Below are 288358 nucleotides of genomic sequence, written 5' to 3' on the forward strand. Positions count from 1 at the left end.
TGAGCAGAAGCAACACAACTTCCTTATTTTCTTTTGTTTTTTTATAAATATTTCCCATAATTCATGTCTAAGCAAATTTTGCTATTAAATATCCTTCCACTTGACAAGGCCCAGGTCCCAGAAAACAGTCACGCTTGACTCTGAGGTAGAAGACACATTACTGGTAAAAAAGGACAGTTCAGCAGAAATTGAATTGGGACATGCCCAAGAATCCTGAGAACCCCTCACCAATCAAAGCCTCTGGCATCCTTAATAGCAAGTATTATTCAAATAATTTCAAAGAGAAATCAGTTCAGTGGTAGACCACTTGCTTAATATATGCCATGCTCTGGGTTCTTTTCCCATTGCTGGGGGCAGTGGGGGGCAGCGGGGGGGGGGGGGTGAGAAAGAGAAATTGTACACGATTTGTTCACTACTATAATTTGAAGGGTGTTCATGTTTTCTGGTTTCAACTTTCATTTTTTACTGAATTAGCTTCAGTCTTTTATAAAGTAAAGAACTAGGAATAATACTATATAATGAAATATTAGAAGGCATTATAAAGAAAGCGAACACCAAGATTATGATGTTAAGAAGTTAATCAAAGGGCTAGGGTTGTGGCTCAGTGGCAGAGCCTAGCATGTATGAGACACTGGGTTCAATCCTCAGCACCACAAATAAATAAATAAATAAATAAAGGTACATCAACAACCAAAAAATATTTTTTAAAAGAAGTTAATCAGAGTAATAAAGAATATTCCTTTTTGGGCTGGGGATGTGGCTCAAGCGGTAGCGCGCTCGCCTGGCATGTGTGCAGCCCAGGTTCGATACTCAGCACCACATACAAACAAAGATGTTGTGTCCGCCAAAAACTAAAAAAATAAATATTAAAAAAAAATTCTAAAAAAAAAAAAAAAGAATATTCCTTTTGTTGTTGTTGTTATCAGAAATTGAACCCAGAGGTGCTTAACCACTGAGCCACATCCCCAGCCCTTTTTAATATTTTATTTAGAGACAGGTCTCACTAAGTTACTGAAGCTGACCTTTTATTTAGAGACAAGTCTCAGCTAAGTTACTGAAGCTGACCTCAAACATGCAATCCTCCTACCTCAGCCTCCCAGATTGCTGGGATTACAGACATGTGCCACAGTGCCCAGCTGAGATTGGTCAAATGGAGGAAAGACCTTGAACCCTGGTTTTCAATGGATAGGGAACATAAAAAGAGGTGGAGAGTGACAATAGTTGGGTAAAAAGTTGGAGATATTTTTGGTCTCCATATGTCTGATGCCTTAGACATTCAGAAGGATGTCTCATTAGAATAATAATGCAACACAACATAGAGGTTAAGAGCAGGCTCTACAACTAGGCTGCCGAAGGAAGAATCCTGTTTTCTTTACTAGCTTTGTGAACTCAGGCAGGTTTCCTAACCTCTCTATGTCTCAGTTTCCTTGCCTATAAAAATAAGACATGTTGAGTTTTTGTGAGTATTAAATAAATTAATACTTGCAAAGCTAATATTGCAATACTTGCAAAACAATGCCAAGCTCCTATTAAGTATTGTATCAGTGTTTGGCAAACAAATAAACCTGCAAATGTAGTTAGCTCATATCTTAGCACCCTATAGTTTACAAATCAACTTTGGTGTACATTACCTCAAAAAATTCTCACAATTCTCAGGTAGGAATCAGTACCTCCATTTTACATTTCATGAAATAAAATTTACTGGTGCCAGGGATGTAGCTCAATCCCCAGGACCAAAAAGGAAAGGAAGGAAAAGAGGGAGGAAAAAGCGAGAAAGAGAGAAGTGGGGGAGGAGAGAGGGGAAAAGACAGGAAGAAAAGGAAGGAGGGAGGGACGGAGGAAGGGACAGAAGGAGGGAGGGAAAAGAAAATTTCCTAACTTTGTTAAGTTTATGACTTTGGGACAAAGTGGATCATAAAGAAAAATGAATATTTCATCTTTTATTTCTATACCTTCTTCAAGGGAAAGAGGTTAACACTTTTTTTTTTCCTGTTTCCATGGTAAAAAGCAAAGTGGTTAATCTGTAATTGTTATTTGATCACTGATAGTAAGTAGAACATCTTCACTGAAGTACAATATAGTTTGTACATGTGTTTTTATTATATGTGGCATATTGCATGTCTTTCTCTTAAGAATGTTTATGTATTGGTAAATCCTTTATTGCTAAAGACATTTAGGGAACAATATTATGTTCATACAGATCAGTTTTAATGGTGGCTGTTACACATACACTCCAGTTTCTTAGACAAAGTTCAGATGGAAGCTCACTGTAGATTCTGGATTGAGTCTTCTCCATCTTTCCAGAACATACCTGCATCTGGAATTATATAAGAAGTTTGTTTTCTGCTTTGCAGTTATTGGTATTTCCTATTTTAAATAGGATAGTATGCATAAGCAATAATTTTCAGGATAGCTGGATGAACCAGAGAGGCAGACTTAACTTCCTCCTTGGGTCCTGGGGTTCTAGAAACTGCAGAAGTGTCTATATAGACTTAAGAGCTAGGAGCTGGACTGTCTGGAATGAATCCCAGCTGTTCAATTTTCTAGATGTACGATGTTATTCAAGACGATCAGTCTGTCTCTGTGCCCTTGTTTACAACATGGAAATGATGACTTTGTTGGGTTGGTGGGAGGATTACATGAGTTAATGCATGGGAAGCACCTAGAACAGGCATGGCTCATGGCAAGCATTCAGTAAATGTTAGTTAATAGCATCATGTTCTATTTGTGTAACTCTCATCATTCTCTTCTCAAGTCAATAGCTTTCAAATATTTTTTCCCGGTGACCTTCAGTACAAAATACTTCCTATATCACAGTCCAGTACATATACGCATAAAACTAAACTGAGGTTTCACAAAACATTCATACTCTTACTACGTGCATTGTACCCTCTTAATTTCTATGTCCCTTTTTTAAAAAAATGGTGGGGTGCCCTATTGAATTGATTTCACAACCCACTAAATGGACCAGTTTGAAAAACTCTGCTCTATGATACCCATGAGAAACAGAATAATGTACCCTAAGATATTTATACTCTAATTTCATAGAACCTATGAATATGCTACCTTACATGGCAAAAGGGGCTTTGCAGATGTGATTCCTCATTCATTACTGACTATGAGATGTAAAGATTCTCCTAGACTATCCAGGTGGGTCTAGTCTAATCACATAAATCCTTAAAGTTGTTTTGTTGTTGTAGCTTTGTTTTGTTTTTGCAGTGCTAGGACCCACACATGCCAGGGTATCACACACGCTAGCCAAGCACTCGACTACTGAGCCACATCCTCAGTCCAAATGAATCCTTAAAAATGGAGAACCAGCCAGGTGCAGTGCACACAAGTAATCTCAGTGGCTTGGAGGCTGAGGTAGGAGGATCCCAAGTTCAAAGCCAGACTCAGCAACTTAGCGAGGCACTCAGCAACTCAGTGAGACCCTGTCTGTATATAAAATATATTTTTAAAAAGGGCTTAGGATGTTGCTCAGTGGTTATGCACCCCTGGATTCAATTCTCAGTGCCAAAAAAAAAAAAGTGGAGAACCATAAAGATGTATAATCCCTGCCCACTCCCCACCCCCTGCCCAAAAAAGGTTGAGGAATAAAAATAAGAAAAATTCCATATGCCGTTACTGGCTTTGAACATGGAGGAAGAAAGCCAGGGGCCCAGGATATGCTCATCCTTTAAAAACTGGAAATCTAAGAAAACAGATTCTTCATTTGAGCCTTCAGAGAAAAAACATAGCCCTGCAGCAGTCTGATTTTAGCCCAGTCAGACACATATCAGATTTCTGACCCCCAGAACTGTAAGAGAACAAATTGTGTTATTTAAGGCTCTAGATTTATGGTAATTCATTATAGCAGCAATAGAAAGCTAACACATTACCTGAGCCAGGAACCTGGACTTTATCATTGCTGTTCCCTACCCCACACATTCAATAAGTTATCTAGTCCTTTTACCTTTGCATATCTCAGGAAAAATCCATGTTTTCCCAATTTTCATGGTGCTTGCCCTCATTCAGGTCCTATTTATCTGTCTTGAATTGCAAAAGTTTCCAACTACTTCTAACTTCTGGACTTCCTTCTGTCCCACCTCTTCTTCCCTGTGATTTTCAGTTTACTTTCTAAACTACCAATATCATTACCTCTTGTGCTTTTGATGCTTCATCATACTTACGGAATAAACTCAAAGTTTTTAGAGTGACAGTCAAACTCTTCCAATGAGATGTAAAGATTCTCCTAGAATCTTTATGAGTACACATTTCCTTGCTGCCATTTTCCCTATTCTGGCCCCTGTGGTTTGGTCCACAAAGTCAGATCAGGCACACAATTAAATTTCACTGTAGCCAGAGGAAATTTCAGATTACAAACTAGGAAATGCTGTAAAACAGTGTGTTATTAGTCTGCTAGGAGCACAGTAACACAACACCACATATGGGGCCGCTTACACAACAGAATTTTATTTCTTCATTGTTCTAGAGTCTGAAAGTCTAAGAGCAATATGGTGGCAGAGTTAGGTTTTCCCAGAGTCTTTCTCCTTGGCTTGTAGATGGCTGTCATCTCACTGCATCCTTAGATGGTCTTCTTCCCTGTGCCTTCATGTCTCTCTTTGTGTGTCCAAATCTCCTCTTCCTAGGAGAATGCCAATCAGATTGGATTAGGTCCCATCCATATGACTGCATTTGACCTTAATTACCTCTTATTTATTTATTTGATACTGGGGATTGAACCAAGAAGCGCTTTACCACTAAGCCACATTTCCAGCTCTTTTTTATTCTGAGACAAGTTCTTACTCAGTGGCTTAGGACCTCATTAAATTGCTGAGGTTGGCCTGGCATTTGCTAATCTGCGTCAGCCTCCCAATTCACAGGGATTATAGATGTATACCACCATGCCTGGCCTTAATCTTTAAAGGTCCTATCTCCAAATAATGTTTCCATGTTAGTAAGATTTTGTTACTATAACAAATACCTGAGATAATCAACTTATAAATAGAAAAGGTTTATTTTGACTCATAGTTTTAGAGGGTTCAAGTCATGATTGGTTGACCTGTTGTTCTGGGGCTTTGGTACCACATCATGGTGGAAGCATATGGCAGAAGTGCATGGCAGAGCAGAACTGCTCACCTCACGGCTGGAAAATGAAAAAGAGAAAGAGGAATTGGCTGGGGTCCCACTATTCCTGTCAAAGGCATGCCCACAGTGACCTGAAGAACCCCCATTAGGCCCCATCTCTTAAAGGTTCCACCACCTCCCAAGAGTACCAAGCTGGAAAACAAGTCTTTAATACATAGGTTGGGGGGACAATATTTAATACATGGAGGAACACAAACTATAGCAGTCACATTCTTTGAACCTTGATATTAGGATGTCAACATGAATTTTAGAGGAATATAATACCCCCCTAACAAAGTTATATTACTTTCAATATTCATCTTTGCAGAGATTCTGAGTTCCAACAAATTCCTCCTAGAAACACCTCAAAGCCCCTGTTATCCTTCTCTCTGGGTACTATATGCCCACTTTCTCATCTCAAGGCTGGGCTCTATATTGCAGCCCTAATTCAGTGGCTAGAGGAATCACATCTTTTCAGCCACGAATGGAAACATTCAGCCTTTGTTCTGAGGTTAGAACTGCTCCACCTGTTGCAGCTATCCTAAACCAACTCAGCTTCCCTAGCACTGCCTAAGGAGCTCTCTTTCCTTTCCCTTCTTTGTGATATTTCTGACTTGGACTCTTTTGAAGATTATTCTGAGCCATTATATTTACAACAGAACTTCTGAGTTATTAGATTCCACTCTTGCTTGCCTCTCTGCTCCCCACCTCACAAACCTTATTTCATTTTGTTTCTTTCCTTCCTTTCTCTTTCTTTTAATAGGGCCTCACTATGTCACTAGGCTGGCATGTAACCTGAGGTTACAGGCACATGCCTTTTTGCCTGACTTATGCCCTTGTTTTCTTTAAAAGCAGCTTTTAGCCAGGTGCACACTGGGAGCAACTCCCAGCAACTCAGGAGGCTGAGGCAGAAGGACCACAAGTTCAAGGCCAGCCTGCACAACTTAGTGAGACTCCGTCTCACAATAAAATAAAAAGGATTTGGATCCGTGGTAGAACACCTGGGATTCAATTCCCAGAGCAGCAAAAATAAATGAATAAATTAAAAGCAGATTATTGAAATAACTGACTTTTTGCTATATGGCACTAAAATCTCACTTACCTCAGAGCTTCAATCCAGGTTTCCAGATACCTTTTCTTTTTTTCTTATTTATTTATTTTTATTAATATATAACAGCAGAATGCATTAAAACTCTTATTACATATAGAGAGCTCAATTTTTCATATCTCTGGTTGTCTACATAGTATACTCACACCAATTCGTGTCTTCATACATGTACTTTGGATAATAATGATCATCACATTCAACTATCATTAATTACCCCAAATTCCCTCCCTTCTCCAACCCCTCTGCCCTATCTAGAGTTCGTCTATTCCTCCCATACTCCCTCTCCCTATCCCACTATGGGGCTGTAGCTCAGTTGGTAGAGCGCTTGTCTTGTGTGCATAAGGCCCTGGGTTCAATCCCCAGAATCACATATACACAAAAAGGAGGGAAACTGCCTCTGAAGAACATAAAATTGCCAGATAAATACCTTATCTTTCTAATCAGAAAGTCATAAAGATCATCTTTTCTTTTCTCTTTTTTTTGGGGGGGTAGAGAGGGGTAGGGTGGAGGGTTGCTGGGGATTATATCCAGGGCTTTGCACTTGCTAGGCATAGAGCTACTTCTCCAGCCCCTTAAAGATCATTTTCAATGAAATAAGCAGGATCAACTTCTGTTCAACATTTTAACTATGCAGTTTGGGGACTCTTTTTCTTCTTCCCCTTGCTTCAATTTACATCTCATGTTTTTTTTTGCCTGGTGCATTCTATGCTCCATTGACCATGTACAAATTTGAACAATATACTTGGCCCACCCAGGAGCTATGCCCTGGTCCTTGGCTGTGGTCTGGGAGTAGTGGTAGCTGCTCCATAGGTGTGAGTGGCAGAGTGATGCAACTTGCAGGCAATGGCAACAGACTAGAGGAAAAGATTTAGAGACTAGTGGTTCATGTCTTGGGCTATCACAGGTGTAAGTTCAATGTCCTCTCCTGGTGGTTTGTGCAGGTGGATGTGTAAAGAATGGGCAAAGGGAGCATTCCTGATCTTGGCTATTATCTTGTTCGAAAGAGTTTGGTTTTTGCTTTGTGTTTTAATTTGGCTATTGTGTATATATTTCAAGTGGTTATTTAAAAGTCCCATCCTAAGACTGAATGCTCCTAAGCTCAAGTCTAGTTCCAGTCTATCACAGGAAAAGCCAAATTCACTTCTCAGGTACCCTGAGCCCCACATTAGACAGCAACAGCATCTTTGCTTGATCTTTGCTTAGTTGAGATTTGATGATTTACAAAGTTAATACTAATATTCAAGCTAGCAGGTAAAGCTAAAAATGCTGAAGTTGGGGAGCCAGCCCATTTAACTACCATAATTGAGATAGGCTGTCATATACATGACAGTGACTCCCTTAGTTATCAGATTAGCAGTAAAGAAAAGGAGTTCTGAGTTAAGGTAAATGGATCTGGTTTAATCCTAAACCCTACCTCAAGTATTCTCTTGACATATCTGCCAGCATTTTTCTCATTTGCCAAAAGGTAGTAAGATTCTCTATACCCACTTCATTTCTATTTTCATAAGAAGAGTACACACACATTGTTAAAATAGTCAAATAGTACTATAAGGCTTATTGCAAAAAAAAAAAAAAAAAAAGCAATTCCCTGCCTGTGATGGATTGTTGCACTTTCTATAGGTGGCCGCAGTGATAGCTCCTATCTCAAAGCTCTTCTTTGAGTGAGATCGTGACACTTCATAGAATTGGTGGTGTCTATATTTCCTCTTCTTCAACCTGGATGTATTTTTGTAAATGCTTAGGTTATTTAAAGTATAGCACACGTGATGCTGTGCTATTCAAGAGTTCTTCAGAGAAACAGAATCAATAAAAGTTTATCTATCTATGTATCTAAAGAGATGCATTTTAAGTATTAGCTCACATGATCATGGGAGCTGAGAAGTCCCACAATCTGCCATCTGCAAGCTAGAGACCCAGGAAGGCAGCTGGTATAGATTAAAGGCCTGAGGGCAAAGAGCTAGTTACTGGTGTAGATTCCAGTCTGAGTCAGAAGGCCTAAGAATCAGGTGCACTGAGGGCAAGAGAAGATCCCACTTCAAGCAGACAGGCAGAGAGAGTAAATCCTCCCTTCTTCCTCTACCTTTTTGGAAGGCAGCTATGCTCAATGCCTCCCCTTCCTCCACCTTTTGAATTGGGGTCCTAAGTGGACTGGACAAGTACTACTACCACCACCAACACATTGAGGAGGGCAGTCTGCTTTACTCCATGTGCTGATTCCAATGCTAATCTCTTCCAGAAACACCCAGAAATAACGTGAAACAAATATCTAGGCATACTGTGCTCCAGTCCTGTTGATACATAAAATTAACCCTCAGAGACGCCATATGTCTTGTTCCCGGGACCTCAGCTGCCATGCTAACAGTCCAACTGCCTTGAGGTCGCTAAGCTATGTAAAAGCACCAATTAGCCTACCAGGGGGGACCACATAAAGAAACCCTGAGACTACACAAAGAAGAAAAGGTGACTGGCCAGGACCCAGTTGCTCCAGCCCCTCTTGCTGTCTAAGCTCCAGATCCATTTCCTGAAACCAAAAGCAACGACCTGAGAGACCTCCGTCCAGAACTGCCCAGCAGAACCCTTCCTGAAATCCTGACCCACTGAAATTGAGAGGTTATAAATCAAATGATTGTTCTTGTTTAAAGCCACCAAGTTTGGGAGTGAGTGGTCCCACAACAATAGTAACCACAATACTCCTTCACCATTAAGTAATACATTCCCATTACATTCACCTTATTATACTGTTTTTCATTTGTTCAATTTCCCGTGTCATTGTTACTGTGTCTTTCTACATTCTACAAATGAATTGCAAAATCCCTTGCATAAGATTTAAAAAAAAATACTTATTATTTTTTTTTTTTAGTTATAGGTGGACCCAATATCTTTATTTTACATTTATGTGGTGCTGAGGATCGAACCCAGTGCCTCATGCATGCTAGGTGAGCACTCTACCACTGAGCCACAATCCTAGCCCTTGCATAAGATTTTCTACATGGTCAAACACAACAAGAAGCCTACCTTCCTTTTTTTTTCTCAGACCTCCTACTGGAGCTGTCTGGTCTGGTTTCTTTTTGGGACTGGTTGCTCTCTAGGTGCAGCTGCTGTCCTGAGACTCCTTTCCCCTCCCTCCTATGTTCCATCTCCTTTTTCCTCACTCTGCAATCATCTTACTATTCCTTAGGTTACTCCTTCATTTTGAGAAACATTGTCTCAGTGGCTCCAGAGCAAGCATAGCCTGGAAATGAAAATGTCCATACTCTATTCTTTCATTTGGTTACTAGTTTGATGAGGACTGGGGTTGTGGTGCAGTGGTAGAGCACTTGCCTAGCACATGTGAGACACTGGGTTCGATCTTCAGCACCACATTAAAAAAATAAACAAACAAAATAAAGTCATTTTTTTAAAAAAAATAATTCTAGGTTGAAAAGTTATTTTTTCCCTCCAATATTGAGTACCTTGTTTCATTATCTGATAGTTTCTAATGCTGTCCTTGAGAATTCCATTGCCATTCTGATTCCAGAACCTGCACAGTTGGCCCTCCATATCCATAAGTTCTGCATGTACAGATTCAACCAACCACAGATTGAAAACATTTTTAAAAAATTGTACAGAATGCATGCTGATTTTTTTCTTGTAATTAATCCCTAACTACAGTATAATAACTTTGTTTGCATGTACATTATATTAGGTATTGTAAGTAATCTAGAGATGATTCAAAATATACAGAAGCACATTGGAATATTACTCAGCCATAAAGAAGAATGAAATTACAGCATTTGCCAGTAAATGGATAGAACTGGAGACTTTTATGCTAAGTGAAATAAGCCAATCCTCAAAATCCAAATGCTGAATGTTGTCTCTGATATGGGGATGCACATAATAAGGGGTGGGAGAAGAATATAATTTCACTGGATTAGACAAAAGGAAGTGAAAGTGGAGATGGGAATAGAAAAGACAGTAGAATGAATCAGATATAACTTTCCTATGTCATATATGAATACATGACCAGTGTAACTCCACATCATGTACAACCACAAGAATGAGAAGTTATACTCCATGTATATATAATATGCAAAAATACACTCTGTTGTCATGTATATCTAAAAAGAACAAATTTTAAAAAATAAAGTATACAGAAGGTTGCTTGTAGGTTCTATGCAAATACCATACCATTTTATATAAGAGATTTGAGTCTGTAAATTTTAGCACCCTCGGTGATCCTGTAATCAATCCTCCACAGATACCAAGGGATAACGGTACATATGAGATTTTTCCCACTTCTATCCAGACCTTTAGTATTGTTCTTCTTTGTCTCTGGTGTCCTGAAATATTATGTGGATATGACTTAGCTAGATCTTCTTTTTATTCATTTATCTGGGCAGGCCCTTTGAACCTAGAGGCCTGGTCACTGGGAAATTTATATTTCTTTGGTAATTTTCTCCTCCCCATTCTATTTCTAAAATTCCTACTTAGCATTGACTATAGACTACCTGGATTAATCCTTTAGTTTTTAAATTCTTTTCTCTCTTACTTCCCATTTTCTATGTTATATATTTACTTATTTAAAAATGTCTGTCATTTTATTTCCTCTCTGAAGATACCAATTTCACTTATTTCTGCTAATTTTTTTTGTCCATTTTCTGCATTGTCTTTCTTTTCTTCACTCTTTCCCCCTGCTTGCTTACTCTAATTTCTATCTTTCATATGGGAGGCCTCACTCAAATGTCCAGCAATCTCTGCAGGATTGTTCACAGTAAACAGTAACTCATTACAAAGCTGGAAGGAAACACAAGTGAGATGTAGCCATGTTGAGCTTCACTCCAGAGTGACAAGGAGACCCCTCCTTAGGCAACCAGTCAGTATTTTAGCAGAACGATTTCTCCAAGAAAGACTCATTCTTCTCCCTGAAGGCAGGATGGGGTTATTGCACACCTGGATGGTGGCCCCCTGGGAGCAGGTGGGGATGGATCCACATGCACTTTCACATAACTCGCTTTCAGTCTCCCAGAATGCCAGCCCTCCCTGAGTCTGCTCTGCTACAGTTAATTGCTCCAGAATCAACTTGTGGACCTCGTGACCAAGCAAGGGCTGGGGTAGTGTAGAGAGTAGTTTTCACCTGGCTTTGTGGAGACAAGAGGAGGGGGAACTTACACCCTTCAAACCAGTTTCGGTTTCCATCCCCACTCAGCAGAACCTGGTCACTCCTAGCTCTAAGCCTTTCCAGGATTCTGAAAATACATCTGTACCCTCCTCTGATCTGGTGCAGCTAATCCCCTCTCTGTATGAGTCACATGCTTCATCTGATTTTCATAGTCACAAAGTGTATGACTTACCTCTCATCTATTATTATATCCTTTTCTGTTCTCTTTGACCAATTTCTCTTTTCTTTCCTGTCATTTTAGTAGAGCTTCAAGAGGCCATCCACAGGCCTGAGTGTAAAAATAAACATGTGTGTTGACCGTGCCTATTTATTTATTTATTTTTTGTGAGGTGCTGGAACCCCTGTAAAATGTAAATTTTAAAGTCGTATAAATGTGGTTTGTTCTCTTTGATCCCTAAGATATTTGTTTAGATTTTTCAATTGTGATTTTCCTCTTGCTACTTTTTTTTGGGGGGTGGGGGGGCTAGTGAGGCTGTAAACAACCTAGTGAGATCCTGTCTCAAAATAAAAAATAAGAAATGGCTGGGGATGTGGCTTGGTGGTTAAGTGCCCTTGCGCTTAACCTTGGGTTCAATCCCTGATACCAAAAAAAAAAAAAAAAAAAAAAAAGAAAGAAAGAAAAAAGAGAGAAAGAAGAAAGTAAGTTCAAGGCCAATCTGGGCAACTCAGTGAGACTCTGTCTAAAAATAAAAAGGGCTGGGGATATAGTTCCATGGGTAAAACACACCTAGGTTCAATCCCCACTAGTGCAAAAAAAGAAAAATAAATGAAAATAAATAAAATGTTCCCAATTATATGTGTTATACAAAATAAGTTGAAAATAGGATATTAGTTAAAAAGCTAAATGAACTATGTCTCAATAGGAGTTCTGGCCACAGTCTCTTAGATTTGACTCAGGGCATCTTCTTCCTGGGAGGGACCTACCCAAAACCCCCAGGTGGGTAGGTTGGGATCCTGGGGCCCCTGTGTGCACAGAGCACTCACACAGTATTGCCCACTCCATGGAAACTGCTTGTTTCTTGCTCCTCTGAGCATAGACTGTCTTATCTATCTTTCTATTGCCAGAACCAGCAGGGTGCCGGGTATTCAGTAGTTCCTAAATGTTTGATAAAGTGCAAAGCTGCAGACAACCACACTCACATTTTAGTCTTCTGGGAGAAATAGTTCTAAAGGGTTTGGCCAGATATTCCATTTATTTATTTGTTTGTTTGTTTATTTTTTTATTTATTAATAGGGTCTCACTAGTTGCCCAGGCTGGCCTCTAACTTGCGATCCTCCTGCCTTAGCCTCCCAAGAAGCAGGGACAATAAGCATGCACCACTAAGTCCGGCTCTCCACTTTAAATATTAAGAAAATAAAAATTAGGATTTTTTTCCCTCCCCTTTAAAGACAAAGGAGAAAACTGAGGATCTGTCTGACAGATTGCTTCATCTTTTCATGCAATGGGAGACGAAAGATAGAGAAATAAAGCTACAGTCCTGGCAGCACCAGGCAGCCCAGACACAAGTGTTAAGCACAAAGGGGGAGGCAGCAGCGTGGATCCTGGCAGCTCTAGTGTTCCATGAAAAACACCTGCTCTGTTGGCAGCCAGGAAGGAGAAACCCAGAATAGCACAGGCTCACCCACTCACAAAAACACAGGAGCTCCCCTGTACTGTAGGCAAAGGAGGGAATGTCAGGAGACAGGCCTGGAGAAGCTCACTTGGAAAATTTACCCAAGCCCATCAAAAAGGACTTGAATTTCCTCTGTAATGGGAAGAGAATGAAATTCAACACCTTGTCTCAGAGGCCAGCACTGGGCTCAGGAGGTAAGAATGCAAACTCACAGGAAGCATATACGCATGCAAAAGACTCGGGACTAGCCACCCATGAGCACCGAGGAAGGTTCCCTCGGCCACACTGTGATGGAACTGTTGAGGAATAGGCCATCACCTGGGCTTGGGAGGCTCCACAGCAAGCATGGCACTCAGCTCCAGGTGAATGGGGCAAGCTTTGGAGGTGATAGTATTGAGACCAAAGATAGCAGCAACCAAAGCAATCAAGCAAGATGCCTATAAATAAGAAAATAAGGGGACAGAGGTGAGACCTGAGCCATGAAGACAACTTTATTAACCAACATGAATGATTCTCCTGTGTCTTCAACATTAGTGTCTAAAAAAAATTGTCTCTTGAGAAGTTCCTTAAGGAAAATGACCTATGGTCACAGAAGTCTGGGAAAGGCTGCCTATTATAAACCTCCTTAGGGATTCAAATGAACACTGGCCTCTGAGAGACCCTGAGGAGCTCTTCATGGAAGGAGAAAACAAAAACAAAAACAGTCTCAAGGTTTCCCAAACACTTTCCTTCAAGTCAGGCCTATTAACATCTGCTGAGCTAGTGTTTCCTGGACCATAAAATGGTGACCCCTGTTCTACCCCAGGCATTGACACTTGACCTTTGCCTTTAGTAATGACATGGCTTTCAGAATTTTATAGTGAGAGATTTAGTTATAATTACACATGTTCGGTGATAAATGTTAGTTGTGAATTTTTAAATCTCCTTTTCTTAAATAACACACCAGTGGAAAACCCATCACGTTTCTTGAATCCTAATTTGTTTTTCCAATTAGCCTTATTTTTAAAAACAGCTTTGTTTTTATGGGTAGTTTGAACAGGATTAAGGAGAAAATATTAGAAAGTTCCCATGACCCTTCACCAGCATCCCCCAACCACAATGTTACAAGTGTTGTAGTGGATGAACCTGCAGCAGCATGTCATTATGACCCAAGTTCATAGTTGCATTAGGACTCACACTTGATGTTTACATTCTATGGCTTTGAACCAGTGGATAGCAGCATATATCCACCATTATGATATCATAGAGAATAATTTCGCTGCCGTAAAAATTCTTTGTGCTTCACCTATTCATCCCTCCCTCCCCCCAAGTCCTTGTTGTTGTTCTTATTGTTAAATTTTACTGTATTTATGAGTAAAAGGGAGAGAGATACACACACAGAGAGAGGAGAGAGGGAGTTTCACTCTTCCACTCCCATGGCTGTTAAATTACTGGCTCAGGGCCTGGGGTTGTGGCTCAGCGGTAGAGCGCTTGCCTCGCACCTGTGAGACCCTGGGTTTGATCCTCAGCACCACATAAAAATAAATAAGTGAAATAAAGGTGTTGTGTCCAACTACAACTCAAAAATTTAAAAAAAAATTATTAAAAAAAATTACTGGCTCATTCTTTACAACGATTTCTCAGCCTCAGCACTGTTGACCTTTTAGATCAAATATTTTTTTTTTTTGCTGTGAGGGGGCTGTCCTGTGTCTCATAAGATGTTTTAGTACCATCCTTGGCCTCCACCTGGGGGAGACTATCCTCCCCAAGTTGTGAAAATCGAAAAATGCCTCAGACATTACCAAATGTCCCCTAGTGCAAATCATTCTCATTGAGAACTCCTGGTCCACACGGGACACCCAAACTTTGTCAGAAAATCTCAAAAATGTTTGTATGTCATCATTTATTTCTGAAACATTTGATCATCTAAAATGTGTGGTAAGGAGAAACAAAACTAAATACTGAAGGCTGAGGAGTTACTGCAAAGACCCTAGAGGATGACCAAGAACATAGACTTTTCTTTCTTTCTTTTTTTTTTTTTTTTTTTTGTAGTACTGGGGATTGAACCTAGGGGAGCTCCATCACTAAGTCACATTCCAGCCCTTTTTTATTTTTTGTTTCGGAGACAAGGTCTTGCTAAGTTGCTGAGGCTGGCCTCAAACTTCCAATCTTCCTGCTTTAACCTGCTGAGGCACTGGGATTACAGGTATGTGCCACTGTACCTGGCAATAATGTGGATTTTTAATCTCGCACAACAACTTGCTCACCCTTTGGCTGGACACTACATTAGTAAGTCAGATTATAAAGCTGAAGAAAAAGGAAGAGGTTGTTTTCCCTCAATGCCTGAAAGGAGAGTTCCGGGACCCATGTTCTGAGGTTTCTTTACAGGTCCTCTCTAGAGCTGAAAACAGATTGGTTCTATTTAGATGTTCTATAAATGTTCATCAAGGGGGAAATGTTTGCTCTCTTTAAGAATTAAAAGCTACTACTTATAGCCAGATAGGAGAAATAAGTTCTGATATTTTATCATACATAGGGTGATTATTAGGGGCTGTGTGTAGCTCAGTGGTAGAGTGCTCGCCTAGCAAGCTGGAGCCCTGGGTTTGATTCCCATAGCCACAGAAAAGAAAAAAAAGAGAGAGGGGGATTATTGTGATAATTGTCAACAAAATTATATTATATAACTTAAATTAGCTAAAAGAGGATTTTGAATGTTCTCATCACAAGAAATGATAGATGTTTGAGATGATCAATACACAGTGTACAAATGTATCAAAACATCACACCGTACCCCACTGTTAGTTAGCTTTTTGTGCTGTGACCAAAATACCTGACAAGAACAACTTAGAGGAGGAAAAGTTTATTTTGGATCACTGTTTTGGAGGTTTGGTCCATAGCAGGCCAATTCCATTGTTCTGGGCCCAAGATAAGCCAGAACATCATGATGGAAGAACATGATGGAACACTGCTCTGTTGTTCATGGCCAGAAAGCGGGGAGAAAAGGGGAGGGGCCACAGGCAAGATGAACCCTTCCAGGGCATGTCCCCAGTGACCCACATCCTCCAGCTACTCCCCACCTACTACAGTTACGATCCAGTCAGTCCATTCAAACTAGAATGTATTGTACAGGTTAGAGTACTCACAATCCAGTCATTTCACTTCCAAACATTTCTGCATTAACACAGGACCTTTGGGGGGACACCTCATATCCAAACTATGACATTCACAAATTTGTATAATTATCATCTATCAACTTAAAAAAGTTAACATTTGACATAACCATCTTAAACTCTAAAATCATTCCAATAAAAGTCTACTTTTATTTTTTTATTTATTTAAAGTCTACTTTTAAAAAAAGATCCTATTAGAAATTTAGAATCCGATACTTCTGGTCCCATAAACTGTGGTCAACCTTGAAAGCAAATATTAAAAGCTAGATGAACACCCTAAAAGGTTCTCTGGGAAAAAGGGGACGCTTGCCATGTCATTCATCAATAAGAGAAAAACAGATGTTTTTCTTAAGGTGCTGGTGATAGAACGAACTCATGGCCTTGAGTAAGTGGAGCATGCTCTCTACCATGAGCCAGGCACCAGCCCTCAAAAATTGTTTTTCAGTGATATCCTCTTTCTCTTAAGATAAAGTCCCAAATCCTCAGTCCTTATCATGGCCTCCCAAAACCCTGCATGATCTGATTTTGCCCATCTTGCCAGTCTCTTTGCATAATACTCTCCCCCAACTCCACCACATTTCTCAGTCAGATTGGCCTTCTGCCTCCTTGGGGCTTTTGCAAACATAATTCCCACCACCTATAACACTTCCTGGCATAATTATCCCTTTTAGCTTAGTCTCTTCAGACAGCTATAATAAAATGCCATTGACTAGGTAACTTACAAGCAACAAAAACTTCTTTTCTCACAGTACTGAATGAAGGCTGGGAATCCAATGAAGGCCCTGGCAGATTCCATGTCAATGAGGGTCCAATTCCTCTTTCACAGAGGTACTTTCTCACTGTGTCCTCACGTGGAGGAAGAGACTTGGGGAACTCAGGAATCTCTTTTATAAGGGCACTAATCTTATTCATGAGGGCTCCACCCTCTTAGTTTAGTCACCTCCTCAATGACCACTTCCTAAAACTATCACCTTTCTGGGTTAGAATTTCAACATATGAATTTGGGCATGGGATACAAACATTCAGAACATAGCATCCTGTGGCCACTTTAGGTCTCAGCTTCAGTGTTGCCTCCTTACCCCCAGTGTTTAGGTATATCTGTTATATTCCCGTTACACTATAGTTCCTCATTCCTATACTTAATTACAAGTCCTCAACACTCTGTAGACTTGTAACCAACTAATCATTAGTGACAACCTAATTTTTGTCTCCTTCACCTCCATGTACTTGTTATAGAATGTTTCCAGCACCCAAGAGTACCTGGCACAGACTAGGTGCTCATAAATTATCTGGCTGTCTGGATGAGGTAGGGCATTCTTATTTGGGTTTCTGGTTTTGATTTTGGCTAAACATGGGGCAAAAGTAGATACTTTCTTCATTAACTCAGCTTGCATCTATCTAGTTTCTGAGTCCAGATTCCTAATTTTTCTCTTTGTTCTCATTTTCAACTTTTCCCAAGGATCTTCCTTCAGATCAAGGACTCTGTCTCTGAACACCCACCCTTTAAAATTTTTTTTCAATCATACTTCTATTTCCCATCCCGATTTCTGTTTTCTTTCTTCCCAAGGCTATTTGAGCTAAATCCGATTCATTTTACTCAATATTCTCGTTGACAGTGGCAGCACAGTATTTCACCACATGGAGGTACCATGGTGGATTATGTAAGCATTCTGTATTGAGGGCATTTATGTTGTTTCCAACTTTCCGAGGGGGGAATACCACAATAAGGATCTTCATGACATACATTTTTCCACATCTCATTCTTCTCTCAGGATACATTCCAAGGAATAGAACTGCTAAGTGAAAAGGTATGCACATGTTTTAAGACTAAGAGCATATTTCATCCAGATTTGTCCCATTTTATTTCAGCTTGCTTCCCACACTCAACTCCGTGTTCATGAAAATTATCCTACCCGACTCTAGACCCACCCTTTACTTTTTCTGTGTCTGCTCCTTTTCTGGCTTCATCTATTGACTTCCTGTGTTTCTTACTGCTTGCCATTTGGCAACCACATTGCTTGATTTCCATGTCTCTGTTCTCACTGATGGATTTGTACATTGAATAAATATTTATTGAGCCCCCACTATGTGCCAGAAACTGTGCTTGGCAAAGTGAAGTACACAAACAACCAAATCATAGCAAAATGTGGTCAGTGTTCTGAAAGATACAAAGAAAATGCAAAACATAAGAAATGGGGGTATTGTTGATAATTTTGATAATTATTAGGAAAGTTCTTTCTGAAAAGGTGAAACCTGAAGAATAAGAAGAACCAACTGTGGACAGTGATGTTGCTTAGTGAGCACTTGCATAGCATGCATGAGGCCCTGGGTTCCATCACCAGCACTGCAAAAAAAAAAAAAAAAAGAAAAAAAAAAGAAAAGAAAGAAAGAAACTGACCAGCCAATAAGTACATGAAAAAATTTCAACATTATTAGTCATTAGGGAAACATAAATCAGAAGCTCAATGAGATACCACTTCACACTTACCAGGATGACTATAATTAAATAAAAGGGGGTGGGGAAGAAAATAAGTGTTGGCAAAGATGTGAAATGCTTATGGGAATGCAAAATGGTGCAGCTGCTATGGGGACATGTAGGCAGAGCCTCAAAAAGTTGAGTCTCAGGGCCGGGGATGTGGCTCAAGTGGTAGCGCGCTCACCTAGCACCTAGCATGCGTGAGGCACTGGGTGCGATCCTCAGCACCACATAAAAATAAGATAAAGATATTGTGTCCACCTATAACTAAAAATAAAAATATTGTGTCTATCTAAAACTAAAATAAAATAAAAAAGTTGAGTCTAGGTTTACCATACAATGCAGCACTTCGTTTTTAAGTGTCTATTGAAGAGAATTGAAAACATACACAAAAATTTGTACACAAATATTTATACCAGCATTATACATAAAAGTCAAAAAGCAGAAACAACTCTAATGTTCACTGACTAATGGACAGATAAAAAGGGTGGTATTTCTAAAAATGAAATATTATTCAACCATAAATAGGAATAAGGGATTGGTATATGCTATAACAGGAGTAGACCCTGGAATCATTGTGCTCAGTGAAAGAAGCCAGATATAAAAGTCCACATATTGTGATTTCCTTTATATGAAATATCCAAAAGACGCAAATCTGCAAAGACAGAAATGAATTAGTAGTTGACACAGAGTAGGAGAAGGGGAGAAAGAGAAGTGGCTGCTTTTAATAGATATGGAGTTTAGAGATGGGTGATGAGAATGTTCTGGAATTAGTAATGATGCTTGCCCAACATTGTGAATATGCATTTTAAAAACACTTAACATTGTGAATTTTGTTATGTGAATATCTTTGGGGGGAATACTGAAGATTGAGCCCAGTGGCACTCTACTTGTAAGCTACAATCATAACCCTTTGTATTTTTAATCTTGAGACAGGGTCTCAGTGAGTTGCCAAAGCTGGCCTCAAACTTGCAATCCTCCTGCCTCAGCCTCTTGAGTCACTGGGATTACAGGCATGTACTATCATGCCTAATTATGTGAATTATTTTTTATTGAGGTGAAATTCACTTGATGTAAGGGGCTGGAATTGTAGCTCAGTGGCAGAGTGCTTGCCTCACACATGTGAGGCCCTGGGTTAGATCCTCAGCATCATATAAAAAAATAAACAAATAAAAATAATGTACTGATATATTAAAAAATTCATTTGATGTAAAATTAACCAGTTTTAAGGGTACAGTTCAGTGGCATTCAGTGGCATTTAGTACATTCACAAGAAATATTAAGGAAGACTACATTCATATATAATGTGTGGGAAGGAGGTCAGCCTTCCAGTTGCCATTTTTCTCATTTACTCAAAGAACCTTTCCAGGAAGTGTATTAAGAAAAATTACTGCCAGGATCTTCATTTTGTTCAGATGGGCAAAAACTGTGATTATCCATTTGGAATGATTTTATGCTGTTATGAACTAAATGATCTTCTGGATATCTAAAGTAGGGGGAGGTGGTTGTATTAGTCAGCTTCCATCACTGTAATGAAATATCTGAGGTAAGGAATTTATAAAAAGGAAATTTGTATTTCAGCTCACAGTTTTGGAGTTCCAGTCCATGACTGATTGGCTCTGTAGTTTTTGGCCTATGGCAGCACATCATGGTGAGAACCGGTGGAAGAACAAAATCATTCACAATACGCACTGGAGAGCAAAAAGAGAAAGAGGAAGGGGCCAGGGTTTCACAGTTCACTTTGAGGCCATGTGTCCAATGCCCTAAAGACCTCCCGCCAGGCTCCACCTCTTAAAGATTCCACCACTTTCCAATTCACATGAGGACATATGGATCTTTGAAGTAAATTCACCACCCAAACTATAGCAGTCACCACCAATCAGAATCAGCATAATAAGTCTAGAGGGACAAGATTCTTATAACCAAGCTGAGGTGAGAGTGGGTGAAGAGCAAGACCAATGCAAGGAACAAGTGTTATCAAATACCAGAATTCACAGGTGCACATACATTGATATTGATACTACTTTATGCTTTCTCTTTTCTTAATATGCTCACACTTCCAACACTACCTATTACTACATTTTCTATTATGGTCTCCTAATTAAGACAGTCTCTTTGTAATCAGAGACCATTTTTGTTGTGCATTCTAATAATTCACCCTCTGCTTGAAATAAGATGATAAATAACATGTACACAATGAAAAATGAGGTTGTTTATTCATCCTTTCATTCCTTTAGCCAACCCTCCATGCAGGAAAGTAATACTGAGCTGCAACTATATAGGAGACACATTTTAATAAATAGAAAAATGCTGCCAGGCTTGGTAGTAAATGCCTGTAATCCCAGCGACTCAGGAGGCTAAGGCAGGAGGATCACAAGTTTGAGGCCAGCCTCAGCAATTTAGAGAAGTTCTAGGTAACTAATAAAACTCTCAAAATAAAAAATAAAAAGGGACTAGGGATGTGGCTCAGTGGTTAAACACCCTGGATTCAATCCTGGGAAAAATAAATAAATAAATACATACATACATACATACCTTGTTTGAATGCTTGGTTGAAGAATCACAACAGCAGCATCTGCACAGAAATCCAATATGACCGCCAGGCAGGAAGACTAAAAAGCAATCTCTTGCATGAGATGGGAACAGAGGCATCCACTGTGAATTATTTGGAAAAATAGAAAAGATAGGTCATTCTCTAGGAGAGAAAATGAGTCTGACAAGCTTCCCCCCACCACACCTCCAGTATTGAGAATTGAACCTAGGGGTGCTCTACCAGAGCAACATCCCCACCCCTTTTAAATTAATTTTTTTAAATTTTTTTCATTTTGAGAAAGGGTCTCACTAAGTTGTCTAGGCTGGCCTTGAACTTGAGATCCTTCTGTCTCAGGCTCTTGAACTCAGGGACACTCAACCACTGAGCCACACCCTCAGCTTTATTTTGTATTTTATTTGGAGACAGGGTCTCACCGAGTTACTTAGCACCTTGCTTTTGCTGAGGATGACTTTGAATTCTCAATCCTCCTGTCTTAGCCTCCCGAGCCACTGGGATTACAGGTGTGCTTCACTGCACCTGGCTCTGACAAACTTTTATATTCATGTCAAGCTTTTCTAATTCTTGAAAGGTAATTTGGGGAAATTTGCATACTTCTGGGTGGTGACCTCTGTGTCACATAATCCGTAAATATATTTTTCAGATTGAATAGGATCTTAATTTTCAATAACAGGTTTTTAAACTGCAAGGTTAGTAAGTACTTTGGGTGAATAACAGGTCTGAAGAAACTATGCAATCTGTAATTTGCTGCCTCAAATGTGCACTATAGTTGCTATCAACTATTCCAGTTATAATCTGCATAGGAGAAAAGTGTATGCCAGCCCAGTCATTTAACATTTATTTTTGCTATGGTTGTTCTTGTTTATTTGTCGGCTTTTTATTGTAGGCAAGTTATTTTTGCTTCTCTGTCCCTCAATTTCTGGATCTGTAATATGAGGGTGACAAATGTAAGTGAGGAATGGAATTGTTGAGATTATCTGAGTAAATGCATATACAGTGCCTGAAGAACACTGGCTGGTGTACAGTGAACACTTAACAAACGTTACCTTTTATTATCATTATTAAAATTCATACAGACTGACACTTAATTCAAGTTTGCCATGACTATTTAGTGCTTTTAGTAATACCGTGCTATTTTCAAAATTATCATAGGATGATATATCGTTTTTTGGATGAATACCAAATTCTTCAAAGAAAGATAAATTTGGATTTTTCAATGAGTTTGATTTCATGATAAACATTGAAACCAGTAAAAGGTTTGAAGTGACAAAATTTAATTCTTACAAGAATAACTTCTGATGGGGAAAGCTATGTTATTCTGGATCATGGAGAATGTAAGGAGGTGTGGTGAATCTTCAGAGATCCAGAAAAATACCTTGCAATTAGAGCCATGTAGAAATCACAGCGAGTAGGATATATGCAACTACTGTAACAGGGCTTTGCTTGATGATTTGACTATATCCCTTGTGGCTTTGAACCTTACATGTTTCTTTCTGTCTTTTTCCCAATCTTCTTTTCCCTAAACTTCTACCTGATCTTTTCCCTGATCTTCTCCTTCATGATCTCTCCTCTTCTAATCTCATTTTCTCAGAATCACCTCTATAAAAGCCCCACCTGTTCCTGCAGATCGGCAGAATCACAGCCTTTGGAACAGGAATCCCCTGTGTTTCTCCTTTGCTAGCAAAGCAATACACCTTCTTTCCCCTTTTACTCAATACTGAGTTCTCATTATTGGATTGGCACTGAGGAGAAGGACCGAGCTTTTGGCAACACTACCATGAAAGAAATAGAGATGAGGCATGGTGTAGGGGCACATACCTGTAATCCTAACAGCTTGAGAGGCTGACACAGGAGGATCTAGAATTCAAAGCCAACCTCAGCAATTTAGTGAGGCCCTAAGCAATTTAGTGAGACCTTGACTCAAAAGTTAACCACTGAGCCACATCCCCAGCCCTTTTGCTTACATTTATTTTTTTTACACCTCTGGGTATTCCATCTGGATATTGTCATGTATTTACTCTCCCAGAATAATTCGGGAGTTGCTTTGCTAATTTCTAACGAGATATTTTTGGAGCTTGGTGTGGTGGTGTATGCCTGTAATCCCAGCGGCTCGGGAGTCTGAGATAGGAGGATCAGGAGTTCAAAGCCATCCTTGGCAATGGTGAGGAACTTAGCAACTCAGTCAGACCCTGTCTCTAAATAAAATATAAAATAGTGCTGGGGGTGTGGCTCAGTGGTTGAGTGCCCCTGAGTTCAATCCCTGATAACAAAACAAAAAAAAAAAAAAAAAAAAAAGAAAGAAAAAGAAAAACTTTTGGATTTCTTGTTGAAATTGACTTAAGTGAGTTAATTAATTTGGAGAGAGATTGACAGTGTTTTAGTATTAAATCTTTCTTCCTGGGAACAGGGCATGCCTCTCCATTTATTCAAATCTTTAGTGTACTTTGAGAGAAATTTTTACTTTTCTTCCTAAAATTTCTTTACATTTCTCACTTTTAACTGTTTGAACATTTTTTTAATCACAGTTTGGAACTGGTTCATAGGAAATCTATTATTTATTTATTTATTTATTTTTTTTGAGAGAGAGAGAGAACCCAGGCTGCACACATGCCAGGCGAGTGCACTACCGCTTGAGCCACATCCCCAGCCCCTATTATTTATTTTTAAAAATTTTTAAATTTTATTTATTCTAATTTGTTATCTATGACAGCAGAATGAAATTCAATCCATATTACATAAATAGAACACAAGTTTTCATGTCTCTGGATGTACACAAAGTACAGTCACACCATTCGTGGTTTTATACATTCACTTAGGGTAATGATATCCGTCTCATTCCACCATATTTCCTTCCCCCATGCTTCCTACCTTCCCCTCCCTCCCCTTTGCCCTATCTAAAGTTCCTCCATTCCTCCCATGCTGCCCTCCCATCCCCATTATGAATCAACATCCTTATATCAGAGAAAACATTTGGCATTTGGTTTTTGGGGATTGGCTTACTTCACTTAGCATATATTCTCCAACTCCATCTATTTACCTGCAAATGCCATGATTTTATTCTCTTTTAATGCTGAGTAATATTCCATTGTGTATATACTACACTTTCTTTACCCATTCATCTACTGAAAGTTATCTAGGTTGGTTCCAAATTTAGCTAATGTGATTGTGCTGCAATAAACATTGATGTGGTTGCATCACTGTAGTAGGCTGTTTTTAAGTCCTTTGGGTATAAACCAAGGCGATTCCATTCCCAGTTTTCCAAGGAATCTCTACACTGCTTTCCACATTGGCTGTACCAATTTGCAGTCCCACCAGCAATGTATGAGTATTCCTTTTCCCCCACATCCCCATATTAGTTATTTATTTTAAATATATTTATTTGTTTTGCCATGCTAGTGATTGAACGCAGGGTGTTGCACATGCTCTGCAAGTGCTCTACCACTGAGCTACATCTCCAACCCTATGTTTTAATATTGATTTTATAACCAGGTGCTTTATGGAGTATCTTAATCTTTTTTTTTTTTTCTGCAGGAGGGGGATAACCTGGATTGAACTCAGGGGCACTCGACCACTGAACCACATCCTCAGCCCTATTTTGTATTTTATTTAGAGACAGGATCTCCCTGAGTTGCTTAGCACCTCACTTTTGCTGAGGCTGACTTTGAACTCTCCATCCTCCTGCTTCAGCCTTACCTGAACCTCTGGAATTATAGATGTGCACCAATTTTTTCTTGGGCTATGTTTTGTTGGGTTTTGTTTGTTTGTTTGTTTGTTTGTTGTGGTGCTGGGGATTGAACCCAGTGTCTCATGCTTGCCTAGCAAGTGTTCCACCACTGAGTCACAACCCTAGCCCTATCATCCTCTTTTTACATTGACTAAAACTATCAGAATGACACTGAATAATGGTAGTGATTGGGGAACACTAGTCATTTCTGTTTCAGATTTTCAAATGAAGGTCTACAGGGTTTACCACAAAGTGCCATATTAGTTGCTGATTTCAAGTAGAAAAATCTATGACAAGAAATGTTTGTTCTATTTTTCTTCTAATGGTTTTCCAATTTATTACTTGTTAGAATTCCTGTTTAAATCAAGGTGTTTTCATAAGATCCCACATATCTCATTTTAGTCAAAAGCCTATAGACCCAAATCAATTTAGTATATATTAATTGGATTGTCAATTAGTACTGTCATAATTTGCACAATCATTAGGATCTGAAAATGTGAAGTCCTTTTTTTAATAATATGGTAAGGATTAAAACCAAAAAATAATTTTTATCCACAAGTAACACATGTAAGGCATTTTGTGAGATGCTCTAGAGTAGTGTTTCTTAAAGAAAGGTCCACAATTCATTCAAGGCACTCGTTAGAAGTACAGATGGATTGGCTTCTGAAAAAGAAGCAACAGAATAGAGACTGGGAAGCTGTACTTTCACTGAATTCCCTAGGTGATTCTTAAGCACCTTTCAGTTGCAGTTTAAAACTTTTCCACGTTGGGTTTGGGGTGTAGTTCAGCAGGAGAGTATGTGTTTAGGATGCACAAGGCCCTGAGTTCAATAACCATCACCAAAAAAAAAAAAAAAAAAAAAAATTCAATAGAGTAGTTCTTACTCTGGGATACATGTTTTGCTGGTGTTGTGCACCTGTGGATCCCAGCAAGTCTGGAGGTTGAGGCTAAGGCAGGAGGATCGCTTGAGTCCAAAAGTTTGAGGCCAGCCTGAACAACATGGAAAGACTCTGTCTCAAAAAAAAAAAAAAAAAAAAGAAAAAAGAAAAAAATGAAAAACAAATTTAGCAAAATTAAAGTAAAACTCTGGCACAGAGAATAAAGAACAAGTAAGATATACGGAGCTTTCAAAAAAAAAAAAAAAGAGAGATGAGTGTATTTGAACTTATCATCACAGAGTGACAGCTAAATTCATCATGCTATAGTGATTAAATTGGTTGATGCAATAGATCAGCCACAACTCACTCTCTATCTTCATCTAGATGTGGTTCTGGCCATTTCTAGGAATCCCTTTAAGTCATTGGTTTTTCTCAACTTTGCCATCCAGCCTCCTGGAAAAAGAAAAGAGGCTGAGCTTCCTGGACTTTCTTCAGCTTCAAGGAGATAGTAGCTCCACATTTATCTGTTATATATTTGAAGGGCTCAAGAATATATATATATATATATTTTTTTTTTTTTTTAATATTTTTTTTCAGTTTTTCGGCAGACACAACATCTTTGTTTGTATGTGGTGTGAGGATCGAACCCAGGCCGCAAGCATGCCAGGCGAGCGCGCCACCGCTACCGCTTGAGCCACATCCCCAGCCCTCAAGAATATTTTTAAGGAGAAATGTTTGAAGTTTTCTTTTTTTTCTATTTGGGGGATGGGACTCTGGGTCTTGCATATGTTAGGCAAGCACTTTACCACTGAGCTATACCCTGAAGCCAAGTTTGAAATTATTTATTTACAACCTTTAGGAATATCCTAATCTTACCTTAGAGTTTGATCATTTATGTTGGTGCATGTGACTCAAACTCAAAAATAATTGATTTGAAATTTTTTGACAAAACCCCTTTTACATTTTGCCTAATATATATGCCTCAAAATATGAAATTTCTGGTAGCTTCTTCCGGGTGGCCCAGGAGGTAGCTGTGTATACTGAAGGATATCAACTGTCAAATTGTGGCTTTGGCAACACTGAAATCATGGCAGATCCAGAAACTGATGCCCAATTCTAGTTCACTGGTATTTTTTTTTTTTTTTCAGCTGGGGCTGGGATTGTGGCTCAGCAGCAAAGTGCTTGCCTCACACGTATGGGGCACTGGGTTTGATCTTCAGCACCACATAAAAATAAATAAATGAAATAAAGGTTTGTGTCCACTTATAACTACAAAAAATATTTAAATTTTTTAAAATTAATTTTTTAAAATAAATAAATGACAGCGGAATGAATCAAAATTCTCAACTCATACATGCTCACTGGTAGAATGAATTATATACTGGCTACATATGGAGGCATTGCTTTGGCTGTCTTGTGCTTAATACTTGTGTATTAAGTATGTAAGCACTTACATACTTAAGTGCTTAGCATGCATAAGGCCCTAATTTGATCCCTAGGACAGAAAAGAAAAATAAAAGAAAATATTTACTTTGGACAAGGATGACACATTAAATCATTAAGCTAAGGTCTAAAAATCTCCAGCTGTGAAAGCAACATAAATGGATTCTAATCTGTGTGACCTCATCTGTTAAGTTCCCATCCCTGGAGAAGCAAATGTCAACTGATCATGTAATAGTCAACTTGTACAATAAATTATGAACCTGGAAAAAAAATGAAATTTCTTTTACAGTAAAGATCATCATTTTGCTTATAATATGTAACTATTTTACAAACTGAATGGCATTCTATAGTTCTTTACTGTCATTATTATTAATTAGAAATTCTCTAAAGTGTGCTGGGGATGGAATCCAAGGTCTTGGGCATGCTAGATAAGCATTCTACCACTGAGCTACATTCCCAGTCATAAAACTTGTGTTTATTTAGTTTAATTTTTTTATGTGGTGCTGGGGATCAAACCCAGTGCCTCACGCATTCTAGGCAAGCGCTCTACCACTGAGTCCCAGCCGCAGCCCCTAAAACTTGTATTTAAAAAGCTTTGGAAGAGAAAGAAACCCAAATGAGATAATGAAGGGGTGGTTAATGTAGTCTCTGCCCCACTGAAGGGAGTCCTAAGACACTGGGGCCAGAACACTGGCAAAAGCTAGAGTTTTGGGCAGAACTCTCTAATCATCTGTTCATTTTAGTACATTACCTCTCAGCACTCTGTCTCGGTTCCTTCTTTGATGAATTAAAGGTGTTGTAGCATAATTTCCAAGATTCCTTCTAGCTCTAAAAGTTGATAACTTCTTTGTTTGTCAAAGACTCCAAAAGATTTACATTAGTACTCAATGTGGTACCTCAGGCTATCTGTCATAACCAAGGAAAAAATTTGGCTAATTATCATACATAGAATAATGCCCTGAATTAATTTATTATAAAATTAATTCAACATAAAATTATCTACTTATGTATAATTAATAGCAAATTATTTTAAGGTAACCTAAACAAACAATTATATTTGCTTGTTTTTTGAACATCAGTATGATAAATTAACTTCCTGGGTTGGAAGTGTAGCTCAGTGGTAAAGCAAGTGCTTAGCATGCGTAAGGCCCTAATTTGATCCCTAGGACAGAAAAGAAAATATTTACTGTGGACAAGGATGACACATTAAATCAAACCCAGTATCTCATTTTTTCACTGTAGGCTTTAGTTCTCTTATATATGTTTTTTTTTCAAGACAAGTTTTCTTTTTCCAGATAGGACTTTCCTTTCCTCCCACAATCTCTATAGTAGAGCTGAAATTTTAAATGCTTTCTTTTTAGTTGTGCTCCACGATTTATCACCAGTGCCCACTGCTTATAACAAAAATGAATTAAGCTGAATCAGAAGCCTTTCATCTATTTAGCAAACAACCTCAGAGCACATCCTGTAGGCCTAGCAGTGTACTAGGACATGGGAAACAAAAAAGGAGAGGGGGTGGCTGTGACCTTCTCAGTGTACTGGAGAAAGTGGAAACCATATCCAGCATATTGATGTCATGATAAGAATGCTCTTTAATGAATGATAATTTAGAATTTTTAAATGAAAATTCCCTAGTTGTTTGTGGAAATATGTATTTGAAACTTTAACAATTGTGTTGATTTGAAACAGAGCCCTAGCAACATCCCTTTGTGGTTGTCAAAACAAATTCAAAAACAAGATAATGAGTTCACTGAAGTAATTAATAATATTTTTGTATAAGCATCACTAATAAAAGCAGTAAAGACAAGTGTATGGAAATGACAACTGCTATACATGATAAATCATATCCCCCAATTCTATTAGAGTATATTATAAAAAAATCTGTTGGGGTAAGGCAACTGAGAGGGAGAACCAAATGCACAGGTAATATACAAAAGGAATTTTGTCTTACCTTTCCTTTCATCCCAGTCTATTCCTTGCTCAGAGATTTCAGCACAGACTTTATTCCCATGAGATGAGGTCCCACAGGGTTGGGTAAAATAACATATCTAATTCTTCACAGCCAGACTCTTCCATTGCATTTGGACACTCCATGTGCCCTGTAAGCTCATTCTTACTACATATGGATGGTTCTCTTTGCTCTACTGTTCTTTCCCTTGTGTTGAAGAAACACTTGATAGTTTACCCTCATCTCCCAGCTCTGTCCCTCACTTTTGTGAATTAAAGTTAGAAACTGGTGTAAGGTTCTTTGGTTCCTGCTTTGTCGGTAAAGCTTTCAGTGGCAATATCTGTGATCACTGTTGTATTAAATGTCAGGCCTCAAATAATTATTCTGCCCAGAGCTGATGGTAAACTAGGAGAGTAATCTTTTACCTTTCATCCAACACAAGAAAGCATCCTTTCAAATTTAACACACAAGTCAAAGAGGCTCAGACTCAGTTCCCATGTGTATCCCACTCTATCAAAGATCCCAAACACCCCCCCCAAAAAAGAAAAAAAAATTGAATTCACAGAACCCAGGTTAAACACCACTATTAAGAAGAAATTGTATTCACCTCATTTCCATGAAAATAGCACAGAGAACCAAGAATAAAGGCCAGAAATATGTTTTGGATCTTTTCTTACCAATTTGTCAGGTTATGGAAGAACTTAAAAGAGCAGAAAGCAAAAGGTGTGAATTCTATTCTTTGGGATCAAATAATAATTTTTCAAAATTACTTAAAAAGAACTATTTGGTTATTCTTTTTTTTTGTATTGAAAAATGAAAAGGAAATGAAAGAATCCAGTGGACCTTGAAATCTTCCTATATGTTCACAGTTATTATAGTCACTATAAAGTAAGAATCTAGGTCTCATTTATGTATTGTAATTTCATTCCGTGTAATTCATGGTTCTTTTCATATGATCTCTGAAATGAAGAGAGAGAGAGAGAGAGAGAGAGAGAGAGAGAGAAAGACAGAGAGAGAGAGAAAGTATTCGTGTTCTTAAGTAGAAAGTGCAATAAATGACTCCAAAATGTATAATCTGTCAGGCAATCTTTGAGTTGTGGTTTCTGAAATATATGTAGTTATTTGTCAGAATGATATTCGAATCTGTGTGGCCTTATTCAGGAATGCAGAATTGGACGCTGGTGGAGAGGAGGAAGCCTATGGGCTTGGATTTTGAGAGGTACGATTAAAAATATGCAAGCTTAAGGAAATAATGAGGAAAACAGCGCGTTGGACTCGCCCTGCGAGTCGCGGGGACCGCTGGGCAGGTCCCAGGGAGGCAGTCAAGGACAGGCACCGCCCCACCCGACAACTGCGCAGACGCCCCGCCTGCAGCTGGGGCGGGCGCGCGCCCACCGCCGGGTCACGTGTGCGTGGGGGCTGTAGAGCCGCGCCAGCAGCGTGGGCTCGGGAGAGCCACCTCCGCTCTCTTTTCCCACCAAAAGGGGCTCTTGGCTGATGATTCTGGTGTCAGACGCCCGTTTGCCTCTGAAACATCATTTTGTTTTCCCTTTCTTTCTTTTTGACATTTTAATTTAATTTTTAAATATCTTTTACGTTCAGCTTTTTTTTTATTGGTGCATTATGACTGTACATAATAGTGGGATTCATTATGCCATATTCATATATACACATAACACTTGCTAAGTCTCCTTCCCTTTTCCTTCCCTCCTCCTTTCCCCTCATTTACTTGCTCTGCTCTACTGATCTCCCTTCTGTTATTATTTTTATTGTTATTTTAATTAAGTAATGCATTTTCTTTATACACGTAAGCAGGACTCACTGTGGTGCATTCATACCTAGACATATAATTTGGTAGATTTTGGTCCTCAATACTTCCCCATGTCCTCTCCATCTCCCTCTCTCTCCATCTCCCTTTCCTGTACCCTATTGGTCTTTCTTCTATTTTTGTGAGATTTCCCTCCCTTTTTAATTTATCTATTTATCTATCTTCTGCATATGACAGAGAACATTTAATCTTTTTATTTATTTACTTACTTACTTATTTACTTATTTTGTACTGGGCATTGAACCCATGGGCCCTTAAACACTGAGCCACATCCGTGGCCCTTTTTTATTTTATTTTTAATCTTGAGATGGGGTTTCACCAAGTTGCTTAGGGCTTCCCTAAAATTCTGAGGCTGGTTTTTGAATTTGCAATCCTAATCTGCTGGGATTACAAGCGTGGGCCACTGTACCTGGCCACAGTATCATTCTTGATTGCTGAGTGAAATTTTATTTTGTATATAAACCACATTTGTGTGTTTGGGACGGAGATAGGGATTACTAGAGATTTAACCTCTGCTTATATGTGTAAGGAAAATGCATTACTTAATTAAAATAACAATAAAAATAATAATGCATGTTTTACCAGTCCTTTTTTTAATTTTTATTTTGAGACAGGATCCTAAGTTTTTGAGGCTCACCTTGAACTTGCAATTCTGCCTCAGCCTCTCAAGTCATTGAGATTGCAGGTATGTGTCACCATGCCAGGCGATATATCACATTTTCTTTATCTGTTTGTCTGTTGATGGACACCTAGGCTGATTCCATTACTTAGCTGTTGTGAATTACACTGCTATAACAAACATGGGTATGTATGTATCACTATAGTGTGCTGATTTTAGTTCTTTTGGATGAATACCAAGGAATGGTATAGTGGTATAGGGGATCATACGGTGTTTCCATTCCTAGTCTTTTGAGGAATCTTCATACCACTTTCCAAAGTAGTTGTACTACTTTGCATTCATTTATTGTTATGTGTATTCTTTTTCTGTGGAGGTGGGAACTGGGTATTGAACTCAGGGGCACTTGATCACTGAACCACATCCCCAGCCTTATTTAGTATTGTATTTAGAGACAGGGTCTCACTGAGTTGCTTAGTGCTTTGCTTTTACTGAGGCTGGCTTTGAATTCACAATCCTCCTGCCTCAGCCTCCTGAGCTACTGGGAGTACAGGTGTGTACCACCAAACCAGGCATATGTGTGTTCTTAATGATTGCATTCTAACTGCAGTGAAAGTTTGGTTTTAAATTGCATTTCCCTGATTGCTAAGGATGTTGAATTTTTTCGTATATTTGTTGGTCATTCATGTTTTTTCTTTATGAGAAATGTCTGCTTAGTTTATTTGTCCATTTATTGATTGGGTTTTTTGGGGGGATGTTAAGTTTTTTGAGTTTGTATATTCCTGATATTAATCCTTTAATCCCCTATTAGAAGAGTAGCTGGCAAAGATTTTCTCCCATTCTGTGGACTCTCTCTTCAACGTCTTAATTGTTTCCTTTGCTGTGCAGAAGCTTTTTAATTTGATGCCATCTCATTTATTGATTCTTGGCTTTATTTCTTGATCTTTAAGAGTCTTTTTAGTGAAGTTGGTACCTGGGCCAACACAGTGGAGTGTTGACTCAGTTTTCTTCTAGCAGTTGTAGTGTTTCTGGTCTAATTTCTGGGTATTTAATCCACTTTGAGTTGATTTTTGTGCAGGGTGGGAGACAGGGTCTAGTTTGATTCTTCTACATATAGATATCCAGTTTTCCCAGCACCATTTGATATCTTTTTTACTGTCTTTTTTTCCAACACGTTTTTGGCAACTTTGTTAAGGATCGGATGGATGTCTGTATCTGTATTTGTCTTCTATTCATTGGTCTTTATGCCATTTCCATGCTATGAATCATCATTTTCTTGAACACATGGACCTCATATTTGAAAGCCAGTTCATGTGTGAAAACAGGTTCACCTTATAGATGAGGATTAAACAGATAGCCTCTTGGGCTGGAGGAGTAGCTCAGTGGTAGAGTGCTTGCCTAGTCCTCTGGAAGCTCTGGGTTCCATACCTGGTGGGGGGGATGCCTAAAGCGACATCATGATCAAATAAACAAACAAATAAACCATGCTATCCCAAAGTCCAAAGCCCCATCTGTTCTGCAATTTTGACTTGTACTCAGAGCTATTCCTACCTCAGACTGTGATGGTTTATAACTGGGAGGCAGGGGGAGCATTTACTTACTGGGACTGTTTTGCCACACCCACCATTAAGAGATACCTAGAAATGTAAAGATTTCTGATGGCCTTTTTATTTAGCATTTGCTCATTGTGGGGGGAAAAATAGTGCAAAATATCTTTAAGCTGGTAGTTACAAGTAGAGGCTTGGTCAGGTTCAGAATTGATTTTTGGCCTGACGGCTTCATGGGCTGCAGACTTCCTAGTGTCACACCAACTGCACATAATAACTGGTGGCCTCTTTTTCAGTGAAGTTGAGATGGATTAGCAGGTTCAGATACTGTCAACTTGGTATGTCCATTATAAACTTCCTCATCAGTTTTTCAGCTGTGGTTTTTGGCAATCATTGATAATCATGGTTTATATACTGATTTCATTACAGGTTGCAAAGTGGCAATTTTTTTTTTAATATGTTTTAGTTGTCAATGGACCTTTATTTTATTTATGTATATGCAGTGCTGAGAATCAAACCCAGTGCCTCACACATGCTAGGTAAGTGCTCTACCACTGAGCCACAGCCCCAGACCAGTGACAATGTTTTAATCTTTCCATTTCTTCTTCATTTATGAGCAGGATTTTTTTCTCATCAATCTTTTGGTTACCTCAAGATAGAGTACATACAGGAATAGATGTAACACAGAATAGATGCTCGATTCTTTATTTTTGAAATAAAAAGTTGTTTCTCTAGTATCCTCCAGAGGTGATCAATGAATCTATTTTTGGAGCTTTACTATGAACCATGAACATTATGCTGCAGTTATTTATATACTTATTTTATTTGATGCTCAAAATATTACATACACCCTCAGCCACTGTTCCTGTCTTCTGACATACCCCCCGCCCCCAAATCATTGACCACCTCCTTGTTCGTGATACAAAATCCAGGGCTCAGAGGAACATAATTAGTGGTGTCATGGGGAAGCAATCAGCAAAATAAAGAAGGTGAGAAACTCTACAGTACAAATCATTCACTTTCTTCAGTGATGATTTACAAGGTGGGGGGGTGGTAAATGGAGTGTGAAACTTACATCAAGAAAGACAGAAAATTGCATTGTCCGGTCTTTGTTTGGATCCTGATTTTTTAAAATTGTTTTTTAGACACAGTCTCTACTTTGCCTAGGCTGATCTCAAATTCATAAACTCAAGTAATCCTTACCCCTCAGCCTCTCAGGTAGCTGGGAGTATAGGCATGTGCCACTGTGCCTACCTTTGATCCTGATACTTAAAAAAAAAATGGAGAAGGATGATGGTGATGGTTTCACAACTTAAAAACATATTTAATACTAGTGAGCTGTACTTAAAAATGCTTATGATGGGATAAATTTTATGTTATGTATATTTTACTACAACAAAACCCAATTTATTTAAAAATAATTAGAAAAATCAAGGAAATTTGAACATTGATGATATAAGGCTTTTTAATGATATAAAGAATCACCATAAGTTCTTTTTAGATGTGGTGGTATGATTGTGGCTATGTTAATAAAAAAGATTATTAATGATCAGGACACTGTGACACATACCTGTAATCCTAGTGGCTTGGGAGGCTGAGGCAAAAGGATTGCGAGTTCAAAGCCAGTCTCAGAAGCTTAGTGAAGCCCTAAGCAACTCAGCAAGACCCTGTCTCTAAATAAAATATAAAAAATGGCTGGGGATGTGGCTTAGTTGTTGGATGCCCCTAGGTTCAATCCCTGGTATTTAAAAAAAAAAAAAAGATTATCAATGAGGTTGAGTTGTAGCTCAATGGTAGAGCACTTGCTTAGCGTTTGTGAGGCCCTGGGTTTAATAACCAGCACTACAATATATTTTATAACATATTTTACATAACTATACCAAAATGTTAATTTTTTTAAAATATTTTTTTAGTTGTAGATGGACACAATATCTTTATTTATTTTTTTATGTGGTGCTGAGGATTGAACCCAGGGCCTCACACGTGCTAGACAAGCGCTCTACCACTGAGCTATGGTCCCAGCCCCCCAAAATGTTATTTACAGATCAAATTATATCTGAAATTTATTTCAAAATAATCTAGTTAGGGTGGGAAGAGAAAGTAGGTGCGGCATGATGAGATAAAATAGTTGTAATAATTGAAGTTGAGTGATCTTATCTGCCCATGGGGGTTCTCTAGGTTTCTCTCTCTGACTTGTTTGAAAATTGCAAAAGAAGCTATTTAAAATTTATTTCAAAATACAGATTGCCCTAGAAGGAAGCTGAAGAGGAACTGATTGTGGCAGAACTACACTGAGTCCATAAATAAAGTCTTGCCTAATTCAGAAGTGTGCTAGCCACCTGCCAGCTGCAGAGGAGAGTTAAAGGAAAGGCCCTGTGACCAAGAAAGAAGGAAAATACTACTGTATATGCAGGCATGTGCTGTGTGCTTTGCACACTGTTAACTCACTTAATTTACAATAACTTTGGGAGATTGGTGCTCTTATTATAGTACCCATTTAACAAATGGAAGAACTGAGATTCAGAGAGACTACTCAATGATAAGTGGTAGAACTAGGCTCTAAACCATGTGGTCTGGCTTTGGAGACCCGGTGTGTGTATATAGGGCTGGGGATTGAACCCAGAATCTTGCACATAATAGGCAAGTGCTCAAAAGCCAGCCTCAAAAGCCCTTATATCCCTGGGGATATAACCATTCAGTTATATCCCCAGCTAAAGTCTCTACTATTAGTAAGAGCCATATAAATATCTTTTAATAGATGCCAACCCTGTTCTGAATACTGTAAGTCTATTCATTCATTTAATGCAAGGAACAATAACCTCACATAAAAGATACTCTTGTGAGATCCATTTTACAGATTTGTGATATCAATATGAAGAGCCTTGTACAATCTAGGCAAGTACTCTACCACTGAACTACACTCCCAACCCTAACAAAAACTAATCGGGCATCTATAAAAGACAGTCTCTGTAGAGATGTTGGAATATAGTGGTAAACAAGACTTTCTTTTTCTTTGCCCTTTCTGTAACTTATGATCTTCTAGCCTGAAAATCTAAGAAACTGAATAAGAGATGAAGGGTTTAAACTCAGAAGTTCCTGCCACCTCATGGGAATGTGCTTGTTGAACTGGAAAGAACCCTGGATCAGCAGCCCAAGAAGGGCTCTTTGGACCTAAAATTTTCAGAGGAAAAGCTCTGAAGGAAGTTGCCCATGGATCCTACTGCTTCACAGCACAGACTTCCACCACCGGGGCCAGTGGTCCATCTCCCAAGACACCGTGCTTGCTCCTGCCCTAGAATTTTCTTTCTCTTCTACTGGATTCTGTTGAACACTTACCTCACCTCTGCTTCAACTCTCAGTAAGCTCCTCTTCTCTGAAATCTCAGGGCCTTTATTAGTCACATGAATCAATTTAACACTTAATTATATATACAGCTCAATTATGATCTAAAATTTTATTGTATATATCTTGCTTCTTCATTTAAACTGTCAATATTTGCAAGACAGAGACTCGGTTTTCTACTTTACTGATAATCTCCCAGTAACCCCAAACTATGGTGTGGGTGCTCACTAAATATTTATTAAATGAATAAATTATATTTCCAATATACATTATGTTTATGTGGTAGTACATAGAACAATTAAGGGCTCACCAAAGGCAGATTATTTATAATCTTTATACCTTAGTTTTCTTATCTGAAAAATGGGGTTAATAGTTTCTAATTTAGGTAGTGAAGAGTCGTTAGCAGGAGCCTGGCACACAGCAAATATTATTGTATGTTAGCAGCTAATATTTTTATTACTACTAATAACTGCCTAGTAAAGTAAGGTTATATCGAGTAAGCAGGGCATTTTTCCAATCTATGAAGTCAAATTAAGTCACAATCCATTCTCTTCAAGCACTAAGACTGAATGTCCCTCTCTACAGAGACCATATCTGCTTAGTAAATGTGACATTTATAGGTGCTCAAGGACCCCTGTTTTCTAGAAAGCTATATTCCTCTAGACTCATTGTAATATCTTCATCCCTCTGGATTCTATATCACTTTTTGTTATATGCTCCCAAAGTAATATACCCCTGGCACATGGTAGGCACTTAATAAATTTATGTTCAATAATTTAGTAACTTACTTTTCATAGAAGCATATAGACCATCCACCTTCTATTAACTTTTAAAAATTTTTTATTTGTTCTAATTAATTATACATGATAGCAGAATGCATTTTGATTCATTGTACACAAATGGAGCACAACTTTTCATTTCTCTGGTCGTACACAATGTAGAGTTGCACCATATGTGCAGTCATACATGTACCTTGGGTAATGATGTCCATCTCATTCTACCATCTTTCCTACCCCCATGCCCTCTCCTTTCCCTCTTCCCCGCAACTTTGCCCAATCAATGTTCTTCCTTCCCCTCCTCCCCATCATTATGGGTCAGCATCCACTTATCAGAGAGAACATTCGGCCTTTGGTTTTGGGGATTGACTTACTTTGCTTAGCATGATATTCTCCAACTCAATCCATTTACCTGCAAATGCCATACAGTTTATCAAACCCTCAATCTGCTGACGACTGATCTCATCCATTACACTATGGTGCTTTCTCCTAGCCCCCCACTTTGGTGCTTTTTAATATTGTTCTCAGAGGATAACTTTCACTTCAGTGCCTTTTGTTCCATCCACTAATAGGCTTTGGGATCACATAGAAGAAAGAGCATCCCAGATCAGGTGAATGATATTTTTTTAGAAGTTGAGGAAGACCAAGTAAATTGTTAACTGGAACAAGAGTATAAGAAGATTTGGGGAGCTAGGATTGTGGCTCAGCGGTAGAGCGCTCACCTAGCACAGGTGGGACCCGGGTTCGATTCTCAGCACCACATTAAAAAAATAAAAATAAAGGCATTATGTTGTGTCCATTTACAAAAAAGATTCATATTCTCTCTCTCTCTCCCCCCCCCTTTAAAAAAAAGAGGGGGGGGGAATGTAGATAAGATTATAGAGGAAGAGTGAAAATGGATTGTGGAGAAACTGTATAGGTAAGTAAGAATTTGACTTGACACGTTGGGCAATTGGAAAAGTCAGGGGATTGTTTACATATGTTATAAAAGTTTTTAAATTTAATTCTTGCACATTAAAGAGTTAAGGTTTGTATATTAGTTTAGAGTCATTTGAGAAATAATTAAAAATAGCAATCTCCTGCCCTACCCCCATTATTACTGCCCAAAGGAAATAGTGATCAACTTAAATAACCTCTTGGTTATTTGAAACTAACATTTTTACTTTCAAGAGGGTGATTCCCAACACCTTTCCCTCATCTTCCCAAAGTAGTCATAACATAATTTTTGTTGAATTGATATTCAGCATTTATGTCATTATGAAAATATAAATAAAGTTCATAGCTAATTAAATTTTCTTTCCTGTGTAGGTTTTGGTTTTACTAATTTTCTTTAGCTCTTGATATTTAATGTTTTAAGTTTATGTATTTTAATGCTTTTTTTCCTGGTTAATAGTGGTCTCACTTTTTTACATCATTTGTTGTAAAATGATGTACTTAATCAACCAAAGGACTCCAATAAATGTATAAACCAGTTGAAGACATTAAATATCCTATTGATTTTTTTCTTGGACTGTGCTATAGTTTGGACCTTGAAGAGACTTGTGGGACACCAGTCTCTTCTCCCTCTCTCACTCTTTCTCTCTGTCTCTGGTAGCTGGTCATAAGATGAGCACTTTTGCTCTGCTACACGCTCTCCACCCTTATTATCCTGCACACCCAGCAGAGGCCAAAAAAACATGGTGCTGCCCAATCATGGACTGGAACCTCTAAAACTATGAGCCAAAATAACCTTTTTCTCATTATAAGTTGATTATCTCAGGTATTTATTTTAGTGATGGAAAACTGACTAACATAGCCATTCCTACTAGAGTCCTCATCCTCCAATTCTATCCAGGACTAATTGTTTTCTGAGGTGACTACACACATGTATCTTGAAGTTTCATATCACCAGCAACTTGGAAATTTTCTTGACCTCTCTCTGTGAGAGCTTTCCTGTTTCCTGGATGTCAGGTTTTCCTCTGTCTTAGAATACTCCATCTTTTTGGTGGCATATGTCTTCTAGGAACTTGCTGAAAAAAGGGGAAAAATTAAGTTTTTGCTGTGCAAGAGCAAAAATGGTTTTTTATTTTTCTTCTTTTTATAGGCTTGAGATGTGATTTTAGTTTGAAAATCCCATTTCCTCTGAATATTAAAGGCATCTCTCCATTTCCTCTGTTGAAAAAAAACTAATGCTGGTTTTATGTTGTTGTAGAGCAATAGTATGTCATTCCAATTCTTGATCCTTTTTGTGTGACCTGTTTTATCTCTGGAAAGTTTTAGAGTCATCTCTAAAAATGGGGACAATTGGGACCAGGGGTAGAGCTCAGGGGTAGAGTGTGTGCTTAGCATTCACAAGGCCCTGGGTTCAATCCCCAGCATCTCCCCCCAAAATGGGGGGGAATAATTTAAAAATAAATGATAAATGAAGTACTAATAATTGGATTAGTACTTTAACTGTAAAGATTAACTCAATTAACATATCAAAAGTCTTAAGAATAGCTTCTGATACATATGAAATTTATATGTGTTTGCTGTTAGTTTTTCTCATTTCGGTAGGATTTGGGGAGAGATGGGATAAACCTATATCCAAACTGCCATATAAAACAAGGATCACAGAGTTAATATATTGTAATTTTTCTCATAGTATTTTTGTGGAAGCTATCTTCTTCCAAGACTGAAAAAAATAACCTAAAGGTGAAATGATTTAGTGAATCATCACTAAGGGATATTGATTAGGGCACTGTGCCAGCTAATTAAGTTGGTAAACAAGAATGAGGAAAGCAAGATGTTTGCTGCTGAGGCTTAACACTAACATTAAATTGTGTTCCCCAAAGACACTGGGCTCATTTCTACAGTATACCTGTTCTTATTTATCTCTGTGTCTCTGGCATATGGGCCATTATTTGATTCCTCATGGTAAAGGACACAAAGCCTCTGGCAATGTCCCTGACATGAAGTAACTAATGAATATTAGCTTTGCCTATGTATAATATACATCATCTACTTGGAAGCTTTGGTTTCATTCTAGCTGTCCAATGACCTTTGTTATGGAAAGAATTGTATGCAATTGCTAATTTCCCCAAGTATTATCACATTCATTATTATCATTTGATTCTTAAGGTACCCAAAATATCGAGTTCATTTTGAAGTCTACCTTTTAGTGGCTTACTTGTCCATGTTATCTAATTTCTTTTGTCATGCTTCTCAAAGAAATTGAGGATCACTTCAGGGGATAGTTGTAAGGATTAGATATAACAATCTAAGACCAGCACTCAATGTATATGTTAGCTGTTGTTACCAATCTGCAGCATTATGAACCCAGGATGATGATTAGACTAAACAGACTTAGAAGTCAAGTGAATTGCCTCATGAGTACAGTGTGTGGGTGGCATACTGTGGCACAAAAATTTGTACTAACTATTCACGTTGCAGTTCATCAGAAATGATCTATACCTTGTTTACTGCTGCATCCTACTACCTGAATCAGTGACTGGCGAATGATAGATATTCACATACGTGATGAATAAATGCAGGTATACACAAAGTTTTAATCCTGGAAATGGCCCCAGAGATCACTTAGTAAAACAAATGGGGAAACTGAGACCCAGATACTTTTAGGTAAGCAGTGGCATGTTTTCTATTTGTTTTGTTTTGTTCCTTTGTGTCTATACAGTGCTTTTGAAATAGCAGCCAAATTAAGTTTATCCAAATATGAATAGAAAACCCAACTTAGTGGCTTAAATAAGATAGAGGTTTCTTTCGTTCTTATATAAAAGAAAAAAACAAAGATAGGCAATTTAAGGTGATGGATCCAGAGTCATTAGAAACATAGGCACCTATCTTTCTGCTCTACCACTGTTAACATATGGCTTCCAACTTCAATACTATGTTATTGTATAAAGTGGCTGCTAGGACTCACCATCTGCAGTCTCTCAAGAAGAACAAAGACGGAGAGAGCAAAGGGGGAAATTTTTCCAGATGAGTTAGCCCGCTGAAGATTACCTGGACATCCAGTACAATTTCCCTTTATATCTAATTTTCATTCAAGGTGCAAGTATGACTTGAAAAGATGTTCTTTTATCTGGGATCCTTGCTGCGCAGATTAAAAACAGAGGTATAAGGGGAAAAGTGGGGAATTAGTATTGGGTAGGCAGTCTCTGTAGGAATTTCCTACATTTTGTGAATTCAAAAATTTCAGTTAGAAATCTGATTTTTTTGGCTTTTCAGGTAAAACCCAGAAGATGGAGTTGCAGTTTGGGACTGGGAGAAGGGAAGATTCAACTAGATTGGAAGGGAGAGTAGATTGAAATGGAGGAGCCCCATGAAAGTAGGGCTCAGGAGGGAACAGAGACTTCCTGGGATTTGAGGAATAACTTGAAAGTTTGCATTTTAGTTTGATAAAATCAGTGCTTTGAGAGGAGGACAGATTAAATAAGGGAAGGCAAAAAGAACAAGTAAAGAGCTATTTCAGAGATTCAGGCATACAATGATGAGGTCCAGACTACTATATCAGTAGAAATATAATATGAGCCACATATCACATATGTTCTTTCAAATTTTCCAGGAATCACATTTAAAAAAGGAAAAATGAGCTGGGGGTGTAGCTCAGTGGTAGAGCCCTTGCCTAGCATGCTTGAGGTCCTGGGTTCCATCCTCAGCATCAAATAAGAAAAGAAACAAAACAGGAGAAACAAATTTTATTTTATTTTTGCCATGCTAGGGGTTGAACCCAGGGTTTTGTGCATTCTAAGGAAGCGCTCTACCACTGAGCTATGTTCCCAGCCCTTGAATTTTAATAATAGATTTTATTTACCCAGTCTATCTAAAATATCATTGTTTCATTATGTAATCAATATAAAAAGTGATCAATGAGATATTTTGCATTCTTGTTTTTGTACTGTCTTTGAAATCTAGTGCATATTTTACACTTATAGCACATTTCGATTCAGATGTTAAATTTTCATCAGAAATACGGGAGCTGCATTTAGCTTGCATAAAATTTATAATCAAGAAAGTAGATTCATGGGGCTGCAGTGTGGCTCAGTGGAAGAGCACTCGCCTAGCACATGCGAGGCCTTGGGTTTGATCCTCAGCACCACATAAAAATAAATAAATAAAGGTATTGTGTCCATCTACAACTAAAAAATAAATATTTTAAAAAAAAGTAGATTCACACAACAAGTTATTCTACACATACTAAAAATTTTCTCAAAAACTGAATAGAAGTATCTGTTTTTAAATTTAAGTTAAAAATTAAATTAAACATGCAGTTCCTCAGTCATACTCACCACATTTCGAGTGCACAATAGTCACATGTGGCCAATGGTTTCCATATTAGACAACACATTCCAGATAGGGAACGAAGACAGAAAGAAAGGTTCTAGTTTGAGACATATGGCTCATAAAAGGTGATCCTCTGATGGAACATTTTGGACAAAACTGATATTATCACAGTCTTACAAAAACGTGGAATTATCTCATTTCTCACATTCCCTAGATTTGCCAGATCCTTTTGCATCTCCAGCCCCTTTGCCTGGATTGCACTCTTACTTCTTTTTGCACCTGGAAAATATCAGCCTACTTTTTGAGCGCCCATTCAAGATAAATCTGCCCAGGTCCCTCAACTCTTCAGGCCTGGTTAATTGTCCCCAACTCTTCTCTCTTCTTTCATGTTTTTGTTTTTATTTGGTGCTGGGGATTGAGCCCCCTGGTGCTTTACCATTGATACACATCCCCAGATCCATTTATTTTATTCAGACAGGTTCTCTCTAAGTTGCTGAGGGTCCCTCTAAGTTGCTGAGGCTGGTCTCTAACATATGATTCTTCTACCCCAGCCTCCAGAGTCACTGGATCACATGCGTGCATAACAGTATCCAGTTATTTCACATTTTCATAGATCTATAATTTCCTTGAGGTTGAGGACTATGTCTTAATTGTCTCTGGATCCCCACATGGCATGCTACCTTATAGGTTCTCAGTGAAAGGTACTGAATGAAGAAGACCTTCAGTTTAGCTTGGACCTTGCTTCTCTGTTGACATTTTATCAGCTACATTTAAAAAGTACCTGCTCAGCCTTCTTAAATTTATATATATATATATATATATATATATATATATATATATATATATATATATATATATTAGACCTTTATTTTATTTAATTATATGCAGTGCTGAGAATCAAACCCAGTGCCTCACCACATGCCAGGCAAGTGTGCTACAGCCCCTTAAATTAATTTTTGCTTTGTTTACTTAAATAGACAAATTCCATCAGATAAGACCTTCTCAACTGCAGTGTTCTAATTCTAAGCCTCCATACATAAAATCTGCCTGGTACAGGTTTGTGTAAAATATTCATCTTCTTTAGGCTCAATATCAGAGCATACTGCTGCTCTAGATTAAACATTTGAAATTGTGTGTGGGTCTTCTTGACTGTTACCATTTATGAGGACTGACACCATCATATAGCAGTTCTTGAATGACAATCACAGAGACTTCTCAAAATACATGGGTTATCTATATCTGTTGAACAAGGTGCTATAAAACAGAATGTCAGTGTCACAAGCACCTTCACTCTCCAGGTGATGTGGAATAGATCCCATTAGGTATGATTTACTTGGGCACAATCATGTTCATGGCGATGGACTAACTGGTCTTCAGTGCAACCAAATCCACACTGGTTACATGCTGTAGATGGCAGGAAACAAAATGAGGCTTAGGTTTTCTCAAGAAGTAGGGAGGCAATTTGACAACATCTATGAAAATTTTAAGTATGAATTCCCTTTGATCTTAAAATTCCACTTTTAGGAATTTATTGCATAAGTACATAAATGTGTGGAAAAGGGTGGCCTCTGTATTTTTGATTGTTGTTGTTTTGAAAACTTGAAATAGTTCCTACATTCATCTGTATCAGATTGGTTAAGTAAAATGTGGTGTATCTGTACAATGTAATACTATACAGATACTGCAAAGAATTATCCACATATATTATCTATCTTTCTAACTATTTATGTCTCCATTATTTATTGCTAAATGAATAAAACAAGTTAGAGAGCATACTATATGTTTTGATGTGTATATGAGGTATTCCCCAAAAGCTCCTTGTTAATACTGGAATGTGCAAGTGTGATATGATTAAACTATGAGAGCTATAATCTAATCAGTAGATTGATCTATTAGATGGATTAATAATTTGAATGGTTTACTGGGTGGTAACTGTTGGCAGGTGGGGGGCATGGCTAGAGAAAGTGGGTCACTGTGGGCATATCTTGGGATTATATATTTTGTCCTTGGTTCCTCGAGCTTTTTTGTGCTTCCTGGCTTCCAACTTCTCTTCTCCACACCCTTCTGCCATGATGTTCTGCCTTATCTCAGGTCCAGAGCAGTGGATTTGGCTGACCATGGCTGAAACTCTGAAAGCATGAGCAAAAATAAACTTTTTCTCCTCTAATTTTGTTCTTCTTGGGTATTTTGGTCATAGCAACACAAAGCTGACTAACATTATATTAAAATAAATATGAAAGAACATTATATCAAAGCATAATCATGATTATCATTGAAATATTTAAAGAAAGAATGGACTTTCACTTACATTAACCTAAATTTCTTCATTGTTTGTGGTTGGTTGGTTCAACATTCATGTATCATATCTACAAATTTATTTATTTATTTTGTTACTGGGGATTGAACCAAGGGAGACTCTACTACTTAGCTACATCCTCAACTCTTTTTACTTTTTGTTTTGAGACAAGGTCTCATTAAGTTGTCAAGGCTGACCTCAAACTTGCAATCCTTCTTCAGTCTCAGAGTAGCTGGGATTAAAGGCATGGGCCACCAGCATGGCTTGCACCTATTATTTTGAAAGTTATTTTTAAATATATAAGAATATCAAAAAAGTTTTTTAAAAAAGGAAAATATCTTAGCAAAAATCCAGGTTTCTTTCTTTCTTTCTTTTTTAAGATGGGCACAATACCTTTATTATATTTATTTATTAATTATTTATTTAATGTGGTGCTGAGGATTGAACCCAGTGCCTCACACATTCGAGGCAAGTGCTCTACCACTGAGCTACAACCCTAGCCTCCAGGTTTCTTATAAAATACTAATTGGAAGCAGTGGCAACTCAATGGCCTGGTCATCTTATTCTCTCCTCTGAAGCAGGAGTCTTTTGTACCCTATTTTAGTGTTGTGCCCACTACTAGCTCTCAGGTTCAATTTCTAATGTCTTCTCTCTGATTCACATTCAAAATTTCCCAAGATCAAGATTGAGGTTAGGTTGGTTCATGCTATAGTTTGGATCTTCAATGGGCCCCAAAGCCCATGTTTTAGAGGCTTAGTCCCCAGTATGACATTATTGGGAGGTAGTGGAACCTTTAAGAGTGAGGCCTAGTGAGAGGTCGTGAGGTCACTGGGTAGTATGTTCCTATTTATAATATGTGATCTCACTGTGGTTCCCAGACTGGTCGCTAACTCCTGGGCTTCAGCAATGCTCCTGCATCAGCCTCCTGAGTTTCTAAGACTACAGGCACACATACAGCATGGGGACCCCAGTTCCCTTCTGACTCTGTTTTGCTCCCTGGCTATAAAGTAAGCAATTTTGCTCTACCAACCACTTCTGCTATAATATGAGGCATTGCCACAGGCAATGGGGCCCACTGGTCATGAACTGAAGCTTCCAACTGTGAGCCAAAATTAAACTTTTCTCTTTGTAAGTTGATTATCTCCATTAAAAAAAAATAATAGCTAGAAGCTGACTAACACAGTTCATCATCAATCACTCAGGATTTCTCCTGCTGGGTAGGGTTATTATCCTAGGCCACCTTATGAGCCAACATCTTCCTTTGTAGCTCACTTTGGTAGAGTTGTTTCACAGGTGTGGCCAAGGTTACTGAGTAACATGATACAAATCAAGGTGACACACACAAAGAGTACCTGCATCTTAGAAGGAGAACATGGGAAAGACACACATGTAGCATTAGCTGGACCACTTGCTATTCTGTCTTTGGTTTTATACATCTAAAGAGAAAGAGGGGAAGCAGAACTAAAATTCACCTAACAGTTGTTGCTATGCCATTAAAAAATGCAGCCAAGAACCTCTTTTAAAGTTATCCTGGACAGTGGAGAGGAGACTCCATCATTTATGTTTTCCAAGTGAGTTGGTTTGTCTTTCCCAGACCCAAGTTTGCACTATGAATGCTCAAGATCAACAAAGTGAATTCTAGAAGCAATTTTTCTGCAATATGTTAAGTTTTCTTTTCACTGAAAGATTGGTGAAAAAAACAAAACATAGCTTAAAAGAACAGTGTGATTGCTTTCTAAACGATGACAAAAGTCACAGCATTTGTAGGGATAAAAATGCAGCTGAAATTTTTATGGAATCTGAGATTCCTGTGATGCTGTCTTCTTGAACTGTTTCAAAGTCTTGTCTGAGACTATTTTTAAGCCTTAAAAGACAGGTCATTCAAGCCTTTTGGAATGGAGGAAAGAAAGCAAAGAATAGGTGAATGAAAAGTACTGTAGGAATGAGTACATTCTTCATTATATTGAGTTTAAAAGCAGACATCTTCAGGTCACTAGGAATATTGTTAGTTTATTCTTGTTGGCAAAAAGTTCACCTACCTTTGAAATCTTATATAAGAAGTATGTTTATTTGCAACCTTTCCTCTGGAAAAGTAGTACCAAGATGGACAGCAACCTATGACATAATTCATTTCTCTTTGCCTTAAAGTAGGAAGACCAATTTGCCAAGTATGTCTGATTGAGCTGTTGGATCACTGAAATATTATTATTGTGCAAAGCCTATCATATTCTCAGTGTACCCCTCTAAGTGTCTGATACTAAGTATTAGGATTTCACTTTACATTAAGCAAATAGATATTGAATATGTGTCTTATGCCCAGGGTGTCAGGTACCAGAATACTGAAGTAAGATATATTCCCTACCCTAAAGTTACTCATATTTAGTAGGGAAAGCAAGCTTGGTAATGACCAATTACAATAGAGTCAATGTGTGCTTTTTAGAAATAGATGTTGTCTGCCACATTAACCCTGCTAAGGGAAGGATTACCTTATTTTATCTATTCTAAAATGCAGATTAATGTATCTGAAATCAGAACACGTCTTACAATAGGTGTTGTCTCACAATTATTATTGACAGCTCTCTCCCCTCCTCCTTTTTATAAAAATGGAGTACTGGGTTCTGGTAGGAGCCCTTTATCACTGAACTATATTTGCAGTCCTTTTTATTTTTATTTTAAAATTTGAGGAAGTTACTCTCTAAATTGCCCAGGCTAGTCTTGAACTTGCCATCTTCCTGCCTCAGCCTCCATACTAGCTGGGATTACAGGGGTACACCACTGTGCTTGGCTAAGAATGAGTAGGATTTTTTCCAGGTGGAAAAACAATGTGTTTTGGTAGAATCCGTTACTTATAAGCTTATAGTCAGAAGACTGAAATCCTACTTTAGAAATTCTGGTTTGTTTGTTGCTTAAGAGTGGAAGTGTCATGGGGACAAATAATAGCTGACACAAATAAGTGTCACATGAAATAACATGTGAATTGTGTGTCTGGCAATGATCTAAAAGCTTTAAACCTCAAAACAACCCTGGGAGATAAGATACTATTATTATCCCCATTTTAAAGATAAGGAACCTGTTGAGGTTGAATTAATTGCCCCTGGTTACACAGCAAATAAGTGGTGAATTAAAATTCAGGAGTCTGGCTACAATTTTTAAACACTGACATAAATATCTCCAATGAGCATTCACCAGAAAACCTCTCTTTGTGAATTGCAATGCCTTGCACAAATCTTAATTATTATTTTAGGCAAGGAAGAGGGCTTCTCATGTTAAGGGGTCAGTTATGAGAAAAGTCACATAATTTCAAACTATTCAGAAATTCCTTTATACTAAAGATTTTTAGGGGAAGAAAGGTTGTGACAGGGCAAGAGTATCACTCTATGGAAGCTAGGAAGTTTTATTGATATCAGATTATGAAATGTAATATAGAGCATTTGGGATTTTGGACTTCATCTACAGCTTATGGAGAATGTTAAATATTTTTGAGCTGAGGAATGACTCAGCCACATCTGTGATTTAGAAAAGATAGCAGCAGTAGAGAAGGTGGATTCAAGAGGAGCAAGACTAAAAGCAGAGAGGCCAGTTGGGAGGCTGACTCTTCTTTTACTTTCTCCTCCTCCTCTTCCTCTTCCTTCTTCTTTTTTATGATACTGAGGATCAAACCAGGGCCTCATGCATGCCAAGCAGGGTCTGTATTATTGATCTATGCCTCTAGCCCTCAGGAGACTGGAATTTGTGCAGGCCAGACAATAGAGGCCTGGAACTGGGCTATAGTAATGGGGATGAAGAGTAGGGGGTTCCTATCTAAAAGACATTGTAAATGAAGATCCAAGTCATGGAGACAAATGTACCTCTCAAATAGCTCATGTGAGGGATGGAGGACATCATCAGAGGACCAGTCAACCAACTGACACAGGAATACAGGGCAGGGATTTAGAATCTGTAGACAGCCAGGTAAACCCACCTCGCTCACTATGCATTCTATGGAGATTGTTGTGGTTGTTTTCATCAGCTATGCAGAGCCATGCTCTAATCATGACCATGTTGTCTTGTGCCTTTGGCAACTAGCTGGAGTGGTCATAGGGATCTTGTGGATATTAGATGACCTGGAAGTTATGGAATGGGATAGCTAAGGATGGTGGAAAAGATCTTAATTTCCAGAAGTCTGATAAGAATAGCTTCCACTGATAGGCAACAGCAATTTAGTGTCCACTGTGCTCAGAAGAATGGGAAGAGCTAGAATGGCATTTCTTTCCTCAGATGGGAGGTCAGAATGTGAGCACTTAGAAAAGTACTCTAATAGAGTAACAATTAAATAAAAAGTGAACAGAGCAGTGCAAAGCAAGAGTGGGAGCATTAGTGTGTATTTTAGTTGGTGTAAGTTGGGTGGAAGCTGAGCAGCCTTGGTGGATGCCCAGGTGGGTTGGCACAGGAGTAGGTTGGGGAAATGCAGATTCTTGATAGCTGCCTTAAGATCTGGTTCAATCCCCATATCCAAAAGCCCTGTGGCCAAAAAGAAGCAAACAAAAAGAGTATATGAAGTTGGGAGTGTAGTGTTTACAGCCCTATGACACTATTACTTACATTCCATTCCAGCATCCCAGAGAAATAGCTGATCCCCCATGAACACCAAAGAGCCCCTCCTCCATCATCTGATCCCAGAGGGCAGTGAGATGGTGCCATTCTGTATCACTCTGAACCTGTTCATGTCCTGGGATTGCCCCATAGATCGTGAGGGAGTTTCTAGGGATGACTCCTTCCATAATGTGCCATGCAGCATCAGCTCGAATGTACCAGTTGGGCAGGTAGGAGCTGGGGAGGACAAGGATTCCAAGGGGAGTCAGCTTGGCATTACAGGTGCAATATCTAAGGCAGCTAACTTATAAAAAAAAAGAAACAGTTTGTTTAGCTCCTAGTTTTGGAAGTTCGAAGTCCATGATCAGGATGGGTGAGGAGGATTGGTTTGGCCTCTAGTGAGGATGGCAGGTGATGGAACATCATAGCAGAAGCATGAGTAGAAGCATAATAGTCACATCTTGAACTGGAGCAGAGAGAGAAAATCTGGGGTCCCATAAACCTCCTCAAGGATGCCCCCCAGTGACCCAAAGCCCCACTTCCTAAAGGTTTCACCACCTCCCAATTGCGCCATGTTGGATGCCAAACTGCTCACTTGATGGTCAGGAAAGAAAAAGAGGAAGAGGAAAGGGATGGGGTCCCAAAATGCCCTTTGAGGGCACAACCCCAAAGGCCTCACAAGGCCCCACCTCTCAAAGATTCAACCACCTCCCAATAGTGCTATTTTAATTCTCAAAAATAGCTATCACACACCCCAAAATTAGTTGTCTAGACACTGGGGAGCTTAACATATGGGCCTTTACAGAACATTCAACATCCAAACATGTCCATACCCTGCTGGACATTCTAACCACGTGGGTTAGAAGAGGGAGTATTTTTATGACATCCATAGTGGGACACTGGCTTCCCCTTACGATTAAAAGATAGGTGGTCAATTCTAATAGAAACAATATTTAAATGTTGTGTAGCTAAACAAAAACCTGGACATATATTCACTGGGCAGGTTGAATTGGGCTATTGGTTGCACAAGGTCCAAAGATAAGTGAATAAAAATTAAGGAGGAAAAGGTAATTTTTAAATATTACTGCAATCAAGATTTTAGTCTAGGGCTTGGGAGATAGCTGAGTTGGTAGAGGGCTTGCCTCACAGGTACAAGGCCCTGGGTTCAATCCCCAGCAACTATTATAGTTTAAACATTTATACCTGATGGCCAAAATGATTTTCAAATTTTAACATGTTAGAATCACCTGAAGGGTCGATTATATTATATTATATTGTTATAATATAAAATGCTGGGCTCCATCTTCAGAATACACTGGAGTAGAGTCTAAGAGTTGTGTATTTCTAACAAGTCCCAGATAATGCTGATACATCTTAGGTCCACACCCTGAGAATCACTAATCTAGTTTTCAGACCAGCTCTTTTTTTTTTTGGTAACGGGGATTGAATTTCGGGGCACTTAACCACTGAACCACACAGCCCTATTTTAGAGACAAGGTCTCACTGAGTTGCTTAGGGCCTCACTAATTTGCTGAGGCTGGCTTTGAACCCACAATCCTCCTGTCTCAGCCTCCTGAGCTGCTGGGATTACAGGTGTGTGCCACTGCACCTGGCTTTGACCAACTCTTCTGTGAAAGTTCAAGAGCAAGATAACCTCTGAGGAGTCTCCAAAGGCTATGAATCCAGTACTATTCTGTAAACAAAATTTCTTTTCCATATGTCATCTTAGTTCCCCAAAATAGCTATCACACATCCCCAGATTAGTTTTCTGGATTAAAATTACATATTTAATCTCACTCATCACTCTAGTCACTTTCCTATGGATTCTCTACAGATTGTTACTGTTCCTGTTAATACATGGAATCCAGAATTTGAAACATATTGCAGATGGAATCTGACTAGTGGAGAGCAAATACAAAGAATACCTTCCCTTTTTATTTTTCCCTAATTGTCTATTAATTTTATTCAGTAATTTAGTAACTATACTATTAGCCTCATTTTGAAGTGCTTATGTGATTAAGTACAAAGATGGCTTATTTTCTCCTCTCCCCCTTCTTCCTTCTTACCTCCCTTCTTTCCTCCTTCCACACTTGAAGCCTTAATGTTCACTGTACAGTGTGTCATTGTACAATTGTTTGATTTAACATTTATCCTTGTTTTAGCCTTGACATTTGTATGTTGTTGTGATTTTTGTTGTTTTGTTTTGGTGTTGTGCCGCAGTCTGGCTGGGCCCCAAATCACGAGCCACTCACAGCCTTGTAGATTCAAACAGCAAGTCTTTATTCCCAACCTCTCACTGGCACTCTACACGCACGTTCTGGGCAAAATCCACACTCTCCACTGGGCTCTGAATTCCAAATACTCTCTGAATCCCGCGAGAACTCAACGGGAACTCAAGGCGCCTGAGGCAGCAGGATATGCCCTATTCCCAGCAGGAATCACCTTAAACCTGGAACCACCCTAAACCCTGATCCACCCTAAACCCGGATCCGCCCTGGTCCTTGAGCAAGGTCACCTTTCATGCAAAGTCACTGCAAATGACCTGGGTCCACAATGGAGAGTCCTTCCTCTAAGCAACATGGGGTAGGCTGACAAGGAAATTGCCATGTGTCGTACCTACTTAGCTATGGCTCTCAGCAGTGTTGGGAATTGAACCCAGGGCCTTACCCCTGAGCTACACCCCTAGTTCATGTTATATTTTGGTTTTTCATTTTTTTTTAGTTGTCAGTGGATCTTTATTTTTTATTTACTTACATGCGGTGCTGAATATTAAACCCAGTGTTTCGGGCTGGGGATGTGGCTCAAGCCGTAGCGCGCTCGCCTGGCATGCGTGCGGCCCGGGTTTGATCCTCAGCACCACATACAAACAAAGATGTTGTGTCCGCTGAAAACTAAAAATAAATAAATAAATATTTAAAAATTCTCTCTCTCTCAAAACAAACAAACAAACAAAAAAAACCAAAACCAGTGCCTCACATATGCTAAGCAAATGCTCTACCACTGAGCCACAACCCCAGCCCCTCATGTTATGATTTTTTAATTTCAAATTTGTTGTTTGGTGTAATTATTGTGACTTCAAACTTTGTGACAGCTAAAATATATGATCATCAAATTACAGTGTCTTCTTTCATTCATTTATTTATTTAATAGTTATTTACAGGTATATAGTATTATAGTCACGCTCTGATACCAAACATTAATAAAATGTTGATTAGAACATGACCATAAATACATTGGCAGCTAATCAACACTTTTGAGAATATGGTTATTTTATCCATTATCACTTCACCATCTATTTTCACCTAGTTTTCCTAACTCTTTTTTGTTGACAAATGTCTTCGGGCTTCTGGCATGTGCCTTGATGAAATGAGATGTCAAGCATCCTACCTTTTTCCAGACTAGAATATTCTGTGTTTCAGACAACATTGTTGGCCATGATGTGGGCCATTTGAGTTGGGTGTGCGTTTCAGCTTTGCATTTACTGCTATGAACCTGCAGCAAGTCACTTTGATTCTCTTTTTTAAGATAGGTCTTGCTATGCTTGTTGTCCAGGCTGGCCTCAAATTTATAATCCTCCAGCCTTAGCCTCCCAAATAGCTGGGAGTCATTTCAATTCTTAGGATATTAGTTTCCTGATCTCCAATGAGGACAATAAACTCAATCTTGTAATGTAGTTATGAGGATTAGACACAATACATTTATTTAGCACATACTACATTTTTTTAAAGTGGTACTGGGGATGAACCCATGGCCTTGTACACAGCAAGCTACACCCTTATAGTAATATAAGGTGTTCCCCAAAAGCTTCTGTTAATGCAGAAACATCCAGAGGTGAAATGATTAGATATGAGATATGTAACTTAGAGTGTCCATCTTAGTTTGAATGGACTGATTAGGTGTAACTGTAGGCAAGTGGGATGTGGCTGGAGGAGCAAGGTTACTGAGAGTGTGTCCTGGAAGGGTCCATTTTTCCTCCTTCCTTCTCTCTCTCTTGTTTCCTGGCCTTGCGATGAGCTGAGCAGCTTTCCTCCACTGGATCCTTCTCCTAGGATATACTGCCTCACCTTGGGCCCTGAGTGATGGAGTCAGCCATCTAGGGACTGAGACTTCTGAATCTGTGAGCCCCAAAATAAACTTCCTCCTCTAAGCTGTTCTTGTTGGGTATTTTGGTCACAGTAATGCAAAGCCTCACTAAACAGTCCCCAGCCCCCAATACTACTTTTTAAACTTGCATACGAAAAAACATTAGGAGCTGGTGTGGTGGTGCACGACTATAATCTCAGTGGCTCTGGAGGCCGAGACAAGAGGATCATAAGTTCAAAGCCAGCCTGGCAACGGTGAGTTGCTAAGCAACTCAGTGAGACCTTGTCTCTAAATAAAATACAAAAAATAGGGCTGGGGATGTGGCTCAGTTGTCAAGTGCCCCTTAGTTCAATGTCCAGTACAAAAAACAAACAAACAAAAAAACAACCAAACAAACAAAAAACATTAGGGAGAAAGATTTCCAATTGGAGGAAATTAGATCCCCCTCCCCAAATCCTACATAAATTCATGAAAACTTTAATTCAGGTATTTGAAATTCAGAGAAACACTATGCACAAAAATAATTATCAAATAATTAAAATATTTTATTATATTCTTTAACTTTAATGAAACTAGCTTTTACTTAGTTAAAATATATTATATGGTCATTGTAAAGTTATTTCCCACATAATCTGTAGCAGAATTTACAATTATCACTGTATTGCTCTGCAGTAGAAGACTTTCCCAAGGCTTAAAGAAAATATGCAAATTTTATTTTCTCTGTGCTTCTTATGTAAAATAAGGACTTTGTATCAGGTTCTGGAAGAATTATACGTTATGTCATTTTTCTGGTTATTCTAAAAGGAAGGTAATAAGACACTAACCAAAGAATTAAATATTTGCATTTGGTTCTTAAAACATAGGGAGAGTCAAAAAACTGACAAATGTATCTGAGAGTGACATTAAATGGTTGGGGGTCAAGGAAGGGAGGGAGAGGACATTTTCCTTAGTGTAGCCTTTGTAACTTTTGAATTTTGCACCGCTTGCATATATTACTGATTCAAACAACAGTTAATCCTTTTTAAGTTGTAGAAAAAGAACTTTAAATAGCACTATCCTTTTCACTGAAAGCTTCTTTTTTATGAAATCTCAAAGCCTGAATACATAGAAACCAAACTAAATTCCCCAAAAAGTTCCATTCAAGTCTGATAATATATACGAGTTAAACCAGTTAAATGAACCACATTAAAATAGATCTGCTTCATAACAACCCCTAAACTCTGCCTGCTGGGCATTCAAATGAAAAACTAAATCGTTTCTACAAAGATACCTAATCCTTTGTAAAAACTTCACTGAGAACACAGTTTTAAACACAGAAACTTTTAAAATACAATGAACAGGATGGTAAGCTTGATTTAGATATTAAAATATCACAATCTATTTTTCAAAATATTCTGGGCAACTTATAACTTTTGTGATGGTATATTTGAGTTTTGCTGACAAAATTGTATCATATGAACAATAGACAATTTACATAAACCTGGACTGCCTATTTAAGGCAAATAAAACATGAATTTTCTAAACAGGATTATGCAGGGGAGAGAGATTAAAAATATCAACCATCCTGAAGATTTCTTAGGTCACTTAATTTATGATACAAAATGAGAGTCCTCCAGTTGGTAAAATTTTATGAAAATATTTATTAGGAAAGTGTTTTAAGTCTTGATGTATTAGAAAACATCATTGCAATTTTCAATGCTCCAGCAACTGCTATGAAATAAACACTATGACAGAAATTGTATAAGGTGATTTGGAAAATGACATAAAAATAAAAGCTGAAAGTAGGGGTGTAGCTCAGTGGTAGAACACTTATCTACCATGTGTGAGTTCCTGGGTTCTATGTCTAGCACCACATGAAAGAAGAAAGGAAAGAAAGAAGGAGAGGAGGGACGGAGAAGGGAGGAAGGAAAAGAAAAAAATGAAAGCCCAAATTATCTCCCTTGTGAAATTCCTGACACAAGAATAGAAGCTCAGTAAATGTGAGACCTCTTGCCTTCTTCCACACCAACCTCAGTAACCAAGATCTCTTAACTCCTGGCCCCAAACGGAAGAAACTATATCAATATCTCCTATAGCAGACAGCAGAGAAGACCATACTGAAAGTCACCACTTGAGCAGGAGTAGGTGTACTCAATCTGTTATCTCTGTTGGCATTGAGGGAAAACTCAAGTCACAAGGCATAACCCTCAGACTACCCAAAAAAGGTCCTTGAGTTGTTTGGTCCAGAAAGCATCCAGTTGGTCTCCCAGAGAACATTGCAAAGACTGAAATCATTGCATGTAGTTCTTTCTTTTCTTAATATATTTTTTTTAGTTGTCAATGGACTTTATTTATTTATATGTGCTGCTGAACCAGTGCCTCACATATGCTAGGCAAGTGCTCTACCACTGAGCCACAACCCAAGCCCTAGTTTTTTCTTTTTTCTCAAATTTTTTTAGTTGCCAATGGACCTTTATTTTATTTATTTATGTGTGGTGTTGAGGATCAAACCCAGTGCTCACACATGCTAGGCAAGTGCTGTAACTACTGAGCCACAACCCCAGCCCCAGTGCATATAGTTTTAACTCAGACCCAGTTGGATGTAGGTGTGAGAATTCCCCCTGTAGATGCAGGCAGAACAGCTTCTTTATAAGACGTTTCCAGACCAAACAGGCAAAGACACACCTGTTTAAAGCTAATATTCTGTTAAACAATCACCAGGAACAATCACTTGGAGTTTCCAGCAGATGTTTGAAGACTCTTGGTGGCAAATGGCTCCAACTGAAAGACTTGGCAGTTGTTCAAATGCCACATTGGGTTATTGCATCAATTTCTAGCTGCTCAAATTGAAAGTGTTCAGGTCAGAGTTCTAGGAGCTGTATAGTAAGTGATGCTTTAACTAACATATGTCTTTCAAACTCTGAATTTCTTCTTCCTGAGGACATTAAAAATAATCTGAGAATAATAACAAATAACTAACTACATTTTACTGTGCTGCTCTTGCACTAGACACTGTAGAAGCACCTAATATGCTACCTCAACTTAATATTTCTTCAGATTTTGCAAGGAAGTATTATCCTCATGTTATAAACAAAAAAGCTGAGACTCAGAGAAAGAAGTAATTTGCCAAAAAGTGGCAAAGTAATAGCCAAAAAGTGGCAAAGATGGAATTTGAACTCAGAATTGATGTAAATATCCATGATCTCTGCACTCAGCACACGGCTTTCTAATTTTTACATAAAGTTTCCGTGTGCTTGGCAAAGCAAGAAGTTCCTACTAACACAAGATTATTTTTGAGGATTAACTGAGAAAGTTATGTAAGCACACAGCCTATTGCCTGACTTACAGCAGAAGTTCAATAAATATTTATTTTAAAAAAATCATTATCTTACATCCTGAAATGTGATGTGGAGTGGGATAGGCACACAGTGATTTTCTGGAGGGTTTTTACTGGGAGCTAGGGACAACTATTATTTATTTAAAAATAGCAACACTCACATGGTTTCATAGTAAGTCAGTTGGCCAAATTAAAAATAGATTCTAAACATAGCAAGAGCAGAAATTCAATCTAAGATATCAAGTCATGGAAAGCAATGACAGTGGTTGCAACAGAAAAAGAAGAACATGCATAAACTGATTATGCATTTGGATAAAATTATCCATGTCCATTTCTGTCTCACTTCCCTTCTCTACAGCAGAGAGCACATTCATACATGCATATATATGTATATATATATATACACATATATATATGCAAATAAATAAAACTAAGATAATATATTCCTATGTATCTTCAATAATATCATTTACAAATCAATTAATTTTGAGGCTTTGATACTAACACATACAAAACATACTATAATAGTATGCAGTTCTTTAAAATCTTTAGGGGGAGGAGAGAGGATTTTTAATGTTTCAAATATTTGGAGTGCAGATAAACAGATGGCTAGATTGGTAGATAACTAGAAATGGGGTGGGGGGCAGACACTACATTTATAACTATTACCTCTGTGTTCAGTAAATTTACAGTGGCAGACATAGAAAGTTGGGCTAACACTGTCATTTTGTCATTTGAAACCCTGAGAGCTGATATGCCAGATAAGAACTCTGATCACTGTACCAAGGACTCATTCCCCAGGACCTCAACTGGCTTTCAAGAAAGGGATGAAGCTCAGGTTTTCCTTCAGATTCCTCCTTCTAAAATGTTGTTTGGAGCATACAATTATTTTTCTCTCAGTTGCTAGGGTGCTTCAGCTCTGGGCATGATTATTTAGGGAGAAAGCCATGAAAATGCTCATCTGGGGCTGGGGATGTGGCTCAAGTGGTAGCGCGCTCGCCTGGCATGCGTGCGGCCCGGGTTCGATCCTCAGCACCACGTACAAAGAAAGGTGTTGTGTCTGCTGATAATTAAAAAATAAACATTAAAATTCTCTCTCTTAAAAAAAAAAAAAAAAGAAAATGCTCATCTGTAAATCATTTAATCTTATTCCATGAACATCAAGATGATAATGACAGCTAGGCTATAGATTGTAACCCAAAGTAGTGGCACATTACTTCAAACAAAGCTTTCCATAAAAATACAAATATAAAAACATATATTTGAGGAATTAATTTTTTTAGGTACCATATAAAGGATTAAAAAAAACCAATGTTCTCTTAGGCAACACATATACTAAAATTAGAACACTACAGAGAAGATTAGCATGGCAATACAGAAGATTAGATGGCACACAAATTGATGAAGTGTCCCATGTTAAAAAAAAAAAAAAAGAAAATTATAGAAGGACTTGCCATAAAATTCATTCATAAGTTTAGGAGCAATACTTTTCTCCTTAAAAAAGAATTTGAAAGAGTTTTATACTTGCAAAACACCATAAAGAGAAAAATGAAGATGAGAACACAAGAGAGAAATTAATAGTGTAGATTTTGGAGTCAAGCGATTTGCATTTGGTCAATACATACCGTGGGTCTTTGGCCAAGAAATATCACCTGTGTTGGCCATGATTTCCTAAAATAATGAGGGTATAACCGTAGTACATATTCTATACAGTGGTTGTGTGTTAAGGTCCTGTATATTAGTTATGGACTTTGTACATAGGATTCTAATTATTAACTATTATCACTTCTAAAACTAACAGAGGTAATAGATATTACTGAATACTTGAGATAAGTGGATTAATGTTAATTGAAGACTCAGTTTCCCAAGAGCTAAGAAAAAAACTTAAAAAAAAAAAAACTTTGTGGCAATGAAACAATAAACATTCATCAATGAAGACTATCTAAACTTAAATAGGAGGTTAGAAAATGAATCTTTGAATACAGGACACTACCCAGAATAGCAGGTATCTTCAAGGGCAAGTTTGCACAACACAGAAACTATTAAGTGAGATGCCTTTGTTCCACTCTCTAGAAGAGCAATATTTTTCTACTTAAAAGGACTGAAGATGTAATGCATGTCAAAAACTGAGACATAGGCTCCAAATTCTTTGCTTTCTTAGATATATGGGTAGGGCATGGAAAAATCCAGAAAAAAAAATGGACTGATAAAAAACTTATAAATGATAGATATCTTAAGAATGTCTATAGCAAAATGGCTCATTGGCTTGGTCATTATTAAATGATTTAAAATTTTGGTTCAGTGTTTGTTTTAGGCTTTGGACAAAGACGTAAGGGTTATTAAGATGAATAAGACATTGCTCCTTTTGTCCTTATACATTCCAAGTATGGATTAAAGAAAGAGCCACATGCCTTAGATACTTGAGGTGAAGGAAAGAAACTTCCTATAAAAATAGAAGCAATTTTTTACTGTCCTCACAGATGGATGGTTGACTGGGGTTGTGGAGAATGGAGTTGCCTGCAGGTAGAATCATGCAGCATTTTATTTAAGAATGAGCCACAAATGAACCCAAACATTAGGGTAAGTTCATGGTTAATATCTCGAGTTAATATACCATATAATATGAGAAAATTATTACAACCTAAGAAATGTTAAGGCAGGTTTAATCAATCCCTCTCTCAATTCACTAATTGGCCTTGTAGTCTTTGACAAATATATGGAAATGTTGAAGGTGTTTAGAATCAGATTTAATTGCTCTTATTCTGTATTCCCTAACTTCTGGGCATTTCTCTGATAAAATACTTTGTAAATTCTAATGTACTTGTTCATTATTTGAATCAAATTATGTGTAGAATATAGGTTAAAAATAAGTCTGGGGCACAGCCCTATTTGACACAATCTTTCCCCTAGTGCTGGGGATCAAGTCCAGGGCCTCTCACATTCTAGACAAGCACTCTGTTACTGAACCACATCTCTTGTTCTAACATTATTTCTTGAATAGATTAATACATTAATCAATCCATACCAGCCATGTGGCACATGCCTATAATTCCAGCAGTTCAGGAGACTAAAGCAGGAGTATTGTGAGTTCAAAGTCAGCCTCAGTTATTTGGTGAGGCCCTAAACAACTCAGTGAGACCCTGTTTCTAAATATAATACAAAAAAGGGCTGGAGATGTGGCTCAGTGATTAAGTGTTGCTGGGTTTAATTCCCATTACCAAAATAAAATTTTTAAAAAATTTTTAAATTAATCTAGTATTTCCTGAACTTTTTTTGGTTGCCTTTATCCATTTATATCTAGGTAACTGGTACTATTAGATACTTAACATTTCCTTTAATTTGTCGTCAGTTATCCAATTTTTAAAATTTAGCCTCATTTTCAGCAATAACATTTGTGCAATCAATATAAGGTATAAGATTTTAAATACACTTTAAAATGTACTTCAAAATAAACACAGAACTGTGTAAATAAGTAAAAGGTACAAACCATCTAAAATAGTCTTGCACCCAGTTTGGGAAACAATAGGTTGGTCAGTTAATAAAATCTTAAACTGAAAAGCCCTTTTTTATATTTTCTAATCAACCCAGACTTTCAGAGTTTCAGCAAGTCACCAACCCAGACGACAACTGGGAGTAGAACATTAATCTATAGTTTAGTGTTACAATTTTAGTGCTTTCTTTACCGTATTTGGTTGCATATTATGCCCCAACTAGCTAAACTGCTATTTAAATAGAGGAATTTCTTCCAAATAAAATAATTTTAGTCTGGATATAAAAATGATGCCAAAGTAATTCTGTCAGTAACTAATAGGTCCAACTGCTTAAGATCACTAGAATATTTATTTACTTACTTGCCAAAACAATGGCAGTCTCCAATTATTTAAATATTATTTTTTAAAAAAATGGGATTACCCTAATGCAAGATGTTGATGATAGGGGAGATTATAAGAAGGCTAAAAGAGTATATGGGAACTTTACTTTAGCTAATTTTTCTTTTCCTTTTTGTTTTGGTACTGGAGATTTAACCCAGAGGTGCTTTATCACTGAGTTTTTAAATTTTTTTTTTATTTTGAGACAGAGTCTCAAAAAAAAAAACACTTCCAGTTTTTTAAATTATTTTTTATTTTGAGACAGGGTCTCAAAAAAAAAACACCTCCACTTTTTTTATTAATTTATTTTGAGACAGGGTCTCATAAAATTACCTAGGACCTCACTAATTTGCTGAGGCTGGCTTTGAACTTGCCATCCTCCTGCCTCAGCCTCCAGAGTAGCTGGGATTATAGGCATGCACCACCATGCCTGGCTAACTTTTGCTTATTTTTTTCTATGAAGCTAAAATGACTCTAAATAAGGTTTTATAATAAAACAAAGAATGATATTAAAGCATAATCCTATTTAAAATGGGATTATATCTAGTTGATGTAATCAACTTGATTTTCCATCCACGTTATTTTAGCAGTAGTGTTTTGTAATGGACCATTAAGCATTAAGTCCTAGGAAAGCTCAAGGTTGGACAGTTTGGCCATTTATGGTTTTCTACAGAGACACATGTACTAGAAACTTAGATGGCATATAGGCATCTGGCCCTGGATAGGAAATAAAATTTGACTTTAACATTATGAAAATAGTGATTGTTATGGTCTGAATATCCCTCCAAAACTCGTGTTGAAATTTAATTGCCATCATTATAGTGTTAAGGGGTAGGGCTTGGGCTGGGCATTGAGCTCAGTGGTAGAGTTTGCCTAGAATGCAAAAAGCCCTGGATTGATTCCTCAGCACCTTAAAAAATAAAAACAAACAAATAAATAAAAAAGATGGGATCTTTAAGAAGTGATAAAGTAGTGGGGATTCTCTCCTTGGGAATGGATTAAGCTGTTATGGGATGAGTGGGTTTATTATCTCAGGAGTAAATTTCTGTTAAAAGCATGATGTTTGGCCCAGTTTTCTCTCCTTCGCCTTGCATATATTTGATTTCCCTTCTGCCATGTTGTGATGAAGCATAGAGGCCCTTACAAGATACCAGTTCTGGACTTCTCAATTTCCAGAACAATGAGCTGAATATATCTCAATAAATATTTTTTGGGGAAGGGGGGTAATGGGGATTGTACCCAGGGGTACTTAATCACAGAGCCACATCCTTACCCCTTTTTTGTGTTTTTATTTAGGGCCTTGCTAAATTGCTGAGGCTGGCTTTCTTTCTTTTTTTAATTGATTTTTTTTTCAAATAAATGACAGCAGAATGCATTACAATTCTTATTACATGTATACAGCACAATTTTTCATATCTCTGGTTGTATATAAAGTATGTTGACACCAATTCGTGTCTTCATACATGTACTTTGGATGATGATGTCTATCACATTCCACCATCCTTGCTAATCTTCTGTCTCCTCACTTTCCCTCCCACCCCTCTGCCCTATCTAGAATTCATCTATTCCTCCCATGCTCCCCCTCCCTACCTCTCTATGAGTCAGCCTCCTCATATCAGAGAAAACATTTGGCATTTTTTGGGGGGGGATTGGCTAACTTCACTTAGCATTATCTTCTCCAATGGCTGAGGGTGGCTTTCAACTTGAGATCCTCTTGCCTCATCCTCCTGAGCCACTGGGATTACAGGCATGTGCCACTGTGCCCAGCTATCTCTGTTCTTTAGTGAGTATCCAGTCTCAGGCATTCCGTTTTAGCAATACAAAGTGAATTAAGACAGTGATCCCGTTTAACCTGTTTGATTCTCAAGATACTCAAAGATCATAATTATCATCCTAAGATTTCAAAGCTTAAATATTATCAAGTAGTAAAAATATACCCAGTTTTTGGTGAGGTTGATAATCTTTAATTATATATTTCAAAATAGCCAGTAGAGAGAATTTTGAATACTGCCAGCCCAAAGAACTGTTAAATATTTGAGGTTATGGATATATCCATTACTCTGATTTTATCATTACACATTGTATACATATACTGAAACATCACATACTTAAAATTATAATATGTGGATTAAAATTTTTTAAAATATAAAAAAGAAGAAATAGTAAAGTTTTTTTTATATTAAAAAAAAGCCTGATTAAACTGTATAGTTTAAAATGCTACTGTTAGGGGCTGGGATTGTGGCTCAGTGGTGGAGCGCTCGCCTAGCATGGGTGGGACCCAGGTTCGATCCTCAGCACCACATAAAAATAAAGGCATTGTGTTGTGTCCATATACACACACACAAAAAAAAATTAAATTAAATAAAATGCTACTATTAGGCCTGGGAATGTAGCTCAGTAGTAGATTGCTTGCCTACATACCAGAACCCCAGAACCATAAAATAAATGAATAAATAAATAAATAAAAATTTAAAAGATACAAGTAACCGTATGTCAATTATATCTTTGCTTTTTAAAGAAGCAAAAATTATTAAATGTGATTTTAAAAAATCCACCTAGCTAAGCTTCCTCTCCCATGGCTGACTCTCCCCTAAGGTCATACCCCTTTATCCTCTTCCTGGAAATGGCCCCAGCTGCCCTGATCTCTCCACCAACCCCACCTCCCACCTCCATTGCTTGCACTGGGATTTTTCTATGCTTCCTCCTGTCCCTGGTGCCCAAGGTTGACTCAGTTGCATTCCTGCTGTACTAATGCTGACCCAACACCTTCATATCACCTTCTGACTCACCATCCCTGAGAATGGTCTAGAAGTTTGTTTTTGTTTTTAAAGGAAGAATGATTTATTTTGGCTCCTGGTTTCAGAGTTTTCAATCCATTGTCATCTGACTCTATTGTTGTGGATCTGTGGTGAGATAGAGCATCAAAGTAAAAAGATATGGTAGGACAGAGTTGTTAACCTCACAGCAGCCAGGAAGCAAAGAGACATGGAGGAAAAGTGACAGAGAGAATAAACTGTAACCTCCCGGGCATGCCCTCAATGACCTACTTCCTCCAACTAGGTTCTACCTCCTAAAATTTCCAACACCTCCCAATTACTTTATTAACTATGAACTCATCAATGGACTAATCCACTAATGAGGTCAGAGTCCTCATGATCCAATCACTTTCGAAGAATGGAACCACCTCTGGACACTGCTGCACTGGGGCCAAAGCCAGTATGAGCTTTTAGAGGACATTGGTCTGGCAGTTCTCTAAACAGGGATTCAAGTGATTCAACTAGGGGAGCCCAGCAGAGAATATGGAGGGACTCCTATTTGTTTGCCAGATTGTGAATTTGTGGAATGGAGTTTCTGAAAGAAGCCTAAAAACGTATTTCTACTATTTCTGTTTTCTTTAATATATCTTCTCTACCGTTGAGTTTTGAACTTTCATGATGGAAGTTGATTTTTAGATAGTAGGACTCTCTTAAGCATTTCTTGTAGGGCCATTTTGGGGGTGATAAATTCCCTCAGTTGTTGCTTATCTTGGAACATCTTTTTATTTCTCTTTCATTTCTGAAGAATAGCTTTGCTAGATATAGTATTCTCATTTGGCTGTGTGTGTGTGTGGGTGTGTGTGTGTGTGTGAGATCTTTCAGGACTTTGACTATATCACCTCATTCTCTCCTGACCTGTAAGGTTTCAAGAAGTCTGCTATTAGTCTAATATAAATTTCCTTGTAAGTGAAGATCCAGGCATGGTGGCACATGATTACAACTGTAATCCAAGTTACTTGAGAGGCCAAAGCAGGAGGATTAAAAGTTTGAGCAGCCTGGGCAATTTAGCAAGATCCTGTTTCAAGATAAAATAAAAAGGGCTGGTGATGCAGCTCCATGGTGGAATGCTTGCCTAGCATGTGTGAGACCCTGGGTTTAATCCCCAGTATTGGGGGCGGGGGAAGTGACTTGATATTTTTCTTTTGCTGTTTCTAGAATTCTGTCCTAGCTTTGTGTTTTTGACTGTTTGACTGTAATATGGCGTGGAGAGGATATTTTTGATCAATTCTATTCAGTATCCTTTGAGCTTCCTAGACTGGGATGTCTATATCTCTCCCAAGATTGAGAAAGTTTTCAGCAAGTATTTTGTTGAATAAATTTTATATGTCTTTTTCCCTTCTCTTCTCCTTCTGGAATACCCATAATGCAATTGTTTGCTTACTTAAAGTCTCAAAGGCTTTCTTTATTCCTTTTCTGTTTTTTTTTTTTTTTCTAAGTAGGTTATTTCAAAACAACTGTCTTCAAGCTTAGGAATTTTCTTCTCACTAAATAATTCTACCGTTAAGTTTCTCAACATATATATATTTGTTGACAATAGACCTTTATTTTATTTATTTATATATGGTGCTGAGAATCAAACCCAGGGGCCTCACACATGCTAGGCAAGTGCTCTACCACTGAGCTACAACCCCAGCCCTCAATTTCATTTTTTGAGTTCTTTAACTACAAGATTTATCCATGTGTTATTGTTTTTGTTGTTTTGTTTGTTAAGAACCCAGGTGTGCTTAACCACGGAGCCATATCCACACCTCTTTTTATTTTGGGAAAGGGTCTCGCAAAGTTGTTTAGGATCTCGCTAAATTTCTGAGGCTGGCTTTGAATTTACAATCCTCCTGCTTCAGCCTACTGAGCTGCTGAGATTATAGGTATGTATCACCATGCTATATGTGATTCTTCTCAAATGATCTCTTGTTGCTAAATTTTTCATTCTATCATGAATTGTCTTCTTCATTTTGTTACATGGAATTCTTTCTTGTATCTCAATGAGTTTCCTTAAAATTATTCTTTTGAATTATTTGTCAGACAATTGGATGATTTCATTTTCTTTGGGGGTCTGTGCTACAGGTAATGCATTATGTACCTTTTTTTTTTTTTCATGTTTCTTGCATCTCCACCTTGGTATTTGTGCATCTGGTGGATCAATTGCCTCTTCTAATTTTATAGGGTGCCCTTCATTGTAAAAGTCTTCTTCCAGTGACGTGTCCTAGCGTATTTGCTAGGTATGCTGCATTGGCTTTGGTTCTAGGCAAGCACTTTAATGTCATGTCTGTATAGCTTCTTCAGCTGTCATCAATGTTGGTGATATCTGTGCATGTCTCAGTGGCCTAGGTTGGGGGTTGGGAGTCAGGCAGGATTGTACCATCAGCTGGGATACAGAGATCTTCTGTGGAGTGGGTTCACTGGTAGTTCTGAGCAGGTCATGTGAGGGTAGAGCCACCCCAATATGCCCGAGGGGGTATAGTGAGTATGCCTGGTGGCAGGATGGGATACCTTACATTTTCTGAGGGCCAAGTAGGGGGCCAGGCTATACCAAGTGGGGGCAGACAAAGCACCTGTCCGTGTTCAAGGGCTGAATGGGTGACTTCATGGAGACTCCAGGGATGGACCTGCATAGGGATCTTTGCAACAGATGTTCGCCAGGCCAATAATGGGTGGGTGAAGCCAAGCATATGCTTCTAGAGGCCAAAGTGAGCCAAGCTTCTGAGAATGGCTGCTCAACTGCTTCTTGGGGCTACAGGAGGATGGGCAAGGCCATCCAGTTGCTTTCCAAGGGACCATGTAGACCAAGTCACTCAGGAAAGGCTGCTGGGCTGCTTTGGGGGCTCACAGTGAGTGAGTGGGCTGTCTGACTACTTCCTGAGGCATCAGGAGAGTGGGAGGGGCCACCTGGCTGCTTCCTGGGGCTAAGGATGCAACTGCAGGGGGCAACTGCGCCAAGCTTCACAAGACCTTCATTGAGTGGGTCTCAAGGTGTCATTGTGCAGCAGGAGGCTGGGTGTGGGAGGCCACAATGCGACATGGGCTTTTGTCTCCTGAGCATTGTAACCTGCCATTTCTCCAAACTGGGTTCAGTGCCTATAAGGGCTGCAGGCTTCTTCAGCAGCAAATGCTTCAGGTATCTGTATTTTAAGTAGAAAGTGCAGTAGGCCTTCTGCTTACTCTCTCCCTGCCAAGCAAAGTCCCTCTGGGTTCAGGGTTGATCTCAAGAGACAGAACCATAGATGTTGTGTGTTTAGTTCCCTTCTTTATAAGGCTATTGTGTATCCCTGTGCTCTGCAACATCTCTGCTGTATCCCCACTGCACTGTGGTGCTCTGCCTCAAATACTCCAGTGATACAGCTACTGGGTTTTTTTTCCCCCTTGTTTTGGTCTTTTGATGTGGAGGGAGGTGCGGCAGGCACATAGAGTCAACCACCTTGGTTTGCTATAGCTATTTAAAGATATGGAGACAAAGAGGTCTTCCCTTCCTAAATGGCCACAGAGCAGAAATAGCAATAATATTCAGGATTCTAGGACTCTGTCTCATCATGATGTTCATTGTTAAAGTGACCATTCTTTTAAAAATAACTAATACAAAGAAGGTCAGGGTCACAGTCTCTCAAGAACTCACATTTTAAAGAGAAAGGCATTAAGAAGAAGATATTTATGAGTCTTGATTCTGTATAGGTATGGTTATTTAAGAAGATTCAGGAAAGGTTTTGTGTTTGTGGTCATTACTTTAAAAAGCATTGATTAAATTATTGGTTGCATCTTTTTTAAAAAGTTGCATTTTTCTGATCATACAACATGTAAAACATTCTTGTATGATCAGGATGAATGTAATAACTAGTACAACATTTAGTTATTTAGTCTGACATGAGCTATAACAAGTATTAAATTTAATATTCTACTTAAAGATATAAGAATTCAAATGTCTGTAGTCCCATTTAAGACTATGAAATAAAACAACTTAATCAAATTGCTTAATATCACAATTCCTTACTCTTTACAAATAGGTGTAGCTTGCCACTTGTCTCCTGGGAAAGACCCCTTTAGTCTGATCTAATGACCTACTTCTATGACAATTTGAATTGCCAGTTGACATATTGTAGATAGAAACCATTGTTGGGTGTGATGTGGCCACAGAAAGGGTGTAACATGCACTGTATATCCTTCAAAAGGGAAGTAACTTTGGTGGGAGAGTATTTCAGTTTTGAGGGTCTTTATTTAGTAAACTTTGGGTCAAAAGGGGTGGGGTAACAAAAACCGAAACAAAACACAAACTGCTGGCTTAAACCTATGAACTCTAAAAGTCTCAGCAAATACAGAAGATCTATCATATTGGTGTCCTCCCTGGGTACCTAACAGACCTCCTGGTACCAAGTAGGTGCTTTGTAAAAGTTTCTGAATGTCCCTGGGCTCAGTGGAACACATCTGGTATTCTAGCTGGAGGCAGGAGGATCATGAGTCCAAAACAAGCCTTGGCAATTTAGCAAGGCCCTAGGCAACTCAGCAAGACCCTATCTCTAAATAAAATATAAAAAAGGACTGGAAATGTGGCTCAGTGATTAAGTAGATTCAATCCCCAGTACCTCCCAGCCCACCTCCCCCCAAAAATTTCTGAATGCTGGGGGCTGGGGATGTAGCTCTGGGGTATGCTTAGCATACTCAAGTCCCTGAGTTCAATCCCCGGTACCCAAAACAAACAAACAAAAAAACTAGTTAAAAAACTTGTGAATGCTGAGTGGATTAGCCTCCTCCAAGAATATAGAGAAAGGCTTAAATGAGTAAGCACTGTCCAGGACTCTGAAGCTGCCTTCTTTTGATTACTTGGCAAAGAACAACTTTGAAGGTATAAGAAGAAAAGAGAGAGACTAAAGAATTTGGTAAACCCTTTACCAGTTAACCAGTTTTCCCTTGGCTTGACCTTTTCTACCCCCATTCCCCAAGTGTAACTGGTTTTTCCTTCCCATTCAAGCCTTCCTAAAAATAAATTCCTTTTGTAATCTCTCTCTCCTGTCACCACGATTCATTTCCAATCTCACACCTCTTTAACCTCCTGAAAAATAGAGCTGACCTGAAAAGGGAAGTGGGGAGGGGAATACAAAGAAAAAACTCAGCAAAATCTTGAATTTTCTTTGTATATTTGTATTGCATTGCTAGTTATGTTCACTGGTGAGGAGTGGGCTGCAGATTTTTATTCTAAGGTAGTTACTGGGTAATCTGGAGCTTTATCAAGGAGTTAGTTTCCAATTCAAAAGAATATTTACCCTCAATTTATTATTAATTCTAAGCGTCTAAAGCCATAAACCAAGCCTACACAGTTAAGGTCACATCACTGACTCATTTTCTGCTAAAATTTAAAGATGAAAATAGTATTGAGATTGTCTATAATACAAAATATTGAATAAATCTGCCTTTTAGTATGTTTGTTAATTATATACAGCATTTGAAAATTCATATATCCCTGGTGGTATAGCTCAGTAGTAGAGTGCTTGCCTCTTGAGGCCCTGGGTTCAATCCCTAGCACTACAAAAGAAAAACAACCCCCACCCCCCCAAAAAATCTGTCTATTGAAGACGTATTACTTAATTGTTGGCAGCAGGTCCACCCTGGCCCCTGGAGCCCTACCTCCACTAGTTTGTTCTGCATGCCAGTGTGGCCAGCTCACAAGGCCATGGCGAACTTGCGGTTTTTCTGTTCCTGCTTATCCGTCTGAGACATATGTATCCCACTGGAATGCCTTGACCTTTTCTGGTCTGATGGACTTATTGTTAAGGGAGGTTTCGGTACCTGACAATAATAGATGTGGAAACTAAATTTCTCCCCCCTCCCTCCTGCTTTTGGGTAGTTTTCCACTTCTGCTGCTTGGGGTATAAAAAAAGGTGTGTTAGCAATAAAGATTGTTATTGACTCCTGGATGAAGAACCTTGGTGTCCTGTGTGTCTTTTAACCTCGCCGTCCCTCGCCGGACTCGGCTCCCTTGGCCGGACGCGGCAATTGGAGGTTCCCACCGAGATCCGGAAAGCAGGGGTAAGCGGACGGGGCTCACCTTCTAAGAAAGAAGGGGGAGGATTGGTTTAAAGATAATTTAAAGAGACAGGGTATGTACCATGGGTAACTCAACAGCGAAGGTTCGTCTGGCCAACGAACTAAAAGAGCTGTTAAATACACAAGGAACAGGAATAAAAACTAAGACTGCAACCGAATTCGTTGAAATTATTGCCCAGGCTTGTCCTTGGTTTCTGACAGGAGGATTTCTTAATAATAGTGACTGGGACCTGGTGAGGCATGACCTTCAGAAATTATTGAGGGACCGGGGCTCGGACAGTGTCCCAGTTGCCACTTTTTCCTTATGGAGGTTGGTAAAGGATGCTTTATTAACAGATAAAGTAAAGATCAAGGATCAACTTGCTGAATGTGAACAGGCCCTTAATCAGGTGCAGGAGGAGCAAATGGCAGAATCCTTAAAGGATGAGGGTCCTCTTGAGGACTCGGGCTCAGGGGGTAGGAAACGCCTCCAGATTTCTAAGCCCAAAAAGGATCCTGAGGACCTCAGTTCTCTCTCTGAGGAAGAGGAGGGATTAGAAAGGGAGATAGAGGAACTAGAACATCGCCTTAAAAGGGCAAATGTGAGGGTGCCTAGGGCCCCCTCAGTTGCCGCACCTCTTCCCTATAATCCTGATTGGAATGAGGACGCCCCTACTAGACGGGCGGGGGTCCACTGGGGTTCTAGAGTGGCTCAGGTTTTTCCAATGATTGAAAACGCCGATGCTGATGGACAGCCGGCCAGAGCCCATGTCCCCCTAGCCTTCAAGGACATAAAACAGCTTAAGGAGGCGGTCATTAATTATGGACCTCATGCCCCTTTCACATTGACCCTCTTCGAGTCCTTCTCAGCCAGTCAACTAATACCTAATGATTGGCAGCAACTTTGCAGGGCTGTGTTATCTGGAGGGGATTTCTTATTGTGGAAAAGTGAATATCATGAAAGGTGCCGCGAGCTGGCTCAGATTAACCTGAATGCGGGCCATCAACGGCGAAATGCTGAAATGTTAACAGGAACTGGGCAGTATGCCACCATAGGCCAACAAATTAATTACGACCCAGGTGTTTATGCTCAAATAGCCTCAGCTGCAGTCCATGCCTGGAAAGCCCTGCCCATTTCTAAGACTGAAACAAAAATTTCCAAGATCTCTCAAGGGCCCTCTGAACCTTATTCGGACTTTATAGCCCACCTAATGCAGGCTGCTGGAAAAATATTCCCTAATCTGGAACAGGCTATGCCACTTATTAGACAACTGGCATATGAAAACGCTAACACTTACTGCCAAAATGCTATTAAGTCCTCCCGGGCCAAAAGTATAGATGACATGATTCGAGCATGCAAAGATATAGATGGGCCTCATATTACTGGTCAGGTTTTGGCTGCTGCCCTTAAGACTGGAATGCAAAAAGCTGATAACAGGGGAACCCGCTCTAAGGGGTGTTTTAAATGTGGAAAAGAGGGACATATAAAGAGAAACTGCCCGGAAAGGAGCGAGGGTGCTGGCAGAGGGATGCCTGGAATTTGTCCTAGATGTCATAAAGGAAATCATTGGAGCAGTGAGTGCAGGTCAAAATTTGACATCCAGGGTAACCCAATACCGTCGGGAAACGGGAACAGGGGCCCGCCCCGGGCCCCAGAAGCCAAAGTGTACGGGGCAGTGCAGGGACAAAACAGTGCCCCAGGGAGTGGGCGTCTCCAACGCCTCCCACTGACCAACCCCTTTCTATCTGGGAACTCCCCAGGGGAACACCAGGAAGCGCAGGACTGGACCTCAGTTCCACCTCCCGAGCGGTATTAACTCCCCAAATGGGACCTCAGACGCTGCCTACTGGGGTTTTTGGGCCCCTGCCAGAGGGGACGGTGGGACTAGTGTTGGGACGAGGTAGCGCAACTCAGTGGGGCTTAAAGATTCTTACGGGGGTTGTTGATGCTGATTATCAGGGAGAAATAAAAATAGTAGTAGAAGCTACCCAAGGAATTGTTATTCTTCCCCCCGGGGAGCGTATAGCTCAATTGCTGCTGCTACCCTTAGCTTCCATTCCTGGGCACACCCTCCGTGGGTCCCGGGGCGACGGCAGCTTTGGCTTCACTGGAACTCCCCAGGCCTTTTGGGTAGCTCATTTGGATTCAGGTCCCAACCTGACCATTGAGATACAGGACAAGGCTTTCAAGGGAATACTAGATACGGGGGCGGATGTCTCTGTCATTTCTGAAAAACAATGGCCACCTGCCTGGCCCCTCCAGAGTCCCTCGGCCATATTACAGGGGATAGGACAGACCCGACCAAAAAGAAGTGCTTCCTTTTTAAAATGGAGAGATGGCGAAGGACATAGTGGCCATTTCCAGCCTTATGTGGTGACTGGACTCCCCACGAACCTTTGGGGGAGGGACTTGCTTCATCAAATGGGGGCTATTCTTACTACCCAGACTTTAAAAGGAAATAATAACTTTGTTAATGATGCAATGCTAGACATGGGATGGATCCCTGGAAGGGGACTAGGAAAGAGACATGAGGGCAAAATATCACCCGTGGATCCAACAAAACAGGTTACCCGGCGGGGAAGAGACCGGAGAGGACTGGGAAATTTATCCTAGGGGCCACTGAAGTGCGGCCACCTCCACTGTCCATTACTTGGTTATCAGATGACCCTGTGTGGGTAGAACAGTGGCCCCTAACTAAGGACAAATTACAGGCCGCTTCCCTATTAGTTCAAGACCAGCTTAAGTTAGGACATGTGGTGCCCTCTACCTCCCCTTGGAATACCCCTATTTTTGTTATACAAAAGGGGTCTGGGAAGTGGAGACTTCTTCAGGACCTACGGGCTATTAATAAAACTATGCAACCCATGGGACCCTTACAGCCAGGGCTACCCTTTCCTACTGCGATCCCAAAGGATTGGCATCTTATTGTCATAGATTTAAAAGATTGTTTCTTCTCTATCCCCTTAGACCCACGAGACCGAAAGCGTTTCGCTTTTTCCTTGCCTTCCACAAACTTTAGGGAACCTTACCAACGGTATGAATGGACCGTCCTACCTCAAGGGATGACTAATAGTCCTACAATGTGCCAATATTTTGTAGCTGAGGTTTTGCGACCCTTTCGACAGCAGTTCCCACAGCTCTACCTCATTCATTATATGGATGACATCTTACTGGCAGGGCCCAAGAAAGAAAGACTTCTTCAATCTTATGAAGTCCTCCAATCCCTTCTAAAAGGGGCAGGGCTGGTCATAGCACCTGAAAAGGTGCAGTTTCAACACCCTTACAATTATTTGGGATACATCATTAATAACATAGGAATCTTTCCCCAGAGACCCCAGTTCCAGATAAATCAGCTCAAAACTTTGCATCAGTGGCAGACATTCCTCGGAGAAATACAGTGGCTGCGCCTTTCCTTTCATATTCCAACTGGAGAGCTCAAACCCCTGTATGACCTCTTGCGAGGAGATCCTTCTCCTACGTCGTGTAGAGTACCTACACCAGAAGCCTTACGAGCACTGAGGCTAATAGAAGAGGCTCTGCAGGACATGCAGATTACGCAGATAGATTATTCTCTGCCCTTGTCATTTATAGTTCTACCTTCTAAAATTACTCCCACAGGAGTGTTCTGGCAAACGGGTCCCATTTATTGGGTCCACTTGCCGGCTTCTAACCCCCGGGTATTGACTCCCTTTTATGAGCTAGTTATTAACTTAATTTGGAAGGCTAAATATTTGGGTGATGCATTGTTTGGAAAAACCTTTGACATACTTATTCAACCTTACACTCAAGATATGATACACAAGTTACAACAAGAACATGACCTTTGGTGTCTTTTCCTGTGCAGCTTCAAGGGTCAGATTGATAATCACTTCCCTAAACATAGACTTTTGGAGAGCTTTAAAAGGTGTCCCATTATCTTCCCAAAGATTATGAAAAGGGAACCTATTCCAAAGGCCCAAACTGTATATACAGATGGGGCCAAGAATGGATTTGCCATCGTTTTTGATGGATCTCAAATTCTCCGACAACCTGTGTCAGGTCAGTCTGCCCAAAAGGCGGAAGTTGAAGCTTTAATCATAGCTCTCAAAGTCTATAGTTCTATTCCTCTTAATGTATATACTGACAGCTTGTATGTAGCCAATCTGGCTCTAGTCATAGAAACAGCATCATATATTGGAAAGCAATCCACCATCACAGAACAACTACAGGTAGTTCAGCTTCTCATTTGGGCTAGACGAGATCCTCTATACATTGGCCACATCCGAAGCCATTCAGGGCTCCCTGGACCTTTGTCAGAGGGCAACGCAAAAGCAGACGCTGCTACTCATGCTGTTGGCCTTTCCTGTGTGACGACCGAATATGACAAGGCCTTACAATTCCATAACAAATTTCATTTAAATGCACAGTCTTTACGCTTCCACACAGGATGTTCACGAGACCAAGCTTTACAAATTGTCTCATTATGTCCAACCTGTGCACCATTTATTCATTCTCCTTCCCTTGGGGTTAATCCAAGAGGACTACAACCTAATGATGTCTGGCAAACTGATGTTACACACTTCCCTAGCTTTGGTAAGCTCTCCTTTATACATGTTTCCACTGACACATATTCTGGCTTCATTTTTGCCACCTTACATACTGGAGAGAAGGCTAAGGACGTAATCAGTCATCTTCTAAAAGCCTTTTCCTCCATGGGCACCCCACGATGCCTCAAAACCGATAATGGTCCCGCATATGTAAGCCAGGCGGTTCAACGGTTTTGCACCCAATGGGAAATTAATCATAAGACTGGAATCCCTTATAATCCACAGGGACAGGCTATCGTGGAACGAGCCCATCAACATTTAAAAACTTATTTACAAAAAATAAAAGAGGGGGAGATATACCGGAATTGTCAGGGACCACAAGCACTTCTAAGCATAACCTTATTTACTTTAAATTTTTTACTCACTGACACTGGAGGGCGCACGGCTGCACAACGCCATTTTTCCCCTCCCACTGTACAAGATGCTCAAATAAGGTGGAAAGATTTATCCACTGGAAAGTGGCAACCCCCGGCTCCACTCTTAGCTAGAGTGAGGGGAGCTGTATGTGTTTTTCCCCCAGGAACTGAGAAGCCCATTTGGATCCCGGAGCACTGCACCAGACCGGTAAATGAAAATTCAAGACAAAATGAAGTTCCCAAGATGGCTGATCCTGCCGCTGTTGTTCTCACCCCTTCAAGTGAGTGCCGAGACACACCTCATGAGCTGGACCCCACTTGTGGCATTCCTTCTGGACAGGTTTGCTGAAGGAGGGCTTGACCCCCCACCTGGGAATATTCATGAATATCTTTTTGGAGCCCCTTGTGAGTGTAAGGGAGGGCCCCGGCACTCGGCCCCCTCTGGTTATATCCAGAGCATTGATTGTGGGACTAAAGTAGCCTATATGGCGGCTGAACTCAATCAAAACATCAGAGGATTTGAGCAACCAAAATGGGTACGGCTATACATTCTTACCGCTGCCTATCTCAACAGCTTATAGATGATGTGCAAACCCTGTCGGGAACCATTAAAGACTTACAAGACCAGATAGACTCTCTAGCAGAAGTAGTTCTTCAGAACAGGCAGGGTTTAGACTTGCTTACTGCCAATCAAGGGGGAATTTGTTTAGCCCTTGGGGAGAGGTGCTGTTTTTATGCTAACAAATCTGGCATAGTTCGCACAAAAATTAAACAACTCCAAGAAGACCTAGAAAAAAGGAGAAGGGAATTATTTGAGAACCCTCTCTGGACTGGACTTAATGGATTTTTGCCTTATCTTCTTCCCTTATTGGGGCCATTGTTAGGCCTCCTTCTAGTAGTGGCAATAGGACCCTGCATTGTAAATAAGATAGTACAATTCATTAAGGATCAAATTAATATCTTAGCCTCTAAGCCAATACAGGTTCACTATCAACGCTTAAAGATGGATGATCGCCTCTCTGAGATATACTTCAGACCGATCCAAAGATGAGTGTCCTCCTTAAAAGAAGAACTCCTGCCATATCTTTTCTCTATGCATACCTCTCCCTCTTGCCTTCCTGCACTAGGATCTTTGCTGTCTAATCTCTCGGTCCAATCACATCTGCCATTCGGTGGTGACGGTCGTGGGTCCCGTAGGTGGAGACGGTTAAGCGTTCACCGCAATAATGTCTTGATGGGTCATAACACCTTGAGCTGATCTTGTAGTACCCAGTGACGGGCAACTTTCACGCTTGCTGTGCGACCTAAGACAGGGAATCGGGGCCTTCCCAGAGACGGGTAAGCATCGCAAGGGCTGTGAACGACCTAAGACAGGGGCTACTTGATTCCCACTGGCATGCAAAAAACAAAAGAGGGGGACTTGTTGGCAGCAGGTCCACCCTGGCCCCTGGAGCCCTACCTCCACTAGTTTGTTCTGCATGCCAGTGTGGCCAGCTCACAAGGCCATGGCGAACTTGCGGTTTTTCTGTTCCTGCTTATCCGTCTGAGACATATGTATCCCACTGGAATGCCTTGACCTTTTCTGGTCTGATGGACTTATTGTTAAGGGAGGTTTCGGTACCTGACAATAATAGATGTGGAAACTAAATTTCTCCCCCCTCCCTCCTGCTTTTGGGTAGTTTTCCACTTCTGCTGCTTGGGGTATAAAAAAAGGTGTGTTAGCAATAAAGATTGTTATTGACTCCTGGATGAAGAACCTTGGTGTCCTGTGTGTCTTTTAACCTCGCCGTCCCTCGCCGGACTCGGCTCCCTTGGCCGGACGCGGAACTTAATAATAGGGACACATTCTGAGAAAAGTGACATTGGTTGATTTCATCGTTGTGTGAACATCAAAGAGTGTATTTACACAAACCTAGATGTGTAAGGTAATCACTGAATGTGATTCAAGAGATGTGATGTGACCAATGTGATGTGACCAAGAGACTGGTGAAGCATAATGTCTGGTTTTCATGCCATTGCATGAGATGTGCCTCCCTCAAACCTAATTAAGATGTTAACATATGATCTTTGTGATATGAGAAAGAAAAATAAAAAAATAAAAAGAGAGAGAGATGGGCTGGGGCTGGGGCTCAGTGGTACAGCGCTTGCCTGGCACATGTGAGACACTGGATTCAATACCTAGCACCACATAAAAATAAAATAAAGGTATTGTATCCTCCTACAACTAAAAAAAAATACATACTATAAACAAAAGAGAGAGACATGGTAAACATAAGATATATATTCCTTCTATTGATGTTGAGAAACTGATGTGACTCCATTTTTGAAAACAGCTTCTACCTCAAAGCCCATCCAAGGAAACAGGCATGACCCTTGTCCTTGGAAAAACTCACAGAGAGCTCCTAGGCACATACCCACCCTGCTGAGTTGTTTGTCTGCAAATAACAGGAGAGATCTGTGGTGCCAGGTGTCCCTGACTCAGTTAGGCTAGGTGAGGACCCATACCAACCCCCTAGCAACCACCAATCAGCATGAGACAGGGAAAATACCTGGGATGCCAGATGACCCCCCAGTAATTTGTGGTGGTTGATAACATGTTGGGAAACCATGTAGTTCAGCACATACTCCCCTGGTGGCTTAAATCAATCAGTTCAAAGGAATCCTCCTCTTGTACTAACCAATCACCCCAACCCATCTTGTTCCCTCCAGTGAATGTGCTAATCAATGTTAAGAGTTGTTGTTTGACTTTCCGCAGTGTGAAGTGATTTGCTGTGTGATGTTGTGACACATAGAGTATCCCCCAAAACCTATAAAATCAAAAAGGACCAGGACTCACTCCTTGGGACCGCTGCATCGGAAACGGTTGTGAGTCCAGGCTCAAGCTTGCAATAAAGACTCTTGTGTGATTGCATCGGATTCAGCTCCTGGAGGTCTATTGGGGTCCCACAAATCTGGCATTACAATGTAACATGACAGATTGTTTATTATAAACTTTTTATATGTAAAAGTACAGTAATGTTTATTATCATTATCAAGATCTATGCATTACATTTATTAACTACTATATATAATACATAGTTATTACGAACTATTATGCACTATACATAATTAATTATATGTGGTTTGCTTTTTTTTTTTTTTTCCTGCACCAGGAATTGAACCCTGAGGAACTTAACCACTGAGCCACATCCCCAGCCCTTTCCATATTTTATTTAGAGACAGGGTCTCACAATTGCTTCGCTAAATTGCTGAGGCTGGCTTTGAAGTGGTCCTCCCAAGCCTCTGGGATTACAGGCATGAGCCACCATATCTGTGTGCTATGCTTTTTTGTTTGTTTTGTTTTGTTTTTGTTCTTTATGGTACTGAAGATTGAACCCAGGGGCACTTTACCACTGAGCTACATCCACAGTCCTTTTTATTTTATTTATTTTTGAGACAGGCTCTTACTAAATTGCTGAGCCTGGTCTCAAATTTGAATCTTCCTGTCTCAGCTCCCAAGTCACTGGAATTACAGGCATGTTCCATTGTATGTGCTACATTTTTATATAACTGGCAGAACTGTAGGTTTATTTACACCAGCATCAACACAATTGTGAGGGATGAATTGGGCTATGATGTCAAGATGGCCATGATGTCCCTAGATGGTAAGGATTTTTCAGCTTTGTTGTGTTGTAATCTTATGAGTCCATCATCATATAGTGATCCATCATTATATGGTGTTTTAGTCAGTTTTTCGCTGCTGTGACTAAAGGATCTGACCAGAACACTATAAGGAAGAAAAGTTTATTTGAGGGCTCATAGTTTCAGAGGTCTTAATCCATAGAAGGCCGGCTCCATTCCTTTGGGCTCAAGGTGAGACTGAACATCATGGAGAGAGAGTGTGGCAGAGGGAAGCAACTCATATCAGGAAGCAAAGAGAGGCCTCCACTTTCCAGATACAAATATATACACCAAAGCCACACCCTAATTTCTACCTCCTCCAGCCATATCCTACCATTTCAGTTACCACTCAGTTAATCCCTAATCAGGGGATTAATTCACTGATTGGGTTAAGACTCTTATAACCCAATCATTTCTCCACTGAGCCTTCTTGCATTGTCTCACACGTGAGCTTTTGGGGGACACCTTACATCTAAAACATAACATATGGTATATAGCTATATTCGTTTATTCATTGTCTAAGATGTTTTTCCTATGTCCTATAGGAGCTTCACATACTACCACTTGTCTCTGCAAACTCTGGAAAGAAAAATTAATTCTAATATTAGCAGCATTGAAATGGTAGGGTGACATTAGAGCCACATTTGCCATGTTCCAGGCATACTCTGTTACCCTTAGGGACCACATCTGTTAAATCTTTTCTAAGATTTCAGAACTTGTATAACATCTCTGCAAATTTTATTTTTCTAGCTCTTTCCCAGAAATCAGCAATCCTTCAAAATTTAAAAATGCCTACATGGCTAGTCAAGGGTAGTAAGAAAGGTAAAAGCTAGAAAGATTGCTTTGTTGCAGCCTGTTGGATGGACAATGCCTCCCTCCAAAGGGAGGAGAGCAAGCTTAGTCCCTGGGGCTTGAGACAGGAAAAAAACTGGCGTAAGATGCTGAGGCAGAACTTCAGGAGAAGTTCTGGGGACTGACCAGTAGAGAGGTTTCTCCTCTCAAAGAAGCAATTTGAGTATCTTAACTCTTGGTTTCCTCATCTTTAACATGGAAATAATATTATGTATTTCTTATAGCACTACTGTGATGGTCAAGAAATATAAATTGTAAAATACTTAACATATTTCTTGGAACATAGTAAGTGCTGCAAATGTTAGCATTATTGGTCTTAGAGTAATTAGAGGGTCTTGTGGACGTAGTCCAAAGAAACTAAATCAGGTCACAAGTCAAGGGAGAACTACATATTGCTTTCATGTCCAAAATGGCAAACCATCTCTTAATCTTTTTTTTTAAATCATTTTTTTGATAGGAAAACTGAAGTTACAAAGAAGTTTCTCTGAGTGCAGAAGTACATGCCTGTGATCCCAGCTACTCAGGAGACTGAGGCAGAAGGATTGAAAGTATGAGGCCAACCTCAGCAATTTAGCAAGAGCCTATATCAAATTAAAATGGAAAGGGCTGGGGATGTAGCATAGTGGTAAAGTGTATCTGGGTTCAATCCCCAGCACCCCCCCCCACATAAACAAAAATAAAAACAAACAAATCAAAAACTAAAACAAAAACAAACACCCCCAAATACAAAGAAGAAGTTTCATGTGCAAAGTCATACATATAGCTGGGCGGGGGGTGTAGCTCAGAGGTAGAACACTTGCCTTGCATGTGTGGAAGCCTCTGGATTCAATCTCCAGCATCACACACACACACACACACACACACACACACACACACACACAAAAGTGATATATCTAATGAGTTATAGTAAAATGAGATTCACCCTAACTATTTATTTGCTTCTCCCTACAGCATCATCTTCTAATGTACATGTTAACACAAATGAAACTTTATTTCAAAGATTTGGTTTTGGAGCCAGAATGAACAAAACATTCTAAACTCAATTGCCAGGGTAACTTTACAGTTTTCATCTATTTTCATACTTAAGGGGAAAAAGGTTGTGTGAGCAATTATTGAATCTTTGGGTCAGCTACCATCCTTCACCTTCTTCTTATTTTAAATAAAAATTTTTTTTTTCATGGCTGGGATTGTGGCTCAGCTGTAGAGCGCACACCTAGCACGGGTGGGACCCGAGTTCGATCCTCAGCACCACATAAAAATAAAGGCATTGTGTTGTGTCCATCTACACCTAAAAAGAAAAAAGTTTTCAATACTTGACCTTACACATGATAGATAGGCAAACAATATGCCACTGAGCTATAATCCCTGTTATTATTATTTTGAAGATCCACAGTCTCTTTTTTTAATAAATATAATTTATTTGTGTAATTTATTGTTTATATAGAAATAATAATAATAAATGATTACTTAAACAAAAATAATAGAAGCAATTAATAGTGGCAATTAGTAGTAAAGCCTATTAAATAAATAACTTGGATCCACAGTCTCTTTATTCAAGAGAGCTGAGAGAGGTGGTTGGGTGTTTCCGGGTGGAATATGCTCCTAATTCATGGGACCTAGTACTGTTAGGGAGTCTCCAATTCCACTCCTCTCTAGGCTTCACCCACCTGAGAGCAGAGGAGATGGGGCTCTCTTAAATCCACTGGTTATATTTTCAATGAATAAAGAGTGGAGGCTTAGCAATGAGTGTCCCTGAACAGTGCTGCTTTGGGGACAGGAAGTGTTTAAGTAATGAATTCAACAGTCACTTGCTGTGTCAATGTGTGTTTTAAAGAGAAATGGAAAGAAACATGTGCTTTTGAAAGAAGCGGGGCCAGGCTGGGATTTTTCCGAATACTCTAAGGTCTGTGGTTTCATGTAAGATCTACTTTCAAGCTGCCCACAAGGGCTGCCATCACGGCTTCCTGAGCTGGCTCTCTCTGAAAAGACTAGAAGGAGCCCTGGCACTGCAAATGCTCTTGTCCAAGGCCAAGAATTTCACAGAATCCTTCCTCATGATAGAGTGGTCTGAAACCTCAATCAGTAGCAAGACAGGAAGGAAAGAGAAGTAAAAGGTGAGCAGACCTCTAGGTCATAAAAGAAGAATAAGTTTGGCTTCCTCTCCTGCCATCCAAGAGCCAGCATCTGGCCAGGAGTTAAGTTTAAACCTTCGTTCAGACAAAGAAAAAGTGCACTCTGTTATCTGCTTCCTTTAGAGTCTCTTCCAAATGATGTTTTGAAGCAGTTAAAAAAAAAAAAAAAAAACCAGCCAGGAGGGAGGTGACTAATTCTGTGGAACATTCTTCTCTAAATACTCAGGTTACTAAATATAGGATCCAAAATAAATAAATAAATAGGAACCAACAATGATATATTTATAAAGAAGCAATATATCAAAGTAGCTCTGGAATCAGAACTAGATGCCTAACTAGATATCAGCACTTCAGCAAATCATTTATGTAAAGTGTAGGTTTTTTTTTTTTTTTTTTTTTTAACTTTTCAGGAATACCAATATCAGTCTATATTATATCAACCTTATGAGGATTAAAAGTGATAATGTACACAAAGTATTTTACATAGCTTCAAAAAAAAAGCTATTTTTCCAGGCTTAATGGTACTGTAATCCCAGCTACTTGGGGAAGCTAGAGAAGGAGGATTTCAAATTCAAGGCCAGCCTAGGGGCACCTTAGTGAGACCCTGTCTCAAAATAAAATTAAAAAGATAAGAACTGTGGGTGTAGCTAGTAAGGCCAAAAAAAAAAAAAAAAGCTACTTTATTAATTTTATTATTATAATTCTGTCATGAAACCATATCCTTACTCTGCTGCGTTTAACTTTTTTATGGTGCTGGGGCTCGAATCCAGGATTTGGAGCATATTAGGCATACACTCTACCATAGAACTACACCTCCAGACTCACCCTGTTGTATTCTGATTTTTCCTTTTGTGATCACAGGGTTGGACAACTCACCTATGGATTGGGGTGGTTTCTTCCTTGAAGAGCTGGATCCCTCTCCCCTGCTCCCTCCCCCTCCTCCCCCTTCCCCTCCTCCTCTTCTTCTTCTGGGGATTGAACCCAGGAGTGCTCTACCACTAAACTAGATCTCCAGTCCTTTTTGAGATAGGGTCTTACAAAGTTGCCAACACTGGCCTCAAACTTGTGATCCTCCTGTCTCAGCTTCCTGCTGGGATTAAAGGTATGCACTACCATACTCAGCGAGTACTGGACATTCTTGATGTTGATCAACCAGGGAAGGGATGAATCCTTAGTTGGGGAATTAAGGAATTATGGGACTTAGACCATAGTAATGACTACCTCCTTTTCATTGTCCTGTGCCAATAGCTCAAGGATTCTAGATATGTTAAAGCCACTTCTGCTTGGAAAGATTTAAAAATGGCAATGTAGAAACCAGGAAGGGAATACAAACTGAAGTTGATCAGCTATAAAATATAAACTAGATCATATGTCACACAGTCAGCAGACTATAGTAATTGAGAGTGTATTACTGGCGGCAAACCATCCTCTTTTGTAAACACTCTAAGTGGAAGTTGAATCTCAGAGAAGAAGATGGGGTTTGATTTCTATGTGTTTCTTTCTATAGAAAACTCAGGGTTCATTTCTCTTAAAGACAGTGAACCTCCTTGCAAGTTCTTTAAAATTTTTCAAAGCTATTAAGTCTCATGAAAACTCTTTGGGAGTTAGGATAATACTATTTCTATTTTTTTTTTTTTTTTGAGTTAACTAAATTTTAATGAGATTACATGTCTCGGGCTAGGGATCTAGCTCATGGTAGCAAGCTTGCCTAGCATGTACAAAGCCCTGGGTTCAACCCCCAGCAATGCAATAAGTGAATAAATAAAATAAAGAGATTACATGACTTGCCTAGGCTCTTGAGGTAAATGACAATGTTGAAGGAAAAATCCAGTTTTTGTTTTTTAAATTACAGCATTCTCTCTTTATCCACAGTTTTACTTCACATAGTTTCAGTTATCCATGGTCAACCATAGTCAGCAAATATTAAGTGGAGAATTTCAGAAGTAAACAATTCATAAGTTTTCAGTTGGGAGCCATTCTGAGTAATATGATGAAATCTCACTCAGTCCTATGTCAATCTCACAGTAAAGGATGGGAATCTTTCTTTTCTGGTATATCCATGTTGCATACGCTACTTACCCATTATCCAGTGGGTATCTTGGTCACCATATCAACTATCATGGAATTTCAGTGCTTAAGTCTAAGTAACCATTCCTTTACTTAATAATGGCCCCAAAATACAAGGCCAGTGATGCTGGCAATTCAGACATGCCAAAGAGAGGCTGTAAAGTGCTTTCTTTAAGTGGAAAGATAAAAATTTACAATTTAATAAAGAAAGAAAAAAACTATATGCCAAAGTTGTTAAGATCTATGATATTGATAGACCCAACCTGATCTTTTCTTAAAATTGGGCATCTCGCCACAAAACCATGAAAAGATAATTTCAGCTTTACTATAAATTACTGCAAATTCTGAACCTGCTTGGAATGCCTGCCCGTGCCTTGAACTCACCCATGCCTGGCTCTCTGACCAGATAGCAGCCCTCTCTGAAACTTAGTGACACCTCATAAATATTGGCCTTCCCTGGCCAGACAATGACCCTCTCTGAGGCTCTAATGGTCCTCATAAATTCTGATGTTGGGACCAGCAAAAAATGTAAACTACCATTAGTGTGATGCTTGTCAGAGTTCTGTTATCTGTAACCCCCCTTTGTGTAACATTCTGGGCTATAAAGCTGGGCTGCAGGAAAGCTGGGGTGCTGTCTTGTTCCCGCCGTTTTGGGAGGGAGAGGCAGCCCAGCCGGTAGAAATAATAAGCTTGCTTTAATTTGATTTTAATTGGAGTCAGTGGTCTTTTCTTGCGTCCTGGTCTAACAATATATTGTTGTTCATCTCTTACTATGCCTAATTACAAATTAAAGTTGATCACAGCTATGGATGTATAAGAAAAATAAAACCATAGCAGTTTCAGGTATTTGCTGAGGGTCTGGAAATGTAATCCTTTTGGAAAAAGGGGGATTACTATATTCTTAACCCAAGGAGATTTCAATTATCTTCATACTAGGGAAGCAGACATAATGTCAAGATTTTTTTGACTTACCATTTTGCATTATTTACAACACATGCCCTTTCCACTTTACTCACATCTTAGTAACTGCATCAATTGTATTCAGAAGAAACATTTTCTGTATTCCTCATGGGCATGGTACTGATATCTGTCTGAACAGATTAAACTCAGTATAAATTAAAGCATGCAAAAGGACATAACTGCACATACCCAAGTGGCCCTGCAGAGTACAATTAGTCAAATAAGTGCACTGTCTAAAACTATGCTCTTTCTCTTATGATTTAACCCTAATAATTTTCCATAATATCCATGGGTAGGAAAAAAAATAACTTTATGATTTTGAATTTCTAAAAATCACTATGAGATTTTTAAATAAAATGTTTTAACAGTATACAATATTACAAAGTTACCCAAGCTGTAGTTTAGAAACAAAACATATTCTAAAAGGCAAAAAAAAAAAAAAAAAAAAGGTTGTAGTTAGTTTGCGATTATTGAGACAGAAAAGGTTTTAAAAGTATAATATAATCAGCAGTCAGGTCTTCACAGCCAAAGAGCACAAAGCAGATGATCACTCATTGGTAATGTGGGTCTATTTTGTTGTTGCTACTTAGATAATCATTTTCACTTGTGGAAAGTTTTCTAGAGCTATACTTTATGGCTAATGAACTAATTAGGCAGTTGAAAAGTATGAATTAAGCACCTGATATAAGCTCCAATTAGAAGTGATACTGTGGATATGTAAAAGATGTGTAAGATTAGGCTCCTGTCTTCAGACATAAAGGAGAGGGGGCAAATTAACATACATTTAACATTTTTTTTAACTGACCCAAACCTATAAGAAACAGTATTTTTTTTTTTTTTTTTGATACTGGGGATTGAACTCAGGAGCATTCAACCACTGAGCCACATCCCCAGCCCTATTTTGTATTTTATTTAGAGACAGGATCTCACTGAGTTGCTTAGCACCTCACTTTTTGGCTGAGGCTGGCTTTGAGCTTGGGATCCTCCTACCTCAGCCTCCCAAGCCGCTGAGATTACAGGTGGGCACCACCCAGCTCTGCAGAAACAGTATTTTTTAAAGGTACTGTAGGAGGTTCAGAGAAGTAGAGATTACTGTGAGTTGGAATAACATAAATAAAAAAGCTTCATTAAATAGTTAAATTTAGTAAAATATATAAGAAATATTGGGAGGGAGGTTGCAGAGAAATCTGTTCAACTCTTAAAATAGTAACTGTTTTTTTATTATAAATAAATGTTCATCTAAGGATTCCATTTTATTAACATGTACCACCAATACTTTTACTGATATAAAAATATTATGAAAAAGGCAAACCTATCTTATTTGCAAGAAGTTCGATGAACCTGGACCTTTTTGTTTTTTATACCTTTACTTTATTGATTTATATTTGGTGCTGAGGATCGAACCCAGGGGCCCACACATGCCAGGCAAGCGCTCTACCACTGAGCCACAACCCCAGCCCAAATCTGGGTCTTAAAAAAAAATCTTGAGAAGACTAACTCCTGTCTTAATTTTTAAGACATATATTATTTCAAATTAGATGTTGTAGAGTGTACCTGTATTCTGTAGTTCTGGTTAATCCGGAGGCTGAGGCAAGAGGACGGCTTGAGACAAAAAGTTAGAGGCTGTACTGGACAACACCAAGAGACCCATCTCTTAAAAAAAAGAAAGAAGAGAAAGAAAGACTAGGGATGTAGCTTAGTGGTAAAGTACTTGCCTAGAATATAGAAGGTTCTAGGCTCAATCCTTATCACTGCAAAAATAAATACTTACGTAAATTAAAATTTAAAAATAAAATAAAAACACTATTTCAGACAGAAACGTTGAAAAATTGTTCTGAGCACTGGGAATATATGTGGATGAATGAAGTTTCTTGTCTTCAGGACTTTCAGTTTGGTAGAAAACAAGTAAATAAAATGATTGCAAACCAGTGTGAGAACCTCTATGAATATAGAGCAAAAGAGGCAGAGGTTGAGAGGTAAAGGTTAGAACAGGTGACCTTCAAGGTCATCCTACAGGACAACCAGGAAGGGACAAATGTGTGTGTCTGTGGGAGGGTGAATTCTGGGGGCGGGGACAGTTGGAAGGAGCATTCCAAAAAGAGTTGAATGTAAAAGGCACAGAAAAGGGCACAGTGAGTGAAGAGTAGGCCTGAGACCAGAGTTAGAGTTCCTACACTTATTTCAAACCTTCATTTCTATATGGGGAGAGGGAACCTCTAAAAACTACAACACAGTGACTATGAAAGTTAAATATAAACGAATGGTAATGATTACATTTCTATATTTTGGGGAGTTAAGAATTTACTGTTTACACTTGCATTAATTTTATAAAAATAACTACTAATATAAGCCATTTGGTGACGATTCAAGCATTTAACATTCATAATTTTCAAACAGAATGATGATCAGAGCACTAAATAGATCTCTCTCTAGAATAAAATACATATTTTAATAAAGAATAGTTTGCTTTAGGGTTCCAGGGATTATAGAACCAGAATTAATAAAAGGAGCATTAAAAACTGTTTTAATAAAATCATTAAATAGCAACACCATGTATTTTGAAAGCCTCTTAAAATTTACAGTTTATAAATTGCTTATGTGCATTAAGTCGTTAAATTAGTACACATATGCTGACATATCATTAAACATTAGCTTAAAAATAGCCACAGAATTAGGCATTTTATTCAAAGCTTTTTTTTTTTAAAGTATCCTAATAGGTAAGCTTATTGATAAATAACAATTTAACACCATGCTATAGCTGCAAAGTTTCAGGAAAGCAGAATTTAAAACTTCCATTATAATTTTAACCGGAGGTTATGTCAAAATTTTACAACTAGGAACATATGAATGTATGTAATTCTGAGCACAACATGGGCACGTTTCTGTTGCTATGAGAACCTTTTATTTTGTATCAGAAATCGCAGCCTTGACGACGCAGTGTTTGCGCCTATTTTGCACATGTTTTTCTACAGCGATTCCTCTCTAGTAATAGTTGAATGGCTCTGGTTTCCTCTTGCACTCTGCCCATGTCCGTTTTAGCTCCAGTTCTCATAGGCTCTACCGTCACTTTCTCTGGGAGGACTGGACAGGAGAAAACAGGGATGGAGCCAGCAAGGCGGTTCTGCAGCAGCCGGGCGGCTTCCCAGCGCCAGGGGGCTGTGAATGGGAAAGGGGAGGAGGGTGGATTGCACTTTAATTCTATTACGCCCTGGGGAGCCGAGCTCTTCACCCAGCTCTCTGGCTGCGTTTTAAATCCGCAGTTAAAAAAAAAAAAAAAAAAATCGAGCACGCCACGTCGTACAAACGAGGGAGTGAGAGATAGAGCACAGTATGATGTCCCCAAGTCAATCACAAACAATGGAAAGGAGGGGTTCACAACCTTATTATGGAATGATTCCCCTAGACACGGAGAAACCCAGACCCCGGAGAGAAAAGGCCGGAGACCGGTGGCGCGGGTCCAGGGGGGCAGGCAGGGTTTTCCGATGCGCGCGCGCCTGGCCGGGGGAGAGGGGCGGGGGGAGGGTGGTCGCGGCGGGAAGCCGCGGAGGCGGCTCTAAGCCCCCAGCCCCGCCCCGTTGGGCGGCCCCTCCCCCATCCCGGGCTCCCGGCGTCGCGGGGGCCCAAGGGGGGCGACCCGGGCTAACGACTGGCATCTCCCAGGCGACCGGCTCCGCATCAAGATGGCGGAAGATAAAGACAAGGAAGGTATGGATGGTAGCGCGGAGACAGCGGCTGCCCTCGCCGCCCGCCGCGACCCTGGGAAGTGCCGGGTGGGGACAGGTCATCCCCCATCTTTAGCCCCCACGAGCTGGGAGAGGGTGGCCTGAGGAGGGGCCGCCTTCCCCGCGTCCTCGCAGTCACAAGCACGGGCGCCTCGGCCCCGCCTCCCCATCCTCCGCCCTCTTCTTCCCCGCCCTCCGCGTCCTCCCCTCCCCCTCAGAGGCCGGGCTTCGGCTTCTGCGCGGGCTGCGGCCCATGCGCCAGCCCGGGAGGCTGATAATGGCGTCCTTGTTCTCGGTTGCGCGGTCGCCACCGCCGCCTCCACCGCCTCCACACCCTCGTCCTGGGTCTCGGGGCCGCAGGCGCCAGGCCGGCAGTTGTCCAGGCGGTGGACACCCGGAGGTCGTCTGGACGAGGACGGGTTCTGGCCGCCGGAATCTGGAGGGATCCTTTCCCGCCGCTCTGAGACCCCGCCCGGGCTCAGCCTGGTGGCGCTCGCCGCCACCATTTTGCCTCCGTAGTGAGAATGCGGCCTCCTGGTCACAGCCGCTCGACGGGTGTCTCCGGCCTGCGAAATGCCTGCCCGCCCCGCTCTACCCACCTGGGTCGGAACTTAAGAAAACAAAACAAAGCAAACGACAATTTTAGTAAAGACGAAAAAGCAAAACCCCGCAATGACGCTTTGGAGCCGCTGTGCGCCACCCCGACCTCCCGGTCGCCCTGGGCAGAGGCGGGACTGGCCTGTGAGGCTTGAGGTGGCCGCATCAGAGGGGTTGATGCGTTTCTTGTGCGAAAAATCGATTATCCACTTGTAATTGCAAGGCCTTTAAATTGTTCCTGATTCAGCGGTATGGTTTAAAATCCGACCCTTAGTTACTGTCCTTACTTAACTCCAAAAAAACAAAAAACAAAACAAAACAAAAAACCCGCCAGCCATGGAACAGTAGAGGTAAAATAATTCTGGAAGTGAAAATAATACTCCACCTTTTGTTTCCTTTCCAGAGCGCTGAAAACACCCCCCCACCCCACCCCTCTTTTTTCTTAGCATGGAACATCGAAGTGTAGTAGTCAGGTTAACACCAATATTTACAGGAGAGATTTAGTCACTCATAGTAATTACAAAATAAGCAGAGAAACATGAAATTGTGCCAAAGATCTACCTAGGGATAACAAATACTGATTTTTTTTAAATGGTATAATTAATCTGAGAAGTCAAGATTATTTTATAGGTGTTACCTTTACTAAGATGTCCTTATAATTTAATGGTGCTGTTTTAAAAATGGCAAAAAATCTTAATTTTTTCGATTAAAAAACTTCCCCAGAGAGCTGAGTGACTTATTTTTATTTAAGTTCTTGTTTATTAAGAACAAAAAGAAGAGTCTTTTTTTTTTTTTTTTTTTTTAAAGATTTGATTAGGCTAGCATGAGAAACGTGCACTGGGTTTTTTTTTTTTTTGGCAGATTTTTTCAGTTTTTATTTTTACTTTAGAAAACCATTAAAAGCATTCCAAATTTTTCAATTTTCAAAAAATATTTTTGTGTTTAGGATAAGGTAATGCAGAGGAAAAAAAATCTATCTATGACCATAGAAGTTAAAAGTCTAATGCCATTTAGTAAGTTGGCCTATGTTTATTAATTTATTATTATTATTATTTTAATTTTTATGTGGTGTTAAGGCTCGAACCCAGTGCCTCCTGCATGCTAGGCAAGTGCTCCAGCCACTGGGCTACAGCCCCAGCCCTCTGGCCTATGTTTAATGCCCTTTGATTGGAAAGCATTCTGGTTAACATTTTGGAGGATACAAAATGGGAAAAAAATTGCATTAGCTCTCAAGAAGTGTGCCATCACTAAGGAAGACATATACAAATGGGAGCTAGTTAACTGTACTCAGTTGCCATTGTGCCAGGCAAGTTATATATCCTTGAAGTCTGTGGGCAGTCCTGGACATCTCTGGGAACTTACTGGAAATGTAGAATCTCAGGCCCTGCCCTGATTTATTTGATCATTCTTAATTTTTGTATATCTCATGAAAGTTTGAGAAGCAGTATTATGTGGTATATCTTATTTATTTATTTATTTTGGGGCCTGGGGATTGAATCCAGGGGCTTTTTACCACTGAGCTACATCCTCAGTCCTTTTAAAATTTTTAAAATTTTGAGACAGGGTCTCCCTAAGTTTCTGATTGTCTCCCTAAGATGGTGAGGCAGACCTTAAACTTCTGATATTCAGCCTCCTGAGTTGCTGGGACTACATGCCTGTGCCACTTTACCTGGTTTATTTCATTAATTCTTAACAGTTTAATGAGTTAACTAAAATTGCATGAAGGGCATGAGGAAATAAAGGTATTTTGTTGGAGGGTAAACTGGAGACTCACTTTGATGATCAGCTCTTCATATGAATATAATTACTGTATTTGATTCTCACTTCAGAAGTGTCAGAAATTACACCTACCTGGGTGTGGGTGGTCCACACCTGTAATCCTACTGATTTGGGAGGCTGAGGCAGGAGGATCTCAAGTTGAAGACTAGCCTCAGTGATTTAGCAAGGTCCTAAGCAATTTACACCCTGTTTCAAAAAACCTAAAAAGAGTTGAGGATGTAGGAGATATATATAGCTCAGGGATGAAGTGCCCCTGGGTTCAATCCCTAGTACCTAGCTAATTAATCAGAATTGATCAGATTCTTGGGGATTCACTCAAGCTAACTAAATTCATGAAAAACTGATGTGCAGAATAGAATGATTTATTAGGGTTGTTTTAGAGGTAGTTGATGTATTGATATATTGACCAAAAAGCTGATTACAGCAGTGAATATATTGTTTTATGAGTGTTAAGCTTTGTGAGAGATTGTGTTGAACCCCAATGCAAAGAAAAGGTACCAACTCCTATTTTAGATCGAATTAAAGCAAGCTTTAAAGAGAGCTGATCAGTGACTGTCTCCCCTAGCTTGAGCTAGAGACCAGCCCTCCAGCTGTGCAAGAATGAGATTTTATAGCACAAAAAGTTGCAAAGGGGGTGTCTTGAGAACTTACAAATAACAGGATTTTGACAGGCATAATACAAAGGCAGATAGTAGGTTAATAATCTACATGACATGAGATTTCAAAGTAGGGAGTAAATTCAGATCCCAACATCAGAATTTATGAAGCGCCTCTGAGGTTTCAGAGCAGGTTGTTATCTGATCAGGGGGAGCTAGGCATGGGTGAGTTCAAGGCATGGGCAGGACTTCCAAACTAATTTAGAAATCTCAGTAATTTATAGTAAAACAGAAATTAACTTTTCATGATTTTGTGCCGAGATGGCTCCCAATCTTAAAATGGAATTAGGCCCGGTTCATCAGTTGTTTATAGTTCAACAGCTGCTTGATGACAGGGAATCACACACAAAAATAATAGTTTTGAAGGACATACGCATTACCCTGTCAGTCTCCAAAGGCCATTTCTGATCTGTCTCTTGCTAATAAGCACAATAAATACTTGCTGAGGACAGGTTATGGTTTAATCAAAGCCTTACTATTAATTTCCCCAAAACATTTTATACTTAAAAATATATAAAACCAGTTTTAGGCTTTAGTTCCTCTCCTCCTTACAGGTATCCTTGCATTTCACCAGGCTCAACAAATGCTTTTTCACAGTACCAAGGTGTTTACTGACACTTCTTTAAAAACTACATGCCAGGAATGGTAGTACATACTTGTAACCCACCTACTCTGGATACTGAGGCAGGAGGATCACAAATTCGAGGCCAGCCTCTGCAATTTAGTGAGATCCTGTCTCAAAAAATAAAAAGGGCTGGAAATGTTAGTGCATAGTAGAACACTCCAAGGTTAATCTCCACTCCAAGGTTAATCTCTAGTACCACAAAACAAACAAAAACATCTACAAAAAAAAACCTCTTTGTAGAAATATATATATGTTGTAAATAATCCATCTTTAATCTTGAGATTTTTTAAAGTTGTAAAGGTGGAAACATTTTCTGGGTAACATCATTTTTGGTTCCTTTGAACACTTGGGGATTAGCTTTGATACAAGTCTTAAGAATATCCTAAACCCAACTCCGTGGTTCATGCCTGTAATCCCAGTAGTTTGGCAGGCTGAGACAGGAGGATTGCAAGTTCAAAGTTACCCTCAGCAATGGTGGGTACTATGCAACTCAGTGAGACCCTGTCTCTAAATAAAATACAAAATAGGGCTGGAGATGTGGCTCAGTGGTAGAGTGCCCCTGAGTTCAACCCTTGGTACCAAAAAAAAAAATTTTTTTTCTTAGGATTATCTATTAGAGGGTGCTATTGTGCTCAATTTAGAAAAGTTTTTTTGTAAGAGTATATGCATTGAAATTGATTGTTATGCTTATGTGTAGCATTTTTGTACTTTAACCCGGTATAATTTACTTTTTCCTAAAGATGTACATAATAAGCTAAAAATTAAAGTTGAAAAAAGGTTAATTTTAAATCACTTAATTTCTTTTTTCTTTACTGAAAGAATATTTGATGGGCTAGGGATGTGGCTCAAGTGGTAGCATGCTCATCTAGCATGCGTGAGGCACTGGGTTCGATTCTCAGCACCACATAAAAATAAAATGGAGATATTAAAAAAATTTTTTAAAAAAAGAATATTTGAAATGAGATAGGACAAATTCTTTTTAAAGTTTCTGTGATATTTTTCTGAAGTTTCCCTAGCCAGAACATTTTTGTTTTTTCTTTCTTTTGTTTAAATTAAAAACCAATGCAATTGTTGAGTCTTTGGATCTTTAAACCTTATTTCTGTCTCTTAGAGAATTTTATGTAGGACTAGAATGATCTTCTGTTTGTAACTAGTATCATGTTTTGTAATTAGAAACATGTCTAGGAAATAAACTATTTAGGTATAAAATTGTAACTTTTGGTAGGCCAGTGAGCTTCAGAAGAAGGTATATCAGTTTTTTTTTGTTTTTTGTTTTTAATAAGCTTCAGCTACTCAAAGCTTGCTCTAGGATGTACTATTTTTGTTTGTACTAAAATATTCTTTGTTACTTTGCATTCTTTGATAACATTACATGGTAAAATACCGCCGGTTCAGTTATGAGGAAAGTTTTACTTGTTTTTTGATTCCTTGCATTGTGCCACTCCTCTGAAAACATAGTATTTGGAAATCTAAATAGAAATGCACAAATCACCAGTTGCCATAGATAGTACAGATTGAAGTTTGTGGTATAGTCCAAAGGGTGAGCTTTGGGCTAAGACCTGAATTTGAATTTCATCTTCCCTAAGCCTTAACTATCTGATCTTAGTGAAAGTGCTAAATCTAAGAAGCCTCAGGCTCCTCAGTGTAAAGTGGGGCTAATTATACCTATTTTATTATTATGGAAACAGTGTCTTCTTACTCATACTTTTGTACCCAGGATCCACCACAATTCTTGGCATTAAAGGAATGCTGAGTGAAATAGGAAAAAAGTGCTTGGTACATTCTAGGGAGTTAGTGGTTATTTGTGTATGTTTGTCATGAAATCATAGGGTTGATAAAAATTTAAAGTTTAACCAGTTTTTGATAATACATGATGCATTTGTCATATTTTTGGAGCCATTTAATAAGTTTTCTCCCTATTTTAGACCGACATAAACATCCAGGGGAAGGCTGGGGCTGTAGCTCAGTGGCATAGTGCTTGTCTAGCATGTGTGAGGCACTGGGTTTGATCCTTAGCACTGTATAAAAAAAAATAAACAAATAAAATAAAGGCATTCTGTCCATCTACAATTATTAAAAAAAAAAAAAAAAGCAACATCCAGGTAAGTCTAAACAAAAAAGAAAACTGACTTACTGAAACCTAATTTACTTCTTCTCATTCAGAATTTTAAAAAAGAGAAAAAATGCACTGAAATTTATATTAGTTTATAAACATTTTTGAAGAATATTCAAGATTTAAAAAATAAAATGAATGAGATACTACCTCATACCCATTAGGATGGCGTCTATTAAAAATATGTCTATCAAATCCTATATTTGATATTATAAACATGTAGTTTGGGTTTTATAGCTACTAAGAGTATAATAAATAATTTACTTTTTATTTTTTGGTGGTGTTGGGGATCAAACCCAGGACCTTGAGCATTCTAGACAAGTGCTTTACTATGGAGCCACATCCTCAGTCGTGTAATTTATTTTTTTAAATGCAGTCATATATTTGGGAGTCTAAAGACCTGGGGTGGAATTTGGACACTGCTTCTTTTTAGATTTTAGTTGAATGTGTCAATTTCTCTGAATTTCAGTTCAAAGCATTTCCAGTCTAATGAGGATGATGGGCAGTTAAGATAATACTGATATAATGATCTAATAAGTGCTATGATATCTATATTTATATAGTGATTAGGCATTCTGGAAGAGTCACCTGATTCACACATATATCCTTTACATTAAAGCCCTCTTTTATTCTCTTTTGTAGTTAATTTTCTTCTATCTTCATATTAACTTATAATTGTGTATGTGTGTTTGCTATTCCTTCTAGACTCTTTATGTTCCAGAAGGATAGGGGTCATGCTTTATTTGCTCTTAATATTTAATATACCCAGGATGTGGCACATAGTAGCTCAGTAAGTATTTACTGAATGTTAAATAAAAGTTGGCTTCCTGAAAAAGGCAACTTAGTCTAAGTTAATCTTGAAGGGTTAATAGCCCAGAGAACAAGAAGAGGAGAAAATTTCAGGAAGAGAAGAAATAATGAGCTTGAAGTCATGAAGATTAGTCTCAGTAATTATACGGGTATTTAATATGGCTAGAATTTTAGTTCAGTTAGGAGGAGGTGTGTTAGCTTTCTCTTGGTATGATAAAATACTTGAGAAAAACAACTTAAAAGAGGAAAGATTTATTTTGGCTCAAGAGTTTCAGAGGTTTCTGTCCATGGCACTGTTATTTCTGGACCTGTTGTGAGGCAGAGAATCATGGCAAGAGGGGCAGAGTGGTTCATTTCACTGTAGCCAGGAAACAGAACAAGAAAGAAGGGGCCAAGGACAAGTTATAGCCTTGAAGGGCACATCCCCAAGAACCTACTTTTTCCACCTCCTGAGTTTCTACCACCTCCCAGTAGCCCATCAAATTATGAATCCATCAATGGCTTCATCCATTCATAAAATTTGAGCCCACATGATCCAATCATTTTCCAATGACCCCACCTCACCACTGCTGCATTGGGAACCAAGTCTTCCAACACATGAACTTTTGGGGTTCATTTCTGATCCAATCATAATGGAGATGTGGTAGTGTTTTAAAATTTATTCTTTTTTTTGATATTTATTTTTTTTGTTTTCGGTGGACACAACATCTTTATTTTATTTTTATGTGGTGCTGAGGATCGAACCCAGTGCTTCACACATATGAGGCAAGTGCTCTACCACTGAGCTACAGCCCCAGCCCTTAAAATTTTATTCTTACAGCACTGATGGGGCATTAATTTTTCATGAGACAATCATATTTGTTGTTTGGAAAAAGTCACTTGAGCAAGTGTTTAGAATGAATTAGAGTGGAACAAAATTAGAGTTCCAGTATTAGTCCAGAAAGATAAGATTCTGAACCCAGATAATAGAGGTCAGGGATGAAAAAAGGAGGAAGAGGCTAGAGAGACTTAATAGTTTTTGTAATAAGTTGGATATGAATGTTGAATCAAGTCAGAGGCAAAAATGTTTGGATAACACAAACGCAAGAGAATAAAGAGGAATAGTAGAGTGATATAAATAATGCTTGTAGTCTTGCACATGTTGAGTTTAGGTGCCTGTGGGACATCCAGGTTGAGATATAAAGTAGGTAGCAATGTGTGCTTGATACCTAAATATCTATTGTATGAAACATGAGGAAAAAAGGTCTGTGCTGAATTGTTTGAATGTGTACAATAGTGGCAGTAACCATGGGAGTGGTTGAAAATGCCCTGAGAAAATGGGTAGAATGAAAAGATATTGACTGAAATGAGAAGGGACTAAGATTAAAAAAATGGGTAAAATTAATAACTGCTTTGAGGAAAAGAGCCAATTATAGAGTCATGGGAAAATGAGAAAATGAAATAATGAAAACCAAAGGTAAAAGAGAATTTCATACTCAAAAAATTTGGCAGGGGGGAAAGAAACTCCAGTAGGGGCTAGGGTTGTAGCTCAGTGGTAGAGCACTCGCCTAGCACATGTGAGGCACTGGGTTCTATCATCAGCACTACATAAAAATAAATGAATAAAATAAAGGTATTGTGTCCATCTACAACTAACAAACAAACATACAAAACAAACAAAAAAACCCTCAATAGTTAACATTTATAGAATGTTTACTGTAAAATAGATACTGGGGGGGGGTGCTACATGTTTTCCATTTATTATGTCATTTAATCTAACACACCCATTTTGATAGGTGCCTCTACTATCATCTTTTTACAAATGAGGGTAATAAGTTGAGTATGAATATTGAGTCAAGTCAAAGACAAGAATGACTCTTGAATTTCTTGCTTGGGAACAGAGAAAGAATGGATAGACTAGGTGCAACTATCCTATAACCAAAGATAATAAAGTGTAAGTTAGTAGAGGAATCAGAAAGATAAAGCAGGCTTCTAGTTTCAGCTGCAACAGGTAAGAGCTTGGGAGTTATCACTCCTGTTGCTGCTGGAGCCATAAACTGGAAGAAACTTTTTTATTTTTTTTGTGGTGGTGGAGATCAAACCCAGGGCTTTATGCATGCTAGGCAAGTGCTCTACCATTTTGCTGTATCCCCAGCCCAGCATTTAGTAATTTTGACAAACTGTTAGAGCACAAGTATAGGCTTCTTTGGGAATGAGAAACTCCTGGAGGCCTCCAGTCTTAGGCAGTCTCCCTTATACTTTCACCTCAATCTTAGGCAATCTCCCTCATTCTTTCAGGGTATCATCATGAAGAGGCAAGAAAGAACATCTTGTTTAGAGGGAGAAGAGAAAGCACCAATTTTGAAAAATGCTTAAGAAAATTCTCTATAGCAACGGTCTACTTTTAAGAGGCAAAATACTTTACCAGAGTTTTATCCTAACAACATTTAGCCAGCTCTAGTGCCCACTATCCTTCCTGTCACAGCTAAGAGGATGGGAAGAAGCTGAAAACACACTTGTGAGGGTCACAGTACGGGACATGGCTCCACTAGAAGGCTGAGATTTAATCATAAGATTACCACCGCATCAACAATAATATAATACAACAATAGTGGATTACAGCTGACAGACTTGCAAGGTGCAGACTCTATTTAAGGAGGGGTTGCAAGGAAACTCAAAGATAACAGAGAGACAAAAACAAGGGCACTAGAGGAATCTAGCTCTGACAGCTACAGAAAACTTTAAACACAGTCTTACTGCTTAGACTGATGTAAAGCCTCGCACTAATGGCTATTCATCTCAGTTCTTCTTACTTGATGCATCATATCATGTCTGACTTCCAGCAAAAAATTACAAGGCATGGGGCTGGGGTTGTGGCTCAGTGGTAGAGCAATTGCCTAGCATGTGTGAGGCACTGGGTTCTATCCTCAGCAGCACATAAAAATAAATAAATAAATAAAGGTATTGTATCCTTTTACAATTAAAATAAAAAAATTACAAGGCATTTAACAGGCAAGAAAAACAACCTGAAGACTCTCATTCATGATACATATTTTGTAATCATTAGGGAATTTACAGAACTATTTTTGGTATGTTAAGGAGTGTAATAGAAAAAGTAGACAACATGGAAGAATACAGGGGCTGTGTACATAGATTCTAATAAAGAAAAAGAAATGTTAGAAATTAAAAGTGTAATGGTAAATATAATGGTAATGGAGAATGGTTTTGTTGACCTGTCAGTAAACTCAACGTTACTGAGGAAAGAATTACTGAATTACTTAAATATGTACTAGTAGAAAAATTGACAGACTGAAATGCAAAGAGAACAAAACAAAACAAAAAAACCTAAAACCAAAACAAAATCCGAGTATCTAAGAACCATGGGGGCAATTTCAAAAGATGCGAAATACATGTACTTTGAATACCAGAAAGAAAAGGAAGAAGTTAGCAGAAGAAATGTTTGAAAGAAATGATGTCTAAGAATTTTCCCACAGTGCTGCAAGTTGGCACAACCACTATGGAGAGCAGTATGGAGATTCCTCAGAAAACTTGTAATGGAGCCACCATTTGACCCAGCTATCCTACTTCTAGGTTTATACCCAAAGGACTTAAAATCAGCATACTACAGTAATGCAGCCATATCAATGTTTATTGCAGCTCAATTCACATAGCTAAACTATGGAACCAACCTAGATGTCCTTCAATGGATGAATGTTTAAAGAAAATGTGATATATATATTCAGTGGAATATTACTCAGTTTTAAAGAAGAATGAAATTATGGCACTTGCCAGTAAATGGATGGAGTTGGAGACTATCATGCTAAGCAAAATAAGCCAATCCCCCAAAACCAAAGGCCAAATGTTTTCTCTACTATGCAGATGCTAATTCACAATAAGTTGGGTGGGGCACTAGAGAAGAATAGAGTTATCTTAGATTAGGGAAGTGAAGGGAGGGGAGGGGAGGAGATGTGGGGATAGGAAGGATAGTAGAATGGAATAGACATCATTACTTTATGTATATATATATGACTGCATGACCAATGTGATTCTACAACATGTACACTCAGAAAAATGAGAAATTATATCCCATCTATGTATGATATATCAAAGTGCATTAATGCATCCTATTATCATGTATAACTAAAACAAATAAAAAAAATTTAAAAAAAATAGAAAAAAGAAGAATTTTCCCACAGTAAATGACAGACATCAAACCAAAGATCCAAAAAACTGACAGGACACCAGGCAGGATTAATACCAAAAAATCTAGCTGGGTGCAGTGGGGCATGCCTGTAATCCCAGCAACTCAGAAGGCTGAGACATGAGAATGGCAAGTTCTAGGCCAGCCTTAGCAACTTGGTGAGACCCTGTCTCAAAATAAAAAAAAAAAGGGCTGGGGATGTGGCTCAGTGGTTAAGTGCCCCTGGGTTCAATCCCCAGACCTGTCCCCCACCAAAAAAAAAAAAAAAAAAAAAAAATTTAGATTGTTTCTCAATTTTGTTATAAATAATTCTGCAATTAATGTTATACAAATATCTTTTGACCCAGCTTTGATCCATATTATCTGCCCGCTTTGGAAAAATGATTACATTTAACATTATTTCTGTAGGTTATGAAGAATAATCCTTTTGTACTGATTACATTAATGCCTTTATAACTTTTTTTATTAAAGATTACCAATCAGAACTTATGATCAGAGTAAGATACATATTTGCTTATTGTCCATCTATCCTCTTACAGTGGAAAGTCCATGAAGCCACAGCCATTGTTTCATCTATTGCCCCAATCCATGAAATTTAGAAACGTATAGGATAATCGGTATAAATGTTAAATCAGTGAAAAAGTCAGGAGTAAAGAAAATTAATGTCACTCTGCACTGTCTTATTGTGAGTGAATGTATTTTTCTGTTAATCTTCTAAAAATATTGAAACTAGCTCAGTGTTACTCCCATGAAATTTGCACATGCACTAGATTGGAAATCACATACTTAATTCAACTTATTATTTAAAAAACTAGAATGGCACTTACACTTCAACATAGTGGTTGGGCACACATTTATGTTTACCTTTCCTGAAACTCCACTAAAATTACAGTAAAGGAATATAAAAGGCATAGGACAAAGAGAATAAGAGAAGATAATTGTAGTTTCTAAATAGACATTAAGAGAGAAGGTAATACACTGCTAAATGGACAGATGAAAGGCAACTAACCTAGCAGAACCAAAGAGAATATATAAAAGTCTGTAGTGGAAGGAGCCAAAAAACCAAACCAGTTTGAACTGTAAAAACTCTTCAAGGCCCCACCTTAGAGGCAGCAGCCAGCTCTAAAGGCATGCATGTGGTCAGGCTAAATATAGGAGGTTTGGATGAAAGTCCAAATAGGTAACATCTTAGTTAAAAAGATGTTAACTAAGGCAAGAAGTTAACATCTCTCATCCCCTGGATAACTAGGTGACCACTCCCTTTCAATTTTGCAGAAGACTGGAAGTGCTATTATTATGATTATTACTATCTTTGAAGTGGTAGCTGGCATATTATTAAAATTTGCTTGAAATTCAGTATTATCACATAGATGAAGTATTCTGAGTAGGTCTCAAAGTAATAAAGATGAAAAATGGCTGTGTATCTAACTGATATCCGAAAAAAGGAGGTTTTGAAATTCTCTTCAGATCTTCTTTAGTAATGAGGGAGAGGAGTTATGTACCTCTTGGTTAGTTGATTTGAAATGGCAAATAAAATATAAAATAATTTTAAACATTAAAACTCTCAAAAGTAAAAAGGAATTCAGATATTAAGAACTTCATGTGAAATCATTAAGTGAAATGAAATTTCATATGAAACTGTGCCTTTTAATGAAGTGAGTAAAAAAAAAATGATCTAGGATTTGACTACAATTTCAATGACTTTCATCCATTATACTTGAGGCTTTTCACTTCCATGGTCAAACCTTGGATACTGCCATCATCTAGAATTGTACCACCTCTGAAATCTTAAATTCAGATATGCTTTTCTCAGACTATAGCCTTATTCAACATAAATCATTTAATAATTTAAACTTTGTGAAATAATTTATAGTTTATAGAAAAATTGTATTGTTCAGAGAATTCTCATATTCCCATTACCCACCTTCATTAATTTTAACATTTTTGTCATATTTGCTTTTATATTCTATGTACCTTCCTACCTACATATCTATAATTTTTTTTCCTTGAACTATTTGAGAGTTTGTTACATATAGTCATTCCACTTTGTCCCTTAACATTTAGATATACTTCTGGGCGTGGTGGCATGTGGCTATAATCCCAGCTGCTTGGGAGGCTGAGCCAGGTGGATGGCAAGTTCAAGAGTAGCCTTGGCAATTTAGCAAGACCCTGTCTTAAAAAATATAAAGAAAGGCCTGGGGATGTGGCACAGTGGTAAAGTGCCACTGGGTTCAATTCCCAGTACCAAAACAAAACAAAACAAAAAATGAAAAAACAAAACAAAAACTCCACCCCCCCCCTCAAAAAAAAAAAGTTTGGGTGTATATTTCCTAAGAACAAATATAGTTAGTCTTTTATGTAATCCCTATGAATTTTAGCACAGATATTTTATTTTAATCGAATTCTACTGTTTACATTTTAATTTTGTCAATTATCCCAATTGTTAATAACGCCTTTTATAGCATATCCCCATAGTACAGGTTTCAGTCCAGAATTGCATATTGCATTTAGTTGTCATGTCTCTTTTCTGTCATTTAATCTAGAGCAGTATCTCTTTGTCTTTCTTTGTCGGTCATGGCATCGATCAACATTGATTCAGAAAGAGTTATCTGTACAAGTTTATTATCTCCTCAAACCTCTAATCCTCTCGCTTCTCCATGAATTGCCAACTTCTTTTATTATATGGCAGAGAAAATATAAGCCATAAAATATAGACTCCTTCAATTTCTTGACATGTACACATTTGTCTGCTGCTACTGGATGATTATTGCCAAAAGTCTCTTAACTGGTTTAGTTGTTTTCATTTATCATGTTGAAAATCTGGTTATCTAGTTATGAATTCTCTACCTAAAACCCTCTAATATCTTCTTATTCTGTGTGGTTTCTCTTTCTTTCCAGGTTTTTCCTCCTAGTCATGTGTTTGGTAGCAACATGCATGCATTCTATACTTAATCACAGGGAACAAATTTTTTGTTGGTCTCATAAGGAATGTAGTATCCTGTGCACATATTGCTTCCTCATTCTGGGCTTCATTTAGTAAATAGTATTGTTTAGTGGTTAAGAACATGAAATCTATAGTAAATATCATGGGTTCATGTTCTACCTCTGCCACTTAAAAGAGTTGGATAATTTTAGTATAAGAACCTAATTGTTGGAATTTCTTCAACTGTCAAGTGAGTGTAGCATAGCAGAACCTTTCTCATTCAGTGGCAAAGCATGTGGCAAAAACTTCACTGGCAGTACAAGCTCTGTAAATGACAATCATTTAACAATTGCTATTGTTTCAAGAAATGTGCTAGGTGGTGAATAAAATAGGTTTGGGCCTTGCTCAGAGATTTTTTACTATAGAGAAGAAAACAAATAATTATATAATTTATTTTCCCCTGTTCTGGGGATGGAACTCAGGTCCTCTTCTTGTATGTTAGGCAAGCTCTCTACGACTGAGCTACATCCATAGCCCCTACATAATTGTTTAATTACATTTGGGATAAATAGTTCAAAAAAGTTCAGGGTTCCAGAAGAGGGACATCTGATTTAATTTTTCTTACTTTAGGGGCTTTGAGTGTGGCTTGTGTTCTGCTGAAAACTAACTAGTTTTTAGCAGAGGGAACTGTAAATTCAAAAGAATGAAGCAAAAACCAAAACTACTAGAACAAAACAAAACAAAACAAAAATCTACCAACCAAACAAAATCACAAAAGCCTGAAGCAAGAAAGGAGAAAGGCTTATTGGAGTAAGGGCCAGTGTGGCTGGCAAAAGGCAAGCCTCCTGCATACAAAACACATGTTCTACTCAGGGCATACCCCTAGCCTCTCAGTTTATATCTCCTAAAAAGTCACATATCTAGTTCTTCATTTATCATTTCTTTTTTAAAAAAAATTATTTCACTTTCTAGCTTTTTGCAAAGTATAGTACATTATTGTTACCTATAGTTACCGTACCATGCAGAGCTTCTTGCTGTGTCTTAACTGTAGCTTTGTGTCCATTGCTCAGCCTTTCTCCATCTCCCCTTTCCTCCTCTCTCCTAGAAAAGGTATTTACTTCACACACTATACTTTAAATGTGGGGTTTGATGGGAATCACCAAGTGTGGAAGAAATTTTACTTTGTGTATTTGGAGTTAACATGTCATTAGTTATTGCCTATCCATGCAAATGACCTTGACTCTTGAATTTCTAATTGTGTAGATTTAAAAAAAATCTAGTCTCTTAATTAAAAAAAAAAAGGGGGTCATTTGTCTGTACTTAACATTGGAGCAGGGCAACAGCAGATGTTGACAGTGGTTTCTTAGATTAGGTGACAACAGGAAATAGTTGAGAAAGTTTTAGTCAAGAGCTTCTAGATTTCTTGGTGATTCTCTGTTCTTGGAGGAGACAGGAAGAGATGAATTAATACCTCTGTAGTGCAACTTCTGATTCCTCTGGTCTCTAAGTACCATCTTCAAGTCTAAGGTGGACGTTGCTCTTGTGCTTCTATAGTACCATCTAAATACCTTGCTGAGTTTTAGCTCTAATATGTTATAATTTACTGTAGCTGGTCTGTTAATACAGAGTTTACAGTACTGGGGATGGTACCTAGTGCCTTGTGCTGGCTAGGCAAGCAGTCTCTCACTGAGCAATAGCCCCAGCTCTGTTTTACTTTTAAATTAGAATGCATCTACTAAAAGTAAATGATCAATACACATTTGATAGAGGAAAGCTATCACATAAATCTAGTTGATGATTGGAATATAATATTTCATTTTTAAGTCTGGTGTTTTGGTTGCATATTGTCTTTGGATCAAGCTGTTTATAAGACTTCATAATAACTATCTCCTTCCATCAAAAAAGGCAACAATTTTTTTTTTCTTTTTAAACAGCATATGTCTGAAAAAGGTATTGGCATTACTGGAGTCAGACAGAACAATGACATTATTTACACTTCCAGTTAATTAACCTTGAGGGCATTCTTTACCTTCTTTGTGGAATACTTTAAACAATTATCATGGTAATTATTTCTCCTGGGGCTTATTATTTTATCTTGATTTCAGTAAGTAGGGTTTTGAATGCAGTTAAATGTTTAAATATGTATATAGATATCTCAGCTTTAGAAAAATCCCAGCTGCACTGTTTAAAAATTCTTTATGACCTTTTATTTTTGGTTATGACTACTCCCTCTGTGTTATCATTAATTTCTTCTTTTGAAATTAAATTTAACATTTTTTTTCCTGTGGTTTGACTTTGGATCAAGTCCATAACTTTCTTAGCATATCCATTGCCAGAAAACAAACAGAATGTGAAATTGCTGGCATTAATAGTTTTAGTATGGATTTATAGAGAAAAAAGAATTACTATATAATGATATAACTTACCCCTACCTGGTATTTCATCAATTTAAAAGCATTTGATTATTATATTAATTTAGTTATATTTATTTTTTATTAAACAAGTCTGCTGTATTTTATGGCCTAGTAGAGTAAGGACAACTAAAATTATTTTTGATTTTTTTTTTTGTAGTGCTAAGAATCAAACTCAGGGTCCTTGTTTGAGGCCACTTAGCTATATCCCTATCCCAAGAATAGTTTTTAGAGAAATATGTGAAATACAAAATTAAAAAAAATTTTTTAAGAAAGTTGATTTATATATCTAATCTGATGTGAAAATTATAGTTATTATTAGTCCAAATATATTATTAGTGAAACATAAGCAGAGAGGGGTTCAGAGAGATTCAGAGTTGGTGAAGACATCCACATTGCCAGGAAGGTGGTACACCCCAAGCAGTGTGAAATTAGATTTTGCTCATTTTCTCCCTTTCTTACATATATTTCATGTATATGAGTAATAGAAAAAATAATTTTTAAAAAATTAAAATCTGCAGAACTTCTTTTCTTGGGTACTAAGCAATTTCTCCAAATTAGACAAAATTATTGATTGTTACTACCTTTTGTGCAGTATCCTTCAAAACAACCTTAGATGCTCGTGGTATTGTCTATTTTACAGATGATAAAGACTAAATATCTGAGCAGTTAAATAACTTGTCCAAAAGGCTACAGTGCTGTTAAGTGGAGAATTCGATTTTTTTTTTTTTTTTTTGTAGGTGGACACAATACCTTTATTTTTTATTTATGTGGTGCTGAGGATCGAACCCACGGCCTCACACTTGGGAGACCCAGGACCTCATACTTGCAAGACGAGTGCTCTACCACTGAGCCCCAGTCCCAGCCCCAGCCCGAGAATTAGATTTTCAACCCTGTTGGTCTGCCTATAAAATGCTTATAATCATAATAGTTACACTGTATTTTAACCAAAAAAATGGTAGCAACATTTATTTAAAGTTGTTAATAAAGTTTTGTTTTGTTTAATACTGAGGATTGAACCCTGAGGTGCTTAACTTGCTGAGCCACATCCCCGGCTCTGGCTCTTTTTTTTAATATTTTATTTTGAGACAGGGTCTCACTAAGTTGCTTAGAGCCTCACTAAGTTGCTGAGGCTGACCTTGAATTTGTGATCCTCCTCTCTTAGCTTCCCAAATTGCTGGGATTACAGGTGTACTCCACTACACCTGACAATAAAGTATTTTTTTTTATTGACTAAAGTCTATACTTTATTCAGACTTTCTTAATTTTTACCTAATATTCTTTTTCTGTTACAAAAACCAATCAGAAATACTACATTATTATAGCTTTCCTGTCCCCTTATGTATCTCTTGACAGTTACAGTTTGGTTTCTCAGACTTTCCTTGTTTTTAATGATCTTTTTGACAGTTTTGAGGAGAATGTCCCACTAATGAAGTTTATGTGTTATTTGTCTCATGATTAGATTGGGGTCATGAAATTTGTGGAAGAGGACCAGAGGTATAGTGTCATTTTTATCATGTCACATGAAGGCTAAATACTGTGTTAGTTTTCTGTCACTGTGACCAAAATACCTCACAAAAAAAATTTAGAGGAGGAAAAATTTATTTTGGCTCATGGTTTCAGAGGTTCAGTCCATGGTTGGCTGATTCCATTGCTCTGGGCCCAAGCTGAGGCAGAACATCATGGAGGAAGGGTGTAGTGAAGCAAAACTACTCACCTCATGTCTACTAGTGTAAGGGTCCGGCGAAGCGTCGGAGAAAGAGACCACCAAGAGACCACTCATGCAATTGGCAGAAGGGGATTTATTGAGGATCCGATTCAGCGCGCTGAGGCTCCAGGCTCACTCAGGAAGGGAAAGCAGCCCAGAGCCCAGAGCAGGGGTTGTGCAATGCTTAAGTACACTTTTTGGGGAGGGCGGGACTTTACATACATCACGGTCTCCTTTAACAAATCATCATACACCGCGGGAAAGTCAAACAACAATTCTTAGACTTGATTAGTACATACATTGGCGGAAACAGGTCCGGCGGGGGTGATAGGTCAGTTCTAAAGCGGGGTACACATTCAAACTGATTGGTCCAGGCCTTGCGATGCCTACGTGCAAGACCACACAGAGCCCTTAAGTTATTAAACAACCAGGCGATCAGGGGGAATATCTACTGGGCAGTTCGAGTATTGTCTTAACAGCTACAGGAATTTCAGGTTTTGCATGTAGCATAGGAACTTAACAATACCCAGTCCTTTACATTTTAACTCAGGCCTTGCAGCTTAGAAACTTTACAATGCCCGGTCTTTTACCCTTTAACTTCAATTTCTTTTACCCTTACACTAGGAAGCAGAGAAAGGGGAAGAGGTTGCAGGGAATATGAACCCATCCAGGGCACACTCTCAGGGACCCATCTCCTTCATGTCCCATCTGACTACGGTTACCACCCAGTCAGTCTATTTACATTAGAAGGGACTGATTAGATCATAGCTATCATAATCTAATCATTTCACATCTGAATATTCCTATATTAACACAAACTTTGGGGGATATGTCATATTCAAACCATAATATATACTATCAATATAATTTTTCACAGTTTATCTTAACTTGATCACTTGACTGAGGTGGTGTTTGTCAGATTTCTCTACCATAAAGTTGCTCTTTGTTTCCATTTTCCATACTAAAGTCTTTGGAAGCCGTCACTATGTACATTTAAGGAGTGAGGAGTTATGCTTCTCTTTATTTATTTTGTAGTGCGAATTATTCAACTTTTGTCACTGGAATCTCTTTCACTTGGCTTCTGTGTCTCTTTGACATAGCTCTGCAGATGTGTGTGTGTGTTTTAAAGCACTTTTACTATCTGCTGTTACTACTACTACTAGGGAGTTTCTCCTTACAGCCCTTCTGACACCAAATGTGTGGGTTCTCCTGTTCTCTATTTCTCTGTGGACATCACTGAGTATCTATCTGTCTAATCTATTTTTTTTTTTTAGTTGTAAATGGACACAATACCTTTATTTTGTTTATTTATTTTTATGTGGTGCTGAGTGAGGCTCAAACCCAGTGCCTCATACTTGCTAGGCAAGCACTCTACCACTGAGCCACAACCCCAGCCCCTGAGTATCTATTTTTTTTTAAAGAGAGAGAGAGAGAGAGAGAGAGAGAGAGAGAGAGAGAGAATTTTTAATATTTATTTTTTAGTTTTCGGCGGACACAACATCTTTGTTTGTATGTGGTGCTGAGGATCGAACCCGGGCTGCACGCATGCCAGGTGAGCGCGCTACCGCTTGAGCCACATCCCCAGCCCCAAGTATCTATATTTTTAACTCAATTCTGACACTAAGTGCTGAAGAGTTAGTACAGTCCCTAGAGGTTAAGGGCTCAATGTCATAAGACTCCCCTCTGCCCAAAGTATGCCAGATGCTAAAAACATAGACACTTCTGTTTGACTTGGCTACAAATTGGGCTTTTCCACAACCCCTTTTTTAGTTTGATGATCTGGTATAATCGGTCACAGAAATTAAAAAACACTATTTACCAGTTTATTATAAAGGACATTAAGAATATAAATGAACAAACAAATGAAGAGATCTATAGGTTGAAGTCTGAAAAGACTGGAATCAGGGAGCTTCTGTGACCATGCAGTTGGAGTATACCACCCTCTGGGTATGTGGATGTTTACCAACCCAGAATCTCTCTGAACCTCATCTTTAGGGTTTTTGTGGTGTTTCCACTATTTAAGCATGATAGATTAAATCACTTGCCATTGTGATTAACTCAATTCCCAGCTCCTCTTCTCTCCTTGGAAATTAGAGGATAGGTCTGAATTTTTAGTAGACAGTTTCTCTTTTGGCATTAGTCTTCCTGATTATTATTCTGATTACTTTGTTTACCATGAACCAACTTTGTGCTAATCCCTTTATATACATTATTTCATTTAATCTTTATTATAACCATATGAGATATTATTTTACAGACGAATAGGCTAGTAGGAAGCAGGGCCTGTGTGATTAAATACATAGTAATAGACAGGGTTTGTTTGTTCACCATTTTACTATTATGTGCTATTTTTTTTTTTTTAATATATTTTATTTTTTAGTTATCGGCGGACACAACACATCTTTGTTAGTATGTGGTGCTGAGGATCGAACCCGGGCTGCACGCATGCCAGGCGAGCGCGCTACTGCTTGAGCCACATCCCCAGCCCCTATTATGTGCTATTTTAAACTTTTATGTTAATAAATCAATTTTTGGAAAGTCATGTAAAGATCTTGACATTTATTTAAAATCAGTAAACAAAATATCCATGAACTATGTTTGTTTTCTTGACATTCAATATAAATTAAATTAGTTTCATGTACTTTAAATCTTTTAGAAAAAAAAAAGTTTTCATAGTGCAGAATGTAAAGGAAGTTGTTAAAATTGACTTGCTGGATTGATTAAATCAAGGAAAAATCAGTTGGTTTGTAGAAGGCCTTTAACATTTTATGAATGTGTTTTAAACCACACTAAAAAAGCATAGATAGGAATAGCTGACAGGGAGCTGCAAATGGTAATAAGCTTTCTTTTAAACACAGTTGACAGACATCTTTTTATAGACATATCTGTGATTGCATGTTTTTAGACTTGATGATTTTTTTTTCAGAAAGAAAAATCTTCAAATTTATAAAAACTGTTTACAGTAAAAGAGAAAACTATGACAAGACAGGAACCCACCCTGCTCATTTTAAAACTTAGTTGGATCACATTTCCTTTAGTGTGTGGACAATATCACCAGAATACAATTAAGTATATGTTTAGTGAGTAAGAAGTTTTTTGCTTTTGTTTGTTTTTTTGGTAGTGAGGATTGAACCCAGGGGCACTTTACCAATGAGTATATCCCCAGTCCTTGTTTGTTTTTTATTTTGAGACAGGGTCTCACTAAGTTGCTGAGGGTCTTGCTAAATTGCCGGGAATGGCCTTGAATTTGGGATCCTCCTGCCTCAGCCTCATGAGTCACTGAGATTACAGGTGTGTACCACCATGCCTGGCTGAGTAAAGGTTTTTATATTAATTTCAAAATAATTTTCAAACCTTAAATTCTTTATAAAATTGTGAAAGTGACAGATGAGAGAGGGAAGAGGAAGGAATTGAGCAAATTTGTTAAGCAACGAGGATTTCAGAAGCAAAGGCATGTTTCTAATGTGACTTTACTCACTTTGTGCCGGAGTGGGGGGGGACTACTGGGGCGCTTAACCCATGAACCACACCCCCAGTCCTTTTTAATATTTTATTTACGACAGGGTCTCATTGAGTTGCTTAGGGCCTTGCTAAATTGCTGAGGTTGGCTTTGAACTCGTGATCCTCCTGCCTCAGCCTCCCCAGATGCCGGGATTACAGGTATGTGCCACCACACCTGGCTTTACTCACTTTCTTTAGGCTCTGTCTTACTCAAAGGCTTGTACTTCCTGACATAAAAACCTCTCCCATATTTTTAGGCATTTGATATAGCAGCTTCCCATTTTCAGATACCAAAATTCTCTATTAGTTTACTGTTATTTTTTAGTTTTCTGATAACAAAATTACCATAAAAATTTAGTGACTTTTACAATAAATATTGGGTTGGGAATATAGTTCAGTGATATAGTGCTTGCACAATATGTGAGTCCCTGAGCTTGATACCCAGCACTACAATCAATCAGTCAATCAGTCAATCAGTCAATACTTGCATGAGGCCCTGGGTTTAAAAGATTTTTTTTTTTCTTAGGGTTTTCGTTTGCTTTTTAACTACATTTTTATTTGGTGTTGAGGGTCTTGCTAAGTTACTGAACTGGCCTTGGAACTTGGGATTTTCTTGCCTCAGCCTCCTGACTTCCTCTAGTCATTAGCTGCTTGACTTCTACCTCTTGTCAATTCCTTTTTTATATTCCCTTCTCTATATACCTCTGACTATTTTTTTAAACCTCTGTTTTTGCATCCTCCTTCTAATTGATGACTTTCCTCTCAGCACTTTTTTGTGGAGTTCTTAAGGAGTCTGAGACTTTTTTCTAATGTAAATAAACTTCTTCACAAATATTCTTTTTATAGAATACCCCTCTAATTTCCTTATTTTTACTTAATCCTGTTTTTCTTTACAGAATATCACTTTTGGTATGTGTTGGGGGCATCTTGAATAAGAGCTTTTCATTCTCCCATGTCTTTGTTTTCAAGTCAGTAAGTTTAATCTGCCTATTTCCAATTCTAAATTATTGCTCTTTACCTTGACATAAAAATTCTTCCTTTGAAATTTTACCATCTCAATCACCTATCCTTTGTCACTTTGTTGTCTTTTAGTCTCCCTCTAGTTTACTCCTTGTTGGTCAGACTTTGTCACTTCTGTGTAGATTTTCTGTTCTTCCCAAATTCTGTCATCCTTCTGGGTGACTTCGGTAATCATGTAGACCACTATCTAATGCACTAGTTTCATGATCCTTAATTTTTTTTTAACTCCACTGCTTTTCATTTTCACTCCTTCACAGCATCCTACTTTTACAATTAATCTCTGTGAGACATTTTGAAATCTTTACTCCTTTGTTCTAGGAGGGTGCTAATCTCTTAGATTCCAAGGGATGTTCTGCTCTTCTACATATTTAATACTTGTATTAGATCTTATAAAGACTAATCCTAGTTTCCTTGATCTCAGTTTACCAAACAAAACTGATTCTGACTAATGTAGAAGAAAAAGTAATTTATTGAAAGATAAAGGGGTGCTCACAAAATCAACAGGAAGTAGAACCACCTTGGACAAGACCAAAGGAGACCTGACAGCATGTACCACATCTAATGGCATGCTACAGGGACAACCTGGTTCATGTGCCACTGCTGGAACCACTGCCCCTGGACCACTGCAACTAAATTCTGATTGTTATTGCCTCTGCCATACCCATATATAAATTACAAATGTCCCTATATTTTGATTATCTTCTTAAGATTGGAAGTCCTGGGCTGGGGATGTGGCTCAAGCTGTAGCACGCTAGCCTGGCATGCGTGCCGCGCTGGGTTTGATCCTATAGCACCACATACAAATAAAGATGTTGTGTCCGCCGAAAACTAAAAAATATTAAATTCTCTCTCTCTCTTTCTCTTAAAAAAAAAAAAAATCTTTCCTTTAAAAAAAAAAGATTGGAAGTCCTACACAAGAACATGTTAGTAGGGGAAAGATATACAAGTAACTGATAGCAGTGCAATGATTTAATCACATGCATAATTATTTGTGCAATTTGTTTAATATCTGATTTTCCATTAGAATGTCAGCACATGTCTGTTTTGTTCTCCACTGTGACTTCAGTGTCTAGCCCATAATTGTTACTTAATAAATATTATTGAATTAATGAATCCCAGAGAATGGGTACTTGATTCTGTCTAGAGAAGGAAGATTGGGGTATGTGTTGGTGGAAATCTGGAAGAGACTGTAGGAGTAGAAACATAAGGGTTTGAAAGGCAGCAAGGGGGGTGGGGAGTAAGAGGGGAGAGTATCAGGCAGAGAAGAGCATGAATTAAGTTTGGGAATGGGGAGGAGATGGAGATGCTTTAAAGTATTAGGTGTCAGTTATTAACAGTTAACATTTATTGAGTATTTATGCACTTATGTACTTATGTTAAGTACTTTATCTGTATTTTCTCATTTTTTAAATTATTATTTTTTGTGGTGCTGGGGATTGAACTCAGGGCTGTGTGCATACTAGACAAGCACTCTACCACTGAACTACAGTGCTATTTTAGAAAAGAAAAACCTTAGGCTGGGGTGTAGCTCGGTGGCAGAGTATTGCCTAGCATTTGTGAGGCCCTGGGCTTGATCCCCCATAACACACATACAAACACAAAAGGAAAATCTCTGCATAATAAATAATATGAATAAATAATTTGCCTACGGCCACTTAACTCATAAAGGGTATACCAGAGATTTTTTGAAGTCTTTCTGGATACAAAGCCTCGTGCTCTTTATAAATACCATTTTATATTAATGTAGTGTTTTCTAAGTTGGCCCCTAATTAGAATCCTATGAGGAACTTTGTAAAAATACAGATTCCTGGTCCTATCCCAGACCTTCCAAATCAGAATTTCCAAAGGCAGAGCATCTAGATACCTATTTTAAACAAGTCCTTGAGTGTTTTTCATATAACTGATCTGGTTTGGGTTACCTCACTCACCCTTGAGAATTGCTACGTGTGGTGTTGAGAGCAAGGCAGAATAGCTGACTAGCCAGGGAGGTTTTCTTCTGTGTTGCTAAGGTTCTTTGACTTTTTATCCTGTGGATGATAAGGAATGTAATCAGATACTCATTTTAGGCACACCACTTTGGCAGCAATGTGAAGGAAGTCAGGGTACAAGATTGTGGGCAAAGGAACTTACATCTTTAAAAAAAATTTTTTTTTTAGTTGTTGATAGACCTTTATTTTATTTATTTATATGAGGTGCTGGGAGTCAAACCCAGTGACTCACTCAGGCCAGGCAAGTGCACTACTGCTGAACCCCAGCCCTAGCCCTAGGAACTTATTTACATCTTCAGATTGCTGTCAACTTATTTACATCTTCAGATTGCTGTCTTCACTGTTTTTTTTTTCTTCTTTTTTCTCACAAACATTCTCAAATCTTTTTTCTTGGTCCTATCGATCTTTCAACTGTGTGGGTTTCTTTTTTTCCTACCTAATATCTTGAGAGAAACAGTTAAAAGTCAATGCCAGGTTTTAATGAGTTCAATAAAGATTACTTCTGATTTTCTTTACTGCCTCACCTTTACAATTTAGCTTTCCACTACATTATATTGTCTTCCCTAATGTCATCTTTATGCAATAAATATTTATTGAAAGTTGTGAGCAAAGTTCTTTCTTAGATTTAGGTTTGAAATGAAAATATCTCTGTCATTTATTTTTTCATCATTTATCTTCATATAACAGATTTTATTAAGCAAAAAGTAGTCTTCATCTGTCTACTCAGGGCTAGGGTCTGTAGATTTAGCAGTGCTGAGAACACATGAAGCATATGACTTTACTGATCTTATGGTCAATTACAATGTTATTGGGGAAACACAGGTGCAGTTCCGATATATTCATGTATGAATCTCCTAACTATCTCTGCCTCCTTCCTTGCCTCCTTCCCTCCGTTTGAGTTAACCTTCATAGCAAGAATAATTTTGATCTTGAGCTAATATCTATTTCCCTGAGATAAAAATTCAAACTCCTTTAAAGTGTTTTACTAAAAAACTTAAAGACTGTTCCTGAATGTTGCTTGAACTCTCTCTTCCAGCTACATGTCATTATAGGGAAGTAAAGGAGCAAAAACTTGAACTTTTCCTCATGATTTTAGTTTTTTTTTTTTCTGAAACCACATTGTATGTAGTACAGTTTTGCTTTTTAATATTTTGAATTATTTTTTGGGAAGAGAAAAAATTGTCCAAGTTAATATAAAGGCTAATTGTTCTAAAAAGCCTACCTAAGAATTAAGAATTTAATTTTTATGCAATAATTGAAAACTTCCTACTTGTTAGTACTCTTTAAAAATGCTACTAAGATTGTTATTTTATTAGAATAGATAAACTCTCAGTCAGTACACAGTATACCTAAAAATATACAAGGCAATCATAAATCAAGCATATATTGCAATGGTTTTGTTATAAAAATGTTCTAGTTAGCTAGTAGTTTTGGTATTTTTTTTTTTTTTTACCATCTGACCATCTTGTAAAGTACTTATTAGCAAGAAAATTTATTATATCTGGTCAAATGTACAAATTATGGCTTTACTTACATTTCTATTGACATGACTAATGCAGAGTTAAATTTGAATAAGACTTTGTGACTTGGGAAGGGGAACTTAGTATGGGAAGGGGAACTTTGTATAGGTTTTTAAATTTTTAAAATTTTGTTTTATGGGCTGGAGTTGTAGCTCAGTGGTAGAGCACTTGCCTAGCACATGTGAGGTACTAGGTTTGATCCTCAGCACCACATAAAAATAAATAAGTAAAATAAAGATATTGTGTCCATCTACAACTAAAATTTTTTTTAAATTTAAATTTTATGTTAATTAATTAATTAATTGATTGATTTTGTGGTGCTGGGGATTGAACCCAGAGCCTTGTACATATTAGACAAGCAGGCAAGTGCTCTACCACTGAACTACATCCCCAGTATTTTTTAAAAAATTATTTTGATAGGAGGGGAGGGGAGGGGAGCGGGGAATAGGAAGGGCAGCAGAATACAACAGACACTAGTATTGCTGTATGTATAAATGTGGCTGTATAACCAATGTGATCCTGCGATCTGTACATGTGGAAAAATGAGAATTCATACCCCATTTGAATCAAATGTATGATATGTCAAGATCATTGTATTGTCCTGAGCAACTAATAAAAAAATTATTTTGAGACAGGGTCTTGCAAAGTTGCCCAGACTTTAAAATAATTTTTTTAGAAGACATTTGTTAATGCGTTTTTATTTAGCAGTAGTCAAAATCAATTCAAAGCTTCTTAGAAACAAGATTAGTCTTAGTAGCAGAGAAGAGCAAACCAAACCCTGACCATCTAGGTGAGGAGCTTCTTCCATTAGGTTAGTGATAGGGCTCAATGACTTCTAAATCCTCTTTCAAGTCTTAAGATTCTCTGTCTCTTAATTAATTTTTTCCCTCCTGACCTAAATATGTCATCAGCTCAATACTTTATGGAAATATCTCAAAATTTCTGTAAAATTAGTTTGTTAACTAATAAAAGCATAATGAACAGTGCCAATTTACAATGTTACATTACATAAATATGTAGAAAGAAGCACCTTTTTAAAAAAATAAATTATTTTCTTTTTAATTTTTAATGTATTTATATATTTTAGTGTAGATGGACACATATCTTTATTTATTTTTATGTGGGGCTGAGGACCTAACCCAGTGCCTCACATGTATGAGGCAAGCACTCTACCACTGAGTTACAGCCCCAACCCCAAATTATTTTCTTTTTCTGTAGTGCTAATGATGGAACCCAGAGCCTCACTCATGTATACTAGGCAAGTGCTGTACTGCTGAGTACACTCCTAGCCCAAGGGAAGCAAGTTCATTACCCAAATATTTTTACAAATTGGTGATATCACATTGAATTACATTATATTTCATTCTAATAAACTTTATTTGTAGCCGGGCACGGTGGCTCATGCCTGTAATCCCAGTAGCTGAGACAGGAGGATCGTGAGTTCAAAAGCCAACCTCAACAAAAAGCAAGGTGTTAAGCAACTCAGTGAGACCCTGTCTCTAAATAAAATACCAAGTAGGGCTGGGATGTGGCTCAGTGGTCAGTTGCCCCCTAAGTTCAATCCCCAGTACCCCTCACCTCAAAAAACTTACTATATTTGTAAAAATATATTTCTAAAAATATGATTATTTCCTTAAGTACCTCATTTGTTATGTTGTAAATCAACTTTTTTTCCAAGATAAATTATTTTTCATGGACTATTTTAACATCAGAGACATATTTTCAATTATCATTTTGAAATGTTGATTTGCCCATTTTTATTGGTGCATTATAGTTTTACATAATGTTGGAATTTGTTGTTACATATTTGTACACAATATAACAATATAATTTGAGCTAAATAATTTTTTTTACAAACATTCACATTACAAAGACAGTTTATTATATTTTCATTTTATTTGAAGAGTTTAAATATTTTTTCTGACACCAATAACACTTTCTAAAACTTTATTAGGTTGTTAACATAAAAATGCTAATAGTTTAATGTAACTTTCTGACATGTTATTATATCATTTAGTCAAATATGAAACTAGGTCTTATATTTTGGTAAGAAATAAATATTCAGGGTGGGGGCTGTGGCCCAGTGATAGAGCACTTGCCTAGCATATGTAAGGCACTGGGTTAGATCCTCAGCACCACATAAATAAATAAAATCTAGGAACAACAACAAAAAAAGAAATATATATTCAATCTGGCTTTTTAACTTTTAAGATGAAATTTTTAGATAAATGAAAGAGGTCAGGGCTGGGGCTGGGGCTGGGGCTCAGCAGTAGCACACTTGCCTGGCATGTGTGAAGCACTGGGTTTGATTCTCAGCACCATGTATAAATAAATAAAGATCTATCAACCACTAAAAAAAAATTTAAAAAAATAATAAAAGAGGTCAGGAATGCTTAAAAAATCACTAGCCAATAAAATGCTACAATGGAAGGTGATGTTTTTGTTTGGTTTTGGCTTACTAGTTGGGTTAACAATGTAGAATTTAGGATTAACAGTGTTTAGAGGGAGGATTAGAATTGTTAACCAGTTGTCTTGCTTAACAGATGTGTAATATATATATATATATATATATATATATATATATATATATATATATATAAAATAATCAACAATACATTGGAGTTGGATGCAGTATTTACTGTGATGTCTATTCAGTCAATATCTGTTTCTTTACTAGTTTTGAAATACTACAAGGCAGCCTGTCCAGTAATTCATGTATTCTTTGTCAGCTTGGGGCTTACTCTGTGAGGTAGCATTGTCAGGTATCAATATGACTGATAGAACATGTCAGAACCACCATTAAAACAAAAGTCAACCTACTTTTAATCTATTTAAATATTAGACTATATAAGGTTTTTAAATAAGTTGTTTTCTTTTAAGTTCATTAATGGCATAGTCTCATTGATTTGAGCAGCCTTGATATTTTCATAATATACTTTGAATAAGTCCTTCATTCAAAACAAATTCAGCCATTATAATTAGAAAACTAATATATATATATAGTTCTTTTTTTTAATTCTTTTTTTTAGGTATAGATGGATGCAATACCTTTAATTAATTTATTTATTTTATATGGTGCTGAGGATCAAACCAGTGCCTCACACATGCTAGGTGAGCACTCTACCACTGAGCCACAACCTCAGCCCCACATATATAGTTCTTAGTATGGACTAGGTATTAATATAAATTTTTTATATTTTTAACTAATACCATCCAGAACCAGATTTATAGGAAAGATATTTTTTATTGTGGTAAAATGTATGCAACATGAAATTTTTCATTTTAATCCTTTTAAATGTATAATTTAGTGTCATTAAGTACTTTCATATAGTCCAACCATCATCGCTATCTCCAGAAGTTTTTCAACACCCCAAACTGAAACTCTATATCCATTAAACAATAACTCCCCATTCTACCCTTATCCAAGTCATTGGCACTCACCTTGCAACTTTCTCATGATGTCACTGTCTTGCCAGTGTCATCCCAGGCCCAGTGATGGGGCCAATCAGTCATGGAATCAGACCTCTGAAACCATGAGCCAAAATAAACCTTTCCTATTTTAAGTTGATTATCTTAGGTACTTTGTTACAGTAATGGAAAGCTGACTCATATACTGTCCATCTATCTGTGGGACATTTGGGTTGTTTCCACCTTTTTGCTATTGTGAACACTGGTATACAAATATCTGTTTGAGTTCCTGCTTTCAATTCTTTTGGGTGTTTGCCCAGAAGTGGAATTGCTGGATCATACATCTGTTTGGTGTCTAACTTATTGAGAAACTGTATACTGTTTTCCAGAAAAGATACTACTATTATCACCATTTTTGCAGATAAGGAAATTTGGGTGAGGATGGACTAAATAACTTGTCCTAGCTCTCATGGTTAGTACATGGAGGAGCAAGGACAAGTGTGAACCCTGAGTCCAACCAAGGGTGCTTCTGGCACCATGAGGTCGGTGCTCTGAACAAATACGCTATACCAGCTGCCTCTGTTATGTCAGACTGATAGCATATGGAGTTTGAGAATTGGACTATATCAGACCAATATTCTAGTCTTAAGAATGTTTACTTCTTGTTTTTTTTTTTTTTCCATGACTAAGTTGTTATAGTTTTTACTCTTTTTCAGGGGGTTAGAGATGTAGCTCACTGGCAGCATGCATGCATTAAGCTTTTTCAGGATAGTAATAAATAAGAATACAGGAAACTCTAGAAATTTGTAAAACAAAAAGAACATCAGCAACAAAAGGATACTGGTACCTGGTACCAATAACAAGAAGCCTGACAAGAATCCTATCCTTTGTGGTGGGTGGCATGTACTTGTAGTTCCAGCTACTTAGGATGGTCAGGTGGTAGGGTCATTTGAGCCAGGAGTTCATGGCCAGCCTGGGCAACATTGTGAAAACTCATCTTATAAAACTAAATGAAACCAAACTAAGAAGTCTGATTCAAAATACTTTCACTACAAAACTTAGAATTATATAGTTTAATGAGATATTCTATACATAGGCTATTTTTTTTAATAGTTGTAGATGGACAGCATGCCTTTATTTATTTATTTTTATTTATTTATTTTTATTGGTTGTTCAAAGCATTACAAAGCTCTTGACATATCATATTTCATGCATTAGATTCAAGTGGGTTATGAACTCCCATTTTTACCCCAAATACAGATTGCAGAATCACATCGGTTACATATCCACATTTTTACATGATGCCATATTAGTGACTGTTGTATTCTGCTACCTTTCCTATCCTCTATTATCCCCCCTCCCCTCCCCTCCCATCTTCTCTCTCTACCCCATCTACTGTACTTCATTTCTCTCCTTGTTTTTTTCCCCATTTCCCTCACAACCTCTTGTATGTAATTTTGTATAACAATGAGGTCTCCTTCCATTTCCATGCAATTTCCCTTTTCTCTCCCTTTCCCTCCCACCTCATGTCTCTGTTTAATGTTATTCTTTTCCTCCTGCTCTTCCTCCCTGCTCTGTTCTTAATTGCTCTCATTATATCAGAGAAGACATTTGGCATTTGTTTTTTAGGGATTGGCTAGCTTCACTTAGCATAATCTGCTCTAATGCCATCCATTTCCCTGCAAATGCCATGATTTTGTCATTTTTTAGTGCTGAGTAATACTCCATTGTGTATAAATGCCACATTTTTTTTTATCCATTCATCTATTGAAGGGCATCTGGGTTGGTTCCAGAGTCTAGCTATTGTGAATTGTGCTGCTATGAACATCGATGTGGCAGTATCCCTGTAGTACGCTCTTTTAAGGTCTTCAGGGAATAGTCCGAGAAGGGCAATAGCTGGGTCAAATGGTGGTTCCATTCCCAGCTTTCGCAGGAATCTCCATACTGCTTTCCAAATTGGCCGCACCAATTTGCAATCCCACCAGCAATGTACAAGTGTACCCTTTTCCCCACATCCTCGCCAGCACTTGTTGTTGTTTGACTTCATAATGGCTGCCAATCTTACTGGAGTGAGATGGTATCTTAGGATGGTTTTGATTTGCATTTCTCTGACTGCTAGAGATGGTGAGCATTTTTTCATGTACTTGTTGATTGATTGTATGTCCTCCTCTGAGAAGTGTCTGTTCAGGTCTTTGGCCCATTTGTTGATTGGGTTATTTGTTTTCTTATTGTTTAATTTTTTGAGTTCTTTGTATACTCTGGATATTAGGGCTCTATCTGAAGTGTGAGGAGTAAAAATTTGTTCCCAGAATGTAGGCTCCCTATTTACCTCTCTTATTGTTTCTTTTGCTGAGAAAAAACTTTTTAGTTTGAGTAAGTCCCATTTGTTGATTCTTGTTTTTAACTCTTGTGCTATGGGCGTCCTATTGAGGAATTTGGAGCCTGACCCCATAATATGTAGATCGGAGCCAACTTTTTATTCTATCAGGCGCAGAGTCTCTGATTTGATATCAAGCTCTTTGATGCATTTTGAGTTAACTTTTGTGCATGGCGAGAGAAAGGGATTCAGTTTCATTTTGTTGCATATGGATTTCCAGTTTTCCCAGCACCATTTGTTGAAGATACTATCCTTCCTCCATTGCATGCTTTTAGCCCCTTTATCAAATATAAGAAAGTTGTAATTTTGTGGCTTGGTCTCTGTGTCCTCTATACTGTACCATTGGTCCACCCGCCTGTTTTGGTACCAGTACCATGCTGTTTTTGTTACTATTGCTCTGTAGTATAGTTCGAAATCTGGTATCGCTATACCGCCTGACTCACACTTCCTGCTTAGAATTGCTTTTGCTATTCTGGGTCTTTTGTTTTTCCATATGAATTTCATAATTGCTTTATCTATTTCTACTAGAAATGCCCTTGGGATTTTGATTGGCATTGCATTAAACCTATAGAGAACTTTTGGTAATATCGCCATTTTGATGATGTTAGTTCTTCCTATCCATGAACAGGGTATATTTTTCCATCTTCTAAGGTCTTCTTCTATTTCTCTCTTTAGGGTTCTGTAGTTTTCATTGTATAAATCTTTCACCTCTTTTGTTAGGTTGATTCCCAAGTATTTTATTTTTTTTTGAGGATATTGTGAATGGGGTGGTTTTCCTCATTTCCATTTCAGAAGATTTGTCGCTGATATACAGGAATGCCTTTGATTTATGTGTGTTGATTTTATATCCTGCCACTTTGCTGAATTCATTTATTAACTCTAGTAGTTTCTTTGTAGACCCTTTGGGTCTGTTATATATAGTATCATATCATCCACAAATAGAGATAATTTAAGTTCTTCTTTTCCTATTTTTATGCTTTTAATTTCTTTTGTCTAATTGCTCTGGCTAGTATTTCAAGAACTAAATTGAATAGAAGTGGTGAGAGAGGGCATCCCTGTCTTGTTCCAGATTTTAGAGGGAATGCCTTCAGTTTTTCTCCATTCAGAATAATGCTAGCCTGAGGCTTAGCATATATAGCTTTTACGATGTTGAGGTAAGATCCGGTTATCCCTAGTTTTTCTAGTGTTTTGAACATAAAGGGATGTTGTACTTTGTGGAATGCTTTTTCTGCATCTATTGAGATGATCATGTGGTTCTTATCCTTAAGTCTATTGATGTGGTGAATAACATTTATTGATTTCCATATATTGAACCAGCCTTGCATCCCAGGGATGAATCCTACTTGATCATGGTGTACAATTTTTTTGATATGCTTTTGTATTCGATTCGCCAGGATTTTATTGAGGATTTTTGCATCTATGTTCATTAGAGATATTGGTCTGTAGTTTTCTTTCTTTGAAGTGTCTTTGTCTGGTTTCGGGATCAGGGTGATGTTGGCCTCATAGAATGAATTTGGAAGATCTCCTTCTTTTTCTATTTCTTGAAATAACTTGAAAAGTATTGGTATTAATTCTTCTTTGAAGGTTTTGTAAAACTCCGCTGTATATCCATCCAGTCCAGGGCTTTTCTTGGTTGGTAGTCTTTTGATGGCTTCTTCTATTTCCTCTTTTGTTATTGGTCTGTTTAAATTGTGTGTATCTTCCTGACTCAATCTGGGCAAATCATATGACTTAAGAAATTTATCGATATCTTCACGATCTTCTATTTTATTGGAATATAGCGTTTCAAAATAATTTCTAATTATCTTCTGTATTTCTGTAGCGTCCGTTGTGATATTGCCTTTTTCATCCCGTATGTTGGTAATTTGAGTTCTCTCTCTTCTTCTCTTCGTTAGCATGGCTAAGGGTCTGTCGATCTTATTTATTTTTTCAAAGAACCAACTTTTAGTTTTATCAATTTTTTCAATGGTTTTTTTTGTTTCAATTTCGTTGATTTCCGCTCTGATTTTAATTATTTCTTGCCTTCTACTACATTTGCTGTTGTTTTGCTCTTCCTTTTCTAGGGTTTTGAGATGAAGTGTGAGTTCATTTATTTGTTGGTTTTTTCTTTTATTGAGGAATGAACTCCAGGCAATGAATTTCCCTCTTAAAACTGCTTTCATTGTGTCCCATAGATTCCGATATGTTGTGTCTGTATTTTCATTTATCTCTAAGAATTTTTTGATTTCCTCCTTTATGTCTTCTGTAACCCATTGATCATTCAGTAACATTGTTCATTTTCCAGGTGATGCAGGATTTTTCCTTCCTTCTTTTATCATTGATTTCCAGTTTCATTCCATTATGATCAGATAAGATGCATGGTATTATCTCCACACCTTTATATTTACTGAGAGTTGCCCTATGGCATAATATATGGTCTATCTTTGAGAAGGATCCATGTGCTGCTGAGAAGAACATGTATCTACTTGATGATGGTTGATATATTCTATATATGTTGGTTAAGTCTAGGTTATTGATTGTGTTATTGAGTTCTATAGTTTCTTTATTTAGCTTTTGTCTGATGGATCTGTCCAATGGAGAGAGCTGTGTGTTGAAGTCACCCATAATTATTGTGTTGTGGTCTATTTGACTCTAGAACTTGAAGAGAGTTTGTTTTATGAATGTTGCAGCACCATTGTTTGGTGCATACATATTGATAATTGTTATGTCTTGTTGGTGGATGGTTCCTTTTAACAGTATATAGTGGCCTTCTTTATCTCTTTTGATTAACTTAGGTTTGAAGTTGATTTTATTCGATATAAGTATGGCCACTCCTGCTTGCTTCCGAGGACCATGTGAGTGGTATGATTTTTCCCAACCTTTCACTTTCAACCTGTGTATGTCTTTTCCTATCATATGAGTCTCCTGAAGGCAGCATATTGTTGGATTTTTTTTAAAATCCAGGTTACTAGCCTTTGTCTCTTGATTGGTGAATTTAAGCCATTAATGTTTAAGGTTACTATTGATATATTGTTTGTACTTCCAGTCATGCTTATTTATTTATTTATTTTAATATGGTTCGGTTTTTCCTTTTTGGTTATTTTTTCTTCTTCCCTTTACTAAGTTACCTCCCAATGTTAGTTTTGGGTGCTGTTTTTTAATTCCTCTTCTTGTAGTGTTTTGCTCAAAATGCCTTGCAGTGCTGGTTTTCTGGCTGCGAATTCTTTTAACTCTTGTTTATCATGAAATATTTTAATTTCATTGTCAAATCTGAAGCTTAATTTTGCTGGATACAGTATTCTTGGTTGGAATCCATTATTTTTCAGCGTTTGAAATACGTTGTTCCAGGATCTTCTTGCTTTCAACGTCTGTGATGAAAAATCAGCCGTTAACCTAATTGGTTTACCCCTGAATGTAATCTGCCTTCTTTCTCTCGTAGCTTTTAATATTCTCTCCTTGTTCTGTATGTTGGATATCTTCATAATTATGTGTCTTGGAGTTGGTCTATTACGGTTTTGTATGTTTGGGGTCCTGTCGGCTTCCAGGATTTGGCAATCCATTCCATCTTTCATATCTGGGAAGTTTTCTAGGATTATTTCATTCAATAGATTGTTCATTCCTTTGGTTTGAACCTCTATCCTTCTTCTATCCCGATGATTCTCAAGTTTGTTTTTTTTAATAATATCCCATATCTCTTGAATAGATTGCTGGTGATTTCTTAGCATCCTTTCTGTGTTGACTATATTCTTTTCAAGTTGATACACTTTGTCTTCATTATCTGATGTTCTGACTTCTATTTGATCTAGTCTATTTGTAATATTCTCGTTAAAATTTGGTTTATGGTTTCCTGCATTTCTAGGATTACTGTTTGATTTTTTTTTTTTAGAATCTCTATCTCCTGGTAGAGCTCGTTCTTTGCCATTTGAATTTGCCTATTTAATTCATTTTCAAAGTATACTTTCATTATTTGGACTTGCTGTCTAATGTCTTCTCTAAGATTCCGTTCCATCTGAGTTAGGTATGCCTTGAGTTCTTTCTCTGTCCATTTTTCTGATGCCTCTAGGTTCTCCTGTGAATTTAAGTTGTCCTGCATTGTTTGTAATCCTTTTTTCCCTTGTTTTTTCATGGTGCTCACGTTACTTTCCAACTCTGTTTGACTGCTGTGTTTCTGTTTTCTTCTTTAAATTTGTTTTGGTTTTTATAGTTCCAATATCTCTCCTTTGTGTTGGGAGACAATGTTTAGAGATGTTGGATTTAATTGTGATTTAAGGTAAATTCATTAAAGTCCTACAGAATTTGATGGCATGTATAGAATTGAGGTTTGAACTTAGGATTTTATGTTGAGGTCGGGCGCTTTGATGGTATGGAGGTTAGTATATGTTAGCTTCTTTGGGGGGTTGCTCAAATGCAGGCGGATATTAACAAGAGAATAGACAGGAGTACTTGAGGGTAGTTAAGGGCTTAGGCGGACTATGGACCGATTCGTAGTATTCATCTATTTGCATTTAGTAAGTTGTACGTAATCTGGGTGGTCATGCTTAAGAGGAAAGATGGGGAAAAGGTAAGGAAGCAAACCAAGAAAGAGAGAGGGAGAGAGGAAAGAAAGAGAAAAGAATAGAAAAGAAAAGGAAATGATAATAAAAAATAATAATAAAATGCAGTAAAATAAAAATTACATTTAAAAAGAAATAATAGTATAATTATAGAAAAGAAAAAAATTAAAATTAAAAAATTAAAAAAAAAATTAAAAGAAAAAAGGGACACTGTTAGGCTTCTATTTTCTTCGTTTCCAGTAGGTGGTGCTGTGCCTTCCAGGCCAAGATTTTGCCCTCTGGCTGTAGGAAACAATCCGTGTGAGGCCGTCGTGTCCCCCCCCCCCCCCCCACCTGTGTCTCTCAAAACCTGTTAGCTTAGGTTTATTCCTGGTCTCTAGTCCCCTGGCTTCTCCTGTCAGCCAGGTCTTTCCCAGTGTGATACCTCTCCGCAGTTCAAACTACACTCTGGGCCTGCAGTTTCCTGGAAGTGGAGCGCAGCTATTGGGAACCGGCCCCTATTGTTTTGATTCCCTCCGCTAGCCCCTCCTCCTAGAGCTGGCGAGACAGGTTTCGTATTCGCCGCTGGTGGGAGGGGGGAGTTGGAGGTCAGGTGCCTTTACCCTTCCCCCACGCCTCTTTTCATGGTCACTCTGTTAATCACGCCCTGGGAAAGCCAGGGAGAGATTTTATGTGATTTCCCCGCTGTATGGGGGATGGTCTAGAAGTCACAGACTTGTTCTATCGCTGCTGCAATCTGTCGAAAACTGGCGATGGTGACGTCAGCTCTCCAAGATGGTGGCCGCTGGCCTCCTCGGTGGGCTGACCAGTGTGGAGGACAGCACTGGACCGCTTCCTTCCCCTGTTTCAACCCAGACTTCAGCCCGGAGCACAGTGAAGGCACAGCCGGCAGGAGCCCACAGAGTATGCAGCGCCGTATCCCTGCATTACTAGCTCGCCGTTTCTAGGGACGCCATTTCATGACGCGCCGCAGTCTCTAGCAGCGGGGCGGACCACTGGATAAACAGCTTGAATCTCTTGGCGGACAGATCACTTGCAGTTGAGCCCCAGTAACCCATCCTCGGGCGATGGAAATCCTTCCTCTAGGTTTCGGTGCACCCCAATTTTGCTGGAAATTCCTAACAAGATAGCTTTTGGCCGTTCTAACTCGTCATTCACCCACGCAGTGACGCGGTACACGGGGGTGATGCACTCCATTCACCGCCATCTTCTATTTTATTTATTTTTATGTGGTGCTGAGGATGGAACCCAGTGCCTCACATATGCTAGGCAAGTGTTTTACCACTGTGCTACAACCTCGGCCCAAGAATTCCCTTTTGTTCAAAATTTATATATATATTTAGTTGTAGTTGGACACAATACCTTTATTTTACTTATTTATTTTTTTTATGTGGTACTGTGGATCGAACCCAGGGCCTTGCCCATGCTAGGTAAGCGCTCTACCACTGAACCCCAACCCCAACCCCTTGTTTGCATTTTTTAGAAGGGCATTTTTGATGTGCTACCATATATAAGTTTGCATCTTTTATTTTTTGAGATGGGAAAGAGAGTAAAATTGTTTTTCTAAATGCTACTCAATAAATATGTTGCCATTATTTCATGTCCTAATAAATGATGAACATTTGTTAATATTTTCTATGTAGCTAAAGTATATTAATCACAGGTAAAATTGCTATAAAACAGCTAAATGAGATACTTATCTAACCTGTAATTAATTAGTAAATTGAAAGAAGTGTTCTCATCAAATTCTGTACATGCATTCTATTCTCCCTTTTTAACATTGACAGGAATAGCTACATACCATATTGTAGACCATGTCTTCATTGTGCATCATGTAGAATATATTTTTGTGCCATATCCCCCAAATCATACGTTTAAGATGCAGATGGAGGTGAGCACAGTGGCTCATGCCTATAGTCTCAGCTCTCTGGAAGCTTAAAATATTTTTACCCCTAGATTACTTCATTCATATGGGTTTCTAATCAGTAAAATAACCATTGAGAAAGGAAATTATCATGTAGTTGAAAAACTTTGGGATATTATTAATACTTTAAAATAAACATGATTTCATTACAAAAATTTAAGCAAACATTTTCACATTGGAATCATTTGACAGGGAAATAAATTTCTGGAAGTTTACCCTTGAGCTGTTAAGATGCTGCCAAATACAATATTTATATTTCAAGGATACATTTGACTTAATGCTTGCCTGTATATATATTACCTTAATAAAATGGATTGCCTTCATAAAAATGTTAATGTATTATTGGGATTCTTCTGGAAGAAAATTTGTGTTAAGCAATTGGCATATTTTGTATGGTTTTTAATATAAAATTTTCAACTTATTTTTAAAACATGCACTCTTTTCAAACTTTTTTTTTTTTTTCTTCGTGGTGCTGGGGATTAAACCCAGGGCCTTGTGCATGCAAGGCAAGCACTCTACCAACTGAGCTATATCCCCAGCCCAACATGCACTCCTTTCATTAGAAATATTTACTCAACATACTTGTCCTTTCTGTGAGTCTAAGAATTATAATGTACCTTCCCCTCTCTCTTTTTTAAAATTTGTTCTGCTTAGTTGTACATGACAGCAAAATGCATTTCAATTCATCGTATACAATCTTTTTTTTTATTTTTATAATAACAGCTTTATTAAGATATTTCAGAAGCCAGGTTCTGTGGTGCACACTTGAATTCCCAGTTACTTGGGAGGCTGAGACAGGAGTTTGCGACTGGCCTGGGCTATAAACTTAGTTATATCCTGTCTCAAAATAAAATAAAAAGGTCTGGGGATGAAACTTGGTGGTAGAATGCTTGCCAAGCACTTGAGGCTCTGGGTTTAATCCCTACTACTGGGAGGGCATTAAAAAAAAAAGAGATCTGTTTCACATACCATGTAATTCACCCATTTGTGTATAATACAGTTGTTTTCAGTATATTCATAGATATGTAGAATTATTATTAAATGTAAATTTTAGAAATTTTTTTATCATGATAAATTCTTTTTCTAAACTTTCATTTAATTCTTAGACCTTATTTTAAGATCATTTTAACTATTTTTAAGTGTATAGTTTGATGATATTAAGTACATTCACAATGCTGTACAAAATCACTATTTCCAGACTTTTTAAAACCCAAACTCTCTCCAATATACAGTAACTCCCTACTCCTCTTGACTCTTTGCAACTACTATTCTACTTTCTGTCTCAATGAGTTTGAGCATCGTAGATACCGTATGTAAGTGAAATCATACAGTATCTATCCTGTTTTTGATTTTTTTCACTTAGCATAAAGTCATTAAGGTTCACTCATGTTGTAGTATGTGTGCCAGAGCTTCCTTCCTTTTAAAGGTTGAATAATATTCTATTGGCTGTATATACATCAAATTGTATCCACTTATATGTCTATGAATATATATCAGTTGCTTCCATCTTTTTTCTTTTATTTCTTCTAATTAATCATACATGATAGTAGAATGTATTTTTATATATTATACACATAATGGAGTGTAACTTCTCATTCTTTTGGTTATATATGATGTAGAATTACATTGGTTATATAATCATATATGCACATAGAATAATAATGTCTGATTCATTCTACTATTTTATTTCCAGTCCCCATTTTGTTTCTTCATTCCCTCTTTTCTAATCCAAAGTACTTCTGTTCTTCCCTAACACCCACCCCCACCCCAATTGTGAGATTAGTATCTGCATATCAGAGAAAACATTTGGTCTTTGTCTTTTGACCATTGGGAATTTCAGTGCCTAATTGGAGTCTTTTAGGTGTATACTCAGTAGTTGAATTGCTGGCTCAGTAGTAATTCGATGTTTACTTTTTGAGGGACCGTCATACTTACTGTTTTCTACAACATCTGTATCATTTTACATTGCCAACAGCAGTTCACAAGGATTTCTGTTTTTCTACATTCACATCAACACTTATGTCTTAGTTTATTTGTGCTCTTATAACAAAATATTTGAGATTGGGTAATATATAAAGAACAGGAATTAATTTCCTCAACATTCTGGAGGCTGGGAAATTCAAGATCAAGGCACCAACATCTGAGGAGTGCTTTCTTGCTGTGTCATCCCATTGTGGAAGGTAAGAAGGAGAGAGAGAGAGAGAGAGGGAGAGAGAAAGAAAAGAAATGGAGATCAAACTCCTCCTAATGTAATAGATCCATTCTCACAGCAACAGCACTAATCCATTCATGAGAGCAGAGCCTATATGACCTAATCACTTCTTATTGGTCCCACTGCTTCATACTGTTACAGTGGCAATTAAATTTCAATAGGAGCTTTGGAGGGGACAAACACTCAACCCATAATAACTTATTATTTTCCATTTCCATAATAATAGACATTCTAATGGGTGTGAAGTGCTGTCTCATTGTGGTTTTGATTTTTATTTCTCTAATGACTACCAAGTTGAGTATCTTTTCATGTACCTATTAGTCATCTGTATACTTTCTTTCGAGCATTGTATATTCAATCTTTTGTTCATTTTAAAATCAGAATGTTTTCTTGTTGAGTTATAAGAATTTTTAAAAATATATTCTGAATATTAATCTCATCAGATATATGCTTTGCATATATTTTCTCTATCCTGTGGGCTATCTTTTCACTCTCTTGATGGTGTTCTTTGATGCACAACTACTTTTAATTTTGATAAAGTCCAACTTCCCTATTTTTTTCATTTTGTGCTTTTCGTGTCATATCCCAGAAATCATAACCAAATCTAATTTCATAAAGATTTTTTCCATGATTTCTTTGAAGAGTTTTATAGTTTCAGCTCTGTGTTTAAGTGCTCTTAGAACAAAATATCTGAGATGGGATAATTTATAAAGAACAGAAATTTATTTCCTCAATATTCTGGAGGCTGGGAAGTCCAAGATCAAGACACCAACATCTGAGGAGGGCTTTCTTGCTATGTCATCCCTTTGTGGAAGGCAAGAAGGAGAGAGAGAGAGAGAGAGAGAGAGAGAGAGAGAGAGAGAGAGGAGATGGAGAGAGGGGAGAGGAGAGATGGAGAGGGGAGAGGAGAGGAGAGATGGAGAGGAGAGGAGAGATGGAGAGGAGAGGAGAGGAGAGATGAAGAGGAGAGGAGAGGAGAGATGGAGAGGAGAGGAGAGGAGAGATGGAGAGGAGAGGAGAGATGGAGGGGAGAGGAGAGATGGAGGGGAGAGGAGAGGAGAGGAGAGATGGAGAGGAGAGGAGAGATGAGGAGAGGAGAGATGGAGAGGAGAGGAGAGGAGAGGAGAGATGGAGAGGAGAGGAGAGGAGAGGAGAGATGAGGAGAGGAGAGATGGAGAGGAGAGGAGAGATGGAGAGGAGAGGAGATGAGAGGAGAGATGGAGAGGAGAGGAGAGGAGAGGAGAGGAGAGATGAGGAGAGATGGAGAGGAGAAATGGAGAGGAGAGGAGAAATGGAGACCAAACATTGGAGTTAATTTCTGTATGTATCGTATCAGAAGGATGCAATTTTATTTTTTTGCATATGAATATCCAATCTCACCTGTACTATTTATTGAAAACACTATTTTTCCCTATTGAATGTTCTTGGCATTCTTGTGAAAAAATCAGTTGACCTTGCTGGTTATGTAGCTCTGTGGTGGAGTGTGTGTAAAGTATGCATGAGGCCATAGGTTCAGACCACAGCACCTCTCACCCCCAATCAGTTGACCATTCATACATGGTTTATTTTTTTTTCATTCCACAGGCTATACGTCTGTTCTAATACCAGTTTGATTACTGTAGCTTGTAGTTAGTTCTGAATCAGGAAGTATGAATCCTTCCAACTATGTTCTCTTTTTGTGGGGGGATTCCATGTGCATTTCAGAATGATTTTACCTATTCTATAAACAATGCAATCAAGATCTTCATAAGAATTACATTAAATCTATAGATCTCTTTTGTTAATGCCTTCATTTGCTAGGATTTCTATAACAAGTACCACAAAATGAGTGGCTTGATCATCAGAAATTATTGTTATATGGTTCTGAAGACTAGAAGTCTGACATCAAGAAAATTTGTTCCATGTTCCTTCCCGTTCTAGCTTCTAGTGGTTTGCTGGATATTTTTGGGTGTTCCTTGGCTTTTGCAGCATTACTCTGATCTCTGCCTTCATCTTTATGTGGTGTTTTTATGTGCATGTCTGTCTTTCTGTTCAAATTTTCCATGTTTATGAGGACACTAGTAATATTGGATTAGTGGCCCACTGCAGTATGACCTCATCTTAATTTAATTAATTATATCTGTTATGATCCTATTTCCAAATAAGGTCACATTCTGAGGTGCTGAGGATTAGGACATCAACATGAATTTGGGGCTAGGGAGACATCACTGTTTAACCTATAACATAGAACATGGCATGTCTTTCCATTTATTTATGTCTTTAGTTTCTTTCAACAATGGTTTTAGTTTTTAGTTTACAAGTCTTTTGCCTCTTTGATTAGATTTATTACTATTTTCCTTTTTTATACTATTGTAAATAGAATTGTTTACTTAATTTATTTTTCTGATTATTTGTTGTTATATCTAGATATGTGACTGATTTTTTTTTAAATAGACACAATGCCTTTATTTTATTTTAATTAATTAATTAACTAATTAATTAATTTATTTATTTATACGCAGTGCTGAGGATCGAACCCAGGGCCTCGCACATGCCAGGCGAGTACTCTACCGCTGAGCCACAACCCCAGCCTTGTGACTGATTTTTGTATGTTGATTTTCTTTCTTGAGTCTTGAGGCTAGGAGTACAGCCATTCATTATACCAGTGTCCCATGGGTGAGGATGTGTGAGTCCTAGATTTTAAGGCATTGATTATTCCTAATCGATGATAATTGAAAAGAAGGGGATCTGTTGTTAACTTTGGATAATGTGTTAAAGTTAACAAGATTTTTGTAACACTGTAGACTATCTGAAAGACTTAACTAATATTCACTATGAATCTCTCTATAAAACCATATATATAAATGTTATATATAAACATTATATTAAAAGTTTCCTAGGCTTTTTGATCACTGAAACCTTTTATTGAGAAGTGCCTTGAGGAACAAATGTTAAACAGAACATATTTTATGTTCTGTTTCATAAGAGGTTGTTAAAAGTTAGTGTCTGTTCTTAATATAATAGAAATGGAAGGATACTGCCTTAAATTCAATGTTTTAGCTATTTCAGAGTGAAGGTCAGCGTTCCATTTATTGGTGAAAGACTAGTGTTAGTCTATTAAATAATTGTTATCACCGTATGAATTAATGTTGTTTTTATAGTTCTTGATAAGATGACATAAAATATTCAGAAAATAGGGCTAGGGATATAAGCTCAGTTGGTAGAGAGGGCCCCGAGTTTGATCCCCAGCACCACACACATACAAAAAAAAATTTAGAAAATATAAAATATGTACCTTAATCCAGATTAGAGTTCTACAAAGTACCAAGCTTTTATTCTCAACTGGTGCCTCAGAATTTCCTCTGTAGTTCAGTGGTAGGTAGAGCATATGCTTGGCATGTGCTTTATGCCATAAATCATGAAGGAGAAAAAGAGGATAAGAAGATAATACAAAGTATATTTTCAGAAAATAAGGATTCTAATTAATAAAAGGTTTCAGAAGTGGATCAGTAGCAAAAATAAAAATAAGCCAGGTGTGGTGGTGCATGCCTGTAATCCCAGCTATGGGGTTGTGGGGGTGGCAGGGTGGGGGGCTAAGGCAGGAGGATCTCGAGTTCAAAGCCAGCCTCAGCAAAAAGCAATGTGCTAAGCAACTCAGTGAGACTCTGACTCTAAATAAAATACAAAAATAGGGCTGGGGATGTGGCTCAGTGGTTGAGTTCCCCTGAGTTCAATCCCCAGTACCCCTCCCCCCAAAACAACAACAACAACAACAACAAAAAACAATCAACATTTACTTCAAATACCAGAAATTACAGAGGTTAAAAAGATAAAATCCAAGATATAGACAAATATATTTTTCGAAATGCATATCTAATAATAGACTTATACCTAAAATATATAAAGAATTCTTACAAATTAATAATGAAACAAACTGGGTTGGAGTTGTGGCTCAGTGTTAGAGTGCTTGCCTTACATTTGTGAGGCACTAGGTTCAATGCTCAGCACCACATATAAATAAATGAATAAAATAAAGGACCACCAACAACTAAAAAAATATTTAAAAAAATGAAACTGATTAGAAATGGGTAAAAACATTTGGCAGTCAATTCATTAAAAAAGATATACAGATTGCAAATAAGCATATGAGAACATGCTCAGCATCATTGCTCATTAAGAAAATGAAAATTAAAAATCCCACTAGAATGACTGAAATTAAAAATACTGACTTTCAAGGACTGGTGAGAATGTGGGACAAATGGAATTCCCATATAATTAGTGACAGAAATATAAAATGATATAATCACCTTGGAAGTCATTTCAATGTCTTATAATATATGATAGATATGTTATGATCCACTCTTTCCACTCCTAGGTCAAGAGAAAACATGTCTATATGTACCTAGATGTTCATCTTTGCCATAGTCATAACGACTCCAAACTGAAAGTACCTCAAACAGCCATCAATTACTGAATGGATAAAAATGTTCATAGAGTGCTGTTCAGTAATAAAAAGGAATACATTCCTGATAAACAAAATAAGATGAATAAATGTCAAGTGTTGCTATAGCTGGGAGATATCAGACACCAAAGACTACCTTGTATGATGCCATTTATTTAGGAGCAGGGTGAATGAAGGAGATGGACTGCAGAAGGGCATGATGGACAATTTGGGGGTAATAGAAATGTTCTATGACATAGTGATGATTATAAAATGTACATATTTATCAAAAACTTGTAAAATTATACAGTTAACATTTGTCAATCCATTATTTGTAAGTTTAGCCTCAGTAAAACTCATTAAAATAAAATAAAGCCTAGAAAATTTTGAACTATTTGAATTTTTAAAAACAAAAAAAAATTGAGGTTAATTTTTATGTGGGTATACACCTATGTTACCACCACTCAGATCACTCTATAGAGTTTGTCTAGCCTCTCAGAAGTCTCTATCATGTATTTTCCTTCATCCAACCTCTATTCTGATCTTTCTGGATGGAGATTAATTTTTCCTTTTTGCACTTAATATTAGTGGAATTATACAGTATGAATTTTTAGTCTGTCTTCTTTGTTAAATATTGTTTGCATGTTCTTGGTGGTGTTTGTTATTTACTCATTATGTTGTAAATATTTTTTCATATGACAACATAACAATGTATTTATTCTGTTTTTGAATTTTTCATTATATTAAGCCTCTATGGACATTCTTATTTAAAAAAAGATAAAATCATAGTATGTAAATCCCATAAAATACTCAGGCATAATCTTGGAGAATTGTATGTAACTTAAATGGGGAAACCTATAATGTGTATCATTTAATTTAAATATGTAAAAAGGGACATATAACTAAGCATCGCTCTTAGATGTGAAAACTAATATTTTAAAATGTTATTTATTTTTCGGTGTATAGATTGATTACAAAAACAAAAACTCCCAATGGTATTTTACTTTGAATATTAAAATTTTATTTGGATTTCTAAATTTCATTTGGAAGAATAAACATTCCCAAAAAAGGGACTAATATAGTGGCAATAATTATAATAGGACAGTAGTGATAGAAAGCAAATCAGAATTGAATCAATAGAATAAGCAATCAATAGTAAGTAGTCTCAATCAATTATAAAAGACCACAATACATAATAAAATAGAAGGAAAATAAGTGCTTAGTAAATTAGAAAAAGTTAATCTTTCACTTTTGAATCATGTCAAAATAAATTTCAGATGGATTCAAGAGTTAATATATTTTTTAATTGTAGAAGAATATGGAATTGAGTATTCACCAGACCTCAAGAAAAAGACTGATTCTGTTCTTACTTTCTTTGTCTTTTGAAAGAATAACTAGGGGCTGGGATTGTGGCTCAGCGGTAGAGCACTCGCCTAGCACGGCCGGGACCTGGGTTTGATCCTTAGCACTACATAAAAATTAAAAAAAAAGGCATCTACACCTAAAAAATAAATATAAAAAAAGAATAACTAGCTAAATTTTAAAAGATGAGAAAAAGTCTCAACATATGTGACTGCCCAAAAATAAAAGATAATGTGATAAAAGGTAATATTATCTTAGGGGTTGGGGTGTAGCTTAGTGGTAGAGTCTTTGCCTAGCATGTTTGAGGGCCTGGGTTGGATCCCCAGTACTGCAAAAAAGTTTAAAAATTATAAAACAATCTTTGTGCTGGGGGTGTAGCTTAGTAATAGAATGCTTGCAAGTATGCATGAGGTCCTAGGTTCAATCCCTAGGACCAAAAAGAAAAAAAATTTAAAAAGCAAACATCAGCTTTTTTGCAGAGTTATAACTAGTGAGATTTCCTCCAAGGTATTATGATTAATAAGGATCTTCCCAACACCCTTCAAAAATGTCTACCATATTCCACTCAGAATTTTGGTGAGATAAGACAAATGTACAAAGATGAATTGGGCAAGCTTGTTCACTAAATAATTGATTATAATGAAAAACTGGAAACAACCTAAACTTCTATACTTAGGGTGTTATTTAAATAAATTTTGATACAGTTATCTTAAATACCAAGAAATGATAGTGTAATAGAAATCATAGCGTAATTGATTTTTTTTTTTTTTGAGAATGAAGGATGCTCACAACTTATTTTTGAATGAAAGATTAGAGATCAACATTAAGAGTGGTTAGTTTGGCATGGAAGAGGTTTAAAGATTTTTGCTTAATCTAAATTCTCTCACATTCTTTTTCTCCCCCTGCAGTAATCATCTATGATTTTGATGATCAGAAAGGAAATGAAACTGTTTTCATTTTAGAAAAACAAATGCAAACAACTGACATTGGAAATTGTTTGCAGTAATTTTTACCTCATGCATGCTAGCAAGCATTCTATTACTGAGCTACACCCCCAGCATGAAGATTGTTTTATAATTTTTAAACTTTTTTGTAGTACTAGGGATCCAACCAGGCCCTCAAACATGCTAGGCAAAGACTACCACTAAGCCACACTCTAACCCCTAAAATCATATTTAAAGTACATTATCTTTTTTGGGGGGCAGTCAACAAATGTTGAGACTTTTTCTCATCCTTTAAAATTTATCTACTTATTTTTTCAAAGATGATGAGGGAGAGAACAGAATCAGCCTTTTTCTTGAGGTTTGGTGAATACTCAATTTCTTTACTTTTCTAAGAGCTCAAATTGTTAAGAAATAATTGAAGATACCAGTAGGGTTGAGCAGAGAACATGAGCAGACACATAACAGAGAAAATAGAGGTGGTAAACAAACAACATGGATCATTATTCAGACTTGTTTATTATCAAAGAAGTGTAAATTTAAAGATTGAGGTAGCATTTACTTTAAGTTTTTTAAATTAGCAAGTTTTCCACCATTAGGTTATTCATAATAAAGACATATTAATTATATCAAATTGTGGTACAGTCTTAAAAAATATTGCAACCTGAAAAAATACAGCATTTGAATGAAGTAATGAGGGTAACAGTTTTTGTACTATGAATATTAACAGTCTCATAGGTGTTGGAGTGGGGTTGGGGGAAGAGCAGGGTTATTCAAGTGAGAAAGATTGGGGTTCATTTTAGCTCTGGCACTTAATAACAGTATAATCTTGGGTAAGTTGCTTAACCTTTCTGAGCTTTAGTTTCTTTTCTTCCCTAAGAATGGTATACTTACTTCTCTGGTTGTAAATATATGTAAACCGGATGATACAGACCATGGTATATAGTGCTTATTAATACTTGTTAATACTTGTTGAATGAATAAATGGTAGTTATTAAGTGCTGTATATAAAAGTACGTTTATGAAAAAAGATTGGAGGAGAATACAGCAAAATGATTAGTGGTTATGTTAGAATGAAGAGAATGGAGTGATTTAAAAAAATTGTCCATTTTTTAAAATATTTTTTAAAAAATATTTATTCTTAAGTTTTAGGTGGTCACAGTATCTTTATTTTACATTTATGTGGTGCTGTGGATCGAACCCAGTGCCTCGTGCATGCTAGGCGAGCACTCTACCACTGAGCCACAATCCCAGCCCCTTTTTTAAAATCTTAAATGACTATTTTGTCCTGTTGAAATGTCCATCTGAAATGGGAGGCAGGGATGACTGATTTTCTGTTTGGTGGTATTATGTTTACAATTAAAATAATTATCTAAACTCATCTTTAATCTCTCTCTCCTTTCCTGGGCGTTCTGTTGTACTTATTGTTTAATAAATTTTGAGGTTTGATTGCATGTTTTTCGTTATTGGTTCACTTAGCTGAACACTTTGGAGTTCAGCCATCACCTCTTTTTTTCTTTGTATACTGAATTTCAAATCTATCAGCAAATGCTACTGACTTTCTTCTTTAGAATATATCCAGAATCCTTACTGTCTCCACTGCTACCACACTGGTCCAAACCACCATTAGTATCTTACCTAGAATACTGGAATAGCTTCCTAACAGTTCTGCTTCCATCTTTGTTCAATGTCTTCTCAGCTTAATGACTAAAGTGAATATAAGCCTATGAAGTCATTTTGCTGCTTCAGTAGTTTCTCACTGCATTCAGAGCAAAAGCCAAAATCCTTAAAGTAGTTACAGAATTCTTAGAGAATTCATTCCCCACCCTCAAACCCATGCTTTCTGATTTTATTTTCTACTATTGTGCACTTTCTTTCTGTCTTCCCAAAAATCTCTTCCTAGAGATATTCACAAGACTGGCTCTCTTCCCTCCGTCAGTGTCTGCCCAAATATCACCTTATCACGGAGACAGGCCTTTCCAAATCACTAGATCACCCCAGTCTCACCCCCCATCCCTCCTCTGGTTATTTTTGCTCTATTTTAAAAAATATTTATTTTTTAGTTGTAGTTGGACACAATGCCTTTATTTTTACTTATTTGTTTTTGTGTGGTGCTGAGGATTGAACCCAGGCCCTCACATGTGCGAGGTGAGTGCTCTACTACTGAGCCACAACCCCAGCCCCAATTTTTGCCCTATTTTTAAGCCCATTTGACTTACTATATATTTTACTAAGTATGTGCAAGGTTATATATCTTTCCCAATAAAAATATCTTTCTATACAGGAAAGTTTGTTTGTTTGTTTGGCCTATTTTGTTCCTGGCTGTAACTCTCTATCAACTAGAGTAGTGTCTAGGACATAGTAGGTACATCACTATTTCATATAAGTTAGCCTTAGTCCCAAACTTGTTCGAAAACTGTATGATGAGGCAGTATCATATGTTGGTTTTTAATGCCTTATATCCCACAACTTCAGCCCTCCTCAAGTGTAGAATAAAGCAGGGTGGGCAAGACACACTATTGATAAGACAGTGGTATTTGTTGCATTGGATTTACTCAGCCTATCAGGCTGAATAAACTACTTGGGATGGAAGATACCTAAATACAGTCTACTAATTTCATATGGGTGGTAGTCCCATGAGTATATGCATATGTGAAAACTCATTGACTGTGCATTTAACATTGAGATTAAAAAGCCTTTATATCACTCTTCAGAATTTTCAAAAAATAATCTATTCTATTCTTTGACAACTCCAGAGGAAGTTAAACATGCTAAATGATACATAAAGAAGATCAAGAAAGAATCTTTCATGTTCTTCCTTATTAAGATTTCTAGTCTGGTTATTGAGATTTTTGTTTTGAATTCAAAACTAAAGTAAAATAATTTTATTTACTTATTCTTTTGCAGAGTTAGCACTAGCAGAATTTCACAAAAAAATCAAAGAAGCATTTGAAGTGTTTGACCATGAGTCGAATAATACAGTGGATGTGAGGTTTGGAAAAATTTATTGTTGTTCCAATTATAATTTACTGATACAATTCATAAAACAGAAGAGGAATCTTTTCTTTTTATACTGTACCTTGGATTTATTATGCTGTTTAAAGTATTTATTTTCCTGTGCCCCATAAAATGTTTTTGCTAGCTATTGCTTCAGGTAAATTCTGTTTCTTATTCTTTAGTCTAGTGGATAGAATATATTTCTAATTGTCTATTCTAACCTATAGATTATATAAACTCTGAGATGAATGCTGTAGCTTTAATACTTGGCACATAGTTGATATTCAATAAGTAGTTGTTAAGTAATTGAATAGAATTTGCTTTAAAAAAATAGATATGTATTATCAATCCATGAAAGGGATTATCACAAAGAATGAATAATAATGCTTAAACCTAATCCTCAGTACCACAAAGAAATATATATATATATGCACACACACACACACACACACACACACAAAAGAATACCTAAACAATGGTACACTTCAAAGTAAAACTGCCAAAAGAACCAAAACAGAACATATATACACACACAAAATGAAAGACATGAATAATGGTAGACCTGGAGTAGAGTACAGGAGACAAAGAAAGGCAAAAGGTAAAGGACACTATACATAAGTCTTAATAGACACTGTAGAGTTTGTGCCACATATAGCAAAGAAAGGTAATGAAACCATTGTTCTAGGAAGCCAGGGAAAATGGGGATTGTTTGGTGGGAATCACAACCTCAAGACTTTGTACCTGGTATAGAAGTCAGCAAAGCAGTCAGCCCTATAGTAACACTTTATAAAGTATTGTTTTATGCCACAGCTCTGTTTATGGATAGAGTGGAGAATGGGGTTCAATTTGTCTTGTCTACACCTTAACTATATTAGGCCTTGCGCAAGCTTTGGCTTAGTCATTGCCATGGAAATGTGGTAAATGGACTGCAGCGTAGCTCCAAGTGGCTCTGGTCACATTGCATTCTATGGGAATGACACTCTATGAATGTTTTAGCAGGAAAATGAGTGGGTGAGGGGATGGTGATGGTGGTAAAGTTTTGGATGGGGTACAGAGCTTGTTAATCCTGCCAGCAATTCATACCACTAAATTATATGAATGGAAAGTGCCTTGACTGCAGACCTCTGGTTGAAGCCAAAGGGCTCTGCTGAGGGGACACAGGTATTGTTAGAGAAGTCCGGGAGAGTATAGCTTTATGAGCAAGGGGAAAGAGAGAAGAAAAGCATTAACTAAATGGCTTGCTAGTTGGGAGGATGGGGCTTCATGTACATTTCTTCATTTTAATGTTATTTGTGTGGTAAATATTGTCATCTCCAGTCTTTGGAGACAGAGAGAAAGTACATAGTTTCCTTGGTGTCAATCAGAGCTTTCTTCCTTCCAAGTCTTTTGCTGTGCTTATTATGCCCACTGTCCCAACCCTCTCCTTCAAGTACTTTGTGGGCTTACCCTTGGGCTTTCTGAAGAAGCAAGACAACCTTCCTTACATCAGTGATGCCATCCAGGCCTTTTTTGGCAAAAGGGCCAGTTCAGGAAAAATAAACATGTTTATGGGCTACATCTTTTTCCCATTCCAAATTAAAATAACTTTACTGAGGCCCTGAGGGAAAGTGTATGTTCAGACAACTTAAGTGGTCCACTTTATTAAAGATGGTTAGGAAAAAAATTGGCATTGTTTTTAGCATTAAAGTATCAATGCTAAGAACATTTGAGGAGTAGCAACATGAATGAATGCAGCTCTCTAATCTTCTTTCCTTATGATAATCTGTAAGGCACTTCAAAGTTTATAACAAATGTTCTTATGCTGCTGGTATCATTATCATCCTCTCTTTCAAAATTGAAAATTAAGGACAGAAACAAAATGACTTGCCCAAGATCTCACAATAGGTTAGCAGCAAGGCTGGAAGTCAAATTAATTTCTTTTGTTCAGGGTAGCATTTTCCAAGCTGACTGTACACCAGCCCCAGGGGAGGCTCTGGAAATTCGATTATGAGCTGGGTTGGCTCCTGCCTTTCCCAGACTCAATTGAGACTGCATTTGTAAAAGCAGTTAATCTGTCTGGAATTTATTTTAGCATATGATTAAAAGTGAAGGTCTAAGTCGACTTCTTTTTTTCACTTACTAAACAGTTTATTTCCTTTTTGGATTGTTAGACCTACTTTACAACATGTTACATTTTGTGTAATTGAATTGAATTAGATCTGTATTTTGATATATTGCTTTACTTTCAATCTTAATACTAGTTTAGTACTATATTAACTGCTGTCAATTTATAAAATGTTTTAATAGCTGATAAAACTAGACTCTTATTCTTTTTAAACCTTTTAGTTAAGGATTGAAGGCAATTTCTGTGTAAAGATCGGGTTGTATAAAGAAGTATCTTTGGAATGGAGTGAGAGTGTTGGGAAGATACAAATGGCTTGGATTGGTTAGGAAAAGAGAGATGATTTTTGAGAGTTGTTCAGAGGTGTCCAGCTGTCCCTCCCTTGTGCTTTATTCCTCAGGAGAAGCTATAGTACTATTTTTCCTACAGGGCAGCTTCTCTCCTTTCTCCTTATCTCTGCTGTGCAAAAATTGAAAGATTTAATTTGAAATTTTATCACATTAAATAGAACAAAGTAGGTTGTTCACCACTATCTAAAAGCCATACAGATTGGTCTGTGTGCTTTCCTCAGACCTGGGAAAGGTGACCCTGAGGTCTGGAATCAGACTCCCAGGGTTCCAGGCAGAGCTCTGTGACTAGTAGTAATTTATTTATTTTCTTTATGCCTCTGCTTTTACATTTGCCTCATAAGATTGGCAGTGTAAGTGGTTCTCAAAGTGTGATTTGGAGACCCTCATATGTCCTTAAGGCCCTTTTAGGAAACTGTGAAGTCAAAACTATTTTCATAATAAAGCTTGAGCAGTCTAAGCTATTTTCATTCTTGCTTTTTTTTCACAAGTGTATATTGGAGTTTTTTCAAAGTCTACATGAGGTGTGATACTATAATAGATTGAACAGAACTAGATATGAGTCTCCAACTGTCTTCTTTTATGATAAGCATTAATAGATTTGCAAACATATAAAATAATACCAGTCTTCTAATTAAAATTTCTTCCTGTGGACAGTAATTTCTTTTCATAGAAATTATGTACTTACATAAGCATATGATGGGCTTATTTATTATTTCTAAACAATTAAGAAAAACATATTTTTTAAATTTAAGGTTTAATTTCTAGCATAGTAAAGAGAGATCCATAAAACTCCCATAAATCAAAGCTCTTTGAAAACCTTAGTAGTTTTTAAAGGTATAAAAGAAGTTCTGAGATCAAATAGACCAAATAGTGTGTGAGGACCGCAATTGTCAGTGGACATTTTTTAAAGCTCTTAGAACAATGTTAGCTTGAAACAAATTTGCATGGGATTTAAAGCTTAGAACAATATTAGCTATTACAAGCTATTATAATAATAATTCCACATTATATTCTCTCTCTCTCTCTCTCTTTTCAGTACTGGCGACTGGGTCCAGGGCAGTCTGCCACTGAGCTTCATCCCTAGACCTTTTTATCTTTTATTTTAGAGACAGGGTGTTGCTAAGTTGCCTTGAATTTGATCCTCTTGCCTTAGCCTCTTTGGTTGCTGGAATTACAGGCCTGTGCCACTATGCCTCCTGCACTCTTTTAATCTTTAAGTAAATAATTAAAAAGTTTTTCCCCCCTATTTAATCTTGGTGAGCAGTGTCTTTTGTACTTCATAAAACCCTCATAAGAAATTTTTATTTATTTTTATGTATTTTGTGCTGATCTGTTAAGTTTTAAAGCATTTCATTTTCCTTTCCATTTTCTTCATTAAAGAATTTTTTAAACCTAGCTGCTTGAAAAACATTGGTAGATTTTTACTATCACTAATAAGTGTTGTTTTGGGGCTGGGGATGTGGCTCAAGTGGTAGCGCGCTGGCCTGGCATGCGTGCGGCCCGGGTTCGATCCTCAACACCACATACAAACAAAGATGTTGTGTCCGCCGAAAACTAAAAAATAAATATTAAAAAATTTCTCTCTCTATCTCTCTTTAAAAGAAAAAAATAAGTGTTGTTTTGATTTTGCCTTATACAAAATATAGACCACAATACACTTTTACTTATGTGTATTTTCCTTCTCTGTATTTAGAAATCAATTGGTAAAAATAATGGAAAATTGAAGTTTTCATAGATGATAGGTGGTACATGAAAGAAAATTCTAAAGGTACAAAGAATCTATCGTGACAAGTGAATTTCTTCACCTCTAATTCCTGACTATCCAGTTCTCCTTTCTAATGGCAAACTTTGTTATAAGTTACTCTAATTCTTCTAGAGAGAGTTCGTGTGTGTGTTATTGTGATAAAATATTTATAACATAAAATTACTATTTTAGCCATTTTTAAGTATACAGGTCAGTGGTATTAATATTACATTATTTGTACAACTATCACTGCTGTCCATCTCTAGTACTTTCACATCTTCCCAAACTGAAACTCTGTTACTCATTTAATAATTGCTCATCTCCCCTCTCCTACTCCTAGCAACCATCATTCTTTTTTGCCTCCATGAGTTTGACTACTCTAGGTGCCTAGTATAAGTGAAATAGCAGTCTTTTGTCTTTCTGTGTGTGTCTCTTTTCACTTACCCTTGCCACATTTTGCTTATCTGTCCATCTGTTGACTGGCATTAGTGTAAATTTTACTTTTTGACTATTGTGAATGAATAATGCTGCTACAAATATTGGTGTACAAATATCTGTTTGGGCCCCTGCTTTTAGTTCTTTTGAAAGTATACACAGAAGTGAAACTGTGGGGTTATGTGATAGTTCTGTTTGATTTTTTTGGAGTAATTCCACACAGTTTTCCATAGTGGCTGCACCATTTTACATCCCTCAGCAATGCACAAAGATTCTAATTTCTCTACATCCTTGCCAATATTTGTTTTGTGGTTTTATTTATTTATTTATTTTTTGTGTGTGGTGGTCTTATTTGGGGTGCAAAGCAATATCTCAGTGGGGCTTTGATCTGCATTTCCCTAATTATTAGTGATGTAGAACATCCTTTCATGCTCATTTGTATATTCTTTGGAGGAATGTCAATTCCAGTCCTTTTTTTTTTTCCATTTTTTAATCAGGCTGATTGTTTTTTTTATTGTTGATTTGTAGGATGTGTGTGTATTTTTAGCACAAAGTAAGTCATTCTGCACCCTGATTTTTTCTCTTATCAGTTTATCTTGGTGATTATTCTTTTAGTATATAAGGATCTTTTTCATGTCATTATATGATGAGTTATAATATATTGAAGTAATCTTCTATTAATGGATAGATATTTAAGTTGTTTTTAGGCCCTCTATAATAATACATGTTGCAGAGACTGTTTGGGCCCCTGCTTTTAGTTCTTTTGAAAGTATACACAGAAGTGGAACTGTGGGGTAATGTGATAGTTCTCTTTGATTTTTTGGATACTAACTTGGTATGCATGTCATTTTACAATAGTGAGAATTTTTCTCTAGGATAAATTTTTGGAAGTATGTCAAAGTGCATATGTATTTGGTACATGTTGCTATCTTGATACTCTAGTCTCTCATATGAGGTTGCCTGTTTTCTCCTCTCCCTCTTAAGCAAAGTTTAATTACTAAACTTTGGGATTTTTGCCAATTTTACTATTAAAAAAATAGAAACAGTGTTAATTTTCATTTTTTGAACTATGAACCTCTATTTTTGGGGGGGTGATATAGGGGGTTGAACTCAGGGGCACTTGACCACGAGTCACATCCCCAGCCCTATTTTTTGTATTTTATTTGGAGACAGGGTCTTACTGAGTTGCTTAGCACTTCGAAGTTGCTGAGGCTGGCTTTGAACTCATGATCTCTTGCCTCAGGGTCTACTGAGCCTCTTGATTACAGGCATGTGTCATGGTGCCCAGTATGTACCTCTTTTATATCTCTAAATTTTTTTTTTGTCTTAACAAGTAGTTTATGATCTTTGCTCATTTTCCCGTTGAATTATTTACCTTTTTATGTATTTAAGTTATTTGTGATATATATTATCTATACTTTCACTCTATTTTTGTTTTCTGGTTTGCAGAAATTTAAAAAATAGAACACACACCTTTTGAGTATGAATTTAATTTTAAAAAACAAACTCAAAAGTGTTTTAGAGTAGCTTTTGAAAAACTGAGCCTTCTGAGATTCTGGGATTTGTTTTTTGATTATTTTCTTTCTCTGGGGATTGAACCTAGGGCTCCCACATGCTAGGTTCTACATCCCTAGCCCTGAGAGTGGTAGTTTTTTAAAAATTAGTGCTTTATAGTTGGGTGTGGTGGCACATGCCTGTAATCCCAGCAGCTCGGGAGGCTGAGGCAGGAGGATCACAAATTCACAGCCAGCCTCAGCAACTGTGAGGCACTAAGCAACTCAGTGAAACCCTGTCTCTAAATAAAATACAAAATAGGGTTTGGGATGTGGCTCAGTGGAGTGCCCCTGAGTTCAATCACTGGAAACCCCCCCCCCCCAAAAAAAAATAGTGCTTTATAGCTATAGATAGTGGTGGGTTCCTTTTGAGAGTAATTTTAATAGAATAAATTTAGGTTATCCTGAATAAAACTAGCTTGTTAAAAAAATATATATACCCCACAAATAATGCCTCTAAAGTCAAGAAGCTAATTTTCCCATGTAGCTAGTTTTTCAAATTGAATTTGAAAGTAACTCTAATCTTATATACCAACAATCTGTGTTCTTTTATAATCTATGTTCTTTCTTTTTCATTTGTGACAATTTATACTAGAAGTCAGCGTTAGTAGCTAGCTCTATTATTGATTTTCTATATTGTATCTTCTTTTTATTTCATTAAAGAAATGAAATAAATATTGAGGCTTAAGCAATATTGCTTAAGCCTCAAGAGTATTAAGAGTATCAAAAAATACAGATGAATTTTGGAAAGTGTTATAAGGTTATTATCAACTTGCATTTTTTTTTTTAACATTCCATTCTAGTCAATTTCAGAACAAATTGATACTCAAGGATTTGGTGCACTAAAATGATACAGGGTCCAATTTTGGAAAAGAAGTGTTCATCTTTTTCCTATTCCCAGCCATATCCATCTGTCCCATACCTATGCTTCAGTGCCTTTGCAAAGTGGCTGTTCTTTTAGTATTCCAAAATATTTTCTGTTTACTTTATACCTGTGCTATGTATAGGAGATTTTTTCCCCTAATATTTTCTTACTCTTTTGACCAAAGTTTTGCATTCTTGCAACCCCAAGTATCCTCTTGCTAATATGGTAAGCCTCCTTTTAAAAAAAAAAATTTAAGTTGTCAATAGATTAAGGTTTATTCATACAGTGACAGTACACACATATGAATGAATATGAATGAATTGAATACTGAATTAGACTATATTGTGTAACTTGGATAAATCTCATAACAACTCTAAGTTAAAAAAGTTACAAAAGGGGCTGGGGTTGTGGCTCAGTAGTAGAGTGTTTGCCTAGTATACATGAGGCCCTAGGTTTGATTCTCAGCACCACATACAAATAAATAAAATAAAGGTCCATAACAACTAAAAAATGTTTTAAAAAATCAACGTAAGAAATAGTATATTTTTTTAAAAATTACAAAAGAAATCAAACACTATGGTACCATATCTGTAAATTTTAAACACACAAAATAATTGTATATATTGTTTATGATATAAAGACATCCGTGGAAATTATAAACATTGTCTTCTCAAAATGGTGGTTGCCTTTGAAGATGGAGGGAAAAGGGATGCGGAATGGGACTCTAACTGTTTCTGTAGTGTTTTGTTATCAGGGGAAAATATCTGAACAAGTATGTGGTAAAATTTTAATATCTGTTAAATCTTGGTATTGGATATATGCCTGTCAAATTTTTTCCTGTAATTTCTCGGAAATATTTCACAATTACTCTTGTCTCTTCACTAGTTCACTTTGCATTTGTTTTGTAAAAATTTGGATAGCTTATTATAAAGCCCTTTTGATGAACTGTAATTAAAGAAAAGAGCCTCTTAAAGAAGGTTTAAAAATCATCACAAATCTTACTTCTTGAAATAATAATTGTCATTAGATAGCTGTTGTTACAGACTTGTGTAATAGGATAAATGGATGGAAGGGTAGGGAGTTAATAATTAAGGAAAGAAGAAGAAGGAAAGAAGGGGGAAAGAAAGAAATTATGGAAGAAAAAAGTCTAGAATATAATTTCCATGAAGGCAGGATTTTCTCTTTTGTTCAGTGCTGTATCTCAGCACCTAGAACTGTTTTTGGCATGTAGTAGGTGCCCAGTAATGAATGAAGATAGTATTCATATAAAAATAAGATCACAATAGTCAAGCTTTCTAAAAATAAAAAAGTATTTACTTGAATTAACAAAAGAAAAATTAATTTATATTGAAGAAATTGTATAATCTCAATGTTTATAGTAGGAGACATTATTTGTTAAAGGTCAAAAATATTGTGAAAAACATTAAGAAGCTGTAGTCTTTGTGTTTTTAAAATTATGTTTCAGATATAAAATGTGTCAGTTAAGCTGGGCTCAGTGGCACACACCTATAATCCCAGCAGCTCAGGAGGCTGAGGTAGGAGGATCACAAGTTCAAAGCCAGCCTCTGCAAAAGTGAGGTGCTAATCAACTCAGTGAGACCCTGTCTCTAAATAAAATACAAAAATAGGGTTGGGGACGTAACTCAGTGGTCAAGTGTCCCTGAGTTCAATCCCCCATACCAAAAAAAAAAAAAAAAAAAAAGTGTCAGTATTTTGCTCTGAAGGATAAGGAAATTAGTACTTTCACAATTTCTTCCACCCACCCTTATCTTAGATATGTTGTTATTTTTACACTTACAAGGTAGAATATTCATGCTTTGTTTAGTTTCACATAATCTTTTAGTGTATTTTTGCATATTTTAATGGAATTACAGGTACTTACTATTTTCCTGTTCTTTTTTAAAAAATATATATATTTTAGTTGTTGATAGACCTTTATTTTACTTATTTTTATGTGGCGCTGAGGATTGAACCCAATGCCTCATGTATGCAAGGCAAGTGCTTTACCACTGAGCTACAGCCCCAGCCCTTCCTGTTCTTTTTGTTTATTTTGTTTTCTGTTCTTATATTCTTTGATTTATTCCTGTTGTCTCTTGTCAATTTTGCCCCCCAGAAAGAGCTCATGGATGTTTTCTCTTGACTTCTTTCATGTTTAAAATGTTTGCTTTGTGCCTGAATATTTTGTATGGGAGTGACATTTTATAAATTGATACCATTTTTAATGGTTGTGAGGTTTTCCAATGTGTGACTCAACTATACTTAACATACTTTAACATACCTCCTGATTTTGGAAATTTGGGTTGTTTGTAATGTCATGCTGCTGAAACTGGATCTTCTGCTGTTACTTTGCAGTAGGCAGGACCGGACCGGTTTGTTACAGTTCTTTTAGCTCCACCGCTGGCAGTGCCTGATAGTGTTTGGCGGCAGCTAAAGACCACCAGTGATTCCCCTTGGCTTCTTGTCTCTTGAGATCCAAGAGTGAGCTCACAGACAAGGGAGGGTGAGTGCAAAGGAGTAAGATTTATTCAGACGGGAAGAAAAGAAACACAGCTCTTACTAGTGAGAGGATTGCCACCTAAGTCTACTAATCTAGGGGCTTATATGGCTGTTGGATAGGGGCATTGACCAATATTTATGCTAACTAGGTATCAAAAATGCTAAGCCTATTGGTTGGACACTCTTGGAGTGTTGCCTAACTTTTATGATAATTAGGTGTCTGGAAGGTGACTTGTTCATTGGTCACCTGAGACTTGCCTTTTACTTTTAGCCTTTGAGTTTGAAATTATCTGCAGCTTCCACTCAAGTCTGTGCCCACCCCATTGTTGGACTGTTTGGAATGTGTCTACAAAACAGTCCTTTCTATGGAGCAATCTGCACTTTCCATCGACTTGGAGACGCCTTTTGGGGGGCTTGGGGTATTGCCCTCTCTGGCTATATCTTATTTTCTGATCATCCCACCTATTCACTGCTATAGTTGTGGTAGAGCTAAAATTATTAATGTGGAATTATTAATGTGGAAGTGGTCAAACCCTTATCCCTTTACTGACTGCTAAAAAATATATATTCTGTAAAACCAATCAATTTAATGTTTTTTTGTGGGTGCTTCTTTTTTTTTTTTTTTGTTCTGGGGATGGAACTCAGGGGTGCTTAACCACTGAGCCAAAACCCAGCTCTTTTTTATTTTTTGTTTTGAGACAGGGTCTTGTGTAGGTCCTCACTAACTTTTGAGGCTGGCTTTAATCTTGTGATCCTCCTGCCTTAGCCTCCCAAGCCTCTATAAGCCCAATTTCTTTCTTTGAAAAGAAGATTTTTTTTTCTTGTTGAGAGATAGGTTATATCTTCACAGTTAAGTTCTTTTTTTTTTTTTTTTTTTTGTAATTTTTTTTAGTTCTTGGTAGAACTTTATTTTATTTGTTTATATGTGGTGCTGAGAATTGAACCTAGTGCCTCACACATGCCAGGCAAGTGCACTACTGCTGAGCCCCAGCCCCAGCCACACACACAGTTAAGTTCTGAAAATAAGACGATGGTTGGGCCTAATAATAAACTCATTCTGACTGAGATAGGAAGAAGGGTTTATTAAAGATGAATAAGATTTAAGAGCATACTAGAACTTAAAACAGTCACATGCTATGAAGGGAGTAATCAGGAAAGGGGATTATATTTTAAAAAATATTTTTAATACATGTTCACATGGTTAAAAATTTAACTAAGTACAAAAAAAAGTTCTTCTAACCTCTCTTCACCAGCTCACCAGCTACTCAGTTTCTCCTCAAAGAACCAGAAACTAAAGTAATAATTTCCAAGGATCACTTTAGAAATGTTTTATGCATTTATAAGGAAATATATATATATATATATATATATATATTTTTTTTTATATATATACTTTTTTTTTTTTTTGGTTATTCAGATGGTAGCATACTTTCTTATGCAACTGTTTACTTGGAGTGGAGATAACCTCTGGTGAAGCTTATTTTTACAGCTTCTTGGTAACATTTAGAGGTCTGGGATGGTTGTTGCTGTACAGTTCAAACTTAGGGTAAGTACATAAGTGACCTAAGTTTTAGTGTATTAAAGGGCATTACAAAGGGTATGGGAGCCAGGCATGGTGATGCACACCTGAAATCCCAGCAGCTCAGGAGGCTGAAGCAGGAGAATTGCAAGTTCAAAGCCAGCCTCAGAAACTTAGTGAAGCCCTAAGCAACTTAGTAAGACCATGTCTCAAAATAAAAAATAAATATAAAAAGGGCTGGGGATGTGGCTCAGTGGTTGAGTGCTCCTGGGTTTAACCCGTGGTACCAAAACAAACAGACAAAGGGCATGGAGTCTCAGACACCCCAGTAAGCTATGTTCCAGGCTTTTTAGACTGGAGTTGATTAACAGATTGGTGTTGTGGCAGAAAAATAACACTTGGACTCAGTTGGTCCTGTTCAGTACACTTAATTGACTTTTTTTGATAAGAAAACCATTTCTGTATTTGATATCTTTGTAGGCCAGCCTTTGTTGATTCTGAGTTATAGGTAACTGTCTGTTGTACTCATTGTCTAGATCAAGCACAGTTTGTTGTATGGCTATAAAAATGGGAGCCAGAGGCTGAGGATTGGTGGTCTCAGGGAGTGTACTTCCTGGGGCCTCTGGGTATATAATTCCTGTGGCCTTTGGGTGTGTACCCTCTGTGGCTTCCCCGTCCCTACTTCCTATAGCCTCAAGCTATTCTCCTTAACATAGGAAATATAATATTAGATTCACTTGTAACTATAAGCCCTAATAAGTGTGGAAGATTTGAAGCAAATGCAGAACAGAGAACAGATTATGGTAGGATCTTCATTAGCTTTTAAAGGTAGAGAGGACATAAAGCAAAAATTCATTATGCGTACTCAGATGGCCTAAGGCATGTTTGGAAACCTGGCTCTCTTTCATCATTCTGTCGGTCTTGCTCTTTCAGGTTGCATGGGACCAAATAATCCTTATATTAGTGCATATTTATTCTAAGGATCTACTTGGAAAATAAGCAATACAAAGAGTAATTATTTCTTATATGGATGATAAAAAGTGAAAAACTCAATGTAGTGATACTCAAGTTCTTATACACTGAAATGACACTTGCCATGAAGGGAATATAGGTGTTCTAGTGTTTCAAGTCACTGGTAACTCCACATCAACTGTAGTTGCTTAACATGCTGATGACTCTACTCTGCCTCTTTTCCCTGTCTCCCAAATTCTTCTACTTTGCTACTGACTGATTTATACTCCACTGTGTCTCTTAGCCCTTTGTTTCTGCTTCCTCAGGGCTTCTGATGCCTTATGATTCTGCTTACTGACTTCTTTCTCCATGTGTTATTCCTCCTTCATCTCCCTTCCATCTGTATCTCTCTCTGTATGTCCTGCTTTAAAATTCCCAAGAAGGAAGTAAGAAAAGTCTGTTGTAATCATTTGTTAATCTTCAGTAGAGAGTACCTCTGTTGAGCAGAACTCTTGTGATAGACAGCTTCATAGGTCCTTCTTGTTGAGAGATGACATATTTTGGTTAAGTAACACCTAACCCTACCCTAGGGAGCCAGATCTAACTGTATAGAACATAACAATCTATACATCAAAAAACTATTAGAAAGGTACTGTGGATTTGGCAGGGACCATAGTGCCTATTTGACACATACTTTCAAATCCTGCTACGGTAGCCTATGCCTAATACTATGCCATTTCAACACAGTTTCTAAGCCAGCAGTTGGAACTTTGGCAAACTTATTGGTTTTTTATAACCCCCTCCCTGGCAGTGCTAATGACTTATGTCATGGTGCTTGTTGTGTAGAGACTGGGTGGTCTGTAGGTCTATAGGTACACTGTAATTCCCAGACTTCCTTCCAGATAGAGGGGGATTGGAGATCATGGTTGAGCTAGACCATATAACTGAGTTTTTGCCAGTGGAATGTGGGTAGAGGTGTGATGTGTGCCACTTCTAGGCCTGTTACATGGAAACCTCCCATGTGCGATCCTTCAGACTTTTCCCCTTAGAGCTTGATACATACAGCAGAGTGACTCTAGAAACCTTATGCTGAAAACAGTGGAACCACAAGATGAAAGGAGCTCATCCTCTGATGATTTATTTGGAGGAAAGCCACCCACTGATCAAGAAAATCCATTTTGGATTTAATATAAGCCACTTCTATGACTCTTGTGTTAAGCCACTGGAGGCTGGAGTTTGTTATAGCAGTGATCATAATCCTCACATAATTGCATTCTTGAATTTGCTCTACAGGCACCCAAGGAACATGTTGGTGAACTCTGGCTGAAGTTAGTCAATGGAGGGCCCTTTCAGAGAGTTGCCATCACTGTTTTACTATTCCTGTCAAGCATGGATGGATGAAGAATGTCTTCTGTAGGCTTTATACAGAAATCACAAGCTATGGCTATTAGATACATTTGTACAAAGTGGCATAAGAAAGTCCAGGAGTTTAAAAAAATTTCCCCCATATTTATGAAAGAGGAGGGGAGAAGGAATTTAGAGATTAGTATCTATACCACCTTGTACACTAAGCACCCATCTTCACTATAGTCAACTGTAGCAATAGAATTCAGTGTTCTATATGCTCTAAATAGAGAGGGTGACAGAAACTTCATCTATTTCATCTATATATAGCAAGGCAAGAAATTCTAAATCTGTTCTTTGCCTGGGGGAAGGTGAGAAAGACAGGACTTGTGTGGATGCTATTCAAGTGGCTGTGAAGGGAGAAGATTAGGTACTGTAGTAGTGTCTCAAGTAGCATGGGAAATCCTTATTTTTGTCTTTGAAAGAATTAGAAACATGGTATAGAGGTGCCACTGTATAATGCAGTAATGAAACCAGTCCAGAAGCCAGGCTTCAAGTGCTATAATTCAAGTAAGCTTTTGGTTAATATAAAGGCACGGATGCAATCCTGGCTAGCTCCTAGCCCATAGCAGTCTTCTGTTTTGTTTTTCTTTTTGGTGGTGCTGGATATTGAACCTTAGGGCATTGTACATGCTAGTCAAGTGTTCTACCACAGAGCTACATCCCCAGCACTCATTTTCTGAGAAATCTATTCTTTCTAAAAAATACTGAGTGCATTTTGTAGTAGTTTCCAGTCTTCCACTGAGAGCTCATTTTAGGCTGTCTGTCCTTTGCTCACCCCATTCCAAGAGTTCTTATGTTTTTAAGCTTATGTTTTTGTCTCTCCAGACTTACAAACTTACTGAAGATAAATTGTATTTAATATTTGGGTTCTTTGTCTATATACAGTGCCCACAATATTAACTTAGGATAGGTAACTAGTTTTGTGAAGTTATTAGGAAATGAATGTGTAAAGGTGAACCAAAGGCCATTTGGTGAATAATATTGTTTGCTTTGCCTAATGTTCCTGGATTTTAGTATATAAACAGTACAAATCCATAAATGAAGACAAGTGGTAAGATGATTTGGATTTTTATGGGGAAAAAAACAAAAACAAACCTGGCTGTAGGATGAGAGACTTGTTGGCATGTGATCGAGGGCAATGGGTGCACATTAGACTCACCTGGGCAGCTTTTAACACAAACTACCCATCCCTGCCCTACCGTTGCCAACATAACAAGCTGAGCAAAGGACTTGAATATGAACTTGAGGGACAAACTAAAGTAATATGAGGGCTGCCAATAGCTGGTATAATCTACTCAAAGGAATTTAATTTTAGAGGTTAGAGGAAAAGTTAGATAACTTTGTCTGTAAGATGGCCTTACAGAGCTGCTCCATAGCCCAGATAAGTCCAGAACTGCTTGCAAAAGAGCAATCTAGAGGGCTAGGTTTGTAGCTCAGTGATATAGTACTTGCCTAGTATGCACAAGGTCCTGGGTTTCATTCTGTGTACTGGAAGGGTGAGTAAGGAAGGCACAGAACTGGCACACACAGCTCTACAACCTGATAGGATCTAATGACTTTCCCAAATCCACAACCTAAAACCAGACAATGGATGTCTGCACAGGTGTAGGCATGGATAGCACAAGTGCCTGAGCCACACCTTCACACTTCCCTTTTAATCACTAAGTGTTCCTTGACACACATCCTGGTATGTGTATTCTTCTGAGTTATCCTCTCCTTGAGACAGTGAACACATTTACTCTAGCCACTTAGGTTGAGCAATGAGTATAAAGAGTTGTGGATAGAAATGACTCCATTATTATTTCAAAATATCTCATCCACAAATGTCTTCCATATTAATAAAACAACAAGATAACAAAAAACTTCTACCCACCCACTAAAGCTCACAGCTAAATGCCCTTTCATTGTCTTTCTCATCATGACTAAGCATCTCAAAAAGGAGTTTGTTCTTACTGACAACCTTCAGCCTGTTCCTTTTTGAACATGCAATTTGTGACTTGACCTCTATTTTCCTGTCCAAGCTTATTTTTTTTTTTGAGGTTGTTCCTTATCTTATTTTCTGTGATATTTCTTTTTGTTTTCATCCAACATCTCTGATTCCTCCTTTTCAGGGACAATTATTTCTCTGTTTGGCCTGTTAAGTTTGCTAGGTCAAACCTCTCTCACTCTCTCTCTCTCTTTTTAATATTTATTTTTTAGTTTTCGGCGGACACAACATCTTTATTTTATTTTTATGTGGTGCTGAGGATGGAACCCAGTGCCACCCGCATGCCAGGCGAGCGCGCTACCGCTTGAGCCACATCCCCAGCCCTCTTTCTTTCTTTTAATTTTATACCCTGTTCTGGGATATCTCTCTTATCTATACCCAAATCTGGACCTCAATGCAGAAAATGTTTTTAAAAGTCTATTAAATAAACAACTCCTAGGTCAAAGTTGAAATCTTGGGACAATTAAATTGAAACCTTCTAGAAAATAACAATATTGGAAATAAGGTTTGAAAATGGAAATGACATCAGAATCTATGAGATACAACCAAATTAAGATTCATTTAATACCTATGAAAGCATAAAGAAATAAACAAAAATTAATAGACTATCCAACTCAAAATGCTAGGGGAAAAGGATAAATTGAAAGAAAGCAGAAGAGAGAAATTAGTGAAGATAAGTATGGGATTAATGGGGCTGGAAAACAGGCAAATGGTAGACACTCCTAAATAAAATGAAAAGTTGGTTTTGTTTTGTTGCTGGAGATTGAACCCAGGGCCTTGCCCCATGCCAAGCATATGTTCTACTCCTGAGCTATACCCCAGCCCTATATGGATGTGTGTGTGTGTGTACAAATATGTATTTATATAGTTTTGTTTTTTGGAGAAAGCACAAGTGGCTTGCAGAAATAATCATCAAAACAGGAAAATTTAAAACGTAAGGCAAGTTGTTTGTGCAATTCTGTGTAGGCAAATTGAAAAATCTAGTTGAAATAGGCAACTTTCTAGTAAAATATAATTTGACAAAACTGATTCCTAGTCAGTGTACATGGAATGGAAGATTTAATATTGTTAAGATGGCAGTACTCCCCCAAATAGATGAACAGATTCAATGAAGAACCTGTGAAAATCCCAGATGCCAGCTGGGTGCTGTGGCACATGTCTATAATCCCAGTGGTTAGAGAGGCTAAGGCAGGAGGATTGCAAGTTCAAAGTCAGCCTTAGTGAGACCCCATCAAAATAAAATATAAAAAGGGCTGGGGTTGTGGTTTAGTGGTTAAGTGTCCCTGGGGTTCAATTCCTAGTATCAAAAACAAACAAACAAACAAACAATAACAAAAGCAACCCAGATTATTGTTATTATTATTATTTTTTTTAGTGCTGGAGATAGAATCCAGGAATTTGTTGATGCTAGACATATTTTCCACTCTTGAACTATCCCTTGGATCCCTTCCTCTTTTTTTTTTTTTTCCAATCCAGAAACTGATAAACTGACTCTAAAATTCATATTGAATTGCAAGAATCTTGGAATAGCCAAAACAAACTTGAAAAAAAGAGAGCAAAGTTGGACTCATTCCCAATTTCAAAATTTACTTCGGAGTTACATTAATCGAGGCTGTGTGAAACTTGCATAATGATATAAAGCTAGACTTGTAGATCAATGGAGAAGAATTGGGAGTCTAGAAATAGACTCTTCATGTTTATGTTCAATTGATGTTCCACTAAGGTGGTCACACAATTCAATAAAATTGAAAAGAATAGTTTTTTCAACAAATTGTGCTGGGATGCTGGTTATCCACATGCAAGTGAGTGAAGTTGGAGACCTATCACATTCCATGTATCAAAATTAATTCAAAATAGATAAAAGAACAACATAGGGAGCTAAAACTATAGGATTCTTAGAAGAAAACATGTGAAAATCTTTGTGACTTTGGATTAGGCAGTGGTTCCTTATATATAAACCTGAAAACACAAGCAAACCAAGGGCAGTGGGGAGATAAATTGGATTTCACCAAAATTAAAAGCTTTTGTGTTTCAAAGGACATTATCAAGAAAGTAAAAAGACTAGCCACAGAGTTGAAGAAAATATCTGCAAATCATGTGCCTGATAAGGGTTCAGTATTCAAAGTATATAAGAATTTTTCCAACTCAACAAATGAAAAAAATAACCCAGTTAAAAAGTGGGCAAAAAGAATAGACATGCCTCTAAAGAAGATATTTAATGGCTGAAAAGCACATGAAAACACACTTAAAATCATTAGTCATTAGGGAAATGCAAATCAAAACCACAATAGATACTACTTCAGATTCACTAGCTTATTATTTATTTATTTTTATTTTTATTATTTCTTTTAAATATATTTTTTAGTTGTTGATGGACCTTTATTTTATTGATTTATTTAAATGTGGCGCTGAGAATTGAACCCAGTGCCTCACACATGATAGTCAAGGACTCTACCACTGAGCCACAACCCCAGCCCTTATTATTTCTTTCTTAACTTTTTTTTTTTTTTGGTTTTGATACTAGGGATTGAACTCAGGGGCACTTGACCACTGAGCCACATCTCCAGCCCTACTTTGTATTTTTTAGTATTTATTTAGTTGTAGATGAACTCACAGTATCTATTTATTTTTATGTGGTGCGAAGGATCTAACCCGGTGCCTCACACATGTGAGGCAAGCACTTTACCACTGAGCTATAGCCCCAGCCCTGCCTACTTTGTATTTTATTTAGAGACAGGGTCTCACTGAGTTGCTTAGTGCCTCGCAAGTTGCTGAGGCTGACTCTGAACTCTCGATCCTCCTCCCTCAGCCTCCTGAGCTGCTGGGATTACAGGCATGCACCACTGCGCCCAGCTATTTCTTCCTTCTTTCCTTTCCTCCCCTTCCCCTTCCCCTTCCCCTTCCCCTCCCCTCCCCCTTCCCCTCCCCTCCCCTCCCCCTCCCCCTTCCCCTCCCCTCCCCTCCCCTTCCCTTCCCTTCTTCAATCAGTGTGATTGAAACCAGGCCATTACACATACTAGGTAATGCTCTGCTATTTGAGGATATTAACTGGTAATACTCTCCAGTTCCAATGATGATTATAATTTAAAAAGTGAAAAACAACAAATGTTGTTGAGGATGTGGAGAAATTCGACCTCTCATACTTTTGTTAAGAATATAAAATAATGCAGCCACTTTAGAAAAAAGTTTGGTAGTTCTTCATATAATTGAACGAAGAGTTATCATTATGATCTAGCATTTTCATTCTTAAGTGTATAACCAAGAGAAATTAAAAAATATATTTAAAAACCTCTTGTACAGGGCTGGAGTTGTGGCTCAGTGGAAGAGCACTTGCCTAGCATGTGTGAGGTACTGGGTTTGATCCTCAGCCCCGCATAAAAATAAGCAAATAAAATAAAGGTATTGTTTCCATCTACAATTTAAAAATTTTAAAAACACCTTGTACATGAATGCTCATAGCAGCATTAGTTGTAATAGCCAAAAAAGTGAAGCAAATCAAATGTCAGCTAATTGGTAAACAAAATGTTATATTCATATAATGGAATATTATTCAGCCACAAAAGGAAGTTCTGATAAATGCTACAATATGGATGATCTTAAAAACATTATGTAAAGTGAACGAAGCTAGACATAAAATACCACATGCTTTATGAGGACATTTATATTAAATATCCAGAATAGGCATATCTATGGAGACAGAAAATAGATTGGTGGTAAAGGGAGAGAGAAATGGGAAGTGATTACTAACAGGTATGAGACTTCTTTATGGGATGATAAATGTGTTCTAGAATTAGATAGTGGTGATTGTTATGTAACCTTATGGATATGCAAAAACCCCACTAAATTAAGCACTTAAAATTAAGTTGACAAAAAAGCAAAATATACTAATCTCAGTAAAAATAGAACATGTAGACACATTAAATTTCCTAAAATCAATAGGCAAATTTTCAAAGAGCTCTCTCACCAAAAATCTTAAATCTAGACTGTTTCATAGGAGAATTCTATTAAATTTAAAAGATATTTAATACTAACGGTACTTAATCTCTTTCAGAAAAAAAGAAAACTTCTAAATTATTTTTGTTAAGTGAGAGTATAATGTTGATAATCAATAAAGATTGCATAAAAACCTCTATAGAACAATTTTAACTATTAATACTTATATAAAAATTGTAGATAAAATATTAGAACAAAATCCAGTAGCACATTAAGCAAACTGGAGTTTATTCCAGGAAAAATAGTTTTATGTTTGAAAATTTGTTCATATAAATTATATTAATAGATGTGACAAAAAAATCACAGGATCATCTTTATACAGTCTTATAAAGCCTCTTTTTATGCTAAGAGACTTGACAGAATTCAACACACATTCATAATTTTATTTTTTAATTTTTAAATTAGAACCCTTTATTGAGAATAAGGCAAACAATGAGTTGAATAATAAGAGTCCAAGGAGGCTGAGGAAACCAAAATGAAGAGCAGAGAGTCAAAGACATTTTAAATTATTGTTGATCACATTCACAATTTTAAAGATTCAATCAAGTAGAGACTGAGGAAATTTACTTCCTTAGCATCAAATATGTATGTCAGTCTGAAATCCAGTTTCTTGCTTAATAAGGAGGCATAAGCAGCATTTCTGTTAAAATTAAGAATAAGATAAGGATATCTACATTTGCCATTGTTATTTAGTATTAAGAAGAGGCATTAACCAACACAATAAGACAAGTGATAACATAGACATAGATATTGGATATGAAATGGTAAAAGTTAGAAAAGGTAGAAGAAAGAACAACTATCTGTATTATCAGATGTATGATTATATATTTAGAAAACTCAAGAGAGTCAATGGAAGAACTCCTTCACAGAAAAAGAAAATTTAGTAAAGTAGTAGATAATAAAATTAATATACAGAAATGAGATGCCTTCGGTTATGCAAAGAGTTCCCAATTAGATGATGTAATAGAAGATAAGACCCATTTATAACAGCAACAAAAAAGCTAAAGTTTATAGGCAAAAATGTAAAAAAAATATATAAATGCTATTTTAGGAAGCTCTGAAACATTAAAAATAGACTTGAACAAACGGAAAGAAACCATATTTTTTTTTTTAGATAAGAAGACTTGAATAATAAAGATGTCAGGTACTCCTAAATTAACTTATAAACTTAACACAAATTCAATTAAAATACCAATGTATCTTTTCTGGAACTTGAATTTTAATGTTCATATGAAAAAGCATATAGGCAAGAATAGCCAAGAAAACTGATAAAGAGGAGCAAGAGGATGAGTTTAGCTTCATTTGATAGTAAAACATATAAATCCTCTATGGTTAAAAGAGTGTGGCGTTAACAGATCAGTGAAATAGAATTAAAAATCAGAAATAGCCTCAAATTTATATGGAAAGTTATTATAGGATATAGGTGGCATCACCAGGAAGTGGGGAAAGGATAGATTTAACTGGATAGTTATTTGGAAAAATACAAAATTGGATCTGAACTTCAAGTTGCATGCCAAGATTAAGTTTTATGTGCATTAGATATCTAGATGTAAAACAACATCTTAAAAGTGTTAAAAAATATATGAGTGAATTCTTTTATAAAATTTGAGTAGGGAACATGTGTATTGGTTTCAAAATCCAAAAAGAAAAACATCGTTAAAATCAGCCATGTAAAAAAATTTCAAACCCTGTCCCCAAAACTGCTTTAAAAAAAAAAAAAATCAAGAGATAAATGACAACTTGAGAAAAATCTTAAATTGCTAGTGGTCCGTATTCCTAAATATATAAAAGTGGCAACTCTTTTTAAAATATCAGGTTATCCAGACATCTCCATTACTGGATCACAGAGAAAAAAGTTAGTATACCTTTATGTTGGTTCATTTGTTTGGTACTGAGGATTGAACTCAGCCTCACACATGCTAGCAAATGCTCTCCCACTCAACTACATTCCCAGCCCTAAAATGCCATTTATTTATTTATTTATTAAAATATTTTTTCCTTTAGTTGTAGTTGGACACAATATCTTTGTTTCCTTCATCTGCTTTTATGTAGTGCTGAGGATTGAACCCACACACATGCTAGCTAGGCATGTGCTCTACCACTGAGCCACAACCTCAGCTCAATGCCATTGTAAAATTCATTTTTTTCAGTGCTTTTAAACACATTTTATTTTGAAATAATTTTAGAGTTACAGAAATTCAAAATATTGTACTTAGAGTCCTTGTATATACTTTACCCAGCTTTCCCTGAGTACAATTATCAAAACCAAGAAGTTAGCATTGGGTTGATATCATGAACTGGACTATAGGTCTTGTTGGACTTTCACTTTTTAAACTAATATATCTTCTCTTCCGGGATCCAATGCAAATTCCTGTGTTACATTTAGTTATTTCTTTTATTCTCCAAACTGAAAGTTTCTCATTCTTTTTGTCCTTCATGACTTGATATTTTTGAAAAGTCTTCCTCAGTTATTTTTTAGTGTGTCCCTTGATATCTCATTATTAGATTGAGATAATGTATTTTGGGGAAGAATACCACAAGAGAGTGTTTGTACCCTTCTCAGGAAGTACTGTGAAGAGCATATATAATATTGGTATGTCTTAATACTGATTTTAACTTTGATCATTTGGTGAGGTAGTGTCTGTGTGAAGTTCCTCCACTAAGTATTTTTTGGTACCAGAGATTGAACCCAGGGTGCTTAACCACCAAGCCACATCCCCAATCCTTTTTTATATTTTATTAAAAACAGGGTCTCATTGAGTTGCTCAGGGCCTCACTAAGTTGCTGAGGCTGACTTTGAACTAGCCATCCTCCTGCCTCTCAGGCTCTCAATTCGCTGGGATTACAGGCGTGTACCACCGTGCCTGGCCTCCACTATAAGTTTTTAATTTATGAAATTACTGAAATTTCTTGGGGGAGATAACTTTGAGACTAGATACAAATAACTATCCTGTTTGCCCACAAGTTCATTTTCTGTTGGTCCATCTTGTCTGTGACAAGTACTACTGTTGTGTTGTCAAATGGTGTTTCAAGTATTATTTTTTTTTTTTAATTTTTTATTGTTGGCTGTTCAAAACATTACATAGTTCTTGATATATCATATTTCACAATTTGATTCAAGTGGGTTATGAGCTCCCATTTTTACCCCATATACAGATTGCAGAATATTGCCATACTAGTGTCTGTTGTATTCTGCTGCCTTTCAAGTATTATTTTCAAAAGGAAACTTTAAGACAGTGGAGTTGTTTTGTTTTGTTTGGACAGTGTTGAATTTGGGATTATTGAGGCCTTTTGCCACATATGTGGTTTAGCCAATTAATTCAGTAAGCATTGATTAAACCCTTGTTATGACCAAAGCATCTCTGAAACATGCAAAAAGCATAGTGGTCTAGACTGTTTGAATCTCTTTCTGTGCTGCTATTTTAACCTCACACTAACCACCATGATTTGATCTAAGAAAATGATATTGCAAAAAAACGCTGAGGGACAGAATCTTAAGAGTGAGAGGACAGAGACCAATACTGATTTTCTCTACACTTGCTATGTTACTAGTGGGGTAAGTCAAACAACTTCTCTAAGGAAACAACTAGTTTCCTTATTGTTCAAAATAGGGAGTATAATATAGATTGATGTGAGAATTGAATGAAGTTATATGAAAGTGCTTTTCAGTTGAAAGGTATTATTCCATCTGTAAAATATTTAACAATGTCATTTGTTATTCAATAAATATTATTTTTACATTGAAAATATGTTTTATTTATTTATTTATTTTTGTGTCAGGGCTTGAACTCAGGGGCACTTGACCATTGAGTCACATCCCCAGCCCTATTTTGTATTTTATTTGGAGACAGGGTCTCACTGAGTTGCTTAGTACCTCGCTTTTGCTGAGGCTGAATTTGAACTTGTGATCCTCTTGCCTCAGCCTCCTAAGTCACTGGGATTATAGGCATACTCCACTGTTCCTGACTCCTGTTTTTATTTTTAAATGACAGAGTAATTGTACATATTTATGGGGTACAGTGTAACATTTCGGTACATGTATACAGCATGTAATGATAAGATCTGGGTAATTGGTACATCCAACCCCTCTGAAATTTACCATTTATTTAAAATGATAAACATTCAAAATCCTCTCTGCTAGTTTTTTGAATTATTCTGTCGTTGTCAACCATAGTTATCCTACTGTGCTATAGAACATTAGAAGTTATTCCTTCTATCCAACTGCACCCCTTTTTTACCAGTTCCTCTCTCCACCCCCTACTCTTTCACACCCTTCCAATGTGGTAAGCACTATTCTCTCCTATAAATGTTTTTTGAGTTCCTATTATGTGTGAGCTCCTTCTTAAGTGTAGGAATACTGCATTGATAGATACAGAAAAGGCCTCTATCTATGCTCATGGAACTTAATGTTTTAGAGAAAAGAGATGGGTACTATTCAAGTAAACAAGTACTAAGTAAATATAATTTCAGATAGTAATAAGTGTTATAAAATAAAACAGGATGAGGTAATAAAAATATTTTATATTATAAAGATAAAATAGGAGGGTACATTAGAGAATAAGGGATGGTTAGGCAGATGGAATAGGTTAGGTGTTCTCATCAGGGAAGCTTCTCTGGAGGTAACTTTTGAGTTAAGATCTTTAATATTAGAAGGAACCAGGGGATGTAGCTCAGTGGCCTTGGGCTTGATCCCCAGTAACCCTACTCCCACCCAAAAGCGGATTGATTTGAATGACTGGGGGTGTAGCTCGGTTATGTGAAGAATTGAGGGAGAGTTAATATAAAAATCCCATGAAGGGGAAGCAGTTTAGAATGTTAGAGAAAAGCAAAGAGGGGAGTGTAGTCGCCATGTAGTTAGTAATATAATACCAAATTAAAAATGTTGACAGGGCCATATGTAGAGCCTTATAGATCAAGGAAAGGAGTTTAGATCAGTGAGATGATCAGCCATTGGAGAGTTTTAAGTAGGGGAGTTACATGCTGTGATGCTTATTTTAGAAAATTGTTTTGGTTGCTGTGAGGAGAATGAATTGAGGTAGTTGTTTACTGCAGAAACAGAATAACATTGTGAGGGTTATTGGCAGTGGTCTAGGCAATAGACCTATCTCAAAATAAAAAATAAAAATAAAGGGTTGGGGATGTAGCCCAGTAGTAGAGTGCACCTGAGTTCAATCTCCAGTATTGTAGAATACTAATGATTGTACATATTTATGGGGTACAGTGTGATAACTTGGTAGATGTATTATTGATCAAATCAGAATGATTAACATTTCCATCTTATTAACCATTTATCTTTTCTTTGTGCTTGGAGGCTTCAAACTCTTTTCTTCTAGATCTTCATAAAATATATAACAGGTTGTTACAAACAATAGTCACCCTACTGTGTTGTAAAACATTAGAACTTATTCCTCTTATGAAACTGTATTTGGTACCTGATAACCAATTTTCCTCTATCGCCCTTCCCTTCCTTCTCTTCCCATCCTTTAGCAATTACTATTATAACTCTCTTCTTCTGTAAGATATACATATATCTATATCTATCTATCTATCTATATCTATCTATCTATCTATCTATCTATATATATATCATCTCCATATAAACGTCTCCATTTCTTTTCTTTCTTTCTTTCTTTTTGGCCTGGCTTATTTCATTTAACATAATGTCCTTCAGTTTCATCCGTTTTGCTGCAAATGACAGGATTTTATCCTTTTGTATCACTAAATAACACTCCATTGTGCACATTTTCTTTTATCCATTCATCTGCTATTGGAGACAACTCAGTTGATTCCACATGTTGGCTATTGTAAATAGTGCTGCAATAAACATGGGTGTGCAGGTATCTCTTTTATATGCTGATTTCACTTCCCTTTGAATATATTCCCACAAGTGGGATAGTTGGATCACATAGTAGTTCTATTTTTAGTTTTTAAAGGAACTACTGTTCTCTGTAATGGTTGTACTAATTTACATTCCCATCACTAGCATATAAAAGACCCCTGTCCCCCAGTCTTCAGCATTTGCTATTTTTGCTTTTTTGATAGAAGTCATTCTGTCTGGAGTGAATTGGTGTATCTCATTGTTGTTTTGATTTGCATTTCCTAATGAGTAGTGTGATAGTGAACATTTTTTCATATACTTGTAGGACATTCGTGTATCTTGTTTTTAGAAATGTCCGTCAGATCATTTAACCATTTTAAAAACCATTTTTTCCTTATTGTTGAGTTCATCATATTTTCTAGCTGTTAATCCCTAGTAAGATATATAAAGTTGGCAGATATTTTCTCCTAGCCTGATGGTTTTCTCTTCACTCTGTTGGTTTTTTTCTTTCACTGTGCAGAAACTTTTTAGTTTGATGTAATTTGTTTGTCTGTTACTGCTTTTGTTGGCTGTGCTTTTGGGGTCTTGTTTTTTTTAAAAATTCATTGCCTATATTGCTGTCTTGAAGTGTTTGCCCTTGGGATATATATATATATATATATATATTGTAGTCATAGATAGACACCATGCCTTTATTTTATTTGCTTGTTTTTTGTGTGGTGCAAATGGATCAAACTCAGTGCCTCACACATGCTAGGCAAATGCTCTGCCACTGAACTACAGCCCCAGCCCCTGGTGTGTTTTGAAGTCTTGATTCCCAGGACCTCAGAATGTAACTTTAATTGGAGATAAAGTCTTTAAGAGGCAATTAAGTTTAAAATGATGCTGTTAAGGTAGATCCCAATCCAATCTGACTGGTTCTTTATATATAAGAAGAGGGAGTTTGGATACATAGACACTAAGGATGGTGATGTGCAGAGGAATGATCATGTGAGGACACAGAGAAAGCAGTGCCCTCTCAAGTTAAGCAGAGAGGCCTTCAAAAAAAAAAAAAAACCAAAGCTGCTGACACCTTGATTTCAGACTTCCAGTCATCAGAATTATGAGAAAACAAATTGCTTTTGTTTAAACCATTCAGTGTGTGTGATTTTGTTATGGCAGTCCAAGCAAACAAATACAGTTATGAAAATAATGGTGATGGTGGTGATTTCTTCATAGCATATGTTACTGCCTAAAGTTAGCTCATATTTATTTATGTTCATGCTTTTTCCCACCTAATTGTAAGTTTCATGGTTAGAGCAAGGACCTTGTCTTTTTCTTTCTTTCTTTCTTTTTTTTTAAAAAATATTTTTAGTTACAGATGGACAGAATACCTTTATTTTATTTATTTATATGTGGTTCTGAGATTGAACCCAGAGTTTCACACATGCTAGGCAAGCACTCTACCACTCTACCACAATCCCAGCCCAGTTTGGGACCTTATCTTTCTAGTGTATCATGGTAATCATAATGTGTAGGGAAGTGCCTGAGCCATAGTAGGTGTAAAAGTAGTTATGCCATTAAATTATTTATTGTTTTACTCTGCAATTCCTAGTATTTTACTTTTTTTTTTTATGATGCATGGGAGTTCCTGAGTTCTGTGTTTGAGGACTGTGGACTATAGCACATAGGCGTATATAAGAAATAGCATTGCAGTAAGTTAGAAACAAAAGACTTTGGGGAAATACACACACACACACACACATATTTATTTTTTAATGATCTTCACTTGATTTGAGGTTCCTTGGAAAAAAAGACCTTTTATGAATAGAATAGTTCTGCTGAATAGATTTTGCCATTATTTTAGCTTCATTTCATTATTTGGTTTCAAAATAAGGTTGATCTATGAAAAATGCTTTAAAGAAAATAAGTGCAAGGTCTTTTTGTTGTTGTTGTCCTCTACTGTAAATACTACTCATCATATAGTGTAGAGCTCCGTAAATATTTGTTAAATGAATGAAAATCATTTTCAAATTCTGCTTTGTTCCTGGAAATTGAATTGTTTAAATATTCTTTCATACTTAGCATGATATATCAGCTAGTTCATAGAAATAAAATGTTTTGCCTATTCTTTTGCCCCTTAGGATTGCATCAGATGTCCTGAATCAGGTCTTTGCTTCCGGATGTTTTTGACCTTAGACCGCCCTTAACTGAACACTCACAGCCTAGCTTCATGGCACTGGCTCCACCTTGTGTCAAGAACGTGATACTACTATACCCTTGAATGCCTGTAAAAAAAAACAGCTTTCACTAGGTCAAACATTTTAAGTGATCCAAATGCTGTATTTTAGGTGATCCAGATTAAGTGATGATGCCACTTCTGGGCCATTAATGTGACTCATTTGTTTTGAAATAATTTTACTTTTATGTTTACTACTCTCTGTGTGGTGCAAGTGCATAAACATATACTTAATTATAAAGGCTTTTGGTGTTAATTTGTACCTCTTATCAGTTTATGGCATCTCCATACTTAGCCAAAGACAAATAGTACCCATCTGCATATTTAAAAACCTTTGAAAAAAATAAAAATCTTTGTATGAGACAGTCATTTTCTCCATAAACCCTATCAAAATCGACATGTTGGTAATTTATTTAAAATCCTATAAAATTGATTTAAAAAGGAGGAAGATAATATTTTAAAGCCCCCCCCCCCGCCAAAAAAAAGAGTTGTATTTAATTTCTGTTTTGTATCTATGGTAGAATATTAACTTGTATAGAGGCGGGGGTGTAGGGGAGAGTGTCAGGAGTGTGCTGGAGGCAAATCATGCTGACTTGTACCAATCATAAGAACTGAGTGCTAAATTTTCAGGAATTCTCCAAGCCATTGTTAAAAATTAGTTTATATTTTTCAAGTTATAAAAACTTAATTAAAATGTATTAAAAACAAGGGTGCTCACTTTGGTAGCACTTATACTAAAATTGGAATAACATGGAGATTAGCATGTCCCCTATACAGTGATTACACACTAACTCATGAAGTGCCCCGTATTTTTTTCAGGTTATTCTGGATAAAATGTAAAATAAATGTTTTTGTTAAGAATGAAAAAACCCAAAGTTTATAAAAACTCAAAATTTACCATTTCCCAATTACCTTACTACAGTTTACTCTTATTTATGCAGTTGAGGTCATGTATGTCTGGTGTATGCTTGGTGAACATACTTTACAGTGGAATGCTACTTACGCATTTCTCCCAGATGCCACCTTGAGTGACTTTCAAGTTGATGGTCAATAGCTTGGAACTGGGTATGGTGGGCATATTTACATGGTTCAAATCAACACTGTTCAAATCAATGCCACAAGTCAGGACTGTTTTCTTGTGAGGAGCCAGTCAATGACCAGCAGGCTACTGCCTGCAGATGAGTTTATTTATACCATTTCTCTCTACTTTCTTCCAAAAGCCTGACAAAAAAGAAGGAATTATTAAACTTGAAAAAAAAATTTAACTTTATTTTATTACACTGGCTTCACTTTTTAAAGAAGTTGTTTTAAAAGATTACATTAGGAATTTTTAAATACTTTAATAATAATAAAATCATTTAAAAAGCTTATTTTAAAATAATTTGCAATAAATTCACTCGATTCAAAATCTCATTAAGTAAAATAGATAAATCAACTACAATATTATATATGACTATGAATTGCTTTTTTATTTTTGCTTCACTTTTTTTTTGGTACCAGGAACTGAACTCAGTGGCACTTAACCAGTGAGCCACATCCCCAGCCTTTTTATGTATGTTTATTTTTAGAGACAGGGTCTCACTGACTTGCTTAGGGGCCTTGCTAAGTCGCTGAAGCTGGCTTTGAACTTGTAATCCTCCTGCCTCAGCCTTCCCAGCTGCTGGGATTTCAGGCATGCGCCACTGAACCCGGCTTTTGCTTTGTTTTCTAGTTATTCTCAATTATCTTTTTTTTTCCCTTCTTATGAACTTTTTTCTTTTTCTTTTTCTCTTTCTTTCTTTTGCTGGAGATTGAACCCAGGGTCTTGTGCATACTAGGCAGGCTTTCTGCCACTGGCTATACATACCCTTAGCCCCTGAACTTCTTTCTTTACTTTCATCATTAAGCATTGACATTTCTTGTCCCTGTCTCCTGAAACTATATTTTTATCTCTTTCAACATTTTCCCTTCCAGTTTTCTCTCTTTGCAAACCTCTAACTCTTTTTCATAACTAGTGGCCTGGACTTCTTCTGGCTGCTGTTCTTTATTGCCTTTCTCTTTTTTCCTTAGCTCACCTCTGGGAGTCTTACTATTCCTAAGGCTGAGCTGTGAACCCTAATTCCCTCTACAGTGGCCAGCATCCCAGCTCACCCAGATACCATTTGGAGTATCATCTGGAGTTTTTCAGGGCCTACCTGGTCCCTTAGGCTGCTTTTCCATGTTCTTGGCACCAGAATTATGATGTAAGAGTGGCTCAGAGGATCATTCGTTCTTCCTTGCCTCTAGCCTTATATTTCAGTTCATGGGAGAACAAACAAGGGAAGCTCTGAGTCATCTTTGCTTCTGCTATAATTGCCCTTTACTCTCATCTCAAGGACTCAGGAACTTAGGAGTTCCATTGCTGGGGATGGAATCCAGAGCCTTGAAAACACCAAGCAGATACTCTACCAATGAACTTCACCCTAGCTCTTTGGAGGATTCTTGAAATAAATTCATTTCACTTTATTGTATCTGAAGAAACAGATGTTCAAGAATAAGGGACTTCTTAGTGTTTAAACATTACCTCCTTGCCCCTACTTCATTTGCCCTTATATTTTTTTCTTCTCAGTCTCCCTCTACCCTGCTTTTACTGAGTGGTGTAATCAACTGGTTGCCCCTAAAGGTACTTGCCTGGTGAGCTGCCTTCTAGGCTAGAGGTCAGTCTGACCGGTTCAGCTAGGAACTGCTGCTCATCCTCAGAAAGCTTGGCATTTCTGCTTCTGATGACTTGAACCCCATGTTCCATAAAAGCCAAACATAAAACCAGCTCTTATCATATAGCATCAGGTAACAGTTCACATTACTGCCTCTATCAGTGGCTCCTTCTTTTCTATGCACTTTTATCTCCAAGGCATGGTAGACTAGTATCCAGCCTGATCTCAACTTTTACTTCATTATAAGTATTTTAGATACTTTAGAGATGGGCCTGGTAGGAGGAAGTTAGGTCACTGGAGGCATGTCCTAGAAGGGATATTGGGGTCCTGGCTCATTATTTTTATTTTTTTGCTTCTTAGCCACCATGATGTGAACAGACCTCCTCCACAGTTTGCTCCTGGTTGGCCTTTTGGTTTCGGGCTATAGACTGAAACCTCTGAAACTCTGAGTCAAAATAAACCTTTCCTATTTTTAAATTGATTAACTTGGATATTTTATTACAGTTACAGAAAGCTGAGACAAACACAAACAAACATAAACCCTATGGCTTATAAGAAAATGTTCTTGGTCTTGGAAGATCTACACTAGAATATTTCAGGAAACTGTTATAATGTCTACAATTTACTCTCCCAACAGTCCAGCAAAATGATGGTAATAATGATAATAAAATGTATAAGTGGTGAATCTAGGTGAAAGCATGCAGTTCAATATGCCATTCTTACAATTTATTAGATTGAAATTTTTGAAATAGAAATCTTTTTTCTAAAAAACCAAAAATATTCACATTTTATTCTCAGCAATCCAAACCAAAGTGATAAATGATAACAAACATCTTAATGTAAACTATAACATAATTTGTTCTTTTGTGTTATACAAACTGTATCACTTTGGCTTATTAAAGATGTCTTAATCCTAATTCAATTATTAATTTCAACATTTAATATGTAATTAAAACATGAATTGTGGGGCTGGTGTTGTGGCTCAGCAGTAGAGTGCTTGTCTAGCACATGCAAAGTCACTGGGTTCAAACCTTAGCACCACATAAAACTAAATAAATAAATGTCCAACTATAACTAAAAAACAAACAAACAAACAAAAAACCATTAATTGCAACATTTTTACTGTGTACTTCAGAATTGAAAATCAAAAACTTGGCAACACTGGAATGTTCTAGTGTAGTTCTTCCAAGATCAAGAACATTTTCTTATAAGCCAGGTTTATGTTTATGTGTGTTTGTCTCAGCTTTCTGTAACTGTAATAAAATATCCAAGTTAATCAATTTAAAAATAGGAAAGGTTTATTTTGACTCAAGAGTTTCAGAGGTTTCAGTCTATAGCCCGAAACCAAAAGGCCAACCAAGAGCAAACCGTGGAGGAGGCCTATTCACATCATGGTGGCTAAGAAGCAAAAAAATAAAAATAACGAGCCAGGACCCCAATATCCCTTCTAGGACATGCCCCCAGTGACCTGACTTCCTCCTACTAGGCCCCATCTCTTAAGCTTCCACTACCTAATATGTTGACCAGGATTTCAACACATGGGTCTTTGGGGACCACTTATCCAAATTATAGCAATGTTCTTTAAAATAATGTTGGAATCAGAGCACTTGGAGAGAGTCTTAAGAGGTCATTTGGTTCATTCTCTGGCTTCTTGTAGGTAAATTCTTACATAGTACAAAACTAGTATTTTTCAGGATTAATAAACCCAGATTCTTATGGGGGCCAGTCTAGAAATGTATGAATCAGAAAGAATACAGGATAGTATTTACAACATGTGTGTATGTTCCAAACAAACAGGCTGGGATTGTAGCTGGGTAGTAGAGCACGTGATTACCATTCATAAGGCCCTGGGTTCAATCCCCAATACCAAGAAACAAAAACAAAATCATAAACGAACCCTATGTTAAGAAAAACATCATCTGAGGGCCAAATTTGTCCTTCAGGTCATCAGTTTGTGGCCCTTGGATCTATCTTCAAAGCTCCTATGGTGTGGTATCTCCAGATGTCTCTTTGGAACCACCTTGTTATAGTCATTATCGTCAAGAAGTTTTGCTTTAGTTGAATTTGTACACCTAATGTGTGAAATCCTAGCTACTTGGGAGGCTGAGGCAGTAGGATCACAAGTTTGAGGCCAGTCTCAGTAACTTAGTATGACCCTATCTCAAAATAAAAAGGGCTGGATAGCTGGGTGTGGTGGCACATGCCTGTAATCCTATTGATTTTTGGAGGCTGAGGGACGATTGAGACTTCAAAGCCAGCCTCAGGAACAGTGAGGCACTAAAGCAACTCAGTGAAACCCTGTCTCTAAATAAAAATAGTGCTGGAGTTGTGGCTCAGTGGTCAAGAGCCCCTGAGTTCAATCCCTGGTCCTCGCCCCCAAAATAAAAAAGTCGGGACTAGAATGTAGCTCCCTGGTAGAGCACTGAGGGTTCAATCCCTAGTACCCCTTCCCCCTACAAGGTTCTTTTAAGTCGAATTAAATACTTTATTGAGCTTTTTAAAATTGAACGTTTGAGAGATAGCAGTTGCATGGTGAATCTCACAGATTGTAGGCTGTGTGTGTTTGAATTCCATTTCCACTGTTTCCTAGTGATCTTGGAAGAATTGCTTGACCTCTCTGTGGTTCAGTTTTCCTCCTCTGTAAAACAATACTACCTGCTCAGGGAGCTGCTGTGAGGAGTTAGTGAATAAGAATATTTAAAGCACTTTAAAACAGAGGCTGATATACATGGTTAAACGCCGTATGATTGTATTTCACTAATACTAACCTGACAGCCAGAAGGTATTTTTTTCTCACATCCACACAGATCATGATCCTGGCAAAAGAGATATGAGAGAGGTGTGAGAATTTTTTTTTTCTAGACTTGGAGGAAATGTCCATTCCTAACTCAGAAAGCTAATTACTCTACCTTTCTCACATGATGAAAGTTTTTGTTTGTTCTCATCCCCATTCCTCTGTTAGATTTCACAGCTTTCATCAAGATTTCCCTAGTTCTTAGGAGTTGAATATATTGACAATATATGATCCTATTCAAGTTATTGAGTGTCTTTGAGCTTAAGTTTCCACCTTTGTAAAATGAAAATAATTGTAGGACCTCCTTTACGGGGTTTTGTGTGGTTCAGTGAATTAGTACATGCACTGCGTTAGAACTGTACCTACCACATGGTGCAACAATAGTTGGTTGTGGTGTGCAGTCCCCTGCCCCCATACTGGGGATTGAGCAGGGGTGGTCTGTTACTGAGCTATATCCCTAGCCCTTTTTATTTTTTATTTTGAGACAGGGTTTTGCTAAATTGCTGAGACTTGAATTTACAATCCTCCTTCCTTAGCCTCCCAGGTTACTGGGATTACAGGCATGTACCAATATGCCCAGCATGCATTCTGTTTAAATAGCCATGTTCTTCAATTGCGTATTCTGTCACTGGGATCTAATTTTCTTGCCAACAGTACTCTTTGGAATTTTTCTTCCCTTCTTCACTGCAAGTGTTTTTATTAAGGCCACCAGTGATCTTTTTTTTTAATATTTATTTTTTAGTTGTAGATGGATACAGTATCTTTATTTTATTTTATGTGGTGCTGAGGATTGAACCCAGGGCCTCACATGTGCTACGCGAGCGCTCTACCGTTGAGCCACAACCCCAGCCCCACCAGTGATCTTTTTTTCTAAATCTATTATACTGCTTATTCTGTAATATTTTAAATAATCAAGGTAATCTTGCAACCAGGGGTTCAGGGGCAGGGGGCTGCAGGTGGCTTTGAGAGGAAGAATGGGAGACAGAAATGTGGAAGAAAGGAATGGTGAGAAGGAGGGAGAAAAGATAAAGAAGGAGAGAAATAGGTAAGAGAGAATGGTCTAACTTTGGAGTAGTGATGGCAGGATTCTGCAAAGGTTAGGTGTGGATTAAATGTGTGGGGCATGGAGTTGGCAGTTAAAAGAGAAGTCATTTCTGGCTGGGGATAGAGTGATAGAGGCTCACTTAGCATATGCAAGGCCCTGGGTTCAATCACATTTAAAAGGAGAGAGAGAGAGAGGGAAATAATTTAGAAGAAGTATTAGTATTGATATTGTTGAAAGGAATCAGGGAAGTAGAATGATTAGGAGTGGTAAAGCATGCATCAAAATATTTTTTCAAGGTAAGGAAGACATCAATATTTAATGCAAAAGAGGAAACAACTGATTTATTCCTTTAGGAAAGAATGAAGATACTGAGAGGTGGAGGAAGGTTTGTCAGGAACACACTTGAGCCAAAAGTGAAGCTAACACCCCCCAAGAGGGTTTATTGTTTCATTCATTTCAAGGATTTCTGTTTGTTTGGGTTTTTTTTCCGAACCTCAATCTCCTTTTGCTTACTGTATTTGCTTATGTAGTTCTTTATCGAAATGATCTATTGCTGCTGTATTTGCTCTCTTATATCATCCTTTAATTCACAGAACATTTTAATTATATACATTTTGAACTTCTTCTCTGTCATTTCTTCTGTTGTGCTAGCCATGGATTCTTGGTTTGTTTGGGGCACTTTCTTCCCTTGTTTTTTCATGTTGTTCATGTGTTTTCCCTTCTAGCACTGCAGATCCAAGGTGTTACAGTTTTTATCCTATAAACTTATAGTGTCCCTGTAGTGTTCCAATACCTCTCCTTTAGGGGGAAGAACAATATTAATAGATCCAAATACAAACAATATACAGCCTTAAACCAAGTAGCTACTATTAAGATGTTTACGGTTTTTGTCACAAGATACAGAAATGGTAAGCTCAGTTATTATCTACAATATAAACAGTAGGTTTGCAGTAGGGTCTATCTACAGTTTCTGGTGGTGGACCAAAAACCCAGGTGAGGTGTCGGATGAGATGTTGAGGGGGTAGGAGGTGAGGATATAGAGTTAGTAGATCTTAGGAAGGTTGAAAGAGGAACCTAAAGAAGTTGGTTAGTAGCAAGAGGAGAGAGAGAAAGTGATTTGGGGGAGACAAGTAAGTGGGAAGACAGTAGACTACAGAAAACAAACAAACATAAAAATTAAGAAAAATAAAAAGTGTAAAAATAGGAGGTGAAAGAATGTACAACACCACTATAAATACTGTTCAAACATTCCAGTCCTCAGTAGCCTAATTCATGAAAAGTTCTTGGTTTCACAAATGTTGGGGATGTGAGGGCGGGAGAGGGTGGGGGGGAGGGGAGGGAAATCTCAAGGAAGATTCAAGTCTTGTTTTTATTGGATATCAGTGTCTTTCCTGTTTCCATTCTCATCCAATGGGTGGTGTTGTCTGTTGTTTGCTTGTATCTCCACCCTCAAGATGGTGAAGGTTATTTGGGTGGGAAGGTTGGTCTTGTAGGTGGAGTTCCTGGAGGTGGGGTATAGCACTTGCCTTCCCTGATGGGATACTGCACCCCAAGGATCTCCTTTGGGGCCTGCTTGTGTGATGTGGGCACCTGGTCTTGTTAAGACCACATCTTCCTTCCCATTCACTCTCAGCAATTCCTTATATCCCCTGTGGACCTCACAATTCCTGGTCCAAAGACAGTGACTGTAAAGGGGGTATGGAGTTCATAGTGATACCAGGGATGGTGCAGTTTACATCTATTCAGTAATGAAGATGATGGACCTTCTGCTGAGGGGAACAGAGTAGTGCTTTGGAGCTTGAGGCAGAGATGATGGAGAATAGGTATTGTGAGGGAGTTTACTAGGAATCAACAGAGATGAATAGAAGAATTGTTAGGCACCATCTAAGATACATTTGGTGTTGGATAGAATGAATTTGTGGTGGGCCATGGTTTTTTCTGTTAAATGTTTTCTTCCAGCAGTGCTTTGTAGGAACAAAGAAAGTGAAAATTAGAGTGGTTCAGGGTTATGTGTTAACAGAGCAGGCAGGATGGAAGGTGAAGGGGCCCAGAGTTCAGGATGGTGATAATGGAAAATTTGAAGGGCTGACTGTGGAACATTGAGAACCATGTATAGATTAATTAACTGCTAAAAAAGGTTCATGAGTGAGCCCAGGCAAAACCAGTTGAGAAACCACCTAGCCAACCCACAACTGTGAAAAATAATAAAGCGTTGTTTATGAAGCCAGTTATATTTTGAACAGCTTGTTATTCAGTAATAGAAGACTGCAGTGCTCTGCCTCTGTTGACTAAGCATGGCAGGAAACCTGAGGCAAGACAGCTGGATACAAAAAGACAAAGAAATAGGTCCTGGGGAAACTTGGAGGGGTAGAGAATAATGGAGAGGGATTCTAGAGGGGCACACAGAAAAAATGCAAAAATGCAGTTCATCCAGTTAAGTTCAGGCTGTAGAATGTGAGAGCAAGGCCAGGACTTGGTGTTCTGAGATGTGGGGCCCTGTGGAGGCAAGTAGTGTTGAGTGAATGACAAATCTTGGCTTCTTTCTTCTTTCCCATTCACTCTCAGCAAAGATCTTGCCTCGTACTACTTAGAAGAAAGAGTCTTCATGTGGGAATTTCCTAATCATTCCATTTCTAAACCACAAATGAATACAGATAGGAATTGTATGATAACAATTTGAAGGCAACAGATAAGTCACGTCTCTTCATTTTTATAAGCCCAATCAAAATTTATTCCCCTACTTGCCAAGACCAGTAAAAAGTTCAATATTAATTAATAGATTTTGTGCCTCCTTCTCTTCTTTTCCTGTATTGCACTGGGATGCCAAGGCCAGTGCAGCATGTCTTGAGGAGAAATGGGAGAAAGGAAAACTATTGTGCTGATGAGATCTTAGGCCAGAAACAGGGACAGCACAGGGGACCTCACTGAAGCTTCCAGAGCATACGTGAAGATATTTCCTTCTTGCAGGAGGAGGGGAACCTTGGTCAGTAGAGAAAGGAAAAAAAAAAAAAGATGACAGACCTAGTGGGTCAGTGTGCTGGTGGACAGAAAAAGTTCTTGAGAGAATTGTATTGTTCTTCAGCCTATTGTGGGCTCATCAGCAAAAGGATTTTGCCTTTCCCCCCTTATATCAGTCAGGCCTTTTTGTTTTCAGACTAGAGAGAGAGAAGATAGTGTTTTCTGTGGTCCACCTAGGCAAAGATAACCACTCTTGCTAGATTAGCTCATAAGAGAAGAGGATAGCAACAAATTCTTTTTAAAAAAGTGTTTTTTTAAATTGATGCATAATCCAACATAATAGTTGGATTAATTGTGACATATTTGTTCATATATATAATTTGATCAATTTAATTCTACAGTACCTCCTGTTGACTTCCTCTCCTCCCTCCCTATGATTCCTTTCCTTTACCCTATTGTCTTCCCTTCTGTTTTCACAAGATCCTTTTCTTTTCATTTCTTTTCTCTTCCTTCCTTCCTTCCTTCTTTTCTTTCCTCCCTCTAGTTTTTCATATGAGAGAAAAAATATGACCCTTGACTTTCTGGGTCTGTCTTATGTGGCTTAACGTAATGCTCTCCAGTTCTGTCCATTTTCCTGCAAATGACATAATTGCATTTTTCTTTATGGCTGAGTGAAACTCCATTATACATATCACATTTTCTTTATTCATTCATCAGTTGATGGACACCTGATTCCATAACTTGGCCATAGTATGTTGACTTTAATTCTCTTGGATAAACATTGAGGAGTGGTATAGTTGGGTCACATGGTAGTTTCATTCCTAGTTTTTTAAGGAACCCCGTACTGATTTCCATAGTGGTTGTACTAGTTACAGTCCCACCAAAAGTGTGTAAAAGTGTCTTTTCCCTCACATACTCACAAGCATTTATTGTTATTTGTATTCTTCTTTTTTGGTACCGGGGATTGAAGTCAAGGGCACGCGACCACTGAGCCACATCCCCAGCTCTATGTTGTATTTTATTTAGAGACAGGGTCTCACTGAGTTGCTTAGTGCTTTGCTTTTGCTGAGGCTGGCTTTGAACTCGTGATCCTTTTGCTTCAGCCTGCTGAGCCGCTGGGATTACAAGCTTGCGCCACCATTTGTATTCTTAATGACTCTCATTCTAATTGGAGTGAGATGGAATCTCAGTCTAACATTTCCCAGATTGCTAAACATGTTAAATATTTTTTTCATACATTTGCTGACCATTTGGACTTCTTTTGAGAAATATGTTTAATTCATTTACCCATTTATTAATTGGATTTTTATGTTGTTTTGAATTCTTTATATAGTCCAGATATTAATCCTTTGTCAGAAGAGTAACTGGCAAAGATTTTCTCCCATTCCCTAGGCTCTTTCTTTATACTCTTATTTCTTTTTCTGTGCAAAATCTTTAATTTGAGGCCATCCCATCTCAATTATTAATATTAGTTCCTGAACTTGAGGGGTTCTATTGAGAAAGTCATTGCCTGCATTTATATATTGGAGTATTGGCCTTTTTTTTTTTTCTCCTAACAGTGGCAAAGTTTTTGGTTTAATTCCTAGGTGTTTGATCCATTCAGAGTTGGCTTTTATGTAGAGTAAGAGATAGGGATCTACTTTCATTCTTTTATATATGGATATCCAGTTTTGCCAGCACCATTTGTTGGAAAGGGTTTTTTTTTTTTTTTTTTCCTTCTCTGTATGTTTTTGGTACCTTTGGGTGATGGGTTCTTTAAAGAGAGGCGGAAGGAGGGAGACTGAATTTTCATAAGATTATAAGGAAGACCCTGCCATCTCTCTCCTGTAGCAACTTGCAGGTGGCAGGTCTTAGGATGGGGGTGGCCTTGTAGACACCCAACACTAAGCACCTGGCCCAGACCTTGCCCTTCCTCAGTGAGACCACTCACTCTGTGAATTGCCTCCTGTGCACTGGCTTATTCTCACTAGTATTAAGACATGCTCACATCTCTCAGGTCCTAAAGTTTTAAAATATATTCTTTGGCATGACACTCCCAGGTCAGTGACAAAGGACCTCATCATGGTGGGCATAGCAGGGGACATGAGCTTAATCTTATGGGTGTCAGTTACCCTTGCCTTCAGAGTTCTGCAGTGATGGACCCAGATGGATGCTTGCACAAAAAATGGGTAGCATTGTAGAAAGCAATACTGAGCTTAGGGAATCATCTGCTTTTATAGCAAGCAGTAAACAGGCCTGCTGTTTATACTGGCAGGAAGATGTTATCTTATCCTTCACGATTGCTCATGGCAAATAAAACTCTGAAACATGGTCAGAGCTTGGCAACCAGCAAGAATGTGCATATTGGAGCTACAGCAAAGGAAGGGGAATAAGCGGGGAGGGTGTTGGATATCATGAAGATAGATGTAAGGTCAGTGGGATAGAAAAAGGAGATTGGGAAAAGAAAAGGGAGGATATGAGGAATGAATTTGACAAAATTATGCTGTGTACATGTATAACTCTATGACAGTGAATTCCACCTTTATGTATTTGTAAAGCAGTAATTAAAAATAAATAGATCAATAAATGGAAGGTAGACCAATAGTACAGAGGAAGAGGAGTAGGGAGAAGGAGGAGGTGAAGGAAAGTGGGGAAACCAGGGACTGAAATAGAGTAAATTAAATCCCATGCATGTATGGTTATGTCAAAATGAACTCAACTATTATGTACAACTATAATGCACTAGTAGAAGCAAAAATATATATGCATGTTTAGAAATTCAACATATCCAGAATGGAACTCACCTCCTTCTTTCCTAAATTTGTTTCTCACCTTTTTTCTAACTCATTACCAATTCACCCTTACCTCTTTTATGATCTTCTTCCCTTCTTATATTAAGTAATTCACGAGGTTTGATGGATTTCTACTATCTGGGCTTTTTATTTACTCTTCTTGTCCTTCATTACTGCCCTTTTGTCAGACCAACTGTACTTGTCTTTCTTGGTTAAGGCAGCAGTTTTATGTCTTGCAACTAGGATATTCATCTTATTTTATTAAGTTATTTAATTTAAGAATTATTTATTCATTTGTTTGAAATTCAGAAGGTTCAAAAAGTATACTGTAAAGTTTCCTCCAGCCTTTGCTTTGCCACCAACTCTCCCCAAGGCATTACCTACTTTCCAGGTAATGTTACTTACTCCTTGTGCAGACTGCCAGACTGGAGATACATTTCTTCTTTCCTTTGTTTTTCTTTTAAATAGTAATGGGATTGGGCGTGTAGCTCTATTGGAAAGCACTTGCCTAGCATGTGTGAGCCCCTGAGCTCCATCTCTAGCATAGAGAAAAACCCTACAAATGGTAACAAATTTTTTTGCACTTTACCCTGTTTACATAATAACGTGTCTGGGGCATTATTTCAAGTCTGAATATAAAGAATATCTTTTGTTTTCAGAATGTTATCCCATTGTATAGATAAAACATAACTTATTTAATCAGTCTATTATTGGACATTTGGTTTGTTTTAGCCTATAAAAATAATTACAAATAACGCTGTAGTGAAAAACTTTGAACATACATCATTTCTCACATGTATGACTACGTCATTACTTCAGTCTAATCATGTCACCATGATACCTAAAAATCCTTCAATGTTACTCTGTAGCATTAGAAATTAAACTCTTTAGCATGGTTTTCAAGGTCCCATGTAATCTGGCCACTTGTCAGGACTCTGATTTACTTTTTGTTGTTGTTGTTGTTTGCTGCAGTCTGGCTGGGCACAATTCAGGAGCCACTTGTCAAAAGAAACGAACTTTATTTTTAGAACCACACACGCCAAACAAAACAGCTCCTCAGGAAAAACCTTCAGAGCCCAACTGCCACCACCAGCTTCCCACAAGCCTCTCCACCTCCCCCACTCCTCCTGCTCTTGAGGCTGATTGGCTGGGTCGCGTGGGCAGAGCCAAAAAAAGTCCCCCAATGAGCAGCTCCATGGTCTGAAAGGGCGGGGAAACAGCCCAATGAGCATCACCGCAGAGGAGCCAATCAGTTGGCAGCTAGAAGTTTGCTGGGGCCACTGTGAGCCAATCATCAACTGGCAGCTGGAAGTTTGCTGGGGCCCCTTCGGCTGTGGCTCTCAACATCTCCCCCTCTCTGTTTAAACAACAAGCATGTGGCTTAGGGACCGTGCCTGCCTTAGGTTGTCCAATAGTACATATGGTTCTTACCCGTTATTGGATGAGCTGACCTCAAGGCGTCAGCCTCCTGTCTTAGGTTGGTACCATTGCAATTGGATCTTACCCGTCACTTACTACCGGTCCAGTATACAGCCACACCTATGGATAGGTCTTTGTACCAGCGGGGGGGTGAGGTTCTTTGCCTCACCTCTGTTGGCCCCCAAATTTTAGCTGAACGACCATGACAAGCAGAAGGGAGGAAGATACACCAAGCCAATTGACGGCTCCTTTTGGAAAAATTGTACCACCGATGACATCATCAGCAAAAATACCCCAACACTACCACAAGTCGCTGCACCAATAGATAGTTCACAATGCATACAAGTGATTCATAGTCCAGGCAAGTTCTGCAAGCAGTTCAGTGATGGCTCCTTTTGGAAAAATTGTACCACCGATGACACCATCAGCATAAATACCCCAACACTATCACAAGTTGCTGCACCAACAGATAGTTCACAATGCATACAAGTGAGTTCACAATGCATACAAGTGATACATAGTCCAGGCAAGTTCTGCAAGCAGTTCAGTGATGGCTATTGCAGAAGCTGTAGATTGGTTTTATCTTTGTCTTCACCGGCACTGGGATGAAGATAGGAATTCTGGCAATAATGGCTAAAGAAAAAATTATATAACATTCCAGAAGGCACTAAAAGAAAACAATTTTCTTTTTAGAAAACAATTTTCTTAACAATGTACCTTATCTTCAACAGAATTATTAAATATAATGAAAAGGAAAGGTGAAAGTAAACAAACAGATCTGTTAACCTCCTTTTTTGTTCATATATTAAAACAATCCTCAACAGCTGTTTACCTAATTTAAATTAAACCATTTAAATCACGTGGAAAAAAATATTTGGATCCATTTTTTCATGAGCACTCATCATATATGATATATGGATATACGTACATTCAAACATATAACACAAAACACAAGTGTGCACACATAATATAATACATACAACACATAATAGTAAAGGCCTTATAACTTTTTACAGGTGAAATCTCCATTGCAATGTTTAAAAACTCTATAGTCAAAAAATAGAACTGATCAGCAAAACATTAACCTAGGTCTGTATGAGCTCAAAAAAACAAAATAGAACTTCATGATGTGGGAAAGGGCAATAATAAAATAGATATTGAAAAAAGCATCCTGGTTCTGTCGCAGATGTAAGGGTAGCCAAACTGGAGTTCTGGATATCAGCTGTTATGGATTTGAGCCAAATCATCTTATTTTTGGTCTGTAGAAATCGCTTTAGTTAATCTCTCTGGAATCCAAATCGGCTGCTGTTCTCTCTGTGGAAACACAAAAACAGACCCCCGACTCCAGACAATTACTGGGTCAGGACCTTTCCATTGTCCTGTTAGAATATCCTTCCAAAGTACCTTGGGCTTATGCACATTTTTTGGACACATATGCCTTTCTGCAGCACTAAGTCCTGATAAATCGAAATTTAAAAAGTTTAGAGTAAAAAGGGTTATTTTAAGTTTATCTTTGGGGACTATATACCCCTTCCCAATTCCCTCTTTTTGCTTTAATAAGTACATTTTAATAGTTTGATGAGCTCTTTCAACTATGCCTTGTCCCTGTGGATTGTATGGAATTCCTGTTATATGAGTAATGCCAAATGATGAGCAAAATTCTTTAAAAGAGGTAGAAGTATAACCAGGGGCATTATCTGTTTTTAACTGTTTTGGAACGCCCACAGTGGCAAAATTTTGTAAGCAATGAGCTATAATATCTTTAGTTTTTTCTCCGGCATGAAGGGAGCCCATCAAAAATCCAGAAGAAATATCAACTGTAACATGCAAATATTTTAATTTTCCAAATTCTGGCAAGTGTGTGACGTCAGTCCTCTAGGATTGACTCCAAGATTAACTTGTGCTAAAAAGGTCACACAATTTTAACATTGTTTTATTATTTGTCTAGCTTGTTCCTTAGTTATTTTAAAATGCTTTTGTAAAGTATTAGCATTGACATGGAACTTTTTATGAAAATTTGTAGCTTCTTCTAGTGTAGAGAAAATATGTATGTCATGTGTAGTTTTATCTGCTAAATCATTGCCCAAACTAAGAGCTCCAGGCAATTCTGTATGTGCCCTGATATGTCCTATAAAGAATGGATCTTTTCTGTCCCAGATTAGACTTTGTATAGTGGAAAGCAAAGAGAAAACAGTAGAGGAAGGGGAAATCCTACCAGCATCTTCAAGGGATACTATAGCATTAACTATATACTGACTATCGGAAAATAAATTAAATACAGAATCTTTAAACATCACAAAAGCTTGTAATACTGCATTAAGCTCTACCTTTTGAGCTGATTGTTTGGGTACTAAAAATGTAAAAGTTTGATCAGGTGTAACTATTGCTGCTGTACCATTATTTGACCCATCAGTGAATGTATTTGGAGCATTCATAATAGGTGTTCTTCTTGTCATTTTTGGAAAAATTACAGGATGCAATGACCAAAAAGACAATAAAGGATTAGATGGTAAGTGGTTATCAAATGAAACATTAGATTTGCACATGATTATTGCCCAAGTATTTAACTGATTAGCTAACTCATCAATTTGATTCATAGTATATGGAGTAATAATTTTATTGGGAGAAATTCCAAACACTCCCTTTGCTGCTTTTATTCCTTTGAGTATTAATTGTCCTACAGCCTCAGGATACCTAGTAAGAATAGTGTTAGGAGAATAAGATAAATGTATCCATAATAATGAACCTTCTTGCCAAAATACTCCTGTAGGAATATTTTTTGTTGGTAGTACAATAAATAATAAAGGCAAACTTATATCAATTCTATCCAAATGCATATTTTCCATGTATGTTTCAATGATTTTTAATGCATTTCTTGCTTCAGGCGTTAACATGCGGGGTGAATTTGGATCTGATGGACCTTTTAGGATATCAAATAAAGGTCCCAACTCTCCTGTTGGTATTCCTAGATAAGGCCTTGTCCAATTTATGTCTCCTAATAACTTTTGAAAGTCGTTAAGTGATTTGAGTTGATCTACTCGTATTTGAATTTTTGGTGGATGGACCATGGTTGAGGATAATAGAACTTCTAAATAATTAATTGGAAAATTTAATTGTACTTTATCTATTGCTATCTCTAGATTATAACTTTTTAATAAGTTTGTAAGTGTGGCATAACATTCTAGCAATGTGTTTTTTATCTTTGTGTGCTAATAATACATCATCCATATAGTGAAATATTTGTAGTTCAGGATTTTGATTTCTAAGTGGCTGGATTACTTTGTTAACATAAATTTGACACATAGTTGGGCTGTTAGCCATCCCTTGAGGGAATACTTTCCATTCATATCTCTGATCAGGACCTTCATGATTCAGTGCAGGGATAGTAAATGCAAAACGTGGACTATCCTCAGGATGAATTGGAATTGAAAAAAAAACAATCTTTAATATCTATAGCTAAAACATACCAAGTTTTTGGCAAAGCAGACAATTGAAGAATCCCCGATTGAGCAGGTCCCATAATAACCATCTCATTATTAATGGCTCTTAAATCTTGCAATAATCTCCATTTACCAGATTTCTTTTTGATGACAAAAATGGGAGTATTATGGGGAGATACAGAAGGTTGTATATGTCTTTCCGCTAATTGTTTTTTGACCAGGTCATGGGCTGCTTGTATCTTTTCTTTAGTCGGGGCCACTGAGGAACCCATACTGGTCTTTCTGATTTCCAAGTAATTTTTATTGTCTCAGTGGCCCTCTCTGAAAATCCAACCCATGTCTGTTCGTTCCTTGATCTATTTGTATTGGTGCTGCTATACCTTGTTCTTGTTTTTCTAATCTTTTTCCTTTCCTAAAACCTTGTCTAGTTATAATAGTGGGTGCATTTTGGTTGATGTTATTTGTTAATGTCAAACCTAATTGATCTAGGACATCTCGTCCCCATAAATTTACGGGAAGATGATCCAATACATATGGCTGTATAGTTCCTTCACATCCTTCAGGATCCTTCCAATCTAATACCATTGCACTTCTATGGGGATTAGTTGCCACTCCTAGGCCTCGAAGCGTTTGAGTGGCTTGTTGTAATGGCCATGTTTTGGCCATTCTTGACGAGAGATGATGCTAAGGTCTGCACCTGTATCCAGTAGTCCATTAAATTCATGTCCTTGAATATTTAATTTTAGCATGGGGCGAGAATCTAAATTTAAAGAAAGCATAGCCCAATCTACACCTGTGGAGCCTAATCCCTTGGAACCTCTTTCTACAGTACGACTGGAAAATTTATCATGTAGGCTTGGTATTATTAGTAACTGTGCTATTCTATCTCCTGGTGAAATTACTGATATACCCTTTGGAGAACTGGCTATAATTTTTATTTCACCTTCATAATCGGGATCAATTACCCCAGGACTTATCATAAGTCCTTTTAGAGTAGAAGAGCTGCGTCCCAATAATAGCCTACTGTTCCTTTGGGAAGAGGTCCTTTTACCCCTGTGGGAATGATTTGAACTCCCATCTCTAGAGTTAGTACTGCTCTGGCGGAGGCGCAGATGTCCAACCCTGCGCTCCCTCTAGTTTGTCTGATGAGGGATCTGATGGACAGTGTGTCCTGGGCACTACCCTGATGGGGTTGCTGGGTTCCTCCAGTGCTCCGTATATTTGTGGTTTTGGGCCCCAGAGCATTGGGCCCCCCTGTCCATTTTTTGGCAACAGAGCCCGATGCCTTTCTCCACGATATCGTGGATAAACACCTGGTCCTTTTTCGTTTTTTGATAAGGGAGTACCCTCTATGGTGGTTTGAGGACGGCATTCATTAGCCCAGTGTCTCCCTCTATGGCATCGTGGGCAAATACCCGGTATTCTACTCCTTTGATACGTAGTTTTGTTAAACCCTCCTCCTATGGGGCAATTCCTTTTAAAATGTCCTGTTTGTTCACAATTGTAGCATGTTCTTGGCCTGGCATCTAAAGCCTGTTTTACTGCAGCTGCCACGACTTGCCCTTGTTCTAAAGCCTGTTTGCTGGCAGCTGGAAGTTTGCTGGGGCCCTTTTGGCTGTGGCTCTCAACATTTGTTCTAGGTGGACGCAATATTTATAATTTTATTTGGTGCTAAGGATCAAACACAGTGCTTCATGCATGCTAGGCGAGCACTTGACCAGTGAGCCACAACCCCAGCCCTGGTTTACTTTCTTGTTCTTCCCTGTCTTAAACCTTATATTCCAGCCACGTTGAACTTCTTTTGATCCTTGAATGGCAAGTGATCTCAGTGAACTTAGGGCCTGTAAGTATGCTGTCTCCTTTGCTTGAAACATTTCTTTTCCTTTTTATGCTTTTAAGTAGTTCAAAAGTCAATTCTGATGGAAGCTACTCTTGGGATCTACAATCCCAGTCTAGGTTAGGAGCCTTCTCTGCATGCCCATGATACCCTTTACCAACCACTGCCCTTTGCCCAGTTTGTTTTTTTTTTTAGTATAATTGCCTGTTTGTCAGTTTTCTCCATTAGAACATAAATTCCATGAGAGCAAGGATAATTTTTATCTCATTCATTTCTGTATCCCTAGCACCTAGCCTAGTCTCTGGCACATAGTAGGTACTCATATTCATTATGTTGAATGAATATTATCTGGAATTACTAAAAATGCTTTTTAACTTTAATGTTGCTACTCGCTAGTTATGTAACCATGGTTAAATCATTTATACTTAATTGTAATCTCTTTATCTGTAAATTGAGATAATATTCTTAGATACCTAGGATGGAGAAGAAGTGACTACAGATCAGGTAAGATGGTATATGTGAAAGTACTTTCCAAATATTATACAAATCATATATTAAGAAAATATTGGGGCTGGACTTGTAGCTTAGTGGTAGAGTGCTTGCCTAGCATGTGTGAGGCACTGGGTTTGAATCTCAGCACCACATATAAATAAATAAATAAAATAAAGGTCCATCAACAACTAAAATAATATTTTAAAAAAGAGAAAATATTAGTTGTTAAAGTATGGAAATTTGTGTTATAATCTCATATATAGTACTTAACTTGCATATAGAATGGCCATGTTGAGTTCACTATATGAATATATTAGAAAGAAATATATTAGAAAGAAATCACAGTCCAGTATACAAAAAGCATTAAAAACAATTTAAATTAAAAAAAAATTATCAAAATTTTTAGTTGACATAGAGCCAGGTACAGTAGTATGTACTTGTGTTTCCAGCTACTCAGGAGACTGAAGCAGGAGGATCACTTGAGGAGTTCGAGACCACCCTATGCAACAAAACTAGGTTTTATCTTAAATTAAAAAAAGAAAAAATTGTTGTTGTTGTGCTGGAGATTGAACCTAGGGCCTGTGCATGCAAGGCAAGCTCTCTACTGACTGAGCTATATCCCCAGCCCCACAAAAAACAAATTTTAATTGACAAATAATAATTATACATATTTATAGGATACAGTGTGATATTTCAACACACGTGTACAATGTATAGTGATCAGATGGAGGTAATTGGTATATATACAACCTCAAATATCACTTTTTCATGTTGGGAACATTCAGAACCCTCTCTAGTAGCTGTTTGGAAATATACAATCAATTATTATCAACTGTAGTTACACTACTTAGAAATTTTATTCCACTCCTTCCATGGACAATTAAAATATTGGTTAAAGTTTCTCAGAGAGGCACAAGGTGGATTATGTTGTTACACAGCATACACAGCATGATGTTATTATAATTTTCTCTTTATCACTCTTCTCAAAGTCGAGTTCGGGATGGCAGCTATTCCCTAGAAAAGCACTATTCAAAAGGAGTACTACACATTGAATTTTAAATTTGCTAATAGCAATTTAAAAAAAAAAAATTAAAAAAAAGAAATAGGCACAGTTAATTTAACAGTATGTCTAGTTTAACCTAATAGGTCTAAGATTTGAATGTCTAAAATGTCATTTTAGTATTGTAATCACTATTAAATATTAATGAAATATTTTACATTGTCTTTTTATACAACCTTGCATGTGACTGAGTTAACTCCCCTGTGCGATGTGGCATCAGGCACCCATGCTGCTAGACTGCCCCGCTCTTCTAGAGTTTGAGTTACTGTGTCTTTGTGCCTGGGCGTGGCTTCCTACAGCCCCATGGGTGGAGCTATGCTCACCTGTTCCTTTGTAATATTACCCCTTGCCCTATTTAGGATAGAATGTTCCATGGAAGTTCCTTGTGTGTGTCCCCTTCTCTTACTGTGCCCTTGGGTGTGGCCTACCCAGATGTCAGGCAACCTGCTGATAGTGGACATCAAGAAGATAGACTCAGGGCTGGGGATGTGGCTCAAGTGGTAGCGCACTCGCCTGGCATGCGTGCGGCCCGGGTTCGATCCTCAGCACCACATACAAACAAAGATGTTGTGTCTGCCAATAACTAAAAAACAAATATTTAAAAAATTCTCTCTCCCTCTCTCTCTCTCTCTCTCTCTTAAAAAAAAAAAAGAAGATAGACTCAGCCCCTTGAAACCTGACCCCTTGCCTCATTTGAATAGCTTCTCCTCAAATAAAGGGGTTAGCGCATGCTTCTCTCTCTTCCTGTGGACCCTTAAGGTCAGAGGAGCTGTCACAGCGACCCCAAAGGAAAAGGTATTTGTGTCTCTTGGGTAGTTATTTTGCCGCAGTCCAGTCAGCCTAGTTCAACTGGAGTGACCCCTGAGTGTTTTAGTCACCAACAGAAACCCAGCAATTGGTGCCCAATGTGGGGCAAAAGGTCTGAGTCTTTAAGCTGCTGGGACAAAAGGGACAAAATAATGGTGGCCCATATGGGATCTCCAGTATAAAAATTAAAGAAATTTAGTGAAGTTGAAAGTTCTCTCCACAAGTTAAGCATGCTTAGGATTTCAGAGTATTATGGGTGGAATTTTAGAAAGTAAGTGAATTAGACAGAAGGAAAATCTGTGACGTTAAAATTTTTAATATTGGGGTATAATTCTAGAGACTCTAAATAAATGTAAAGAGTTATTAAGATGATTAATGGGCTGTGTTGTTGAGTTGAGTCCTCTCCCATGGAAAGAGCACTTTAATGAAATTTTATTTTATTATTTTTATGAACCTTTATAAAAGATATTTTGGGCTTTATGTTCTAGACGTTTGCGCTAGGAGAGTGAGAAAAAGGGAGAGAAAATGTTATGATGTTTACCTGGAGAGAAGCAAATTTCAATTTTCTATTTTTTTTTTTTTTTGTGAATACTCAGAAAGTTTGTACTGACTTCTTTGCTACATTCTTGTCTTACTGAATCAAAATGGCTAGAACTCAGCTGCTGGGGACAAAAGACTTTAGTCGCTACTCTCTATGGGGTCTGTAACTAGACCTGTGGGGCTAGCAGTGCCCTTTAACCTTTTTAAACCTTTTGACTTGACCTGAATGCCGAATGCAGATTGGCTTAATATCTGATGGTAATGCTGGCGTCTGCCACTAAAACTTTTAAGAAAGCACCCATGTGCTATGAGGAAAAGTAGAAAATATAAGAGGATACAGGCTGCAACTGCAGGTCGCAAAGACAAAGCAAGCTGCTACCAGCCGTAGGATCTTGACCAGGCGTGGGGAATGCAGACAAAACCAAAGGAAATGCAGTTGGCTAGGAAAACTCAGGGAACTTTTGCCTGATAATGGGCAATGTATTCCATGTTATTTGCATCTCTATGGTAACCACATGATGCCTGTCTGGAGGAGCAGGCTTCCTGGTCCTGCCTTCTGCATTTTCGTGGGCTTCCCATTGGTTCTTCCACTGTCACTCAGATAGGACTTCTGGTCCTGCCTTCCAGCTGCTAATCTGTTCTTCCTGTTTCAGACCTGCTGGAGCCTGCATTTTTAAGAATGCTTACCTATAAATGCTAACAAAAGATATCTTTTTCAGACAAAATTTGATTCCACAGGTTTCTACTTTGCAGCCCTAAATTTAAGTTAGTTTTGAGTTAAATAACCTTATTTTTCTCTATAGTTGTGTTACTAAATAATGTTCTATTGATGAGAGATATCAAACATGCTTCTTTGTATTTTACTTTTAATTTTGGAGGTTATGGGGATGCATTTGCTCGCCACAGGAACAAAAGCCGGCAATGTTCCTGTGATGAACAAAATATCCTTATTCTAATTCCTGACTGTATAATTACAAGAAATAAATATGTTTGCATAAGGATCTTATTTCAGTTACATCAAGTGACGTCACATAGAAGAGTGCTCTCCTAGTTAAAAATAAATTAAAATGGATCCAAATATTTTAAGAACCACATGGTTACATAAAGTTAAAACAATTATAAATTATGCTCTAGGCATTTAGATAACCTATAGTGTTAATCTATAAAATAATTAGGACATATGTCTAATTGTTTAGTTAATATATATTTGTCTAATAGTTTTTCTTCAACATAAAACCCATAATTTATATGTTTTATATGTACATTTATCTGATACACTGCTTTTTAGTTACAGATATTTGAGATAAATGTATTTACTATAAATTTGCTTTTAAGAGAAAATAAAACCTTCAAATAGTTTCTAATTCTCAAGTTATTGTACAAATTTATAAGATGATAAACAAAAATAATTCTGTCTGCATAAATATCTAAGGATTTTAACTATATTTTCATTGATATTTCTTATCAAAGTACAATAATTTATTTATAGATTCTAAGGTTTTCAGAAATTGTTCCAAAGTATAACTAGGAAAAATTCTAGAAGATAAAGATGCTTCAACAGAGAGGAAGCACACATTGGAGATCCAAAAAAGAAGAAGAAGAAGAAGAAAATCATCTCTGGGTAAAACAAAAAGGTCTTTATATTCTAAATTTTAATGATTAAAAATATTTTTCTAAATAGAAAGATTTTTATATTGTTATCTAACCAGATGATATAAAAACTTAGAACAGAAACCAAAAAAAATTAGAACAAATAAAAAAGAGATTTACATGTACAGGACTAACTATAAAAATTTTAAATGATTAATTCAAGGATATTTCAGGCTATTTTCCTAATTTGACTATACTGATGTGAGCTAAGATTTTGTCCATATTTTGACATGATAAAAACGTATTAAAATGTTAAGTTTATTTCCTTAAAGAAAGGTCTTTATTGCCTACTGATTCTTATTGTTTAAGACAAAGATTATTTCTGGTAAATAAATTCACATCCGTAATTAAACACTAAGTATATTAAACTGCTAATTTAGATCCCAATTTTGACAATTGTCCTTTGAGACTAAATTTGATTGATTCAAAGACACTGAGACACTGTTGATTCTTTCATTTTTGTTTGTTAGGACTGAGGTTCTCCAAATTAAAGTCATATGTTACTTTTGAGCAATAAAGGTTACAAACTTTAAAAATTCATTAATATTATATAAATTCTAACTGGATCTCTTATCCATAAAAAATATGGTAAGATTTATATGCTGCTCCCTACACTGGGAAATAACCTTAATCATATTTTTTAAAAGACAATTGAGAGGGCTGGGATTGTGGCTCAGCACGGGTGGGACCCAGGTTCGATCCTCAGCACCACATAAAAATAAAGGCATTGTGTTGTGTCCATCTACACCTAAAAAAAAAAAATTAAGAGACACCTAATTAATAAGTAATATTCTAAATATAGAGAGATTTTGAGACCTTCTCAAAAAGAGATTGAGAGTTCTTAGCTAAATTATTAGGATGGATCAACTAGTCTATATTAAAAAATTATAATAATCAATAAAAGGTAAATCTATTCTTATCATTTAAATACTTGTACTATTATCTATAACTTAAACTAATGATGCTATAACTTATGCCAAGCCTTTACTCAATTTTATTAAATAAAAAAAAGGGGGAATACAGGACCCCAGAGACACACTAGATCTTACAAAATATTTCAAATTTTTTCTTAAACTGTAATATTGAGAGTCTTAATGTTATTAAACATGATTCAGTAAATTAAGTCAGATATCAAAAGAGAGTTTAAACTAGTCATCATGATAATGACTGAGAAACCTGGCACAGGAAGGTCAATTTCCAACTACAGAGTTTACAACCATGCAGCTTCACGAGCTTGTCAGGTAAGTAAAAATTATGAAAAGACTTGTATGGACCCATTTCCCAGGTCCACCTGTAATGTACATTACAGTGTGGACTAGAAGATCCACTCATATAACTAGATAATTGTATTGACTGTAATGGTCAATTATATATTGATTCTAGTAAACAGGCTGTCTGGAAGTATCTTTTAAGAAAAAGACAGTGTTAAAATAACAGATTCTCCCGCATCCGTATGGATGGCAACTATAGACCAGATGTAAGTAACACCAACTAAGGGCCATTTCTGTATGAAGGATTGTGGGAAGCCATCCTGACACGTGACTGGGCGGCTCCCGTTAAGGGTCTGAGGCTTCTGGCTGTGTTGGAATTTTCCCGGCCCTTTCCTGATGAGAGAACCCGTCCGTGTGGGGGTGTGACTGACCACTGACCCCGGGGGCCCAATCACTGACCCTGACCTTGGAGTGCAGTCCCCCCTCAACCTTCATTGGATGGAATTATCCCCTGAATTTCTTGTTCCCCAATAAAAGGCTACTCCCTGGCGTGTTCACTCTCTCTCTCTCCTGCTAGCCCTGAGTAATCCTTACTGCCCTGCTGGGCGGTTAGAGGTTGGAGCCAGAGAGGGGAGCCGTCTCGGACCTGGCAATAGAAATAAGGTAACTGAGTCTGTGTGTTTTATTTCGATCTCTTCTAGCTAACTTTTATGCCAAGAACCTCATTAATGAAACCATTGTGCAGGCCGCGTGGTGGAAAGGATCATGCCCTGAGTCTTAGCACTGCTCTCCTTTTCATCTATCTGTCTCTCTCAGCTTTGTCACAATATTAATGTTTGTCTGTGGCCTTTCTCCTTCCTTCCTGAACACAGCCTCACCAACCCAGTGCTGTGAGCTGGGCCCTCCACAGAGAAGAAACCTGAGTTTTTCGATCTTAAGGTAAATGCTGGTGTGGAGGCCACGGAGGCACTATTTATCAAGGAGACAGAGAACACTCTCGGGGATAATGCCTTGCACACTCCACATTACCCTGTTTGGCCCTGGAGGATGGCTGGTTAGTCAAAGATGGGTAAGATTCCTCAAGGGAGGAACAACCTAAGACAGGCACAGCCGCAGAGGGGCCATCAGGAGAAAACTTGTGGGCCAACAGAGGTGAGGCACAGAATCTCACTCCCCCACCTGTGCAAAGGCCTAATTCTTTATCCCTTCTGAGAGAGGTCTCCTGCCCCCTGGCTGCTTTGCTCCCCACGTCCAGCTCAGATTGGAACCCAAGTGACAGACAGAGACCTAGTCAACAGCAACTGCCTGCTCACCACAGCAGGAAACAACTGCAGCTTCAGGAATGGGCCATGTCTGGATGTTTCCTCTTTTCTCTTTCTTGGTTCTTATCTCTTTTTTCTATGCTTTTCCCTTTTCCTTTCTTTCATCATGGTTATCCTTTGGCAACAAATTTAATAAAAGGGAAGGAAATGTTGGAATTACTTTTAGTTGCAACTAGCAGCTATGAGCATCTTGGAGTACTTGAGGAATCCACATTCCTTCAGGCCTGACAGGAACACCTGCAAGATGGGGTGCTCTGCTCTAGCGAGCCATCAATGAAACCACATCCTCAGCACTTATGGTTAGCATTGCCAAACTACTGGTCCAGGAAACTGAGAGTCAAGAGCTTCAGGGCATGAAATTCCTGACTCAGTAAGCCCCCTCCCTTAGGGACAAAGACTCTTCCAGATTGCTTTCCACCACGAACAGCAATAGAGTTTCCTCACGTGTGGTTACATTAGGCAGAAGATGATTGGCTTATGGATATTATCTTGCTTATGTATGATTGACGGGCACGCCCCACTCGGAACCCTATAACAGTTGTGTGCATTCCAAAAAGAGACTGAGCTACTGGACCAGCCAGTTCTAACCAGCTCCCGTAGTCTGTGTGTTGATCCCGCATCTCTACTCCCCGTGACTGAGATAGTCTAGTAACTAATTGACCACACCAGTGACAGGAACGTATGCAAGACAGCATATGAAAGACCTAAACCAGCCAATTATGCTGGTCTTTAATGATTAACACTATATATGGACAATTGTCAGAAAGATTATTAAAATAGATTTTCCAAGGGTATTTACATTACTGACAGACCTAATAGACTCTTTAAATGTGAGAATTAAGAGAAAAGATGATAAATATCCTGTAACCTGTAAGAATACAACTTACTGTATCATTAGTTATTGCCAGCTAATATTTCAGAGCTATAATATGCTGAGGTTAATATTCAGGCTTTAAAACAGGTGTATGTCAATTAACCAGACCTAAGCAAGCTGCTGGTCTCATAATCCCTAAAATGACTACTTTAAATATTATTCCTTTTTTTTTTTTTTAAATTGCAGCCTTTGTGGCTATGTCTTAAAACTTACAATGTATGGATTTTCTTTTTTTTAAATGTTTATTTTTTAGTTTTTTAGGTGAACACAATATATTTATTTTATTTTTATGTGGTGCTGAGGATCGAACCCAGTGCCTCACGCATGCCAGGCGAGCACGCTACCACTTGAGCCACATCCCAAGCCCCAGTATGGATTTTCTTAATGTTTGACTTAAATTACTTCCAAAATCCTTCATGGTCAGATAAGTGCTGATGGAAGGATGAGAACTAAGTATTAATGCTCTACAAGACAATGTAATGAATAATGTGAATGAGCCCTCTGCTCTGTGGTTTATGGAGAGGCCTAAATGCCATGCCAATGAAAATGTCTATGTTACTATGGCCAAATGCAATGCTTCCCAATAAAATTGGGAAAAGATTAAGAATCTTCTGATGAGTGTTTGGCAAAGTAATAATAATAACCTGGATCTTCCAAGTTGATTGTGTTATTAAAATGATATGTTTTCTACTAATTCCTTTTGTGTTTCAATAGCAGATCATGATAACCTCGGACCAAGAATCCAGTGACTGAAAGATAATTTCCCAGTTTTTTTTTTTTTTTTAATTTTAAGAAAGGGGGAATATGTGGGAGACCAACCTCGCACATGACTGAGTTAACTCCCCTTCTGGGCGATGTGGAATCAGGCACCCATGCTGCTAGACTTCCCCGCTCTTCTAGGGTTCGAGTGACTGTGTCTTCGTGCCTGGGCGTGCCTTCCTACATCCCCATGGGTGGAGCTATGCTCACCTGTTCCTTTGTAATATAACCCCTTGCCCCGTTTAGGACAGAATGTTTCATGGAAGTGCTTTGTGTGTCTCCCCTTTTCTTACTGTGCCCTTGGATGTGGTCTACCTAGATGTCAGTCAACCTGCTGACAGCGGACATCAAGAAGATAGACTCAGCCCCCCTGAAATCTGACCTCTTGCCTCATTTGAATAGCTTCTCCTCAATAAAAGGGGTCAGCGCGTGCTCTCTCTCTCTCTCCCTGTGGATCCTTAAGGTCAGAGGAGCTGTCACAGCGACCCCAAAGAAAAAAGTATTTGTGTCTCTTGTGTGGTTATTTTGTGCAGCCCAATCAGTGCAGTTCAACTGGAGTGACCCGTGAGCCTTTTAGAAACCCGGCATTATATTACCTTTGAAATCTGTGCACATTTTCTACTTCTGGTACATCTCACTTTGGACTAGTCACATTTCAAATGCTAAATAGCCAGATACAGTTTAGTGGCTAGTATTTGGAAAGCACAGGCCTAGAACTTTTTCTTTCTTTTTTTTTAAATGTTTATTTTTTAGCTTCAGGTGGACACAATATCTTTATTTTATTTTTTTATGTGGTACTGAGTATCGAACCCAGTGCCTCAAGCATGCCAGGCGAGCGTGCTACTACTTGAGCCATATCCCCAGCCCCTAGAACTTTTTTTCTTCCATTTACCTCTTTCAAAATTCTTGCTTGCAAGGCCTATCAGGTCTCTTTCCCACCTACCTTTCCTGTCCTCCCTTTTGTTGTGTAAGTTAACACAGCTTTAGCTTGTCCCTCTGACTCTGAAGTTTTAAGCAGTTCTCTAAGTCAATGTGCTAAGAGGCCTAGAATGTTGTAAAGGGGAAAGTCTATCCTTACAAAAATCACATTTTTTTGTCCCTGCCTCATTATCTATGTTTTATCATGTATACAGTGGCCAGTCTGATGTTTCACATAGCATATTTACTTCATTGCTGTTGTCCATTTTCACAGAACACCTCTAGGGATGTATTGAGAGAAAGTGTAATCTTAGAAATATTTTTAGTTTCCAGTAATACCATCATGTTCAGATTCTGCTTAGGTTTGGGATATAGACATAAAAAATAACACAAAAACTATGACTATAGTTACTCATAGGAGGTATGAAATACAGTTGACCTTTATGTTTTGTTTTCCTTTCATTTATTATAAAGGAAAATATTAATGAAAATAATCCTGTCTTCCATAGTTATTGACTTTAGGTTTTTCTGTTAAGTTTGTACTCATCCTGCAACCTCTTGAAGAATTCAAAAATTCTTACTTAAAATGTTTTCCCAGTAAAATAGGGAGTGAATAAAATTCCACTAAATTTATCCAGAATGATAAAGAAATATTCTATTTAAGGGAAATTGTGTTAAGTTAGTATTCAAATACTATGACCTTAATTTTAATAATTTTTAGTGGAAGTTATTAAATTTGAATACAAATTCTGATCTTTATATCCAGAGAGCATTAAATAGAATTTATACTTTTCTTAGATTATTTGTTGCACTGAATTACATTGTATACAACAATGTAAGGGAGGGGAAAAGGAGTAATTTTTTGCATGGCTACTCTCCCAAGAGCTGTGCTTCATGTTATAGTAGTTATTGCATAAATATATTATTATATAGTAGTATTATATATACTATATTGTATGTATTATATAATATATATTACAAATATGGTTATATAGTATTATATTTGATTCTTAGTGTGTCTTCAGTTCAGTTCTAAGTGTTTGGAGAAAGATGCAGTGTTCTACCTACTAGGAGACGTAATCGGGTACCCACCTGCTCCGGCAGGTTGTAGAACTAGGATTTGACTCCTGGCAGTGTGGCACTACAGACCCTCCTTTAAAATATTCCTCCATTTTACTCCTGTCACTAATGTAAACTTCACCACAAACTTCTGAGGGTAGATATCAGCATCCTAATTTTACAGATGTGAAAACTCAGGACCAAAGAGTTAAGTAAGTAACAATTAAAATCAGCTGGCAAGAGGTGGGCATTTCTTATTCTTGCTCTCCCTCTTTCTCTTTTTATTCCTTTTCTAGGACTTTTAAATTTTGGCCCAGGAAAGGTTTGCATACGCCAGTCAGTGAAAACATTTCTTTCATCTCTCTTTGGTTCATTTGTTTGCCTTTTCCTTTCCCCAGAAAATATCTTTTATAACCATGAGTGTTGGGGGCCGCCCTGGACAGGAGCTGTGCACATACCTTTAAGTCCAGAGTAAAGAGGTACTGGACTGGTATCACACCTATTGCAATGCAAGTGGACTTGCCTCTGCTTGGATTGAAAGGTGCAGCTCTGGGAGTTGGTGTTGCCCAACTGGAGTGGGCTGCCTCCTTGTCCGTTTGTAATCCTACCCTTTGCCCTTTTTTGGATAGAATGTTTCACGGAAACTCCCCTAGTGTGTCCCCTATATAAGAATAAAGAATTCCTGTGGCTCTTTCTCTTTCTATGAACCCCTAAGGTCACAGAGCCATCCCTGGATTTTGAAAAGGTAACTCTGTGTGCTTTTTTTTCTTAAGTTATTGAAGTAGTCAGATTTTATGAACCCAGCATAGGTTGTCAGCTTGGATGGATGGCAATAAATGGAGGCCCCATTTGAGAGTGATTTGGTTTTCTATGCTACCTATGATCTGGAATCATTGAGATAATTATTTAACTGGGTAATTTATACAATACTTTCCTTTTAAGAGTTTATTCTCAAACTATTGACTGTTTTTTTCCCCCCCAGAGAAATTGGGACAATTATCAGGTCATTAGGATGCTGCCCTAGTGAAGGAGAGCTGCATGATCTGCTTGCAGAGGTAGGTGGGACTGAGAAAATCTTGCCCAACCTCCTAGGCTCTGACTCCTAACTTTTTTTTGTAATCCTTACTTGAATTAAAAATTATTTAAACTACTGAATGTGTTCTTTGAAAATAATAGGGCAGCTGTGTATATCAACCAGCTGACCTAAAAAACTTAAATCATATATTGAAGAAATGACTATTATCAAGTAACATAATTAATCTAATAAAATCCACTTTAATATTATCCTCTTTTTAAAATTAGGTGAGGAAAGGCCAATAGATACAATGTACTGACCATATGCAGAAAGACCAATGACAAATGAAAGGCATATAGTAAATAAATAAATAGAAGCAGAAAAAGAAGCTGAGTTTAAGGAATTTATAATTATTAGAGGAAATTAAAAAAACTTTCAGAACAACAATTAGTAACAGAATAATAAGTTTATTTTTTATATTGACTTTATTTATATATAAATAAAAATATATATTTATATTTATATATCCTGACTTTATATTGACCATTATTTGAAATACTGATGTAAAAAAAAAAATCACAACAAATTTAAAGATCTTGATTGGTTTTATTTTGTGATCCTAAACTGAAAAACACTTCATTCCATAAAGTAGACTAAGCATATGAACTGAGCAGAGGAGTTGATTTTATAGAGAAAAGCCAAAGAAAGCAGAAGCAAAGAACAAAGACTATTAGTTATTTTACTTTCTTATAAGGCAGGCATAGGAAGACAGAACAACAGTAAAATAACTGGTTGATTATCACCAGGTTGTGTGTGTGTGTGTGTGTGTGTGTGTGTGTGTGTGTGTGTGTGTTGTGGGGGTGGGGGGGGTTAAAACATTTAGAACTTCATTATTATGCCAATCCAAAATGGTCTATTTGAAATATTTGGTTATTCTGTGTCTCTTGATTGCTGGCAAAAGAAGATAACAATTTAATTTTGGTTTGATGATCTTGAACTTTAGTATGACTCCATTTTGATTTTTAGCCTGGTCTTTTGGAGCCCAATAGAGGAGCTTAATCCAAAACCATAGCCTCCTATAGCTAAGTCTCTGGAGAGTTAAAGCAACAGATGAGCAACCCAAGACCAGAGACCTTTCATGTCCTGTTTGGCTTTCCTGTTTTGTTTCTGTTTGGCTTTTTTTGTCTACTATCTTCCCCTCCCTCCCTCCATCCTTCCCTCTTCTTCTTTCTTCTTTTCTTTTCCTTTTCCCTTCCTCCCTCCTACCCTTTTTCTTCCTTTGAAACCAGGGGCCCTGTGCATGATAGGCATGCGCTTTATTTATTTTATTAGGGCCAAACCTTCAGCCCTAATCTAATTTTAAGTGCACCTTTCAGTTCAACAAAGCACAGACCTTAGGGGGATAAAGCTACCTGAGCCACAGCAGGAGAAGAAGCTTTTCAGAATTGCTTATCTAAGATTGTGAGTTTTGGCAGAGGCCAGGGATTAATAAAGAGGATAAGAGAGAAAGGCAAAGAAGTGAAATTTTATTTACCTTCTTTTTCTGCATACCTAGCACATTCCTTGCTTATTCATTGTTTTGTTGAAGAGAAGGAATTGTGATCTGGACAAGACAGTTTTCTCTATAATAATACTTCAAAATTTGCTTCAAAGTAAATGGAGTAAGTTAAATGGTGAGTGGCATATGTCCTGTAATCCCAGCATCAAGGGAGCCTGAGGCAGGAGATTCACAAGTTTGAGGCCAGCCTCAGTGATTTAGCAAGACTGTCCCAAATAAAAAAATAAAAAGGGTGGGGATGTAGTTCAGTGGTAGAGCACCGCTGGTTTTAATCCTCAGTCCCACCCCATCCCCCAAAAAACGAATGATATCTGGGGCTGGGATTGGGCTCAGCGGTAGAGCGCTTGCCTAGCACGGGCAGGACCCGAGTTCAATCCTCAACACCACATAAAAATAAAGGCATTGTGTTGTGTCCATCTACACCTAAAAAAAATAAATGCATATATATAAAAAAAGAATGATATCTAACAAGACATGTTTTGAATCCTGGAGAAATATATATATAATTAAGTCATGGAAGATTACAAAGATGACACTGTTGCACAGATATTAGCACCTTGGAAAATAGAAAGCAGTATCAAGTTTTCATTAACATTTAAAAATATTCAGTGAGGATATTGAAAATTTTAAGAATGCATTCTTTTTCCATTCTGAGATTCCAAAAAGGTATTTTTACTGAGAGTAGGAGGAAAAAAAAAAAACATTTTTCCTGTATTGGTATTCACATTAAAAGGAAGAAAAGAAAAGAAAGATACCTTAAAGTGTTTATCCAAAAAATAAAAAATAAAAATAAAAGGAATTGGTGTTAGAGAGAGGCAGCCCAGCATACTAGGGCAGAGTTAGAAATCGGAAGATGAATATATGATGTCATAATAACTGTTGAGTGTTCAGTAGAATAAATAGAGCAGAAATGAAAAATAACTCTGAAGGTCAGAAAAGGAGAATCTTTAGAGTGTAGACCCTTAGTAATTTTTAATGTATATTAATGTTTTAATGTATATTAGGATTGGCAAGCCATAACACTGGCCAAATTGATTTCTTCCCACCACTTATATTTGTAAATGAATTTTTATGGAACATTGGTTAGATCCATTTATTAACATGTTATCTATAACTGTTTTCTTATCACAAGGTTGTAGTGTGGACAGAGACTCTGCAGCTTGCAAAACCTGAAATATTTATTATCTGGCTTTTTACAAGAAAGGTTTGCCAAAGTAGAACAAATACTACAGCTAGTGTCAGAAGATCTGGATTAAATCTATAGTCTCTGCCTATAACTATGTGCAGAGAGCTGCTTGGCTTTTCAAAACCTAGTTCCACTTTTGCCAAAGAAGTATAATAATAATAAATGTTTTTCTGAGGATTAAATTTAATAGCTGTAAGAAGTCACCTGTTACTTGGTGGACATTTGGTGCTTATTTGGGTTTGCTTGCTCTGCAGGTGACTCTCTACCATAAACTGTCTCACTGATTTGGGCACTTAGCCACAGTGGACTTAGGTCTCAAGTTCTTGTTTTCATTTGAATTTATTTATTTATTTTTTGGTATTGGGGATTGAAACCATGGGTGCTTTCCCACCAAACTACATCCCCAACCCTTTTTATTTTTTATTTTGAGAAAGTGTCTCACTAAGTTGCTGAGACTGGCCTTAAACTTGTAAATCTCCTCAGCCTCTTGAGTTGCTGGGTTTACAAGAATATGCCACTGCTCTAGTCCAAAGTTTTATTTTGCCTTTACCTTTTTCATAGGCACATCAATATGGCCTTTGAAAATTACAAAATGTTTAAAAAAGTTATGGATCAATGGGGATCAGTAACCTATCTGTGTTTTTCTGTATTTGTATAACACTACAGTTTATTCTAGCTAAATTTTAGTAATGTACTTAAAATAGCTTTCACTATCCTTTTTGAACTTTCCCAAATAAACAAGGGGAAAACACACATATTTATCAAATGTCTATAGGAAATTGAAGCTTTTAATAAACATCTAAGGGAACATGTCATATTGCTAAATGTTCTATTTTAATCTATTTGTGTATATGCTTTAAAATTACTCTATAAAAAGTTGAAATCTGTGTTCACTTCCATAGTTGTCGTCCACTTGAATGTTGTGTAGAAACCCACTTCTCTCTCTTTTTTTTCTTTTTATTTATTTATTTTTTAATTTTTATTGTTGGTTGTTCAAAACATTACATAGTTCTTGATATATCATATTTCACACTTTGATTCAAGTGGGCCACTTCTCTCTTTAATTTCTACAGTTTCAACTCTTTGCTTCCCAAAGATCAACTTGAAATCTTATGTTTCTCTTTAAATAGATCATTGAAAAAAAATCACTTATTATAGACCATTTAAAAAATCACTATCATCATCCATGCCATATTCTATATTTAGTTACTTGCTTTTCTTCCTGTTTGTGATATTCTAAAAACTGGCAGCTATGAGAGGGGTCAGTAGAAATCTTGTTGACATATAGTTTACCTAACAGTCCTTCCTTTGATATTAAGTTTCTCGGATTTACAGCATGTGGTAACCAGAAGGACATAATAGCATTTTAATACAAGTAGAAAGAATATTTAGAGGTTTATATCCTTTGAAGTTCAAATCTAAGTGGAATTATGGAGGATTTAAATTAATTTTAAAGGAGAACTAAAAGATTTTGACAAATAAGACCTGTGTAGGTAAAGTTATTAACTGAGGCTTAGGAACTAAGTAAGCATTGTGCCTTTTATCAGGGTGACCATCCTCAGCCTCCTGTGCTCTTCCATTCTTGACCTTTCTTGGTTTTAGATGTTAAGAAGCATCCTTGTTGGCTATCCATCTATTTTACTTCTCACTCACTGTTCTATTAAGCATCTCTGCAATTTCCCTTAGCTCCCTCTTCCACCTTACTGGTCATGATATGAGACCTCTTAGCTTCTCTGGTTTAGCAATTCTTATCTGGTTTCTGTTACCAGGGTTTCAGGGAGTTGGCTGGCAAATCATTCCATAGGTATTAACAAATCCAGATTTATGACTGCCTAATCTTGTCAACTCAGGCCTGCGGAGGAGACCACGGCAGAACTTAGTAATGCTATTGCCTTTTCACCAGAATGTTCATGGGGTTCTTTTTTTTTTTTTTAATTTTTTATTGTTGGTTGTTCAAAACATTACAAATTTCTTGACATATCATATTCCACACTTTGATTCAAGTGGGTTATGAACTCCCACCTTCACCCCATACACAGATTGCAGAATCACATCAGTTACACATCCATTGATTTACATATTGCCATACTAGTGTCTGTTGTGCTCCGCTGCCTTTCCCATCCTCCACCCTCCCCCCTCCCCACCTCTCCCCTCCCCTCCCCTCCTCTCTCTCTACCCCCTCCACTGTATAACCCTGAGGGTCTCCTTCCATTTGCATGCAATTTCCCTTCTCTCTCCCTTTCCCTCCCACCTCTCATCCCTGTTAAATGTTAATCTTCTTCTCCTGCTCTTCGTCCCTACTCTGATCATAGTTACTCTCCTTATATCAAAGAAGACATTTGGCATTTGTTTTTTAGGGATTGGCTAGCTTCACTTAGCATAATCTGCTATAGTGCCATCCATTTCCCTGCAAATTCTATGATTTTGTCATTTTTTAATGCAGAGTAATACTCCATTGTGTATAAATGCCACATTTTTTGAATCCATTCGTCTATTGAAGGGCATCTGGGTTGGTTCCACAGTCTTGCTATTGTGAATTGAGCTGCTATGAACATCGATGTAGCAGTGTCCCTGTAGCATGCTCTTTTTAGGTCTATAGGGAATAGACCAAGAAGGGGAATAGCTGGGTCAAATGGTGGCTCCATTCCCAGCTATCCAAGAAATCTCCATACTGTTTTCCAAATTGGCCGCACCAATTTGCAGTCCCACCAGCAATGTACAAGTGTACCCTTTTCCCCACATCCTCGCCAGCACTTGTTGTTGTTTGACTTCATAATGGCTGCCAATCTTACTGGAGTGAGATGGTATCTTAGGATGGTTTTGATTTGCATTTCTCTGACTGCTAGAGATGGTGAGCATTTTTTCATGTACTTGTTGATTGATTGTATGTCCTCCTCTGAGAAGTGTCTGTTCAGGTCCTTGGCACATTTGTTGATTGGGTTGTTTGTTATCTTATTGTCTAATTTTTGGAGTTCTTTGTATACTCTGGATATTAGGGCTCTATCTGAAGTGTGAGGAGTAAAGATTTGTTCCCAGGATGTAGGCTCTCTATTTACCTCTCTTATTGTTTCTTTTGCTGAGAAAAAAAATTTTTAGTTTGAGTAAGTCCCATTTGTTGATTCTAGTTATTAACTTTTGTGCTATGGGTGTCCTATTGAGGAATTTGGAGCCCGACCCCACAGTATGTAGATCGTAGCCAACTTTTTCTTCTATCAGACGGCGTGTCTCTGATTTGATATCAAGCTCCTTGATCCATTTTGAATTAACTTTTGTGCATGGCGAGAGAAAGGGATTCAGTTTCATTTTGTTGCATATGGATTTCCAGTTTTCCCAGCACCATTTGTTGAAGATGCTATCCTTCCTCTATTGCATGCTTTTAGCCCCTTTATCAAATATAAGATAGTTGTAGTTTTGTGGATTGGTTTCTGTGTCCTCTATTCTGTACCATTGTTCCACCCGCCTGTTTTGGTACCAGTACCATGCTGTTTTTGTTACTATTGCTCTGTAGTATAGTTTGAAGTCTGGTATCGCTATACCGCCTGATTCACACTTCCTGCTTAGCATTGTTTTTGCTATTCTGGGTCTTTTATTTTTCCATATGAATTTCATGATTGCTTTCTCTATTTCTACAAGAAATGCCGTTGGGATTTTGATTGGCATTGCATTAAACCTATAGAGAACTTTTGGTAATATCGCCATTTTGATGATGTTAGTTCTGCCTATCCATGAACAGGGTATATTTTTCCATCTTCTAAGATCTTCTTCTATTTCTCTCTTTAGGGTTCTGTAGTTTTCATTGTATAAGTCTTTCACCTCTTTTGTTAGGTTGATTCCCAAGTATTTTATTTTTTTTGAAGATATTGTGAATGGAGTAGTTGTCCTCATTTCCATTTCAGAGGATTTGTCGCTGATATACAGGAATGCCTTTGATTTATGCGTGTTGATTTTATATCCTGCCACTTTGCTGAATTCATTTATTAGCTCTAATAGTTTCTTTGTAGACCCTTTTGGGTCTGCTAGGTATAGAATCATATCATCTGCAAATAGTGATAATTTAAGTTCTTCTTTTCCTATTTTTATGCCTTTAATTTCTTTCGTCTGTCTAATTGCTCTGGCCAGCGTTTCGAGAACTATGTTGAACAGAAGTGGTGAAAGAGGGCATCCCTGTCTTGTTCCAGATTTTAGAGGGAATGCCTTCAATTTTTCTCCATTCAGAATGATGCTAGCCTGAGGCTTAGCATAGATTGCTTTTACAATATTGAGGTATGTTCCTGTTATCCCTAGTTTTTCTAGAGTTTTGAACATAAAGGGATGCTGTACTTTGTCGAATGCTTTTTCCGCATCTATCGAGATGATCATATGGTTCTTATTTTTAAGTCTATTGATGTGGTGAATAACATTTATTGATTTCCGTATATTGAACCAGCCTTGCATCCCAGGGATGAATGCTACTTGATCATGGTGCACAATTTTTTGATATGTTTTTGTATCCGATTTGCCAGAATTTTATTGAGGATTTTTGCATCTAGGTTCATTAGTGATATTGGTCTGTAGTTTTCTTTCTTTGAAGTGTCTTTGTCTGGTTTAGGTATCAGGGTGATGTTGGCCTCATAGAATGAATTTGGAAGTTCTCCCTCTTTTTCTATTTCCTGAAGTAGCTTGAAAAGTATTGGTATTAGTTCTTTTTTAAAGGTTTTGTAAAATTCTGCTGTATACCCATCCGGTCCTGGGCTTTTCTTAGTTGGTAGTCTTTTTATGGTTTCTTCTATTTCCTCAATTGATATTGGTCTGTTTAGGTTGTCTATATCCTCCTGACTCAATCTGGGCAGATCATATGACTTAAGAAATTTATCTATGCCTTCACTATCTTCTAATTTATTGGAGTATAAGGATTCAAAATAGTTTTTGATTATCTTCTGTATTTCTGAAGTGTCTGTTGTGATATTGCCTTTTTTCATCCCATATGCTAGTAATTTGAGTTCTCTCTCTTCTTCTCTTCGCTAGCATCGCTAAGGGTCTGTTGATTTTGTTTATTTTTTCAAAGAACCAACTTTTAGTTTTGTCAATTTTTTCAATTGTTTCTTTTGTTTCGATTTCATTAATTTCAGCTCTGATTTTAATTATTTCTTGCCTTCTACTTCTTTTGCTGTTGTTTTGCTCTTCTTTTTCAAGGATTTTGAGATGAAGTATGATATCATTTATTTGTTGGTTTTTTCTTTTTTTAAGGAATGAACTCCAAGCAATGAATTTTCCTCTTAGAACTGCTTTCAATGTGTCCCATAGATTCCGATATGTTGTGTCTGTGTTTTCATTTATCTCTAAGAATTTTTTAATTTCCTCCTTGATGTCTTCTATAACCCATTGATCATTCAGTAACCTATTGTTCATTCTCCAAGTGATGTATGCTTTTTCCTTCCTTCTTTTATCGTTGATTTTCAGTTTCATTCCATTATGATCAGATAAGATGCATGGTATTATCTCTACTCCTTTATATTGTCTAAGAGTTGCCCTGTGACATAATATATGATCTATTTTTTAGAAGGATCCATGTGCTGCTGAGAAAAAAGTATAATTGCTTGATGTTGGGTGGTATACTCTATATATGTCAATTAAGTCTAGGTTATTAATTGTGTTATTGAGTTCTATAGTTTCCTTATTCAACTTTTGTTTGGAAGATCTGTCCAGTGGCGAGAGAGGTGTGTTGAAGTCTCCCATGATTATGGTATGGTGGTCTATTAGACTCTTGAACTTGAGAAGAGTTTGTTTGACGAACATAGCTGCACCATTGTTTGGGGCATAAATATTTATGATTGTTATGTCTTGTTGGTGTATGGTTCCCTTAAGCAGTATGTAGTGTCCCTCTTTATCCCTTTTGATTAACTTTGGCTTGAAATCTATTTTATTTGATATGAGTATGGACACTCCTGCTTGTTTCCGAAGTCCATATGAGTGATATGATTTTTCCCAACCTTTCACCTTCAGCCTATGTATGTCTTTTCCTATCAAATGCGTCTCCTGTAGGCAGCATATTGTTGGGTCTTGTTTTGTGATCCATTCTACTAGCCTGTGTCTCTTAATTGGTGAGTTTAAGCCATTAACATTTAGGGTTATTATTGAGATATGGGTTGTTCTTCCAGCCATATTTGTTTATTTCTTTTACTAAACATGGTTTGTTTTCCTCTTTGATTATTTTCCCCCCCTTTACTGTCCTACCTCCCACTGTTGGTTTTCATTGTTATTTTCCATTTCCTCTTCCTGTAATGTTTTGGCGAGGATGTTTTGAAGAGATGGTTTTCTAGCTGCGAATTCTTTAAACTTTTGTTTCTCGTGGAAGGTTTTAATTTCATCTTCCATCCTGAAGCTTAATTTCGCTGGATACACAATTCTTGGTTGGAACCCATTTTCTTTCAGTGTTTGAAATATGTTATTCCAGGATCTTCTAGCTTTCAGAGTCTGTGTTGAAAGATCAGCTGTTATCCTGATTGGCTTACCCCTAAATGTAATCTGCTTCCTTTCTCTTGTAGCTTTTAAAATTCTCTCCTTATTCTGTATGTTGGGCATCTTCATTATAATGTGTCTAGGTGTGGATCTCTTATGATTTTGCACATTCGGCGTCCTGTAGGCTTCTAGGATTTGGGATTCTGTCTCATTCTTCAAGTCTGGGAAGTTTTCTCGTATTATTTCATTGAATAGACTGCTCATTCCTTTGGTTTGGAGCTCTGTACCTTCCTGTATCCCAATGACTCTTAAGTTTGGTCTCTTAATGTTATCCCATATTTCTTGGATGTTCTGCTCATGGTTTCTTAACAGTCTTGCTGAGCTGTCTATGTTCTTTTCCAGTTGAAATACTTTGTCTTCATTGTCTGATGTTCTATCTTCTAAGTGTTCTACTCTGCTGGTAGTATTCTCCATTGAGTTTTTAAGTTGGTTTATTGCTTCCTGCATTTCTAGGATTTCTGTTTGTTTGTTTTTTATAACCTCTATCTCCCTGTATAGTTGATCCTTTGCTTCCTGGATTTGTTTGCGTAATTCATTGTCGAAGTGATCTTTTATTGTCTGATTTTGCTGTTTAATGTCTTCCTTGATACTCCAGATCATCTGAAGCATGTATATCCTGAATTCTTTATCTGACATTCCATCTGCTGCAGCTGTTACCTCTTCTAAAGTTGCGTTGACCTGCATTGCTTGTGGTCCTTTCTTTCCTTGTCTTTTCATACTGCTTGCGTATCTTTCCTGCAGGCGCGGGTGGTGGCTCTGCTCTCTCCTTATTCCAATTGGGGTGTCGTGGCTACCACGCCGGCAGGTCACTGGGCCTGTTCTGGGCACTGGCGGCGGCTCTGTTCTGCCCCTACTCCAATTGTGGTGACGAGTGTACCACGCCGGCAGGCCACCGGGCCTGATCCACCGGTCGGTTGCAGGTTTGCCTACCCTGCAGGCGCGGGCGGCGGCTCTACTCTGCCCCTACTCCAAATGGGGTGACGTGTCTGTCGTACCGGCAGGCCACTGGGCCTGTCCCGCTGGTCGGTCGTAGATCTGCCCACCTTTCGGGAATGGGTGGCGGCTCTGCTCTGCCCCTACTCCAATTGGGGTGTCGTGACTACCCCGCCTGCAGGTCGCTGGGCCTGTTCCTGGCACGGGCGGCGACTCTGCTCTGCCCCTACTCCAATTAGGGTGGTGTGTGTACCACACCGGCAGGCTCCTGGGCCTGATCCGCCGGTCTGTCGCAGGTCTGCCTACCTTGGAGGCGCGGGCGGCGGATCTGCCCTGCCCCTCCTACCACGCCTGCGGACCCCTGGGCCTGATCTGCAGGTTGGTCACAGGTCTGCTCACCCTGCGGGCACGGGTGGCGGTTCCGCTCCGCCCCCACTCCAATTGGGGTCACGTGGCCACCACACCGGCAGGGCCTGATCCAGGCGTGGGAGAAGGATCTGCTCTGCCCCTACTCCAATTGGGGTGACGTGTGTACCACACTGGTAGGCCACTGGGCCTGACCCGCCAGTCTGTCACAGGTCTGTTTACCTTGCAAGCGCGGGCGGCGGCTCTGCCCTGCCCCTCCTATCACGCCCATGTACCACTGGGTCGCGGGTCTGCCCACCTTGCGGTTGCGGGTGGCGGCTCCGCTCCGCCCCCTCTCCAATTGAGGTCACACGGTCACCACGCTGGAGAGCCGCTGGGCCTGCTCCGGGCGCTGGCGGCGGCCCGGCTCCTCCCCTCTGGCTCGACGACAAATTGAGGAGACTCGGGTGTCTGTGCCTCACCCCCCCTACCGGGAGACCAACTCTTCATGGGGTTCTTAATGAGCAGTACATTGTCCATTCTACTCTCTTCCCATGGAATATAATCTTCAGGTGGGTTTTCTGACTCATACATGATATATCCATTCCAGACTGCCCACCTATTAGCTGACCTTTCTATTTTACTCACTGTTTGGCCATCACTTGATTTAGGTCCGTAAGGGCCATCCTGGCAGCAAATTTGCCCTATCTCTTGGTTCCTTGCCAATGTGTTAGGTCCTATGTCCTGAGAAAGGACCTAAAGCATTCTTACTTATCTTGTGTTGTATTCCAGCCTTCTTGGTCAGCTGTGGGTAATTCACTTTCATCCTATCTCAGAGATACTTAGCTAGCTTCTTCCACTTCATGCTAATTTCTTTTGCTATTTCAGTGTATAGCCTCATTCTTCCAGTATCAGGCCAGGTTATGCTGGGATTTAACTCACGTTTTATCAATCTGTCTGCTAGGAGAGGAGGTGGGGCAGCTCCAGACAAGGGTCCTGGTGAGTCTTCTGCAGCACAGCAGAATTGCCACCACGTGCTTGGGTAAAGATGCATGTCCAGAGTGTCCAAGAGATCTACCCAACCACCATCCTCAGGGCCCTCCATCTGGATTGCTGCATCCCACATGTCAGCATGCCAGGGTTTTGCAATCAGGACCTTGACCTTAAATACCTTTGTTGGCTAAGCATTTAAACACCTTTGGATATACTGAGTTGTTATGTTTTCTATTTCAGGGATGTCAAATCAAAACCCACAGGCCAAATCCTTCCCACAGCCTGTTTTGTATAGGCTGAGCTAAGGATGGTTTTAACATTTTTATTTATTTATTTTTATGTGGTGCTGAGGATCGAACCCAGTGCCTCATGCTTTCGAGGCAAGCACTCTACCACTGAGCTATAACCAACCCCAGCCCAGTTTTAACATTTATTAAAGTATTCTAAAAACAAACAAGAAAAATATGCAACAAAGATATTATATTGCCTACAAAGCCTAAAATAATTATCTTATCCTTCATAGAAATTTATCCCTTCTGTTTTATATGTTGCATAACTGAGTCTGTTCTTTCACTGCAGGAGATAAGAGTTTCTTTGTAAACTACCGAAGAGCCCTTATGGCTTTCAATCTATCCTTTGTCTGTTGACAGTGGCCCTCCGTTTCTCATTATTCCTCAACAGGGCATCAGTGTAAACTACAGCCAACTCTGTTGCTTTGTAGGCACTGTTCCTCCCTTATAGTTCAAATGCTTGAATTGTGGCACCTACAAGGACATTCCTCTTCATGGCATTTTCAGAGGTCACCTTTGCTGAAATCTTTAGCAATCAATTGCCAGAGGCTGTCAGTGGTCTAATTGCCACTTAGGACATCATCCTTTTTAGCTACACAGCAGAGAAAAATCCTGGCTTGGATCTCCTTCTCACTGCTTGTGTTCTTATACTACTTCTGGCACCACTTGCGATGCTTTGGGTACTGTAAGAAGCAAACAATAAACATGACATGTGTAAGAAATTTATTGGAGAGAATACCCATGAAGGGGATGTCAGAGCCAGTAGAAGCTGGGTAAGTGTCAGAATGCAGGGTGGTCTGATCCCTGTGATGGAGAGATGAAGGAAGGAAGGAAGGTTAATTAGGAAGAGAGCTAGACATCTGGCAGCAGTTCTAGAAAACAAGGCTTAACAGGTAGTCCTCAGTCTGACTTGCCCTGTAGAGGAGTCTCCCTTTGCAGGCATGGGACTTTTTTAGTGTCCCTGCCACACTATTATTGTCTGGGAACAGCCCATGGGAAGTGTGGCTTTGGCTCAATATGATGTCTGGGGCATCATTCGATTATATTTCCTTCAAGTGGAGATTAAAGAGGTGCATTTTCATGGCTGCCATAGCTGTCATCAGAAAGAGCTGTAATGTGAACCAGGTGTTGAATGTTCCATAGAAAATAACCCAAAGGAATTAGCTGCCCTGTGTTTTTTATTTTTAAGTTCACCATGATCTGCTAGTTTTTAGAATTAGGTTAAAGCAAAAAGTTACTTAGGACTGAATTGGAAGTTCTCATCAGGGCCAAGGAGTGAGGCATAGAAACTGAGCAAGAACTACCAACCAGCACATAATAACAATAGGTCAGTGATCCAAAAGAACTGGGCCAGGTTTTCCTGGAATTCTGTTGGGTAAAAATAGGATGCCATAACAAGGAGATTTTAGTACTGATAGTCCTTAATTTAGCTATCTCTTTGCTCAAACAACTTTAATAGGGAATGGTTAACCCCTATACCTGTGCACTTGTCATTCTGGGAGTCCTATGATATTCCTGGGAATTTTCATTTTCCCTCTTCAGAGTTGGATTTCTTTATATCCCAGATTTCTCTTTCCAGTTCCTGTATCTTTTGTGCACATGCTTTGATAGCTTCTTGGAAAAGAGTGCATTGAAAGTAAAATTTTCAGACTTTGTATGTTTGAAAATGACTCAGCTAGTGGGGATAGAATTACACATTCAAGGTCTTTATTAAGAGTTTTGAAACTATTCCTCCAGCTGGACAATCTGTTTTTCTCCAGTGTTTGAAATTTCACAATGATTTACCTTGGGTTGATCCATTTCCATCTGTGTTAGATACTTGGTGGATAGTTTCAAACTTTTGGGGACTTACATAATTTAGCTCCAGGAAATTTTATTGTGATTTTTTAAAAATGATTTTTAACTACCCATTCATTTTCTTTGTTATCTCTTTTGGGACTCCTACTATTCATTTGTGTGCTTCTGGGCTACTCTTCTAGATTTCTTATTTTTTTATTTTTATTTGTTTACCATGCTACATTCTTATTTTTTACTTTTGTTTCTGTATTTTTTTGTTAGATTTCTTGAACTTTCTGTCTCTGGTAGATTTCTTGAACTTTCTCTTACAATATTTTTATTGAGTTTCTCATTTCTGCTGTTTTTAATTTTCAGTAGCTTGTTTTTGTTCTTAAGAGTCCCTTTTTTTCAATAGCTTCTTTTTCAGAGGTTTCATCTCTGAAATATTAGTGATAGCTTATTTAAAATTTTCTTCTCTTTGTATAATCTCTTCAAATTGATATTCATATTTATTTTTTTTATTTATTTTTAATATTTATTTATTTTTTAGTTTTCAGCAGACACAACATCTTTGTTTATATGTGGTGCCGGGGGATCGAACCCGGGCCGCACGCATGCCAGGCAAGCACGCTACGGCTTGAGCCACATCCCCAGCCATATTCATATTTATTTTCATCTTTATTTCTATTAGTAGGTTTTTTCATGTGTCAGAGCTTTCAGCTCAATTAACAAATTGAGCATGAAGCTGGTCAAGTTTAAATTTCATCATTGGGTATTTTGGGACTCACCAACATCAGAATCTGTGAATTTTCTCTTTTGCAGTCTTGATTTCTCAGAATAGAATCTTCTAGTCTTCTGCCTGGGAAGCAAAAGTACCTAGCTGCCAGTTAAGGCACCTTCTGTTTTATACTCTGCAGAGGATTTGTCTCTAGACTCCTGCTGGGTCAGAGAGAGAGGTAGTTACCTAGGGAGAAACTGAGAGGGGATTTATGGGTTCATTTTTCAAACAGATTTTATGCTAGTGCTCCTAATTTTAGAACCTACTTAGTCACCTCCGGTTCTTGAAGCAACCCATGCTTTGTGAGAATTCTTTACCCACTGCTGGCTTGAGGTTTCCTTTTTCTGATTCTAGTAGATCACTGCCACTCATCCATCTGCTTTCCAGCTTCCAAAATCTTATTTTCATTGCATCATTTTCTATTCTCCCTTAGTAAGTTTAAGAAAATATTTATTTACTGGACTGGGAATACAGCTCAATGATAGAGTGCATGCCTAGCATGCTAGTTTTGATCCCCAACTCTGCAAAGAGAAAGTAAATAAATAAATACATAAATTCATTTACTGAAATTTTAGTGAGGTTTGAAAGAAAGTGAAGTAGATGTATATGTGCAACTTGCCTCTTTAACTCTGAAATTCTATTGATATTTGATTAATGAATCAGAAAATAGCAATATTAATACTCTGGAGAAAAATAACATAAATCTATGTGAGATATCAGTAAATAATCTGTGTGTGTGTGTGTGTGTGTGTGTGTGTGTGTGTGTGTTTTGTTTGTTTTGCAGTGCTGGGGTTTGAATCCAGGGCCTTATATGTGTTGTGTGTGCACCTGTCAGCTACATTCCCAATTTTTAATCTTTTAATCTTTTTAAAAGGGAGCATTACTAAATATTAGAAGTAACTCACTGGGCAACTATAGTATGTAAGATACATGTTTTAAATATCAAGGTTAACTACAATAGAGTACAAATTATATGTATACCTTGCAAGTTGATATAGAGAATAAAAGAGTTAGAGAACCTTTGGTCAATCCAAAGATAGCAGAAAATAAATGCAACTAGACTAAACTTGATAGTTAAAAGAGAAATTAGAAAGTTAGATTTTAAAAAAAAAAATCCAGTGTATGATATATCAGCAATTTCCGACATCTACTACCTTCAAATTATAAATCTGACCTCATATCACCACTTCTATATCCATCATCTGAGTTCAAGCCATTGTCATTTCTTCATGAACTACTAAAGTAGACTTTAAAGTGCGTCCTGTGCTCCCACTCTGGCCCCTGCAGTTCACTCTTCACATTGCAGTCAAGGAGGCATCCTTTAAAAAAGGTAAAGTGAGACATGTCACTCCACTGCTTAGAACTCTACTTCTAAGGCTCCTAATTCACTTAGAAAAAAAAAATACAAAGTACTTTTACTTTCTATGGCTTCCCAGATCCTAATTGATCAGGCCTGTCATTACTACCATTGGCTTCCTTGCTGTTTCTAGAATATATGAACATATTCCTATTTATACCCTTTGTTCTTGTTCTTACCAATAATTTGGGTGTTCTTCCTCTAAGTACTCATGTAATTGGAGACTTTATAAATTAAATTTGGGTCAAAACACATCCTAATGTGGCAAGAAAGAATCTTAGAAACAGTGTTGGCATCCTGAACTTCTCCATGTTTCATCTGTACTTGTGTGCATATATATCCTTGAAATTATAAATAACTTTTGATACTGAGTAGTAGCCTAGATTCTGGTAAGTCTGGATTGGCAGTCCAATCCTTTGTGTTAGTTTTTTTTTTTTGGTATTCAACACAATCAGAAATTATCTTTTTTATCTGTTTGTCCATCCCTGGCCTCTGAAATACAAACTCCCAGAAGGCAAAAATGTTATCTGTTTTGCATACCATTAAATCCTTAGCATCTAGAACAAAACCTAACATTCTGGTTCATGAACCTGCTATACTGCTTCTTATATGCCTTATCATATTCTGGTTGCAATTCTATTTCTTGCATGTTTTCTTTACACGTTTAACACAAGTATTAGTGCCTGCTTGTAAGACTTGGTATTATACCTAGCAGCAAATGTGGAAATTCAGGCTTGCAAAGGACTACAGAGACATTTGATGAAAAATTTTTATAATAGGTCTGATTAACAGACTCAAAAATTGCAAATTTGCATGAGTGAGATTAATTTAAAATTGTGAGGTAGTCTTCATTAATTCAGCAAATAATTATTGAGCATTTACCATGTAGAAGACATTAGGGATACTGAAGCAAGAAAACTGAAAAAAAAATCCCATCTTAATTTGGCTCAAGATAATTTTAAACATTGTAACAAAAGTGACAATTAAAAATTTAAATACATGTACATTTAAATATTTGAGGTTGTATTCAGTCCTTACTCATTTAGTTAAATGAGAAAACCCACAAAAATGTTCAGAAGTATAGTGATTTAATGTAAAATTTATAATGTTGAGAATCTTATGATGTCAAAATGTGATAGATACTCCTTACTAACTAGTTAAAAAGTGTAATGACTTTACTGAATCACCTCCTATACTTTTCCATCTTGAATGAAAAATAATTTATCATACAAGATGTACCTCAAAATCCAAGAAGTTAAAAATCACAGTTTATCTTCATTTTTAATTGGTTAAGTATCCGAGATTTTTTGTTTTTTGTTTGGTTTGGCACTTCAGAACTGAACTTTTGGTTAGTAAAATGAGATCAATGTAATCCACATCCCTGTGAAGTAAGAATTTCCATCAGCCTGACTCTAAATTATATCATTCTTGTTCTCAATGAGCCCTATGGTTTCATGTCATTCAGTGTTAGATTGTACCAACCTTCTCAGGGAATAGGAAAGGAAGGGGTATCTTACTAGTTGGTGGTATGAAATATTTTGCTATTGTTCCTATACATCTTTACATTGGGAAAGGTGGGAGAATGGACTAGATCTGCTCTAATTTTTGTTAATGTTAGATAATATAATTAAAGAATTATAGATTGCAGGGACTTTGGAGACATCTAGTAAAGGTTCCTAGCCATTCCTTCTGAGTGGAAATAGGCAAATTTAGGGGAATGAGAGGGACATGTTATAAAAGAATATACTGCAAGTATTGCTTATTTGTAGTTAGAAGAAAAACATTAAATGATGCTAACGCATTAATCATCAGCAGCAGATAAACAGGGCCCTGAGAAATATATAAAAACCGATTTTTCCTCTTTTAAATGAAGGAAATGTATTTCATATGTAACAAAAATCATGATAATAGACTGATACAGTTTTTTGTTTAAAAATTTTTGTCATAATATTTATATACAGAAATTTAAATAAGTAGAAAAATATCCGTTCCAACAATTTCATGACTTTAATATAATCATTGTTAGTATTTTGGTGCACTTCCTTCCTTATAATTTTTCTGTACCTGTTTTTAACATGACTGTAATCTTCTAATACAATTCAGTGCATAAAATTCTATATCTTGCTTTTTTTGCCTAATTATATCATAACCCATTCTTCATACTGTTATAAAGTTTTCATTATTAAAATACATGCTTATTAAATTGAACAAGAAAAAAGTAGGGGAATATTCTTTCTTGAATCCATCACTTAAAATACAACCAGAATATTTTATCTTTTCCACTCAGTATTACATCAAGGTGATTCTTCTATGCTGTGATTTAGTTTTTAAAACTAATATTTTAAGAAGGAAATATTGTTGTATACTATGACATGGGAGATCACTTTTTATTCAACACTGTGTTAGCTTGCTTTTCATTACTATAACAAAATACTTGTGGGTAAGGTATTTATAAATGAAAGAGGTTTATTTAGTTCAAAGTTTTAGAGGCTGAAAATTCAGAGAACATAGTCCTGGTCAGTTTCTCTTGGTAGCATCATTTGAAAGTGAATGCACCACAATGACAGGAGCATGTAAAGAAGGAGAGATCACATAATGTGAAAGGAAGCCAGAGTAAGGGATGATGCCCACCCCTCAACACCACCACATTGGGGACCACAATCCCAACACATGAATGCACCCTTGGGGGACACACTCAAAACCATAGCAAACACTATTATCAGGTACTTATTACTTTTCTTTTGCTTAATCTGAATCTCAACCCAGTATAAAGTTTTTTCTTTAATTTTATTGTAACACAGTTTTTTTTTCCCTTATGACCTGTGCTTTTATTAACTTCTTAATCTTAGAACCAACCTTTTCATTTATCAATATCCCATCACTTTAAGCTATCTTAGATATAGTATTCCTGCTTATAAGTATCAAAACTCATACTGAACAATGAGTTCTGGGTTGCACTTGTCTACAAGTCTTTGTCCATAAGTTAAACAATAATACACACAAGTGCTATCACAGTTTTAAATAACTACTTGCTGTATAAATGGTTTTGAAGAGTATCATAGCAGGACAATTGTTGAGTACCTGTGGACTCTGTCAAATAGAAGGCAACTCTAGTGGGGTTGGAAGGATCACTGACCCCTAGGTGGAGAGAAGGGGAAGGGGATGGGAATAAAACAATATAGTGGGGGCCCTTGAGCCCCATCCTCAGGTGATAAACAGGGAAATTAATGGCCCAGCAATCTCTGATCAACCTTTTCCATCACTTCCAAGTTGTAGGCATTCACAGTTGAAATGGTTCTTACCATTTACCTGGTCTAGCCACCAGCTGATTCAGGGAATCTCCCATGGTTCAACAAAGAGATCATTCAATGTATTTTAATACTTTCAGTAATAGAAAAATAATTTATAACCCAAAAGAATCACATATCCTGCTGGGTACAATGGTGCATGTCTGTAATCCCAGTAGCTTGGGAGGCTGAGGCAGGAGTATGGCAAGCTCAAGCCAGTCTCAGCAACTTAGTGAGGCTCTAAGCAACTTAGCAAGACCTTGTCTCAAAATAAAAAATAAAAAGGATTGGGGATGTGGTTCAGGGGTTAAAGGCCCCTGGGTTCAATATCTGGGAGGAGGAGGGGGGGAGAGGGAGGGGGAGGGGGAGGAGGGAGGGGAAGAATCTCATACCCTCATTTTTGTTCAATGGCCTCTAGAATCTTTAGAGTAAATAATTTTTCTGAACGCTTTCATTTCTAGGCTGGGTATGTAACTCAGTATTAGAACACTTGTCTACTGTGCATAAGGGACAACACCACCACCACATACATAAAGAGAGAGAATAATATTTTTCACTTGGTATAAAGATAATACTTTTGGTTAATGCCAATCAGTTTTTATTGTGTTGGTCTATTCAAGATAGAAAAAAATATATTCTAAATTTTATTTATGTTTTGGTTTTGAAACATAACTTATATCTAAATTTATACATATACTGCTAAGAGTCTTAACTTGAACTGGGCATGCATGGTGTCATGCACCTGTAATCCCAGTGACTTCAGAGGCTGAAGTAGAGGATTGCATGTTCAAGGCTAGCCTGGTCAACTTAGCAAGACCCTGTCTCAAAAAAAATAAAAACAGGGGCTGGGGTTTGTAGCTTAGTGGTTGAGCACTTGCCTTGCATGTGTGAGACACTAGGTTTGATCCTCAGCACCAAAATAAATAAATAAATAAACCAACAAATAAATAATAAAGATATTGTGTCCATCTACAATTAAAAAATAAATAAAAAAGGTATAAAAGGGTGGGGATGTCAGTCAGGGTTAGAGCACCCCTGGGTTCAATCCCTAGTACCACAAAATAAACAGACAAAAAACCCTAAGAGTCTAACTTAAAATAGCTCCTAGTTTTAAAAAATATTTTTACTATAAGTAGTTTTTAAAAATTCATATGTGTATCTTGTTTGGTGACCTGAAACTAGTTGAAATATAGGTGCTTTATAAATTGTCTTAACTACTCATATTATCTTGTTTTTTTGTGAAGCATGAAATAAGTTCAATTTATTGACTCCCTGTTAGGTCACTGGGGAGAAATGAATTTTTACTGTGTGTTTTATTGTGCCTATTCATTGAGTTTGGCACTAAAATAAATAATGCCATAATGAGAAAAGAGATGGCCTGATGATTTCACTATGGAGATGAAAGTAAAGAATTCTAGGCTGTGATCCTGTCAAAACACCTGACTGACTTTGTGGCTCTCAGACAGGTACTTAACCTGTCAGTGCCTGTGTTTCCTCAAATGGAAACTTGTCTAAGAAAACTGACTTACAACAAAGTGGGATGAAAAATGGTACTGGCTGCATGTTTTGTGACTTTGAATATTGATATTTTTGAAAATCCCAAAGTGTTTATATATTTACTGAGATGTCTCTATGGTAGGAAAAAGATTCAGAGACCAGAAGAGCCTGAAGGTCCCGTGGTACCTTGGAAGGTGGGGCCTTTTCATGCAGCTTTGGAAATTGTTTATTTTTTTAAGGTCACCTTGTCCATCATAACTGTTTGGAGGACAAGAAGCCAGGCAGATCAGGACCTTGATCAGGGCCTTCTGGGAAAACAGCTGCCAGCACACTATTAAATAAAATTTACTAGAAATGGTCCATTTTTAGAAGGCTACAGCTGGGGACCATCCTGTAGGGAAATTTTATTACCTTTACATGAAAAAAATGCTGCCTGGGTTACTTTTCAGCACAATGGCCCACCTCTTAGATGAAGAAAATAGATTATAACTTACTTTGCTTCGTTCACATTTGTAGTAACAGGATGTATTTATTTGTTTTTGTCTTTTGAAAAGGAGGGATGTGAAGTTTGGTGGATGTCTGTTAGTCTTCTCCTTTTAAAGAGGTTTGTAAGTAAACAGTAGAGGTGGACGCAGCACTGCTAACCACATATCCTATCTTCCAGGGCAAGGGACAAGTTATTAAATATGCCTAGCAATTTAATGCATTATCTCATTTAGTTGCCACATTTCACATGGCATTTTACAGATAGGAGGAAGGGCCTAACTTCTGAAGAAACATGTCCATAGGGTGGTGGGTCAGTGAGGGAGTGCCTGAAATTTCAGCATCAGAGATGGATTCTTTTAGGAATAAGTGTCACTGCATGTCATAGAACCAGAAAGATTTACACTACTGTTGAAAGTCATAATCATCATCATAGACTCATAGTTCACAAAGCACCATCATGTCATATCTCATGTAACTTTTAAGACCACCTTAATAGGTAGACATAACTGATCTTGTGTCAGAAATGAGGATGTTGAAGCTAGAGATTGGATATGAGTAAGAATATTTTAAACTATTCTTTTCCTTAGTCTAATATGGTGACTATATTGTGATTATTATTATATTTTTTAGTATTGAGGATGGAACCTAGAGCATTACACAAGCTAGGTAGTACCACTGAGCTATACTCCCAGACCCTATTATAACATTTTTAAAACTGAGAAACACAATGTCTATATTTTAAATATTTATTTATTTATTCAATTTGTTATATATGACAGCAGAGTGCATTTCAATTCATAGTACAAACATAGAGCACAATTTTTCATTTAGCATAATATTCTTCAACTTCATCCATTTAACTGCAAATGCCATGATTTTATTCTCTTTTAATGCTGAATAATATTCCATTGTTATATATACCATATTTTCTTTATCTCTAGGTTGGTTCCACAGTTTAGCTATTGTGAATTGTGCTGCTGTAAACATTGATGTGGGTGTGTCCCTGTCGTATGCTGTTTTTAAGTCCTTTGGGTATAAACCCAGGAGTGGGATAGCTGGATCAAATGGTGGTTCATTCCAATTTTTCCAAAAGGATTCTCCATATTGCTTTCCTATTGGCTACACCTATTTGCAGTCCCACCAGCAATGTATGAGTGTGCTTTTCTCCTCACATCCTCGCCAACACTTATTGTTGTTTGTATTCTTAATAGCTGCCATTCTGACTGGAATGAGATGAAATCTTAAAGTAGTTTTTTTTTGCATTTCTCTAATTGCTAGAGGTGTTGAACATTTTTTCATGTATTTGTTGATTGATTGTGTATCTTCTTCTGAGAAGTGTCTGTTCAGTTCCTTGGCCCATTTATTGATTGGGCTATTTGGGTTTTTTTTTGTAGTTAAGATTTTTGAGTGCTTTATGCATCCGAGAGATTAGTGCTCTATCTGATGTGCTTGTGGTAAAGATTTGCTCCCATTCTGTAGGTTCTCTACTCACCTCACTGATTGTTTCTTTTGCTGAGAAGAAGCTTTTTAGTTTGAATCCATCCCATTTATTGATTCTTGGTTTTATTTCTTGTGCTATAGGAATCTTATTAAGGAAGTTGGGGCCTAATCTGACATGATGAAGATTTGGGCTTACTTTTTCTTCTATTAGGCGTTGGGTCTCTGGTTTAATTCCTAGGTCTTTATCCATTTTGAGTTGAGTTTTGTGCATGATGAGTGATAAGGGCTTAATTTCATTTTGTTGTGTATGGGTTTCCAGTTTTCCCAGCACCATTTGTTGAAGGAGGTTATCCTTTCTCCAATATATGTTTTTGGTGCTTTTGTCTAATATGAGATAACTGTAATTATGTGGGTTTGTCTCTATATCCTCTGTTCTGGTACCATTGGTCAACAAGTCTGTTTTGGTGCCAATACCATGCTGTTTTTGTTACTATTGCTCTGTAGTATAGTTTCAGGTCTGGTATAGTGATGCCACCTGCTTCACTCTTCTTGCTAAGGATTGCTTTATGTATTCTGGGTCTCTTATTTTTCTAAGTAATTTTCATGATTGCTTTTTCTATTTTTATGAGGACTGTCATTGGGATTTTGATTGAAGTTGCATTGAATCTGTATAGTGCTTTTGGTAATATGGTTATTTTGACAATATTAATTCTGCCTATCCAAGAACAAGGAAGATCTTTCCATCTTCTAAGGTCTTCTTTAATTTCTTACTTTAGTGTTCTGTAGTTTTCATTGTAGAGGTCTTTCACCTCTTTCATTAAATTGATTCCCAAGCATTTAATTTTTTTTTTTTTTTTGAGGCTATTCTCAATGGGGTAGTTTTCCTAGTTTCTCTTTCAGAGGATTTGTCACTGATGTACAGAAATGCCTTTGATTTATGGGTGTTGATTTTATATCCTGCTACTTTTCTGAATTTACTTGTTAGTTATAGAAGATTTTGGTGGAATTTTTTGGACCTTCTAGGTATAGAATCATATTGTCTGCCAATCATGATAATTTGAGTTCTTCTTTTCCTATCCATGTCCCTTTAATTTTTTTTCATCTATCTAATTGCTCTGGCTAAAATTTCCATGACTATGTTAAATGGAAGTGGTGAAAGAGGGTATTCCTGTCTTGTTCCAGTTTTTAGAGGGAATGTTTTCAATTTTTCTCCATTTAAAATGATGTTGGCCTGGGCTTAGCATAGATAGCTTTTACAGTGTTGAGATATGTTCCTGTTATCCTTAGTTTTTCTAGTGTTTTAGCATGAAGGGGTACTGTGTTTTGTTGAATGCTTTTTCTGCATTTATTGAGATGATCATATGATTCTTATTTTTAAGTCTGTTGATGTGATGAATTACATTTATTGATTTCCATATGTTAAACCCACCTTGCATCCATGGAATGAACTCCACTTGATCATAGTATATTATCTTTTTGATATGTTATTATATTTTATTTGCCAGAATTTTATTGAGAATTTTTTCATTAGAGATATTGGTCTGAAGTTTTCTTTTTTTGTGTGTCTTTGTCTGGTTTTGGAATCAGGATGATATTGGCCTCATAGAATGTGTTTGAAAGTGTTTCCTCTTTTTCTATTTCATGAAAAAATTTAGGAGTTTGTATTAGTTCTTCTTTAAAGGTCTTGTAGATCTCAGCTGTGTATCCATCTTGTCCTGGGCTTTTCTTGGTTGGTAAGCTTCTGATGGCATCTTCTATTTCATTGCTTGAAATTGATCTGTTTAACTTGTGTATATTATCTTTCAGTTTGGGCAAATCATATGCCTCTAGAAATTTGTCTATGCCTTCAATATTTTCTATTTTATTGGAGTACAAATTTTCAAAATAATTTCTATCCATCATGATGTTTCCTTTTTTATCACGGATGTTAGTAGTTTGAGTTTTCTCTCTCCTTCTCTTCATTAGCATGACTAAGGGTTTATAAATTTTGTTTATTTTTTCAAAAACCAACTTTCTGTTTTGACAATTTTTTCATTTTGTTTTAATTTCATTGATTTTAGCTCTGATTTTAATTATTTTCGGTCTTCTACCACTTTTGGTGTTGATTTGTTTTTCTGTTTCTAGGACTTTGAGATGTAATATTAGGTCATTTATTTGTTGACTTTTTCCTTCTTTTAAGAAATGAACTCTATTCAATGAACTTTCCTCTTAGTACTACCTTCATAGTGTCCTAGAGATTTTGATATGTTGTATCAGTGTTCTCATTTACCTCTAAGAATTTTTTAATCTTCTCTTTGATGTCTTTTGCAACCCATTGTTCATTCAGTTGCATATTATTTAGTCTCCAGGTGTTGAAGTAGCTTCTGTTTTTTTATTTTATCATTGATTTCTGATTTCATTCCTTTATGATGCAGGATAGTATCTGTTGTTTTTTTTTTTTTTTTTTTGTATTTGCTAAGAGTTGCTTTGTGGCTTAATATATGGCCTATTTTAAAGAAGGATCCATGAGCAGCTGAAAAGAAAGTGTATTCACTTGTTGATGGATGAAATATTCTTTATATGTCTGTTAAGTCTAAGTTATTGATTGTATTATTGAGTTCTATACTTTCTTTGTTTAGCTTTTGTTTGGATGATCTATCCAGTGGTGAAAGAGGTGTGTTAAAGTCACCCAGAATTATTGTGTTGTGGTTCTCTTGAACGTGAGAAGACTTTGTTTGATGAACATAGATACTCCATTATTTGGGGCATATATATTTATAATTGTTAAGTCTTATTGATATATGGTTCCCTTAAGCAGTATGAAATGTCCTTCTTTATCCCTTTTGATTAACTTTAGTTTGAAGTCTACTTTATTTGATATGAGGATGGAAACCCCTGTTTGTTTCCATAATCCATGTGAATGGTATGTTTTTTTCCCAACCTTTCATCTTCAGTCTGTAGATATCTTTTCCTATGAGATGAGTCTCTTAAATGCAGCATATTGTTGGGTCTTTTTAAAAAATCCAATCTGCCAGTCTATGTCTTTTAAATGGTAAGTATAGGTCATTAACATTCAGGGTTATTATTGAGATCTAATTTGTATTACTATTCATATTTGTTTATTTTTGGCATTTAACTTGACTTGATTTCTCCATTGATTAGTATTTCCTTTAGTGTAATACCTCCCTTTGCTGATTTTCATTGTGTTTTTCATTTTCTCCTCATGGAATATTTTGCTGAGGATGTTCTGTAGTGCAGACTTTCTAGCTGTAAATTCTTTGAAGGTTTTTTATTTCATCATCAAAGCTAAAGCTTAATTTTGCTGGACATAAGATTCTTGTTTGGCATCCATTTTCTTTCAGAGCTTGGTATGTACTGTCCCACGATCTTCTAGCTTTCAGGGTCTGGGTTGAAAAATCTGCAGAGATCCTTATTGGTTTCCCCCTATCTGTAATCTGATTTCTTTCTCTTGAGACTTTTAACAGTCTCTCATTGTTCTGTATGTTAGGCATTTTCATTATAATGTGCCTTGGTGTGGATCTGTTGTGATTTTCTGCATTTGGTGTCCTGTAAGCCTCTTGTATTTGATTTTCCAATTCATTCTTCATATTAGGAAAATTTTCTGCTATTATTTCATTGAATATAGATTTTTTATTCCTTTGGTTTGGAACTCTATGCCTTACTCTATCCCAATAACTCTTAAGTTTGGTCTTTTTATGTTATCCCATAATTCTTGAATGTTCTGCTCTTGGTTTCTTACCATCTTCACTGTGTAGTCAACATTCTTTTTCAAGATTATATATTTAATTTAAAAAAAGATTATGTATTTTGTCTTCATTGTCTGAGGTCCTGTCTTCCAAGTGATCTAATCTGTTGGTGATGCTTTCTATTGAGCCTTTAAGTTGGTTTATTGTTTCTTTCATTTCAAGGATTTCTGTTTGTTTGTTTGTTTGTTTTCAGAACCTCTCTCTCCTTATTGAAGTAATCTTTTGCTTTCTGTTTTTGTTTATGTAGCTCTTTATCAAAATGATCTTTTGCTGCCTGTGTTTGTTTTCTTATATCATCCTTTAATTCACAGAACATTTTATTTATGTACATCCTGAACTCCTTCGCTGTCATTTCTTCTGTTGTATAATATCTTCATTCGTTTAGGGGTACTTTCTTCCCTTGTTTTTTCATGTTGTTCATGTGTCTTCCTTTCTAACACTGTGGATCCAAGGCATTACAGTTTTTACCCTATAGGCTTATAGTGTTCCTGCAGGGTTCCAATACCTCTCCTTTAAGGGGAAGAACAATATTAACAGATCCAAATACAAAAAATATACAGCCTTAAACCAAATAGCTACTATTAAGACGTTTACGGTTTTTGTCACAAGATACAGAAATGGTAAGTTCAGTTATTATCTACAGTATAAACGTAGGTTTGCAATAGGGTCTACAGTTTCTGATGATGGACCAAAAACCCAGGTGAGGTGTCGGATGAGATGTTGAGGGGATAGGAGGTAAGGATATAGAGTTAGTAGATCTTAGGAAGGAGGTTGAAAGAGGAATCTAAAGAAGTTGGTTAGTAGCCGGAGAAAAGAGTGAAAGTGATTTGGGGGAGACAAGTGGGAAGACAGTAGACTACAGAAAACAAACATAAAAATTAAGAAAAATAAAAAGTGTAAAAATAGGAGGTGAAAGAGTATACAACACCACTGTAAATACTGTTCAGACATCCCAGTCCTCAGTAGCCTAATTCATGAAAAGTACTTGGTTTCACAAATGTTGGGGATGTGAGGGTGGGAGTGGGGGGGGGGGGGAGAGAGAGAAAAAAAAAAATCTTGAAGGAAGAAACACTGCTTGTTTTTGTTGGAGATCAGTGTCTTTCCTGCTTCCATTCTCATCCAATTGGTGGAGTTGTCTATTGTTGGCTGGTATCTCCACTCAGGATGGCTCCATTGGGGCCCACTCATGTGATGGGGGTGCCTGGTCTTATCTCCTTATATCGCCTGTAGACCTCATAATTCCTGGTCTCTAATTTAGACTCTAAAATGTATCTCGCTTACCCCCTCCTTTTCTCCTTCCCAATCAGGAGCCTTCTCTCCAGAAGTCTTGTGGGCTGTGCTCTAGGGGCTGTGCACCTGTCGTAGAGAGCTGTTTTATATTGAGCAATTCAGGACCTGGTTTAGTGACCTGACTTTTCTAGCTGCGGTTGGGCCGCATAGCTACAGGCACTGTGCTAGGTTAGCGGCTGCTGGGGAAAGGAGGGAGGTGGGACTTTAGGGACCTTGATATTGCTTCTAAACCCCAGCCAGTGTTTCAACCTAGGAGTTACCCCAACTAAAGATGGTGTGTAGGCTACCATGTGTGTGTAAGGGACTGTGGCAGTAGTTGCAGTGCCCCAAAATGGAAGTGACCTGAGGAGCCCTACATTGGTAGATGGGGGTTTACATGGAACTGGTGGCCAGAGTTCCTGCGTGGGTGGGTGGCCAGGAGTCCTTGTGGGTGCTAATACTGGTGGTACTCCTCGGGCACCTGGAGGACCTATATGGACAACACATGTTTTGTGTTGTGTTTTTATTTTTTAAAGACCCTAATTAATACAGAAAGAAGCCAAATTGATTTTCCCACTATGGTTTCATGAAGAAGTAGCAATCACTCCGTAGTCTTTTTCAACATATCTTCTATAATTTAGGGAATCTTTCTTGAATTTATTTCATTTTAAGTTGATTAATTGACTTTTTTCCTGGAGAAAGTAGGTCTGAACTATACTATTTTTTTCCTATAACAATTCTACAACAGTTCTGAATTTTTAATGTCTGTTAGGCTAAATTTGTCTTTGTAGATGTAGGTATTTATATCTGATGACAGGGATTCAAGGTTTTTGGATAAATACATGTCATACATATTTAATATATACAAAGGATGCTTATGTGTTTGCTAGAGCCTTAGTGACATTGTAACCCAAACTGAGTAGCTTCAATTTTAGCAATTTATTCTCATAGTTCTGAAGGCTTGAAGATCTCAGATCATCAAAATATCAGAAGGGGGCTAGGGTTGTGGCTCAGTGTAAAGTACTTGCCTCGCATGCATGGAACACTGGGTTCAATCCTCAGTACCACAAAAATAAATAAAATAAACATATTGTGTCCATCTACAACTAAAGAAAAATAATTTAAATCAGACAAAAAAAAAAAAAAGAAAAAGATATCAGCAGGGTTGGTTCCTTCTGAGGACCATGAGGGAAGGATCTGTTTCAGGCTTCTCTCCTTTTTTGGGGGGTAGGGTATGGGTAGGTTGAGGGTGCTGAGAATTGAACCCAGGACCTTGCACATGCTAGGCAAGCACTCTACCATTGAGCGACATCTCCAGTTCTCTCATTGGCTTATAGATGGTCATCTTCATGTTCATTTAGCATTCTCTCTGCGTATATATGTATCCCCACATTTCCCCTTTGTATAAGGAAACACATTGTGTTGATTTAGGACCCACCCTGAATACTTCATTCTAACTTGACCTAAGCTGTAAATACCCTGACTCCCAATAAGTTCACATTCTATGGTGAGGGATTATGATTTCAACATAAGAATTTGGAATAGGGGTACACAACCCATCTCTGTCTTTTCCCTCTCATCCCTCCTCCTCCTCCTCCTCCTCCTCTTCCTCCTCCTCCTCATCCTTTTCTCTTTCTCCCCCTTTTCTACACATACACACACACACACACACACACACATTAGAAGAGAGTTCAGTAATTGATACATCTTTATTACTCTCACAGGCATTTTAATCCATGGATTTAAATATTCATGAAGCCATCATTGCATCACATTTCTAGAAAGTAGTATTCCTGTCTTATCCTACCAAAGGCTTCACAAAGTTAACTGGTTTGTCCCACCCTAGAGATAATAGAACCACCTCCTATCCTCTCCACTCTCTACCTGTTTCCAGATTCCTAGAAATAGTATTCCATCCTATTCATTTTGCTTCTCTTTTATAATAGAGGAATATGACATATTTTAAAATGCATTTCAGAAAAAAACAATGAAATCCAAAAGAAGTTTGAAATTTAGTGAATAATAATGTATATTGAATATTGGTTCATAGTGATCATACCATAATGACATAAGAGTTAACAATAGAGGAATCATTACAAGTTATATTAAAAAGCAATAGTAATAAAAGAAGTGTGGTCGAAAAACAGAAATATAGACCATTAGGACAGAATAGATATCCCAGAAATAAATCTGTTCATGTATGGTCAACTAATTTTCACAAGAGCTCCAAGAATACACAATTGGGATAGGTCAGACCTTCAATAAATGGTGTTAGAAAAAATCAAGATACATGAAAAGGAAACAATCACCAAATGAAAAGACAATCAACAGGGTGAGGGAAAATACTGGCAAATCATGTATCTACTCAGTTTCTGAGTTCACCTTTTTAGATTCCACATGTAAAGGAGAACATGCAGTATTTACTTTTCTGTGTTTGGATTATTTCACTTAGCAAAATTTCCTCCAGGTTCACCCATATTGTCCAAAAGGACAGGATTTTCTTCTTTTTAAGGCTGAATAATATTTCATTACATACACACACACACACACACACACACACACACATATGCACATGTATCTCATCTAAGATAGATAAGGAACTCATGCAACTCAGTAAGAAACAAAATCAAATAACCCAATTAAAAAATAGGCAAAAGACCCAAATGGACATTTTTCTAGAGAAGATATACATATGGCCAACAGGTATATGAAAAAGTTTTCAACATCACTATCATCAGGGAAATGCAAATCCAAACCATAATGAGATATCATTTCAAACTTGTTAGAGTGAGTCAAATGATACTAAGAATTGGTGAGGATGCAGAGAAAAAGGAACCCTTCTAAATTATTGATGTGAATTGATCTAGCTGTTATGAAACACTTATTTAATTTTCCTCAAAAAATTAAAAATAGAATTGCCATGATACCCACTTCTGTGTGTGTGTGTGTGTGTGTGTCTCTGTGTGTGTGTGTGTGTCTGTGTGTGTGTAATGGTTATGTATATTCTGGAGAAAATGAAATTAGAATTTAAAAAAGTTATCTGCATCACCATGCTCAATGCACCATTATTCACAATAGCCAATATATGGAAACAACTTATGTCAGTGGATGAAAGTACATAGAAAATGTGGGATGTGTGTGTATGTAATGAAATATTATTCAGCCTTTAAAAAAAGAAAATCCTGTCCTTTTGGACAATATGGGTGAACCTAGAGGAAATTTTGCTAAGTGAAATAATCTAGACACAGAAAAGTAAATATTGGTGTGTCCTTTATATGTGGAATCTAAAAAAAAGTGAACTCAGAAACTGAGTAGAAGGGAGATTATCAGGGGCAGGGATTGGTCAAAATGTACAAACTTTCAGTTATGAGTAATTTCTGGAGATCTAATGCACAGCATGATGTCTATAGTTAATAATAGTATATACTTAAAATCTACTAAGAATATATCTTTTTTCATTTCATACAAAAAGATAATTAAGTGATAGATATGTTAACTTAATTGTGGTGATAATTTCACAGTCTATCAAAGCATCACACTGTTAAAATATTAAAATTGTATAAATATATACAATTTTAATATGTCAATCTTACTTCAGTAAAGCTTGGAAAAATAAAAAAGGCTCAGGTTGTGGCTCAGTGGTAGAGCACTCGCCTAGCACATGCAATGTGCTGTGTTAAATCCTCAGCACCACATAAAAATAAATAAATAAAATAAAGGTATTGTGTCCAACTACAACTAAAAAATTAAAAAAAAAAAAAAAGAAAAACAACAGAGAAAACTGAGTGAGGTATATATGAGAATTCTTTGTATTATCTTTGTAGCTTTTCTGTAAACCTAAAACTAAAACTCTTCTAATAATAAAAAGGTTATTTAAGTAGGAAATTTATAATATAAAACAGTGTCTGGTACATATTAAACATTTCATGAATGTTGTGTTTAGAATAGTCATATAAAATATATTGTTTTTAAATGTCATTGCTTATACATTTTTGTATAAAAGAACAGATTAGATATGGCCTCTAGAGGACAGTGTTGGGTCATAGAAAGATTTTTTAATATCTGCCCAGGGACTTAGCATTTTCTTCCTACTCTTTAACCAGAAGCCCTCTGTTTATATTCATTGTCCCTCTTTTATTTTTTTCTTTTCTTTGTATGGTACTAGGGATTGAACCCAGGAATGATTTACCAATGAACTATATCCCCAGTCCTTTTTAGTTTTTATTTTGAGACGTGGTCTTGCTAAATTGCCCAGGTTAGCCTTGAACTTGCGATCTTCCTGCCTCAGCCTCCCAAGTTGCTGGAATTACAAGTGTGCACCATCCTACCCAGCTTCATTGTCCCTCTTTTTATAAAAGCTAAATGAAATGTATGCTTCTGTGCTACTCAGATTAATTGCAGATCTTCTTTTAAGTTAATATTTTTAATTAATTTTGGCCCCAAAAATATCTATTAGGCAAGAATGACATGCAGAAGTTTCACTTTTGTGTTCAAATCACTGAGGGCTTGTTGTGAGAGAACCCAGGGAAGCAATATAAAGATATATTATGTGTCTTTTGTGAGTTCTCACATGATTGAGACAGAGTTATAGAAAAAGTAAAAATATTTTGTAAAATGACAAAGATAAATAAGAGTTTTAGTTTTGTGAAGGTTGAGATTCCCTGCTACACAGTGGTTTCTTAGGGGTTGGGGGGAAAGGAGGGACGTCATTGCTCTAGCTTTTGGAGCAAAATTCTGGTTAGAAGCTCAACATTATAATTTTAAGATTATTGTTCTGTAGGTAATCCCATGAGATTGACATTTTGTCTTTAAGAAGCTCCTGTGGCTGGGAGTTGCAGAGTGCTACTCAAGCACATCAGAGCCATATGAACACTAATTTACACAATGCTCACCTTGGTCCTATAGGCAGCTGAAGACAATTATTTATGTATTGATGGACTGAGAAATTCTGAAACATTGTCATTAGATGGGTTAAATTTTTACTGATAGTGGAGTCTGAGGGCTTTACTCACACTAGGTGCAAATCTAGTATAAAAATTTAAAAAATAGTTGTCATTTGAATGACAGTGTGTTCTACTTAGCATCAACATATAGATTTCTTATTTTTTGCTCAAACGGTAAATTGTGAAAAGTCTCATCTGCTGTGGGGTCTATGAGCCTTTTAATAGGATTTTTGAAAGGGAGTGGAAAATTTATAGCTCCTCATAAATAGCCTGACATGAAAGTTAAAGTCACTCAGTGCTTTGTTTAGCCACTCCATCAGAGTTGAATCCATGAGCAGGGATCTGTTTCCTTCTCATCTAATCATGCTTGGTACCCAAAAATTCTTTCTCAAGAATAGTATTCTCATAATTTAGTTCTGTTAATCATGTAGGGATCTAGTAAATATAATGATTTAAGATGTGATTGTGTTCTTGAGGTAATTATTGGCCCCTAATCTGGTCCCTTATTCCATTCCTTGTCTCAGGGAAAGGCAACACTTTATCCCACTTGTGCAGGCCAGAATCCAGGGATTCATTCTGGACTCCTCTCTTTTTCTTATCCTTAGCCATATGGGTGCAGCACCAGGCCTATCACTTTTATTTCTTGCATTTCTTGTAACCATCCACTTCCCTCTGCATGGCCACCACTCTAATCTCAACCTTCATTGTATCTGCTTAAATCAACTAAAGAAGCCACCTCACCTATAACCAGTGTGATCTTTCAGAACACATCTATGAGGACTTCAGTGATTTTTCATTGTTCCTAGGATATTCCTGAATGATAAGGCACTGCAAGGTCTGGTCCCTGTATCTCTTACCAGCCTCACCTTGAAACATCCTCCTTGCTGCTCCCTGTGCTCAGCCTTATGGCTTCTGATGCATCACCACAAGAGTCACAAGAGTCCCAGAGCCTCCAGTTTTTTTTTTTTTTTTTTGGCATGGCGTTTCTTTCCTGCTGTCTTTGAATTCTCATGAATGACTTCCCTGATTCCCTGGTCTAGAAAATTTCCTTTCTTATATGTTCCTATAGACCTGAGTTGCTTTACATCATTGTGCTTTAATGTATTTATAATTAGGCACTCATCATGTGGGTGTTTTGATTAATATATGTCTCCCCTAGTAGAATACTAGCTCTTATATATATAAGATTTCTTATTTTTTGCTCAAACAGTAAATTGTGAAGTCTCATCATATCCAAAACCCTAGCACTTGGGCAAGAGTAGTTGCTCAATACATTTGTTGAATTAATAAATGTTTATATTGTTACTGCATGTTAGTAGAAGAAGAAATAAATATCTATATTGTTACTGCATGCTAGGTAGAAGAAGAAGAACCCACTGGATATATTCGATATGAAAAATTTCTTCCAGTGATGACCAAAGTACTTCTGGAAAGAAGGTAAGAAAGTAAAAACAATTTTAAGGCAAGGTAATGATTAGAATTACATTAATTTCAGAATACGTGGCTGTTTTATATTTTTCTCAACCAAAGTGTCTCAGGGTAGCTTCCTTCTAACCTTTCAGTATAATTCTGAATGAACAGTTTGTTTGTGCTTAGAAATATCAACCACCATAATATTATTTGAAGCAAAGTATAAACAAAGGGCAAAGAAGCTATAAAAATCATAAATTGATATTCTAATTATCTTCTGTTTTGAATAATCGATCATAAATAAGAATTAATCCTGATTATTTTTAGCAAAATTTAACATAATGTAAAACTTACAAAGTTGGTTGATTTGTAGAAGTTTTGTTTCTAGGGAAATTGAATTCCATAATGATTAAACAAACAAACAAACTGATAGATAACACCAGACATGTCAGTGATTTTGAGCTAAGTATTTCCTGTCAGGGTAAAGTACTGGACACTTTCATACCCAGAAATCCAAGAAGGTTTCAGTGAGGGAAGTTTTATTATCCCAGTATGTTAGCAACTTTCATTTTGTTTCATGTGGTAATTTATTATGTAGAGATGAGACAAACAATCTGGCATTAACTCATTTTTATGGCATAATTATAGATATAGACCAATTCCAGAAGATGTCCTTCTTCGAGCTTTTGAGGTGTGTAAGCTCTAGATTATTCATATATAAATATGAAAATTTTGTCATGTAGAACTTATTCATACATATAAAATCTACCATTTCCCCTAGGTTTTAGATTCTGCTAAACGTGGGTTTCTTACTAAGGAAGAACTCATCAAATATATGACTGAAGAAGGTAAGATTGTTTTATTACTTGTAACATGATTTGTGTAAGGGATTAATAATTTTTAACAGTTATGCAAAAGTTATAGGGAATACTTTAAAATCAGTCATTCTGGTTAGAAAGAGTTTACTATTCCCATTATTTTGATTTTTGGAATGGTTTTTATTTTATTTTATTGGGTGTTAAGAGAAAAAAGGTAAGGTAAGGTGAGATGGATGTTGCCTCAGAGGATTTTGTATAACCTCTATAAATTGTAATCACTTCACTCAGTATTTTGAGAATAAAAGGTATGTCACCTGGAAAACTTAACTGTCTGTCACTATAAATCAGTGCCTTTACTGATAGAAGATTTGAATTGGAGTATATAAAAATTATTTTTTCAAGAGCTTTTCTAGAGGCTGGGGTTGTGGCTCAGCAGTAGATAGCTCACCTAGCAACAGCAGGGTGCTAGGTTCGATCACCACCTAAAAATAAAATAAAGGGATTGTAATAATGGGCTTTGAACATAGACTACACACATATACACAAAAAATAATTTGTTTAGAATGTCTCTCTGCCAGTGTGTAAATTGGTTTCCCATAAATGTCAACAGCCTGATAGACAGTCTCTGGAAACGATTGTCATATTGCTTGCCTCCCCTGCTCCCACATAAAGCTAAGAGTTTTGTCTCCTTTGTTCAGTTCACTGGTTCACAGATAAGTCCTGAATGATTCAGAGTCATTAATCACTTGAGACAAGATCAAAAGTAGGAGTAATTTTGAGTAGGGAAGACTAAGACACTGTCTACATGCACAACTGGTTTGACCATTTTGACTTGATCCACCATTAGGTAAGAATACAGGAAGTAAGAGTTAAGAATAACATGAAAATCACAGCTGCCATTCAAGAACTCCTATGACATTGCTAAAATCATCTTAGGGATTAACTTTGATGAGAATGTTGTGACTTTCAAAGCATTAGCCTCTTAATCCTAAGGATTAAAGGAAGTAAATCCTACATTATATTAGGCAACATGAGTTTAGTCAGAATGGCCAAAACAGTTCAATTTAAATAATATCCTGTGTCTATTATATGTTCAGTATAATTAAGTGCAGTGAGGGGTAATGATACTAAAAGGATATTAGTATGATTCTCAAGGATATTACAATCTTATTGGGGAAACAAAGCTAACTTATTAAGTCACAATATAGGATAGTAGGAAAATATCAGAAGATCAATACAGTCTAGAACAGTCTAGAAAACTTGGCTTGAGAAGATTTAAAGAGAAAATAAGTTCCTTGAGAAGGTAGAATTTACATGGATGAGTTGTTGAGGCCAGGGATAAAATCTTATGCATTATAGTACCCTCACATATAGTAGGTCTCAAATTAATTATAAAAAATTAACTATGAATTAATGAATGAATGAGTAATTGAATAAAAATAGATGAAGGCTGATGAGAGGGAAACATTATCAGCAAAATATGGAGCAAAAACTGGGAGGCAAGAATGCACGTGGCATTTGTAAGCCTGAGAAAGGACAGGCTGAGCTGGCCCAAAGGGTCTTGTTGGAAAACAATAGGAGATTAATTTAGATTGATTGGCTGGGACTAAATCATAGAGGTCTGGGTTTAGAAGTTTGGGATTTATCCTGTGGGAAATTGCAGAAGTGTTCTGGGGTTTTGAGGAGATGAGTCATATAGTGCAAGAGCCATTGTGGGAAAGTTATTCTGGTGCTGGTAGGTTTGTTAGATAAGTGAGAAAGAGGTTAGACTAGGAAGATCAGTTAGAGAACTATTTTGTTATTTTGAAGGTCCCCAAATAAGTGCCTGACTTGACAATGGGAATAGAAAGAAGGAATAGGTGCAATGCAGTAGGCCTATCTACAGCAAGATCCATGGGTCATGATGAATAACAAAAGACAGGGGACCAAGATGGGAACTAAGTAAAAAATAAAAAGATTTTGACCTGGGTGATGGGTGTTAAGGTAATACTACTGACTGAAATAGGGAAATCAGGAACAGCAATGTATACAGACACAGTGCAATTGTGTGGTTTACTTGGGAGGTTTACTTGGGTGGATAATAGCATGCTTTCGAACCTCTGGACTGTCATGATGTACTGATGTGGCTCCAGGGAAAATAACTGTGACATGGGGTGGGGTTACTCCATGGCAAAATTAAACTGGCTAGTAGAGAGAAAAAGAAATAAGACAATTGTGAATAAATTTCCCTTCTTGTCTCTTTCAGGTGAGCCTTTCTCCCAAGAAGAAATGGAAGAAATGTTGTCTGCTGCAATCGATCCAGATTCAAATTCAATTAATTACAAGGAGTATATAGCAATGATGGTGATAGATGAAAATTAAATGTTTTAAAACCTTAATTTCTAATTGAAAATATAGTTTGAAAATGGCTTGTCCTAATTAATTTTGCATTTTATTTTGTAAATCTTTTATCTGATATCAATGCCTGTGACATGATTATTTCAACATATTTTGTTTTCTAAAGATGATCATAACAAAAATTCTTTTTTAGTACTGGGAATGGAATCCACTGAGCTTCATCCCTAACTCTTTTTACATTTTTCATTTTGAGACAGGGACTCACCAACAGGCTGGCCTCAAACTTGCAATTGTCTTGCCTCAGACTTCTGAGTAGCTGGGATCATAGGTGTGCCCTGCTCACCTGGATGATCATAATAATGTTAAATTAAACATGTCCAGACTTATGGAATGACATACTACTAATTACTTAAAAACTAATCTTAAAACAGTTTAACATTAAAATAGATTATTGTTAATTTTCTATAATAAACATGTTACCTTTTAATTAACTAAACTGAGAAAATTAATAATAACTATAATGAGCCAAGGTTTGGCATATAAAGATCTTGAGAGAGGGCAGAATGACCACAAATTGAAAATGAGTATCAGTGTGATGAAGGCTTCTTTTTAAAGAACAATAAACACTTCAGTAATCTGAATGTGAAAGGTGACTTATTGAAATCACTATTAATAATTGATTCTTTTTTTATTAAATTATTTATTCTGATTTGTTTTATATGATGGCAGAATGTAATTCATTTCATATTACATATATAGAGCACAATTTTTCAAGTCACTGGTTGTACACAAAGTATTTTCACACCATTCATGTCTTCATACATGTACTTAGGGTAATGATGTCTAACTCATTCCACCGTCTTTCCTACCCCCATTCCCCCTCTTTTCCCCTCCCTCCCCTTTGTCCTATCTAAAGTTCCTCCATTCCTCCCATGCTCCCTCCACCATCACCATTATGGGTCAGCATCCTCATATCAAAGAAAACATTTGGCCTTTGGTTTTTTGGGATTGGCTTACTTCACTTAGCATTTTATTCTCTAACTCCATCCATTATCTGAAAATGCCATGATTTTATTCGCTTTTAATGCTGAGTAACATTCCATTGTTATATATACCAAAGTTTCCCTATTCATTTATCTACTGAAGGCATCTGGGTTGGTTCCACAGTTTAGCTATTGTGAATTGTGCTGCTGTAAATAATGATGTGGGTGTGTCCCTGTCCTATGCTGTTTTTTTAAGTCCTTTGGGTGTAAACTGAGGAGTGGGATAGCTGGGTCAAATGGTGGTTCCATTCCAAGTTTTCCAAGGATTCTCCATATTGCTTTCCTATTGGCTACACCTATTTGCAGTCCCACCAACAATGTGTGAATGTGCTTTTCTCCCCACATGCTTTCCAACACTTATTGTTGTTTGTATTCTTAATAGCTGCCATTCTGACTGGAGTGAGATGAAATCTTAGAGTAGTTTTTTTTTTTGCATTTCTCTAATTGCTAGAGGTGTTGAACATTTTTCATGTATTTGTTGATTGATTGTGTATCCTCTTCTGAGAAGTGTCTGTTCAGTTCCTTGGCCCATTTATTGATTGGGCTATTTGGGTTTTTTTTGGTGTTAAGATTTTTGAGTGCTTTATATATCCTAGAGATTAGTGCTCTATCTGATGTGTTTGTGATAAAGATTTGCTCCCATTCTGTAGGTTCTCTACTCACCTCACTGATTGTTTCTTTTGCTGAGAAGAAGCTTTTTAGTTTGAATCCATCCCATTTATTGATTCTTGGTTTTATTTCTTGTGCTATAGGAATCTTATTAAGGAAGTTGGGGCCTAATCTGACATGATGAAGATTTGGGCTTACTTTTTCTTCTATTAGGCGTTGGGTCTCTGGTTTAATTCCTAGGTCTTTATCCATTTTGAGTTGAGTTTTGTGCATGATGAGTGATAAGGGCTTAATTTCATTTTGTTGTGTATGGGTTTCCAGTTTTCCCAGCACCATTTGTTGAAGGAGGTTATCCTTTCTCCAATATGTTTTTGGTGCCTTCGTCTAATATGGAATAACTGTAATTATGTCAGTTTGTCTCTATGTCCTCTATTCTGGTACCATTGGTCAACAAATCTATTTTGATGCCAATACCATGCTGTTTTTGTTACTGTTGCTCTGTAGTATAGTTTCAGGTCTGGTATAGTGATGCCACCTGCTTCACTCTTCTTGCTAAGGATTGTTTTATCTATTCTGGGTCTCTTATTTTTCTAGATAATTTTCATGATTGCTTTTTCTGTTTATATGAGGAATATCATTGGGATTTTGATTGAAGTTGCATTGAATCTGTATAGTGCTTTTGGTAATATGGTTATTTTGACAATATTAATTCTGCCTATCCAAGAACAAGGAAGATCTTTCCATCTTCTAAGGTCTTCTTTAATTTCTTACTTTAGTGTTCTGTAGTTTTCATTGTAGAGGTCTTTCACCTCTTTCATTAAATTGATTCCCAAGTATTTAATTTTTTTTGAGGCTATTCTTGTTTTTTTTTTTTTAATAAACCATATTTTTATTGGTTGTTCAAAACATTACAAAACTCTTGACATATCATATTTCATACATTTGATTCAAGTGGGTTATGAACTCCCATTTTTACCCCGTATACAGATTGCAGAGTCACATCGGTTACACATCCACGTTTTTACATATTGCTTTACTAGTGACTGTTGTATTCTGCTACCTTTCCTATCCTCTACTATCCCCCCTCCCCTCCCCTCCCCTCCAATCTTCTCTCTCTACCCCATCTACTGTAATTCATTTCTCTCCCTTGATTTTTTTATTTTTTTCCCTTTCCCCTCACATCCTCTTATATGTAATTTTGTATAACAATGAAGGTCTCCTTCCATTTCCATGCAATTTCCCTTCTCTCTCCCTTTCCCTCCCACCTCTCGTCCCTGTTTAATGTTAATCTTTTTCTCATGCTCTTCCTCCCTGCTCTGTTCTTAGTTGCTCTCCTTATATCAAAAAAGACATTTGGCATTTGTTTTTTAGGGATTGGCTAGCTTCACTTAGCATAATCTGCTCTAATGCCATCCATTTCCCTGCAAATGCCATGATTTTGTCATTTTTTAGTGCTGAGTAATACTCCATTGTGTATAAATGCCACATTTTTTTATCCATTCATCTATTGAAGGGCATCTAGGTTGGTTCCACAGTCTAGCTATTGTGAATTGTGCTGCTATGAACATCGATGTAGCAGTATCCCTATAGTACGCTCTTTTAAGGTCTTCAGGGAATAGTCCTAGAAGGGGAATAGCTGGGTCAAATGGTGGTTCCATTCCCAGCTTTCCCAGGAATCTCCATACTGCTTTCCAAATTGGCCGCACCAATTTGCAGTCCCACCAGCAATGTACAAGTGTACCCTTTTCTCCACTTCCTTGCCAGCACTTGTTGTTGTTTGACTTCATAATGGCTGCCAATCTTACTGGAGTGAGATGGTATCTTAGGATGGTTTTGATTTGCATTTCTCTGACTGCTAGAGATGGTGAGCATTTTTTCATGTACTTGTTGATTGATTGTATGTCCTCCTCTGAGAAGTATCTGTTCAGGTCCTTGGCCCATTTGTTGATTGGGTTATTTGTTTTCTTATTGTTTAATTTTTTGAGTTCTTTGTATACTCTGGATATTAGGGCTCTATCTGAAGTGTGAGGAGTAAAGATTTGTTCCCAGGATGTAGGCTCCCTATTTACCTCTCTTATTGTTTCTCTTGCTGCGAGAAAACTTTTTAGTTTGAGTAAGTCCCATTTGTTGATTCTTGTTTTTAACTCTTGTGCTGTGGGTGTCCTATTAAGGAATTTGGAGCCTGACCCCACAATATGTAGATCGGAGCCAACTTTTTCTTCTGTCAGACGCAGATTCTCTGATTTGATATCAAGCTCTTTGATGCATTTTGAGTTAACTTTTGTGCATGGCGAGAGAAAGGGATTCAGTTTCATTTTGTTGCATATGGGTTTCCAGTTTTCCCAGCACCATTTGTTGAAGATGCTATCCTTCCTCCATTGCATGCTTTTAGCCCCTTTATCGAATATAAGATAGTTCTAATTTTGTGGATTGGTCTCTGTGTCCTCTATTCTGTACCATTGGTCCACCCGCCTGTTTTGGTACCAGTACCATGCTGTTTTTGTTACTATTGCTCTGTAATACAGTTTGAAATCTGGTATCACTATACCTCCTGATTCACACTTCCTGCTTAGAATTGCTTTTGCTATTCTGGGTCTTTTATTTTTCCATATGAATTTCATGATTGCTTTCTCTATTTCTACAAGAAATGCCGTTGGGATTTTGATTGGCATTGCATTGAACCTATAGAGAATTTTTGGTAATATCGCCATTTTGATGATGTTAGTTCTGCCTATCCATGAACAGGGTATATTTTTCCATCTTCTAAGATCTTCTTCTATTTCTCTCTTTAGGGTTCTGTAGTTTTCATTGTATAAATCTATCACCTCATTTGTTAGGTTGATTCCCAAGTATTTTATTTTATTTTTTTTTGAGGATATTGTGAATGGGGTGGTTTTCCTCATTTCCATTTCAGAAGATTTGTAGCGGATATACAGGAATGCCTTTGATTTATGTGTGTGATTTTATACCCTGCCACTTTGCTGAATTCATTTATTAGCTCTAGTAGTTTCTTTGTAGACCCTTTTGGGTCTTGTAGGTATAGGATCATATCATCCGCAAATAGTGATAATTTAAGTTCTTCTTTTCCTATCTTAATGCCTTTAATTTCTTTTGTCTGTCTAATTGCTCTGGTCAGTATTTCGAGAACTATATTGAATAGAAGTGGTGAGAGAGGGCATCCCTGTCTTGTTCCAGATTTTAGAGGGAATGCCTTCAGTTTTTCTCCATTTAGAATGATGCTAGCCTGAGGCTTAGCATAGATAGCTTTTACAATGTTGAGGTAAGTTCCTGTTATCCCTAGTTTTTCTAGTGTTTTGAACATAAAGGGATGCTGTACTTTGTCGAATGCTTTTTATGTGTCTATCAAGATGATCATATGGTTCTTATCTTTAAGTCTATTGATGTGGTGAATAACGTTTATTGATTTCCGTATATTGAACCAGCCTTGCATCCCAGGGATGAATCCTACTTGATCATGGTGCATGATCTTTTTGATATGTTTTTGTATCCGATTTGCCAGAATTTTATTGAGGATTTTTGCATCTAAATTCATTAGTGATATTGATCTGTAGTTTTCTTTCTTTGAGGTGTCTTTATCTGGTTTGGGAATCAGGGTGATATTGGCCTCATAGAATGAATTTAGAAGTTCTCCTTCTTTTTCTATGTCCTGAAATAGGTTGTAGAGTATTGGTATTAGTTCTTCTTTAAAGTTCTTGTAAAACTCTGCTGTATATCCATGTGGTCCTGGGCTTTTCTTGGTTGGTAGTCTTTTGATGGCTTCTTCTATTTCCTCACTTGATATTGGTCTGTTTAGGTTGTTTATATCATCCTGACTCAATCTGGGTAACTCATGTGTCTTAAGGAATTTATCAATGCCTTCACTATCATCTATTTTATTAGAGTATAGTGTTTCAAAATAATTTCTAATTATCTTCTGTATTTCTGAATTGTCTGTTGTGATGTTTCCTTTTTCATCCTGTAAGCTAGTAATTTGGGTTCTCTCTCTACTTCTCTTTGTTAGCGTGGCTAGTGGTCTATCAATCTTATTTATTTTTTCAAAGAACCAACTTTTAGTTTTGTCAATTTTTTTGATTGTTTCTTTTGTTTCGATTTCATTGATTTCAGCTCTGATTTTAATTATTTCTTGCCTTCTACTGTATTTGCTGCTGATTTGTTCTTCTTTTTCTAAGGCTTCGAGGTGTAGTGTGAGGTCATTTATTTGTTGGCTTTTCCTTCTTTTAAGGAATGAACTCCATGAAATGAATTTTCCTCTTAGTACTGCTTTCATAGTGTCCCAGAGATTTCGATATGTTGTGTCTGAGTTTTCATTACCTCTAAGAATTTTTTAATTTCCTCTTTGATGTCTTCTGTAACCCTTTGTTCATTCAGTAGCATATTGTTTAATCTCCTTGTGATGTAGGATTTTTTCTTTCTCATTTTATTATTGATTTCCAATTTCATTCCATTATGATCAGATAAAATGCATGGTAGTATCTCTACTCCTTTGTAATTGCTAAGATTTGCCCTGTGACATAATATATGGTCTATTTTTGAGAAGGATCCATGTGCTGCTGAGAAGAAAGTGTATCCGCTTGATGTTGGGTGGTATATTCTATATATATCAATGAAGTCTAAGTTATTAATTGTATTATTGAGCTCTATGGTTTCTTTATTCAACTTTTGTTTGGAAGATCTGTCCAGTGGTGAGAGAGGTGTGTTAAAATCTCCCATGATTATTGTGTTGTGGTCTATTTGACTCTTGAACTTGAGAAGAGTTTGTTTGATGAACATAGCTGCACCATTGTTTGGGGCATATATATTAATGATCGTCAAGTCTTGTTGTTGTATGGTTCCCTTGAGCACTATGTAGTGTCCTTGTTTATCCCTTTTGATTAACTTTGGCTTGAAGTCTATTTTATTTGATACAAGTATGGACACCCCTGCTTGCTTCTGGGGTCCATATGAGTGGTATGATTTTTTCCCAACCTTTCACCTTCAGTCTGTGTATGTCTTTTCCTATCAGATGAGTCTCCTGTAGGCAGATATTGTTGGATCTTTTTTTTTTTAATCCATTCTACTAGCCTATGTCTTTTGATTGGTGCATTTAAGCCATTAACATTTAGGGTTACTATTGAGATATGGTTTGTATTTCCAGCCTTATTTGATTATGTATGTTACTTAACATGATTTGTTTTTCCTCTATGATTAGTTTTTCCTTTATAGTACTACCTCTCGCTATTGGTTTTCATTGTTATTTTTCATTTCCTCTTCCTGTAATGTTTTTCCAAGGATGTTTTGAAGAGCTGGTTTTCTAGCTGCAAATTCTTTTAACTTTTGTTTATCGTGGAAGATTTTTATTTCATCTTCAAACCTGAAGCTTAATTTTGCTGGATACATGATTCTTGGTTGGAACCCTTTTTCTTTCAGCATTTGAAATATGTTGTTCCAGGATCTTCTAGCTTTCAGAGTCTGTGTTGAAAGATCAGCTGTTATCCTGATTGGTTTACCCCTAAATGTAATCTGCTTCCTCTCTCTTGTGGCTTTTAAGATTCTCTCCTTATTCTGTATGTTGGGCATCCTCATTATTATGTGTCTTGGTGTGGATCTCTTATGATTTTGTACATTCGATGTCCTGTAGGCTTCTAGTATGTGGATTTCTTTTTCATTCTTTAAGTCTGGGAAGTTTTCTAGTATTATTTCATTGAATAGATTGCTCATTCCCTTGGTTTGCACCTCTATAACCTCTTGTATCCCAATAACTCTTAAGTTTGGTTTCTTTATGTTATCCCATAATTCTTGGATGTTCTGCTCATGATTTCTTAACATTCTTGCTGAGCTGTCTATGTTCTTTTCAAGTTGGAAAACTTTGTCTTAGTTGTCTGAAGTTCTATCTTCTAAGTGTTCTACTCTGCTGGTAATACTCTCATTTGAGTTTTTAATTTGGTTTATTGTTTCCTGCATTTCCAGGATTTCTGTTTGTTTTTTATATCCTCTATCTCCCTATAGAGTTGATCTTTTGCTTCTTGGATTTGTTTATGTAATTCATTGTCAAGGTGATCTTTCATTGTCTGAATTTGCTGTATAATGTCTTCCTTGAGACTCCAGATCATCTGAAGCATGTATATCCTGAACTCTTTGTCTGACATTCCATCAGCTGCAGATATTACCTCATCTAATGTTGAATTGACCTTTATTGTTTGTGGTCCTTTCTTTCCTTGTCTTTTCATACTGCTCATGATTCTTTCTAGCTTTGTGAAACTGTTGTGTTAATGGTTTTCCCCTTATGTATTTGTATTGTTCTTGTATAGCTCCAAAATCCCTCTTTTGTGGAGAAAGACAATGTTAACAGTTCCCAATATCAACAGTACATCATCTAAGCACAAGTTTTCATTATTAATACATTTATAGTTAGATTCTAAGTTTATAGATATTGGTTTTAATTATTGTTTAAGAATATAGTCATTAGTTTCATAAAAGGCATACCATATCTGGTGGCATATAGAAAACTTAATTTCAGACAAAGGATGTTATACTTAGAGGGCAAGGAGTGAGGGTATGAGTTTAAACTAACTTAGCACCTTTGGAGAACTCTAACCAATAGACTGGTAATTTATGGAAGAATGTATAGACTCAACCTCCTATCTGTATTTAGATAGTTACCCTATGTATAGATAGCAAAAGTTAGGAGATTGAAAGTGGAATAGAGGGAATACGAATGAAGAAAAGAAAAAAATAACAAGGAAGAAAAGAGAAATAAGAGAGAAGGAAAAGGAAAGTAAGATAGAAATAAAGAAAAAAAATGGGGGGGAAGTGGAGTATATGCAGTTCGTCTATATTATATTACTTTGGTGATTCGGTTGTTCATGCACAGTTCTTGGTTTCACATATGTTGAAGTTGTGGAAAAGAGAGAAGAAAAGAGAGAAAGAAAAAAAAAAAAGTCTCTCAGAACACTGTTTTCCTTGCTTCCAGTAGGTGGCGTTGTCTATTCCTAGCTTGAGCCTCTGTTTTCAGGGTGGTGGGTATAGCCAGTGTGAAAGGACATGAGCTTCCACCTGTATCTTCCCTACTCTAGTCTCTGAGGTAGAAACCAGGTGCCTGTACAGTTGTTGTTTTGCGTTGATAGCAACAACCCCCAAAAGCTTGTGGGAAATATTTTGAGTTATGGAAGCTAAGGGTGGGGGAGTTGGAAACCGGGTACCTGGATCAGCCGCAGAACCGTGCTAGTAGCCACACCCCCTTTGATGGGTTTTAAGGGTTGATTGGCTTCCTCCGGACTAGCAGGCAGGCAGGGCCGGGGCCGGGCCCGGGCTTCCTCCTCTGGTCTGGGTGTGGCGCCAGGTTTCCCCCTACCGCTGGGCTGGGCTGGCACCGGGCTTCCTCCTCCCGTCTGGGCTGGACTGGCGTCGGGCTCGAGACACACTTCTCAAGTACTTGGTGCACGCTGGTGCAGAATGACTTGCTACTGCAGGTCAAGGGCACAGGCGCCACCTGCTCCTTCAAGCTCCATCGCCAAAAGCTGGCGCCAGCTAATGGTGCGCCCCTTTTCCTAGCCTGTCCTGCACAAACCCAAGAAGCCGGCAGCACAGCGCCACGCGGACCCCTGACCCACCAAGGGCACCGCAGGCGACAAGCACGCGCCCCGAAGGCCGCTGCCACTGAGGACAAGGGCAGCAACAGCAGTAGCAGCAAGGCCAAGAAGGCAGCAGTTGGGAGCAAGAAGTTGAAGAAGGTAGCCAAGCCCAGTGTCCCCAAGGTGCCCAAGGGCTGCCGAGGCTATTCTTAATGGGGTAGTTTTCCTAGTTTCTCTTTCAGAGGATTTGTCACTGATGTACAGAAATGCCTTTGATTTATAGGTGTTGATTTTATATCCTGCTACTTTTCTGAATTCACTTATTAGTTCTAGAGGATTTCTGGTGGAATTTTTGGGGCTTTCTAGGTATAGAATCATATCGTCTGCCAATTGTGATAGTTTGAGTTCTTCTTTTCCTATTCGTATCCCTTTAATTTCTTTCATCTAATTGCTTTGGCTAAAATTTCCATGACTATGTTTAATAGAAATGGCTAAAGAGAGCATCCCTCTCTTATTCCAGTTTTTAGAGGGAATGCTTTCAATTTTTCTCTATTTAGAATGATGTTGGCCCGGGGTTTAGCATAGATAGCTTTTATAGTGTTGAAACAAAAGAAACAATTGAAAAAATTGACAAAACAAAAAGTTGATTATTTGAAAAAATAAATAAAATCGAGAAACCATTAGCCATGCTAATGAAGAGAAGGAGAGAGAAAACTCAAATTACTAACATCCGTAATGAAAAAGGAAATATCATGATGGAACACTATAGAAATACAGAAAATAATTAGAAATTAATTTGAAAATTTTTACTCCGATAAAATAGAAGATATCAAAGACATTGACAAATTTCTAGAGGCATATGATATGGCCAAAATAAATCAGGGTGATATACACATTTTAAACAGATCAATTCAAGCAAGGAAATAGAGGACGCCATTAGAAGCCTACCCACCAAGAAAAGCCCAGGACCGGATGGATACACAGCTGAGTTCTACAAGACCTTTAAAGAAGAACTAATACCAATATTCCTCAAACTATTTCATGAAATAGAAAAAGAGGGAATACTTTCAAAGACATTCTATGAGGCCATTATCACCCTGATTCCAAAACCAGACAAAGAAACATCAAAGAAAGAAAACTTCAGATCAATATCTCTAATGAACATAGATGCAAAAATTCTCAATAAAATTCTGACAAATCAAATACAAAAACATATGAAAATGATACTACACCATGATCAATTGGGGTTCATTCCAGGGATGCGAGGTTGATTCAACATATGGAAATCAATATGTGTAATTCATTACATCAATAGACTTAAATAAAAATTATATGTTCATCTCAATAGATGCAGAGTAAACATTTGACAAAATACAGCACCCCTTGATGTTCAAAACACTAGAAAAACTAGGGATAGGGGCTGGGGGTTGTGGCTCAGAGGTAGATCGCTTACCTGGCAAGTGTGAACCACTGGGTTCGATCCTCAGCACCAAGCACCACATAAATATAAAATAAAAATATTGTGTCCCCCTATAACTAAAAAATAAATATTAGAAAACTGGGGGATATTAGGAACATATCTCAACATTGTAATAATTGATTCTTTATGACTACCAATTCCAAATCTCACTTGAGATTATGATAATTTGTGTGGAAATTTAAATTTGTTCACCCAGCATTGTTACCATTTATAGAATAGCTCAAGGAGTTGAATTAATTCAATCTATAGAAGACTAGATGCAAAGTGATAATGTAAGGTAGAAGCAATTTCTCCCTTGGTCTTTAGAAATCTCAACTATACAAAATATGTGTCATGGGACTGTTGTTCTGAATGCTGAATGTATTAGTCAACTTTTTGTTACAATAACAAAATACCTGAGATAGAGTAACTGTGTAAGAAAGAGGTTTATTTTAGCTCACAGTTTTAGAGGTTCAAAGTCCCAAATAACATTGCACAGGTTCAGCAAGGGCCAGCACTTGGATGCATTGCTGTGATGATGCAGATAGCAGGGACAAGAGTACATACTGGAGAAAGCAGTATATCTCAAACCAAGAGCAGAGAGAGAAAGAGGGTCCAGGCTTGCACCTTGTATTAACAACCCTTTCACAAGAACTACCTTTGAAGAGCAGAACCTCCTGCAAGGCCTCACTTCCTAAGGGCTCCATCACCTCCCTATAGCATCACCCTGGGGACCAAACTGCCAATACATGAACCCTTGGGTGTGGGGGGACATATACAATGAAACCATATCCAAGCCATACTACTGAATAAGAATATTGAGAAATTTTATGATGTGCAAGAGGTATAATGTTAAAACAGCAGAATAAAGTTATCTGAGCACAAGAAGTCACAATGGAAAAAAACACAGGGATTTACAAGTAAAGAAGAAAATAAGATAAAGGAAAATGAATGATACTCCACAATCTATGTGTTCTTTCATAATAATAACAATTAGACACACAGGACTGTCCATTTAAAGATGGCTTCACCACTGCTATAGTTTGGATCTGGAATGTTTCCCAAAGGCCCATGTGTTAAAGCCCCAGAGTGGTGCTATTGGAAGATGATTGAACCTTTAGAGGAAGTAGATCCTAGTGGGAGGTCTCAGGTCACTGAGGGTGTACTCTCAAAGGAGATAGAATCTATCCCCTTCCCCTTCTTTTTTTCTCAGCTGCCACAGGATGAGAAGCTTCCTCTGTCATGTTCTGCCACCATGTTGTGCAACCTCACCACTGGCTCAAAAGCAATAGGGCCAACTGACCACAGACTGAAAAACCATGAGCCAGAATGAAGTTTTCCTCTTTTTATCAGATATTTTGTTACAGTGACAGAAAGCTGACTAATGCAACCACTACTTTTGTGTTTATGCATATAAATATGCAAGGTTGTTTATGGTTTGTCTGGTTTTTTAAAGACCACCAAAAAGTGTGATACAGGCATCCCTTAGAAATTGCATTTTATCTCCCAGTTGCAGAATGAACATACCATATTTGCAAAGGGAATGTGGTGCTGGGGATGGAACCCTGGGCCTGGCATATGAGAGGCAGATGCTGTACCATTAAGCAACACTTCCACTGAACGGTTTGTTTAAATACTCAGATCATTTCAATATGTATTTTACTTCTTAATTTACCTACCTTGCCCGCAGCATCCAATTTAAACCATGTGGCATTTTCCTGGTAGGAAGAGCACTGGGGCTCCTATGCAGGAAGTTTGCTTAAGTTGCCACTTCTGGCTTCTATAGAGTCAGCCTTATACAGCAGCCCCATGGCTTTGCGGAAAGCCGGCTCTGTTCCCACACTTCTGAGCTGGGGAAGCTACATGACTCAGGGCCTAGGAGTCTGGTGATCTTGCACTCTGATCTTGATTTACCTGTGACTCACCTGGGCCAGACGTTTCACCTTCGTTGCACCTCTGTGTGGAAAACGAAGAGCCCAGTCTAGTCCTTGTTTTGCCTCCAGAAACAACCCAAACATTCAGTTCCCTTTGCAGATGCAAAATTTCCCCTGGGTTGATACCTAAAAGGTCCACAAAAGAGTGTCCAAGATAGCAGGCTAGTGGGAAGGGTAAACAGTAGTTAAGGGCAGAGTTTTCCCTGTGGAATGCAATATGTTTGGATCTTTCTCTCCTTCCTTCTTATCCCTTTTCTAACTGCTTTCATATAAGAAAGTACCATGTTTTTAGAAGCAATTCCTTGAAGATTGATGTTAAATACAAAGCTTCATGCTCACATATGCTCCCATCTTATGCAAGGCATGATGGCTGTCTCTTAGTATTTCTGAAAGTGTGGTTTCCAGTCATCTGCTTCAGAAGCACCTGGGAGGGGGGGGTTTATTAGAAATCCAGACACCCATGCCCCATTCCAGACCTCTAAAATAGAATCTCTTGAAGTAGGATCCAGAAACTTATATATTTTTAGTGGATGTTCTCAGGGAAGCCTTGGCACACTACTATCTGGTGCAGTATTGTGAAAGTGTGGGATTTGGAGTTGGGCTTTGTCACATACAGATTAACATGTTTGTTACAGATTTCATGTTTGACATTTAATATTGCTAAGGTTCTGCACCTTAATGTGTAAAGAGCACCTACTTTCCAGGGCTGGTATGAAGCCTAAAATCATAAAAGTAAAAATTATCTAAAAGTTATAAATTATGACACAAATTATTATTTATAGAAAACCAGCTAGGGAGAGAAGGAGAGAAAAAGAGGGAGGGACAGAGGTGGAGCTCTGCTGATTGGATATGGACAATCAGAGAGTGTGGGAAAGTAGGTAACAGAAAATCTGTGGGATGAGGGTGGTGAGCCTACTTGGGATGCTGATGGAGAGATACCAAAAGATTTTATGTCATGGTGCTATTAATTATAAGGTGTTAAGTTTATTCATAGAATGTGAAATTAGGAGGTTTTAGGAGGTTGATTTTGTTTTTTTCTACTTCAGATTGAACCCAAGGGTACTGAGCTACATCCCCAGCCCTTTTTATTTTTTTATTTTGAGACAGAGTCTTACTAGATTGCAGAGGCTGTGCTTGAACTTGTGATCCTGCTACCTCTGCCTCTCAAGTAACTGGGGTTACAGGTGTGAGCCTGATGCCTGATGCAAAGTTCTCTTTAGCTAAAAAAAAAAAATCACAAGTTGAAATTTTGGGGCCAGCCCTAGTTCTTTGGTGAAGGAGATTAGATAAAATAGCATATTATGAAAATCAGGACATATGACTGGCTGGTTAAAATTTAAATATGTCTTGCTGTTTCCCTATTATGTCTTCAGCTATTCAATAAGAAGTCTTGAAAGAGGCTTCTAACCATTTATTGCTCTTCAAAATTTATTTGTCTTCTTTAAGTATCAAATGACTTTAAATAATAGCTTTAAATGATGTCAGGGTTTGTTTTTATGTTTCAAGTGCTTCGTTTTTAAATGCCTGGCTAGCTGTGATGGTGCTATTCCGACCCTGGTTATCAGCTCCAGGTCTAGTATTCACTTAGATAAAGGTTACTGTTAACTTCATACTAGAAGTAAATCTATTTCCCAATTAGTTTTCTTGATGATTTCCAAGACTTTTTAGTTACTCCTTCTCAAATCTAATTAGACCATCACTGTTTTTACCTTTGTTACATTACTAAAAGTGCATACTGGGAGTAGAATTAGCTCTGCCGTTTTGGGGAAGGGTGTTGGGGATCAAACCAGGTTCTTGTGCATGCTAAGTTATGTACTCTACCTCTGAGCTATACCCCCAGACCACTCTGCCATATTCTTGAAGCTTAACTGCACTTACAGAATAAGTATTATCTTCAATTCAAACTTTCTTTCCAGGAAACTTTTTAAGCCTCTTACTCATTTATGAGGGTTAGTTTTATTAAAACTAGATAATACCCATAAGTTCTCCAGTTAACTAGACACCTGTAAATTTAGTAATTATACTTCAATAAGCAAGGTGAAAGAGTGTAGATGAGTTAAGCCCCTCTACCATGCTTCTTTTAAGGCATATGCCTGCCACATGTGCATCTCTGAAGGTCCATGTGAGATCTATTTCTAACGTAAGATGATATATAAATAAATTAAATTCTAATTTCTTCCCACACCCTAATGAATTCTCTTGTGTGCACTGCAAGTGCAAGTGTCTCTTTGCCAAGATGACCATTTAAAAGACCCTCTAAGGGGCTGGGGTTGTGGCTCAGCGGTAGAGCACTCGCCTAGCATGTGTGGGGCCCTGGGTTCGATCCTCAGCACCACATAAAAATAAAATAAAGATATTGTGTCCAACTACAACTAAAAAAATATTTTAAAAAATAAAAAAATTAAAAAAAAAATACCTTCTAGAGGAAAGGATCTTGGAAAAACAACATGAGAAGGAAAATACTCTCAAAGTTACTATAGTCCTTATATAGTAATATATAACTACTAAAACAATTGGAAAATAACCAATAAGCAAAAATGCTTTAATTCCATAAAATTTAACCACTTATCAACATTCTGCTTCTTCTCTTCTGAAACTTTTAATCAAGCATATGTATTCCTATATAACTTCTTCAGAATTATCACTGGAGCCTATCAGACCATTAAAGACAAGGCAGCCTAACTGGAGCAAAGGGGATTGTCTGGAAGGCAATGGATTGAGAAATGGAAGCTTATGGGGCCTACACAGGGTGTAGTGGGGGTACAGGTGGAGGGCAGATAGAACCCAAGGGGGCTTCTGAAGGCAAAGAAGCAGAGAACAAGCACACTGCAACCATATATAGCCAGAATTGCTTATCGATGCTGCTACTATAGAAGAAGGCCTCACAATGGCCTCACACTGGCTTGGGTCCACATCCTGGGAGGGATGGCCCAGAGAGCTGAGTGTGTTCTGTGAAGCTGAGAGTAGACCTTGCAAGAATCTTAGGAGTCATCCAGCCACCAATTGCACTTGAGTGAATGAGTAAATACTCTGGCAAAAAATTAGAATGCTACTGGGGAAAAGAAATATATACATAAATATTTACTCTAGGCTCATACCATGAATGCTAATATGTAACCTGCTATTTTAATATATTACCTGCTATTTCAATATATCATGAACAATCTTTCCATGTTAATATATACTCACCTAAAACAAAACAATTTGGGGGGGCGGGTGTTGGGAATTGAATGCAGGGCCTTATGCATGCTAAGCACAGACTTTACCACTGAACTACAATAAAAACTTTTAATGATTGAATGATATATACTTGTTTGAATGTACCTTTATTTAATTTCTTTTTGATAATTAAAAATTTTAATTTTTCTCTATTTTAATACATTGTGATGAACATCAAGTAGTTAAATATTAATTTGCTTAGAATACATTCTTAGAAGTAGAACAGTTGGTTCAACTTTCAAGTGATGCAGACTTAGTTTTAAGTCTATTATTAGTTTGTTTTCAGTCTTTTTGTACAGCATGATTAAAATCATGCTTTTAATTTTTCCAATTTGATAGGCAAAATATAGTAACTCATTAATTTTTTAAAAAAATTTTGCCTTTGGTTGATTACTGGAACTTTCTTAAAGGCCCATGACAATGTACTGAAGGAGTCAATTGGATTAACTCTAGGAGGCGCCAAATTTGAGCCTCACAGACTATTTCTTCAGAAAGAAACAATAGGCTCCTGTGGCTGCTATGAAATGGAGTCACACAAAGCACAGTAAAGCCAGGATCTGAATTCAAAAGGTACATTTTCTTTGAGAATAGTTACCACCTAGAGGAGGCGATTAGTGAGAATGAGCCACTGTCACATGGAACAGTTAGCAAGAAATGTCCCAAACCTTCAAGTAACAAGGGAAATAAGAAGGCTCAGCAAAGCCAGAAAAACGGGCCAACTGGTCAACTGTTCCATCACCAGCTTCTTAGGTTGGAAAAGGGTTTCCTAATGTGATTCATTTGCTCATTCTGCAATCACTTAAATTCCTACTATGTGCCAAATACTATTGTAGGGATGAGACATAGCCTTGTCCTTGAGAGATTTCAGTGGACAAATACACCAAGCAATAATTGTTCAGCAACCTTATCAAAGTGCCTTGTGATTGGAGAAGATAGATGCCAGCTCTGCCTGTGGGACTCACAGAAGAATTCGTTGAGAAAGTGACAGAGGAACCACAAATAATTTCTGTGCTCAGATTGACAGTAATGCTGCTGATCTGGATGGGAGGAAATTGCAGAACAATGCAATGAAATGGCTTGAGGCTAAGGCTAAAATAGTTTCATAGCATGACTTAGGAAAGTATGGGCCTGCTTTTGAATTCCAACCATGCCAGGAATAGGATATATGCCCTGGGAAAAGTCACTTGATATGCCTGAACCTCTCCTGCCCAGCTGTAAAATGGCAGGAAATAATATCTACCTTGTAAGGTCATTCTAAGCATAAAGGATCATGGCATATAGTTCTTGGTAAGTGGTAATTATATCATTACAAAGTGTTCAATATCTGCTGAATGAATGAATATAAACATTTTTATATAGTAAGTATTGTTCCAATTATATAATAAGGTTTGGTCTAGATACTTACAGGACTTCTGGGAACAAGGAAGGTCATTTTCCTCATGATCCCAGGAACTTTGTGGAAAGGTCACACCTGCCATTTTAACTTCATTCATTCAATAAATACTTATTTAGTGATATCCTCTGCTAGGAATTGTTCTAGTAAACAAAGTCCCTGCCCTTGTGGAACCAGAATTCTGGTTGGGAGTGAGACAATAGGAGGTGTTGATAAGTACATGTCTGGATGGGAGGCATATTATTGAGGCATTAATAACTATATATCATGTAAGGAAAAATACCATAGACAAAAATAAAGTGCAATAAGAGAGTGATGGGGGTGTGTTCTAGCTAGAGTGATTCAAGGCATGATACCCCTAATTCTGCCAACAGCAGAATTGCTAGCCCCCATCATTTACCTTGATGTTGGAAAGCAGCTCTAATACAAAGACAGGAGTCTACCTCCACAGTCCAGTGCAGAAACCCCATTGCCCTGATCAGCTCTTTATTTGAACAAAGGCTTTTGAAAATAGCTTATTAATTCTGTCCTGTTTGCCAGGGAAGCCACAATTCTCCAGGATTCAAAGCACAGTTTACCCTCTGTGGGGGGTTGCTAATGAGAAAAGGAAGTGAGGAGGAATTTTTATGCTTTTCTCTTTTATACCAGTAAGAATAAAATAAAATAATAATTCCCATTTTCAAGATACAATTTACATGCTCTTGTAAAATGTTTTAATATGAAGAGTTAGTAGCAATGGCACAATGGACCCCACCCTCACCCCTGCCACGAGCTTCAAACCAAGGCAAATCCTGTCCCCATTTCCATATATTACTGCCCCTCATATTTTGAAACAAATCCAAGATATCATTTCTTTCTATCTATAATTTTTCAATTTTTCATATATATTTAAAGGATTCTTTTAAAATATACTATAATTATAATGCTATGATCACCCTAAAAAATAACTGCTTAATCACAAATATCTAGTCAGTATTCAAATGATCAGTTTTCCCATAAATGTAATAGATAACTTTAAAAAATATGTACAATTTGAATTAGGAGTCAAGGCACATCACTATTTTGGGTTAATTTTTAAATTTTTCCTTTAATGTGTAGTTTTCATTTCCAACATTGGACAGGACAAAGGAATACATTCAACTACAAATACATTATAACCAGCAAAACCCAGCTGCAGGGAATGCCACAGGACAAACAACTGGGTTTCTTAAATAATTAATCTCTGGTGGTGGGGGTGGGAGGGACTGGAAATAAAAACTACACAATAAAAGAAGGTCAAAAAATATATTAACCAAACACAATGGTGAATCTTGACTCCTGATTCTATATAAACTGCTTTCCCCATAAATGAATCCTTCCTGATTAGAGAAATAACAGGGCCATGCTGGCCTTGCAGTTTATTGATAAACCAAGTTGTTTGTCCGTAGAATTCCCCATGGCCTGAGTTTTGCTGGTTGCATCCCCATGGTATACTTGGTTGACTGTATTCCTCTGTCCTGTTCAAATGATAAATTGGCAGTTGGAACTTGCCTTGATGGAGTTCAGATTTGATTTGAGGGGGCAGAAAGATTACTTACTATAAAGGCTGTCCTGTTTCAGGAAGTGCCGATACCTGAATTTTCTCCGTGATGCCAGTACTATTGTTGATGAATTCTAGATCTGTTAGTATCTTGGAAGTTATAAAGTGGTGATAATCTAAGTCTATCAATCCTCCTTCATATATTAGTTGAACAACTTCTTCAAGGAAAAATATTCCTCATCTATTATTTGGCTACAAAGTGGTACAGTTCTATAATAAAAGTAGGATAAGTATTTGAATATTTTTACTTCTTTACCCATTTCAAAATAATTTATTTTCTTAGCATTCCCTAGCAGTGATCAACTTGTTTGATTTTCAGTATTGTTATATATGTGTGACTATTTAGCATATATCAATTCATTGTGGTTATTACTCTTACTGATGCTTGTAGTCTCCCATTTGGTTAGTGGCAGCCTCTTTAGGCTGGCTTCTAAGAGCTTTATGGGTATAAGATACAAGATGTTTTAAGTTCATCTTGTACAAGTGATTTATGAAATGTCAGTCTTTGGTGACCTGAAATCAGGACCAACAGTGGGTCTTTTCTAAAGGTGTGTTATTGGGGAATAAGAAGAGGAAGAAAAGTTTGGCTTGTGTTAGAGGTCTTCAGATCCTTTTATCTGGTTTTCCTCCACAGTTCTACATAATAGTGCACAGATACAAAACTCACTGGTTAAATGGGGATAACCAAAATCTCTAGAATTGTTTTCAGCAGCCCAATATTTCCTGACTCTAGAAGCTTACAGAATGCATCTCAAACCTGTACCCAGCATGGCCTTCTTATTTCTCTAATCAAGAAGGATTAATTTATGGGGAAAGCAGTTTATATAGAATCAGGAGTCAAGATTCACCATTGTGTTTGGTTAATATATTTTTTAACCTTCTTTTATTGTGTAGTTTTTATTTCCAGTCCCTCCCACCCCCGCCATCGCAGTTTAATTATTTAAGAAACCCAGTTGTTTGTCCTGTGGCATTCCCTACAGTTGGGTTTTGCTGGTTGTAATGTATTTGTAGTTGAATGTATTCCTTTGTCCTGTCTAATGTTAAGTTGGCAATTGGACCTAGGCTTGATCAAGTTCAGGTTTGATTTTGTGGGGGCAAGATTACTTTGTAATAATCTATATAATAAGTCTTAAATTCTAGGGGCAGGAGGACTTATGTTTGCTTTAAAATTCCATCTGTTGGTAGAACAACAGTAACAATGCAAAACAGAATAGGAGGCAGGCCCAGTATGGACTTTTAAAAAACGAAGTAGAAAGCAAAGTATCATACATCTCTCTTTGTCTGTGACTAATCAGATGAGTCTTCCTCATAAGGAAAGAAGCAAGGAAGCAGTTAGAGCAAGAATTGTTTATTTTAGAACTCGATTCCTGTGCTATAGAGGAGAATCACAAGTTTCCTCAGTACAGTTAGGAAGATGAAGCCTGAATAAGGAGATCTGTGAACGACTGCTGGGTGCAGAAGCCCCTGGTACTAAGAGTTGGATCCATTGAAGAAAATGTAGAAAGGAAGTGTGGGTGTGTGAAGAGTGGGCTGCTACTAGAAGCTGGTGATAAGTTGTGATAGCTTTCTGTCACTATACCAATACCCAAGACAAATCAGTTTATAAAGAGAAAAGACTTATTGTGGCTCACAATTTTGGAGGTCCATTTCTGGATCAGTTGGCCCCATTGCTTTTGGACTTGTGGCGTTGCAGCACATCATGGCAGGAATGTGTGACAGAGAAAAACTGCTCCCTCATGGCTGGGGAAATGAAGACAGAAAGAGGAGACCAGGATACCACAGTCTCCTTCAAAGGCCTCCCTCAATGGCCTAAGGACCTTCCAACTAGGCCCACATCCTAAAACTTTACTACCGCCGAAGAGCATCACTCTGGGGACCAAGCCTTCAACACATGGGCCTTTGGGGACACTTCAGATCCAGACTTAGAAGAAAGCAATTTTTAAAAAAAGACACATTCTGGGTTGAAACACTAAGTTATCATCTACCTCCTGGACCTAAGGAGGGAGGGTGGTTTTAGTAATCCGACAAGTGGAAAGAGGCAGTGGAGCTGTAGACTGCACACAGAGCCAGAGACAATGACTAGTTGGTTCAAAGATTCTTTTCTGGGACAATGGAAATAAGAGGAGCTGCTTGATTTGATGAGTAAGATGGGATCATGGGGAAGAGGCTACGGACAAAGCACACCAAGCTCAAGTGGTTTTGGAGCTGCCTTTGAAGGCATTGATCATTACTTTAGATGGTTAAAAAAGGACTTTCAATTAAGAGATTTAAATACAGAAAGAATAGGATAACTGGGCCCCATGTATCCTTCTACTATTAACGTAAGATCAGTTTTGCATCATCTGTTCTCCTTCCACAAATGGTTCCCCTCACTTCTAGCCTCACTTCTACTGCAAATTCTAGACATCACATCATTTTGTCTGTAAGTACTGTAGCACGTAAGGACCTTCTTTCCCTTTCCCCTACACAACCGTGAATCTACCATCATACCTAAAAACATATTAACAATAATTCTTTAATATCATTTGATACATAATCATTGTTCAAATTTTTTTACAATTATCTTATCAATGTGCTTTTACTCTTGGTTTCTTCCAATCAGGATCTGAACAAGGTCTGTACATTGTGTTAGGTTGATGTGTATTTATCCATGACCTTCCCCTCCTCTTTTTTTGGTGGGGGAGGTACCAGGGATTAAACTAACAGGCACTCGGCCATGACCCCAGCCCTATTTTGTATTTTATTTAGAGAGAGTGTCTCACAGGGTTTGCTTAGCGCCTGGCTTTTGCTGAGCCTGGCTTTGAACTCCTGATCCTCCTGTCTCAGCCTCCCAAGCTGCTGGGATTACAGGTGTGCACCAATGCGCCTGGCTCCCCTCCTCTTCTGATCTTCCATTTATCTGTTGAACAGCCTGGTCTTTGGTCCAATAGAATTTTGTACGTTTTGGATTTCTCTGATTGAATCTCTGTGGTGATATTTAAAATGCCCTTCCATTCCCTGTATTTCCTCTAGTTCAATTTTTATATTTAGGGACTTTAGTCAGCTTTTCCACTCCTGTGACTAAAAGACCTGACAAAAACAATTTCAGAGGAGGAAAAGTTTATTTGAGGCTCATGATTTCAGAGGTCTCACTCCATAGAGAGTCGGCTTAATTCCTGGGGGCTTGAGATGAGGCTAAACATCATGGGAGAAGAGAAGAGTGTGGTAGAGGAAGGTGGCTCAATGATGATCAGAAAGCAGAGAGAGACTCCACTTAACAGATATAAAATATATACCCCAAAGACAAGTCCCCCATGCCCTAATCCTCCAGCCACACCCTAGTAGCCTTCAGTTACCACTCAGTTAATCTCCATTAGGAGATTGACCTGTAAATCTTATGTTGTCTCACACATGAGCTTTTTGGGGGGACACTTCACATCCAAACCGTAACAGGACTTGATCAAACTTAAGGTCAGTTTTGTTTTTGTTTTCGCTTTTTACCCCGCTTTTTGGAATCAACTTCATTGGCAAATTTCCATTGCTTTCCCACAGAATTGGATTCTCTCTTTCTTACAACTCAGGCTCAGTTGCTGTCAGCCTGCCCCTGCCAATATGAAGTTCCCTATCAAACTATTATCTTATGCTTGCCATAAACATTGTTTTACTAGGAACTGCAAAATGGTTAGTTAAGAGGACTCTATAATACATAGTGGAATTCCTCTATTAAAGATAATTTTCTACCACTGACTATTTGAAGCCCAGCTTGTACAGCAAGGGCACAGCAGTTTGCTTTATTTTTATTTTTCAAAATACATTGTTTTTCAATTATTTTTAAAACATGCATTTTATTTTCATAATTGTGTGTCACAGGTGGTCTGTAATACTTCCCATGTTTTTTATAAGAAGTTCAAGCCCCCATTTGGCTTGTGTCCTCCAACCCTGCACTCAGTGACGTTCTCCTTACTTTATTATATTCTGGTGATTTACAGTGTTTGCATTAGCAGTTCCAATGCTATTTCTGTCACAGTGAACCTATATCTGTTTTTAATGTGAATAGAAGTAAAGGGCTTGGACTTGATTTAACAAGGTTGTTGCAGATCAATAAAAACAGGTTTAAAGTGTCATAGGTTATAAAGAAAATGATGATTTAGGATAACTGTTTAAATAAATGATAACAGTGCACCAAGAATTCACATTCTGAATATAATTCTTCCCTAACTAAACACATTAAACAATCAACTAATACATAATACCTCTTAACATGTTTTGGTATTTAATATATTTATATTATAAAATGAAGTATATTTAAAGATAAAACCATTCACACACATCAGATTTGCAAAACTTGTTTTTTCTGTTTCTTCCATTTTCAGTTTGCTCTTTCAACAATATACTCTGAAGTAGTTTAACTTCAGAGAAAGGTTGCATTTCCAGTTCCCTGATTGATGGTATTCAAATATATGGCCAGCATCAAGGGCTTGGGGTCCTGAGAGCCAGGAGGCAGTAGGGAGGGTGAGTGAGCAAGGACAATAGCCCACAAGTAGACAAGAGTGGGGAACATGGACCCACAAGTGAGAAATGAAGCATAACGAATCAGCTTTATGGACATGTTTATTGTTAAAGAGGAGGTGGAGCCAAGAGTGTAGATGTGAAAAAACAGATGTGTGATTCAGGTGGAAGACTGTACAGTGCCACGTGGGCCCAGGCTGCTCACTGGTCCCAGGCACTGTGAGACGGCATCCTACCCCCACCCCTGACTTCTCCGAATAAACACAAAATTAGTGGCTGCTCCACTGTGCAAGCCTTCTTCAAGTCCTAACCCCACCCCTGGGCTTTCTATTTGACAGAGACCATGGAAAACATAGGCTTGAGCATTCTCAGGAAAGCCCAGTGACTCTTACAACCTCAGGGAGTAGGCGGCACAGCTGCAGGGCACTGGCAGAGTAGGGACTGTCACTTGTGTGTCTGCTCCTGCTTTTGTAGTCTGTCAGTCCATTGCTGCAGGCATTTGGTACCCGCTCCTGCCTCCACACTGCCCTCTCCTGGTTCTCAGATCCTCCTAGTTTTCTGGTGTTCAGAGTTGCACTCTAGGCTTCAAGTTCATAATGTAGCCCTGCCTTCAGAGCCGTCCTCTAACTCATGATACTGTCCCCTGCCAGCCCCACGCCGCCCTACTGTCTCCAGGTGCACCTGTGTATTGCACAGTACTCCGTCTCTAAACTCACCTGTTTCCCCTTTCTTGACCTCCTCACCTCTATTACCTACCCCTTCTGCCACTGTTGTTGCACTCTGGCTGCCCTCTATAATCTTCCTCCATCAGCTCTTCCCTTTGTGCTTTATCTTTGTCTTTATCCATGTGTTTATTTTTCCTCAGACCATTGTCTTATTAAGTTCTACCCCATGTTTTAGAAAACACTGTCCTTGGGACTGAGGTTGTGGCTCAGTAGTAGCGCACTCATCTGGCATATGTGAAGTGCTAGGTTCAATCCTCAGCACCACATAAAAATAAATAAATAAAGGTATTGTGTCCACCTACAATTTAAAAAAATATTTTAAAACCACTGTTTTTTTCTTTTAGACTTATCACCCCTTTATCCATGGTCCCTCTCAAATCCTCCCTTCACCCCTCCATGTCTCAGTCTGCTACATTCTTTTTTTAAAAAAAAATTTTTGTAGTTGTAGATGGACAGCATGTCTTTATTTTATTTGTCTGCTTTTATGTGGTGCTGGGGATCAAACCCAGTGCCTCACATGTGCAAGGCAAGCACTCTGCCACTGAGCTACAGCCCCAGCCCTGTCAGCCTGCTACATTCTAATCTCCTTCCTCTTGGCTCTGCTGAGGCCACTGGTGAGGTCACTAGTAACATGCCAGCAGCCTTAGCCTTTCTGGTCCTGAACCTATTTGAGTTTACTGCAGCATTTGGGACTCCGTGGTTACCCTTCCTTGCTGAAATTCTTCTTTGGATTCAAAGACTTTCTAGATTCTATCTTTCTAGATTCTATCCTGCCTCTTATGTCTTAAGGAACCTTTTACTATTCCCATCCTTAAATATCAGTGTCTTGAGGATTCTGGCCATATCTCTTCTTCCTTTGATCCTCTCTCCTAATGTCCTCATCCATTCCCATGATCTCAGCTATCACTTGTAAGCCAAGGGCTCCTGAATCAAAAGCTCAGAGCTGGCCTTTCCTGAAGGTGCCACTGGTCTCATAGACAGCAAAGCCTCCTCTCCCTCTGCCATCTTTTCTGCCCAGACCCTCACATGCATCAGTCACTGAAAACCTGCTTCAGTGTCCCTGGTGTCCATTCCTCCCACTCTATTGCTACAATGCAAGGGAGTTCCAGCCCTCATCACTTCCTTCCTAGACAATTGCTATAGCCCTCCAACTGTTTGCCTTCAGGCTTTACACAAATCCATCATTTGTCCTTTTCCAGAAGCATTTTTCTAAATAGATATGGGCATGGTACGTGACTTAAGATGGATTTTTCCAAAAGCAAACACTGAGAGAAGGATTCTGGTGTGGATGATTAATTGGGTCTTTAGTAGGGAAGCACGGAAGTGAGGTAGGGAAGGGAAGCCAGCCAGTAAAGGGGTGAAATCAAGTCAGTAACCTTGGTAACTGGAGCTGAACCCTGCTGGAGACTCCTGGAGTTACTATAGAATGTATGCTTCAGAGTGGTCCCACCTGAGTGGAGAGGGAGCAGGGTTACTTATATTCCAACTTTCATCAGAAACCCAAAAAGGGGGAAAGATGTCAATTCTGTAGCAATTCATTTCCACTTGCTTGGAGGCTGGCAATCCACACCCTCAGGCAGTGGAAGGCAAGTCAGCCATTCAAAAGGTAAGGCCTGAGGGGCTCTGAGAGGGGCAGGGACAGTGTCTTCCTCATACCCTCCTGGCCTGTTAATGTCCACAGACCCCCATTGCTTACAGCCTGCAGTTTTGGAAGACTCCTCTGCACCTCTCCCTGCAAATATTTCCCTCCACTCACACAGGGCTCTCAGGTTTTTCCTAAGGAGGACATACACTCTCATGCCTCCATGCCTATGTATATATCACTCTTTCTTCCGCATCACCCTTCTCTTTTAGATTAACTGATAATACTGGTTGCATGTATCAGGCACCTGCTACCAGGAGGGCCATTCATGTATGTTACTTTATTTAGTGTAACTCATACAATAACACGTGAATTGACAGCTAAGGAAATTATCTCCATTCTACAAGTAAGGAAGGAAATCAAGGCTCAGAGTGGTTAAGTGAAAAGTGAGTTTCAGAGAGACACAAAGCTAGCCAGCAGCTGGGTCATGCTTGATACCCAAAACTATTTGCTTCCCAAAACTCTTTGCTCCAAAGTCTGTAGTAGGCATGAACCACTAAGACGAAATGCCTCATGCTTCTGGACTCAGCCCAGCAGTGGTCCATTCTCCCTCCTTCTAATCCAAATAGATATTTCTTCTTGTCTTACCATAGCTTGTTGTATCTTTTTAAAAATATATATGCCTTTTTATAGCAGACATTATCTTGTTGGATAATTAGTATTGCTTTTTTTCTGACTTCCCTTTTAAGCTTTGAGTCCTTCATTTTTTTAAATTTAATTTTTATTTTTTTAACCTTTATTTTTATGTGGGGCTGAGGATCAAATCCAGCGCCTCGAATGTGCTAGGCGAATGCTCTACTGCTGGGCTACAACCCCAGCACACCCCCCAGGCCCTCATTTTTTAACCTTTAATTCATGACCCCATTGCCCAGCATGGAGTGATGTCTTCATTAACCTCTAAAAATTGGATTGAAGTTGATTAATATTAAAATTTGACTTTATTTTAATACCATATACACAAATACTGAGGAATGAGACTTATAAAATAGGACTCAATTTTGATTTTTTTTTTTTGGCATATTCTGCTGGGTGGGAAGGAAATAGGAGCATTGATGGACCATGTTCTGGGTCCTAGCAAAAGCTCACTTAATATTTGATGGCTTTTCATCTGCACAGGGCTTCTCTAAGGGCCAGAGGTAAGTCCTAAATTAAAGAATAGTCTGTCCATTGTTTCTTCCCCCTTTATGCAGAGATGACTAAAATAAGAAAATTCCCTAAAAGCTCTTCATGCTCTGTAATTTGGGGCATGTTTAAAGGACACCTCTTGGTCATGCTGGTCAGTGTTTCTGCAGCCCCAAAAGGACAATAAGAAAAAGTGTCCGTGGCTGATTCACCCTCAGGATCCCTGCCATCTTTTCTACTTAAAGGGCTACTGAGTTGACATCAACAACCAGAGAGTTTGCTAGGTTTGAATGTGAACTTAGCCTCCATAAAACAGGAGGGGAAAAAATTCCTTACTGGGAAGAAATTCTACCCAGGTATGCTGTACTGTGCTATTCACAGAGAGTTGAGAAAGGAATACTTATCTCCATTAGTAAAAACACAACTGCATGTGCAAACTTGTAAAAACCTAGCTTCCCCATCAGAATACTGAATTTAGTAGTAAATATATGCTAGCAGAACAAAGACCTCTCTTTGATATAAGGGGGGTGACTCAAAACAGAGCAGGGAGGAAGAGCATGAAAAGAAGATTACCATTAAATAGGGACGAGAGGTGCAGAGGTGCGTGGGAATGGGAGAGAGAAGGGGAATTGCACGGAAGATGGTAGGAGACCCTCATTGTTATGCAAAATTACATATAAGATGGTGTGAAGGGGAAGAAAAAAGAGGGAGAAATGTGTCACAGTAGATTGGGTAGAAAGAGGTGATAGGAGGGGAGGGGGGAGGGGAGGGGAAGGGGGGGGATAGGAAGGGTAGCAGAATACAATAGACACTAGTATGGCTGTATGTATAAACGTGGCTGTATGACCAATGTGATCCTGCAATCTGTACACGTGGAAAAATAAGATTACGTACCCCATTTGAATCAAATGTATGATATGTCAAGATCATTGTAATGTTTTGAGCAACTAATAAAAAAAAGAAACTGGAATTCACACCTTAAGAAAAATGATGTGTAAGTCCCTTATTACACTATTAGAGCAGAAATAAATGTGCACTGTTTTTCAAATTTCAAAAAAAAAAAAAGATTGACTTCATAATTTGGTTTTGGTAATCGGGTTAATGGGAAAGAGCAACAAAGGCATAAAAAAGACAGCAGGGATACTTCTTTCTTTATCTAAGTCTATGGTGTTTGTTACTGCACTGAATCAAGACCACCAAGTGCACATGGATGAGTTTGGTGTCCTGCAGAGACAGCAGTATGCCCCAGCCACTGTCTACCTGCTGACCACAGGACAAAGTAATTCTAAAAGAAAAATATGGCTCCTTCCTCCCCACTTGCCCTGCCCCAATCTTCCACAAGTCATTCACACACACACACACAAGGCATCAAAGAATACTTTGTTTACTGTGTCCTTGGACTTTACTAGGACTACAGAGATGAATAGACTAATGAAGGCACCTTAGATATCTTTTACTTCATGTTACTTATGGATTTCAGCTCTTGATTTCCTCTTGGAAGTATTTCTTTGTCTATCTTCTTGTCACTTTCTCAAAAGACAGGCTTTTTCTACTGACTTTGAAATTTTCTATTTAAAAAACAAAGTAACTGAGCCCATTTGAAAGAATACAGCTCAAAGACCCAGGACTTTGAAGAGTCCTGTTATCTGTGGGTCAATGTCAGCCAATATGGAAGATGTTACCTTTTTTTTAATATCTTTTTTATTTTTTAGTTATAGGGACATAATATCTTTATTTTGTTTATTTATTTTTATGAGGATCTAACCCAGTTCATAACACATACAAGGCAAGCACTCTGCCACTGAGCCACAACTCCAGCCCTGTTACCTTTTTTGTTTTTGGTATGGATGATCCATACTTCTTTACTTAATTTACTTAAGGTCACCTTTAAGATTATTGGAATTTTGGATTTTTCTTTCTTTCTTTTTTTTGGCAGGGGGGTGCTGGGGATTCAACACAGGGCCTTATGCATGCTAGGCAAGCACTCTACCACTGAGCTACATCCCTAGCTCCCAAGATTATTAGAATTTTAAAGAAGTATGTACAAATGAGTGAGAACGTTTATTGACATTTTTACTATGTATATGTGTTTGTAATGTCTAGGAAGAGGTGTGAAAGTGTATGACTTTTAAACATCTTTTTACTTTTTATTGACTATCGTAGAATATGCCTAACATAAAACTTACTCTTTTAACCATTTTGTAACTGAACTGATTGTTGTGCAACCATCACCACCATCCATCTCCAGAACTTTATCATTCCTCATTGAAGTTCTGAACACATTCAACAATCATTCTCCAATCCTTCTTAATACTTTTTTTTGGGGTCTGATTTTAACAATAAAATCTTATATTATGAAAAATAAGTTATATTTTACCTTAGTCCTTAAAGATTATATATGCTCATTCTCCTGTTCTTCCAAGATTACATTTTTCCTGTGAATTTTTTTCTCTCGAAAACTCATCACAGTGTCTTACAGGCGAGCCAGTGTAATAAGTCAGCCTAAAATGACAATTTTATGAGGTTTCCAGGTTCTCCTCCATAAAGATGCTGAGAAAAGCTATTAAGAATTTATCTCAGAGTCATATCCAGTGATCTTAATAACTCAATTAATAGGGAGATTGTTGGCCACAGATTATGTCTACTATGTGGACTGTATCTTTGCATTATTCAATCCAACAAATATCCAACTCAGCATTTTATAAGACCCCCACTATTTGCTCTGCACTGAGCTAAGCACTGTGGGAAATATAAAAATTGAAGAATGGGCAGGGTGCAGTGGAACACACCTGTAATTCCAGTGGCTCAGGAGGCTGACAGGAGGATCACAAGTTCAAAGCCAGCCTCAGCAACTTAGCAAGGCCCTAAGCAACTCAGTGAGACCCTGTCCATAAATGAAATATTTTTTAGAAAAGGGCTGGAGATGTGGCTCAGTGGTTAAGCACCCCTGGGTTGATTCAATCCCCAGTACCAAAAGAGAAAAAAGAAAAAGGAAAAAAAAATTGAAGTTATGGTTACTGCCCGGAATGCAATAGAAGGACATGTCAGTCCTTTATTTAGGCCACAGACAACATGGTAACTTCTAATGTAAAATCAATTTTCCATTTATGAATATATATGGCCACTGATGTGTTTGAATATGAGAATTTTGGAAATATATTAAAGTAATAATATTATAACATGAATACCTAACAGTCATTGCACATTTATTATCTCATTTAATCTTTATAAAACCTTTACAATTGGTTGTAATTATCCCTAGCTTACAGCTGAAAAAGATGACATGCAAAGAGATTAAGGGCGTGGTACTAGGAAGTAATGAAGTAAGGATCCCAACCCAGATCTGCCTGACTCCGGGGTCCCAGTGTGGTGATTGTCATTGTTGTTAGGACAACATTGGTACACCATGACATCATTCAGGGTATTTTATTTTCATTCTGGAAATAAAACAAAATGGATTTTTCACTGGGTACATTTTATTTTTCATTGAAGTGGAAACGTAGAAGGATGTTTTAAAAAACATCCAAGAGAAGCTGTAAGGTTTTTAATACCGCCACTGTTTGGTCTTTGATACCAAGGTACTCTCTGGTATGCATGCCAGGGTTCTTTTTTAACAACTATCTTCCTAGGTCCTCCCTCAATTCCTTCCCATGTGACTTCCCTGTGGAAACCCCATTTTTTCCTCTATTTATTCATGTCAGGATTGAAGACTTGTTCATGAGGAAACCCACTGGTGCTTGAATAGCTGCCTGCTTGTTTGGTGAAGTATGTTAGAATCTATCTTTCTTTCTTTCCTTCCTTCCTTCTTTCTTTCTTTAATTTCAAATAACTTTATATTAAAAATGTTGTAATAAGTTGCTTAAGATAGATGAAATTTAGTATCTGTCAATAGCCTTTAACTGTAATTTTCACTGTTTATGTTTAAAATTTTTCCTATTTATCATTAAGAACATTATATGTCCTTCTCTCTCTCTCTTCATCAGGCCTTTGTACTATCATTATTGCTCATTTTACTTCTTTATATTCCAACGGAGTTTTTTAGTTCTTAAAAAGTGTATAAAAGATATTGTTTCAATCAATTTAAATAAATAAATTATTATTATTATTATTATTATTATTATTATTTTAAATTGTTGTCCACTCTTTAGCAATAGGGAAAGAGGCATGTGCCCTCCTGGATTAGAGTGGCTGTTACCTCTGAAAGGCAATTATCATGAGAGATGCTGGGAGTGCTCTTGGGTTGAGATGTGTGCTGGGGAACCAGGTGAGCTTGGGATCATCTTCCCCTAGATCAGCTGATTGCCAGTTTTAACCTGCGCCTCATTCATCCTTTCATTCTTATAATTTATTCATTCCCTGTTAGGTTCCTTTCTTGAAGAGGCACACTAAGCTATGTATCAGGGCTTGGAGACTAATCCATGGTGCCTCCCTCCCAGGACTTTCTGTTTGGTAAGGGAGATGGATGTGGAAATCAACAAATTGTAGCTCCCATGGCCAATGCCAGGGGTGAATGATGGACAAAGTGCTTCTGAGCACTGCTATCATTTGAATCTGGAATATCTCCCAAAGACTCTTGTGTTGAAGGATTGGTCCCCAACTGGTGGTGCTGTTGGAAGGTGGTGGAAACTTCCAGAGGTAAGGCCAGTTGAAAGAAATAGGTTACTGACACTTTGAAGGGCACATTTTGTCTCTGGGCATTCTCTCTCTCCCTCCCCCATCTCCTGGCCACCACAAAGTAAGCAGCTTTGCTGTATCACACTCTCCTTGCCATGATGTTCTGCCTTACCACTCTCTGTTAGGTTCCAGAAGTAAAGAAGCCAAGTGACCATGGACTGAAGCCTCTGAAACTGTGAGCCAAAATAAGTCTTTTCTCCTTTAAGTTTATTTTCTCAGGTATTTTGTCACAGCAATGGAAAGCTGACTAACACAACAAGCACATAAGACAAAATGTAACCCTGTAGGAGGTGATGTTTAAGCTGGGTTATAAAGGGCCAATAGGAAGCTTCCAGAAATGGGAATGGGAAGTGGTTTCACGTACAGACACATCTGCTGAGCACAAAACCTCAAGAGCCAGCTAGCATGTGTTTCATCAAGCAGATGCAGGCATCAAAGACATGAATATGCTAGGGCAAGAGAAAAGTGCCTAGATTTTTTTTTAAATTTTGTATCATAAATATAAAAATCTTTATATTTTTCTAAAGCTTTCAGCCACCTTGAGTATCTGGCTAAAATCTTTCTTTGTTTTAAACTATACACACAAAGATCAATGTTGTCAAAGTAGCATAAAAGCTGGTCTTATAGAAATATTTTATCAACTAAATACATGGAAAGGCTGTAAAATAAAATCCTGGTTCTTCAGCTGTTTATGGTGTGCCACGTGGTACCAGGTGTTTTACTTTTTATCTCCTTTCTTGTGGCTAATACTCATAAAGCCACCAAAGATTTTATCTGACATTCAAAAATAATAATGTAAAAGCCTCTAAGCCCTGTGAGGAAAATTGTTGATTTTCTTCATTCTTTCCATGAATACTGAGACACTCTCAAAGATATCCAGGGTTAGGCAATTGTTGTTACTAAATCTGGCCTCCTTCTGCTGGTAAATAACAGAGAAATTCAAGCACATCACCTTGTTATTGTTGTTGTTTTCTGCATTGCTGGGGATGGAACCCAGGGCCTCCTGCATGCTAGGCGGGTGGTCTACCACTGAGTGACATCCCCGGCCCCTAACTTAGTTTTAAATATGCCCCAAATGGGGAATAGTGACTATCAGGCTGGGGAATAGCTACTCATCAAAAACCTCAATTATGATATCCAAGAATTCCCAAAGTTGGAATAATTTTCAATCTGTTTGATGGGCCTGCCCTATCCATCCAATACTTACAATTACACTGACAACAGAATGATCCTAGAGTCAAACATATCCATGACCTGCTTGGAGAAATAGATAAGGGAGAACTAGAATGAACTAGGGCAACTATGAAGCATTTTTGAGAATGAAATTGCAGCTCAGCCTCTTCCAGGGAACTATCAGTAGTTTTATTCTATTTATTTACTTTTTCAGTGTTAGGGATCAAACTTAGGGTCTTGCTAAGCACAAGTTCTACCATGAAATATATCCTCAGACACCATCAGTACATTCTGAAGCAGCCAGGCACTGTGGTGCATGCCTGTAATCCCAGCAGCTCAGGAGGCTGAGTCAGGAGGATTGCAAGTTCAAAGCCAGCCTCAGCAATGGCAAGGTGCTTAGCAACTCAAATAGACCCTGTCTCTAAATAAAATGCAAAAAGGCTGGGGATGTGGCTCAGTGGTTGAGTGCCCCTGAGTTCAATCCCCATTTCCAAAATAAATAAATACATACATAAATAAATACTAGAAGCAAAGAGCCAAGAACACCAGATGAGCAGGGTTGGCTGAGGAGGCCAGGCAAGATCATGAAGTTTCTTGAATGCCCTTGAAATTTGCCCTGCAGCTTCCTTTGGAGAGCTGGGAGAACCCCATGCATCATCTTCTAAGCCATTTTAGGAATGAATGAGAACATTGGTGTATCAGACATGTGAGATGTTGGTAGACCTAACTCATGCCTCTGTCTGTTATGTGGGGTGGGAGAATTCTACTTTGTGAGAACCATTTATAACAAAGAATAGAAATCGGGCTGGGGATGTGGCTCAAGCGGTAGCGCGCTCGCCTGGCATGCGTGTGGCCCGGGTTCAATCCTTAGCACCACATACAAACAAAGATGTTGTGTCCGCCGAAAACTAAAAAATAAATTTTAAAAATTCTCTATCTCTCTCTCTCTTTAAAAAAAAAAATCTCCAAAAATTTCTGATAAGATGATTTTCTATAAAAAAAAGAATAGAAATCATGGGTCAGTTTACAGTTTATTATAGTAAGTACTTCTAATAAAGGAGAGGGGGAAAAAGTGTAAATTTTTGTCATGATTCTCAGGAAAGTAATGTCTTCTTTTTGATGACATTGATAATGATAACCAATCACAAATCTGAATGTAATCTTGAAGGTTAGTTAACCTCAACATGCTTCAACAGAAAATAATATACAAGATATTAGAGAGTTTATTTCTTTTTCATAATAAAAGTGGCCATTAAAAATCAGAAAGTAGCTGGGCGCAGTAGTGCATGCCTGTAATCCCAGCAACTTGGGAGGCTGAGACAAGAGGGTCTGGAGTTCAAAGCCAGCCTCAGCAACTTAGTGAAGCCCTAAGCAACTCAGTGAGACCTGTCTCTAAATAAAATGCAAAAAGGGCTGGGGATGTAGCTCAGTGGTTATGCAACCCTGGGTTCAATCCCTGATACCAAAAACAAAATAACAACAACCACCCAAAAAAAAAAAAAAAAATCAGAAACTAATTTTAGTTTCTATGCTGGGGCATCTGAAAGAGGCTGTTGGTCATGTAGTTAAAGTAAGATGAATGATCATAACACAAAGAATGTAAAATAATAAATCACCTAATTTCTTTTTTGCATGAATGAAAGTGTACATGGTATGAAACTCAAAAGATATAGTGGCTCACTGAGTAAAAATTAATTCTTCTTCTAAATTTGACCTCCAATCATTCAGTTCCTTCTCCCCTGAGCTCACCAATTCTTTGGAATTCTTATGTCCTTTATGATTATCTATAGATCACACTTTTGTTGCTAATCACTAACCTACAGATCCTACAGGTTCAATCTATAAATATATAAATACCTACCTCATTCATTTCAATATCTGTATATTTTTTGTTGTTTTTGTTCAATCAACTGGGGATTGAACCTGGGGCCTCAGCATAGTTGGCAAAAATTCCACCACTGAACAATACCCCCAGCCCTGCAGAATGTTCTGTTGCATGAATGTACCATATTTAACTAGTCTCCTTTTTTAAAAAAATTTTTTTAGTTGTAGATGGACACAATACCTTTATTTATTTGTTTTTATTTTTATGTGGTGCCGGGGATCAAACCCAGTGCCTCGCACATGCTAGGCAAGTGCTCTACCACTGGGCCACAGCCCTGGCCCCTTAACTAGTCTCCTTTTAAGGAGGAGATTGTTTCCAACTTTCAGAAATTCTACATTCAATTTCAGCAGATATTCTGGCCCGTATATAGCTAGACCCCAGCCTTTCTTTATTTTCTTTTGCCTGGTAGATTTTTGCACAACCTTTTATATTCAGCAGTTCTCAAGCACTTTGTTCTGGTTATGTCTCTAGTATATCCAAACACTGTGCATTTTTAGCCATTGCTATAACTTCTATTTCAGATACAGAGACACTTGTCACTTAGTTCATTAAATGAAGAGTCAATCTGGTTTCTTAGATGGGAAGGACCCTAATGGTCAGTACATGAATCATGCGAGACAATGCAGTTTGGGCAGATTGCCAGTTAAGATTAGTGTTAAGCTTGGTCTACTGTGCCTTTCAGTCCACTAAAACCCCAAACAATGATACCTGGCCTTTTCCAAAACCAGATTGTGGAGGTGTTGATACGAATGTTGTTAAACCAGGTCAAGTCTGGGTTTGTCTAGCATAGATTTCTAGTTTCAAAATATTTAGAGCAAATACAATTCAAAATTTCTTTAGTTTAGAAAAATTTGTATATTTTTATTAATTATAAAATATACAGATATTTCACTGGAAGAATTTTAAGGAAATTTTATACTCCTTTTTACAAATTTCTAACAAAGAAACAAGTAACATAATTGGGAAATAGTAAGCTGTATTTTACACGGTCTATGTACTTTCAAACATTATCACCTGACTGTAGATAGGATCTTTGTTGTTCCAGATGAAAGGAAGCTCAGTCTGTTAAAAAGGAATGAATTGGCTTATATACAACTGAACAGTACAATAGAGGTATAGCTTCAGGTGCAGTTTGATCCAGGGTTCATATGCCATAATTTGTATACAATTCTTGGTTCTGTTTCTTTGAGTTGACTCCATTTTCAGGCAGCCTCTTCCCTCATATTCTCAAGATGGCCTAAGGCAATTGTTTGACTTCTTCCCCTTGTGGATATCTACCTCCAGAACACAGTATTTTTCTCCCTACTCATGGCAAAACAATGTTGGACTTCATTCTGATTCAAAAGACAGTCCATCTTGGAACCATCGCTGATAAGCTCAGATCTAAGGCAATGTCCCACCTATATAACCAAAGGTCGGACAGACTTTCGTAAAATATATGGGTGGGTTTGGGAAAACTATATGTTTCAACAAAAACTAGAGATTAAATGCTGGGCAGAAATTAGCAAATATCTTCAGCAGTCCCCCTGCCTCCGATATAAGGGAAAACATCAACTCCTGCCTTCTGGCATCTTAGCCCTACTTCTGCACCTAATTTTTTGCTTCCTTAATTCTTGATCTCTTCTCTGCATGTTGTCTTATCTACCTATTCTCTTCTTTCCATATTCACCCAAACAAGGAATGTCTTTCTTTTTGCTGAACTTGCAAGTACTCTATTGTGAGTTAGTGTATGTGGCCCACCTTAACTGAAGTTGGAATAATGAGAGGGAATTACTTAATGGCATGTCACAGCACACAATTTAAAATTTATTATTAACACATTAAAAAACACTTTATAGATACAGTTCACATGCCATAAAATTTATCCTTTAAGAATGTATAGGGATGGGGGTGTAGCTCAGTGGCAGAGCACTTGCCTGGCATGTGCAAGGCCCTGGATTGATCCCCAGCACCATACAAAAACAATTCAAAGTACAATTCAACAGCTTCTAGTATACTCACAGTTGTGTAATCATTACTTTTAACTTACATACTGTTTTCATCTTCCCATGAAGAAATTCCATACCCAAATTAAGTTCTTCTCCCTTCCTATTTTTTTTTTTTTTGTCTCTGAATTTGTCTATTCTGGACATTTCATATAAATAGATTCATATAAATGGACTTTTGTGTCTGGCTTTCTTCATTGAGGGTGAGATTTTCAGGGTTCATCCATGCTATAATATATATCAAGTCTTCATTCCTTTTTAAAGTTTTATATTTGAGGCAAGGAGAAGTCTGGCTAAGAGGATTTGTAGTTCGAAGCTGTCAAACTGTTAGCAGGGCTGTTTTGAGCCCAGGGCCGTTTCAGAGCCTGACACCTGTGTGAGGGGAACGTGCAACATTGCAACAGTTATGTGAGAGCTTCCAAAAGTTTGTTCCTATTGGATGCCCACCCAGACTCTAGCTTCCTGAGAAGTGATTACAGCAAAATCAAGGAGAAAATCGAGAAAGAAGACGCTGTGGTGGGCTGGGGCAGAGCTGGGTGTAGAGCATGTGTTAGTCTGCACAGGGCCCTGGGTTCCCTCCCCAGAACCCCACGCCCTAAAAAAGAGAAAGAAGAAGCCATGGGGTGGAGGAAACAGCAGAGACACATCAGTATGGCAAAGAAGGGAATTCTCCATGAGAAGTGGTTAGCAGATTTAGACAGCAGCTAAACTCAACTGCAGCCGGAGGTCGGAAGGCTTGGGGGAAAGTGGGGATGGTTAGATGGCCTGATGTGAAAGAACAGCTTAAAAACAACCACTGCTAAGTATGTGTTACAGCTAATGCAGCACTTGGAAGAAAATACAAGCTGAGTATAGAGACAGTTGTGCTATTGGGGGGAAAAATGGAAAAGTCTGTACAAGAAAGAAAATGTAATCACAGCACAAAAGCTCCTGGTACAAATGCTCCAGAAGGGAATGATATTTGCCATCATGTCAGCCCTGTTTGTTACCTGGGTCCAGCTCTGCCTCCTGTGACATGCTGTGTGATATTAGGTATGTTCCTTGTGCCTTAATTTCCTCGTTGGTAGAATGGCATAATAATAGCACCCCCCTGGTGAGGTTGTTGAGAGGCTGAAAGGAGATGATTCATGTAAAAAGCTGATTAATTTAATCAACCAATATTTATTGAGCACCTACGGTGTACCAGGCCTTGCAGTAGGTGATCATAATAATTCACTGCTCTTGTGTATTCTACCAACAGGAAACAATCAATAAACAACAAATATAAATATGTGTATTGTAAAATAATATTGGAAGGTATAAATGCTAAGAGAAATCACAGAGCAGGGCAAAGGGAATCCTGATTGTCAGGACGGTGTGGTGGGTTATAATCTTGTGCCCATGATAGACCTCAAGAAGCAGGTGATCTTCGGGCAAAGATTTGAAGGAAGGGAAGGGTCAACCAAGCAGCTACAGGGAGAAGAATGTGCAAAGGTCCACAGACGAGAGAATCCTGGTGTGTTCCAGAAAGAGCAAGGAAGCTAGCATGGCTGGCTCAGAGTGAGAGGAAAAGGAAGAAGAGTATCAGCAGACCACAGAATTCCCGATTCTTGTGATGTTCTAAATCTGCTAAATCAGACGTGACTGCCATGGTTTGTATCTGGAACATCCCCAAAGGCTCACACATTAAGGACGTGGTACCAGCTCGTGGTGCCACTGGGAGGTGATGTATCCTGTAAGAAGTGGGGCCTAGTGGGAGATCCTAGGTAATGGTGGGCATGCTCTTGGTGGGAATGGGACCCTAGTCCCTTCTTCTTCCTCTGTTTTACTTCTCTACTGGCCATGAGGGCGGATTTTTTTTTTTCCATGCTGGGGATGGAACCCAGAGCCTCACACATGCTAGACAAGTGCTCTGCTACTGAGCTACGTTCCCAGGAAAACAGTTTTGTTCCACCATTTGCTCCCCACCTTTGCCATCCTGTATCTCCACCAGAGGCCTAAAAGCCATGGGTCCATGTGACCAGGAGCTGGAACCTCTAAAATGATGAGCTAAAAGTGACCTTTTTAACTTTATAAGTTCATTTTCTTAGTTTTTTTAAATTTTTTTAATAGTAATGGAAAACTAACAGTGATTTATTTGAAGACAGGGTTTTTATACAAATAAATTATTTAAATTGAAGTCCTTGAATATGATTGGTGTCCTTATAAGAAGGGGAAATCTAGACAGAGCACATAGAAGATGATGTGAAGAGACATAAGAAGACGGCCATCTATAAGCCAAGGAATGAAGCCTGGGGCAGATCCCCTGCTCACAGCTCTCAGGAGGAAAGAGACCCATGACACCTTGAGATGGTGTTGATCTTGGATCTTGGCCTAAGATGATCTTGAACTTCTAGGCTCTAGAAACAGGGGCAATAAATGCCTGTTATTTAAGCTACCCCATCTGTGGTACTTGTTATAACAGCCCTGGAAAATGCATAGCGTCACTCAAAGAAGCGTTGGGAGTCATTCATTACAAGATTTTTGAAGCCTTGTGCAGTGGCTCGTACCTGTGAGTCCCAGCTACACAGGAGGCTGAGGCAGGAGGATGACTTGAGCCCAGGAATTTGAGGCCAGCCTGGGTAACACAGTGAGATTTTGAGTCGAGGAAGAATGATCTGGTTTACACATTCCCTTGGCTGCTGTGTGGTGAATGGACTCCTGGCGGAGGACAGGGAGAGGGTGGCAATCAGAAGGAAGATCGGGAAGCATCACAGAAATCTGGGCACTGAGGTGATCAGGGTTAGGCCAGAGTACTGACATCAGCTGGGAAATGGTCAGATTTTGGATATGCTTTGAAAGTAGAAGCGTGGGATAGTCTGGTGGGCTGGATGTGGTGAGAGAAAAGGGAAAACAAGGACAACTAAAAAATCTGGGGATGTGCTACTGGAAGGATAGAACTGTCACGGGCAGGGATGACAGAGACTGCAGGGGGAGTGGCTTTAGGGATCTTCAGGAATTTAGTGGGTGATTGTTAATTGGAGATGTCTATTAGGTATCTAAGTGGAGCTGTCAAGAAGAGAGTTGAGGGCTGGGATTGTGGCTCAGCTCCCCTAGCACGGGCGCGACACGGGTTCGATTCTCAGCACCACATTAAAAAAAAAAAAAAAGAAGAAGAGAGTTGAACATGAGAGGCTGTGATCAGGGGAAGTCCAGGGCTGGAGACGGGAACCCGGGAGGTGTCAGCATCTGGAAGATACTCAAAATCAAAAGACTGACAAGACCACATGGGTGGAGAGTAGATGGAGAAAAGTCAGAGGACCAAGCCCTGGCTGTCCTCTCCCACAGAGGCCAGGGAAAAGGGCTGCTAAGGTAACAAAGAAGTTGTGACCAGTGAGGCTGGAGGACCCATAGGAGGCAGTGGGGTCCTGGAAACCCAGTGAGAAGCATGTGTGAGGGAGGAAAGGGTGAGCAGCCATGTCAAGATATAACAGCTCCTGGCACCTGGTGAGAGCCCAGTGAACACGAATTTGTTCTTGTTTTTGTGATCATCTTTGCAAGGAGGGAGTGAGCAAGAAACATGGCGAATAAAAGCGAAATCTTCATGCACCACCACACAGAGGGAAAAGCTGATGTCTCAAATGGATAAATCAAGAAACAGCAGGGAAAGCATATTTAGAAAATGGAGGCAAATGCCTCAAAAAGTTCTAAATGGCTGCCTCAGAGGAGAGAGGTACAGCTGAGGAGGGGAGGGGATGGCTGAGACAGGGGGGTTAAAAAATAAACCTCTGATATGATTGGATTTTAAACTATTGTATATATATATTCTTTGATAAAGACATTCTAAAGGACACAAAAAGAGAAATTTTGCACACACATGAAACTGTGGAAGGTGGTTTGTGAATCGTGTTTTGGGGGCTCAGAGCCCCTCATGGCTGTAGGGCTGATGTGGACATATTAGCTCCCCACCTGAGGATTCCTTGTTTAATGACATCTTACATGCACTGTAGGGCATTTTATTCTTTTTTCACTAAACTCTTTTTCTGACCTAGTGAGAAAGACCTCAGAAACCCAGGAAGGACAGAAATAATGGGCCACAGGGGGAAGAGGAGAGACCAGACAGAAGTTATTAGAAATATTTTCTTTTGGCCAGGTTCCCTCTCCTCTGCTCCCTCCCTGCTGCTGAGGGTGGGTAGAAACTGGGGTGACATTTTCCCACCCCATCTCTCTGTCACATTGTAATCTCCCCCAGCACAGCCACCCTGAACCACCCCAGGCTTGGGAAAGACGATGTGACCTTTGTGCTTCAGTAAATGAGAATTCTCAGGAGACCAACAGAAATGCAGGTAGAAAATGACTGAAATGACTGGGTATTAGGAGGGGATGGTGACCTGAATGACGAAGAAGACATGGGGGGAGGAGAGGGTGGAAGTGCTAAGATCCAGTAATGACATGATGCCCAGCTATTTGCTTATTTTCACTGGCTTTTGCTCCAAATGAGTGGTTTCAGCTCTCACACAGCGAAGTGCGAAGTAGGAATCCAGCGCTCATTATGAAGGACTTCCGGGGGAGGCACAGGGGTCTAGAGGTCCCCTAGGATGGCAGAGAGAGGCTGGGAAAGCAAAGCAAGAAGGAAATGGAAAGGGAACTGGAAAGTAGGAGGTGGGAGAGAGCAAAGCCAGATAAGACTAGGGAAAAAGAAATGATAAAAAAGGAAGATAGGGCATAATATGTTGGAAACAGGGAAAGGAGCTGGCCAAAGAAATGAGTTTGGGTGTTATTTTGTGGATTGGTGCAATGGGTTAGTGTATTAGTTTCTTAAGGCTGCCATAACAATTACCTTAAACTTGAGGGCTCAAAAGTGAACATGTGGATTCTCTTACAGTTCTGGAGGTCAGGAGTCCAAAATTAAGGTGATAGCAGAACCGTACTTTCTCCAAAGGTGCTAGGGGAGGATCCTTCTTTCCTCCCTTTTCCTTCCTTGCCACTTCCAGCTTCTGGTCACATTCACAGATTGAGACCAGCTTGAGCAACATAGCAAGACCTTGTCAAAAAAAAAAAAAAAAAAAAAAAAAGAGTAGGCCTGCGAGCTTGCTGCCTCTCTTAGCACGTGAGGATGCAGGAAGAAGTTGACATTCTGCCGCCCTCACCAGGACCCAACCATGCAGGTGTACTGATCTTGAACTTCCTAACCTTTAGATCTAAGAGAAATAAATGTTTGCTATGAAAGCCACCCAGGGTATAGTATCTGTCCTAGCAGCCTGAATTGGCTAAGGCAGGGGACTAGGTTTTGAGGTGACAATTATTCAACTCACTTGTTATCCTCTTTGTGACTTAAATGGCATTCTCAAGAGGGAGAATTCCTGAAGACAATTGGGAGAAAATTTAAGTCCTTAAAAAAAAAAAGGAAGAAGAAAAAAAATTTTTCTAACATGAATGGCTCAATGAGAACTTATTAAAAATTTGAGGCCTGAGACTGTTGCTCAATGGTTGGAGCTCCTGCCTAGCATGCAGGAGGAGGGCCTGAGATCCACCCCCAGCATAAACCAAACAAAATAAAACAAAACGAAAACCAGCCAACCAACCAACTAACCAATCAACAAACAAACAAAACCCCTGGAGTATAACAGGAAAATCAGAGCACTTGAAAACCTGAAAGTTGAAAGAAATCTCTGATAGAAGAAATGTGTTCTCCTGTTACTATGTCATTGGAGTTTGTTTGTGATAATGCAAATGGTATATAACAGGCATTTAGCAAAGCAACAGATATGATTCTATTTCCAAGGATCCCTGTGCTAAAAGATTTTCCATTATATATAATATCTCATTTTTCCGTCAATTTAGCAGATTCTGAAGCTCCAAAGTCCCATCCCAGGCCTTGTGAGGGGAACCATTAAGAATGTGACTGGATGGTGCCTTCAGAGAGTTCAGGGTCTGGAGTCACAGCCTTGAGAAGGGAGTCCTGAGAAAGGTGATACAGAGAATTCAGTGGGAGGGATCACAGAAAGCTTCCTGGAGGGAGGGTCTGAATGTGTGGCGTAGGAGGAAAGTCCTTCTGGGCACAGGCAAAAGCAGAACTGAGGCATGGGGGAGCTAGTGTTAGATTTCCATTGCTGTGGCCAATACCTGAGATAGACAACTTAGGAAAAGTTGGGCTCATGGTTTCAGAGGTTTCAGTCCATGATCTGCTGGTCCTGTTGCTTTGGGCTTAGGCAAGGCAGTCCCTCGTGGCAGGAATGCATGGCAGAGGACACTGTTCACCCCATGGCTGCTGGAAAACAAAAGACAGGAAGTAGCTGGGGTTCCAATATCCCCTTCAAGGGAATGTCCCCATTGATCTAAGTTCTTACCACTGAGCCCCACCTCTTAATGGTTCTATCACTTCCCAACAGTATTATAAGCTGGAAACCAAGCTTTAGCATATGGGTCTTTGGAGGATAGTTAGCTAAACTGTAACAGAGCTCATGGCATGTAAGGGGGATAGTGAGTGAGTGGTTCCATGGGTTGTAGGTTAGAGTCTGTGGAGGAAAGTAGTTGGGATTAGGCATGGTGAGGTTGGTTGAGGCTGGTTTATGGAGGGCCTTAAGGACCAAACCAAGAATTTTACCCTGCAGATACATTCTTAGATTGAAAGAGAAGGCACATCCTGGGGAGTGGGGGTGGCTCAAGAATCTACAGGGAGTGGAATAGTTGGAAAGAGCGCCTCCAAAAACTTTAGTGCACCCCCCAGAATAAATCTCCTACCCTGTCACTAGTGACCTACATGTTAGTACCCTTATAGCTTTGAGCAGGGAATGGCACTGCCAAGTTGGGCTTGAGGAACAGTCACCTGCAGCTACTTGTGAGGTTTGATGGGGGTGGGATGAGATCAGAGGCAGCGTCCCACAGGGAGGCCACTGCCATCACTGCAGTTATGAGGAAATGAGCATTGATCGAAGGTAGTAGCTGTAAAGAGGAAAAAAGGAAAGCAACTGGCCCTGAGATCTTATTTATTCGTGAAGCACAGCACCAGTGGGACCAGATTCAGGGGGAAAGATTTTCTTGCTGGCTGCTCACTCCTTATTTAGGATAAGATACTGTGCACATGATTCTCTCAGCCTCTTATCTCATGGTAGTTCTTGATGCTCTGTTAGTTTTGAGGCCAGGCAGGTCAGTGACTGAGATGAGATGCTCATTTATTCTCTGATATTTTTCTTCCCTCAAATTTTCCGTTTCACATATACTGGGGAATGGGAGGATGGGTATCCACATTTGCCTTTCAGTTGGGCCATAGAAGGATTTAAATATTTCATCAGTCTTTGTTGACACATAAACTGTAGTAAGTCCTGAAGACTCCCCTGTCCACCAAGAGCGGGGGCAGTGGTGTGGGTGTTGGAAGAGATGGGAGAACACATTGGAAGTGAGACATCTCATGGACCAAAGTTTTAGCTCAACTCTCCAGTAAGCATGCTATTCACCCAACTCAGGCCCTGAATTGTAGGATTATCCTTGCCTCTTCTCTTTCTCCTTCTCACTCTTCATCCAGTCTGCCAAATTCTACCCTCCTTTGACCAGCCAATGTGGATGAACTTATGGCCAATCGACATGGATGCTAAGTGTGATAAAACAGTCGCAGAAGGCAAATACTGTATAATTCTACTTATCTGAGGTGTTATAATAGTTAAATCCATAGAGAGAATCTTGTTTGCCAGGGGATGAGGGTGAGGATTGAGGAGTAATTGTTGAATGGGCACAGAGTTTCAGTTTTACAAAATGAAATGAGCTCAGGAGATGGATTGTGGTGATGCTTGTACAACAGTGTGAATATATTTAATGTCACTGAAGTGTATAGTTAGAAATGCCACTGAACTAAAAATGCTTAAGACCCCTGGACGTGGTGGTGTACACCTGTAATCTCAGTGACTGGGAAGACTGAGGCAGGAGGATCATAAGTTCAAGGTCAGCCTCAGCAACTTGGTGAGGCCCTCAGCATCTTAGTGAGGGCCTGTCTCAAAATAAAAAAATAAAAAGGGATGTAGTTCAGTGGTAAAGCCCTCAGTGGGTTTAATCCCAGTACAGAAAAAAAAGGGCTTAAGAAAGAAAATTGTAAAATTATGTGTATTTTACCACCATTTAAAAATAGATCTGCATTTGACACACACAGACACCTAGTCAGCACTGAGCACCTTCAGGCTATCAGCCTGGTCCAGGCCATCTCTCTCTCATCTCGATTATAGCGATGACATCGTACGTGGTCTCTGTTTCTGCCCCTTACCCCACCCCACACAATCTGCCCCACTTGCCTTGTACTTACCAACCCTACCATATTTGTTAGGTTATTAATTTATTAACAGTTTGTTGTCCCCACTAAAACCTAAGTTCCAGAAGAATTAGCCTTTCTGTTAGGCTTGTTGCTTATTTCCAAACACACAGAACAATGCCTTGCTCCTAGACATTCAATAAATTGTCACCACATCAGGCAAAGAATCAGTCAGGGAAGCAGAAACCACACCAGGTATTTCAAAGAAGAAGAGATTGATACAGTAGTCTCACTTATCTACTTTCTGCTACTTTATTACCCTTCCTCAACCACAGCCCAAAAATATTATGAGGAAAATTTTAGAAATAAACAATTTTTAAGTTTTACATTGTGCACCATTCTGAATAGTGTGATGATATCTTGTGCCATTCTGCTCCTTCTTGCCTGAGACCTGAATTGGCCCCTTGTTCAGCATGTCCATGCTGTATATGGTAGTTGCCTGTTGGTCACTGGGTGGCCATTTTGGTTATCAGACCAAGTGTTGCTGTGTCAGCATATTGCCCGTCCAAAGTGCTCTATTTTATCTTTAGTTATTGTTGTTGGTCTCTTACTCTTACTGATAAATTAAACTAGCATGGGTATGTAGGTACAGGAAAAAAAACCCATAATATAGATTGGGTTCAGTTATATGCCCACTGAAGGGTCTTAGAATGTATCACCCTTGGAAGAGGGGGGGCTGCTGTGCAAGGAATTAGGGGCTTGCAAAATGACAGAGTGGCGATACAAAGGTAAGGGAAAGCCATCACTAGCTGTCAGGCCCACCTCTAGCTTCTAGGAAAACAGGAACTTAATAGAACCTGCAGGAATCACTGCCAGTATCACATTTGCCTCCAGCAACTAAGGTAGGACTCACTGATGCTAGAGCAAAATTCTTATCTGCCAGGCTTCCCCACTGCTGACAGCGGGGGTGGGGTGGTGGTGGTGGGGGAGGCTAGAGGGTTTGTAAATCTTCCAATTTCAAACCTCACTTGAGTGCCCCTTCTGGGAACCCTCCTGGTGGGTGTCCTGGAAAACATAGTGCCTCGGCTTCTAGCTCCTGCAAATACAAAGGGCAGATTACTATAGAAGGGGCTGACAACCCTTAGAAGTAGACAGTGTCCACCGTGTTTTCTTAATTTTTCTTCACTTTTACATTAAAAAAAATACTTTCTTAGGTGTAGATAGACACAATACCTTTATTTTATTTATTTATATGTGGTGCTGGGGATTGAACCCAATGCCTCACATGTGCTAGGAAAGTGCTCTACCAATGAGCTACAACCCCAGCTCTGCATTTATATTTTTACAGTGGAAGAGAGATTTTTCTCCAGAAAGAGATTAATGATACTAATTTCAAGGATTGGGGTTTGTTGGACTTCAGCATTTCCATGTGATGAGAATGTCTACCTTGAATTTCCAAAAGGTAATTATATGGAGGCAGGAGGATTGCAAGTTTGAGGTCAGCCTCAGCAACTTAACAAGGCCCTAAGCAAATTAGCAAGACCTTGTCTCAAAATAAAAAACAAAAAGGGTGAGGAAGTAGCTCAGTGGTAACACACAACTGGGTTAAATCCCCAGTAACAAAAAAGAAAAGAAAAAAAAAAAAAGGTAATCAGAGATGAAATGCTTATAGGTATAGTGTGTGTCAAGCACTAAGTATATAAGACTTTTATACAAATTATATAATTTAGTCTTCATGACATAAGCGTTATTATTCCTCTTCATTTTATAGATTAGGAGAAAGTTGCAGACTAAGCAAATTACCCAAGTTTGCAGACCTAGAGGGCTGAGGGGCAAGAATTTGAACTCAGGTTGTCTCACTTTGTAGCCTGAGGGTTTTTTGTTTGTTTGTTTTTATTTTTATTTTTTTTAATTCATGGTGTTAGGGAGAACCCAGGGCCATGCACATGAGGCAAGTGCCCTGCCACTGAGCCATACCCCAGCCCTGGAGCTGGAGTTCATAAACCTTAGATTCCATTGTCCCCCCGAAGCAAAAATAACAGTTCTAGGGATCCTTGGATGTCAGCTATAAGAACATGCATGAGGGAAGAGTTTTCTAAATCTATGTAAACTTGTTAATAACATAAAAACAAGCAAGATTACCTGAATGTAATGCTTGAGAATTTTAAAAACAAGCTAGGAATATGTCTCAAGTGGCATATCCCCCTGGGTCAGGGAATCCTGGAGAGAGGAGAAAAGTAAGTAGAGAGAAGTATGTTTTGTGATTTGGAATTCTAATCCTTTCCTTGCCCTGTTGACTTCTCTCACGATGTTCAGCATATTATTTAACCTTTTTGTGTTTGGGGGCTTCTCGTAGTTAAAAGTGAAATAACTGTGTTAACTTTACTCATAGGATAACGGGGGTGTGGGGAATCCTAATCACTTAGTATGAGCTATTCTGAAACCCCAGCTGCTGAAGAGTGATGTTCTCTGCTGGCAGAAAATTGAACATTGCACTAGAGGATCTTCCAGGTGTCATTTAAAATTCAGTGGTGATGGACTTGTCTCTGGTAGCAAAGGAAGCTGACTGCAGTCTGCCAGCTTTTGCAGTCATTATTTTTACCTTGAAACCATGCACCTTCTTCACTTTAATTTAAAGCTATCACTCTTAATTTTAATCTTCGAGAACTAAATGTGTTTCTGTTTTTGTTCTCACCCTTAGGAACGGACTCACTGAAAACAGTCTTGACAACTAAGACCATAGCTGAGCACTTTAAGATTTCGTGTGTATTCTAGTTGCTTTGATCTTCACTTGGAAGCCATCTTTTCTTAAGTTTTTTAATTACTGCAATCACAGGCTACATTTATCTTTTTGGGCTACAAGATGTTCAGAACAGAATGCAATATTGTAGATTAAGTTTCATATAAAGAACTAGAGGAACTGGGGCTGAAGCTCAGTGATAGAGTGTTTGCCTAGAATGCATAAGTCCCTGGTTTCTATCCCCAGAACTATTTCCCTCAAAAAGCATTTGAATCAGGACACACATTGATTTCCTCCATATGCATGTAATATTCAGTGTCATGCTGAGTGTTAGGGATTTAAAGATTAAGAACCTGGCCACTGGCCTCAGGGAACTCACAGACTCATGGGCACCGTGCATTTGACATTGAACCATTAAATGTACAAATGGACATCTCAAACCTTAAGTTGGAGCTCTGTAATTAACAATCATTTTGTACCTTAGCATTGCTCAATGGCTTTAGGACTCTTTAGTACCTTACCCAAGGTTGCAGACCTAGAAGGCTGGCTGTGGGGCCAGAATTTGAACTCAGGTTGTCTCACTTTGTAGTCTGAGGGTTTTGTTTGTTTGTTTGTCTTTATTTATTTATTTTTATTCATGGTGTTAGGGAGAACTCAGGGCTTAGCAGGGAAAAGAGGGCAAATGAAAACCTATGACAGCTCAATCATATTGTTAGTTATTAGGGACGCTGGGTAAATAAGATTGTAGTTTTGGAGGGATTGTGGAGAATGTTTTGTGTAAGTGGAATGAACTGGGAAATGCTTCCTGTAGGAATTGGGCCTGCCTTGATATAGCACACGTTTATGTTAATTTTGAGCCTTTTTATCTCTTGCTTGTCTTTAGGGAGAATTGCTTTCTAAATGGCTGCCATGTAGACCTGGTTCAAAATCTCTCTCCTTGATGTGGGAGATGTGATGTTTCTGGCTTGCTTTTGTGATTTTGATTTTCTTATACTTTGGAGACTGTGCTTTCACACTTTATTTCACATTTCTCAGGAGTGTTGGCAACACCTCTCAATTTAGCTCATCTCTGCTTCTTATCTGTTGCTGTTTATTCCTCCTTAAAGATCATTTGTTAAGATTACAAGTAAAGCCAGGTGCCATGGTCCATGCCTATGGTCCCAGCTACTCAGGAGGCTGAGGCAGGAGGCTCACTTGAGCCCAGGAATTCAGGGCCAGCTTGGACAACATAGTGAGACCTGGTCTAAAAAAAACCCCAAGGTGACAACTAAGACCATAGCTGAGGCTGGCCTCAGGTCTCTCTGCTTTGGACTAAGGGCCACAGGTCCAATTTGTGGCTTAGAGGCTTTGGTTATATTTTTCAATCCATGCACCTGTGTTTTCCTGAAAGATGAAATTTACTAAGATTCGCTGTGGTAAAAGCTTTACTAAAACAAACATCTGTAACCTCTAGGGGAGTCTTTTCATCTGGCAGATCAAGTGAAACTATCCAAAAGCAGTGAGGGATGCTAGGGCAGGGCTTCTTTCCTATAGGACCTGGGTATGTATTGCTCCCTTCTCTTAAATCATTGAGGGAATTTATTTCCTTCTTTCTCTTAGTAAATGTCCACAGTTCTGTGAACACAGTGAACTTGGTCACATGAAAATGCAGTTAAGTGGGGGTTACAGGCCTTTCTTTTCAACTCCTTTTCATCTGTTCTTGCCCATTCAGAACACTGAGGTCTTTGGTTTTTATTATTAATTTTTAGTTACCTGTGACTCAGTCCTCATTGGCAGGGGTTTGAAAAGACTCACTAGCAGGACCTCATGAACAGTAGGCATTTAATAATGACTGGTTCTCATGCATTCTGAGCAACCTTATGAGTGACGTTTCACTCTGCTCTCCTGTTAATGTGGAGACTCAGATCAGCCAGCTAGTCACATGGCTCGGGGTTCTCTCGGTGCCTCATTATTCTCCTGAGATTTGGTTTCTTATTGTGGAAATGAGAAGGCTGTGGCTGGGAAACAGGTGGCTGTGAGGAATTATAAACCAATAAAGTGATTGCTTAGCATATGGCTGAATGTCAAGGGCAATATAAATGCTTAATTTCATTTATTTAATAGTAGTTGGGTAGCCACGTGAATGTTGCTGTGGAAACCATAACTCCTGAATTCCCTGACACTTGTCTATGCTTTAAATGAAGCTTTACATTTAAGTCCTTTTTTTTTAATGTTGGAAAAGTAACAAGAAGGATCACAGCTTGATCTCTATCTCAGTCTTTTTAAAAAGAAACTGTATGAGATGCCATTATTTCCTATCCACGAGCACCTATTTTCCAGTTCTACCACCTGGTCCCTCCCTTTTGTTTCCCCCCAAGGTCATGTCTCCCATCCATCCATCCATCATCATCCATCCATCCATCCATCCACCATCCATCTATTCATCCATCCATCCAGAAACACTCATTCCCAACTCATGAGCTAGATGGGCCAAATGTGAGTAGATCAGAAATATTGACTAAAACAATGCAGGGTTTCTTTGGGTGATGGAGATGTGATGGCAGGTGTTGTGACTAGGGGGATTAAAGGCGGGTGACAAAGGGAGTGTTTGGGGCAGTGATGGTGGAGGCTTTGCAAATACCAGAAGCTCCCCCTGTTGGTTCCTGGCCTCCGCAAATGACAACACACAGCTGAGAGACACAATCTAGGGTGTGGGCAACAATAACACTATTTAGAAAAATTGGCCTTGATTTTAAGCTCTCATTGGATGAATCCTGGGATCCTATGCCCCTGCTGCAAGTCCCTGTCTCCCCTGAGCAGTCAGGTAGCTTCCCTCTTCACCAGGGTCTTGGAAGATCTTTCCTGAGCTGTGTGAGCCTCTCTGCCTATCACCCCTGTTCCTGTCACTCGTGCAGCCTAATTTTGGTCACTCCAGCACCAGCGGAGTCATGTGGCTTAGGTGGAGACAGCCCACCTCCTCCTCCTAGCCATGGTGACCTTATTCTGGCAGTTCCTTACAGAGATCACAACTTTTAAATTAAGCACACATTATCAGGGTTGTTTTTATCATTGTTTTTTAAATGGCTCTTCTATTGCTAATGGTGATTAACTAGTAGTGCCTTTTGATGCTCTTCCCAGTGTTGGGGTTCACTCTCCCAAGATGCTTTGATCTGACTTGAAGCTAGACCCTTTGGGTTTGGAACTGGACATGCTGGGATTCCTGAAATGGGCACACAAATTAACTCTGGGACCTTTACTTCAAAGGGAAAGGAAAATTGTGTTATTCTGGTTGTATCTTTTCTAAAACAAACACATTATTATTCTCCCTGCCCCTACTTTATTTTTTTAAAAATTGTTGTTAAACACTTTTTCCATCTCTCCTGCCCAGCTCACAGGACTGGAAGTCACCCTTGACTCCTCCAGTTCCCTCCTCACACCTATTTATTCCACAAGCCTAGCTGATTGAGTGCTGCTAATTCTGAAATTGATCCTTCATTACTATTTCCTCCTTTACCTCCCTCATCACTTGTGAAAACAGCTTTATTGGGTTACATTTTACATATGGTAAAATTCACACCATGCAAGTACACAGTTCAATATTTTTTTGATGAATGTACAGAGTGATGTAGCTATCATCATAAATCAGTTTCAGATCATTATCATCACCTTAATAAAATGAGTGGTCTCTCATTTCTGATTTCATTCACTTAGTGCAATGCTTTTAAGGTGCATCCATTATTGCAGCATATACAGTTCTTTGTTCCTTTTTATTACCAAGTAATATTCCATTGTATGGATATGTCATTCAAACAATGGATGGGCTGAGGGCTATTGGGATTGTTTTTCAATTTTTGGCTATTATGAATAATGCTGTCAGGATTTTTTGCATGTAAGTCTTTGTGGGAACACAGATTTTTAATTTTGATTCTCTTAGGGTAGACACTTAGTGGAAATGATGGGTGGTGTAATAATCTTACATTTAACTTTTTGAGAAACTACCAAACTGTTTCTCAAAGTGGCTATATCATTTTACACTCCCACCAGCAATGTATGAATGTTCTCCTTTCTCCACATCCTCAACAGTATTGCTATGCCTTTATTTTTTGTCATGGAGAGTATGAATTGATATTTCACTGTGGCTTTAATTTTTCATTTCCCTAGTGACATGCTGAGCAGCATCCCATGGATCAGTTCTTGGATGAGAAATCTATTCACAGCTTTTGTCCACTTTTTTAAAAATGATTTTTTAGTTATAGATGGACATAATGTCTTTATTTTACTTTATTTACTTTTATGTGGTGCTGAGGATTGAACCCAGTACCTCACTTGTACAAGGCAAACACTCCACCACTGAGCTACAACTCCAGCTCCCTTTTGCCACCTTTGATGAGGTTGTTTGTTTTCTAATTATTAACTGTAATGCCCTTTCTCCATCTCTTTCTACCTTCTAACTAGTATGCTCACCTCAACCCTTTTATAAACTGCTACCAAATCAATGTGAACACAATGTGAACCCTCACATACTCTAAACCCCTCAGTGTTTTCCCCACTGCCTACAGTTCAAACTCCTAACTTAACATTTGAAACATTATGTGATGTGGTTCCATATTCCTACAGACACTGAAAAATGGCTCATGTGTGACCTCCCTGTTGTTTTCTGTGGGGCAGACTGTTTCTTCCCCATGTCTTCCTCAGTTTCCTAGCCAGCCATTCTGCAAGGCTCAGCACAAAGCCACTTTCCCTAGAGGTGCTGCCCTGATCTCTTCTCTGGAAATCTCTTGCTATCACTCTGACCTTTCCTAACTCTGTATTTTTCCTTTGTCCTACTGGCCTGTTCGCTGATCTATAAATGGGGTACTGTTTTTAGACTTTTTAAATATAAATGTTTCCAGACACCCCCTCCACTTGCCCAGAAGGATACTCTAGTTCAAAATTCATTTGAATGGTCATCAATTAGATATGTAGAGGTTTTGTTTTATTCTGTGTCTTGGACTTCTGCAGTTCGGGGTGTGTGTGTGTGTGTGTGTGTGTGTGTGTGTGTGACTGAACCCCATGGGCACTCTGCCACTGAACTACATTCTTATGATTTTTTATTTTGTAACAGGGTCTCACTAAGCTGCCAGGCTGGCCTCAAACTTGCAATCCTCCTGTCTCAGCCTCCTGAGCAGGTGGGATAATGGGCTTGCACCACCTTGCTCAACTTTCTAGTGTCCCACCTGTCACCCATGTGCTGCACCTGTAATCCCAAGGCCATCATCCCTGTTTGGGGACGAAGGAAGGGTCTGTTTTTTTCCCTGGCACTCTCCCTGCTGCAGCTCTGTCTCTGGGCAAGTTCCTGTAGAGCACTCCGGGTTCCATCTCTTATAGTCCTAACTCCAAATTTAGGAAGTTATAGAGAGTTATTGGCTTTTTCCTTTGGAAAATGAATTAAAAATATATGTTATAAAATGCTTATTTTAATCATCATTTGTTAACCAGATCCCTTTTTTGTCCCTGGCTTAGGCATGAAGGCATGTGTGTTTGTGCATGTATGTGTTATGTGTGCATGTGCATGCAAGTGTGAGTATCTGAATGTGCCTGGCCACGGATGCCCCGTGAGTGGCACACACATCCTTTGTACTCACACGCCTTATTTTCCCTTTCCAAATAACCAAAACTTACTTTAATTTCCTTTTTTATTTTAATAAGCTTTTTCTGTAATATTAAATGTCTTACAGTATACAGGAAGACACTCCCCCAGTTGCTATACTCTTTAATACTTTTATGTTTTTGTTAGTGTATTGCAGTTATATATAATAGTAGGGTTCATTTTGACATAAATCATAAATGCATATAGTATCATTTGTTCTTTTCACTCCCTAGTACTTCCCCTTTCCTTTCCCTCCTCCCTCCTCCTGATCCCCTTCCTCTATTCTACTAGTCTTACTGTAATTGGTGCATTCAATACATTAAAGTGGAGTTCATTGCAGTGTATTCATACATGCATACAGCATAAATTGATCAATTTCATTTTGAAGTTGCTTCCCTTATCCTCCCTTCCCTCAGCCCCTTCCTCTACTTTATTGTTCCCCTTTTAATTTTCATATCTCTTCCCCACCCCTACATTTCCCCCTTATTTCTTTCTAGCTTCTTCAAATAAGAGAAACATTCCTTGACTTTCTGAGTCTAGCTTATTTCACTTGGCATCATGTTCTTAAATTCCACCCATTTACCAGCAAATGACATAATTTCATTCTTCATGGCTGAGCAAAACTCCATCATGTGTATATTCCATATTAAAAAATAATCCATTCATCTGTTGATGGACACCTAGGCTGGTTCTATAATGTGGCTATTGTGAATTGTACTACTAGGAGAATTGGTATGCATTCATCACTATAGTATGCTGATTTTAGTTCCTTTGGATAAATACCAAGAAGTGGGACAGCAGGATTATATGGCAATAATTCCTTTCCTAGCCTCTTGAGGGCTCTCCATATTGCTTTCCAAAGTGATTGTACTTATTTACAGTCCCACCAACAATGTTAAAGTGTACCTTTAAAATCCCCACATCCTCAACAGCAATTTTTATTTGTATTCTTTGATGAATGCCATTCTAACTAGACTGAGATAAAATTTCAGTGTAGTTTTAATTTGCATTTCCCTGTCTACTAAGAATGTAGAATTTTTTCATATATTTTTGACCATTTATGTTTTTTCTTTTGAGAAATGTTTGGTTTATTTGCTTGTTTATTGATTGGATTTTTTGGTGTTAAGTTTTCTGAGTTCTTTATATATTCTGGGTATTAATCCCCTGTCAGGAGAGTAGCTGGCAAAGATTTTCTCCCATTTTGCAGGCTCTTTCTTCACATTCTTAATTGTTTCTTTTGCTGTGCAGAAGCTTTTTAATTTGATGCCATCCCACTTATTGATTCTTGGTTTTATTTCTTGAGGTTTAGCAGTCTTGGTGCCAATATGTCTGAGGGTGAAGCTTTGTTTTCTTCTAACAGTTGCAGTGTTTCTGGTCTAATTCCTAGGTTTTGGGTCCACCTTAGGTTGATTTTGTGCATGGTAAGAGACAGAGATCTTGTTTCATTACACACTTACTATTTTGATGTTAAATTCCAGTCTTTATTTTTTTCTTGATGCATATACAATTTTCTTCTGGCTGTACTATGTATACCTCTGATTTTTTAAAACTTACACTAGTATCTCATCAAATCTTCCCATTGTATCTTCTTTTTATGAAAACATTTTAAGGACTGCATGGTATTCCACTGTCTGATTAGATTGTTAAGTTATTAAAGCCATCTCCTCCTGAACCACATGCAGGTTGTTTTTCTTCCTTTGCTATTATAAATAGTGAGCCATTAGGATGTTGTGATATTTTTTTCAAAGCAGGTTATTTTCTGGGATATGTGGCAGCATGGCTCCAGGTTGTCAGCATCTGATGCCCAGTGTCAGCAGGCTGAGCACTTGTTGTCTGATCTTCACTCTCCTATTTTATTTATTTATTTTGGTACCAGGGATCAAAGCCCAGGGTACTTAACCATTGAGCCACATCCCCATCCTTTTATATTTTTAGAAATTTAAAAATTTGAGATAGGGTCTTGCTAAGTTGCTTAGGGCCTCACTAAGTTGCTGAGGCTTTGAACTTGTGATCTTCCTGACTCAACCTCCTGAGTTGCTAGGATTACAGGCCTGCTCTACCATGCCCAGCTTAACCTTCACTCTTTAAAATAACTGAAATAAAAAAAATCACTACTTTGGCCACATGAATGTGGTTCACATGCTCTGTTTTTCTTCTTTTTTAAAAAAATATTTTTTAGTTGTTGATGGATCTTTATTTATTTGTTTGTGGTGCTTAGAATCGAACCCAGTGCCCCACACATGCCAGGAAACCACTCCACCACTGAGTCACAACCCCAGCCCCAATGCCTTTATCTTCTTAATTTCAATTTGGGGCTGAAATCAAGACTTAGAATTGGAGCTGAGCATGTGGCTCAGGGGTAGAGATCCTGCCTAACATGCAGGAAGCCCTGCATTCCATTCCTAGAAACACACACACACACACACACACACACACTCACACACATACAACGTGGA

The 288358-nt window shown here is 37.9% G+C and overlaps 1 protein-coding gene, 2 non-coding genes and 1 pseudogene across 3 annotated transcripts; 3 read left to right on the forward strand and 1 right to left on the reverse strand.

The window, feature by feature from the left end:
- The first annotated feature begins 58106 nt into the window (after positions 1 to 58106).
- LOC114087231 (U6 spliceosomal RNA) lies at positions 58107 to 58216 on the forward strand. The gene has a single exon (XR_003581769.1). It is a non-coding gene; the product is annotated as a U6 spliceosomal RNA (small nuclear RNA).
- A 29453-nt stretch (positions 58217 to 87669) lies between these two features.
- Positions 87670 to 232974, forward strand: Efcab2 (EF-hand calcium binding domain 2). Its single transcript, XM_027928624.3, has 7 exons — positions 87670 to 87808; positions 137740 to 137824; positions 195877 to 195949; positions 229649 to 229728; positions 230350 to 230392; positions 230483 to 230549; positions 232765 to 232974. The coding sequence occupies exons 1-7, from the start codon at positions 87784 to 87786 to the stop codon at positions 232878 to 232880; spliced, it is 489 nt and encodes a 162-aa protein (XP_027784425.1). The 5' UTR covers positions 87670 to 87783; the 3' UTR covers positions 232881 to 232974.
- LOC114087229 (U6 spliceosomal RNA) lies at positions 165977 to 166080 on the forward strand. Its single transcript, XR_003581767.1, has one exon. It is a non-coding gene; the product is annotated as a U6 spliceosomal RNA (small nuclear RNA).
- On the reverse strand, positions 214525 to 214631 carry LOC114087238 (small nucleolar RNA SNORA40; annotated as a pseudogene).
- Positions 232975 to 288358: the final 55384 nt, after the last annotated feature.

Source organism: Marmota flaviventris, chromosome 12 (assembly GCF_047511675.1).
Source record: "Marmota flaviventris isolate mMarFla1 chromosome 12, mMarFla1.hap1, whole genome shotgun sequence".
NCBI lineage: Eukaryota > Metazoa > Chordata > Mammalia > Rodentia > Sciuridae > Marmota > Marmota flaviventris.

What these genes read in the sequence shown, in the direction of transcription:
- Efcab2 (XM_027928624.3), top strand. Translation starts at nt 87,784, where the DNA reads ATGGCGGAAGATAAAGACAAGGAAG. An exon ending in TCCTTCTTCGAGCTTTTGAG is followed by an intron (nt 230,393 to 230,482) that starts GTGTGTAAGCTC and finishes CATTTCCCCTAG; the next exon opens with GTTTTAGATTCTGCTAAACG. An exon ending in CAAATATATGACTGAAGAAG is followed by an intron (nt 230,550 to 232,764) that starts GTAAGATTGTTT and finishes TGTCTCTTTCAG; the next exon opens with GTGAGCCTTTCTCCCAAGAA.